This window comes from Sorex araneus, chromosome 6 (genome assembly GCF_027595985.1).
Source record: "Sorex araneus isolate mSorAra2 chromosome 6, mSorAra2.pri, whole genome shotgun sequence".
Classification (NCBI taxonomy): Eukaryota; Metazoa; Chordata; class Mammalia; order Eulipotyphla; family Soricidae; genus Sorex; species Sorex araneus.
In genome coordinates this window covers 34,844,274-35,132,631 of record NC_073307.1, presented here as the reverse complement: position 1 = coordinate 35,132,631, position 288,358 = coordinate 34,844,274, and the positions used below count along the sequence as shown (strand labels likewise).

The 288,358-nt window shown below is 45.7% G+C and overlaps 1 protein-coding gene across 4 annotated transcripts; it reads right to left on the bottom strand.

Moving 5' to 3' along the window:
• Positions 1-88,278: 88,278 nt before the first annotated feature.
• ZNF608 (zinc finger protein 608) lies at positions 88,279-190,901 on the bottom strand. 4 transcript variants are annotated; one of them, XM_055141342.1, is made up of 10 exons: positions 190,747-190,901; positions 188,513-189,623; positions 145,811-146,066; positions 99,793-99,880; positions 96,852-99,294; positions 94,743-95,160; positions 94,018-94,190; positions 91,778-91,931; positions 89,831-89,912; positions 88,279-89,266 (listed from the first exon to the last, which is right to left on the bottom strand). In XM_055141342.1, exons 2-10 carry the CDS (start codon positions 189,533-189,535, stop codon positions 89,260-89,262), a joined length of 4,644 nt encoding a protein of 1,547 aa, XP_054997317.1. In that variant the 5' UTR covers positions 189,536-189,623; positions 190,747-190,901; the 3' UTR covers positions 88,279-89,259. The 4 variants fall into 4 exon arrangements, with proteins under 4 accessions (XP_054997317.1, XP_054997316.1, XP_054997318.1 ...); XM_055141341.1 differs by having other exon boundaries at positions 188,513-189,745; positions 190,747-190,888; XM_055141343.1 differs by lacking the exon at positions 88,279-89,266 and having other exon boundaries at positions 89,827-89,912; positions 188,513-189,745; positions 190,747-190,889.
• Positions 190,902-288,358: the final 97,457 nt, after the last annotated feature.

Sequence of the window (288,358 nt, the reverse complement as noted above, 5' to 3'; positions counted from 1 at the left end):
TTGAGCCCTGAGCACTGCTGGGTATGTCCCCAAACTGCCTCTCAAAAAAAAAAAAAAAAAGCTAATACCTTGGTCCCCTCTTACAGATGAAAGTCCTTGCAGACACACTTTTACTGAAACCAAACCCCAGATCCTTTGTGTTAACTTCACCTGAAATATCTTTTTTTTTCTATTTCTTTATCTGTACACTGTCCTTCCTCGGGAAGCAAAACAGACTGAAAACAGTAGCTGCTGACCATTCTGCATTACTGACCATTACGAGCACTGGAGATCAGTGGTACAGAACTCACTGCTTTTTTTAATCTCAAAGTTCACATATGTGGCCAATGCTCTCTTCAGTCATAAAGAAACTTTGCTTCTAATCACTTCAAAACATTAATGTGCCCTGAAAACCGCTGTGCAAAATCAACATGACTTCTGCACTACACTGACATCATTCCATACTGTCCAACTGTGCCTCAGCCAACTCACGTTAAATAAACATACACTGCAACCCAAGAGGCTGCAGCGTTCTCACTGCTGCGTCTCTAAGACAGTACCCTTCGCACTGCCCTGTGAGCATGTCTGCATGACTGGAAACACAACCACTAATTGTGGGTAATAAGCAATAGCTGGAAACTCATATAAGGAGCCCTGACTTTCTATGAATGGAGTCTGGTAGTCTGAAGCATAATGGCTTAACTGGTGCAAACACCCAATGGAAAGGTTAAAGATGAAACAAGAGAAATGGACGGAACAATTCAATGTCTTTCTATCATGGAATCCTGAGGTGTCAAATGAAAACCAAAACTGAAGTTCTTCAGAGCTGACAATCTAAGATGCAGTTGAAATTCAATGAAGAAATAGACATACCAACCATTCCAGTGGAGCCAGATCTAAAATAAATATGTGTTTTTTAAACAAGAGGAATGGAAGCCAGAGCGATCGTACAGCAGATAGTGTGTTTGCCTTTCATGCAACTGGCTCAGGTTTGATCCTCAGCATCCCGTATGGTCCCTCCGTGCACTGCCAAGAGTCATTCCTGAGTGCAGGGCCAGGAGTAACCTTTGGCTCAGGTGTGACCCAAAAAATTAATTCATTTTTAATTTTAGAATTAAATTAAATGTAAAAAGAAGAGACACAACAGCTAGAGTTTAGAGATATTTCTTTAAGATAAAGAAGACATGGAGGAGCTTGAGGTGGGTTGTTAGGGGACCCTCATGGGTCAAACAGAGACATGAGCACTATAGGTAAGGCTTGGTGAGGTAACTTTCAAGAGTAACAATGTTCTCACCCAAACTCACACTCTCAGAATGAATGCCTTGCTCTTTCTTGCTGCTTGCTCCTAAAAGCACCTCTTCACAACATTAGACACAGCCCACCTTGGAAAGTACAACCCATCAAACATGACCCTACACCTGCAGCTCACGGAGAACATTCCACCAAGTGCTCTCTCAGCACCAAGGAGTGCCCCAGCAACGTTAGACCATTCTTCTCGGCTTTGCCCTTTGTGCCAATGAGGCTGTTCTGACTGCCAAGGCGTACGTCTAGTTCTTGGTGTAATGTGTGCCCCCCCAGTTGGTTCTTAACCTCACAGTCTCCAATTTTGTTCTTCTTCCAGATCAGACAGTCCCATTTCATTAGGATTCTTCTCTGGAATGCGTTCCAGATCCAAGCTGAGTGCAGAGTATTTAGAGTTCAATTTAGAGGGGCTGGAGACATAGCTCAAAGAGTTGGGGTGTATGCCTCATAAGTGCAATAGCACTGTTGTAACACTGCTGTTCCATTGTTCGTCGATTTGCTCGAGCGGGCACCAGTAACATCTCCATTGTGAGACTTGTTGTTACTGTTTGGGGCATATCAAATAAGCCACAGGTAGCTTTCCAGGCTCTGCTGTGTGGGCAGGATACTCTCTGTAGCTTGCCAGGCTCTCCGAGAGGGACAGAGGTATCGAACCTGGGTCAGCCGCATGCAAGGCAAATGCCCTACCCACTGTACTATCGTGAGTGCAATAGTTTTTCTTTAAGTTAATCATATGAGCCAGAGATGTGACTCAGCTCTAAAGTACTTTCTTTACATATATGAGCAGATCTGAGTTCAACTTCTGGCACTGTAGAAAGCAAAACAAACAAAAGTACTGCAAAAGAAAGTTAAGATAGTACAAGTGTAAAGATGTTTGCTCTGCATGAGACTGACCCTAGTTCAATCCCTAGAACTGCATATAGTTCCCTGAGCACTTCCAAGAGTGATCCCTGAACACAGAGCCAGGAGTAACCCATGATCACTGCAGGTGTAGCCCAAATTCCCTCCAAAACACACACACATACACACACACACACGCACCCAAACAAAAAAATCTAAGTATAGAGAACAATAAAATTGTAAGTTTCTGAGAATAGGACAACTTGTAGCACATAAATCTCTTTGTATGACAGCATGTATGCAGGTGACTGTGTATGCAGAGTGTGTGCCAAGTCCATCCTCCATTCATGAACGTCGTCACACAAATTCAAACCATTCCTCGATTGTCTAATAGTTTTGTAATCAAGACATCATTAAATTTAGAAAAACCTGCAAAACTGCAATTGCAATGCAAGCACACCAACATTTGTTCTTCATCTTACTTGCCTCTGCACCTAGTTCTCTATGAGACCTGTGTTCTCTATGAGACTTGGTTTTCCCTGCTCTCAAAAAGGGAACTTGAAATAAAATTAAGGCAGAAGGGACAATAAGCTATAATGGAAGCTGCCTCTTTTTTTTTTCCTTCTTTCATTTTAAAAGAATGATCCGGAACAAGGAACACTTTGGCAAGGTAAAACAGATGAGCCTCTAAGAGGACTGCACAATATGTGAGCATTATTGATTTTTCTTCCAAAGTCATTTCAGTGATACAATCTTGAGCTGAGTGACCATCGATAGTAAATGATTTCCAGCCAGCCACTCAATTGTCAGACCTGCTTCTCACAAATGGTTAGCTCTTCTGGTGAAGATGCACGCATGGATTTGGAGGCTCTAGTGCTAAGTGAGAGGAGATGTCAACTTCAGGGACTCTTACTTATTATAATAAACTCTATAACTGGAGGTACCAGGGGCAGTGTGAAAGGGAACCACTGTTCCTGCTGTATTTTTAATGCTTCACTTAAGACTTAAGCCTGTACATTGTCACCAGACCCGTTGCTTCTGAAAGCTTAAAGCCAGAAAGATACAGCAGATTTATCATTTCAAAAGGCACATACTAAGGCAGACTATCAAGGTCTTGTGTCGGTAATGTGAGGACAAAGAGAAAGCTCAACGTATAGTGCACACTTTTCATACAGGAGCCCCTGGCACTGTATGGTCCCCTGAGTACCACCCAAACAAACAAAATCAGTTATGAAGTGATGCATGGGCTATAAGGTTCCTAAAATCCTTCCCTAACACAAGCCCTGGTAAGCACCCTCTGACAGTCTAATTTAAACCATTATTCAGTAAAAGTGCTTGGTAAATTCAAGGCAAAAATAAATGCTCTCTTGAAGTCTATCAAATGCCAACAACATAACCACTAATATCTAAGCCTCAGCACAGCTGTTGGGATCTCAGTTTTTTTTAAAAAAAAAAAAAAAAACAGAAACCCCTGAGTTGAATTCTGTTTCCCAGCTACATATATTTTCTCTCCATGGTCTTTCCCTTCCTCACTTTTCTTTTCTTCCCTCATAATAGGAAGCCAAATGATTGGCTTCTGTGAGACCTTGGAAAATCAGCCTGACAAAGAACTGCATCGGATTCATCTAAAGAAAAAAGAAGAAACACTCAAGTGAGATGAATATGTGAACATGTATGCAAACAAGGTAAGAGACTGGAAAGATAGTGCAGCTGGGAGGGTACTTGCTTTGCATGTGCCTGACCTAGGTTCAATCCCCAGCACCCCATAGGGTTACCAGAACACTGCCAGGGATAACTCCTGAGTGCAGAGCCAGGAGTAACTCCTGAGCATCACTGAGTGTGACCCAAACACAAAAACAAAACCAAAAATAGGAACAAGGTGAGATTCTGATTGTTTCTCCCAAACACCTCTCACCCTGCTATGTGCCCAATTCAGATCTAGCCCCAGCATGGCATGGCTCCAGTAGCTCTTGATCATTTTCAGGGTGGTTCTGGTGGTCCCTGAGTTCCCAGAAACCCCATTTCCTCAGACCTTCGCACTGAACCATCTGTGGAGTTGGCAGAGAATCACCAGAAGTGACCCCAAACCTCCTGCACACCATTTTAGAGTTCTCCGTACACCCCACAAAGAAAAGAAATTTAAGATTAAGAGGAGTGACATGAGAAGGAAGAACTCCACCCGAATATATCTCCAAGTTATTCTTTGGGGGGGGTGGGGCAAAGCAGTGTTGAATTTTGTCACTTACATGAATAGCTTGGCCTGGAGCGATAGCACAGCGGGTAGGGCATTTGCCTTGTATGCAGCCAACTGGCTTTCGATTCCTCTGTCCCTCTCGGAGAGCCTGGCAAGCTACCAAGAGTATCCTGCCTGCACGGCAGAGCCTGGCAAGCTACCCATGGCATATTTGGTATGCCAAAAATAGTAACAAGTCTCACAGTGGAGACGTTACTGGTGCCTGCTCAAGCAAATCGATGAACAACGGGATGACAGTGCTACAGTGGACAGCGCATGAATAGCTTGCTATAGGTTCATGGGCTCCTGCATTGGGCCAACAAGGTTGTTAGCTGCCATTTTTGTACACTAAAAGGCAAATAGGATCACCAAGTAGATATCAGATTTGCCAGTTCCAAACAACTCATCATCTGATATCCAGATGATCAATTTAAATTACCACTAACTTCACTGTAATTGCTTCTCTAATTATAATAATGCTGAGAGACTTTGAAAATCATCTTGGCTTCTTTAGCACTTGCTGCAGCATTCACTTCCCAAGTTCCAACTGCAGAAATGTGTCTCTTCGGCACTCCTCAAAAAGTCTTATGATACAAAAAAAAAAGGGAGAAAGAAAGAAAGAAAGAAAGAAAGAAAGAAAGAAAGAAAGAAAGAAAGAAAGAAAGAAAGAAAGAAAGAAAGAAAGAAAGAAAGAAAGAAAGAAAGAAAGAAAGAGAGAGAGAAAGAAAGAAAGAAAGAGAGAGAGAGAGAGAAAGAAAGAAAGAAAGAAAGAAAGAAAGAAAGAAAGAAAGAAAGAAAGAAAGAAAGAAAGAAAGAAAGAAAGAAAGAAAGAAAGAAAGAAAGAAAGAGAGAAAGAAAGAGAGAAAGAAAGAGAGAAAGAAAGAAAGAAAGAAAGAGAGAGAGAGAGAGAGAGAAAGAAAGAAAGAAAGAAAGAAAGAAAAGAAAGAAAGAAAGAAAGAAAGAAAGAAAGAAAGAAAGAAAGAAAGAAAGAAGGAAGGAAGGAAGGAAGGAAGGAAGGAAGGAAGGAAGGAAGGAAGGAAGGAAGAAAGAAAGGAAGGAAGGAAGAAAGAAGTAGCATGAAACCTTAAACAGAAGTATTTGTTTGGTTTGAAAAGTCTGTTTCTCTCTGATCTGAACCACAGAAGAGAATCCCAAAATGGGCCTGCTGGTGTCGGATGAGTGTTCTCTGGCTATGGTGTGGGGACTGGCTATGATGTTTGAGTGTAATGATAAAGCACAGAGGGATGCTGGGGGGTACAATCAATAGATTACTTCCTGATCCCCTTGGTGGTAACTGCCATATAATAGCTTGGTTAAGCCTTCTCACCAGCCTTAATTGCAGACTGGGTTCTCACCTTTGAACTGTCATCTCCTAGTTTTCATTGTAAACAATAAATTGTCTTTCCAATTATTCCTAGTCTCTGACCTCCCCAAACAGAAGCCTCCTCAGCCAGACAGCAAACAGAAAGGAGCGTGGGAAGAGGGAGAGGAGCCAGGGCAGATCATAAAAGCCAGTCCTGGGTTTTTGACGCAGGCAAATGAGAAATGCAGAGAGAAAGAAACCCCCCAAAGCTTGACACCCATAAACAGGAAATAGCTGACTCATGAAGGGGTTGGCTGAGACCCTCCATCATCTCCTCTCTCTCCTCCTAGACAAAGGCCTCTCTGGCCAGAGTAGACTTGGCCATTTCAAGACCTTCCAGAATTGGCGCCAGACATTTCTTTTTGTTGTTTGTTTTTTGTCTTCTGGCCACATTGGGTGGTACTCAGGACTTACTCCTGGCTCTGTGCTCAGGGATCACTTCTAGAGGGGCTGGGGGACTGTATGTAGTGCTGGGGATTAAGCTCAGGGCAGCTGCCTGCAAGACAAGCACCTTACCTGCTGTCCTGTCTCTCCAGACATTTCTTTTTCATCGCCTCTGAGCCTCGGGAACTGAATATTGCCCCAGCAAGGTCTTCAACTTTTTCTAAAAGGAAGCAAAAGCAGGTTTCAGCGCATTGAGCAACAGGCCCGCTTATTCCTTTGTACATCATCCTGGGCCATTAATCACTCCAGCAGCCACTTCTCATAGGAGGGAGATGTGGGGAAAAGGCAATGTTTCATGTGAATGATTAATCCTGTGGCAGATGTGGAGTTTCCAAGACTACCACCATTAGCACAGGAACAGGCCTCTGAGTACATATTCCAGTGCTGGTTACTAATGATTTTAATATGCTAATACTATGTTACCCATAAACAAGAAACATTCAGGCCTTAAGTTTTATATAAGTGCTATTATTTGCAAAGGCTTTTCAGAGCGGACTAGTGATGAGGTTTTTATATTCTTAATGCTGCTGTTGAATAAACAGTGTCCAATTAACATACCAGCTGGAAGTACACCATTCCTCAGTTCCATTTCTTCCTATAATCTTCAACATTTTCTAAGTGAATAAAATAACTCAGAGTGAAACTAATGACCATTTAGGGAAGAGAAAACAGGAGTTTGGTGGTGGATGATTTTTCTAGCAATGTGGCTTTGGGTCTTGAAAATTGCAAAAGTGACAAGTGGAGCTACAAAAGGAAATTTAAAAAGAAAAATAAAAACTCGGGGCAATGAATCACTTTTTAAATACCTATTAAAACATAAAGCTGGATCTTGCCCAGTGTCTGTTGGATAGCTCAGTCACTGATAGGCCTGTGTCCTTCCAACAGCAATTCACCCTGTGCAAACACAAGCTCCAAGCTGTGATGTGCTCTCTGCATTTTCCCTACTTTCCATAAGGTAATAATCACTAGAAAGTTACATACCTTCTGTCTACATTTCTTCTCATCACATTTTCTCCCTAAACACGTTTTAGTGTAATAATCAATTGCAATCGTGAGTAAATGTGTTTCATCCTCATTTTGCCTCAATGCAGAATTCATAAGACAGCCTTGGCAGGCAGATCCCGAGAACGAATGATCAGCCAGCACAGTGCGCGGCTGGAGGAGCAAAGTCAAGGTCAAACCCTGCATACTAGAAAAGATAAGACACTAAGAAGTGGGTTTGTTCCTTACTGCTTTCAGTGTCACTCCAGTCATAACCCCAGTCACAATGATGACTGAATAACAAAAAAGTCATTGTGAGTAAAAGAACATTTGGGGTGCAGCTGTGACTTAACAGGAAACATGTTTCAAATGTGAGGCCCTGGGTTCCATCCTCAGAAAGACACACACACACACACACACACACACACACACACACACACACACAGAGTGTGATCAGATCAGATCACTTGGCTCACACACACAGTGTGATCACTGTCTTATATCACATACACAGAGTGATCAGATTATTTGGCTCACATACATACATATATATATATGTACATACACACAAACACACACATACACACAGAAATACACACACAGAGGGATCAAATCATTTGGCTGATCATTAGCCTATGGGCTGAGGCTGGATACTGGAGAAGGGTTGGGTGCACCAGGAGCTAAATGAATGAGTACCAGCAGGTCAGCAGGCTCTCGTCATCCACTCAATCTTGATATTAAGCCAGCATCTGTGAACAAGTTTTCTTGGAAATTTCTGCTTAGTTCAACATCCCTGGAGCAGGTTTTGTCTGCTTGGTTTGGGCAGCTAGGCTCTGTTCCATGAATCAAATGCTCCTTTAGAAAAACCATGTGGGTTCCTCATTTACACAGACCACACAACAGTGCTTTGGGCACAAAAGAACTACATCCTCACAGTTACTGGGCAACAGCCAGGAGACAGTGTCATTGAGAGAAGGGAGGGGTGGGGGAGGCGGGCATTCTCCACCTGACAAACCTTCCTTCCTTTTCCCTCTCTTGTCTTTATCTTTGAGTCCAAGGACAGGGCACTATCAGTCAATGAAGGTGTCTGAGTTCAACCATGTCCCAAGCACTCTGCATCCTTATTTAATCCTAAGAACATCCTTATGAGACCAAAATCATTTTCTCATTTCAGATGAGCCACTGCCAGGATAATTAAATTGCTCCTGGCCCAGAGATTCAAATCCAGTTTTGTCTGGCTCTAAACTCTGCTTTCATTACTTCTTCTCATCTCCCCAATACCAACCCTGGTCCCTGGAAATGATTGAGACTACAGTAAGAGAAAATTGTCCCTCCCTTGGAGAAAATCCAAATTTCACTAACAATTTAGCAGCATCTGTTATCAAAGGGTATTTTCACCATACAGAATATTTGCCAAAGAGTCTATTGAAACTGAAAGCTTCACGGGACCAATCAAAATTTCAAAACTACAAAGTTTGAATGGATTTCTCTTTTTAATAACTCTTCTCCTGAACAAGTGAAAGGTCATAATAAAGAGAGAATAAGGTGATATGTCCATAAACAGGTGTAAATCTTCTGATCCAAGTTATAGGTTTTAGTCACTTAACTATAAGCAGACCTCAAAGACTGAACTGCCACTTTATGTTAGACACCTAAACAGGAAATGATGTCTGACTAACGGTGAATTCCAATTATATTCATCTCTATACAAACTGAACTCATGCCTCTAAAAATGCTTTCCATTTTACTGGCCTCATGCAGACATGGTGGGTTTAGGAAAAAACTGCAGTTCTCTTCTTGCATCCATCTTTAAAATAAAGGCAGAGGCCATTATTTCCCCATTGCTATGGTCTTTGGAAAATGTACAGTCATAATATTCCCAGATTGTTTCAAATTCTGTCATTTTCTCCATAGAAAACTCACATTTTCTTAATGTGTCTCTTCCTTAATTCAGCAATTATTTGTTTGCACCTGTAAGACTCCAGGCGCTGTGCCAGCCTACAGCGATAAGCTGACAAAACATTTTATTTGCTCTCAGCGAACTTAGATTAAGGGTCATCAAGTACCTTTTATTTTTCCTGCAAAACGTAAGAGAGTAAACAGTTTGGGTTTTGTGTGTCGCAGAGGCCCCATCACAACTATTCCGTTTGGACATTGGAGTATAAACGCAATCACAGACAACAGGAAATTTCATGCGTATCAAACTGTGTGTGTTCCAATGTAAGGTTGTTTCTGTATGTTCCTTTTAATATTTCATTATGAGAGAGGGAATGTGGTTACAATAATGGTGTGCAAAGTCACTGCACCCACACCAAAGCACTAAAGGCCTCATGTCTCCCCTGCCCTGTCCCTTCTCTCTTGAAAGCCTCCTTTCCCAGCCCCTGAGTTGGTCTCCTCAGTACTGTGGTCAAGAGAAAGAGTTTGTTATTATTGAATCAGGTCTGGTCCCATTGTTTTTTTATATCCCACAGATGAGTGGAATCTTCTGGCACTGATCCCTCTCCCTCTGACTTATTTCACTTGACATGATGCCCTCCAGATTCAGCCAAGTTGCAGCAAAAAGGCCAGAGTTCATCTTTTCTTACTGCAGGGTAGGGTCCCATCCTGGAAATGTAACATGATATCCTTATTACATCCAGGTTGCTTTCATATCTTGCTATTGTGAATAGTGCTGTCATGAATATAGGGCTGGAATGAACATCGGCATCTTTTAGAATTCACATGTTTGTGTTCTTGAAATAGATGCCAAGGAGTAGGGTTGCTGGGTCATATGGGAGAGTTTTATTTTTAATATTTTGAGAGGTCCCCTGACTGTTTTCCATAGAGGCTGAGCCACAGAACATTTCCACCGACAGTAGATAGATGAGGGTCCTTTTCACTATCTCCCTGCCAATAGAGGTTGTTTCTGGTCTTTCATGACACAGGCCGTTCTCACAGGTTTGAACTTTTACCTCTCATTTTGATTTACATTTTCCGCAATAACCAGTGACGCTTATCCCTAAGAGGCATGGACCTGGACAAGCATCTTCATCTGTTCAACTCCTCTCCCCCATTTGTGATGGGGTAATTTTATTTATTTACTTATTTATTTACTTTTTGAGTCACACCTAGCATGCTTAGGGGTTACTCTTAGTTCTGCAATCAGGAATTACTCCTGACAGTGCATGGGTAGACCATATGGGATGCCAGAGATCGAACTGAGTGGGCCTCATGCAAGGAAAATGCCCTACCCACTGTGCTATCACTCCGGCCCCCAAGGGTTATTTATTTTTTACTTGTTGTTGAGATTTGTGAATACTTTATGTATTTTAATTATTAGCACTTTGTCAGATATATGATGTGTAAATATTTTTTCCCTTTCATACTAGTTAAAATTATGTCAGAAGTATGTAGCTATTGGCATAAGAGATTATTCAAAGGTCTGATGACCTGGCTTGCATACAGGAGGCTCAGGTTCAATCCCTAGCATTTATTACCTACTTCCTTGACTGATCACTTGAGTGGATCACTTGGACTGATCACGTCAGCGATCCCTGAAGACAAAGTCAAAAGTCCCTGAGTACTGTCAGGTATAACCAAACCATCCAACCCCCAAAAGCTATGAAATATTATGTCAAAATATAAACTGAGGAGCCGGAGTGATAGTATAGGCAGTAGAGCAGTGCATGCAGCTGACCTGTGCATGATCTCTGGCACGCCTTGTGGTCATTGAACCTATCAGGAGTCATTTGTAAGTGCACAGTCAGGAGTAAACCCTCAGCACTTCCAAATGTGGCCCAAAAACAAAGGATATAAATATAGATATAGATACACATATATATGTGTGTGTATTAATATATATGAACTTTTTTTTCACATCATTTTCTCTGACAAGATACAAGATTAACACCCAGTTTGAGTTTTAATAGGATACTTCCTTTGCCCTACTTGAATTATCAAATTTTTTAGAACTTACTTGAGGAAAATATCAATTAAATTAAGGTAGCACCAAACTAGAAATAGTTTGACAAGCGATGGGGAAAGGATTGCGGGGGAGGAGGGTTGTTTTGTTTTGTTCTGGAAGTAGTTGTATTTCAGAAATAGGAGGAGGAGATAGACAGAAAGAGAGACAGACAGAGAAGTGCCATAAAGTAAAGGTGGAAAACCATCACCCAACCTGAGAAGGGGACAAGTCCGGAATAGACTATGCCAAGGGGAAAAGGTATTTGAAGTGATGAGGCAGAAGCCAAGGTAGGGAAATTATGGGGTTTACTATAGCTTACAAGGCTGCTTAAGTTCCTTGAGAAAGCCTCATTGGTCGTGTTTGCTTGGTTATCTGTCTGTAGCACTGTCGTCCTGTTGTTCATTGATTTACTTGAGCGGGCACCAGTAATGTCTCCATTGTGAGGCTTGTTGTTACTGTTTTTGGCATATCGAGTATGCCACGGGGAGCTTGCCAGGCTCTGCCATGCAGGTGGGATACTCTTGAGAGCTTACCAGGCTCTCTGAGGGGGATGGAGGAATCAAACCTGGGTCAGCCGCTTGCAAGGCAAATGCCTTATCCACTGTGCTATTGCTCCAGTATGTGTTTATTAAAAAAAAAAAAAATATATATATATATATATATATATATATATATATATATTGTAAGGAGGCACTCCCTGGTGATGTTCTGGCCAGTGAGACTTGGTGTGGCAGTTCTGGGGTATTTGGGACGTGTGGTCCTGAGAGGGGAGGGTGTGCAGTGCAGGGACTGAACCCAAGACCATGAACAGTCAGTGTTCCACCATTGAACCCCATCCTTGGACTCTATTTCTTATCCTGGGTTTGAGTTATAGGGTTTGAGAATAGGGTTTGAGTTTGTTTATGGAAGCTAATAAGGTATTATTAAAGCTAACTCAGACGAATGGTTTTCCTTGTTTTGTTGATTTAATAACTAAATATCCATTATATTTCAGCTATACAAATTTTTAATACAGAGAAATCTAATGCACACTCTATCGAGTTTTCTCAAATTACTATAGCTTCAAAAATGAGTGTAATATCACAACCCCAAAACTGAAACTGATACTGTCAAGATGCAGAATGTTTCCTCCAGAAGAATTGCTAATATTGTCCTTCCATAAACATAGCTGCTTCATATCCCAAACCCAGTGCTTAAACGCAACAACACTAACCTATCCTCTGCTTCTGTAATTCCCTCCTCACTTTGAGAACTTTCCAGGATACATGGTTTTAGATCTTAGTCTTGCATAGGGCCAACTTCTGTTCAATCTCTGGCACTACAAATGGTCCCATGAGCACTTTCTAGGGGTCCTGAGCACAGAGCCAGGAATAATTCCTGAGCACTGCCAGGTATAGGCCCAAAGATTACATAAATACATTTTTTTAAAAGAAGAACATTTTCTTCAACTACTGTTAAAATTAACAGAACACAGAGAATCACTTCATTCACAGTTAGGCACTAAAGTTCATAAATACATCAGACATTGATTGTATATACTCAAATTTATCCTTAATAATTTTTAGAAAGATGCCATTTTGTATACCAACACACTCTGATGAAAATTTAGTTGGAGCTGCCTTCAGTAGTAGGCCAGATAGTGACTGTCTCTGTTGAGAGAGTAACTTTCCAAAGAAGTTATTGGGTCATCTGCCATGTCATACTGTTTCAATCACTAGAATTGCATTCAACACTAAGTTAAAAATGTGGAAACTGAGGTTTCTGTGAAAACAAAAACTATGGCTTCCTACCTCAAATATCTTCAACAGGGTATGGTGATTACATTTCAATGAAACACTTTTCTCTCCCCCTTGGTGCTATTTTTTAATCCCAAATATATAGTTTAGTATTAAATATATCACTCCTCTCATCTTCACTACAGTTTTAAGATTTTTATATAAAACCCATTATCATGGTAGAGTTCATTGAAACCCACAGAAATAACAAGTTGTTGAAAGCAGGAGACCCAAACTATAACAATCAAACTTAAAAATGTGTCTGTTAAGAAGGCAGGGCGGGGGTGACAGTGGTGGAGAGAGCTGGCACTGGTGATGAGATTGGTGTTAGAACATTGTATGCCTGAAGTTCTATTATGGACAACTTTATAAATCATGGTGCCTGAAGTTAAAAGTATTTAAGGAAAATTTAAAAAAATTAAATTGAGAAAGAAAATACCTGAGGAAATTGGCTTTTTACAATGGCAAAATGCCTTAAAATCTAAGAACACATGGGGGCTAGACTGACAGTCCAGTGAATAGGGTCCTTGCCTTTCATGCAGACAACCCAGATTTGATCCCTCGCACTTTATATGGTTCCCTAGGCACCACCAGGATTAGTTGCTAAGTGCAGAGTTATGAATAAGCCTATTGGGTATGGCCCCAAAACAAAAGCAAAAAATTTTAAGAACATATTTCATTAGTGGATATTCTACCATACTATTGATATTGCACTATTGGTATTGGTAGTTTGGTATTGTAGTTTGGGTCACATGCATAAAGATATGTCATTTATCTTAACAGGGCTTTTGTTTTGTACATTAAGAAGAAAAAAAACATTTAATTCCTAGTTTGGGGGGGTGTATATGTGGTGGTCGTGGGGGGTTGGGAGAGCATTGACTTTGATGCAGTAAAAATGAAAACACCTATAGAAAGAATCAACTATCTTCAATACTAAGTGCTTTGTTGTCTTCTTGTGACATTCAAAGAGGTCGGCTCATAGAACACAAATCTGGTATGCTAAGTTTTCACCTAGAGGAATTTTTACAGTCCAGTTACAGCCCTCTTAAAACAGAGTTATGATGGAAAACATCAGTAGACACACAGTAGTCCCTGTAATAACAGGAAACACACGGCCTATTTTTTTTTCCCTGAGAAATATGTGAAAGCCCTAAATGTGTGGGCCCCTTCGCTCTGCCATGCTCCTTCAAAGTAATGCCCGAGTACAAGTGGAGGTCTGTGACTAGCAGCACAGCATGGGCTGTCTGGAATGCTTCCTCAGATTTCTGCAGCAAGCTGGTGCCCTTCACATCACTCACTCCTGACATGAAAGAGACTTGATTTAACCCCTGCCCAGCTGCACACCCTCAGACTGTTAAGAAATGGAAGCTTCGATTCCAGGCACGAGCTTGCTGTGGAGAGGCTCGCCCCGCCATCCACAGCTCTCCCGGTGGGATCAAGCCCCATCTCCTTACCCTTTGCCAGTGGGCCCGGCTGTGCCCCTGTTGGAGCACATTTTTTCCACTCTGCCTTGTTGAATAATTGCTGCTGCACCTGTCCATATTTCCAGTGAAATTCCAGGCTCTCCAGAACAAGGGATGATATTCCCTACCAGAGCCTGCGGTGCCCGCTCAAAAAATCAGTATGTGGGCAAATCAGGAAGCTGAATGCTATGTTGTCTGCCTTTGGTGAGAGAGATCTGGGGCATCAGACTATGCCAACACGGAGGGTAAAAGATACTCTGCGTCTATACAAACCACAACAATGGCACTTGAATGCAATGTGAGCCGCACAGGAAAGTAAGGAAATCCTTAAAAGGGAGGTCAAAAGAATGAGAAAGGGAATGGCAAGGTGAAACAAACCTTTAGGTGAGCCCGTAGAACAGAATCCGGGGTTTAAAGGGCTAAATTCCACTATTAGTACAGGGATTAGGTGACCAAGCTGTGTTAATGCCTGCCTGGGGTGTGGGTGGAGGGGGTGTGCAGGGCGGAGCATGTTGGAGCTGAACATGGGGAACAGGCTTCCACATAGATCTTTGGGATCAGCCAAGGAGGCCAGGTCCTAGTACCACCCAATCCCAGTTCCAAGAAAGAGCAAACACAAATCCTCTGAAAAAGATAGAATCCTTTGCTTGGGTTCACGTGATTCCTAAAGATTAAGTTCAGCCTATCAGGAGACCATAAAACACAAATCTACAGCATGCATCAAAAATTCATCAAGTGGGTGGATGGATATGGATATAGCTCAGTCATAAAGCACTTGTTTTGCATGGATGGAGCCCTGGATTTAATCCCCAGCACCACCAAAAACAAAGAAAGCAAACATAAAAAGCATCCAATATACACGGAAATAAACAACTATAAGCCAATTCAGCAGAAATGAAAATCCATAGATTTACTGTCTTGATGAGTTCAAGATTGCAATAATTCTAAGACAAAGAATATTAAATATGTATGAAATGATTTTAATATGCAACTGTTTAAGAATTAGCAAGCAACAAGAGAGCTTATAGAATGATCATGAGAATTTAAATAAGAATCAAACCAGGGGCTAAGAGATAGTACAAGGTGAAAGCACTTACCTTGCATAGAGCTGCAACTACAATGGATTGAATCCTGGTACCTCAGAAATTGCCCCACCACGAAATCAAACCAGACTTCCAGAGACTATAATATTAAAAAACAAGGATTTTCATTTAAAACTCAATTGAAATATTAGATCACAGATAGTATACAGCTGGAGGAAAAATTAGAGAACTGGGTGATACGTATTTAAAGATTATAGTACAAAAAATAATTACAGTGCAGCCAAGAGAAGATGAGGTATGAGGATCAAATGAGAAGGATAAGAAGCCATCTAATTAACTTGTCAGAAGAAGAGAAGAAAAGAATGGAAAAGAAACAGTATTTAAGAAGATAAAGGCAGATGGTCCTCCATAACGGATGAAACCTTCAGTTGCAGCAGTTACAGAATCCAAAACATCAGAGAGCATAAAGACAAATTCACACCCAGACATACTGCAGCCTACAGCAGAATGCCAATGACAAAATAAAGGACTGTGACAACATGAAGGACTGTGACAAAATAAAGATATACACATACTGGGAAGTAGCTCAGTGTCAAAGCACATCTCACATGTGTGGGACTTGGGTTCAATCCTTTATACTGCAAAAAAATTAAAATAGAAGACAATGAAGTGGAGAAGGAGAAAAACAATTGCCTATGGAAAAAAAACAATAGCAAAGATTTTTAGTAACAATAATGGGAGTAGAAGATTATGGAAAGATGTTGTCAAAATGTAAGGAACACAAAGATCAACAGAAAACATTATATCTAATTAAATCTTGTTTAAATCTGGAAGGGATCCAAGAGATAGTACAGAAGGAGAGGCACTTGCCTTGCAGGTGGTGACTTCAGCTGTAACCATGGTTCAATCCCTGGCACCTCCTATACCTAGAGCTTACTCGTGGTTCTGTGCTCAGGGATCACTTTTGGTGGGGCTCAGAGCCATATGGGGTACTGGAAATCGAAGCTGGGTTAACTCCATACAAGGCATACTATCTTTCCAGCTCCAAAGTTAAATGTTTTTAAAGAGGGAATTTGGGAGCCAGGGGAGAAAGGTTGTTACTTTTTTTTTAGGAGGTGATGAAGATGCTTTTAAATTCATTGTGGTATTAAGTTACACGATATCCTCAAGAAATTAAATTGCATACTTAAAATAGACAGTGTATTAGGTGAATTGTAACTCAATAATATGTTTAAAGAAAAAAGGAAGAGATGCTAGAGATGCTTACACATGGAAGCTCGGGTAAGGGGCCTCCTCTGACAACAGAATGCAAGGATACCGGCCAGCTGTGGATGTTTCCAGTTTTATTCAGGCTTAGAAGCACGCGCATGTGTGTGTGTTCATCTTTTCTCAATGTGTCCAATATTATGTAAATAAATATGCTATGGACAGAACAAATAAATGTCTCGGCTTCCCCCAGGGAGATTTGAGTTGTAGCTTCCAGGATTCACAAAAGCCCAAGCTGCAGAAGTAACCCCAGCACCTGGGGGACTTCGGGCCAAGAGGAACAGGGCTGGCACAACACAGATATGAACCCTTGAGTCCTGCATGCTTCTCGACTTTCTGCACAAAGAATATTAATCATCGCATAAAAAAGAAACTGATGGCACACAGAATGATCCTACTCCCAATGTAGAAGATGCAAATTAGTCATCAGCTGGGGCATTGAGGGTCTTTGACTGCTGTGTCCGGAATCAGTGAGAAATGCTGTTCCATGGACTCCTCACGAGAGTCCCTGGCAATGAGACCACGCCCATTCGGACAAATACTGCAGCCCGGAGCTCCTAGAGACAGAGGCAGAGAACGGGAGCCACATCTTCCATGGCACACAGCAACAGCACAAAGCTTTTCATCTTTGGGGATGAGAGGAGAAACACATACACTTATCTATGTATTTAGTTCTATCCAAACATAGGTCATCCTAGGATTCCGAAATGAAGTGAAACACCTCTCCACCTCCCGGAAAAGTAAAAATGTAAAGAAAATAACAAAATTCCTAAACCAAAGCAGGCACGCCAATTCACCCCCACTGGAAGCCTTAACCACAGCTCAGTGGGAGCCAGAAGCAATCTGTGACAATTCTGCATGTCAATATAAACAAAATACAAAAGCCATTTCAAATATTATTTCATGCACCGTTCCATTTGCTATTTATCATAGCTCTTTGAGGTCTAAGGGAAAGATTTGGTTATTTTCATCTCACATATGACAAGACTGAGTCACAGAGACTTGAACTGACAAGGATTTCATAAAATTTATAGAGCTGGAAGACTTTATTAATCCTCTCTGAGCCTTGCTCTCCTCATCTAAAAATAGGGAAGAAAATATTTTCTCTCTCATGGGTCTGCTACAGAAATTAAACATAGTATATGGAAGACTTAGATTGATGCTATATACTAGATATTCACTGTTATCTTTATTAGGTAGGTTTCAGAATCGGTACTTTCTTTATTATCTCTTGCTCATGCTATGGGGTTACCTGATTCATTTTTCAGGCTGGCAAAAATGTGATCCAGGGGGCTGGAGTGATAGCACAGTGGGTAAAGTGTTTGCCTTGCATGCGGCCGACCCGGGTTCGATTCCCAGCATCTTATATGGTCCCCTGAGCATGGCCAGGGGTAATTCCTGAGTGCAGAGCCAGGAGAGACCCCTGAGCATCGCTGGGTGTAACCCAAAAAGCAAATAAAAAAAATGCGATCCAGGCCTAGCCCGGAATTACAGACTATCAGGATCAGGAGTCCTCAAAGACATCTATAGGGCCCAGTTTCCAGAGTCCTAGGACTTAAAGCCAAGGGCATGTGGCTCATGAGCTGCAGAACTGGGTGCAACAACTTAGCCCCCCAACTGCCATTGTTAGTCTTCCCCTATCAACTAGCAGAATTGGTCCCACTCATCTAGGGTCCTTTTCTTACTCCTGAGATTGGATCTCATTATCCTTATCAAAGGACTATATAGTCCTAAGTGTCCCAAATCAATATTATTTCTGTCCATTGACTCACTTGGAGGCTCAATCTAGTCATCTACCCTCACAGATGGACTCTCTCTAGAAGTGCTCTGCTTAGCAGTCACACAGCCATCTGTTTCCCCAGGGTGCATTTACACAACGGGTGCATCTATGTAACTACTGGGACATACAGGTAGAAGACGGCATATGAGAGATTCTTCCTGTCACTGCTCAAATTTTACCTATCAGACCTTAATATAAACATATTTTGTTAAAAATTGTCTTAGAAAGATTTGACTGTCACATGGGGCATGCTTGGTGGTGCGCTGCGTTTATTCCTGACTGCTCAGGGAGCACTTCTGGGGGTGATCAGAGAACCATATGTGATGCTGGGGGTTGAACTGGGGTCAGAATGTGAAAGGCAAGTGCCTTAGGTAACTATCGTGTTACCACGCGGCTGACCCGGGTTTGATTTCCATCATCTCATATGGTCCCCTGATCACTGCCAGGAGAAATTCCTGAGTGCAGGGCCAGGAGTAACCCCTGTGTATCACCGGGTGTGACCCAAAAAGAAAAAAAAGGGGGAGTTGGAGCGATAGCACAGTGGGTAGGGCGTTTGCCTTGCACGCAGCTGACCCAGGTTTGATTCCCAGCATCCCATGTGGTCCCCTGAGCACCGCCAGGGGTGATTCCTGAGTGCAGAGCCAGGAGTAACCCCTGTGCATCGCCAGGTGTGACCCAAAAAAAGAAAAAAAAGGATGCCTCCTGCAGCCCCTCATGCACAACATCTGCTCCTGTGGGATTCCAAGAGGACTTACTTGAAAGGCCTCCCTGGACACTACCATCATAGCGGACCTGAAATGGGTCAGTGGCTTCAACCACCTGCTTTGCAAGTATGAGGCCAGGAGTTTGATCCCCAATGCCACCCACATGCTCCAGACATCGCCATGCTGCCAACTTGACTGTCTAGGGAACCCACTTATGACAATAGAGCAGGAGGTGCAAGCATCGCCTCGAAAGACGCCACAGTGTCCCTAGCAAGCACTAGGTATAGCATCACAACCCAAGAAACAAAGCAATGACAAACTCTTGGTGTTTGATTGCAGACTGTAATACCAGGCAACAGGGCTGAGGAAGAATGAAGAGGTGAGTGAGCTAGAGGTGACTCAGGGACTGCAGCAGAAGGGCATGGTTACTTGGGTGGAGGTGAAGGGGCAGTCCCTTGGCACATCAAAACCACAAAGGTTAGCAAACACTACTGGAACCAAGTACCTGGGGCTTAATCATTCTAAAATTCATAATAAGTCAATGGGAAGGGTCCCCCATATTTGCACATTGCCACACCTGCACACATCTGTCTACCTTCCCCACATCTGGGACATGTAAGGTGCATACCTGGAAGCTTCTGTCCCCTCTCTGTCCCTCACATTCTCTCATACCCTGTTCTTTCTGGTGTGTTGACAGAGCTGCAACCTGTGCTACTGTTTGTGTTTGTCTCTCTCTCCTGCATCCAGGATGCAAGCTCAGCAAGGACAAGGACTGTCTCTGTCCGCCCCCTAAGTGCTATAGCACAACATACCCACCACGAGAGCGTCGAGGTTCCTTGAAGGTGTCTCTGCTTTGTTGGTTGCAAACCCCTCGGTCGGTGCCATCACCCTGAAAAGTGACTTGGTATTTTCCCCTATTGCCCTGCTGAGAATCCCTGATGTAACTTTCAGGAAACAAAACTGAAGGGGCAGCTCTGGCACCCAAAGGCCTGCTGGCCTCCCTGGCCTCCCTGGGGTACTGGAAGGAAGAGTGCCTAGGTGAAGGAGGGGAGTAGGGCTCCACAGAAGCCTGAGCCGACATCCAGAGGAGGGTGGAAAAATGAAGCCTCTGTTATAAATAATAAAACACACCCAGCTCTGCATATTAAGATGTAACTCAATCTCTGTCTTCTTTTGACATTGATAAACCATTCATCGGCCTCCCTCACACAGTTTCTGGTGCCCTGGCTGACTATCCAATCTCAGTGGAATTACTGATTGATTAGGATTACGGGCACTCTGTTCTACATGTTTCTGCATGTTCCAACCACAGGCAGGGACAGAATGGGGTAGGGGGAGGCAGTTTATAGTTTTGCCTAAAACTATGCTTATCCAGTTTTTGGATTTGTTTTTGTTGGGAGGGGGTACACCCAGAAACATTCAGGGATTACTCCAGGTAGTGCTCAGAGGACCATATGGGATGTTAAGGGTCAAGCCCAAGTCCTCCACATGCAAGGAAAACACCCTACCAGCTCTACTATGTCTCCAGCCTTGTTTGGACAGTTTGAAAGAGAAAGATGAATAGGTCTATGAGGCGTAAAGGAACAGATGAGACAAGAACATTCTGGGTGGAAGGTGACTTAGATACAGCAAGTCCACCACAAAAAAAGTGAACTCGAGGGGCTGGAGTGATAGCACAGTGGGTGGGGCATTTGCCTTGCACACGGCCGACCCGGGTTCGATTCCCAGCATCCCATATGGTCCCCCAACACTGCCAGGAATGATTCCTGAGTATAGAGCCAGGAGTAAGCCCTGTGCATCGCCAAGTGTGACCCAAAAATAAAAAAAAAAAAAAGAGCGAACTTGAGGTGGCAGCAGTGGGGTCCTGGTGCTCAGTGTTCTTTGGCCAGTGTCAGCTTAGAGCCTATACTTGCTCACCAAAGAAGATGCCCCTGCAGGTGGCCAGAGGAAACCGGAGGCAGGGGCATCCTGGGTCCAGCCAGGAATCAGGACTTCCCTGAATTCTCCAAGTGACTGTCCTCTCTAATCAGCCCCCATGCCAGAGAAATCCATCCAGGGTTCACCCCGTCTGACCAAGATGAGCTCGAAATATTCCCTTCATGATGCTGAGTTGACTCCAGGTCCCCAGTGCTCTTGCGACAGCTCATGCCTGGGACCTGGCCAGGCCTGGTGGCTGCGGGGCCTAAGAGTATGCACCTGAGCTCTGTCTGCCCCCTGCTCGTGGATTCTGCCTCCAGGTAGCATGTCTGAGGCAAGTGCAGATGCCCCAGAGTGCCCTGCTGCACCATGTTTGGCCCCATCCAAAGAGAGGACCCTCCAATGCCTCAAAAATGCCAAAAAGCATCAGTTTCTCTTCCCCAGACCCTCCTCATTGGGCATGTATGTCTCTGAAAGATTTTCACTGAGATATCAATGAAGGCAGGCAGAGAGAGGGGAAGGGAGGCCTGCAGAGACTCTTGAAGAGAAGGAAAATGGGGGGAAGATATGATCAGCACCAAAAATCCCAGACAGGAGAAAACCACACAAACATCCCATCCTGGGAAGCCAGCTGGAGGCCTCAGTCCAGTCCAGCCCCACTACGATGCATGCACACACACATGCACATACTCTCCTGTATACACACATGAATGCACACATGCCTCTGTGCGCATGTCTGCATGTGATACACATACCTGTGCACACACCTGTGCATACACACATCTGCACACTTCCTGTGCATATATATTCTTGAACTTACATGCATACATATCTGTGTACACATGCCTGTGCACATGTAGACGTGCTTGCACCCATATGCCTATGCATGCATGTGCACAGGATACAGGCACAACCCTGTACTTCCTGCCAGTGAAAGCAGCAGTATGGCCCATCTGGGACAGTTGGGGTGACAGTGTGACAGCAGGAAGCAGCATTCATACTTCCACCTCTGACTTTTTTTTTTTTTAGCTCCCATGATTTTCACTTGTAAAAAGGGTTCCAAAGTGGGGCATTTACCCTCTTGGTGATACGGGTCCCAGGACTGTGGCACATGGTTTGCATGCAGGTATTCAGGGCCGAGGGGGATTCAACCCCTCCACCACAAACTTTCTCCCTCAACACATCCCAGTGTGGCCTGCGTGGCCCCCAAAATAAAAACAAAACCAAGAATATCTCTCTGAAGAACAGGCTGGGAGGTAGAAAGGGGAAATAGCGACTTTTGGCTTTAAACCTTTGTATATTAAAAACAGGTAACACAAAGTTTTTATTTCCTTTTGCGCTTTTCAATTTTTCCATGATAAATTATTTATGTTGTTTTAAAACAAATATACTTTGAACAGTGGGGGTGGGGTACCTACAGTCAGAGAGACAATACAGAAGATAACGCTTTTACCATGCGTGCTGCCAACTCCTGTTCAAACCCCAGCACCCACTGATGGGCACCTCCAGGCATCCCTCCTGAGCAAAGAGCTGGAAATAAGCTTTGAAAATCATTTAGTGTGACCCAACACCCCTCCCCACCCCCCCCACAAAAAAAAGGTGGAGGAAGAGAAGGGCAGGGCCAGCACCACAGCAGTGCACCTCCTTTGCTTGCATGTGACTGAGAGCTAGATTCCCTGCATGCCCACATGTCAGGCATGATCCTGGTGCACTGCCAGGACAAAGTGTGTGACACTGTTACACAGCACCAGATGTGTGAGACCGCAACCATGGTGTGAGACCCAAGGCTGAGTTCAAATCCCAGTCCCACATAGTCTTCCGACCATTAGGAGTGACTCCTGAGCACAGAGGGGAAGAGGCCCCCAAACAAACAAATAAATAGTAGGCCGTGTGATTTTTTTAAGTGCTGATTTTTCTAAAGAGGTGGCTAGCCGAGGAAGTACAACAGAGTGATTACACTGGGCTGTCCACACAGCTGAGGGGGCCCAGACTCCTTCAGACTGACATGGGGCAGCCAAAACCTTTCTCCCATCAGCCACAGAAAGAAAGTCACAAGATCTGGATGGAGGTGGACACGGACTAGACCCAAATGGATATGGACCAGCCCAGCCCCTAACGAGTTCTGAGAACCAATAACTCTGTGACAGTCATGCTTGGGCTGGGCAAGAGGCAACACGTTGGAGGAAAAGAGACAGGTATGTAGACAGACCTAAAACTGACTCTTTACATTGAAGATTTCAAGAAAAAAACAGTTGGGGGGTTGGATATAAAGAACAACAAGTAAAGAGCTGGAGGAGTCTGCAAGTCTAGTTTCTGGCTTGGTAACAAACCAACTCCAAAACTTACTGGTATTTCACTGTTCTCCCAGGTTCCCAACACTACTGGAGACAGGTGACTGACCTGCAGTTTTCTGAACCGTCCATCACTGGGGCCGGAGTGATAGTACAGCAGGGAGGGCATTGGCCTTGCATGTGTCCGACCTGAGTTCAATCCCCAGAATCCCATATGGTCCATGAGCACCAACAGGAATATTTCCTGAGTTCAGTAAGAATAGTAACCCCTGAGCATCGTCAGGTGTGAACCCCCCAAAAAACCTCAAAACCACTCATCGTACCACTTAATGAGAGGTCAAAGGGATTGTTTCTCAAACTGGGGGCTCTATGGCCTGCTGTGGACCCCTGGGATATTCCAATGGAGCCACATGTGAAAACTGAATAAACATGGTGCAGGGCCAAACCAATGGGATGTTGCTGGGTGGGGGAAGGTCCTGGAAGGAAAGCAAGGTCAGAAGGAGGTTATGGCTGGGGAAAGATTGTGAAAACACTGGTCTAAACTATATTCTAGGTTTTCTTGGTTTTTCATTTTTTCTGTCTTATCCTGAACTAAGGATCAAACCCTGGGCGGAGCAATAGCACAGCGGGTAGGGCATTTGCCTTGCATGTGGCCAACCCGGGTTCGATTCCTCTGTCCCCCTCAGAGAGCCTGGCAAGCTACCGAGAGTAACTTGCCCACATGACAGAGCGTGGCAAGCTACCCGTGGCAATTTCGATATGCCAAAAATAATAACAAGAAGTCTCACAATGGAGACATTACTGGTGCCCACTCAAGCAAATCGAAGAACAACCAGAGGACAGTGACAGTGACAGTGACAACCTGAACTGATCTAACTACACAATTTTTGCCAATCCTGGGAGAAGAAGCACAGTATAGGGGGGTGGGGGGGACAAGGAAGTCATGTTCTGCCTCCTGGAGCTCCCTTCCTTATGGTACAGAGTCCCCACCTCCGTATAGCGTGGAACAGTTTACCGAGCACTCTGTGTGAAGTGTCACAGAGAGAACCCAGGGCCTCCTACATGCAAGGCATGAGCTCTAACCACTGAGCCACATCCCCAGCCCCACAAAGCACATCCTTGGACATTATTCCACACCATCCTCTCAAAAATCCAACTGGGGGAAAGAGAAAAAAAACTGGCATGAAGGTTCTGGAGGCTCATTATACTAAAGACGTTTTTCCAAGGGAGGGAGAGGAGGACAGAGCTTGGCCTCTAGCTTTGACCCTCTTGCCAAGCCCCTTTCAATTTGGCTGGCCCTTGGATCTAAAGAAGAAAAAAAAAAATAAAGCACGATCTCTTTCCTCTCTCCCACCCCCAGTCACACTGCCAGTCCCTTCTACACTCTGCCCTCTGAATCTACACGAGCTCAGGTAACAGCCACCACTGCAAAACCATCCACTGCATGTTGGACCTCAGACAACGTTGACCAAGCCCTTGGCAGACTCTTCTCTTTTCCTGATCAATGGTGCTGAAGCCAGGAACAAGGGTTATTGGCGCTGAGCTGATCTCAGCCGTGAAAATGTGTGCACAGCATAGGCATTCGTTTATATTCTGAGCACAGAGAATGAAATAATTCTGTACCGTGTCCATTTTTGTGCTGTTAAGGCATACGGTTGCTTTGCAAGCAAAACAGTAGATCTTTCATTTGCCAGTGACTTTCCACAAAGTGCTTATAATTCAGTGTTAGCCTATCAGCCGTCCAATCTCCCACTCTGGGGAATGTGTCAAGCATCAAAAGGAGTGGAAGGGGGTGTGCTGCATCTTAATGGCCTTCATTTCATCAGACTTACTTTCTTAAGGGCATTTAATCAATGAGGACAAGTCGTAGGCAGATTTTTAAATAAATGTGTCACTTTAGGTTAATCCACAGCACAGTGGAATGTATTTGTTTATGCGACTCCCAAATATGTCTCTCTGTGTCTCAGCACAATTGATAATCTGTAAATCAAAACATGCTACAAGGAGTTCTAAACTACCCCCTCTAAGAAACAGCTTTATTTGACCTGCCAGAATAGGAGATGTCCTGAAGTTTCAGGAGCAAGAGTGCCAAATGTCAGAGCCAGGCCGGCAGAATGCTTGAGTGAAATGCCAGTTCCATTTACAACAAAGCTTTCTATTCATGCTCTCTTCCTTTCTTTCATTAACCAGGTGAATAATGTCCTAAAAAAAAAAAAAAGTGTGTGTTTGGAATGACAAAGAAGTTGTCCAGCCAGGAAGCCAGGAGGAGGCCAAGCATTTTAATTTATTCTTTGGGGCTATTATTAAATGCAGGAGTGAATAAAAATTAAAAGTAGACTGGAATGATGCGGCGAGTGGGGGTTGCATCATTTTGCATTGATTAGACCAGGATACTGGCTGTTTATTCTCTCCGCTTTTTTGCATCCGTAATGTGACCGAGACAAACAGAGAAGCTGTAATTGCATACACTCTGGTCCCCTCTGTCAAATAGAAATTTCTTTGACCATCCGTTATCAGCTATCTGAACTGTCACAATATGATTGTCACATCTGCTGGAAGTGGATTGGCCAGGTTGGGATGTGAATACGGTTTTGTTCTTGTCGATTGATTTTCTTAATGCTGCCCCTAAGTGTGGCTGCGTGCAGCCCCCAAGGCTTTTCAGTTCTTTGAACGGGGCTTGAACTGTGTTGACATTTGTCCCCAGGCAGCACTGTCCATTCAGAAGGGGACCTCTGCGGAGGCTTTTGTTGGAAACACTTAAATAATCTCTTTCTTCTTTCTTTCTTTCTTTCTTTTTTTTTTTTCAGCAGAGAGTGTTTACCAAATAAGACCGAGGCGGGATGATCCTTTCAACACTGCAGTGAACGCAAGTTATTAATATTCTGTGGGCTCCGGTGCTAGAATCTATTTAATGGTTGCAAGAATCACTCGAATCCCAGACACAGACTTAACAGCGGCTTTTTAGGAGGGAGGCAGAGCGGGCGGGGGTGGATATTCAGACCTGAGAGTGTAGGACACTGCAAAGGACATGGAGGTGGGGGGAAACTCACGTGTGATGTCTCTGTCCCTGGGAGAAGCTGGCTCCCTTGGACTCGGGAAGCCGTTAAAGTGCGAAAGCTGGTGAGCGAATGAAGAGCAGAGGGAAAGACAAGGCTTCCATTTCACTTTACGGAAAACAGTGGCACTTAGATCATGAGATGCAATCTCTCTGGAGGCCCAGCAGCCTTGGCAGGTTTCCTAAGGGTGGCCCCGGTGTACACAGGGCGCAAGGGTCTATGGGTCTGCAGACATTCAGGGACAGGACCCTGGGTCTAAGTGCACCTATAAACATAGATAATAGCCAATTTACAACAAGAGTGGCGTCAGAATGGATATTCATGTGCCCGCTTGTAATACAATTCAGCTCTCAATTCTGAGACAAATTAAATTCATTCTTGTGCATCCTGGTGGTAATGTACAATTAGCTTTCAGAAACTGTCATATATTTTCATATCATCCACTGGAGTCTGGAAATTTCAAGGGTAACCTCTCTGGTTCCCTCCACAGTCATCTGAAGTGTATCTCTCCACGGCTACATAAATCAAACCATTTGGTAAACTGTGTTGTAACCTTTTGAAACATCTCTCCCCCGTTAGCTCTAACATCATTATATCCCATTGTGATGAAAATGGACTTTCTGTATCCCCGAGATAATGAAAATAGCCACTTTATGCAGCTTCTGTATGCCATTATCCAGGCTTTTCTCAGACTCTAGAGAAATCTAAGCTAATTGCTTTGGGACTTTTCCTACATTTCCATAAATTCTTTGTTAATTTTTCATGAGAAACTGTTATTGCAGTCACCCTTAAAGTTCCATTGTATTCAATAACGTAAAGTCATTATGAAAACAGGGCCAGTGGCTGGGGTCCCCACCGGAACTGGACTTCTTTTGATCCCAGGTGAGGTGGGGGACTTATTTTTTTTTCCCCTTGTTATTTTCTGCGTTTTTTTTTTTCTTTAAAGAAACAAGCTTCGCTTCACTGGCATTTACTAAAAACCAATCCCCATGCCACTCTACGCGGAGCCTGACCTTGCCATTACAGGACGTGAATTGTGTTTGCTTTATCTGACCGTGGGCCCTGGAATTGCTTTTATACCTACTCATCAGCCCAGAGACAAAGAACTCTGTGTTGAGTGAGCAAAGAGCTCAGTGTTAAGTTGTGTTAAGAGCAAGTCGCGGAGTTTCCCAGGAAAGACTCTGAAATCACCTTCGATGTAAGTTTTGATTTATCGATGGTTTCAAGCCCAGAGCCACGGTTTCTGAAGCTTCCAAACAGTGCAGTCTCAAAGAACACAGGCACAGCCAAGAGCTGAAGGCATTTTTCAGCCCGGCTCTCCCCCAATCAGAACCGTGTTCCCGTGTTCTCAGCCACCGCTGTAAGGGAAGATGACCCCCCTCCCCCTCTCCCTCTCTCCTCTCCTCTCTCTGTCTTTTCTCTCTGTGTGTCTTCTCTCTCTCTATCTCTCTCTCTCTCTGTCTTCTCTCTCTGTATGTCTTCTCTCTCTCTCTGTCTTCTCTCTCTGTATGTCTTCTCTCTCTCTGTCTTCTCTCTCTGTATGTCTTCTCTCTCTCTCTCTCTCTCTCACACACACACACATACTCTCTCTCTCTCTCTCTCTCTCTCTCTCTCTCTCTCTCTCTCTCTCTCTCTCTCTCTCTCTCTCTCTCTCTCTCTCTCTCTCTCTCCCTCTCCCTCTCTATCTCCTCTCCCTCCCCCCCTCTCTGATTGGAGGCAGGGGCTACCTCTCAAACAAGGATCAGGAGTCCAAGGACCCATCCCAGCCTTACTTGATCAACTGGTTCTAGGGCCTGACCCTCAGGACTCAGTGTTACTGAGCCCCTGCCCTTCCCAGCCGTGTCCAGAGATCTCTGGGCCCATACCCAGTGAGGGTTAGGGGACCATGTGGTGCCAGGCATGTGACTTAACCCCTATCCTAACGCTCCATCTACTGCCCCACACACCCTGCTTAAGGAGACCAGAGTCAACACAGTCAGAGCGGCAAAAAACTTCCAGTGTGAAATAACAAAGGCAAAGAGAGGGCTCAGAGGGAAGCCTGGGTCCAAGACCACAGGGCTCCCCAGCCACCATTAGCATCAAGCTGAGAGTAGGTCCTAAGCATCAAAAGGTGTGACACCCCCAAACCAAACCAATAAACCAAAAAAACACAAACAACACTAGGGCAAGAACACAGATTTAGAGCAAGAGAGAGACAGAGGAAAAGTTTTGCATTGGCGAATTTTTCCAGAATCAGCAACCAGGAAACTCATAAAAGTAGTGTCTTTAGGAGCAAGACACATGGGGGTTTGTGTTCTATCACTTTGCAATCGATTTTCATTCTAAACTTGGGAGATATGTATTAAGTTATCCACTTACCCTCAATATCTGGGAAGGTTACTCTATGCAGATATATCTAAATAACCTGCAAGAACAGATAATTGGAGAAAGAAACTATGATAGAGACACATCATGAAATGTACCCGGCTAAAAGAAAAGACAAAAGCATGCCATTTGCCGTGACATGGGTAGAGATTGAGGGATCGTGCTGAGTGAAGTCAGGAGAAAGACAGCTACAGAATGATCTCGCTCATATGTGGGGTATATAGTAAGGGAACACTCTGGCCAGGGGAACAGGACATGAGAACTGCTCTCCAGAACAGATCTCACCATGGTGGGGAGACAGTGCGGGGGAACCCTGAGACTGTGGTGGAGAGAAACGGACACTCCAGGGGTCAGGTACTGGAATGCTTGTGGTATGCATGAAACTTGATCATTGACAGTTTGTTCAACCATGGAAATTAAAAATTAAAACTTAACAATAAACATTAAATAACCTTGAGGGGACCCCTGCCCGCATGCGCACACACACACACACACACACACACACACACACACACACACACACGTCAGTCATTCTAAAGATGTCTCCCTCCGGATCCTGGCTTTGTGGGGAAGGCAGGAGCAGAGAGAGTGTCGTGGTGGTTTCCAGCCCACCTTAGACCCTAAACTGGAGGTTTTGTTTTAGATGTCAGGCTTCTGAGTAAAGCGCCTCTGTTCCCTGCCATTGAGAAGTTCTTCTTGAACATTCTGAAGAGGAGTGCGGCTATATTTAGAGCAAAGCCCCACAGCAGCTGGAACAGCCCCTCACTGGGGGCCCTGGGCTGGATGTGAGCCCAGGTCTGCCAGAGCAGAATTGGACCCACACGTTTGCTGTGGGCCCCCAGGGGCAGCACACACAGCAACCCAGAGGGCCCGGCAGATCTTCCCTGACTCCCCTAGCACCCCCAAGCAGCCCTGCAAGCCTTCTCTCACGGAAACAGATCCAGCCAACTGTGTGCCCATGGGAATGGAACCTGCCACCAACCAGCGTCCTAGGAAGATTCTCACAGCTGGCAGTCTGCCGGGAGCCTTCCCAGGGGAACATTCCTCACTTCGGGCAGTTCAGTAAATAGGTGTCCAATTAAATGACAACTAGCAGTGTGGTGCCTTCAAGAATGTTTTTGGTGTACTTGAGGGGAGGGCACATGAGCCTTTCCTCAGATGCTGGAGCAGTTCTCACTCTCATGCTGGTTACAATGACCTGAAGGCTCACAGCCACCACATCATACACTTCTCCAGTCACAACCGACACAGACAGCTCACACCCCCACTGTACTAGGAATGAGGCTAGCTTCCTTCCTTCCTTTTGTCCCTCCCTCCATTCTTCCCTCCCTCCCTTCCTCCCTCCCTTCCTTCCTTCCTCCCTCCCTCCCTTCCTCCCTTTTTCCTTCCTTCTTCCTTCCCTTCCTTTATTTCTTCCTTCCCTCCCTCCCTCCATTCTTCCCTCCCTCCCTCTTTTCCTCCCTCCCTCCCTCCCTCCCTCCCTCCCTCCCTCCCTTCCTTCCTTCCTTCCTTCCTTCCTTCCTTCCATCCTTTCTTCCTTCCTCCCTCCCCCTTCCTTTCTTCCTTCCCTCCCTCCCTCCATTCTTTCTTCCTCCCTCCCTTCCTTCCTTTTTTCCTTCCCTCCCTTCTTTCCTTCCTTCCATTTTTTTCCAACAACTTACTATCCTCAATGGTGGAAATGTACCTTTGCTCTGCTCTATGACAATAAGAGCACTTTTACACTTAAGGGAATGACCCAAAGGACCTAGACATGGATCTGAAGTAACCTTTATTGGGGGCTGGGGGGGTTGAGACTCAGCAGATGGCGCTCAGGCACTATTCCCAGGTCAATGCTGGGGGACCACACAGAGCTGAGTTTCAAATTCGGGCCCCCTGCACGCAAAACATTGGCTCAGTCCATTGAGTTATCTTGAGTTTGGAAGGACTCTGACCTAAGAATAAGACAAACTGGTAACTAGCTTTGCTCTTTTCAGGATTTTGGGGGTTTGGGATCTGTTTGGGTTTTTTCTGTTTGTTTGTTTGTTTGTTTGTTTGTTTGGGATTTGGTGGGTTTTTTTTTGGGGGGGGGGGGGTAGGGCCAGGCATGGAGCCCAGGTGTCATGTATTACAAGTCAAGCACTTAACTTCTGAGATGCACTCCCAGTCCCAGATTTATTTATTTTCTTCCTTCTTATCTACCCTCCCTCCCTCCCTTACTCCCTCCCTTCCTTCCTTCTTTCCATTCTTCCTTGCTTCCTTCTTTCCATCCTTCCTTCTTTCCTTCTCCCTCCCAGTGGCAGGGATCAAACCCAGGTTCTCACACATGCAAATCCAATGCTCCACTGCTGGGCTCCATCTTTACCCCCAATCATATATTTTTTGGGGGAAAGGAAATTTCTTGGCACAGTGCACATTGGGCAGCATCACAGCCTGTATTTGGTTCAAGGAGCCCATCCCCACTGTTTCTCTTCAGCTGGGACCAGAGAGGCCCGTCCTGATGGGCTTGACAGCACTCTGCAGGCCAAATCCACCAACGGTGTAGAACAAGGGCACCACTGAATGAAGCTTGGGGGACAGACAAGAGGATAAGCAAACACTTCCGCCCAACGACGTCCAAAAGGAGCTCACCTTCAGTCTGTGCCTCGCTGGCAATTGTGGCACCAGCTACCCTGATCCCCCAACTCGTATCCAGGAATACCAGGGGACCCGGGCTTACACTAGACTCCTCTGCAGTCAAGAGCCTCCAGAAGTTCAGCCACCACCCCGTCTGCACCTCCTTCAGACCCTGCAGAATGGTCTCAGACAAACCCCATGACTCCGGGTCCCTCCGCCCCAACCCCACCGCCCCAAGTGTCCCTCTGATTGAGGTAAAGAAGATGGGACCAGAAAAGGAGCAGCAATGCACAATTTTCTTCTCATTGTAAATGGAAGCCACGGCTTACAGTGAAGGCGACTGGCTCAGGCCCCCATCATCCAAACTGCTCTCTTTCCACCTGCCGAATTCAACTCTGCTGCTGTGGACTCAATGTTTCAGCCCGCTCCGTTCCTTGGACCCCCTCAGGACACTCAAGATCCCTGTCCTCACTCACTCACTCACTCACTCACTCACTCACTCACTCACTCACTCACTCACTCACTCACTCACTCACTGCTATTCCTATTTACACATAGGATGGACCAGAAGGTCCTGAAGTCAATGCTCTGTTCCCTTCACCTTCCTCTTTCTGGGACCTACAGCCCTACCTGTCATAGAGCCTATGTATTCTAGGTCATATTAGAGTCCAATAGGTTTACCAAAAGATACTCAGGTGCTTACACAAGAAATGTTAGTTAAAGCAACCATAAGTTTGGTTCTTTTTTAATGCTACCAGGTTGGTCAGTATCGTATTTTCTGTCACAGAATATTACCTAGGTCAGGGAACTAAACAAGGATTCTTAAGCCGGAGAGAGCACATCTGGGGACAAATGCACTTGCATGGCATGTGGCTGACCCCTGTTCAATCCAAAGCAACAAGGGTACAACCCATAAACACAAAATTAATTGGGGAGGGGGGAAAATTAATTAAATAATTTTTAAATACAAGGATTCTCAAAACTGTATAAATATTAGGACAACTCTGAACAGCTCTTTTGGACAATAGTCTACAAAATAGTAAGTATACATAGCTCTTCTCAGCCTTTGACTCCCCAAAAGGTATAAAGATCATTATACAAGAACACTACTGCATGTAATAGGGGACAAAAAATGGAATGTTCTCCATGTCCATAATGGAAAACTTTACACCGTGTATGATACATTCCTGTGTCTGAGTGTCACACAGCTGATTAGGTTGCAGAATGACTATTTAGGGGGTCAAAAGGAGGTGTGTGATCTTTTGGTTCCATCATGGGAAAAGACCCACATATGTAAAAATGACTAGAACGTTGTTCAGGACCCTGAGAGCAGCCGGTTGACTCCAGAAAATGAGGAGGTGGGAACGATGATATCTAGAAACTCTCCATTTCTATTTATCAACACATGAACAATTTTTACGACATTCCATTTGTTTGGGTCATAATTATGCAGAACTATGTGGAACTGCAGGAATGACATTTTTAAGTCTATTCCTTAAGCCCATCATCTAAAACCGTCTGAGAGACTGTGGTGTCCAGAGAGAGCACCACAAGACGTGGTTAGAGAATCTAGAGTTTTATAGCCAGATCCACTGCTTGCGTTCCCATCAGCTCCTTTCCCAGCATCTACAGAGCAGGCCGTGCAATATACCACTGAACCCTCCAGCCCGCTCCTAAGAGGGGTCCATGAATTAATAAGCATGAAATTCAGTATCTGGCACTTAGAAGGTACTTAGTAATGATCACTGCACTCTGGTTCTTTTTTCCCCTCCCTGGGAGCATAAACCCAACCTTACATGTATGTCCCTCTTGCCAGTGGGGCAGCTTGGAGACTGAAAAATAAAACAGCTAACTCGTGATTTCACAACTTAGCGAGGAAATCTGGACCTCCGTGAAGGGGCGCAAAGAAACCAGTTCTCCATGATTCTCGGGTGCACCATGGATTTGCGGGTGGCCACAGTGAAACCCCATTTCCTCTTAGTTTGGCAGAAGAGGGAATCATTGGAAACTAGGGTGATCCGCTCCTAGGGAAGCATGGACAGCCACTGACCCTGGAGAATCCCTCAAATCCCATCCCAGGCAAACCAGCCTGTTGATCACCCAAAAAGTTTGCTGGCTCCTTCCCCACTGTCTGGTGCCCTGCTCCAGGGGCTCGTGTCAGTCAGCCTTTCCCAGCAGGGTGACCCTGGCTTTCTGCAGCCAAGCAGGGTGCCCAGGGCCTCATCTGCATGCCAATGCCCTTTCAGAGCTCTGGGAACACCGAGCAGGATGCTCTGAGTTCCCGCGTGAATTCCCGCCATTCTCGGGGTTAGGTTGCTGTCACCTCACCTCACAGGAGAGGGTCAGACAAACAGTTCCCTGACCTGTTTGCAGGCAAACTAGCTCTGCCTGAACAAAACAGGTTGGGAGTTTCTCACTCCTCGGGGATAAGGAGATGGAGGTTGGTCGTTGGCCTGTGGATCCAACTCCGCTGCCTATTGAGAGACTGAGCTGGGATGCACTTTTCCTTAAAAAGTAATCACCAAATTAAGGGGAGAAAAGGCTTTGTTTGGGCTCTGGTTTGTTTTCAGCTCCTCACAAGCTTGGCTTTCATTGCATTCTAACTGTCCGGGGTCAGCCAGCACAAAGTGCCTCACTCCACAGCTGGGCTGGGGTCTGGCTTTTCTGGCTACATGCAGATCCCCGCATTATCCCGTTCCAAACATCAGTCAGCATTCAGAACCAGACAATCGGTTCTTTGAAAAGCAACTGGAAAGCTAGCATTCCTGGCTTTCAGCTGGGGAGAGGAGAGGGGGCTGGGGAGTGAGGGCAACTTGGAGGCTATTAAAACATCCATCACACAGCCCTTGGCTCTGTGGAGCACTTCACAGGAAAGGGAAGCAGCCAAAGCCAAGAGAATAAACAACTCCTGCTTGTTTGGGATTCTGCAGCGGCTCTAAACACGCCTGCCCTCCGAGCCCCAGCTGGGTGGAAACGAAGGGTCCGGCATCTCCACATTGTTCCCCGATTCACATTTCTTGCTGTGCCCCCTGCAAGAACGCACTTGGTTCGACACTGTGTTATGTTAAGCAGTGTGCCAATTCATAGCGGTAGACTGTGGATGCAGTTCTGTTGTTTTTATTAAAGGGGTTGTCAGGATCTATAATTCACACATCATTAACCGCTTCATTAAGACAGCAGCCCCGTGGGCCCTAAACGTGGGGCAGTTTGAAGGCTGGGCAAGTAAACAGTCTCCTAGTCTGAACCAGAAAGACACCCCTCACCCATACACACACACCCACCCCCCCACCCACACACACACACATACACACACCTCCCTGACCAGTAATAATGTCTTGATAAGCACAGGTTTCTAGAAAGAAAAAGGAAAAAAGTGTTTTCAAACTCTGGAGCATAAACGTGTAACACGTATTCTTCACTTAAAACTGATTTGATTTAAGTTAAAAGCATTACTTTGCAATGAGCTGCTCCCTGCCACATCATCCATCAAAACCAAGCTATCCCAGGCTGCAATGTGTCGTTCCTTAAGCATTTTCATATGCCACAGCCAGTTTACTGGAATAAAAAAAAAGCCAGACCATGAAACACACAGAAGGAAAAACATCGGACAATTTGTTCATGGCCCTTGACACGGGGATTCTTCTAACCCAGACTGTCCCTAAGCATCACTCGTGTACACAGTGGAGCCAAATCCTGTTTCCTTTCACAATATGTGTTTTCTCGGCAACAGGCTGTGGATTCTTGAAATACAATGGGGCGGGGGAGAGGGAGAGGGGGGGTGTGCAGAGGAGGGAGGGTCTGGATTCCCATAAATCATATGGTTGATCTCTTTCCTGAAAATACAGTTATCATATGGAACCAGATCCTGTCCAGGCCCAGATCTAACTCAAAAAGTAGCCAGAACTCCTATCCTTTTTGGATCAGACAGTGCTGCCAAAAATGTAGAGGAGGGTGTGGAGAGGGTGCATTCCAGTCCAACGCTGACAGTTTCTTCAGACTCTTTCCGTTGCTTCTATATATAGGCCTTCCTTTGAAGTTGCTTTGTTGTTTGAAGAAAGGAGTCTGTAACTAAAATAAGATGAAAACACTGTGGTTGTAATTTCTTAGTGTTTTGACCCTATCTAAGCTATCCTCTTCTTATAACAATTTTCCTCCGTGTTCTGTCAAATAACTCAACAGGCATAGAGCTGATACAGAGGGATAAAAACAGAATGTGCTTATGTTTTCCAGAGAGCACCTGCATTTTCACTTAAGCCTTCAGTCTCATAACCAAAGAATTAAGTACCAAGAACCAGAAAGATAACTCCATAAACGGAGACAGGTTTTGCATACAGAAGGCCCAGGTTTGGTCTCTGGGCAGTGCTGGGAGCAACCCCCAGCAGAGTCCCAAGCAGCACCCCTCCCCCTTCCCACCCCACCCTCCAGCACTACCAAATGTAGCCCTGAAAGAATAACAAAAAACAGTCAAATACCAAGGCTCGTGGCAGAGTCTACTGGCAAGGTTTTGTCATAGGAAAAGGGAATAGAAAAGGCTTGCCTGAGATTAAGTCAATCTATCTTAGCAGCTGCCTAAAACAGCCTTTTCCAACCAAAAGCATAAGCAGTATAAGCCTCCTTGTGGGCCCCCAGGATAGTCCAAGAGGGTCATAGGTAAAAGAAAGAGAGAAAGCAAGAAAGCAAGAGAGAGAGAGAGAGAAAGAAAGAAAGAAAGAAAGAAAGAAAGAAAGAAAGAAAGAAAGAAAGAAAGAAAGAAAGAAAGAAAGAAAGAAAGAAAGAAAGAAAGAAAGAAAGAAAGAAAGAAAGAAAGAAAGAAATGCCAGGAGTGATCATCAAGCATAGAGCCACTGTGAGCCACTATGTCAGCCCTGAGCACTGCCAGGTGTGGCCCAAATCCCCACCCCCACCCCCACTCCTGCCAAAAAAGAAAAGAAGTCAAGAGGTGCCATTTCTCTGGTTCTACCCCAGGCCCATTAAATTAGAAAACCCGGGCTGGAATAGGAATTGGAATCTACTGCTGTGTTTAAGCCTGCCCTCAAGGTAATTCTGATGCATGCCAGAGTTAGAGAACTACTAGCCTAGACTAGTATTCTAAGATGGCTTGCCCAGAAGCAAAGAACTCCACCGGAATTCTACCACACTCTGTTTCAGGGACACACCTCTTTTTATTAAAATCAGATTCTAGTCCTATAGAAGAACAGTATAACTTCATTAGAATCCAAAATAAAATCAGCTACACCCTCTAAAACCATTAGAGATGGGTTTAACCCTAGGCACTTCGGTTTTAGTTAAGGTTCTTGCTTATCTGTAATTGCCTCACTAAAAAAAGACACCTCCTTGAAAAAGACAAGGCAAGCCTGCAATCTCACATCTTCACTCTTCTATCCCTTCCAAAGAAACACCCTTACCCCACCCCCCCTGCCTACCCCTTATCAAATTCACACGCTTAAAAGAAACAAATATTCTCTTATTTTCCCTTACCCTATGCTTTTTATTTCCAACATTTGGCCCATGTTTCCTAAACGCACTGATGAAACTTGTCCCTTCTCACCTGGAATCCTTGAACAGATGCAACAAGGAGTGACCTTTCTACCTAACTCCTACAGAGGACAGATCCTTTGAGAGGGGGCTCCAACCTGCAATCCAAACTCTGCCCATTCCAAGCAGGAAGTAGTCAGATGACCTCTTTGTAATTCCCTATTGCAGTTGGAGCCCCTTGCTAATGAGGGGGGAATGATAAAGCAAAGAAGCAATTCAGGGGTAGGAGGGGAAAATAGCGTGAGATTAGAAAGAGAATTGTACCCCTCCTCAAAAAAAAATATCCCTGTATGGAATGTCAGGATAATGGACCCAAGTAGGCCAGAGACAATCCTCCTTTGTCTTAAGCCCCTGCATATTTTATACCCAGGGCAGAGTGCTTATCCCGCCCCACCTCCAGTTAAAAAGATTTTTAAAAGAGCAGGTTGTCATCTTTCCTGAACATCCTGCTCAAAACAACCCCCATACCCCAGCTTCCCTGCCTTTCCCTTTCTTTCTTCAAATCAAGTTTCTACTAAATCCAGCCCTCTCATCTCTAGTCCTTGACTCTCAACCTTGACTGCCTGAGGACAAGAACCTGAGCTCATTATAACTTTTGTTTATTGGGCCATGGGTGTAGCTCAGCAGTGGAGCAAAATCCCGCAATGCATGGGGCCCCGGGTGCAGTTCCTCCCACCGGTTTCAAAGGGGGATTTATTAAGATCTTGCTCTCAGCAGAGACGGGTAAGAAGAGGAGGAGCCGCAGCAAGGTGACGTTGGGGATGGGCCCATCACACACTAGAATCAGGGCAAGCCCGGCCCTACACTCACCTGCTGGGGGCTCTGGGCGCAAGCCACGCAGCAGTCACTGCTGGAGAGCTTGGGCTTCGTCAGTGATCTGGAAGGGGGGGCTTCCCCCACCCCGCCCCACACCTCTGGGCTGAGGGTAGATCGCTGGGAAAGGAGAAGCTGGCTCTACCAGCTAGGCAGCTGTCCCTGTAACTGGGGCTAGGGGCACCGAGGTGAGGCACCAAAAGTCTCATCTTCTTCCCCCTCCCCCACAGCAGAAAGTCCATTTCGGAAACGAAGGGCTTCACCACTTTCACTGGTCCTGCTGTCCTGCTGGTCCTGTCAGTTATTCCCTCTGGGCACCCATGACAAGGCAGCCATGGGAATAGGAAGCAGAGAAAGCAGCTCTCAAACTCCAGGCTTGCCCTGAAGGGGCACCTCCCCTGCTCCAGTCACCCTACAAGAGGATTTTTTTTCCCCCAGCTCACACCCAGCGATGCTCAGGAATTACTACTCCTGGCTCTGCACTCAGGAATTACTCCTGGCCGTGCTTGGGGGACCTTACGGGATGCTGGGATTAAAGCCCAGTCGGCTGGGTGCACGGCAAATGCCCTACCCGCTGTGCTATCACTCCTGCCTGGAGGAGGATTATTGCTGGAATCAAGAAGGCTCTAGATCTAAACAGAATATCACTGGCTCCCGACAGAGGGTTCCAAGGCCCTGAGTCTCTTACTCCTGTGTTCATGATTGAGTTTCAGTCATACAATATTCCAACACCCAATGTTCCACCAGTGTAATATCCCAGCACCAATGTCCCCAATTTCCCTCCCCCCACCCCAGCCTGCCTCTATGACAGGATCTTCTCTTCTTCTCTTCTTCTCTTCTTTTCTCTCCTCTCCTCTCCTCTCTTCTCCTCTCCTCTCCTCTCCTCTCCTCTTTTTTTTTGGGGGGGGGGTCACACCCAGTGATACACAGGGGTTACTCCTGGCTCTGCACTCAGGAGTTACTCCTGGCGATGCTCAGGGGACCATATGGGATGCTGGGATTCGAACACGGGTTGGCCGAGTGCAAGGTAAACGCCCTACCCGCTGTGCTATCGCTCCAGCCCCCTCTTCTCTTTCTCTTATCCTCCTCCTTACTTTCTCTTCCCTCCCCTTCCCTCTCCCTCTCCTTCTCCCTCTCCCTCTCCCTCTCCCTCTCTCTTTCCCTCTTCCTTTTCCTCTCCCTCTCCCTCTCCTTCTCTCTCTCTACCTTTTCTTTTAGGCTTTATGGTTTGCAGTACAGATACTGAGAAGTTGTTATGTATGCCCCTTTCCTACTTTCAACACTCTGTTCTTGTCTAGAGTGATCATTTTCAACTATTGTTGTCAGAGAACCCAGCTCTGTCTTACCTACTCTCCGACCCTACACACTTGTGGTAATTTCCAGCCATTGACCAGTCCTACACAGTCATGCTTTTAAAGGACTCTCTTAGAGCTGGAGTGGTAGGACTCATGCTCAGGCATGGAACTAAGCCAGTGATAAAGGCTTGATCCCCAGCACCACAAGGTGTGGGCCCTGACTGGGTACAGTGTTCCCCTCCCCAAATTAAAAAAATTTCTACAAATGCTTTAAGTAGTACCCTCCCCAGGTTTTTTAAACAGGACATATGTATAAGGGTGTTACCCTCCCTACTGATAAGCTTTTGGGGCCACATGCCCTTCTGCAATAATTTGAGCTCCCTAACTTTAGCCCTGGGGAAATCATCAGATTGGGAATAAGCACTATAGGAAAGGAATCTCTCAGAGCTTTCAGATGAGAAATGTGCAGTGACATATTTCTTTCCACTGTGCCAGTCACAAGCTAGTGCAGTCACATCCAGAAGCTCAGTCTGACATCGACCATCTCCTGTTGCTCTTGCTTCCCACCAACACTTCCCCCCAGTCAACCCCCAGTCCTCACGGGGTGGCGACATAAGCTCAGCCTCTTCTCTATAAATGGAATCACAGGTCACAAACTCATTACAGTGAGTACAATTTTTTTGTTTGTTTGTTTTTGGGGTCACACCTGGAGATGCACAGGGGTTACTCCTGGCTCTGCACTCAGGAATTACTCCTGGCGGTGCTCAGGGGACCATATGGGATGCTGGGATTCGAACCCAGGTCGGCTGCGTGAAAGGCAAACACCCTACCCACTGTGCTATCACTCCAGCCCCCAGTGAGTACAATTTTAATGGAATATATAAGGGTCCTCATCGGGAGCAAGAACGATATTCCAGCTTCCAGAACTCCTCAGGAGGCCCTGGCTGCATCACCTCTTGGAGGTGAACGCTGGTTGAACTGCAGGAATGGAGTGAGGTGGCATTTTCTGGGTTTGCTAGCCTCCCCCCCAAACCCTTCAGTTTTCAGTAACTTTCAGGCTCTTGGTCTCGAACGAGGACACTTTGCAGACATCTACCTTTCACCCAGAAATCCAAACCCCAGGTTGTAGGAATGATCGCTAGCCCTGTGTCCTTTAGTTCCACCCATCACAGTTCCTAGTCACTCGTGTCTAGAAGGGAAAACCTTTCAGGGAAACAGCACAGGCTGCTTTATGGGGCAGCACAGTAAGTATCACAAATCACGAATCATGAAATCCCATTGATCATCGAATTTCTCGAGCAGTCTCAGTAACCTCTCCATTCGTCCTATCCCTGTGATTTTAGAAGCCTCTCTCTTCTCGGCCTTCCCAACAATGCCACATTGGAGGCTCTTTCAGGGTCAAGGGAATGGGATCTAGCTTGTTACTGGCTTTGGCATATGAATACACCATGGGAAGCTTGCGAGGCTGTCCCTTGTGGGCAGGAAACTCTCAGTAGCTTGCTAGTTTCTCCCAGAGAGAGAAATAGGTTATAAGATATTGCGTGGTCGCTTCTGGGAGCTTGCTTTTGAGTCTCTGGATGTTGGTCGTTGATGGGATTACACACACCTGGTTTCCTATGCCGGCACCTTCATGCATGAGGTTTGTCCGAATGTGTGGAGAGGGGCCCTGACCATGGCTGTGGCTAGGTTCCGGAGGTCTTCGGCCACCGGGAGCTCTGCTCTGGGCGGGGAGGGAAGCTGGAGCCCATCCCCTCCGAGGGTCCCTGGGGAAGACAGCCAGGCGTGCAGGCAAGAGACTCTCTTGCACAGTAAGAGCACAGTAAGAAGGCTAAAGAAAATGGATGATGCTGCACTCTCTACTTTGATGTTCACCTAAGAGTGCCAGGAAGGACTTAATTGATTGATGACATGCCATGGCTCCATTTGAATTGTGCTATGCTCATTCATTTCGCTTTTGCTGACAGTCCGAACACTATGTTTGTTAGCATGAAATCCATGTCTGGTTTAAGTGTACGGTCGGCGGTGCCACTGTGCAGGCTTCTAAGGGAGGCTGTGAAAACTTCCATCGATAATTTTTAAACTGAACAAATCTAAATTTAAATTTTTAGAGTCCTCTTTCCTCAGCTCCTAGAGGCACGTGGAGATAACTGATTTGACTACCTCTTTCTCTTTCATCATTTTGCAGCTGGTCAATATTATCATGGTCTCCGGGGGAACCATTACTTTGGACTTTTTTTTTGGTATTATTAGTCTAGTGATTTCTTGGGAAAGGGAGGGGGAGGGATCTAAAAAATATTTTCCTGACAATAAAATTCAGATAACTACTTCACTTTGACTCTTTTATAGGTCACACATTATGATGCGGTCTTGCTGTAATTCATCAAACGGTGCACACTACAGAATTGCAACTGGTGCAAAGGTATCATTAACCTTCATTTACAACCAATCACTGTGCTCCTCTCTCCCTGAACCACCCCAAGTCATTCAATTTCCCTGAGCCAGCAGCCATGAACCGTCCTCCACCGGTACACTGATGCTATATAAGGCCCAACAGGAAGAAATTACTAAAAATCTTCTTATTTTTCTTTTAAAGAGCCCCTGGATGATCACTATATTTGCTCATCAGAAAATGAAGTATGAGAGAACATTCTAATATTTGCCACTAAAAGGAATAAGAAAAGATTATAAAAAAAGATTGAACTACTCACAGCCCCCAACTGCACACTGCACACTCTCTCCTCTCTTACACACACACACACACACACACACACACACACACACACACACACACACACACTCTCTCTCCTTTCTCTCTCTGTCTCTGTCTCTGTCTCTGTCTCTGTCTCTCTCTGTCTCTCTCTCTCTGTCTCTCTCTCTCTCTCTCTCTCTCTCTCTCTCCACTGTCTTCAGTCTTAACCTTGGAATATCATTCAGGAAGGAAGAGACTTAAACCCTTAAACCTCCTAGCAAAGTGATTATGTAGCTTTTGGCCCAGGCAAACTAGCCAAAGAGCTTGCAAATCCTATTTCCTCGTAAACTACTAATTCAATCATTTTTATGTTGCAAGCCCAAGTTGGAACAATTTTTCATACTTCAGGAAGTGTAATTGATATCCTTAAATATCAGCTAGCAGTTCTGAGCCTAATTGCTGCTGCTTTGAAGGCAGTACTGAAGATCTAGTTATGTTGATTTTGAAGTGTTTTCAGGATGCTCTGCAATCGCACAAAGATACTTGATTATAAAAAAATCAAGGAAGCTATTTCAAAACTATAAATAATAGCAAAATGTAATATTTTTGCCTTGTGCCAACAATGTAGAGATTACCTGAGGCAAGTTTGTACATTACAAGGAAGATTTATAGATCTGGCTACTTCAAAGGTTTATTCTTTCAATAGGGCTATTTTTATACTTAATGCATCATAACTTTCAAGGATTTAGAAAATGTAAGAAATATATATTAGGCAGAAATTTGGAATATATTCTTTTACTTGAGTGCTATTAATTTTTCTTCCTAACTATAGATCATTTGGCTATTAATTTTTCTTCCTAACTAGAGATCATTTAGTAGATGCATGAAAACTCTTTCATCCAATGTTGTATAGTCAAAAAACCTTTTTTTTCTCTTTGGGTCACACCCGGTGATGCACAGGGGTTACTCCTGGCTTTGCACTCAGGAATTACTCCTGTCAGTACTCAGGGGACCATATGGGATGCTGGGAATTGAACCTGGGTCAGCCGAGTGCAAGGCAAACGCCCTACCCGCTGTGCTATCACTCCAGCCCCCAATATAGTCAAAATTTGACCTCCATAAAAAAGGTTTTGCTTGAGTATTTGCTGGTTCTAACATCTCTGAGACCAGATGTTAATTTTCCTGCTTTTTCCTCCCTTCACCTCCTCCCTTACCTTCTTTATTTAGTTATTTCAAATTTTACTTTGAAACGGGCCAGACACTGCACTAGATATGAAGGGATTCTAGCAATATGTTCAACCAATGCATAGAAAACAATTTTCACAACTTGGGGAAAGTCAGCAATAAATAATGTGAGTCAATGTTTTCACAAGATGTGAAGCTAGTTCCTGGACAAATTGGTTCATTTGCAAAGCACTCATGTTTTCCACATTACCACAGAACAGCTCAGAGCTCTGCCAGTCAAGAGGGCCTCCACAATTGGCCAGTGTCGGAGTTTGACCTAAGGGATTCACAACTGTATCTGCTCTCTCATTAGATTGTTTCTTCTAAGTTAAAAAAAAAAAAAAAAAGAAAGTCCAGGTAATCTTGTCATCGGCCACCATCCAAATCACATGGCTGTTTCTCCCGGAAGGGAGTATAAAATGAGGCCCCGTAACCATGCCTCCGGACTCTGTGTCAGACTATTTTCACTTGGGGCACCCCATAGGGACCCAAGGGACCCAGCCCCAGCAGCTGACCTCCACAACCCAACCACCGCCACACTCCAGGCCACCCCCCACATGCTCAGGCAGAGTCTCACATATGAATGAACATATTCCTGGACTGCGACACATCATAAGACACTCCCTATCCATTCTCCATAATTATCACACCATATTTGATGGGGTTCATACAGTAGGCAACAAATCATAAAGGGAAATATATATACGCACATATACATATTTTTAGACATATATATATATACCAAAGCTCACATCACCCAAACTTTAACAACATGAGTGATATCTTATAGGCTATCTTAATGACTCCTGCCAAAATAAAACAGTCTTCACACTGTTTCCTATATGAACACTTTTTGTCAGCATTTTCAGCTGTTCTTCATAACAGACAATACAAAATATATCCTTTCAGTTGTGTTTTGGGACAGGATTGGGGCTTGGGATGGAAACATCTCGAATTTGGTGGTGGGAAGATGTAATGGTGGTAGGATTGATGTTTGAATATTAAATGTAATCAAATATTGTGAACTAACTTATAAAATAAAAAAGTAAAATAAATATGCCAATATTGCCATACATCATTTTTTATATCATAGCCATTATAATGAACATGAAGTATTCTCTCTTTTATTACATGAAAATGTTTTATTGTATTTCTATCATAAGTGTATATTACTTGGAGAAAATATCTATTAAAAGTAGTCGCTATTTCCTACTGTGTATTTTAATTATTGATTATCTTAAAGTAATAAGATTTCCTTCAATATCTGGACACAAGTCCTTTATAAAACATATGCTTTATAAATCTATTTAAAAAGACACAAACTTTTATTTTTAAATTTACATTAAGTCATTTTCCTTAGTGGATATTTCTATGTGTTTTCACAAATGAATGATGTCGTGTCAGATTGGCCTTCATAGCATTTTGTTCTCCCCATCACCCTAAGAAGAAGTTCCTTATGCTAGATGAATTTAAAAAGTATTCATCTCCGGCTGGAAATGTGATTCAGTGGAATGTGGCCCAGAATGTGGGAATCACTTGCCTGGTTGTATGTGGGCCATCGGTTCAATACCACACACACAAAAAAAAGAGGGAAGGAAGGAAGGAAGGAAGGAAGGAAGGAAGGAAGGAAGGAAGGAAGGAAGGAAGGAAGGAAGGAAGGAAGGAAGGAAGGAAGGAAGGGAGGGAGGGAGGGAGGGAGGGAGGGAGGGAGGGAGGGAGGGAGGAATGGAGGGTGGGGGGGAGGGAGGGAGGAAGGAAGGGTGGGGAGGGAGGGAGGAAGGAAGGAAGGAAGGAAGGAAGGAAGGAAGGAAGGAAGGAAGGAAGGAAGGAAGGAAGGAAGGAAGGAAGGAAGGAAGGAAGGAAGGAAGGAAGGAAGGAAGGGTGGGTAGTAGATTAAAAAAAAAATCCCTGGGGGCTGGAGAGATAGCACAGCGGGTAGGGCGTTTGCCTTGCACGCGGCCGACCCGGGTTCAAATCCCAGCATCCCATATGGTCCCCTGAGCACGGCCAGGGGTAATTCCTGAGTGCAGAGCCAGAAGTAACCCCTGTGCATCGCCAGGTGTGACCCAAAAAGCAAAAAAAAAAAAAAAAAAAAAAATCCCTGCACATACCGCAAATTCCCTATGTTACCTTTCTGTTACCAAACAATATCCTCACCCTTACTTTCTGACAGCCTCAATTCTGTTCTCTGTTCCCTCACTTTTGCCTTTCTGAGACTGCTACATACATATCATGTAGACTTCAACCTCTTTGAACTCTGGTTTCTTGGGCCATAGAGATAATGCCTCGCATGCCGGTAGCCCTGGTCCTATCCTTCATATGACATGGTTCCCTGAGCATCGTCAGAAGTGAGTGACCTATGGGCAGAAAGCCAGGCCTAAGCCCCTGCCACCCTCGTGTGTGGCCCCTCACTAGCTAAATAATAAAAAGATATTTTATGGCCCGTGGGAAGTCTATGAGCAAATTTGTAAGAGAGTGAAAAATTGTTTTCCCCTGTAACTGTGCCATTTTGTATGCCTACCAGCAACATAAGGGAGAGCCAGTTGCTCACTGTCCCATGCCAGTTATTTTTAAACATGCTGATAGCTATCAACTGGCATTCTATGGCTGCATTTTATTCCCCAAATAATGCTGAGCATCTTGTCATGTTTGTCTTGGTCATCTATATGCATTGTTTGGTAGTGTACCATCAAAAATGCTGCCCACATTTTGAGTAGGTCAGTTATTTTCTTCTGAGTTTTGAAGATACTTCATATATTCAGGATAAAGTCTCTGCAGCATGAATTGTTTTGTTTTTGCCTGAGCCACACCCAAGGGTGCTCAGAGGTTACTCTCAGCTTGGTGTTGGGGTCTCTCCCAGTGGACCTTGAGGGATCATGTGGTGCCAAGGATCGAACCCTGGCCTCTATCATGTAAAGTCTATGCTCCAGCCTGCTAAGCTATCGTCCTCACCCCTGTGGGTCTTCTAACCCCAACTCAGATTATAATGTTTTATTTTTGCTCCCCATAATGCCCTGCAAGTGGACATTCCATAATCCCTCCCCTCAGCCTCCGGGAGCGAAACTAGGGGGTCCCAACAGAAGGGGAAGAGTGTGCCTCGAGGCTTCCCCTGACTGCAGGTGGAATGATGCAAGCGTTCACAGCCACGCTGCGAAAAAACACAAAGTCTCGGGGGAAACGTGCTTTTATTTTCAACCCACTCTCTGTTCTTGTGAATTAATCAAGAAGAAATATTTAATTTGGCTCCAGCAGGGCCTTCCTAACGCTCTACCACCCCCAGGTCCTTTCTGAGACGAAGAAGGTGGGTCTTACGCTCAATTTCTTTTTTGGCCGGAATAATGTAAGAACCATTGTTTTTATCCTCACTGCTTCTCTGTTTATGACAAGTAGTAGCCAGTTCCTTTTCATAATACATGAACTCAAGAAAGCAAGCAAACTTCTTTCAGTTGTTGTTGAGTGGATTTTGGAGGGGGGTGGGGACACCCATGGCTCCAGTGTGGGAAGCCTGATGTAAAAATAGCCAGAAATCTTCATCTAAACTTTGGGGGTTCCCAGAGTATGTCTTGCACGCGGCCGACCCGGGTTCAATTCCCGGCATCCTATATGGTCCCCTGAGCACCGCCAAGAGTAATTCCTGAGTGCAAAGCCAGGAGTAACCCCTGTGCATCACTAGCTGTGACCTAAAAAGCAAAAAAACAAAAAAACAAACAAAAAAAAAACAAACCCTTGGGGGTTCTCTCAGGCCAGGAACTCTGAACACAGTCAGTAAAACACCAATGAGGTCATCGCTCTAGGAGGACAGGTGGGGAATAGGAAAGAGAGTCTGGGCAATGGGACTGAGAGAGAGCCCAGTGTTTCACAGATACCATGTCTCCTTGAACCAGCTCCCACACCAAGGCCAGGGGGCACACCGCACCACAGCCTCCCACTCTGCCCTCAGAAAGCTTTCTGCCCTTGGATAGGAGCTACTTCCTCTCAAGATTCTCAGTGGTAGGATCTCAGAAGACTCTTTTCTAGACCCAGTAGGCTGCCACAGATGGGAAGGGGGGAGGGGCTCCCTTTTCTTCCGCATGACTCAATCCAGGCATGCTGGGTTATTTCTATTTCTCTTTGAGCTTGGCAGGAAATGGAGATGGCAACCACAAGTCTTGTTCTCAAGCGTTAGCAGAAACAAATCCAAAGTCTTGGTCATTGGAATTCCGAAGGAAATCAGACCAGGAAAATTACAGCACACATTGCCAGGAAAGTAACAAAGAAAGAATGATACTGAAATTCCCTTGTTATCTGTGAATATCAATGGAAAGGCACTCCACCTGGTTTACAAGTGACCCTGACCTTTTAATTCTTGCATTTTCAAAGAGATAAGATAAAAATGTGCCTTCCTATCTGGGGAGAAGCAGGCTTTTAGTTTTGTCATAAACAAAATAGTGCCATGAGTAAGTCCTGTTATTGTTTGATAAGGATCCAGGGCCAATGGATGGTGGAGGTCAGAATTCCAAGACACTTATCCTAAACAGAATTGGTAAGAGAAAATAATAACAGATGCAGAGTGAAAGACCTTTCCAACGGTTCAGAACGACATCCACAAAGAAGCAGAAGGAAATGAAGAGGAGCGTGTAGAGAAAAGAATGATGGCTGACCCTCAAGCTGGATATTTTCTGGCCAAGAGACTAGAAGCTACGACGCAGCACCACAAATCATTTAAACCAGTGCTCTGGAACCCTCTCAGATATGTGGAACAGCAACGTTTCTGCACTCTGATAATGGCGGTTACAACCTAGCCAGAAGATGGTGGCTTTCTGTGGACTAGCACCAGTTCATAGACAGTCGGTCAGGAAGGAAAGTAGGGATGAGAGTCTAGAATGCTCAGGCTGGAGAGGTGACTCAGCAGGTAAGGAAGACGCTTGCTCTGCACACAGCCCATAAGGGATCGGTCCCTTACACCACATGTTTCTCCCTGAGCACTTCCAGGAGGAAGCCCTGACCATAGCTCGGGAGTGTGTCCCCAAACCCCCAAAATAAAAAATGAAACAGCAGTAATGGCAACTGATTTCTCAGCTGGGATTTGGCTAAAGGCTCTAGAGGCTGAGAAAGCAGAGTGAAGACTAACGGTCAGCGTTGGGTGCAAATCCCCTTCCTGGGTGCTACAGCCCAGTCCAAGAACTGAGAAAAGGCCTTAGCTTGTCTGCATTCCTGGGGGGAAGGAGCACTGCAGATTGATCTCGCCTGTACAGGGCTCTCTGGGGACCCCGTAAGCCGAGTGTGCAGAGGAGTCTGGCAGAGGATGGGTGAGAAGCAGAGACCTTCCTCCTTTCCTTCCCCGGCAGGGGCCTCATCCCAAAAGTTTCTATTGTGACATGACCAAGACTTCAAGTACCCATCAATAAGGGCTTAATGGTGCCTCCTGAATTATCCTCCAGGGCTAGTTTACTTACCCACAAGGGAAGCTGCTTGGGGGGTTTCAATGGTTATTAAGAGACTGGTTCCTGGCACCCTCCAGCCTCCAGCTCTCCACCCCCCCCCCTCGCCCCACCCACGCTAAGGGCATCCCCACCCTCCTTTTCTACTGTGCTTCATGTTGACTTTGCCCTGCAGCGCCTGGGATGGCTGAATGTGAGAGGCGATCGCCTTGCAGTGGGGTCTTCCAGTCAGTCGGAGGCATTCCTCTAGTGTTCCATTAGTTTAATTATGACACAGTTAAAGAGACTCTGAGAAATTTCAGACCTGGGAACGTTTGCCCGCAGAGACACTCAGACCCTGGCAGTCGCTCTTAATCACACTTCCCAGTCAGGTGTCAAGCGCGGCTCAGGCACCAACACACAAGCAAGTTTTGTTTAGAATACCTCAAAAAGCCAGCCAAGTGGCAAATGTGGACATCTGTGCTAGACTGTGGCTGTCCTGTTTTTTCAGTCTAATCTGTCAAGATAACCATTTCCCCATTCTCTTAAACAAACACAGACTTCCTTGTTTAAACACTCTAACAGTTCTAACAGAGCACACAGCTTTTAATCATTCTGTGTTAAGTACACTGGCAAGAGTCTGAGAAAAGAATCAAAACATCTTAAATGTAAACGGGCTGATTTGGTTGCTTTGCAAATCCCAGGAAACAGAAGAGAGAAACCTGAAATTCCAGATAAAAGGAAGAGCACAGGAGGAGTAATTGAGGGATGGGGGTGGGGGCTTCATTTACAACTGACTTGGAAATCATATTAGGAGCTTGGTCTGGACTTAAACAAACAAAAACCATCTAATTGTTTCCGTTTTCATTTTTGTAAAATTTTTAGGCTTAGCAAATGTAAGTTCATTGCTCCAGATATTATATATGTATACATCTGTGTGTGCTCTGTGTGTATGTGTGTGTGTGTGTGTGTGTGTGTGTGTGTGTATACATACCAAGCAAAGGGGATGCCTGGGCTGAGTGGTTCTCTCAGGACAACTATTGAATGCCAGCAAAACTGCCTCACCAAGAGTAACTCCCTCTGGGAAGCCCTTGAGAATAAAGATTGGTCACAACACACACACCCCACTTCTTTCCTTCTTCCCTTCTTTCTCTCTCTCTCTCTTTCCTTCTCTCTCTCTTTCTTTCTTTCTTTCTTTCTTTCTTTCTTTCTTCTTTCTTTCTTTCTGTCTTTTCTGTCTTTTTCTTTCTCTCTTTCTTCTTTCTTTCTTTCTTTTTCTTTCTTTCTTTCTTTCTTTCTTTCTTTCTTTCTTTCTTTCTTTCTTTCTTTCTCTCTCTCTCTCTCTCTCTCTTTCTTTCTTTCTTTCTTTCTTTCTTTCTTTCTTTCTTTCTTTCTTTCTTTCTTCCTCCCTTCTTTCTTTCTTCCCCCCCTTTCTTTTTTTGTTGCATTGATGAGGTGTTCTAGGTCATTTCCTAATATTTAGAATAGAAATGTGAAGCAGGATAAGGAAGAGGGGGCGGCAAGGTGGCATTTTTACAGTAAACTGAGCAAAAACTGATGACCCTCGAGTGTTGAAAAGCAGCCCTTCAGCCTTACCGCTCTTGAGTTCACTTGCAAACTCTCCAAACTCAAGCCTGAACTGTGAACTTAAAATTATACAAATTTTCCCATAAGATCTGGATAGGTTTCCTACATGAAGATAAACGGTGTTTCCAGAATCCTTCCACCTTGTCCATGCTGGAGCACGGTTCAAGTACAGGCCAGGTCTGATCAACTAGTTCACATTCTCATCCGACAACTTAATTATGTGACTTTAGACAAGTTAATAAACCTCTCTGCACCTTGGTTTCTTTATCTGTGAAACTGGGATTCAAAATATCTCCCTCACAGTTTGTGTAAAGATTAAGTATTTGCAAATGATAAATGCTGACTGAAGTTAGCAATGATGAAGTCAAATATCCACTAACTCCTGACATTATTGACAACATTCTGACTGACATGAAATCAAGTCAATTGAGGTGCCATATGACAGATGGCTTCCCAACAGTAAAAAATTATAAAATTATTTGACATGGAAATTCTGAGCCTATTTGTTTTACATGTGGCCATCCCATAAAAGAGGTACAGTGCTGAGCAGTCATCACATGTACAGTGTCTTGTGGGAAAAGGGGTCAGGATTTGAAGTTGTCACAGTTGTCCTGACACAGGACACTGAGCTATGATCCTTGGACCCAGGTGGTCCCTAAACTTCGAGCTTTGACTTGCAGACTGGGGTCCAAACATCAGTGGGCAGAGGGTGCCTGTGGGTGGGACAGGCTGAACAGCTGAATCTCCCACTTGAAAAATAAAGTTGTGAGGTTTTTTGTTTGTTTGGGTGGTTGTTTTTTCAGTTTTTGTTTGGTTTGGGGGCCATAACTAGTGGTGCTCAGGGCTCAATGTTCACTCCCGGATGTGCTTAGGGGACCACATGGGGTGCCAGAGATGGAACTCGGGTTGGCCATACACAAGACAAATGCCCTACTTGCTGTACAATCACTCTGGCCGCAACAAAGTTAGTCTGGATGAGAACTAGGGCAGCAAACACTAATCAGAGCCGACAAAGCATTACTTGATCATGCTCAGAAGACTCTGTGGTGAGGCACATCCCAAGTCAGGCTGACAACACAAGGAGCTGGTGATCCTTGTTCTCCAGCACTGCCACTACTGGGGATGCCTAGGGGCAATGCCCAGCTCTGTGCTCAGGGATTAATCCTGGCAGGGCAGGACTCAGGAGACCATGTGAGGTACTGGGGACTGGAACCTGGTCAGTTGCATTCAAGGCAAGTGCTTTACCCTCTGTCCTATCTCTCCATCCCCTCTGATCTTTATGCCCTTACCCTACATACCCTGACAGAAGAAACCTGTGTACCTGCTGGTCACTTGACAGAAGTAAACTGCATATCTACTGGTCACTTTTCCACCTGGAAGAGCATCATTTTTCTTTGATGCTGCAGAAAGCACTCCAAGATCTCCATAAACTCGATGATCTGAATTAATCACGTCAGTTACCCCAACAGCAGACATGCCTGTTACTTCTGCTGAGATGTTATTTCTGAGATTCTTAGAGCTGCTACTAAATGGATGATGATACATTCAGTAAACGGAGCAGTTGATTAGATGAGTGAAAATTATACACTTTACATAAATACTGGATATATGTAGAATATATGGCAAAATATTATGGACAACGAACAAGTTTTCAGGTCCTCAGGAATACTACAACTTACTGGAATTTGAGATGTTTAGGTACTGATTACAAAAAAGAAATTTCACACATTCTTTGAAAGAGAAGAAAAACTCTTACCATGGTCCAAGAACTAAAGAGGTGATGGATATATTAATGAGCTTGATTTTATACAGGCATTTCTGGAAAGTTTAGGAGGCTCTTAAGAAATTATGTATACGCTAACCATATGGCCAGCAATCCCACTCTTATAATTAAATAACTTTGATTCTGGTGCTCATTTCACCAAGTTCACAAACATTGAACCATCACGTTGTAAACTTTAATCAAATGAATCTTGTCGGCTTACAAGACGGTATGTGTGATTGTTTTAGGGGTACAATTTCACATTTGCCTAAAAATATCTGGAACCACACTGATCTCATTATCCAAGGACTCATCTCCCTCCACCAGTCCACGGGGCGCACTCCACGCCCCCACTCTACTTCTCATAACTTTCATTCTGCATTGAGAGGCCATGGGTTTGGCCTTCCACAGAAAGCACATTTTTATTAGGTTCAGAGTTAGAAGACATGCAGGCATGGGGGAGGTCAGGCTGGAGGAATCAGGAGAGTCAGAGGACTCCTGGACGCTGAGCTCTGAGCAGGACTCCATCAGAGGAGGAGGACAGTGGGAGCGAGGACAGTGGAGACGGTCCACTGACTGGTGTTGAGAGAAGCTGTTGTCAACATTCAGGATGAAAGGAAATCAGAGGCCAGAGGACCAGAGCCTTGTCATGTCAGGGAAAAAGAACTCAGAATGCATTTCGTAAGTCAAGGCATCGAGAGAGGTTTGGAGTTGGGAATAATATTATAATCAGCTAAGCCTGAGTCTGACACATGCTTCCACACTCAAATAACTTTTCCACAAAAAAAAATGAATTAATCAAAATATCTTTATGAACAAAAAAGTGTAGATCTATAAAATGTGAAGAAGCAATAGGAACACAATAGAGATGAAGAATTTAAATAGCTTAGCAGCTGCATATAATGCGGGCTCCAATTTGCCCTATCAGAGACAGATGTCAATTTTCTCTCCTACTAATCACTAGAAGCTGATTCCTGCAACCAGTATTCTCTCCTTCACAGAACATAGAACAGACTGGAACTATTTGTCTGCTTCTTCCCTCAGGCTGCAGCACAGGGTTGACACGAAGGAGATGAGCAAGCATGCACTGAAACTGGAAATTCCATCCATAATTGCTGCAGTATAAATTGGCACAGTCCTTTCGGAAAGCAATTTGGCATCTGTATTAAGTGCTATGAAATGTTCCTATCCATTGACCAGGATATCCACCATTGGGTCTCTCTAAAGACATTAAGGATAAATAAATAAACATAGGGCCAGGGAGATCACTCAAAACATTGGCTATGGGGGCCCGGGCTTGATATGGTAGATATGGTTGGATATGGTATCCCGGGGGGACTGGAGCAATAGCACAGCGGTTAGGGCGTTTGATTCCTCCATCCCTCTTGGAGATCCAAGCAAGCTACCAAGAGTATCCCACCTGCATGGCAGAGCCTGGCAAGCTCCCCGTGGCGTATTCAATATGCCCAAAACAGTAACAACGAGTCTCACAATGGAGATGTTACTGGTGCCCGCTCAAACAAATCAATGAAAAACGGGATGACAGTGCTACAGTGCTATGGTGTCCCCAAGCTGGGAAAGGACTCAACTCCCTCCACCAGTCCATTGAACCCACTCTATGGCCCCAAACCCTTTTCCTCTCAGCCGGGAATCCACCCTTCCCCAACAGCAAATCAAGTGTCAATCGAGAGCCCCAAAGTGAAAGTTGTCCCCCACCCCGCCCCACCAAGTCAGACAAAAGCTAAAGGGCTGGGGATGTGGCTCAGTGGTAGAACACGTGCTTCCATGTATGAGGCCTGGGATCATTCCCTGCATTGCCCAGAAGGAAAATGAAATGGTATGATTTAATGACTGTCCTAAGTTTGTTTATACCTGGAAAGGGAAGTGAACAAAAGTTTAAATTTTAAGAAGCATAGAAAGGGACCAGCTAATGGTACAGTGGTTAGGCTGCATGCCCAGCATGTGCCCAACCCAAGTTCAATTGCCGGCAGCAGCTGTGCCCTGAGCATCTGCAGCTCTGGGGTGTGGGGGTGGGGGCGGCAGCACCACTGGGGTAAGCACAGGCCCAAATCAGCTCTTGCACTTAAACTCTGATCTGGCTGGCTGAAGATTGCTAGGGGGCCCACCAGGCCTTCTGAGCACCACATGGGAGGTCTCCCCTCCCTCCAAAGAAGCAGTGGAGGAGGACTGAGGAGACAACTCAAAGAGCTGGAGCGTAGGCTTTGATGCAGGAGCCCTGACTTTGATCCATGGCACCACACAGTTCCCTGAGCACTGGCCGAGGAGCAAACCTTGAGCACTAAGCCAGGAATAGCCCTTGAGAACCACAGGGTGTAGCAAAGGAGAAGGAGAAGGAGCAGATAGGAGAATTATTATTTTTTTCCTTTTTGGGTCATACCCGACAATGTTCAGGGCTTACTCCTGGCTCTGCACTCAGGAATTGCTCCTGACGGTGCTCGGGGGACCATATGGGATGCTGGGAATCGAACCTGGGTTGGCAATGTGCAAGGCAAACGCCCTACCCGCTGTGCTATCGCTCCAGCCCCTGAGAATTCTTAAATAAATGACGAACCATCCACTTCACATACTATGAAGGTGTGCTTGGGGCCACCAGGGCTATACTAGGCTGTGCCCAGCTGACCCTGCTGAGCTGAGGACTGAGGTCAGTGCCTTACATGGAACTATCTCCCAGGCCCTCTGGGTCTACTTCAAGCCAGGATTATTTACAATCTGTAGGAATATGCAGCAACACTCTTATGTCAGCTATAAAAGAAAAATTAGACCCAAAAGATAAACCAAGATTACAAACTATGCAAAGAAATCAGCACATGAAAGACATTAGATGACAGTGTATGAAAACTCATAGAGCTGATGTGCTGGGACAACTGATGGAGATACTTCTCTCTATGTTTTGTCCTCCTAACTGCTATTATCTTATCAAATATTTTTTAATTAAAATCTGATCTCTATAAAGAAATTAGGGACTGGAAAGACAGTATAGAGATTAAGGCACTTGCCTTGCATGCAGCCAACCCCAATTCTATTGTATATAGTCCCCGAAACACCAACAGGAGGGACCCTGAACACAGAGCCAAAAGTGGCCCCTGAGCACAGCTGATTTGGGTTCAAAATCCCCTAAACAAATGGGGCAAGGAAATGAACAGAAACTTTCTAAAAGAAGAAATCTGAATGGCCAAAAGATACATGAAAAAATGCTCCTCATCACTAATCATCAGGGAGATGCAGATCAAAACAACAATGAGATACCATTGTACACCACAGAGACTGTCCCACATCCGAAAAAACAAAAGCAACCAGTGTTGGCGAGGATGTGGGGAGAAAGGGACTCTCCTTAACTGCTGGTGGGGATGTCGACTAGTTCAGCCCTTTTGGAAAACAATATGGACGCTTCTCAAAAAATTAGAAATTGAGCTCCCATTTGACCCATCAGTACCACTCCTGGGAATATATCCTGGAGATGCAAAACAGTATAATAGAAATGACATCTGCACTTATATGTTCACTGCAGCACTGTTTACAATAGCCAGAATTTGGAAAAACACCTGAGTGCCCGAGAACAGATGACTGGTTAAAGAAACTTTGGTACATCTATACAATGGAATACTATGCAGCTGTTAGAAAAAAATGAAGTCATGAAAATTGCATATAGGTGGTAAACAAAGAAAGTATCATGTTAAGTGAAATGAGTCAGAAAGAGAGGGATATACATAGAAATATTGCACCCATTTATGTAATATAAAGTAACAGAATGGGAGACTAACCCCTAAGAACAGTAGAGATAAGTACTAGGAGTATTACTCCACAGCTTAGAATCCAGCCTTGCATGCTGGGGAAAAGGCAGCTCAGATAGAGAAAGAACCACCAAGTAAAGGGTGCTAGGAGGACCCATTCGGGATGCGAGATGCAGGGAATGCCCTGCTAGAGAGGCAGGGTGGGGTGGGGGTGACGGTGGTGGGAGGGATGCTGGAACCATTGGTGGTGGAAAATGGGCACTGGTGAAGGGACCACTGTATGACTGAAACACAAGCACGAAAGCTTGTAAGTCTGTAACTGTATCTCACGGTGATTCACTAATATAAATAAATAAATAAATAAATAAGTGAAGAGGCAATCAGCTAATCAAGGACTAAAAAAAAAATAAAAGCAGCCAATGAGCTTTAAAAGAACAGGTGGAGGTAGAGAAAACAGAACCAAGATAAGGTAAGCCTTAGTGTTTCTTTCCTCACCCATCCTGGGTTCTCTCATGCCTAAAGGTTCCCAGAAGACAGCATCTGCCAGCCCCACAGAGCAGGGAAAGGAACGTGGGCACCACCGCCCCTCAATCTCCTTGGCATCCTGCATCCTGGTGCAGAAAGATGGGGAAAGGGCAGAAGGATGCAGCATACTGTTTCACTGGGTGTCCTTCGCACAGATCCACTGCCACCCGCCTCACTGAGCATCCCCAGAGATACACTGAAACCCTCCGTGTTCCGATCCCAGATGTTTACAGAGAGTGGTTTCTGCTTTTTTTTATTTCCTCCCTAGGCAATGAGGATGGGCTGTTCAGTCCTGGAACACTGAGGGTATAGGCCCTGAAAGCCAGCCACCATTTGCTTACAAACAGAACCATCCCACCCTCTTTCCAAGGAAACCAATACAAAAGCAATGTTTTCTGATCACAACGGAGGCCACCAAAAAGGAAGCCTAAGAAAATGTGTGTTTGTTCGCGAAAGAATCCAAGTATTATCTCAGAGTTTCTCAGAATAATCTTATCTGTGGAATTATTCATAATCCCATGACATGTGGAGCCACAGAAAGAGTAAGAAAATAAAGCACTACTACATACAAATGTACCAAATTAAATTATTACTTACTTCACCAGGATTTAAATATTATTTAATAATTAATGTGCTGCCTGCACTCAAACAGCTTTAAAGGGAAGGACTGATTTAAAGGCAATTAGTACTATTAAATGGAAGTTTTGCTTTGGGGACTTCCATTATTTACAAGATTTTTTACCATTAATTTAAATTAGATAACATTTAACTAGGCCACTATCATATAGAAACCGTGCGAGACAGAAAGCAACATTTTCCCCCCCGGAACCCCATTTTTCTGGGCGAGCTCTTCCTTTGAAAGGAGACAACCTGTGTGCTGGGGCTTTCTGGGGGCCTCCGTCTTGAACCCTGTCCCTCCCGGCCATTGTGAGGAAGATATTCAGGAAGAATGCAGCATCTCAGCAGCATTTCACACTCCATTCCAAAGAGGAGGCAAAGGTTAAGAATGAAGAAAATTAAGCAGACAACCATGTGTGGCCAAAAGAAAGAGCTGCTGCTCTGCGGAGGTAGGTTCAGCTCCGACACAAATAGGAGAAAGGGCCATGAATGAGATCATGTCAACTTCCTCTGCTTACACAGGCAGACTGGCTGGCTTTCCTTTCGGAAAAACAAGTCATCCGTGCACCAGGGTTCAGGGTTGCATTGTCAAATGTTTCCGAACAAAGTCCTGGTGACAGCCCCACTGACACGGGTCCCAGGGCCAGGCCCACGCTGCTCTTTCCAGGCTGCATCTCTGGGCCCCCCAAGAATTGAGAGCCCACTTTCTGCATGTCAATAAAATCTGAACTTCTTTTTATCCAGTCGTCAATGAACCTTGAGACACTTGTGCTAAGCAAATGGCCTTGAGTTTGGTGGGGGTGGAGATTGTCTTTTTTTTTTTTTTTTTCAAGAATTGCAGGAGGGTGTCCTGCTGGTTTTGGGCTTAGTGAGAACTATTTTCATGGGGGAGTGCAGCGTGGGTACTCAGAGAGAAAAGGACTCTGTGAAATCATTTCCCAAATGAACTCCCAGTCAGAGTTCTTTAAAATCATATCTTTATCCATGGATTAGTAGCCTCAATTCCTTTATGAATTTTTTTCCACCACTAAATTATTTTTTTTTCTCTCCAAGAATGAATCTAGTTAGAATATGCCATCATTTCCCATACAGGCATTAATTCATGGTAGATTGAAAGATTCAAGATCACAATATTTCATACATGAGTGAGGTTGCTATCATCTCAATCTGAACATTACCCAATTGTTTTATGGGCAAATCAGTCTCTAAGTTACTAAATGTTAAAACAATGAGTCATGTGTTGCTATGGAAATTCTCTATTAAAATCAGATGTCTATGAATGTCTTCATTTCATTTTTTTTTCATTTTTATTCTTGCTACATATGTGAACTTTTTTTTTAAAGACCATTAAGGTGTTTTTGAAAAGTCCCTATAGCTACACGTCAGACAACTCATCATCTTTGCAAAGGCAGACATGCTAGGGAGTAAGGGAAGGTGATACTGGAGCAACAACCTACTCCCCCCTTCCTCATTTCTGAGTAAGGTTTCAGGTCAGGTCAGGCCTGGCTGCTTGGTGACATTCTTTTCAGTCTCAGAGACAAAGACCTCTCACTCCAGGTAATCTGACGATACACTATATGCTCTGTTTACTGGCTTTTGAAGAGCCAGGTACGCAGATGAGCTGACCCATCGCGGGTCCTGCACACAGATCACCTAGCACCAGGGGAATTCAAGGCTGGACTCTCTGAGCGTTTCTGCTCCAGTTCACAGCACTTCTACCAAGAAGTATTCTTGTTTGCTCCTGAACCCACTTGACAAGTTGTCTTTGTTATTATGCTTGTGCCATTTATTAATTTTGTGTGTTGCTTTGGAATCTCACCCGTCAGTGCTCGGGGGCCACTCTGAGCTAAGGCTTGGCTGAGGTTGCTGCACAGGCAGTGCTCCGGGAACCATGCAGTGCTAGGGACAGAGGCCAAGCACTCCCCAGACAAAAGCATGAGCTTCAGGCATTTGAGCCATCTCCTTGGCACTTGTTTGGTATTTTTAATGAGCTGATAAAATGCAAGTGGCAGGAAGAGTGAGGTTCGTACTTTCTCTACAAACGTTAGTGCTGTCCAATTAGGTGTGGGCATGAGAAATGTGCGCCTGACTAGTGGGCTAAAGTAAAAACACAGGAGGATTTTGTTATCTTACTGCTTCCAAAATTTCTTTGCATTCCTGATCCATTTGAAACCAACCAACCAAAACCCTATGCTGCTGCCATGCGCAAGCCAAAGAAGCAGAGACCAAACATAGACTGTGAGTTGGAAGATATTTCCATAGCATTTGTTTGCACACTTCATGTTAAAAGAAAACATCTGGGGCTGGAGCAATAGCACAGTGGGTAGGGCGTTTGCCTTGCATGTGGCCGACCCAGGTTCGATTCCCAGCATCCAATATGGTCCCCTGAGCACCGCCAGGAGTAATTCCTGAGTGCAGAGCCAGGAGTAACCCCTGTGCATTGCCGGGTATGACCCAAAAAGCAAAATAAAATAAAATAAAAATAAAATAAGACATCTAAGGGATGTGTCTGCCACCATCCCTTTTAACTGACTTGCTCTGTGCTAACCCCCAAGCTACCCATCCCTGTGGCCTTTGCACAGGAGGATTTCTCTGTCACAGAAAGACTGCCCTGGAGTGAGGGAACAGGGGATCAGGGACAGGGCTCGGGAAGCCAGCTCCGCAGAAGAAATGAGAACTGGGACTGTGGGAATGACAGGAGAAGATAGATCATCCTCACCAAAATTGTATAGGAGGAAGAAAAGATTCCTGAACCCTCTGGAGTTAGGGAGAATCCAAGTGTGTGGAGAGGTGGGGACATGTGGGGACATGTTCCGGAAGACACAGGAGTGTAGGGAGAGTAGCTGATTGATGGAGATGAAATGGTGCTTTGGTCTTATGAAGTTTAAGGCTAATCAGGAGGAGCCTTAAACTAAAGGAGGAGGAGGAGGAGGATGGGGTGTCATGGGGAGGGACTTAGAAACAGAGGAGTCAGAGAGATAGTACAAAGGTGAAGTCACTTGCCTTGACTTGACTGGCCCTCTTTAAATCCCCAGCATCACATGTGGTCCCTCCAGCTCCATTAGGAGTGATGCCTTGAGCACAGAGCCAGGAGTAAGTCCTGAGTACTGCTGGGTGTGGCCCGAAACAAGCAAACAAAACAAAAAACCTACCACCTGAGAGTCAACTCAAGGACTGAACCCAACTTTGCTCCCAGGAAGTCCAGGTTTGGTCCCCAGCACACATGATCCCTCCCCACCCCCATCCCCAACACTGCTGGGAGTGACTCTCAAGCACAAATCCCAGAGTAGCCCTGCCACCCACACGCAACACCACTGGGGCGTGACCCCAAAACATTTTTAAAAGAGGGGCAACTCATTATGTCCCTTCTTAAAAAAGATTTTTAAAAGGAAACAGGAGAGGCCCCCTGGCTGAGAGGCAAGCTTAGAAGACCAGCGCTGTTCAAGTCTTAAGGATGAAGACATTAAAGGAAGGATGAAGAGAGAAGCGGCCCTAGGGCTTGTTTATAGCAGAGCGGTACGGGGCATCTCAAGAAAGTCGGCAGAGCTCACGAAGACAGAGGTTACAGCTGCCCAGTCTCTCCAAGGAGGGGCACTGGCCATGGTAGGTCAAGGACAGATGCCGCCAGGAGTTTCCTGAGTCTGCCCTGCCCCAGGCTCCAGCAGGAAGGTGAGGAGATGCACCAAATTCCAGCCAGCAGGTCCAAGGAAAGCTAAGAAACAGGCTTGCCCCTTCTCCATCTGCTCCCCCTTCATGGGTGGATGCAACGGCGTCCTGGGGCCCACCCTGAGGGCCGGGTGGGATGGGCAGGGTGACATGAGTGTGTCCTTCTGAACCCCGCAGCATTAGCCTGGAACCTTCTGCACGTGCTCAGTCTTATCATGTGAAGCCCTGTCAGGAGACTGAAGAAAAGTAAAATCTCGCTCAAAGAGAGATGACAATCCCTTGCCTTGCTCACAGCCACTTAAAGGGGGTGGTGCCCGGGGGGAGGGGAGCAGCACAGTTTCACCCTAAAGCCATTGGACGGACTTTGCTTCCCGGAAACCTGGAGTCGGGAGGCACTGAGAAGTTAACGTGGAAGATCTAGGCTTTTCTGGGTTATTTCAACCGAATCCATATGCATTTCCACGGTGCTGCGCAATCGTGAGGCGGAAAGGGATGCGCTGTCCACATGTGGGGCGCCAGCAGCCATGTCTATGCTTCTCCCACCCACAGGAAGAGGGCAGATGCGGCAGAGCAAAGGGAGGGGTCTCCCATGCCTCCCTGCACCCCCAGGAGGCCTCCCAAGTCCCACACTCATCCCCACCAGTGGGCCACCAGAGTTTCATTTCGCCCAATATTGACTAGCCTGGCATATCCAAGTAGGATACCTGAAGAAAGTAAATCTAAAGGATTTCAAAATCCCTGATCATGTCAACCTAAAAAATCCTTAAAAATTCGAACATTTAATTGAGATGTTTTCTAAAGTAACAAAACAGAGTCCCTCGCAAACACGATAGATTTGGTAGCATTTTATGATTTTTAAGAAGCATATTTTCTGATGTAGGACAAACTAAATTAGGCCATGGCCTTCCCATAGGGAGCCAAAAGAAATCTTTTTGAATACATACACGGTAAAAAAAAAAAAAAAAAGAAAGAGTCCTCACAGACCTGCTTGACTGTTTTCTCCAAGTGGTGGGCTAGCTACTTCAATAAGCATGCTTCTCCAAATGCCGTTAGGAAACTACTTGAAGAAACGGGTAGAGACTAAAGCAGTTATCTGAACAACCCCTCTGTAGGAATAGTTCAGAATAACTAGATTCGGTGCTTGCTTTGGTCCTGACATTCTGCCTTGCTCGGGAGCACCACAACTCATGGGTCCCTTGGCATTCAAACTGGATCCCCTCGGCTGGCATATGTGGGTGTGCAGCCTCTACCTAGCCTGCTATTCCTAAGTGCAGCATGTTGGATTTTTAGACGAAGAAACCAGTTAGCGCTTAGATAGCAGTCACTGCCGTTTTATTTTTGCCTCTGTCCTACTTTGTGTACTGGACTCCACGATCTCTTGGTGACACACGTCACTAGACTCTAGCTGGTGGACTTTGGACCTGTCTAAGCCAGAGGAGAAAGGGAGCTCAATTCCAAGAACTGTTGACCCTTCTCAGTTAATAACCAACCTTTCCTGCTCAAATAGGTTCCAGATGCATCCCAGCGTTGGGGAAACCAGGCCAAGTCCTTCAACATTCTGAAAGCACTTCAAAGTAACTGCTCCTGTCCTGTAACAATTTTTAACTCAGTATCATGGGAAATTCTTTTTCATGGCTCCAAAGCAGCTTTTGTAATAGACATCAACAGGGAAATGAGATTTGCTTTGCAGAAATTCACCTTATAGCCAAATTTGCTAGCATACATCTATTTCACAGACCGAGAGATGAATTTACGCTCGCATCTTTGCTCTCCATGTCTGCCTCCCTTTCTGGGGCTTGCTTCATGTAGAGTCTGACAGGAGGAAATTGAGTCCGAGGAGAATGTGGCTAATGCAATAATGTATGATGGAACTTGCTGGGGCCAATCCAGCATCCTATTTGCGACCATGTCACCGGCGCCTTTTCCAGGAGAGATGTAGTCAAATTCCTCCCTGCTCCCAACTGTCTCCATGGAAAAAATGAAGTGACCTCCTGATGCAAATACTCTTGGGCTCATGGTATTCTCATCTCTATGTCACGGAACTGGCAATGGAGGCTCAGTCACATGATCTGACTCTAGCTCAGGATCACCCAGCTAGAAGTGTGGCCAAAACTCTTCCATGCCGCCGAACCCCAATTTATTTTTTTACTAAAGCACACTGCCCATCCTGATCTATCAGATACTAGCGTGAGCAGCTTTCTCTCCTGTTTTTATCACCCTACTTATTCGTCTCTTTGCCTCCTGCTGAATTTCTTTCTTCACTTCTTTACCAACTTGAACCCAACTTGAATTTCAAATTTCCAAAATTCAGTTTGATTTTGAAGTCTCTGATTAGATCTAAGGTGCTAAATATGTGTGGGTTAAAAGCAGCAGTTCAGTCAAATTACAAAACTCAGACTGTGGTCTTGGGGAAAAGGCGGCGGGGGAGAGGGGGTCAGTGACGAGGAGAGTACCCCCACCCCCTCACCCCCTCCCACAGACACCCAGGTGGAACCCGAGGGAGGAGCAGAGGGTGCTGCCCTCTCTGAGATACAGGAAGGAGACCTGAAGCAGCAAAGTCATTTATTGGTGCTTCAGATTATTCACTTGCCTAACTAATCAATAATTGTTATAATTAAAATTGATAGCTGCAAATAACATGACAGAGGGCTGCTGCCAGAATACTGATTGTGTCTTTGGCTTGGAAAGATAGGCTGCAGCGTGGAACACTTATTTTCCAATTTGCTTTTAGCTGTGTGCAAATTGCTTTCGCTGTATCCAGCTGATTTAGACCTTGCCTGGAGGTGCACGAGATTAATTGGGAGCCACACATTCATTGCTTACAGAATGGACTCTGTAATTGGCGAGATTTGTTAGTGCCAGTTATAAAATAACTATATAGTTCTGCTTTTAGCTGTCCTTTCATTACTCTTCCCGTGAAGGGGGGTGGACAATTAAAGCCCATCTGATGATGAAAACGGGGGTTTCCATGGAAGGTTTGTGAGCACCGGGGCACCAGGCAGTATTTCACAGATGCCAACATTTGCCTGAAGATGGTATTGATTCTTTCCCCACCGTCCCCCCCTTTTTTTTTCAAAAACTGAAAAGTCCTGGAGGATACACAAACATTTTCCCATCTCTGTGGAGCCTGAGAAGAGAACAGAATCAGACTCAGAGTCATGTTTTTCCAAATTTTGAGTCTCCTGCTCTCATTCCTCACCAAGTGAAATCAAACAAGTCCTCTTACCTACTGCGATGAAAGAAATCAGAAAAACCCAAAGCCCACATTTGGGGGACTCTCCTGGCCATCTTGTTCTTTCTTATCTCCTCTTTGGGACCCAGGGTCCTGAGGGGTGAGGATGGAGGTGGGGGGACATCAGTCCTTATGAAAGTATCCAGGAGGAGATTGAAAAATAAAGTATCAAGGGAAAGGAGTGGGGGGCAAGGTGTACAAACTGGGTAATGGAGATCAAGAGGCAAAAACTTCCTCTTACAAAACACAGTAAGGCATGGGGCTGTGTTATGTGGCCTGGAAAGAGACAATAGTTCTGTCCTGCAAATTGGACCACCATTAAGATGGGAAGCAGACTGTGATAGTCATTCCAAATGCGTACACAGATGTCAGACCAGTCTTCTGTCCACTTGAAACTTAGGTAATGTTATGTTTCCCTTTTACTTCAACTAAAACCACACCAAAGAATTCCCTTTAAAGGGCTGGACAGACAGTAGAGCAGGTAAGATGCTTCCCTCGCGTGTGACTAACCCAGGTCCAATTCTCCGCGCCACATGTGCCAGGAGTGATCCTGAGCACAGAGCCAGGAACAAGCCCTGAGCACAGTCAGGGGTGATCTCAAAACAAACAAAAAAATCTATTGGAAAGACAGCAGCGGAGGGGCGGGCATCTGTGTCAGTGGACATGCGCGTGTTCACATGACTGGGGTCTTGGGTTCAATCCCCAGCACTGTAAAGCAAAACAAGAACCTCAAGATCTGGTCTCCAGTGACATGTGGTGTGACCTGCCATGTCAAATGTCACTGCTACTTTAGAAGATTTCCAGCACCCCACTGACAAGGCAGAAACTGGAACATCTCCTGAAGAGAAACTTGAGGACTCAGGAAGAAAACTCAGCAGGCTGAGGACATGCTTTGTATGTGAAAAATCAAGGTTTGACCTCTGACACTCCATGGTTCGCCAGAACACCACAGGCGATTGACCCCTGAGCAGTGAGCTGGGGGGAGCCCCTGAGCACCCCCAGGGGTGGCCCCACAATAAAGCAAACAAAAAATAGATACTTTAAAAGTATCAGCATGGGCCAGTGCCATGGTACAGCAGGTAGGGCATTCTGCCTTTGCACGTGAGCAACCTGGGTTTGATCCCCGGCACCTCATCTGGTCCCCAAGCCTTCAGGAGTAATTCCTGTGCACAGAACCAGGAGTAAAGCCTGAGCACTGCCAGATGTGACAAAAAATTTTAAAAGTATCTGCATCTCCTCCACTCTCTTTTTTTTTTTTTTTTTTTGGTTTTGATACTTCGGACCTACAAACTCCGGACCTAGGAGCAATAGCACAGCGGGTAGGCATTTGCCTTGCAGGCGGCCAACCCAGGTTCAATTCCCAGCATCCCATATGGTCCCCTGAGCACCGCCAGGAGTAATTCCTGAGTGCAGAGCCAGGAATAACTCCTGTGCATCGCCAGGTGTGACCCAAAAAGCAAAAAAAAAAAAAAAAAAAAAAACAAACACCACAATTCAATGCTCAGGAGTTATTCCTGGCAGGGTTTGGAGGTCCCTGTAGCGCTTGGGAGCAAACCCAGAGTTTGTGCATGTAAAACACATGCAGTAACCCACTGAGCTCCCTCTGGTCTCGCATCGCTGATTAAGAGCAAGAGTGAAAGGTTTCCTTTCCCCTCTATTCTTTCCCACCCAAGTCAGTCAGCCCGTGAGAAATTGCCCTTATGCTATTTGTTCTCTGTGTTGTCAGTAAACACACTCAAAGGGGTCCAAACTGGCAAGGGCCCCCCCGTCCCCCATTCTGAGCCCAGACCCAGCCAAGATGAAGCAGGCCAGCGAGGAGAGAAGAGCAGAGAGGCTGATACAACCCTCGGAGAGGCTGAGATTTAGTGGCACCAAGATCACTACCTGGGTAGAGCTAGAAACGAAGTCAGGCTGCCACGCCGAGATGTTCTGGGACAGCAAAAGAATTGACCTTGAGTTAGAATGTCTAAAATTTCATCTTGCCAGACAGTCCACCCACAAGAGGACAGTCTGTTAACAGGTCACCCATTGAGAAGGAACTGCTCAACCAGCCCATCATGCATGAAGTCATTAGCACAAGCAATGTTGAGAAAAAGGGAGTGCGGGGTGTAAAGATAAAGCTCAGTAGTGTGCTTCACCTGCACTGGGTTTGATCTCCTGGACCCCCACCTCAGATTGTCTTTGTTGTGTTTTATTTGGGGCCACAATTGGTGGTGCTCAACAGCTACTCCTAGTCTAGCGCTTGAGGGTTGCTCCCAGCAGTGCACAGAGAACCATGTGGTCCACGGGTTGGATTTGGGATCCAGCCTGCAAAGCGTGTGCTCCAGCCCTTTGGGCCGTCTCCCCTACTCCACCCCGGCCAACCTTAAAATAACAAAACTCAACAACGGGGCCAGGGATGTAAGGCATGTGTGAGGCCTTGAACACACAAAAACCCAACAACATAGCAACATATTCTTTGCAACACCCAGAAAATTATTGCCATAGAATATAAAAAATCTGTAATTACAAGGGCCAGGGAACTAGATAAAAGGGTTGCAGTGAATGTCTTGCCTTCATTAGACTTTGAGTTCAGTTCCTGGCACCACATGGCCCACAAAACAGCAGGTGATATAATCCTGGGTCCCCCAGAACCCCTGAGCCCGAACAGCTATAGCACGGACGGGCCCAGCTCTGAGATGTCAGGTCCACAAAGCCAGGCTATGTATGGCAGGGAGTGGCCCCAAGTCCTCTGCATACTGTTTGAGAGGTTTCCTTCAGCAAATCTGCAAGCACAAATTTTACAATAAATTATTTCATAAAGTGATAACACTATGCTTGCCAAAAGGAAGATGCAAATATTTTTTTTTAATTAGTGAATCACCGTGAGGGTACAGTTGCAGATTTATACATTTTTGTGCTCATGTTTCCCCCATACAAAGTTCGAGAACCCATCCCTTCACTAGTGCCCATTCTCCACCACCAGTAAACCCAGCATCCCTCCCACCCTCCCCAGTCCCGTCTCCCCCCACCCCAAACTGCCACTATGGCAGGGTATTCCCTTTCGTTCTCTCTCTCTGATTAGGTGTTGTGGTTTGCAATAAAGGTGTTGAGCGGCCATTGTGTTTAGTCTCTAGTCTACATTCGGCATGCGTCACCCCTCCCCCGCATGACCTCCGACCACATTTTACTTGGTGTTTCCTTCTCTGAGTTGCCCAGAATGAGAGACCAGCCTCCAAGCCATGAAATCAACCTCCTAGTACTTATTTCTACTATTCTTGGGTGTTAGACTCCTAGTCTATTATTCTATATTCCACAGATGAGTGCAATCTTTCTATGTCTGTCTCTCTCTTTCTGACTCATTTCACTTAGCATGATACTTTCCATGCTGATCCACTTATATGCAAGCTTCATGACCTCATTTTTTCTAACAGCTGCATAGTATTCCATTGTATAGATGTACCAAAGTTTCTTCAACCAGTCATCTGTTCTAGGGCACTCGGGTTTTTTCCAGGTTCTGGCTATTGTAAACAGTGCTGATGCAAATATTTTTTTAAAAATCTTTTCATTATTATTGCATTCCTCTTTTTAGTTGTGCCAGTGATCAAACCCAGGTCCTCATACATGCAAGACATGTGCTCTTCCACTTAGCTAAATCTGCTGCCCTAGAATCTTCTATTTTAATGAAAGGAGCAACAGGGAAAACAGAATCTAAGAAAAAAAAAACCTAAAATGGAAATTTTAAAGGCATAAATAAAAATAACTAATATGATCAGATAGAATAAAGAAAACATTATTGAACCACTGCTGGGAATATATCCCAGAGAGGCAAAAAAGTACAATCGAAACAACATCTGCACATGTATGTTCATCGCAGCACTGTTTACAATAGCCAGAATCTGGAAAAAACCCAAATGCCCCAGAACGGATGACTGGTTGAGGAAACTTTGGTACATCTATACAATGGAATACTATGCAGCTGTTAGAAAAAAGGAGGTCAAGAATTTTGTAGTCAAGTGGATGGGCATGAAAAGTTTCATGCTGAGTGAAATGAGTCAGAAAGAGAGAGACAGACATAGAAAGATTGCACTCTTCTATGGTATATAGAATAACAGAGTGGGAGACAAACACCCAAGAACTGTAGAAATAAGTACCAGGAGGTTGACTCCATGGCTTCGAGGCTGGCCTCACGTTCCGGGGAAAGGTCAACTCAGAGAAGCGATCACCAACTACATTGTAGTCGAAGGCCATGTGGGGGAAGGGAGTTGCGGGCTGAATGAGGGCTAGAGACTGAGCACAGCGGCCACTCAACACCTTTATTGCAAACCACAACAGCTAATTAGAGAGAGAAAACAGAAGGGAATGCCTTGCCACAGTGGCAGGGTGGGGTGGGGGGGAGATGGGATTGGGGAGGGTGGGAGGGACACTGGGTTTACGGGTGGTGGAGAATGGGCACTGGTGAAGGGATGGGTTCCCAAACTTTGTATGAGGGAAGTATAAGCACAAAAGTGTATAAATCTGTAACTGTACCCTCACGGTGATTCTCTAATTAAAAATAAATAAATAAATAAATTTTTTTATCTGATACAACTAAAAAAAAAAAAAAAAGAAAACATTATTGAAAGAATTAGAAAGGTCAAAATAATAAAAGATAAAGTGGATCCCAAAGATATAAAGTCAGAGGATATTCAATACACACATAATAGACATTCTCAATAAGAGAAAATAAAAGGCTATTTCTTAAAGATCAATAATAAAACTTTCTTAAATAAGGGTAGATGTATATCTATATACTTAAAAGATTCATCACAAGGCAGAGAAAATTCAATCCAAACCAGCAACATTGAGGAAAAAATATCTACTATAGCTCTGGGAGTTTCAAGCAGCGAGATCAAATCATTCATAGTAAGGTTTTCTTCTATGTATAGAAACTGTTTTTATAACTTTTTAAATAGTAAAATAAAAATTGAGACAAGAAGGTCAGAGGAAGAAATAGTGAGAACAACAGCGTGTTATTTATGTTACTAGCCAATAATGGATGAGAAAACAAGAGAGGCAGTACAAAGGGGACAGTAAACCAGATAATAGTCAAGGTGAAAGGGGAAATGGAGAAAGAACAGAGAGAGACTAAGGCCGTCACTAATGACAGCAAGGAACTCTACCTTTGTAGAATATAAAAAGTCGTCAAACTCATACCAAAGTACAAACCCCAAAAGTCACAATGTTCTGACCACAGCAGGGTGTGGTCCAAAAACCCCCAAAAGGGAAAGAACTATGGTGTTAACATAATTACAAAACAGGCTCACCTCCCATAGCTGCTGCCAACGGGGACTCACCCAAGAGCCCTGCTCTCAGGGGCTGGAGAGATAGCACAGCGAGCAGGGCGTTTGCCTTACACGCGGTCGACCCGGGTTCGATTCCCAGCATCCCATCTGGTCACCCAAGCACCGCCAGGAGTAATTCCTGAGTGCATGAGCCAGGAGTAACCCCTGTGCATCGCTGGGTGTGACCCCCCCCCAAAAAAAAAGCAGATTCATGAATTAACTCTCCGAGGAGATGCAAGTCAAGCAACTGAAATTCATAGACACACCAGTCTCCCCCACCCGCCCTGACCCCACTGAAAACTCTGGGGCACCCTTAGATGGGGGGAGAACTGAGTCCCAGGTGATTGGAGCCCCAGCAGCCACACTCACAGGCCACTGCTGCTGCCACGCCAAAGGACTATGGCCTAACTCCACAGCTTCCCTAAGAATCTCAGCTGACTCACCCTAGCTCTACAGATGCCGAAGTCTCTGGACTGAGCAGACACCTCCAAATTCCACAGTACTAAAGCTGTAAGAACTGGGAGCTCACCAAATTAGATGAGAAAGTAACATAGAAGACAACTAAACTCAACAAACAAAAATATTAACACAGAAGGCTCAATTAGTGAGGAACAGCTTAGTAAATCCTCAAAGACTTAACAACTCTGTGGTGAGATATAACAATTTTCAGAAATTTTCTTTTACTGAAATATTCTCTTTGTTTGTTTGTTTTTTGGCTTTTTGAGTCACACCCGACGGTGCTCAGGGGTTACTCCTGGCTCTGCACTCAGGAATTACCCCTGGAAGTGCTCAGGGAAACATATGGGATGCTGGGGATCAAGCCCAGGTCAGCCACCTGCAAGGCAAACACCCTACCTCCTGTACAATCGCTCTGGCCCCGACTAAAGTATTCTTCATCATTCCTTTAACCATTTGGCAATAATAAAAAGCAAATTATTGTGTGCCTGCTAAGGAGACAGGCTTAGGGAGTGGCTGGGAAAATGGGGATAAGGGTGGAGGGAAGGTCACCCACTTGGTGGAATTGGTCTTGGATCATTGAAAACCCGTAACAATTGTATTATAATTTGTAAACCATGGTGTTTAAATAAAGTAAAAATAATAAGTACAAAACAAAATCAAAACTAGAACATCGCAAAACAGAAACAAGCATGTTTTTCATATCCACTTATAAAAATGGACAAAAGCTAGTAAGAGAAATAGTTCCAGGTAAGTTTTCACAGAACAGGTAATCTCTGTTCTGTATAAATGAGTTAGATACACCTATACCAAATGATTCAGATGCATGAAATAAAATTTCAGGCAACTCCAAGTCAGAGTGGGCGACTTCCTCCCCACCCCACCCCTGGCCCCCATACTTCTGGAAAAACCCGGCAGCCATGCCTAGTTAAATATTTAACTGCCCAGTTAACTGCCCAGTTAAATATTCTGCATTTTCTGGTGCTTGTGGCCATATTTGCAGCCATACAATATGTCCAAACTCTACAACACTGACATCCCAGTAAGTAGCACACCAGATTGGAGGGGATGTAACACAGAAGCCAACCAATGTCACCTTACCAAAACATTAACATAGAAGGCTTAACGTGCAAGAACAGCTTAGTAAACTCTCAGACAAGGACCTAATGTCCCCAATTTGAAGAACAACAATTTTCACAAATTTTTTTCAACAGAAAAAGTATTTGGATCATTCTGTTAGCCACTTAATGGAAACTAAGCAATATAAAATAAATTAGTGTGGGTCTGCTATGGGGGCAGGCCTGAGGGTGATCGGGAAAACGGAGACAGTGATGGTGGGAAAGTGGCAGCGGTGGCGGGGTTGGTGCCGGGATGTTGAGAGCCTGTATCAGATCATCATGAACAACTTTGTAGATCACGGTGTTTAAAAGAAGTGGGGGGAAAAATTCTAGGCAAGTGCAAATAATTTCAAATGGATTTTTGCTTCTCTCACCATAAATATTTATATATATGTCTATGAATCCATATGTAAATATACATTTTTTAAAAAAAATTTTAAGAGCAGGTTTACATCTTCCTGGCTGTGCTAGGGAATTAAAGTCTTTAGGTTACTTTGGGCATTCACTGATCTTATTTCTGCCCGTCCTTCTCTAATGTTTTGCTGGCCAGCTAAGCCACTGTATGACCTCTGTATTCACAAACAAGTATTTTCAAAATAGCAGCCAAAATATGCAGGAGTCCTATTTACTCTACCGGACCCTCACAGCCAGGTTTCTTAAAATTAGGAAACTCAATTTCAAAACAAGGACAAATCTCTAATAAAAGGCTCTATCGAGGCTTCTTCACAATTACGTTGGTCTGCACTTTTTATTTATTTATTTCTGAATCAATGCTGGGGATCGAACCCGGGGCTTCACACAGCAAGGCAAGGGCTCTGCCTCTGAGCCACATCCCTGGAATGCCTTAATATATTTTTAACTCCTAGATATTAAGTGCCAAGAGGACACTTAACCTATTATTAGTGAAGGCATTTATTTGTTTTGAGTACTTTCATTTGGAGTATGCATTTGAGTGCTTTCCTCATTAAGCTTATAAAAATATGCATATCACATTATGCTAAAATAAGATATTATCCACAAATAGCCAGGGACAAACTTTGTGTAATAAATTTCAAGGCAGTTAACTTCCCTCTGAAAGGTTCTATGACTAGCTAATATTCTCCCTTAATCTAGTATGTATTAAAATAATTGAATAAAGATAAATTAAGTAGAGATGTGAAGAAAGATAGAGTTGAGATAGAAACAAGAGAAATAGGAATGCGATATAAGAGAAAATAAAATATAGAAACAGAGTGGTATCAGGCCACACAACCTCAATAGAAGAAAAATGACACATGTAAGAAAATCGCCGGGGCTGGAGAGATAGCACAGTGGGTAGAGCACTTGCCTTACATGCAGTCAACCTAGGTTCTAGTCCTGGCATCCCATATGGTCCCCAGCACTGCCAGGAGTAATTCCTGAGTTCAAAATGAGGAGTAATCCCTGAGCATCATCAGATGTGACCCCAAAGCAAAAAAGACAATCCAATAAATGGCCAAAGAGGAAGTACAGGACTGCAGGTGCTCGCCTTGCATGCGGCCAACCCCTGTTAGGTTCTTGGCACCACCAGAAGTGATCCCTGAGCAAAGAGTGTTAGCTAGTTGTTTATCAAGCCTGGATCTTTGTTTTCTCTCCTCTCCTTCTCTCCTTCGCTCCTTCCCTCCTTCCTTTCCTTCCCTCCCTTCCCTCCTCCACCCCTTTCCTCCTCCTCCTCTTCTTCTTCCTTCTTCTTCTTCTTAAAACAAGATTCCTTACTTAGCACATTTATGTGTGTGTGTGTGTGTGTGTGTGTGTGTGTGTGTTTGGGGGAAGGGGGTGCAGGGGGTTGAACTGAGGGTGCTCTACCCCTGAGTCATGTACCACATAACTTTGTCCTAAATCAATGCTTTCTATTTTTAATTTTTGTCTTTGACTAATTTTTTTTGTTTTGTTTGTTTTTGAATCTACAACTAATGGGTGCTTGGGAACTAGCACAGACAGTACTCAGGGACCATGTGGTGCCGAGAATTGACTCAGACTCCCACACCCAGACCACGCACTCCAGCCCACTGAATTATCACTCTGGCCCTCAATGCTTTTAAAATGGACGTGATGATAAAAACTGGGCCTTTACATAAGGGATCTTGTGCAAATATTCCCTCACACACCCAAGGTACTTGTTTGTTGTGACTTTTTTTTTTTTTTTTTTTGCTTTCTAGGTAGACCTGGCAATGCACTGGGGTCACTCCTGGCTCTGCACTCAGGAATTATCCCTGGCAGTGCTCAGGGGACCATATGGGATGCTGGGAATCAAACCCGGGTCGGCTGCATGCAAGGCAAACGCCCTACCCGCTGTGCTATCACTACAGCCCCTGTTGTGACTTTTTTGATGACATTACTCCTCCAGTGAAAGTTTACGGTTGTTAAGTTAGTCAAATGAGCTGCCTTTCTTTACGGCTGCTAAATCTGATGTGATATATAGAAGCAGCATCCTCACTCTAAGAATACAAGTGAATTAGTCATTTTTCACGTACTATTGTAGTGCTTTCATTTGATGCTTGATTCTTCTAGAATTTGTTTTGCTATAAAGGAGGTTAGACTCCAGACAATTTTCTTCTACATGGCTAACCAGAATGTCAAGATATATTTAAGGCAATGGCATACCACGTTTGTTGTTCAAGCAAAGTTTAATTGCAAATTAAGATAAATTACTTTTGTGTTTTTATATGCTAATTTTGCTTTTATATAAATATGAATAAAATTCAGCAATTTTATAACCATTATATGTTTTAAGAAAATGTTTGCAATTTAAAAAAATAAATAACATGCAATTTTGAATTCTGGGTCAGGAGGAATATTAAACAGAAATACCTTCAAAATCTTTTTAATGAGATTCCTTACAAAGGGGAGGTCAATTATGTGCCACAACAATATTTTTAGTGGCTTTTTTTAGTCCAGCAAATTTGGGTGTATTAGGTATACTTATCAGTGGAAATTGCTATATCCTTGGAACAAACACTGAAACATTTTTTAAGGTAAAATAGTAAACATGTTATAGTAAATATTTAGTATTCTACCCCAACTAACCCATACCACAGAAATGATGCCAAGTGAAAACATTTCACCATTCAAAACCCACTTTAAAGGCATGGGGAGAATAAGGAATAGCTGGTATAGGACATTTTAACTAGAGTCAAGCTTACTGCAAAGGTTGAATGCTTAGTGTAAAGCAGCAGCTTAGTTATGAAACTTGCCTATAAATGGATGGACATGGAGAGTATCATGCTGAGTGAAACGAGTCAGAAGGAGAGGGACAGATACAGAATGACTGCATTTATTTGTGGTATATAAAAAAAATACCTAGTAGAAGACTAATATCCATGGCCAGGGAAAACAGGGGCCAGGAGGACTGGTCAATGGTTGGAACTAACCACAAGTGTGTGTGGGACTGAGAGTAAATGAGATAGAGAAGAGACCAAGTATGACAGGGAATGATCAGCTGGACAAGATCTGAGGGTTAAAAATAGGGAAGGGATATTCTTTGATAACCTTGCAGTACCAATATTGCAAACCACAATGCCAGGGGGTAGAAGAGACAGAGAGAGAGAGAGAGAGAAAGAGAGAGAGAGAGAGACAGAGAGACAGAGAGAGAGAGGTACAGAGACAGAGACAGAGATAGACAGAGAGAAAGAAGAAAAGCTCCTGCCACAGAGATAGGCAGGGGGTGGGGGGTGATGGGAGGGAACCTGGGGACACTGGTGCTGGGAAATGGACACTGGTGGACGGATGGGTGTTGGAATACCGTATGACTGAAATCCAACCATGAACAGCTTTGTAAGGATCTATCTCATAGTGATTCAATAAAAAAACATTAAAAAGAAAAGAAAGGAGCAGTGTAGGGCTGGAGAGATAGTGTAAAGGGCTGTAGAGCCTGTTTTGTCATGGGAGCTCTGATTTGCATTTTGGAGGTTTTTCTGGAGGGGGGAGGGAGGAAGTATGGGCCCTACCAGGCCGTGCTCAGAACTTAAACCAGATTCTGTGCTCAGGGATCACACCTGGTGGTGTTGAGGGACCAAATAAATGCTGGGGATTGAATCCAGACCAGTGGCATGCAAAGCAAGCACCTTAACTCCTGTATTGTCTATCTGTGCCAGCCCTGGGTTTGACCTCTGTACCAGATAGTTCCCCAAGTACCACTAGAAAAGTGGTATCACTCAGAGCACCAAGCCAGGAGCAGTCCCGGAGCCCTGCTGGATGTGTTCCCAAAACAAAAATTAAAACAAGACAAACAAAAAGAGTCAGTGTAGGTATATCTTGATCTCCTCCTTCCTTAGAAACTTCTCCCATGAAATGCCCATCTACATTGGACACTATCACCTCCTCTCTGATCAGCACCTTCACAACTGGGGTGCTGCCTCCTGCTGCACCCGCTAGTCTCTCTCACACCACAGCTAAAACAACTAAAACAACTGTGGCAAGCAAGGGAGACTATTAGCTATTATCTTCCCCATCTCAGCATCTTTTCTACTTTGACTGGGACAGAGAATCAGCGGGCACTCTTCTATAGTTTTACCCGTTTCCCGCCTTTCTTAAGATCTTCCATGCATGTGATGAAGTTTGAGGCTCATCTAAACAGACAGCTCCTTCATCCCCTTCAGGGTGGAAATAAAGCCCTTACAACAGCTTATAAGATGCCCTAATAACATGGCCCCTCTCCACCCAAACACAAACATCCATCTCCTCAGAGCTCACACAACACACGCATGCTGCAGGATTCAATTCTGCTGTGGCAGTCAATAAAGCGAAGGAGATGAATGCAAATCATTAGAGGTGTTAAGCAGAGAAAATTAAGTAATTTACCTGAAAGATACGTTAGACAGATAAAGCAAGTAGAGCATGTGTGTGTGAACCTGGATAGAAAGGAACTGGAAATATCAAGCAAAGATAAAATATTCATGATGCACCAAATAAAATCATGAGTCAGTTGAAATATCGAATACTCATTATTTCCTAAACATACATGAGGACACCAAGCACCCAGTACCCATGAGGTGAGTGGAAACACACATGCTCTACTCCAGTCAGAACCTCAGTGTCCTCATTTTTTCCTATAAGCTGCTTCCAGGGGTAGATCAGGTAAGGCTCTTGCCTTACATGCAGCTGACCGTGGTTCAATCTTTGGTACCCCATGTGGTGCCCCAAGCCCCACCAGGAGAGATTTTTGAGCTCAGAGCCAGGAATAAGTCCTGAGCCCCAATGGGTTTGGCCCCAAAACTGAAAATAGAAAAGAAAATGCTTCCAGAAGGCTGGATAGAGGGTTCCTCTGAGCTAGTCCCACCATGCACTATGAATACACATGTGGCATGCAAGATCCCTGGCACTGCATGGTCCCCCGAGTATCCCACGAGTAACCGCCAAGCACAGAGCTGGGAGTAGCCCTCAAACACCACTACGGGTAGCTTGCCAGGCTCTGCCGTGTGGGCGGGATACTCTTGGTTGCTTGCTGGGCTCTCAGAGAGGGACGGAGGAATCGAACCTGGGTTGGCCGCATGCAAGGCAAACGCCCTACCTGCTGTGCTATTGCTCCAGTCCAACAAATAATACAACATAAATTATTTCAGTTCTGCTTTGGGCTAGGGGTTGAGGTTCGGGATGGAAACACCTGAAATATAGTGGTGGGAAGGTATTATGGTGGTAGGATTGGTGTTCGAATATTAAATGTAATCAAATATTGTGAACTGCTTTATAAAAAGTTTTTTAGAATCTGTGTGTGTGTGGGGGGGGCACCTGTAAGTCCCCTTCCAGGTTTGCCAACATGCTAGAATGTCTCCGAGAATTAAGGCCAGGGCCCTGTTCAGGGTTGTGGCTTCACGCGGAAGACACAGCTCAGGAATCACGGAAGGAAGAGACCTGGTCAAGGTTGGGGCTGGACTCTGGCTGCCGCCCTCTCACACACAGAGGGGGTCACCCAGAAGGCCTTTGTGCCGCAGGCAGGAGAGTTTAATTGACATTTCATGGCTCAGCCACTGAACTCAAGCGCCAGACTTTCTCCTGCCTGCAGGCTCCGCCGACCTCCTGGTAGGGTGGGAAGCTTTCGGGACCAGCTGCCATCTGGAAGCTGTTTAGAGGCCGCCCAGAGTCACCCTGTGACTATAAATTTAGTGATGGTCAGAGGGGCTCATTAAGGTTATCAGGAGACAAGTTAGGGGGCCAGAGAGCTAGTACAGGGGTTAAGGGGCTTGTCTTGCATGCTCTGGCCTGGGTTCAATCATTGATCCCCAGAGCCCCACCAGCAGTGATCCCTGAGCACAGAGCCAGGAGCAAGCCCTGAGCACCCACAGGTGTGGCCCCTAACACCCTCCGTGGAAAAAAAAAAAGACCAAACCAAACAAACGAAAACAAAAAAAGCATTTCCAGGGGTTTCAGAGATTCTGCATCAGGAATGGGGACAAGGGTCAAATCTGTGCCTTATTCTATCCCCTAAAATAGAAATTTCATCTTCTCCCACCCCACGGCCTCTCCTTCCCTGCTTGTTTCTCTGTCACCACCGCTCCACAGGGTGAATATTGTTTGTGTTTGTTTGGGGCGTCCCCCTCCCCGTGCCACCTCCACAGCCACCCCAGACGGTCAGTGGCTGCCTGTCACAAGAGGGCGGGAATGCCGTGGGATACAGGACGGGTGCTGACAGGAGCTGGCCACAGGTGACTGTGGTCGGGGACCCCTCCATTGCCACTGGCAGGGGGATTTCCCTGTTGAGTCAGTTTAATGGGCGGGGATCTGGCCACCATGAGTAACAGGAGTGGAGGGAGGGGGCAGGAGGTGAAATGAACAGCCTGGACAGTGTGGGCCCATCTGAAGGATCACTGGGCACCGTTGCTCATTCCCTTCCTTGGAAATAGTGAACCAAACTGTGAACGCCCCATAACCTCTCTGCACCCGAAGCTGCTGGTGGCTTTCGTGGCACCTGGCCATCAGTGTCCCCTGCAGCTGCAGTAGGCTTAGCCCAAAGAAGATGAAGGCTGGAGTTGACCGCACAGCTGCTCCCACACCACCCCCGACCCTCCCGTGGCCTGCCAAGCCCTCTCTACACTTGAGAAGCTTTATGAAGGCCCCTCAAGCCGGGGCTGCCCTGACCACAGCACTTTCAGGCTGCAGAGAAAGAGACGGTCCAGTGCGTGCTTTGCCCCAGCGGGGGAGGGACTCCTGAGCACAGAGCGGGGAGTAACTCCAGAATGCTGCCGCGACCCCCGAATCCAGCCCCAAATCACAACTGCAATGTCAGACAGAACCAGCAGCTGGAACGGCCAGGGCTGGAGGCCGGAGTCAGGGGAGGGGGAGGAGAAGCAAGGAAGGGTGAGGGGGCGTTTGTGCTGCCAAGATCATAACTTGCTCCCTCGGGCCTTGTGCCCATGAGAATCCCGGGCCCTCCATTAACCGGCCTATTGCTCAGGTGTTAGTGTGAACAACGTTCTCTTCTTTACAACGTCTCAGCACCTACAAGGAGGGGCTGAGCCCCAACTTGTCTGGGGGACCACATGGTTCCCCCAGGATGGACCCCGAGCACTGAGCTGGAGTAGCTCCTGAGCACTGTCTGCTGTACAACTCTCCCCCCGCCCCCCAAAAGAAACCCCAACCTGTGCCAAGGGTGTGCGGACCAGAGAAGCCCCAAAGGCAAAGGCCACCTTCCCACTCCCAGCACAAAGCCTGAGCAGGTGAGCAGTGCCACCCACGGGGTCAAGGTCACCCAGGCCCCCACTACCAAGCCCCTCGCCTCACCCAGGCACAGACAGAGGGAGTTCTGAGAGCCTCTCCTGGAGGGGCTTCCACCCTGCCCCGCCCCCGCTACCTTTTGATGCCCATCCACGTACCGGTCACTGCTGGGCTCCCTGCTGTCCTGCAGGCCCCCCAGGCACAGCCCTGCCACGAGGTGGTGCCTCCTGAGCTAGCAGCCACGTGTGGGCTGCCCCTCTGTGGCCCCCAGCTCGGGGGCACCATCTACGGAGGGGCACCTCACCTACCAGAATCCAGGGGCGGGGGAGGGGGAGAGGCACAGGTGGTTCCCACCTCTGGACACACCTGCCACCCAGTTTGGGGGTCAGTGGTGCCCCCGGGAGTCCTGTGGTACTGGAGTGTGGAGCCCGGTTTCCCTCACACAGAGCGCACGCTCTGGTCCGTGCGACTCTTCCTGCGGCCATGTCGGCTCCAGCCACTTTAGGACCCAACTCACAACGTCACTGGGTCCGAGTCGGAGGGATGCTCCACGGTCACCCCGCGCCAGCCGTGCCAAGCAGCTGCGAGGAAACCGACCCTCAGTACTGAGGGTCGGGGCTGGGCCTTGAGAGGCTCTGCCCGGCAGCTGGAAGGTTGTGAGCTTCGCTGACCAGCGTCAGCAGAGAGAGCGTGTCCGGTCTCTGCATCCGCTCGAGCCACCACCTCTGCCCGTGGTGGGCAGGTGGGCCGGGCACTTCCAGCAGACGCACGGAGGCCAGAGCCCCTCTGTAGGCCTGGTGGGCAGTGTGGCTGGTGCTCCAACGCCCGTGCATCGCGCCGGCCCTGGAAAGGCACTTGGGAAATGTGCCCTGGATGACTTCTGCCTCCCACCCCTTGCCCCCCTCTTTGAACTTCATTTACTGTCCGGGCGTATTCCCGACTGTGCTCGGGAGTGGTGGTGGTCGGGAGACCACACGTGGTGCCGGAGATGGAACAGGGCCGGCCGCGTGCAGGGCAAGTGCCCTCCGCCTGTACCATCTCTCCAGACCTTCTTTTTCCCTTCATGATCTTTCTGTGTCAGAAGCCAGTCCCATGCCAGATGGTGCAGGTCACTAGAACTGCCAGGTTCGGGGAGGGGTGTGGTGTTGTGTCCTCAACAAATCAGGCTGGCATTTGTCACTCTCCCCTGGAAAACGCGCTTCCCCGTGCCACCTGGAACTCTGAGAGGAAGCAAGAGGGACAGGAGGGCAACAGGGACGTGTTGCCCCAAACACCCCAGCCACCAGCAACCGCTCCTCTCCTTCCCTTCCTGCCTGGGTTCTCCATCAGGCCCTTCCTCAAGCCAGAGCCCCTGAAGCCCCAGCAGGGCCCCCTGCCCCGCTCCCCTCTTCTTCAGGATCTGCCCCTCTGGTTCCAACCATGGTGAGCCTTGGATTACAAAACCTGTCACGGAGAGAGCAGTTGGGGTAAGAACAAAGACTGGACTAGAGAGAGGTGACCAGACGGGCACGGGAGGTGCTGGGTGCATTCATGGTGTGCATCAACCTCACTGAGAGTCAACAATATCACTGTGACCATCTTACCAGAACCAGTTAAAAGGAAAAAGCTCCGCAAAATCAGTGCCCATGGGCTGGTGCATTTTCAGAGTTCTGTGGGCTGCTCAGACTGTGGCCAGGCCCTGGCTGGCCCGTGCTCATCTCATTCCACATGGAGAAACAAGAAGGAGCAGCTGGGACAAAATTCATTCCCCAGCCACCCAGGAACTGCACCTCGCAATGTGAGCTCACCGTCCTGCTTGGCATGCGGATGCCTCAGCCTGTCCTAGTCCCCTTTCCGCGCTGGCCCACCCCTCCTATCGGAGACCTCTTTCTCTCCAGACTGTACCCTCCTCTGTGGGGAAAGGTCCTTCTTTATTTGAGGCCAGGAGCTCTGGGATAGGAGTTGGGAGGCAAAGAGGGAGGAGGAGAATATAAATTTATCTTCCCAGCAGCCGAGTCTTGCTTGGCTGTCAGGACAGAGGAAACGGCCTGAGAACCATCCTCAGGATCCCTTTGATGTTGAGCCCTTCCCAGTAACACCAGTGCCCCATCACCAGCATCTCGACTGTCACTACTATGGAGCTCCGAGTCCTGCTTGGGTACCAACAACTACCATGGTACCAACAGCCTGCCTCCCACCACATCCTGTGCACGACGAACCTCTCTGGAGGAACTAAGAGGAAAGCCTGCAGTTTCACCTGCGCTCCAGGCTTCACGGACAGGCTCTTCCCAAGTCCCGCACCAGCCCTCTCTCCCTTCTTCCCTAACAGAACACTGGTTCTTGGCCATCATCCACCTCTCCCACGCATGACCCAGAGGAAGTCGCGGGCAGCCGCATCCTCTTTTCCGGGACCCTGTAGGAGTGAACATGGGACCTGCTAATGACTTTGCTTGGCTCCACAGTGCACACACTTCTACCATTAACTACCAACCTGCACAGATCCTGGGAAACTTGGGACGTTCTTTGGAGAGTGGAGGGGAGGTGGGACCACCCGCTTCCCACCTTAAAGACTGTGGGGATGGGCAAGGGGCAGGGCACCTTGAGACACCACCTCTTGCACCTTTACTAGGAGGAATTTTCCAGCCCATTAATTGATGCTGCTGCTAGCATATATCGCCTGGAACAGAGTCCTCAGAGGCCAAGAAAAATCCAGGCCATGCACAAGGAGAGGTTTCTGCCACATAAAACTGAGAGAAGCCACTCACATACAAGGTTGGAGAGACTGAAATGTGGATTAAAAATCTGCAAGTAAAAATTTTCATTGGTTTCCCCTCCCACCCTCCCCTTTAAATTTCATTCCTCTCGGTTTTGGGTTTCTGTATTTTAGTATTTTAGTAACTAAGTCCAGAGAGATATACTAAATACAGAGAGAAATACTAAAATACAGAAACCCAAAACCGAGAGGCCGCTAAGTGTGGTCACTCGACCTCATACCTCTTCATCCTCAGCAATGGAAAACAAATTATCTAATGCTTCCTTTTCAGCAGGTCTGACTTTAGGGGAGAGACTCTCCAAACAATAATAGTGAGTTTTGTTGAAATATTGTATGCAATCAAAGTGAAAGTAAAGTGAAATTTATTAGTTACACAGGCGGGGGGGCTAAGGGTGGGGGGGCTAGGGGCGTGGGGGGGTTAGGGGCGTGGGGGGTTAGGGGTGTGGGGGTGCGGGGTGGAGCTATACTGGGATTCTTGGTGGTGGAATATGTGCACTGGTGAAGGGATGGGTATTCGAGCATTGTATAACTGAGATTTAAACCTGAAAACTGTAACTTTCCACATGGTGACTCAATAAAAAAATTTTAAAAAATAAATAAATTTCATTCCTCTCTGCCCGTTTTAAAACACACAACCTGCCCTCAAAAAGGATCTGTTTCTGGGAAATGAGTTCCAGGGTGGACAAAGACATCTCCCACTTCTCATCTTCCCGGGAGTCCTCTGAACCAGGAGCCAGGACAGAGACTGTAGTTAATGAAAAGCTCAAAGGGGAGCACTGGGGTCTGAAGTCCGGAAGGGCTCAGCTGAGCACTTCCTCCAAATCAAAGCATCAGTCCAGGGACGACTCTTCTTTCTCAAGTTTTCTGAGCAAAGGAACAAGTGTTGCTTTACCATGCTGAAGTTAAATCAAGTTGGCATCTTCAAGCACTGTGGGGGGGGGGGGGTGTCGGGTACCATACCAAGTCTCCTGGCTGGAACACAGCATGGGTTGATACCAGGGAAAGATGCCGAGATTCGGGGCCCCAGGAGTGAAGGCGTTTGAAGGGGTGCCCAACGTTTTCACATTGTAAGGCCACTGGCAAAACCAGGCAGGAGAGCTGCTCGAGAAGGCTGGGCACATCTCACTTTCACTCAACAGCTTTTGGGAATGAATGTTGTCCCAGCTGTCCCTTCTTGCTGCTCCATGTGGAGTGAGATGAGCACATGCCAGCCAGTGCCTGGCCACAGTCTGAGCAGCCCACAGAAACTCTGAAAATGCACCTGCCCGTGGGCACTGAGTTTTGCGTGCCTCGCAGTCCTGGAGTGGAGAGCCTGCTCTGTTTTGGGGCCGCCTGTCTTTTTCAAATGCCAGTGTTGAGGGGGAAAGGTCCCTGAAGTGCACGTGCATCTGAGAAACTCCGAGTTGAGGAACTGAGTGAATAAAGTGAATCGAGTGCTACTCACTAGGAGAAGGAAACCTGGCTTCAGTCTTAGGGAATTTGCTCCGTTTGCCCAGGAATTTCTACTTGAAAACTGTCACTGGGGGCTGAGGGTGGGGTGGAGAATATCTTAGATAGTGGCCGGAGGCTCTGGGACAGCAGGAAGCGGGGCCACAAGCGCTACACCCAGTGGTGGCCGTGAGGCCATGCAATGTTAGGGATGCCTCTGGGGTGCTGCACTTGCCCAACACGTGCTCCCTTTGTCACCTTTCCAGTCCCTAACCCGTAGGGACTGTGTTTGGTTTGGGGTCAAGCTCCAGGAAGCTACTCCCAGCAAGGGGCCACTCTTGGGTCGGCCCTATGGTGCTCTAGGGACCACCCAGAGCTGGCATCCCGCCTGCCACCTGCCACCTGCCAAGCATGTGCTTCAGCCTCCGAGTCATCACCCTGGCCCCTCACTGCGTTTCCAAATCCTGTGTCGCTAACAGACGTGCCAGGAGCTGAATTCTAACTCGCAGTCATAGGTTTATGATGGAGCTCGTTTTCAGCTTATAAAAACCACTGTTAAAATCTGATCATCTTTTCTTATAAGACGCTGAGAAAGCTAATCCGTTGTGTCATCATCCACGTTGGCCAAAGAAGCATAACCTCTTAGAATTGTATGACATTCCTAAGAGACACTCAAGAGTTTTGATGTCTTCTAGACCAGGGAAGAATGAGCCAGCATTCTGTCGAGGCGACACTGAGGGGCAAGGGAGAGGAAAAATTCATGCAAGGGGGTTGAAGAAATCGGGCCGGGGTTAAGGTGCTTGGCTGGGAGGAGCCAACCCTGATTCCATCCCCAGCGCCATAGGGAGCAGCCAGTGAGCACTTGCTGGGTGCAGTAAATAAATAAAATGTGACCAGTGGCTCTAACAAGTTCGGGGACATGAGGGTGGCGACAAGTTGCCATCTGACAGGCAGAGGCCAACTAAATATTCTCCCATGCACAGGACATCTCCTCCCCCGCCCCCAGAGCTTTCTGCTCCCAAATGTCAGTGGGCGGAGACTGTGAAGCCTGCTTTCAAGAGTGAATTTGTTAAGAAAAATGAGAAAGAATGCATGACAGAAGCGCTGTTTGGTTCTCACTCCCAAAGTGTATGTAAAGGCCAAGACGTTGGTGACCTGCACGCCACAGGAAGCGGGGAATGGACCACGGTGGTCAGCAGCAAAAACGCTAACAAATGGCTTTGCTGTCTGGTCTCTTTCGCAGAGCCGGGGAGGGAATGAAAGGCCCAGTAATTATCATTTAAACTGCTGTTTTATCCCATATCAATCAGAGCGATGCATGCCGCTTACTCAAGGTCACAGCCAGCGGGAATCTCTGAGGCCAGCCTGGGAGAGTTAATGACCAGGGCTGCACATTAATGCCAAGCGTCTACGGAAGAACCATCAGAGATTCTAATCTAGCAACAAATGGTTCTAGCTGGAGCCTATAACCTTGTTTTTAATATTCTCCACTCAAGGGGACCACAGCTGTAAACAACTCTTCCCTCTCCTTTCTCCAGAAAGTTAATTTGCACCACATCAGCTCTGCGGGCTTTTTTGCATACATTCTGGAAAGGTGATAGGAGCAGGCGTGGAATGAATAATGTTTCGTAAAATCAATAAACCCTATTATTAGTCACTAAGGGGACTGTTTTATGTCCATAAAAGTAAAACAATTAGAACCGTATTAATGGCAGATTCATCATAGTAATATAATGGAGCCAAGTATGCTTGTCTTTTGGGAATCTTTAATTTACCATTCAGTACCGACTATGTACTCAGCTAGAGAAATGGCACACATAATATAAACAAGCTCTGGCCTTTGGCAATTCATGTTGTCATCAGCGAAGACAACACTAACAGTAAGGGGGAAGGAACAAAACTTCATTTAGTGATTAATGTAAACCAGTCATGAATAATGTTCCAGTAAATGCCTAGGGGGAAAAACTATTCAAATTGTGTTCTGCTTTTGGCCATGTTTCTCTCTGTTATTTATCAGCATTCCTGTTTATTACAGAAGCAGAGCTACACGGCAGCCGATGGCCCTCAACACAGCTGATCCCGGCACCTCTCTACCTTTTCAAGCGAAATGAAAAGCACGAATGTAAGAGAATGAAATTCATATTCATTTTGTCATCTTGCAGTTGGAAGGCAAGAAGGACTTTCTCTGCCTTTTCAGAACAGGCATTTCTAAACGCGGGGGATCATCACCAGGCACCCTCCGTGTCACCTGGCTGGCCATGGACAGGAACAGGATCATTCGACTGGGGAAGATGTAAGTTGATCTCAGATCTGGGTCTCAACGGCTGACTTATTTGGGCATCACTAATTATTAGGGAGATGCAAATCACATCACAATCGAGTATGACCTCATGCCACACTAACATCAAAAGGAAACAAGAGAGGCTGGAGCGATAGTGCAGCGGGTAGGGCGTTTGCCTTGCACATGGCTGACCTGGATTCCATTCCCAGCACCCCATATGGTCCCCTGAGCACTGCCAGGAGTAATTCCTGAGTGCAGAGCCAGAAGTAACCCCTGTGCATCACCCAATATGACCCCAAAAAGCAAAAAAAGAAAAAAGAAAAAAAAAGGAGACAAGATAAGCGGTGGGAGTGTAAACGGGCACAGGGATCCTGGGAGACAATATGAATATTCTTGGTGGCCATGCAATAACACTATACACTAAAACAAAGAAGATCTACTAATTTTCAAAGCTAGCATGATTGATTGCAACCCTGTTAATGTGTGTGTGTGTGTGTGTGTGTGTGTGTGTGTGTGTGAGAGAGAGAGAGAGAGAGAGAGAGAGAGAGAGAGTATTCTTTAAAAAACAAAAAGTAGAACTGCCATATGACTCATCTTCGGTTCCACATCTAGATTAGTTCAAAGAATACGAAAACAATAACTTGAAAATATATGCGCACCTCTGCGTTCTCTGTGGGTGTGATAATCATCAAAAATATCAAAACAACCCGTATGCCCATCTATAGATGAATGGATCAAGATGTGGCGTGTGGTGGATATACAGAATGACTTGGCCATAATCAAGAATGAAATCTTGCCATTAGTGACAGCACATGTATTGGGTATAGATGGGAGCATGCAAAGAGTAATAAGCAGAAAAAAAAAATAAAACAAATGTCATGATTTCACTCCCCTTTGGAAGATAAAGAAGCAATGAAAACAAAAACAATTCTGATAAATCCTGTCACATTCTGACAGAATGATGGCAGCAACAGAGGGGAAGGACAGGAGGGTGGGTAATGGTTATTAACTGGGCACAGGAAGTCAACTCTATGGTGATGAGTGGAAAGTACTCTTGTTGATGAACACACTAGGGTTGCAGAATGAAGTGAACATGTACATTGAAAACTTGTGTTGTAAACCAATGTTGCCTCAAAAATCCACTAAAAAGAACTAACATAATTTGATATGTGCTAAAAATAGTGCATGAGATGTTTTTTTTTTGGGGGGGGGCAGGGAGAAGGCACACCCCACTGTGCTCAGAGTGCTTGAGGGGTCATGCAGTGTGAGGCTCAAACCTAGGCTTCCCTCATGCAAAACAAGTGCCCTGGCCCTTACAGCTGTTATCACTGTCATCCCATTGCTCATCGATTTCCTCGAGCGGGCACCAGTAACGTCTCCATTGTGAGACTTGTTGTTACTGTTTTTGGCATATCAAACACACCATGCTAGCTTGCTGGGCTCTGCCGTGAGGAGATACTCTCGGTAGCTTGCCAGGCTCTCCGAGAGGGACGGAGGAATGGAACCTGTTTGGCTGTGTGCAGAGCAAATGCCTACCTGCTATGCATTGCCTTATAGCTATCACTCTTAAAATATTTTTTCTTATGTGTTTGCTATTACCCATAAAATATATAATCCACAGTCTCATACCTGTAAGTATCCTAACAACTGAGTTACATTCCGTCTTGTGAAATAAACACAATTTGATTCTGAAAATATAAGATCAATAAAATTCCAAAGGAAAACAAGTTTAATTGGGGAAGGACATCCTCCAACTGAAATCTATTTAGCTACCAGACCTGAAAGACACACTATGAGGCAACGCAAGAAAGTGATTCTCCGGGGCTAGAGCGATAGCACAGCGGGTAGGGTGTTTGCCTTACATGCTGTCGACCTGGGTTCGATTCCCAGCATCCCATATGGTCCCCCGAGCACTGCCAAGAGTAATTCCTGAGTGCAGAGCCAGGAGTAAGCCCTGTGCATCGCCAGGTATGAACCCCCACCCCCCCCCGGCCAAAAAAAAAAAAGAAAGTGATTCTCCAACATAGAAGAAAAGTTTTATCGCAAAGATCTATTCATTTGGGGGGCTGGAACAATAGTACAGCAGATAGAGCATTCGCCTTGCACGTGGTCCACCTGGGTTCGATTTCTAGCATACCATGTGATCACTTTGAGCATCACCAGGAGGAATTCTCAAGTGCAGAGCAAGGCGTAACCCCTAAGCACTGTCAGGCATGAATTCCCTCTCCAATCTATTCATTTGTGAAGCAAAGGCTTCTAAGTACAAAAACTAGGCAAGTAACAAAAACCAAGGCAAAAAAAAAAAAATCCCCCAAACCAAAAAAAAAACCCTCAACCTTCTGTAAATCTCTCAACTTAAAAGAACTTTCTATAAATATTCAAAGGGTACAATGTGTGATTAGCTGTAATTGCTAGATTTCCCCTGCTTTCCAATGTAGTGCATTTCTAAAAGGAAACCTTTCCCCTCAATGGCAGAGGGCAAAAAGCAGCTACCATGAATGCATATGGGAACATTTTTGAGCTGCCCAGCTCCCCAGTAATCTACCAAATCATACCAGTAGCACAGACGACCTAAAGTAACACTCACAGCATTCAAAAGGAAAAAGATGAGAAACACACACCTGCAGGAAGTAGGTTCGAGACGGAGCCTGGAGGGGGCTGGCTGGCGTTCCGGCTTACGGCTGTCGCAAGGGCCCTGTCTGTCGTAAAACCCTCTCTCCACGCTATTAGGAAAGATGTACTAGGAGGCAGCTGCTTGCAAAACCTACATGGCTTTGGCCAAACTTAAAAAATAGGGGGGTACCTGTACAATAACTCACAGGTGCTGGAAAGCACATACAGAGGCACGGCCATCCCCAGCTCTGAGTGCCCACCAACAGGACGGCCCCTGGCACTCGGGTGGTGCCTTGCCCTGAACAGCATTGCGTCTTCACCAGACTGGCCAAGAATTGCAGGGCGGGGGCCCTGGGACCCCTGTGGACTACTTAGAAGTCCTACCCCCACTCCATCCTCACCCCCAATTTTAAAATGATAGAATCATGGTGGCTGGCAGGGCTCACTGCAATGGGGGGATGGGGATGGGGTAGTACAGTGCCTTGGAGGTCCCTTCCTTCTCCATCCAAGGCCCCTCCACAGCTTCTGATCCCTACAACCTCCACACACATTGTCCCCTCCCCACTTCCCTCCTTCACTTCTCTCCATACCACTTACCCACAGCTGATCTGTATTACCTACCCTATATAGCACTGACTTATTACCAGTTGTCTAACATCTTCCACTCGTTGCTTATAGGTTTTATGATGTTTACCCCACCTTGCTGGAAAATGCAAACTTGGAAAGGAAATTCCGCTTTGTTTGCTACTATATCCCAGCGTTTTATAAAGCCTGGGATAAAACCGGCCCTGAGTGAGTGCCAGTTGGGCGGAAGGAAGAAGCGAGAGAGCAGTTAGTTCTGCACATTTGGCATAAAATATGCTACTAAAACATAGTTGATGCAAGTCAAATAAATGGCTAGCTGACTGGCTTTTTGCACATTTTCTCTACCGTTCATTTGTCACAAGTCTAGCACCTTTGGGATCCCACTCTGTATTACAGGAGACCTGTAGCTACCAATTTGCAGTGACATTATACTCCATGCCTGGAGTAAATAGCCAGTAAATATGCATAGACCCAGTGAATGAAACGTACTATTTGGTTGTTACAGCCGTGTGTATGAGAAAAGTCAGTATCTGTGTTCTGTATCTTCTGATGCATTAGACAGGCATGATATGAAGAAACCGTTCTCTGACAATGAGAAACACTACCCACCAGCTAGAAATAACATGAGCCAGACAAGAAGCCATTATAAAAAAAAAAAACCTTTTTAATTCTGATTGCCAAATTATTTAAGGCAGGTATAAAAAAGGAAAGCATTCAATATACATTTTACATAAAATAAACTAGATTACAGCATAAAACAAGTAACCAGGCAATGGCATTAAAGTCTCTCTCTTCTAAAACTGGATAATTGTAAACAGTGGGGGAAAAAAAAAGGACTGCAGGACTATTCAAGTAATAGAACAATCACAGGTGTCTCTGGTATGCAGGCTATTGGGTTATTTGCCATTCAAGATTATCAAAAAATGACACTTCATTATTCACAGATGCTCATTATTTCCCCATTTTAATCTTTACATTATATACAACACAGTTTCTGTGGTACTGGCAACCCCATGCCTTCACAAAGTATTTCTTTCCCACAATACACAGTACAAACAGTGACTACAGAACATTTCACACTGATGCGTCTTTAACGGGAGCCACCTACGTGGACATCTAAATTGTACCCAAGTGTCATCACAGTCAGCCTTTCTGAGGAGCTGACGGGAAGAATATGGAGGATATGCAAAGGTTCAGGCACACTGATACATAACATTATTTATTTACAAGTGAAAAGGAAAAGGCAAAGAAAGTAAGCAGCCTTTTGTGGCTAACACTTTTCAACATGACAAATACATTTTTTATTTCCTTTTACTGAGTGGTTTGCGACTTGGCAGCAGACCCTGTGTGTGCGAGCCTGGTTACTGATACAAAAAGTAAAGAATATATATATATATATATATATGTATATACACATATATGTATACGTATATATATATAAAACAGAAGTTTAATTACAGCAACATTTGTTACTCTGTGATAAAATCTGTAATTTACAAAAATGAAATGACTGGTTTTTGCCTGCCATTAAGGCATTTCAAATTAACACCATGGAACTGATGTCTGTATAAAGCGCTTCCCCATGTGATCCAGTCACATGACAACGTACATTTCCAATCTTGTTATTCTCTGCAAAAGAAAAGAGACTCTTAGCATAAGGGAGCTAACGCATGGAGTAATAAAAATTTTAAAACCTAAGGCTGTTCAGCTTCTTTTCATTCAATTCCAGGAAGTCAAGGGCTTTGCCACAGTGACATAAACTGTGGGAAACCAGTTCCCTCTGAAGATAGTTTATGGGACAATTAAAACTAGTAATAAGTAAATATCACCTTCAGCATTATGAACATTCATTGCTCTGTTGTGACCACAGTGGAACATGAGGAAACAAAAGGTGTCAAGGCAAGTGGGTCTGACAAAGCCATGGAGCTAAGCTAGGAAACTTTCAACTGTTTGAAACAACGATCCTTTCACTGTGACTCCATTACAGCTCAGAGTGAGGCCCATGGAATACACTTCACACATGAAGAAGCGTGGCACCATAAGAGCTCCTTAAATAACTAATAATGTCAAGTTTGGTAAAAACCATAAAGCCCATGGAGCTAGGGTTTGGGTCTGAAAAATCAGTATTTCTTCCTCCCATCCACTTAATCTAACTCTCTCTAGAGCAAGGTTCCCAAAGCAGAAGCTACTTACCTTCTTTGTGCAGGAAACATTCCTGACGCAGAGGCTTGGGCGGCCACCTGCTGGGAGGCAACCAGGGCAGCGGAGGTCAGGCCTGGTGGGGAAAGAACGCAAGATTCCATGACACACAGCAAAGGCAGAGCAGCTCCAGACCCCTGTGGCAGAGCGCTGCAAGCACGAAGGCAGCAATCTGTCCCTCACACCCACAGGGAATGTTCCAGGCAGCAAGGACAGAACACGAAGCGTCAGGTCTAACCAATATCACACACATATCCTGCCGTTCTCTTAAACAGCTATTCCAAGAGAGGGTGGCTTTCCATCTCTCTAGCTCTGAATGGCACTAAATGGTTTGCATGCATTTCGGAATAGGAAGCCCAGGAGAAATAATAGGTACCAGGTAAGACAAGAATCAAAAGTCACAGTGAATTATAGACGTGCCATGCTATTTGCTTAGCATACAAGACTTTCATAATGCATTTTATCACTTTGATGTTTTCCCCTGTGACTGACTGAACACAATGCAGCCAAAAGGTATAGGGAATTAGTGAATCAAACTCCCAAAGAGCCTTAACTTTTAGCCTCTAAGGAAAAGATGGCAGTTAGAGAATAGCTCCAAATAACGGCTAAACTGAACATTAATTTTAATCCGAGTGGCTCTTGAGGGATCAGTAGGTGCTGGGTAGCATAAGTGAGCCTCCAGCATGCAAAATATGTGCTCAGCCCTTTGAGTCCTCACCCCAGCTCTATTTTCTTAATTCTGCTGGTTTTCACCAAGTGGCATGAGCTGAATACATGAGAATGATAATTTCATATGAAAAACTTCCCACTTTCAGAGATTATCTTTATACATTTTGTTTGTTTGTTCTTTGGGTTTTTGGGGCCACTCCTGGAAGTGCTGGGAGACCAGGCAGGGTGTCAGGGATGAAATCTAGGTTAGTCTGTATGCAAAGCAAGTGTCCAGCCGATCTACTATTGCTCTGGTCTCTTTACACATTTTTGTCATATATTTACAAATCAAAGAGAGGGGATCTGGCAAGCAAATTCCTAGGTGAAAGCCCTGCCCTGAAAATCCCTATGATCTGTCTGGAAGTAGTAAGTTCATGAGTCTGGGTCCCTGGTCCAATAGGGAAGTGTCCTTCTCAGAAAGACACACCAGAGAGAACCCTCTCCTCCCTGGACCCTGTATGCACAGAAGTCACATAAGTATGTGCCAACAGTGGGCACCGGCATACCAGGATGACCCCATCTGGTCCCCTCATCTCAGTGCTCAGTCTCACTAAAGCTGTCCCCGGTTCAAAGTTGTGCAGCAATCCCTGGTATCTGACTGCCTAAGGCTGCCGAGTCCCTTGGCAAGTGTTTCTTGAAGGTGGCCGAGCTGGGACAGCTGGCACCCGCTCACCATAGCACCAAGAACTCATCCCTCAGGACCATTCCCTGCCTTTAAGAATCACTTCTCCATCTTCAGAGAATGAGCCACAGCAGTGAAGGGCCGTGAAGAGGTCCTGATTTACATTATGACAAGTGCCAGAGCTCATCTCGTTCCTTCCCTAGGAGAAGAGCGACTCTAAGGGCCTGCGGAAACCAGCACGCGTCACGATTCGGCAGCACCTCCCACCCTCCCACTGTTGTGTGCCCCGATTTCCCTGAAGTGGCTATCTGATCTCCTGATTGTTATATCCCGGCCCCAGACACAGGCCGCAGCCCTCGGTCTGAGATAACAGTAAGCCACCCCCGATAACATCAACCAGAGACAATTATTAAGTGGTGGCCATTTCATGTCTCAGTAGAATACAGAGTTGTGAAAACAGCTTCTGTTAGGTCACTAGGAAACAGGAGAAAGAAAGGTTAGAAAATCTCCTCCCAGAGCTAATAAGACATGATTCTAAGACATGCGAGGCAGTTTGGGCGATCATTTTCCAGAGCAGAATGAAGACAGGCACACTGTGAGGAGCTGCTGACCTTGGAAAGGGTCGTACTGCCCAGGGATGAGAGGGTAGCCCATGCCAACGTGGGTGTGGTGGTGCGTGTGCAGGTGCCGCTGGCCAAAGGGGGAGTGGCGGTCCCGTTCCCTCTCTGCTTCCCGCTCCCGCTCAGCTGTAGCCTTTTCCACAGGCTGCAACAGAAAAGAGAGAGTTCCCCTGTCATCTTCTGCAAAACAATGAGCAAGCCCCCTTTGTCCCACTGGTCCTATGCATTAATGGTTGAAAAGCAGATACATCCTTCAAGTTATCTATTAACGGGCCATCACTTCAAAAGACAAGTATAAGGTTCCCTTGGAAATTCAGCCAACACTGAATCACTCTGCCCAAAGAAAACCAAGTGGCACATGGGTTTTTCCTCAAAGGAAGGGCAGAAGAAACAGAACACTGGGTAAGGTGTTTGCCTTGCATATAGCTGACCTGGTTTCTAATCGATCACCACACATGGCTCCCCTGAGCACTGCCAGGGATCACTCCTGAGCACAGAGCCAGGAAGAGCCCCCAAGCATGGCCCAAAAATCAAATGGATAAAAAGAGAACTTTCTTGGGGCCTGGAGCCATAGCACAGCGGATAGGACATTTGCCTTGCATTCTCCCAACCTGGGTTCGATTCCCAGCATACCATATGGTCCCCCGAGCACTGCCAGGAGTAATTCCTGAGTGCATGAGCCAGGAGTAACCCCTGTGCATCACCGGGTGTGACCCAAAAAGCAAATTTAAAAAATTTTTCAAAAAGAGAGAGAACTTCCTCTCTATATACTCTCAATGCAGGTTTGTAATCTACTCCATTTCTTTTGGGAAACAACTTTTATATACAGATCAAAAGAAAAGTTTGTTTTAAATTACCCCTTTCTCATTACTGTTATTAATTTGGTTTGTGGGCCACACTTAGCAGAGCTCAGAGGCTTACTCCAGGCTCTATCCTTGGGATACTTTTTGTAGTACTTGGAAGGACATACGGAGTGCTGGGTATTGGTCCAATATAGCCATGTGCAAAGCCAGCACCTTACCCCTGTACTATCTCTTCGGTCCTTATCGCTTTTTAAAATAGGGGTTATACTTGGCAACTCAGACCTAACTGTCTAATTGTTGGGGATTTAGGGGAGTGTGTTGCCTGGAATTGAACTTGGTCTCAGAAACTATACCCTAGTCAATTCAGTCAAACCCAGGTCAACATCCTTTCGGCTTTGCATTCAGCTATAACTCCTGGCAATGCCTGGGGGACTGTACTGGATGCCAGGAATAGAGTCTGGGTTGGATGCATGCAAGGCAAATACCCTGTATCGCTCTATCCTCCAATACCTTTTTATTGACATCTATGGGGAAAATTCTCTCTCAAAATCTCAGTAACTATTAGATGCAAAGTTTAGGTCATTGATGCTGTGCATGCTGAACCACTCCATGGTCTCTCAGCATCTGAACGCTCAGAGAGAGACTCCTGCCCCCCAACTCACTGTTTAAGGATTGTGTATTCTCTTTGCACTTGAAAAGGGATCTTAAGTTTTTTCCACTCAAAAGAAATATTTGTATTTAGGTTCTGAGAGAAAAGATTCATAAATCATAAATCATCTTTCCTAATGTCTGCATTGAGTTTCTTGATGGACTCAGACCTTATGCCCCAATTCCAATTTTTTTCCTAATGTATGTGCTGCCAAAGCAAGCACTCCAACTTTTTTCCTGTAAGCACTACCACATCCATTCTTTTGTTTCTCTTCACAACAGTCACCAGGGCTAGCTGCAGCCCTGCTTGTGTGTACTGGAGGGTGTGGAATCTTTGACAAACACACGTATGCATGGCATCTGCAGAGTTACAGGCATATGACAGTGAGTCAAAAAGGAGCAGATGTGGCTGTGTCTTGGCCAAGCGACTTGCCCTGGCACACACAAGTGCCTCACCCATCCTGCCCCCAAAATATTTTGCACCAGAACTTGGTTTCTAGGAATTTAGGGGATGCTAATGAGCACCCTAGCCAGTTGGCAAGGTATGCGAGATTCTACAACAGAAAAACCTGCTAGCACCATACAAAACCTCCCGTCATCTGTCAAAGCATCTGACTTTGAGCACTCCCTTCTTGGGGTTATTAGGATAAAACAGCATCCTGAAGTCACAGCTGGGTTCCTAAACCATTTCTATTTCAAGACCATTCTCTAGCTTGTTCTCCGCTCCCACTTCCCACCCCAAAACATGGTACTTTTCAATAAGGACAAAAGGAGGCGTACAGCAGGAGACTTGCTGCGGTATTGGTTGGCATGCTGCTGGAGCAGATCCAGTGCTTTCGATTCAGTGGTTGTTTTCGTGTTGATGCTAGGGCTGGTATTGACTTTCTCTGCCTCTTCTCTCCCTGACATCTTCCCATAAACAGGATAATGAAATCCTGGAGAGAGATAGGCTCCTGCAGATAAACAACAAATGCCACATCAAGTTACAGGCTCCATCTTTAAAAAAAAAAATCATTTGGATTACATGAATTTGGGGTAGGAGCCGGAGATCTTGAAATAGGGGATTACATTAAGAATGGGCTATATCAGTGTTAAACTGCAAGGAGGTTTCTCCTGGTTTTTTCCTCCCAGTTAATTTGTCCCAATGAATGGAGGTTATAAACAGAATTGAGCTTAAAGCCGTTTCATACAGTTATGTGTCCGCTTAAGTGAAAGAAATAGTAACTATCATGATTATGACAGTAAGTGCTTAGAATATTTTCATAGGCAATAAAGTAGCTGTCAGTCTAACAGCCACAGCAGGAACAGCGGAGCTCGTGGAAACTACAGCTGAGAACTCCTGACATTTCAGCTGAAAGAAAAGAAGCGTCATACTGGATCAGTTTCATCTGTGGGACTTTTAAGCAGCAAAAAGCCAATGTCACCCCTTGAAATGCCTAATTTATCCTGAACAGCTCGTCCTCAGCAGTCCCTCCCCCAGCAGGGTGAGAGCCCGAGGCACGTACCCGGGTAGCTGTGCATGAGGACGGGCGAGACGGCGCGGTAGGCAGGGTGGCTGGCGTCATACATCTGTGGGTAAGGATATGCATGCAAGTACTGTATGTAGGACTGGTGCTGACTCATGGGCGAGGACACAGCCACCCGGGTCCCCCGGGAGTCCTTCCAGTTCACAGGTGTCTTTCGATCATCATTTTTCAGCTTGTTCTCCTCCATGGATTGAGAATCGGGACGCTTGGCCTCTTTGGGTTCCTCCTTAATGCTCGTTAGTGAGACGGGAAGGGTGGACACCCCACTCTCTTTATTGGGTGTTTTCCGGGGACTATCCTCTTTCAATTTCTTGTCTCTGTCAAGATCTTCTGACTTCTGTGGATCCAGGTACTTGGGCTGGTACACGTAATGATGCCATGTCCTCGAATCTGGATCCTGAGTTTTGGGGGAGAGGGGGTGTGGGGGAAGAGGTGAAAAATTTTAAGTTTTCAGAAAAACCTGCTCATCATCATGATTATACTATTCCTTCTAATCCTGTGTTAACATGAATGCGTGTGTTAACAGCCCCTTCTCCTACAGAACAGTAACGTCTGAGCTAGGCACCCTAGTTCTGTTTTACGGAAGATAAAAACCAAAGCTTTCAAAGGTCATATAAGGTCAGGACCTGAGTGGACATGGGTCGCAGACGCAAGTCTGCTGGGATTCAGAGCTGGGCCCTTAATGAAATTTCTCAACATTAAATAACAGCTGCAGGCACATCTAACCTAATCCTCATTTCTCTTTATTACCTTACATAGATTAAAAAAATTTTTTAAGGCTCCAACTTAAGCTGACCATTAATAAATCTAAGAAACATCACTTAGTATGTGCATGTGTGTGTGGCGGGGGGCGGGTGGAGGGAGGGGAGCATCAGTTCCCTAATACTATATACCGCTGTTGTTGAGGCTTACTGGATGGGTTCATGTCTCAAGGTGCTAACATTTTATCAAAACAAAAATTCAAATACATCACATACATGAGGTTTTTCTATTAAAAACAAATCCGCTGATAAGCTCCCCAACAGCACAGCTATAAATTAGGGTCCTATGAAGCCATAGTCTGGGGTTTAGGCTTCCAGAAGTGGGTGGCAGCTCTTGAGTGACCCTTTTGGCACCCCCACCCCCCAAGAGGAGAAAAGTCCCCCTGGGCATTATAGGTGCCAAGTGAATATTCAAAGTGGGGTCCTAGTGAAGACATGAGTATAAAGGACGATTCTGCTGCTAAAATTCACAGAGGGCGGAGGTAGGAAATCCTAAAATAAACACCCAGGGCTCTGAATGAGTCCTCACTGACATGGGCCAGGCACGAGTCTACAGCGTGAGAACAAATGTGAGCACCAGTGAGTTTCGTGGTGTCCCTCTGCCAGGTGCTGACCAGCGCCGCTCTGGGCTGGAGAAAAAGACAGGACACAACCGAAATGCAGGCACTGGCAGACAGCAGAAGAAGAAAAACGGGGACCTGAATTTCACTTGAGAGGCACAGGGCAGGACCAGAGCAGCAAGTAGGGTGCTTGCCTTGCATGGGGCTGACCTGAGTTCAATCCCTGGCATCCCATATGGTCCCCTGAGAGCCACTAGGAGTTCATTCCTGAGTGCAAAGCCAGGAGGGAACCCCTGAGCATCACCGGGCGTGTCCCAAGCACCAAAGAACAAGAAAAAATTTTTTTAAGGTGTGGGAAAAGGGCAGCTTTGGGGGCCCGGGTGTTCTCATCCCTGGAAGATGTGGAAATGTTCAAGAACAACTATTTTTGAGCTCAAACTCTCTGCATGAGGCAGGAGCTCGGTGGCTCTGGGCTACAGGTGCCCTAGTTGGGATGGGGCGGGAAATGACGGGAGCAGAGGGCAGCTCGCAGGGAGGAACAGGAGCGCGCCAAGCGCCGGCTCCGGGCTCCTGGAACTACACACCCAGGCAAGGCAAGTGAGCAATGCACATTCCAGAGGCCCCCGTACACTCCAGGGCAGTCTCTGCACTGGGCTCCGCGACAAGAGGACGCCACCCTAGGGCAGCCTAAGCGCCACCGCCGCCGCGACACGGACGGTCTCACCCTGCTCTCTCCCTGCGGGCGGGGCCAGGCTCCACAGTCTTACTTGTTTAAATCTCGAGGTTGGGTCTACACCTGTCTGCTTCATAGAGTCCATGACAGATTTCATTTCTACAGCCTCCTTAATAAGCTGGTGGTTTTCCATCTGCTTAGCTTTGAAGCTGTCGGCCTGAAGCTGCTGCTGGTGATTGGAGAGAAGCTGCGATTTACCTGTCTCCTCAGTTTTATTAGGCACTGACGGCCCTAGTTTAGAATGGGGTTTGTTAGGCTCCGGAGTAGAGGGAGCTTTTGAGATTGTGGCCGACGGCACGTTTTTCTGCTTACTGTCCTCCTTGCCCAGTTCTTTCAAGGGAAGCTCGTTTTTCCTCTCACTCTCCCCGCGCCCCTGGGCCATTTTCTGCTCGGCCAGCCTCTGGTCCTCATAGTACTTCTCGTACTGCTGTCTGTAGGCCGGGCTGGTGGCCATCAGGGACTTCTGGTCCATGTACAGCCCGTAGGCGTACTGGCCGTAGTAGAGCGACTGGGCCAGGGCGGGGTGCCGCTGCGTGATGACCGACTGGTGCTGCAGCGGCGCCGGGCTGTGCTCCACTTTCTTGGCCTCGAGCGGCTCCGCCCGGTCCTTCTTCTCGGCGTCTTCCTCAGACTCCTTCTTGATCTTCATTCCCTGGCTGCTCCCCCCATTGCCGGCCGCCGGGGCGCCCACCGGACCCGGGTGCATGTAGCTCGGGGAGTAGTAAGGATCGTAGCCATGGTAGTAGGGGGAATGGGACTCTTTCACCTGCGAGGACGGAGCGGCGGCCGCGGGATGCCCCTTGAGCACCCCGTCCTTCCCGGAAAGGACGTCGGCGGGAGAGCTCGCTTTGGACCTCAGGCCCTCTGACCTGCTGTCGGAGCCGCCGTCGTCCGCGGCATCCGAGATGTCCGAGTATGCGGGGCTGCTGGTCTTGGCCGCCGAGCCGTCAGGGCCGTTCTGGGCCAGCACGTGCAGGGGGGCCATGGGCACCTGCCCGTTCACCACGGCACTGCACTCCATTCTCGAGGCGCTGCCGATGGAAGGGCTGGGCGCGTTGTCGGTGAACGTGTACACCTTATCGGCCTCGGCCTTGATGCTGGCCATGCGGCTCTCCTGCGACTCAGACAGCCCGTTGGCCAGCCCCTCGCTCTTGCCGAGATGGTCCTTTAAAAAATGCCCCGACAGGTCTTTCCCCACCCCCTTGGCGTCCTCCAGTTTGCCCAGCTTCGCCTCCACTTTCGGGCTTCCCGTCTCCTTCCCTTCCTTGTCCTTGAGCTTCCGCTTCTCCTTCTTCTTTTTGTCCTTGAGCGACACAAGGGCTGGGTTCACGGTGACGGGCTCCCCCATTATGGTGGGCTTTGGTTGGATGGGTTTGAGCGGAGGACTCTTTGGTGTGGCCTGCACCACGGTGGTGGTGAGGGCGGGCAGGCCCGGGATGGTCCCGGTGGTGGTGCTGGTGAAGGCTGCAGTGGGGATGGCGATCAGCTGGGGGGGCGTGGGGGCGGGGGCGGGGGCGATGGGCCGGGCCGTTTTAAGTTTCGAGAGGTTCTTGTCCATTTTGCAATTGTTGGCTTTCTTGCCCTTCTCCTTCTCTCCCAAATTTTTCTTATCGATCAAGCCCTCGGCTTCCAGTTTGGGCATCTCGGTGGCCAAACTACCATCTGCGGCCGAGCAACTGTCCATGGCGGCCGTCATGTTGGAGATCACCGGGAGGTTACTCAGTTCATGGTTCAGACCCTTCTTTTTGCCCGAGTTCTTGCCCGCTTTGGAACCCATCACAGAACCCGGCCCGTTGCTCATCAGCTCTCGCTTTCCTTTGGGGGTCCCCGGGGGGTTGCCCGGGCCGGGGGATGTGGGCGCCTTCACAGCGTCATAGGAGCCACTGGTGCTGGGCTCGCCACATTCCAGGGCCACGTTACTCAATGTCTCCTCGCAGTCCGAGATCTTGTCCTCGCTGTCAGGCTCGAACTCCAGCTTGTTCTCGGGGTCCAGGTGTGCGTGGGCCTGGTGGTACCGCAGGCCGTTAATGTGCTTGTACTTTTTGTTGCAGTTTGGGTGGGGACAGTCTATGAGCACCGGGGAAGAGCAGCCCTGGTCCAAAAAAGCCGCCTCTGGCTTCCCCTGGGGTGTGGTGGGGGTGCTCCTCGAATTCGTGCGGACGCGTTTCCCGGGCTTGTTGTCCTCCGAGCTGGAGTTCAGGTCGAGCTCCAGAGGCGGCTTGTTTTTCCTTTTGTTGGTGGAGGAGGGGCTGGCCTTGATGTCCTCAGCGGCACAGTTTGGGGGTGTCCTTCGCCCGCTGGCGTTGAGGCTGCCCCGCCTCCCCTTCCCGTTGGCCCCCCCTCGGTTCTTGTTCTGCAGCCCTCGGGACTCCGCGAAGCTGGCCTCTGAGCCCGGGGCCGCCGCCGCCGAGCGCGCTCTCTTCCCTCGGCCCCGGCCCCCTCGCATGTCCAGGTCACTCGTGGGAGATTCGCAGAACCTAGGAAAGCAAAGACCGGAGGTCAGTTTAGAGCATGACCCGGACCCAGGCAGCTAAGTCACACAAGCTGCCGTCCAGGAGAGTCAGCACCCCATGCAGGACCCAAGGGCCACCCCGGCAAAGCAAGAGACATTGCTCTGCTACTGCCCTGGCCAGTGCTGCCCTTTGCCAAAGAGCAGGCAGCCACCCGCTTACAGTGCTCCTCAGAAAACCAAAGCACAAAGCACACAGTGCGGGGAGCTTGCTTCAACCCAGTTCCCAGTCCCAATCTTAAGGGGATAAAAAAAAGTGGGTAGGAGAGAGCTCCCGGTGGGAAAGAAACCCGGCCCCTGCGTTTTGCTGGGTTCAGCCTGCCACTGTTCTTTTCTCTTTGCTGGCTACAATTACATGCCGACTTCTATGTATTATTAATCTCTCCCTCCAGTCAGCTTGCAGAAAGAGGATGCGGAGTGAGGGGGAGGAGAGGAGGAAGGAGCAGAGGAGAAAGGCCCGTCATACCTGGGGGGTGCCCAGTCGTGCTTGGTGCAGTCCAGCAGAGTGCCCACATAAGTCTTGTTCCTCCACGTGACATTCACCACCAGGACACCTGTAGAGGTGGGGAAAGAAGGAGGACTGTGATCAGAGTTCAGAGCTCATCACTCCCTCTCCCCACCATGTACTCTCATCACCGTGTTTTTTTTTTTCCTTTTTGGGTTGCACCCGGCGATGCACAGGGGTTACTCCTGGCTGTGCACTCGGGAACCACCCCTGGAGGTGCTCAGGGGACCATATGGGATGCTGGGATTCAAACCCGGGTCGGCCGAGTGCAAGGCAAACGCCCTACCTGCTGTGCTATCACTCCAGCCCCATTTTTTTTCTTTGTGATCATCACTGTGTTTTTTTAACCAGTAGAATTCTACTCTCCTTTGCTTCTAAAAGCTGTGGTTTGCATTCTTCCTCTTTCTGGTTTCAGTGACCTCAAGTGAAAACCCACAGGAAGTGTGTGTGTGTGTGTGTGTGTGTGTGTGTGTGTGTGTGTACACATACACAGACCCAAGTGCATGCATGTGTAGTATAAAAGTCAGACTGTATGTGAGAGTGTAATCAAGATACTGCTGACAGAAGGAAATGGTTTTTGCCATGTCCTGCTGTAAAACAGCAACACTCACCTCTTAATTTTTCTATTATTACACATAATTGCTTTCGTTTGGCAAGCAGCCAACATCAACTGAAGCACTGTTACCAGTGCTTAAACCATAAGGTGACTGAAAAGAATCAGTTTTGTTTCTAATGCAACAATACAAAATAAAACAGGATATATATGTATATATATATATATGTATATATATACATATATATGCACAAAAATATAGAAGGAAGGGGGTGCGGTGATGGGATTTAGAATCCAGATAGCAGACAATCAACTAATCCTGCCCTCTCTGACTTTGTGAGAGCCTATCAGCCATGCTACAGTATCTATTTCACTGTCTGGTCTTGTTTCATATTAAGGACTCCTAAAATAGCCCTCTTAAGAAAATAAATGTGCACAATAGGTTTGCTCTTGGGGTTATCTTTAGAATCAACTTTAGTAAGCATTTGCCACAGAGGATTAGAAAAAAAAAATCTCAAAACCAACACACTTGCTTCCTGCGAATCATTCTGCTTTTCCCAACTGCTTTGCAGACAGGCAATTTAATTTAGCACTGCATCTGTGAATTACTAAACCTCAGTGCACTGGGTACACCAAATGTCACAGGGAAACAAAATATAAACTCCTCTTATTTCTCTACTGGACAAGTGCCATGTATTTTTTAAAACCACTCTTTTAAAGCACATTTTTAAAAGACCTAGATTTGGAGACTATGTAAAGCGTTAAAGAAATGAAATCTTTAGGAAAGTCTTTGTTTTCTTCTCTGTACTTGTCCCTTATTCAATCTTGGGAAATTCCAAGAACATTACTCCAAGTCTAAGTCTAGCTGGCTTGCTCACTTGCTCCTGCCATTTTGAATGACAGAGAGCCTGCATGGAGCTCCTTTATGGCCAGGGACATACCTCACAAGGTAAGACTTATTTCCCAGAGAACATTCAAACAGCAGGTTAAATATTTCCACAATTGGGACTCAAGCAGTGGGGAAAAGAAGAATTGCATCTGAAGACTTAAAATGAGATTTTTAAGTTGTTTTCCAGACAGTCTGTGTTACTATTACTTAAGTGACAACTGAATTCACCCCCACAGCAAGTCTCAGGGAGGAGGGGAGAGCTAAAACTGCATCTTTCAAATCACAGTTGATTCCACTGTAATTCCCCCAGGAAACAACAACAACAAAATATTTTTTTAAACCACTGAGTATAAAAATCCATATTGAGATGAGAATCAATGATAATTAGGCATTTGGTCCAAATTTGCACAAGACAGAACAATTGGAAGGCAGCATTCTTTATGAGCACATCCCTTCCGGGAAAAGGAGGGGCTGGGAGCCAGAGGAAGGATCGAGCTGGTTTTCTCATCATCTGCTCTCTCGGGCACTGCGTGTGGTGTCAAAGACCTTTGCAGCTGCTTAAAATTCTTCAGCATGTCAGCTATATTTACAGTGCAAGAATATATCTGTATTGCCAGAAGGTGAGTGCATTTTCGCTTTAGACGCAATAGGCTGAATCACTGCGTTCCAGAGTCCCTGATGTAGCACAAATGTATAATTAAAATTGCTTGAAAGGAAACATGAAAGAAACAACAAGCCTTCCATTCTTGCAGTAATAAAATTAAAAACAGGAAAAGTCTGCACAGACACTTAACATTTGTCTGCAGTGAAAGGCTTTTGTTATTGCTTTTCCCCTAAGGGTTTCGCATTTCCAGCGAATGCCGGCTGCCCATTGGCCCACGCCCGGGGGGAACGCTCGCGTCTGATTGGCTGGGCCCAGGGCGGCCTCGGGAGCGGCGAGCAGGGCCGGAATAAAGGGGCTCTGCGCAAGGGAAGGGGGTGGCGAGCCCAGGGTTCTCCAGGCACCAGGGGCTGGGGGCCCGGCCCTAGCCCCTTCTGCCAATGCAGGCCTGACCCTGGGCTGGAGGTGCCTGTCGATGGGGCGGTGACACCGGCCCACTGCATTCCGAAGTGGTGGTCTCACACAGGACAAAGGGACACTGGAGGGGGTGGGGGCGGGGGCGGGCAGAGCAAAGGAAGCCTTGTCAAACAAGCAATTAATCAGAGGCAGTGCGGGGCTACTGTTAGGAGCGAGCCGTTGCAAAGGTTAAACCTCCACGCTGTACACTGTGCACATGGCCCGATACTATTTATAGAAGCTGCACCAACAGACCCGGACCTCTTACCTTGGCCTGGAGGATACGTATCATTATTATTAGCACTCACAAGGGCAGGAACAAAACCCAGAGAAGGAAAAGTCCATTTTCAACTTCAAAGGGCCACACTCAAGTTAGCCGTGTGTTTCTAGAAGCCTTCCATATGTAAAATGCTCAAAATAAATGCTCTGCTCCCAGCAAGATCTTGAATGATCTCCATCAAGTAGTGCTAATTAAATACTTGTGCTCTGTCTTATTTTCCTTCAGATGTACAAGTCGCTCCAACAATGCCAAGCAGTATTGATGTCTGTCTAGAATTCGCTTGCAAACACACACAACCTTTCTTTCTGTGGCGCCACATGAGCCACTTTACACCAGAACGAAGGCTTCAAGGAATGCTTCTCCTATAAAAGGCCAGTGCATGGCTACTCCGGGAAGAAGTCTATGCCTCTCTGAGGAGGGCCAAGGAGGAGGATAAAGGCGGGCTGATAGTCGTAAAAGATGCAAACTTTCTACCCACGTCTCACCATTATCGACCCGTTTGTATCCCAGAACCATAGAAAATAGCTTGAACTTTTTTTTGAAAGACATTATGGGACCCAAGTGAGAAATAAAAATCTCTTTAATGTATACATTTCTACCTTAAAATCTGGGGCTGTGTGTCGCTTGCAAAAATTAGAAAATGCCTACATTTATTCTAAAAAGATCAATTTCTTTTTGATGCACATTCTTTCAAAGCGCAGCCTGGGAACTAGGCGCTGGGGTGCTTACTCAAGTCTTCCTCATCTTTGTGCTCTCAAGTATCCCACCAGCTCAGCATCACCCGTCCCCACTTGTGGCCTGGACTTTCTCAAAGAGCTGGTGCCTGGCCTGTAACTTCAGGTGCGTGTGTGGTGTGGGGGGAGGGGTGGGGAGGGGATTACTTTGTCTGGGCCACACCTGGCATTGCTCGAAGGCTATATCCAGCTCCCCAAGTTACTCCTAGAGGTGCTTTGGGGGAGGGGACCATGTTGGGTATCAAATTCAGACCTCCTACATGCAAAGGAAGAACCCCTGCTCTTTGAACCATCTCTTTCTCGCCGCTGCCCCCGCCCCCCGCCCCGTGTTCTGTAAGGTTTTTTTCCCTGACACGAAACCGGAGGGATAGGGCTGAACCAGGCAATGGATGGTATGAGCACACTCACTGCGCAGGGGTTTCTTCTCTGTACTGAGGCTTTGTTTTAAATACCAAATTGGACTCCACCCTCAGAGGCATATGACCTACAGGACACTGACTAAGAATACAGTCAATAGTCTATAACCTGAGCCACCCCCCTCCCCTGCCCCACCTCCCCAAATCAAACCTCCCCAAATCCCCAGATCAAATGATCTCCTAAGGACTCAACAGTCACTGAGTCCCATTATTTCCCTAGGTAGGGACTTGAGTGTCCCAGGGACCTGCTCAGGCCTGTCAAGCAATACTGATGCTTCCTGGCCCTATCTGACGGCTTCAGTGAGGGCCACTGCAGCGAATACTGGGAATGAGGAATGTGTAAGGGGAAGTTGGCATAAAGAGCAGAGTTCTGAAAGGAAGGGGATCTCGAGGCCAAAGCGCAGAGCTCCATGAAGAGAGCTGGAGGAGGGCATCTGTGAGGTGTGAGGAGCTCCAGTCTAGCGTGCTTGGCCAAGAGGCTCCTCCTCCAGTGCTCATAGGGGTTTTCACCAGCTCCCAGGATTGTCCCAGACTATACTGGGCCTACTAGGAAACGCTGCAAAGACTGTCCCCCTGACAATCAGCAGGTGACAATGCACCCAGGCAAGGACAATGCCTACACCCACGTTCCCCTCACAGTCAGTTCATTCACTCTTACGCCAAGCAGGGTCTTCTTCATGTCACACTTATTTTTTGGGGGGGAAGGCGAGGGGGTCACACCCGGTGATGCAGAGAGGTTACTCCTGGTTCTGCACTCGGGAATTACTCCTGGTGGTGCTCGGGGGACCATATGGGATTCTGGGAACCAAACCCAGGTTTGCCGCGTGCAAGGCAAATGCCCTACCCACTGTCACAGCCCCCATGTCACACTTTGAAGGCCCTACCTGCCTTAGTCCAAGTTCCTAGGCAAAGTGAAGATTCAGAATGAACTAGAACTAGGGACAGGCCACATGTGCTCATCCCACTGAATCTTTCCCTAGCTGACGCGTGCACTCACACCCCACCCTCACCCCAGCCACTCCCTGCTCTGTCCCTGTGTCCTGGTCCCTGGGCCACACACAGCAGCAGCTCAAACAAATTCCTATTTTCCACTTGAGTCCACTGTCACAACCTCCCCACCCTGACCCTTAAATATGGCCCCTTGCCCAAGGTCTGTGCATGACAAATTAAGGGAACTGATGATCTTGTTTCCAGGCATGGTCCCTAGGCCTGGAGTCTTCTATGCACAGCATCCCAGACTCTCTCCTTTACGGCTGGCTGGGAAACCAAGAGCTCAGCCCCCTTCCTCTGGGCCCTAAATACCGTGAAGATTTTTTTCCCCCTCCCACCATCTAACAGGAAGACCACACCATTAAGTAAGCGACAAACTGCCTGGGCCCCATGCACAGCCTCCTGAACACTATCCTCACACTTGCAGCAGGCCTATTCTTCCAACGAGACCAGCAATTCTTCCAACGAGACCAGCAGCTGTGCACGATCTGACCCAAACCTGGGGTGCCAAGCTCAAATGCTCAGCTTAGCCAGCACCCAGGCACCCCAAGATGGGGTCACCATGGTCTGGGGCTTCAAATCCTACTCGGTGATTTCCTTGCGATCCTGCCATAAGCTTTCAATAGGCCTAATCTCCCACTCATTTCTGGATGACAGAAATTCTCCATGGAGAGATTTTTTTTTGCTCCAAAGATGTTATAAATACGGCTTATGAATGACTGTTTCTGGTATTTGTAAAGATGTTTCCTCAAGAACTGGGCAAATGTCTGATTTCCCAGTGGATCTACAGAACTGTTTGTATTATAGTTGAAAGACTGTTTCAGAGTCTTTAAAGCACTTCATCCCTGGGACAGAAGTCTTTGCCAAACATTGCAAATACCGAATTTGGAATCAGGCAGCTTTTTTTTTTTTTGGTGGGGGACCGCTCATTCAGACTCCCACATCTGGATAAACTTGGTGTGCGCTCATGCAGAAAACAGACCTCGTCTAACGGCACTGAAATGTGACCCATCTGTGCCATCATTTTTTTAAACTTACACATTTCTTCCTTTCATATATTTTTCAGAAGAAACATTAGTGACAATAAAAATGCTACAGTATGCCCATTTCACGAGTATAGGATAAAGCCCCTATTATCAGATATCACGTTACCTTCTATTTTTAATACAAAGTGCTGATTATACAAGGTATGATGTATCCCCATTCCTGTGAACTTAACTCCCTTCTCCTAATTTACTGTGGTTGGGAAACTGGTACTCTTTTTTTTTTTTAATTGAAAAAAGCCGAGTATGAATTGCACATTTGTTCACCATTCTGACTTTCAGAGCCAGTAACCTTCACAAAGGCCTCTCTTCAAAGGACAAAGCTGAGTTTATAATTAGTCAGGGAAGTTTTACATTTACAACTGTGGTTACCAATGAAATATCTGCTGGTGAAAAGGCAGAGAGACTCCCTGTCACCTATCCAAGTCTATGGGGAACATGAGGCCTAGAGAGGCAAGCGTTATCACATGACCTGAAAATGCAGGCTCTCACTTTTTTTTTTTTTTAAAAAGAGCCCTACTGCTGGGCTGAATGTTTGAAGAGTCACTTTAACCACATCCTGTAATCAAACCATCTGGAACACAGTGCTGCGATTAGTCACCCTGAACATTGGGCTTTATCTGAACAAATAGTGTTCGGCAATGGAGCTCAGGAGATAGGGCAGTGCTAACAAAGGGAAGTGTAATGAAACACTTTATGCCCTAGTGTGCCCCCACCCGAGCCATAAACCCCAGAGACATGCAGCTCTGGTGTTAATGTACTACTTTATGAAAGCACAGTGAGCTCAGAGATGAAAGGACTGGAGGGCAAAAAAATTGCTGGTTTGGATGGATCTTCTCTGCTGGTGGCTGGAATATTGTGGGCACTGCACTCTCCGTGTTAATTATAACCTCTCAGATGACGGTTTCCGCATTCCTATTAGGGTTTGGGGTTATTTTTCGGGACACTGGGATCAACGCACATTCACAGGAGAAGAGTTAAGATGCTTTATTCGCCAGAGGTTAATCTGAACAAGGAGTCTTTTCTTTGGGGGCCATCTAAAAACCCTGTCCATAAATAACAAGGAAAAAAATAAGGTCTTATTCCAAAGAAATATGCTAAACCAATACCAAAAGGCAAAAAAGCAGAAGCAAAAATGCTGTTCTCATCTACATTTGAAAAGCCGGTATTCTTTCTTGACTGTGCTACCTCTTTCAAAAGTATACTTGATCATCAGGATACAATCTATGGAAATCTTTTTCAATTCTAAAAGGATCCCTCCTACCCTCCTACCCTAAATACACTGAATTACTGAATTATCCCCTCCCACCTCCCTTCCCCCCCACCACCATGGTTAAAGCAACCTTGTTTCCCCCCTGGGCCTTATGGTTTAATACACAAAAGAACACAGAGCCACTTCCATCACTGTCGCCTCCCCGCAGCCTTTGTTCTGAGGCCTGATGAGCTGTATTGATTTGGGAAAATCATTGAGCTTCTTGGAAAACTAGACTCTCGCTTATTCACTGCCATCTATTTCTTTCCCATGAAGACAGGTGGTCAATATCCAGTTGACTGGTCAGCTAAAAGCAGCTCTGGCGGCTTTCTTTTCTTGCCTCCCTAGTAACATTATCCTTCCCCACTTTTAGAAAACACAAAGGCCGGCTAAGAAGCCTTGTGGGTAAGAAGAGGGAGCAGAAATAAGGCCTTTGTACAGCACCTCTGGGAACTCGGGAGCTGTCCCTTGCATTTGCATGGGGACCTGCCTTGCACATGTGGGTGCTGCCAGTATTTCCACTGACCAAGTGGGAGATAAGTCCAGGCACCGATGAGAGTACCCAGGGCTCAAAAGATAACTGAAAAACAACCCGAGGAAACAGATCACCAGAACCCAAAGAATGCTTGCTGCAGAAATATTTGACTTCCTGAAATATTCCAGTTACAACGTGTCAGAAGTGTCATTAAGGGCATTTTAGGTTAGGAAACAAACCCAACGACAAAACAGACCTGCAGCAGGAGCTGGAAACACAATCTCTGACAACAGCAAAACAACTATTTGCTCTTCAGTTAGGAGGACTCGTCCACTGAGGCTAGTTTTGAAAAACCCATACACTGAACAATACACCCCACAAAAGGTAGCCCCTACTGCGTAGGCCATTCCCCCACGTTTCCGAGAAGGGGCCCAGAGGTCCCACCTGGCAAGGGGCAGGAGGATGGTGGGGAGAGGGGACCAGCCCCTGGAGCTTGTCTCAGGGAGCCTCTGAGTCAGGCTGCACCAAAGCCCCCAAGTGTCAGGTCCCAACGCTCCAGCTGGGGAAGGCTTTCCAGGCTGCGGTCCGTCATGAGTCAGCCAGCCCGCAGGAGGTAACCCTCAGAAGAAACACAGAGTCAGACCCATATTTGGAGCAACTGAAATGCAGGCTCGCCCCTGGGGGCCGTGACAGAAGCTGCAGGCACCGTGTTAGACAGTGAGAACCTTTTCCCCCCCGACTGGCACAGAACACGTCAAGAGGCCCTGTATCGTGTCCTCAGTTCAACTTTCCAGGAAGTGCCTTCTTGGAGGCCTGGTGGCAGCGACGAGCAACAGTGCCACTCTGATTTCTGGTGCCACGGTCTGATTGTGCTCTTCCTTAGCCAGCGTCCACTGATTTATCTGACAATGAGTCTGGAGGCACAGTTTCGAAGTGCCGGCAGTTCCTCAAGTGTGCCCCGTTTCTCAAGACCCAGTTTCCTCATTAGGGAAACAGGATCATCTCTCCCTCACCTCCCTTCCTTCATGGGAAAAGGGGGGGAGGGTGAGTGCCGACTGTAATAGGATAATTGACTCACCTCAGCTTTGATTATGGGCTCATTAGGAGATATTTTACTCATTCTTCACATGTTTGAAACCATTCAAAAGTTGGAGGAAGGTATTTGATAAAGACTTACTGAACGGGGGCTGCTATGAGCCAGGAGAATACACGGCTCTTATAATCCTTTTTTACCTCTTAACACACATCATTTCTCAGAGTGTTATTTGGGGCCCAACGCTCTATGTAAGGGACCCTGGCTGGCAGCAGATGGTCAGGAACCCCCAGGAGGAGACGGAAATAGCCTCTCTTCACTCCCACTCTCATGCCACTCAAGATAAGCAACTGAAAGCATGGCAGCCCCTCCAATCGCCAGGCCAGTTGTTTCCTGCACTTACAAAGGAGAGAATCTTCCCAGCTAACAGCTCACAGAGCCAGGCTCTCTCCTCGACCCCTCTCACTCCACAAGTAAGTACAGGGGTAGCCAATCCAGACCCAAACCAACCGTCTCTGCCGCCAGCAATCCCTCTCTATGCTGCTCCACCTTAAAGAGCATTCTCAGGTTCGAGGGAAGAAGGGGGTGGAGATGTGCATGAATGTAGTCATTTAACTGTCACCTTCTTACTTTCTGGTGCAGAGAACAGTGTTTCCTGCCCAGTGCTTCCCCGGGGCAGAAGCTGAGCGGGCGGTAAGGAAACCATGGCGATGGATGAGACATGCTGGGGAACGCTAGACCTCAGAAGCTCTGGGCAGAGGTAAGGGGTGCGGGGAGGCGTGCTCGTCCTCACCAACCTTTTGCAGATCAATGCAGACAATGAATGAGCAGTGCTCAGAGTGAAATGCTCTTGGGCTGCTTGTCAAAATGTGTGCAATAAGACAACAGCCGGGAAGGCTGTGCTCTATAAAGTGACTTCCTGCCACTCTCGGCTTTGAGACACAGGGAGACAGTGGGAACCAATCGACAATGATGGTCCACATCAGAGGCTGCTACTGAGGCATGGAGCTCGCTGGGCCCCAAACACCAGGCTCAATCATGATGCTTTATGTAAAGGCAGAGCGCTCACTTGCCTTCGTGCCAGCTGAGGGTCCGTTCCATCGCCAGTGCTAGCAGACCCAGGAGAATAAGCATCCCTACAACTCTGCTGGCCACCAGCTGTGTCCCCATAAATCACCTAAGCTCGGACAGAGCAGGCTGTCCTTCACAAAGGCCAGCAGCACTTACTGGAGTTGATCAGCTGGCTACCATTCCTCTGACTGAAATTTTATCTTAAATTTACAATTTACAACAACAGCTGAAAAATGAGAAGCCTCCTCTTTTCCATGTGTGGTCTCAGTATATATAAGGTGCACACAACAGGGCACTTTGGGGAGTTTGGGGGCTCCCCTAATAGGGCTGGGGGGAGGTGTGGGGGCCACACCTGGTGGTGGCTCAGTTGCTAACCCCCGCTCTGTGCCTGTGAGTACTGGGGATGAACCTCAGTCTCCTACATGCGAAGGGTTGGCTGTAGCCCATTGAGATGATCTCCCCAGCTCCCAAAGGGATCCAGTTTGCAAGAACTTGAACATCACCACCCTTATCTACATTAAAAATAAGGTACACGGGTGTCAGGAAACCTAGATCACGCCCCTCACCGTAACAGGCAATGGAGTACATGGGCGGGCATGCTCGCATCCTTGCTTTGCCCAGAAAGGCGCCGAGCAAGTCTACAGGCAACATGCTGTGAGCACAAGGGAAGAGCGGAAGGCAGGTAAGGCGCAGCTGATGGGTGGCCTTCAGTTCCCACGAGCACCAGGCTCTGGAGACAGACCCACCGGGCTTGAAGTCCACTTCCCTGCTGCTGCAGCTCGGAACCCCCTCACGCAAGGAGTTTCAGTTTCTTGTCTATCAAAGAGGGGTGTTCTCGATGAGGTGCCCTTTCTGCCAAACACTGAACATTGGGCACAGGCATAGTCACCCAGCAACAAATGGCCCATTGGAATGCGCCCTCCCCCCCAACACACACACACACACACACACACACACACACACACACACACACACACACACACACACACACACACGGGTTTTTCCCCCTCAGGTCCCAAGAATGAAGGCACTAAGAAAACCACCAACTCTGCTTAGAAATGCCAGCCACACCAGAGCCATAGTACAATGGGTCGGGCACTTGTTTTGCATGCAGCCAACCTGGGTTCTACCCCTCACAAACCATATGGTCCCCTAAGACCTCCAAGAGTGATTCCTGAGTGCAGAGCCAGGAGTAAGCCCTGAGCACCGCTGAATGTGCCTCCAGCCCCAAACAAACAGCAGCAAATAAAGAATGCAGAATAAAGAATGCAAATACTTCGGGCTCTCCTGGAGGGAGGAGCATCCACACCAATTCTCTGGCATTCTCATCACCAGGCTACTGAGGGTGCTCTGTGTGTGTGTGTGTGTGTGTGTGTGTGTGTGTGTGTGTGTGTTTCTCTATCACAATCTGAAGGGCTATAAAATCCCCACAAGCAGGATTTTTAAAACCATATCTGGGTCCACCACTAATTCCCACCAAAAGAAAGTTCTCTAAGCAAAAGGTGCATTGTCTCGGACCCCACAGTGAAGCCAGTTGAGAAGTTCTAGGGCCCAGAAGTGGACTCGCTTGGGGTACACTTGGGGGACCTCCTCTTTCGTTTCAGGAACACCTCAGAGGATTGGACATCTGACCCCAGCCGAGTGATGGGAGGTAAAATCAACCGGGCCTCAGCTCTCTCATCCTGCAAGGGCCTGAAGGTCAGAGGCTGCCTTCCCACCCCCTCCCCCAGCCCACATTCCACAGTTCTTATCTTTCAGAGTAGAAAAAAGCCCAACAGAGTTACAAGTATTTCAATAACGTGCTTAGAGACCAGCTCTTTTCTGTAAACAAGCCTAATGAAGCGTGACTAATAGCGGCTCAGAGAGCAGGGCAAGGGAAAGGGGCCTTTGTCAGCGCTTATTGGAGCAAGTCTGCGTTTCACCGGGGCAGAACAAAACTGAGCTGGTTATTGATTGACCAGCCTCGCTCGGTGTCACTGCTTTACTGTCTATTTCCATCTACTGTGCGTATAAATACATGTGTTTATGTAGGCACACGCACACACGCACACACACATGCACACAGAGCGAGAGAGAGGAAGGGAGGGAGGGGGAGTATGTGTGTCACGGAAGCTAACGACGTTTGGGTGCATTTATTTTTCTGCAAACCGCATGACGCGTATTGAGGGCATCTCACTGAAATCGAATCCTTCGACACTATTCTAGACCTTGCTCTACGCACACCTTTCTCTCCATCCTCTTTCCCATGAACCCCAAGGTCAGAGCCCCTCACCTCCACGTTTTCCACAGCCACGTCAGGCTCCCAGGTTCTTCTGCCTGCACCTGACCTGGCTCGTACACTCGAGCTGACTGGCTTTTGCCTTTTGTTTTATTTACAAAACCACGTTGGTTTAGGGGGCTGTGATTCTGGAAGCACCCTGTTACCACACCACCTCCTCCCAGGGCGGGCAGGATCCTCCCAGGCTCACTTTCCTGTTCTTCAGATGAGCTCCAGAAGGCTCGGGTTTCATCCGCCATTTCACCTGTTGATCCCTAACGTGTGGCTCCCCCGTGATGGCCGCTAAACAGATTTTTTTTTTCCCTCATGACAACTTCTTCAATTCACAATTCACATCTGCCTTAAGTGTTAGTCATACACTCATCCCGTCTGTTCACTGGGAGATCACAAGTGGCTCCCGACTTGGTTTCTGGACAGGCGGGAATCCCCGTCCAACTCGCTTTCTCTGTGACTCAAAGCACAAATTTCTGTATAAAATATTGCCTGCACTCTGGCCTCATCTGAAGCATTAGCCCCACAGGCTGATAAGTTCTGACCCCAGGTGGCACATCAACCCGCTCCAAAGGGGGGGTGGGGGGGCGCGTGAGAGCGGATCAATCATGAGCTCTGACAGCTTTCACAGCCTCCCAGTGCCAGGCCCAAGTCAGCCTCCAAGACACCTATTGTTCGAATTATTCTCTGGCGCTCCAGTCTGATGAAGTTAGGGTTAAGTCCAAGGCTTCAGCAGGAGAGAAAGGCTATTGTTAGTAACTCAGTCTTTATTGACTCTGACCTGTGGGGGCAGCCCGCTTGAAGTCTTTTCCAGAAAGTAATGCACTGTTAATTGCTGCTCATCATCAGACGGCTGTCTTTTACACAGCTCTTCTCACCAACAGACGACCTGAAACGTTTCATCTTTCTAGGCTACTCTAATTCTACCAAGAAATCCCTCTCCTTCTACTCTCCCTTCCCCTCCCTCCCCCTGCCATTCTCCCCACCACCCCACATTCACTCACTCCCTATTCTGGACATAACTGTGATTGGTACCCCAGACTCCCTAAATCACTGGATCAAATACAAACACAACCTGTGCCACGTTTGGCTGGACAGGGCTAACGCATGGCAGATGGAGGAGGAAATACATATTTTTGTCATGGCAGGTCTCTGGAAGGACTGGTACTGGGTACGGGGAAAAATATTTGGTAGATCAATAGAACAGAACACTATTCCTCCTTTCCGGTGCCCTTTGTTCAAACTAAAGGTCATTTCCAGCTGAAACTGGTAGCTGTGTTAGAGAGCAGGAGGCAAGGGCTGGCCGGCCCTGGGGCACAGCAGCCGGGTAAAAACAAACACCAAAACAAAAGGCCACTCAGGCTTCCTTGGAAGAATTCAGAATTCTAAAAGGGTTACAGAACTATGGGTCTGAAGGCTTAGGGATTTGCTTAGAAAGAAAAAAAAAAGGCATGCTCTTAACACAACCAGCCTTTGGGGGGAAAGAACTCGAAGTAAGGGCTGAAGTGTGAAGGCAGGGGGCAGCCTAGGGCCCAGCCACACATACCAGGACTCCCCCAGCCCGAATTTTTGTCAAAGCACTGAACAATAGGTTAGCATCTGAATGCTTTCAAGCACCAATCACATGCTGACAATTGCAAAATCCAATTTCTTAGAGGAGGGGAAGGCACCTTTGAATTTGGGGTCTTCCCTGAAGCTTCAAAGAGGACAATTCAAAACCAGTACAATAGGAATTATTTTACATAACAGGTAGTTAACATTTGTGTCACTACTCCCCAGGGGTAGAGAAGCAAAATAGAGGTAAGAAATGCATCAGCCTGCGCTTAAACTTGTGTGGAGGTCACCTGGTGAAGAAGTGCGGCCACTCTCCCGATGGCCCCACTTCTCGCTCTGAGTTGCCATCCTTTCATTACTCCTCGTTGACTGGGTTCACATGAGCCCAAAGCACCACTTCAACTGCCCACTTGGGGTGGAAAAGTCACAGACTGAGCACAGGCAGACAGGTCCTGGCCTCCTCACTCCTCAGGCATATGAACCACAGCACGACAGCAGGGAACCAAGCGTGAGGCTGGGACTGTCAAGGACAAAGAACTGCAGCAGTGGGTGAACTCAGGGCATGCACATCTCCCCCCCCCCCCCAGTTCCACTCTGGTGCCTCGGCACTCACTGGAGGTCTGAAGTGGAGCTGCGGAGAGGAGATACAGAAGACACAGCCTGGCAAACTCACAAACGCTTTATCATGGTCTGCATCCCCTCTGCTCCTCGCAGGTCGCTGCATGTCACCCCACGTGCCTCGCCACCGTACACAGGGGGCGTACAAAAGAACCGTGCTTTGGAAACCCGTCACTTCCCAATTTAACTTCTGTTGAACTGCCTAAAAGGCATTCACAAAGAAAACCAGAATGCTATGATTTCAACGGTGGTTTCAAAGACTTCTCTAGAATTATCCTCTAGTTGGGGTCCCACATCTCTGCAGTTGCCAAGTCACGTCCATTTGGACCACTGATGGATTCCCGAGTCCGGGGGCAACACAGTATAGAGTCAAGCCTGGCTTCCCTTTGAGACCTCCTCAGACCTCACCACCCCAACACGTCCGTCAGGGGTTCCTATTTTGCTCCCACCTGTTGCCTCACGAACCCTGGGGTTTGTGTTCATCTTTGCTGCCCCAGTTCTGATGAATTCCTGAGCCTCCCTGACTCACATATTTAACAGGACAGACCCTGACACTTGAGAGGCCAGATACGAGGCTGGGAGATGTTTCCAAGGACCAATGAATGAAGCACACGAGTCACTCACAGGAGCACCCAGTTTCATCCCTGGCACTACATGATCCTGAATCACCACCAGGCACAGCTCCCCTGAGACCCTCCCCCCACCTACATCCCAATCACATATTTCAAAGCATTGGAAAAGAGATGGTTTTTGAAAGAAATTTTAAGCCAATGAAATATTAACATATCATGCACGCAAATCAATATGCAACTGTGAAAATCATTCCTGATTCTGATGCCCGCTGCAGTGGATTCTTTGTGTTTTCAAACAAACTACTCTGATAATATATGGGTAAATAACCCAATTGCATTTGCATCCTTATTTTTTTGTTGTTTGAAACTTCTGTCAAATAGGTAATGCCACAAGTTAGAGAAACCAGAGGAACCTTCCTCTGGGATTTCAAAAGCCATCCGCTTTTAGTGAAGCATTACAAAAGCAATTGATGAGGTCCATTTGTCGCTCACCTGATGGAGAAGCTCTAAGCACAGCCCATAACCTGCCCAGTCACGGCAGATGCAGACCGCTGGCCTCTCCCACTGCTCTGTGCAATTTTATGAACAGTCTCACCCAACAAATCTCCTCCCAATCGCCTGCCAGTGCTCACTCTCCCAGGCTCTGGGCCCCAAAGAGAGATTTGTCATTGCTTAAATAAATTTTACAGATGTAATAGATAAAGGCAATAAAGAAAACAGAGCTTTTATAAAACAAAGTTGACAGAGCAGAGAGCTCGCTCTCTCCATAATGAGACATGCGTCTGCGCGTTCTAGGCGGCTTGTGTGTGTACCGAAGGGAAATAGACAATGAAGGTTAGGCAGCATGAAATGACAGCCTTCTCTGCCTTGCAGGGAACGTAAATTTTATTTACGAAATGTAAATCTTACAGCCCTGGTTTTCCATCTGCATGTGTGATCACCAGAAATTGATGTCAAGGACACAGGAAATTATTTCACTTATTGTTCAGCTATGCAAATCCCAGGTTGCATATTCATGATTATTACTAACGGGAAAACCCAGTCACCGTTCTCCTGTTGTGAGCCTTGCTGGCGCAGATCATTACACCTGCCTCTTGGCTCCTGTGCTAGAGATAGAGACAGGTTGGCGGGAGAGCAACTGGAAGGATGCCCATGGAGGGACACGCAACAAGCAGTCCATCTCTGTCACCACAGCTTCTAACAGGGACTTCCTGGGTTCCAGCTGGGAGGCAGAAAAATTTCTCCTCCCCCACCTCCCATGCATGTTTATGGATATCTCATACTCATCCACTAACACGAAGAAATCAGGTTACTTGTAAACGTCACATCCATAGGCTATCAGGAAGCATGTACCTGGATCCTAATGCAAGATCCTAACGCTACCTAGGCAACTTACACACAGGGTACATATTGTGCAGGTAAATGATGGCATGTAATGTTTGATTCTAGGTAATAGGGCTACCTCAATTTTATGTCTAGGAACAATTTTATTTTAATTTTTTTCAGTAAAATTGATATTACCTTAAATGACCCACCATTGTCAAATTTAAATGGTCCACTGTGACTTCCAAGCATAATTTTAAACAGAAACTGGGGACTCAAGATATAAGTCAAACTAGGCAATTATTATACAAAGTAGAAACAACCAGCACTTAAAAATGCAACAAAACTGCTGTCTGAGTAAAAGCCTGGTCAGGATAGTAACCAGGTCAATACCATAATCAGCCCAACAGTAGCCAGTTGTGAAGTGGAAGGCTTCTTAGGAACAGATCATGTATCTATTTACTTAATAGGAATTAGCAATCTGATAGAAAGAAAAAAATCATCTTCCCAGATCCCTGAGTACATGAGGTTGAGGGATGTGGGATCAATCTTACAAGTTAACTTCAACTTAAAATGCATTCATTCACAAGCCCAGTCATTCCATAAAGGAAATGAAAGAAGTTTACTGGTCTGGGGCTGGGGGCAATAACATTTACAAAGCCTTCATTCATACATGAGATCTTCTGATCCTTTACTTTCCACAAGGCGCTTTCCACCACACAAGGCCAGAGTATCTACAAGGTCAAGAAACCCACTTTTCCTAGGCTGGGATCTCATATCAGAGAACTGCACGAAGGCTTATCAAACTCATAGCTCCTGTGTTCCTCTCCCACCAGATTTACACTTTTGTCTCTTGCCAGGTCTGGCATTCAGCTCTGACTGTGTGAGGCACCATTCAAACTCTCTAGCAAACCTGACTCATTTAATCATCCTAACAACCCAAAGGTAGAGGTGGTGATGGTGATAGTGGTGGTGTGGTATGTATGTATGAGAGAGAGAGAGAGAGAGAGAGAGAGAGAGAGAGAGAGAGAGAGAGAAGAGAGAGAGAGTTTGTGTGTGTATTTGGTGGGGAGGGGTGACCAGTACATACATGACCAGCACTTTATAATGACTGGGGTCCAGAGTAAGTTTAAGTAGTGGGTCCCAGAACTAAACACAACATAGCTTGAACCACACCTGGGTCCCTCACCCTTTCCCCAGTGACACTTGGGGTCTATACACAGTGGTGGCATGGGGCATGCAATGAGGATGCTCTTCAATGGCTCCTATGCTTCTCAAAGAAGCATGAGGCGTCTCTAAAGCTCTGCCTGCAGCTGGGAGGCTGCCCCTATGGCAGAAATCTGCCCAGCAGGTCTGACTCACACACACGCATGTGAGGAAAAGCTACTTCATCGAGGAAAGAAGAGGGTCTGGACAGAGGCTTTTTTGAGGCCTGATGTAGAAAGGAGATGGGGGGCCGGGCATGTGGGACAGTGGGTTCATCCTATCACCAGGAGTGTGTAAAAATATACCGTCATGGATGAACAACACACACACAGACACACACACCCTGCAGATTGACCGGTGTGTGCCATTGTGTGCTATCAGCAATCACATTACCAAAGAGAGTTCATCTGAACTTGCACCCAGTGTCTCTTCTCCTTCCACCATTGTGTCACCAGGCCTGGAAAGGTCCCCGGAAAGCACAGGGCTATAGGGCAACAGGGACTGCAGAGGCATCGGCTGCCCTTGCTTCAGAAGAGGGGGCTCTCCTCAGTGCCAGTCATTACATCTTCCAGGCCTGAAGGAGTTGGCACGTGGTCAAGAAGCCTGGCAGGAACAGGTGGGTATGGCTTGCTGCCCCCGCACCAAATGCTGATCACTAACAACATATTCCTTAAGATGCAGGCTTTTCCAAATGTGAAGAATCGGGGCCACAGAGACAGTACAGGTGTTAAGGCACGACTAGCACGACTAGCCTGGCACACGGCTAACCCTGGTTCAAACCCTGGCACCATGTACAGTACCCCACTCCTACTCCCAGGACTGACAGACTGCCAGGAGTGATCCCTGATCACAGAACCAGGAGTAAGCCCTGAGCACAAAAACAAAAAACAACAAAAATCACACACACACACACACACACACACACACACACACACACACACACACACACACCCATCACTATCACCATCACCATCACCATCACCACCACCGCCACTGCCACCCACCACTGCCAAGAAAGGCAAACAATCAAGGCTTGCATTTTAAAGGAAATCTAGGACAATCCTCTGAGCATGGTTCCTGCTTAGACTATGAATGAGTCTGCCCCTCCTCCCCGCTCCGCACACACACATCTAGAAGATGGTACAGATGGATTTCAAACCCGAGCCCATCAGACACTAATGTTCTTCCAACCTTGCAGGATGATAAAAATCCCCCTGAGTGCTTATTAAAAATACCGATTCTTAGTTCAACTCAAAGCACTGAAGGCAACTCTTATCACAGCAATCAGGCTGGCAGGCTTTAAAGAAACATACACATCATATGAAATCAGATATATATGTAAACCAGACAGTTTTTCCAAGAAAGAAATGAGGAACACTGATTTTGATTCATCACTTTTCAACATATGGGGAGGGACCAGAGGTGGGACCACTGCACTAATTCCTCCAGAAAGTCACCCAGGAGCCCCAACTGAGGCTGGGAACTTTTATCTGCCTGAGTCCTCTGACAGCAGTATTAATACAACTGCTTAACTTGGTTTAAAGAAAGAATTATTTCACCATCCAAACTAATCTCTTCTGGCAAAAAGCAGAATTCAGCGAGGGCTACTCACAAAAGATAATAAGGCCCCACAATCCTTTCTCCATACAGGGGAGTTTGGGGCTTTTCAAAAGACTACTAATAAAATCTCACTTAGTAAGAGAAAATGATGGACTAACACATTGCAGCAGCCACACTGCATCACCCATCCAGTTTTTCAAATGGAAAGGATCAATAAATGAAGTTGTCCATTTTTCATATCAGAGCCTACACTATTAATTCACCTGAAGGCAGAGTAACTGGAGTCACCTTATGAGCGTAAGAAAAACTGCAGCTGAGACAAAACTCCAATATGGTGGGGTTTCAAGTGCTGCAGATGGGAGTCCTCAGCCAAGGGCCCTGCCTGCCTTGGAGTGAGCTGCTAAGGACAACCTCCTGGACAGAGAAGGGGAGGGGAGGGGAGGGGAGGGGAGGGAGGGGAAGGAAGGAAGGAAGGAAGGAAGGAAGGAAGGAAGGAAGGAAGGAAGGAAGGAAGGAAGGAAGGAAGGAAGGAAGGAAGGAAGGAAGCCTTTTCTATACTACACACAAATACCTCTTGTGAGGTTCTTAAAAGTAACAATTCAGCAAAATGCGATGGCAGAGCAACCACTGAGTCAGCCCTTATAAGTCCTTTCAAAAGGCTGCTTCCAGTGAATCAATTTTCAATGTTGTTCCCGTTATTCTTAGATAGAAAACTTTCTACCCCCTCCCCTTCTCCTTTGGAAATTTGGTAACCATAGTTTCTGTATCCTGCTGAGACTTGATATGTAGAGTTGTATTCTACCTGCTATTAAGCTGCTGATAGCAGTGTTTCTGTTGCAATTTATGAGCAATGTCAGTTGAAGGCAGAGAGTATTGTACACACTATATTTTCCCAGCTGGAGATCTCCGTGAATGGAAAGCAAAAACATGAATACACATGCACTGTGAGCTTGAGGGAATAAAAAAGGCAGGGAAAAAATGTCAGCAGGCTAAAATCAGGTGGGTGGTCTTGATTATAAACCAAGTAGATAATAAAATATTCAAAGGAAGCGCGAACTCAATGGCCAGGAAATAGAGATACACAAAAGTCTTTTTCAGCCTGCGAGTCTGCTGCCCAATTCCTCCACTGGGGCCATGCCAGGACTCACCTTGCCACCTGGGGTTTTAAATAACTTGCCATAACCAAAAGGTCATTTGAAACCACGAAAACAAATCCCCTTCCACATTAGGTTTCTAAGAATGACTCCAACACAGAGTGAGAACAACAGAGCCCATTTCCAGCCTTCTCTTCTAAGGCCATCCTCCCACACCGCACACCTCAAGAGATGCATTTTTCTCTTTTCCCTGAACCAATATTTCCCTAAGGCAACAGAAATTGGGTTTTGTTTGTGGGGCCAAGAAAGTGACTCATCACGCTGTCCCTAGGCATCTCTAAACAGAGAGCACAGGGCACGAAGACAACAGCTCTTTCAAACAAACCAACAAAAAACCAGTTTGGCAGAGAAAGGTTCAAATGATAAATTAAGAAATCACCCTCCAAATTATCAAAAAGCCAAAAGACTCTGGGGAGGACCAAAGAGGTCTTTGCGGGGGCTGAGGTATCCTCTCTGCACACCGTCAACCCAGGCTCCATCCCCAGAATACATGGTCAGTCCCTGATCCCTGCTAGGAGTCAGCCCTAAGCACCGCTGGGTGTGGCCCCAAAGCAAAAGCTGAGGAATACAACATAAAATATTAACAGGCATTTCATCCAAAAAACTTGATTTAATTCTCCCTTGCCTAAATGCAATGTGGCACCGGTCTAGGTCAGCAAATTACAGCGATGAGGAAAGAGACGTCTTCAAAGAATCAGGGCAAGCGCTGACCAATTCACTCCCTGCATACCTGCTGTGATTCAGTTGATCTGGGATCCAGGCCAAGACTCAGAAACAAGACAAAACATAATGCTAATACTCTTCCTGCACAGAAATAATGAGTGCTGGGCCAGAGCGACAGTACAGTGGAGGGGTGTTTGCCTTGCACGTGGTCAACTGGGTTTGAGCCCCTGCACTACATATGGCATTCCAAGCCCTGCCAAGAGTAATCCCTGAGCATATAGCCAGGGATTACTGAGTACGCCCTAAGCATTGCCAAGTGTGGTCCAAAAGCCAAAATCAATAATAATAATAATAGTAGTAATAATAATAATCATAATAATAGCAGCACTGTCGCCCTGTTGTTCATCGATTTGCTCAAGCGGGCATCAGTAATGTCACCATTGTGAGACTTGTTACTGTTTTTGGCATATCGAATATGCCATGGGTAACTTGTCAGGCTCTGCTATATGGGCGGGATATTCTCAGTAGCTTGCCGGGCTCTCTGAGAGGGATGGAGGAATTAAACCCGGGTCAGCCGCATGCAAGGTAAATGCCCTACCCACTGTGAAGAAGAAGGAGAAGGAGGAGGAGGAGAAGGAGAAGGATAAGAAGGAGGAGGAGGAGGAGGAGAAGGAGGAGGAGGAGCAGGAGGAGGAGGAGGAGCAGGAGGAGAAGAAAAAAAGAAGAGGAAGAGGAGGAAGAGGAAGAGGAGGAAAAGGAGGAGGAAGAGGAAGAAGAAGAGGAAGCAGCAGCAGCAGCTAAAGAATACATCTAATTCTGCCCCCAATTATACTTGTAGACTATATTGACTGGGAAAATACTAAAGGAAAAACATACAAAATGGGAAAGTTGCAAAAAGCAGTCAGATGACTTGCTTCCTTCCCAGAACATCATATAAGACATTTCCCAGGTAACATGGAAGCAGCCCCTCAACCGAGGTGTTCATCTGTTCTCCTGACCAGAATTTAGTGTTTTCGATTCCAACTCTCACCTCATAGCACCAATGATATAAAATATAAAATATGAAACCTGTTAAATTTACCAAGCCCAGAGCAAGACTAGGAGAAAAGTAATTACCATTTAAATAGCAACATGAAGTTCTTTGAAGAAACAGGCATTTGATGTTAGCATCTCCAATGCTAAAAGGCAAAAAAAAAAAAAGAAAAAGAAAAAAGAAAACAAATCTACCTCAGATCTTAGCATTATTCAGAGGAAACCTTGAGAAAATAAATGCCTACAAGTTCTGACATTCTTTCAACAAAAATAAGCATGAACCCAAGATTCTCTTAAACAAGCCATGAGGACCACAGCAAGGCCCTCTGAAACTAAGGTGGCTTTCCAAGGAAAACTAGGAAGGCAACAGCAATGGGCAGGCTTCTGAAATGACAGGAAAACGGACTCTTGAGAGATAGACAAGGAAGCTGCAATTTATCATTTTTAGATGCTGCCCCACCCCCACGCCCCTGCATTGTGATGAAGGGAACCTGACTATGAGTCTATAAATCCAGACACATCCCAACTGGCGGCAGAATGCGTGTGTTCGTTCCCGGCACCACACTGGGAACACTACTTAATTATTAAACTCAGCCTCTAAACCCACTGGAAAGGGAGAAAGAAGGATGGTATCTTCCTCTAACAAATGGCTGGACACTTCTTTACAAACAGCTGGAAATACAAGCTCGTGTGATGCAGTGATACTGTACATATCCTCCTCTCACTGATGAACTGGTTGGCCATTTAAATGGAATGAAAACGATTACAAATGCAGAACATTCGACATATCCTCCAATCACAAGAGATGATCTTACACATTGCCTCTTTTCATTAAATACTCTTGCCTTTTCTCTTTTGTCTCTTTCTGACATCCGCCTCTATTTGCTTCTCTCCTATAGATCAAAATCATATAAAGGAAATGGAGTGAGACACAAACCAGACAACCACCTAGTTAAAAAAGACCAGGGGAGAGAAGTCTCTGACAGAATATAAAACCTCCTCTTTGTTTTTTGCCTTTGAATACCCATGCCATGTCTGCTGGTGGTAGTAAACAGTTGAGCATTTATCAGTTTCCAGGGATTAAATGTTGGTCTCTCAATAGGCTTTTTATTTCAAGAGTTACTTACTACCAAAACATTCTAAAACACCTTCCATTTAGACTCCCTTCAAAAACCTTCAAGGCTAGTATTTTCCACCTTCTCTAATGGCAGAAACATATATGGCTTTACATCCTTCCCACTTTCAAAACAGTAATTTTACATCTGTGAATGATTTGAGACTGTGCATAGAATCCATACCACATAATCTCTGTCTGACCCTTCAAGGTGCAGCATTTTGCAGCAGTAATGACATTTATCTGTATCACTTTTACGAGCAGCTACTATTCCTTTACACAGTTGTGTGAATACTCATTTTACAGAGGGCACTGGAGACTGGTCTAAAATTCTCTGAACTTTCCTAGGCTAGACCCAACGGGGGTCATCCTTTTCCTAGGAATATCCCTCATCTCTGTTACTTGAGGAATAAGTCACTCACTCAGGTAATCTGCTTGGGTCCATAGTGGGGGCCTTCCCCACAAAACCATCATCGGGAACACGCTGCTGGGCATGGGGACTCTATGTCACACAAGGATCTGAGACATGACAGAGGACAACCCAGTCATCAGCTGTTTTTAGGGACAAGAGTTTTGGAGAAAATGCAGCCATGTGAGGGTGCAAGAACGGATGAGAGAGAAGCTAGTTTGGGATGGGTGCTAAAAAATGGCTTCCCGGGGAAGAGAGGACTGGAGTCAGGGCCTGAGAGAGGGGAGGGCCGGTAGCGGCTCTGACAAGGAGCAGCAGGCTACGGCTGCGGGGAGACTTCAATTCTTCCCTTTCCTTCCACACGGCAACTCTAGAGAGTGCCGCCAACTCACAGAGACTCGGTGTTTCCTCACTTCAGATGAAACCAAAGAGATGCCAGCGGAGGCCATTCATGAAGGCCTGGGGGAGGCCAAGGCAAACAGCCGGCACCTCTGAACCCCGTGCAGAGGCGAACACAGCACAGAGCAGCAAATGGGGCAGTGGGGGGTGCTGGAGCTGTTCTCTCCCTAATATTTGTCTTTTTGATTTTAAAATTCCATCCGACTCTTCAAGGTGTAGTTTCAACAAACACTCGAAACCGCATTTTGCAGCAGCAGTGACGTTTATCTGGATCAAGACTAAGAGCAGCTACTGTTCCTTTATACTGTTGTGTAAATACGGACCCTTCTTTGAAGTGTGTCATAAGTGGCCATTTAATAATCTATAACCCCTGGAATAGTTTATGGCATATCCAGTTAGCAAAACAAATCTTAAAGCACTAGCATCTGTTTAAAGTAGATTGACTGGTTTGTTTTAGAAACTGGCTTAGATAACAAGAGGCATAGACCAGAATGTTCAGAGGAATGACATTGGAAACAGTAAAGAATGGGCGATACCCCCAAAGCCCCCGGGCATAATAGCGGACAGATAGATAAGGTGTATTCAAACCATCTTATGGGACTGTGAAAATGAATTAGACTTGGTGAGTTAAAAACAAAACAACCAACCACACAGCAAGTTGAGGAGCACATGTTTTGCTGAGTGTGGCCCTGGGTTCAAGCCTAACATTGCATGCCATCCGCGCCAACCCCCACTGCTATGGGCCCTGGGGGTTCCCAATCACCACCAGCAGTGGCATCCACGCACAGAAACAGACAACCGCCCCCAAAGCAGCAAGATGAAAAAGTATACAGGTTATCATTAGACTGACATGAAGTTTAATACATGCAAAACCAAGTCATGCATTATTTAGGGAGTCCAAAGGATTCAATATAACCTGGGACTAAAGACGAATTTCTGGAGTGGTTTTGCAGAGGAAGAAACACTCTGTTAAAGAAAGGCTGGGTCCGCAAGGACAGTAGATAGATACAAGAGCCAGGAGGATTGCCCCATAGCAGGAAGCCTGCTTTATGAGCGGAGGGGAGAAGGCAGATGGAATAGAGAAGGGATCACTAAGAAAACGATGGCTGGAGGAATCAGTTGGGATGGGAGATGTGTGCCGAAAGTAGGTAATGGACCAAACATGATGACCTTCAGTGTCTGTTGCAAGCCATAATGTCCAAAAGTAGAGAATGAGTATGGTTACTGTTTGCCATGGAAGCAGGGGGAGGGTGGGAAAGTGGGGGGGGGGGGAATACCCGGGATATCGTTGGTGGAGAATGTGCACTGGGCGAGGGGTGGGTGTTTGAACATTGTGAGATTGTAACCCAAACATGAAGCTTGTAACTATATCTCAGCGATTCAATAAAATTAAAAAACAAAAAAGAAAGGCTGGGTCCCATAGGGTTCTCAAAGACCCTGTAACTGTGATCTGTTTTTTTTCATCTAGGTGGTGGGAAATGAGTGTTTGCTCTCATGTTTCCCGTGTATATCTAACTCGTTTCAATCTATTCCGCACTTGTTTAATAATCAATAAAACAACTTTTGAAAACCCACTTAGGAAGAACTCAGATCTTCACTTAACCACTGCTCTGGCTGAATTCACAGCTATATAAAATGCCTTTTTCAAAGTTTGCCACTCTTTCTTCCATTTATTCAGGATGCTGGTGAACAGTGCCTACAGAAAAAGGAAATCACCTTGAAACAAGAGGCAAATTATAAATGCGTAAATGAAAGCCAGCCGCTGTTCAGGACAGGCTGTGGGCACTGGGTAGGCACTGTCCCCTCTGAGAGGACATCGTAGTCCGCAGGTCCAGGCCTAGCACCAGAAAGGGCTGTACATTCACAGCCGCTCACGAGGGTGAGCTCTGAAGAAAACCCAAGGCTTACATTTCCCAAGATACACAAGCAAGAACTTCCAGAAAGGGGGAAATAAAACAATTACATATCCGTGCAAATCAAAATTCACAGAACGGTGGCAGGCAGCCAACCCCACTATTGCAGGTCTGCTCGCCCATCTGCCTGGCCTGTTAACTGTCGGAAAATACAAGCAAATCACTTCTTCTGCAACTAATTCTCCATAGGGCTTCGGAAAACCAGACTCCACGATGCAACTTTAATAAGACAGAACAGCTTATTATGATCAATAAAGCCAGGCCTTCCAGCAGTTGCCGAGCCAAAAGCTGGCTCCAATGCTTCTTCCACGGGCCTGGAGCGCCAGCCACGTCCTTGCCCCCGTGGCCAGAGGGAGGAAAAAGGCTCAGTCACCGGGAAACCGCTCTGTCCCAATTCCCCTCTGCAGACATGCCCAACCCAAAGGCACTCTCATCCCACTAGACTTTATTACTACCAATATAGGATAATTAATTTACTGGAGGCTCTTATTCATAAATGGATCAAATAAAGCCTTACATGGCTTTTGGCAGCTAACCTTTACTAAATTATGGTGACTAGAAGTTTTGTCCAAATACTGCCCATCAGTCAGATCCTTCAGCTTATAAAGTTCAATTAGAGAGTCCTGAGCGCAATTGTGTGCCTTCAAGCTTCAAAGGAGGCATTATTTGTGCATTTTCCATTGCCAAAAGAGAAAAGCTGGCACTGAAGCAATTCCTAGAATGCCGATACAGGCCTCACTGAGAAATGTGAAAGCTTCAACTCCGAGCACCCAGACACCGGTGTGCTGGGACAAAAAAACAAAAACAAAAACAAAAACACTCAGTGAACTGTCAACACTGGCATCATTTCATGAACCCATGGAAACTGAATTAATAACTGAAAAGTGCTGACCAGGAACATGGAAACAGAACCACCTTCTGGAGGTGGAGGTTCGGGGGCTCAATTTCCCTTGTAGGTGCCCCTGTGGGGTTCCTATAAACGTGGCCTCAACAGGCCTGGCCTGGTCGGAAACACTGTCCTAGCCACAGTGAGTGGCACACAGCTTGAAGGCTCCTGTCTGGACTAAAAAGGGGCCAAAAGCTCAGCTCTGAGGGTGAGGCTCCTCAAGGTGGCACCCATGATGCCCCGTCAGGAGAAGGGAAAGGCTCCAAGGCATCCTTTCCTGGAAGGCAGGTGACTGAGGCTGCCTTCCCACTGGAGGCTCTGGGGTCACCCCTGGTGTGAAAAGGGTCGTCTGCACTTTCCCGGGCTACCTACCAAGCCAGGAAAGTCCCCAGCACCCAATGTCCAGGTCTGTCTGTTTTAGAATCCGGGTGTGCCCGTTCTCTTGACAGCCAGCATTTTCCGCTGCTGAACAGAAGACTGAGGTGAATGTGCGAGAAAAACATCCAAGTGAGCAGCTGTGAGGCCACAGCTCAAAATCTCCTCGAAGCAGGAAACAAATGAGTAGCTTCGCCTGCCCCCAGCCGGCCCTCTGAAAGGAGACCTCTTGTCACCTCAGCCTGACAAACCGTGTTCTTCCAATACAACACTCTAAAGGATATGCAAAACCTTTCCTTCAGCTTAACGCCTGCCACCTTCTTGGCTTGGCTGACAGAACAAAGAAACACACATGCTACACCGTCTCTGAGTGCCAGAGCTAGGTAAGAGGGTGCCATGTTTAAAGTCATGTCTTAACTGAACTACCTGCCTTTCCCTTCACCATCCATCTATCCACTCATCCCTACTCCCTCTCTCTACCCCTCCCCCCTTCCATCTTTCCATCCATCCCTCCATCTTGGCACTGGGGATTCATGAGTAAACCAAACTCTGTTCCCCAGAATGATATGCCAGTGTGGAAGTTATACTCCTCTTTTACTGTCCTTATACTCAAGAAAGAATCCACAGACAGTAAATACTCCTTCAGTATCCTAAGGGAGGTGAACTACAGAAGCTTCTTTCATAGGTTGAGAAGGAAAACTTGAAATACAAGGAACTGCAAGTGTTTTGGTTAGTAAGTAGAGGGGGTCTCTCTGGTGAAGGTTGGTGCTACCTCAGACAGCAATGGGGGTAGGGAGCAGAGGCCTTGGTTGTGGGGAAGAGTCTGCAGAGCCTCTATCCTTCCTAAAAGAAGAGTTGTATAAGACCCATCTGATTCAGGGGCTCAGCTCAGGGAGCTAGTGCTAAAGGGCTGGGTAGCAGTGAAAGTAAAAGTCGGGCGCCAACACTGAAAGGGGTTTCTGGACAAACAACTTGGTGATCAACTCACAGTAGTAAATAATGACAAGGAGAATAGAGCTCAAACCCCCAAAACAGTCATCTGGCCAGGCCCCATGAGAAAGAAGGAGGGCGAGGGTGGGCGGGGGGAGGGTCCTTTCTAAATCTACTAAATGTCTTTTGTTTGGATAGTCAGTGAATAGTCAGGCCAAAAAGGCACTTCTGCTGCTTCACTTATATGCCACTGTTTTACGTTCCAGGCTACAAATTATAGTCGTTCTGAAACCCAACATAACTAAAGCCACATTTGGGGAAAATTGGGCCAAGTAAGCCTTGACAATAACAAACGGAATGGTTTGCCCTCTATATAGATTCAAAATGGCTGTGATGGTGGCATGCTCCAAATTGAAGAAAATGATCTGTTTCAGACAATGAAATAAACGGTAGTCACCAAGAAAAAAACAAGGAATTTACACTTTCAAAATGTTTTCTCATCTGTACAATGGTGACAGTATTAGTCACTACAGTTAGATTAAGTTTATGTAATAGAGAGTGAAACCTTCATTCTTTCCCCCCAAATCTGGCACTAAGGCTTGGTGAGATTTTCCTCAGGAGACAGATGGGAGCAAAGGAAAAAACACATGGAGACCCACAGTTGGGGGATCCCCCTAAAGAAATGATCCACCCGTCTCCTTAGTCATCAAAAGACATGTCCAAGCAAGTGGAACTTCAGATAAACTGTAGACATCCAAGAACACCAGGAACTTGAGGAAAGCTCCCAAAAGGGAAGACAGATGCCAAAACACACTAACAAAACAGGAAATCAGAGGAATTGGGAACTGCACTTGAGCAAAAGAACAGAGTGCGTGTGTGTGTGTGCGTATGTGTGTGTGTGGGGGGGTGGGGGGTGATGCCTTATTGGGGAAATGACATACTGCATTCTTGATTTTGGAAAGGAAGCTTTTAAAAGAATAATTTATTTTTTTAAAAAAAAGTGATCTCTAAAATTAAAAACACCCTACAAATGCATTCTTTCATTTATATTTCTTTTTTTAATGCATATTCTTAATGGAAAAAAAGACAAATGGAGGAAATTTTCCCAAAATTAAAAAAGCTATGAGAACCAAGAAACCATAAATTTGAAAAATGATAGAAAAGATAGAAAAGGTAGAAGACTGATATAAGAGTTGTTCAACTTCTAAATAAAATGAGCTCCAGAGGGGCCAACAAGACAGTAACAGAGCAGGAGTAGGTCCTAAGTACCATTTGGTGTGGCCCCAAAACCTAAAGAAATAAATTTAATGAGCACCAGAAAGAGAAAATCAAAGAAATTTATGTATAAAATTCCTAACACTATAGGGCCAGAGCTTTTGATGAAAGGACCCAGCTTGGCACCAGAGATTAAAAAACAAAACAAAACAAAACAACCTCAAACAGATGGACAAATTCTGTCAGACCTCGAAGATCAGGTGCCAGAGAGGACCTGGTCCAAAGGGCTGGAGCACTTACTTTGTATGTAGGAACCCTGGATTCAAGCCCCAGTATATGTAAACTATCCCTCAAGCACCATCAGAAGTATCCCCACCCACGCAACCCACAAAGAAAGATCTCTCACGTCACAGGAAAGGAAGAAGGAGATTTCCAGGCAGAAAGGTGCTGGGCTTCTCTAAGCAATACAAAGCAGTGGAATAACATCCTCAGAATCTTCAAGAAGATGCTTATGACTGAGTCATTTTATCCATCAAATGTGAGGAGAGAAGAGAAATGTGTTCAACCAAGATTTTAAACTTTTACTTCTCAAGTTTTATTTCCCTTTCTCAGAAAGGATGCTTCCAGAAGATATGCTTGACTCCAGTGAAGAGACAGAAGTGAGAGACTATACAGAACCAGGAAATGAACCACTGCCTCACTCTACTCACCCCAAGCCCCGCCCCCCCAAAAAACAAGGCATGGTTTCGGGACTGTCTACCACTGGGTTTGTACAGCTCTGCGGAAGGCCTGAGCTTTCAGCATGGGTTGTAGCAGATCAGAAAGCTCCAAAGAGAGCTCACAAGCTGGAATACATGGCAATAAGACAGCTCAAGCGGCAGAGCACAGGTCTGGCATGCGTGTGTGAGTCCCCTGGGTTCAGTCTCCAACACAGCAAGTCCCCCAGCATGACGGGTCTGAGTACCAAACAGTCAGTCAACACTGTCGGCCACGAGTTACTGGCACCCAGAGCAACACTGGGCACAGTCCCATAATAGAAATACATTCGCTATCTTTAAAAAGTTTGAAGGCTAAAGCTGGAGTGACAGCACTGCGAGTAGGACATTTGCCTTGCACGTGGCCAACCCGGGTTCGAATCCCAGCATCTCATATGGTCCCCTGAGCACTGCCAGGAATAATTCCTGAGTGCAGAGCCAGGAGTAACCCCTGTGCATCGCCAGGTGTGACCCAAAAAGCAAAAAAAAGAAAAAAAAGTTTGAAGGCTACAATGCGTAGGATTTATGAAATAGCTCAACAAACCGAAAGGCCAGCTTCTAATTCTGGACTGCTAGCTCCTGGTCAATTAGTAACGGGTCCACAGAATACTAAGCAAACAAAAGACTAGAATAACTGCAGGGAGAAAGCTGGATGGCAAGGAAAGAGAGTGCCAAGTCGGGACGGACCCAAACATGACCAGAGTGGACAGTCTCTGGGCTGCCTCTGCTGCCCTCGGCTCCCCACATTCACCCTCTGCTGGAAGTTCTCCTCGTCCCAGTCGGGATCAGACTCACAGCGCACCAGGAAAGAGCAAACAGGCAGGGTAAAGGGGCGTTCCTAAGAGGAGCAAGTCACTCTAACAGCAAGTCATTCTGTCCCAACAGGAGTCATAGTGAGACTGACCCCAGAGTCCACCTCAAGCTCCTTGGGGAGGATGCTGCCCTGTGAAGAGGCTGGGGTGGCAGAGCCAAAGGCCTGTGAAAGATGAAACCCTGTCAGGAACCCTGAGCAGAGAAATAGGCCCCTGCGGCCGGGCCCGTCTCCATGGTGGCTAGAGCACCAGGCAACCCCTCCTAAAACAACAACTCGAGTCTGGAGCCTAAGCTCACATCCCACCCCCCATCCCCAATCCCGGTCTCAGAATCAGGGAAACAACACCCACATGTGGAAAGCTCACTCTGGCTAGGGCTGGGAAGGCAGTGCAGTGGGTAAGAAACTTGCCTTGCATGTGGCTGACCTGGAACCCCATATGGTTCCCCGAGCACTACCAGGAATGATCCCTAAGCTAAGAGTCAGGAGTAAGCCCTGAGCACAGCAGGTACAGCCCAGAAACAGACAAAAATTCCTGCCTCATGACTACATAAGAATAGGATGTGGTGAAATATATATGTGTTAGGGAAGGTGAGAGAACTAAAGCATCATCTTTCATAAAAAGTAGCATTTAAAAAATATGAAAATTAAAAAAAATATATCAAATCAAGTAAGAGACATTCAAATTCGTTTGTAAAACACGGAGGAAAACACCAGCAAAGAAAAACAGTGGTAGTCGCTGTCTTGAGAGAGCAGGAAGCAAAGATGAAGGGAATAGAACTGCTTTAGTCTGGGGCTGGAGTGATAGCACAGCGGGTAGGGCGTTTGCCTTGCACGCGGCCGACCCGGGTTCGAATCCCAGCATCCCATATGGTCCCCTGAGCACCGCCAGGGGTGATTCCTGAGTGCATGAGCCAGGAGTGACCCCTGTGCATCGCCGGGTGTGACCCAAAAAGAAAAAAAAAAAAAAAAAAAGAACTGCTTTAGTCTATAGACGCCCTTCAGCCCTTCAGATGTTGTGTGTAACCTGAAAGCTTAAAAAAAGATTAAACTACCTTAGTGGCTTAACTCTTATGTAATCAAAATCATTTATTCACACTGGCCAACTGGATATTTCAAGGCGTTTCAGTGCAAGGTGTGGGCAGAAGCATAGTCCTATTGACCGGGGTTCTGAACCCCACAACCAAAACTGTTATAATTCTACCTCTTAGGAATCTTTCCTCATAAGGTCTACATTGTGCTATTTCTAGCTCAGAGGGTACCAGAGGAGAATAATAAATATTAGTCTCCTCAGACCAGATTCCTGCACACCTACTAATAGTTCAATTAGTGGTCGGAGAAAACAATGCATTCTGGAAACAGATCCTCTCCCCCCACCCCTTTTCTTAATAGGGAGTGGGCTAGAGGGACATGTGTGGGATATAACTCGGGATCTTCCTTGCACACACATGGACATCTCTCCCAGCAAACACCCACTTTTGGAAGCCGACTCAGAAGACGGGTTTTGGATAAGGACACCAGGGCAGGCTATTTGCTAGGATTTTTATTCAGTCTGTGAAGTCTGCGATGATGCTGACAAAAGCACCTTAAGATCCCCACACTGCTTCTCAACCCAAACTTCAGAGACTTTCAAGGGAACAAGCTCTCCAAACACCCCCCCAGGAGGGAAGAGAGGCTCACAACTAAGAAACACAGCCCAATGGCAGGAGATATGACAAGAGGCTCTTGCTTCTCTTGACATTCAAACTGACTGCTTTTGGCAAGGTTGTCTTTCCCTTGCCCCTTTATCTAGTCTCCCAGAGTTCCAAAGGCATCTCTGAACAACACACAATCCCACTTGTGCAAAGTGCATTAAGCTTCAACAATGAACAGAACACATCATCCAAAGGCACAGAATATTCTACAAGAGCTTGGAAAGGTCCTGCTATACAAACCTGTCTCAAACAATGGGGGCGGCGGGGGGGGGGGGGAGCAGGTGGGGTGTTAGTTAATGGTGATGCACCCTCCATTCCCTTTTCTCTTGATAGTGGGTGCAGTGAGAGCAATTGCCTTGTTTCATTTTCTTCTGGCTCTGCCCTCTGCACATGATTGAGCTGCAGTCTCCTTTCAGAAAACTCTGTCTATGCGCAGTGGCAAGTGTAATACCAGGACTCTTAAAAGAGTCTTTAACAACCCACTGTTTTGAGACAAGTGCTGGAGTACACGCTTTGGCTGCTGGAGCTCCAGGTACTACTCCCCAGCACCACATGGTCCCCACGGGCCACGGAGAGTCACTCCCCAAGACAGACAGATAAAGATCTGGCAGGGAGATAGCCAGTTGACCACTGCTGTCAAGAGAATAAAGAAGCTTTAATAAAAATACTACTGCCACTTCTTGATGTATGTGATTCTGCCTCTCCGAAACTTAATAAACATCACATTTCGTATGCAGCAGAAAGCTCCCGTTGCTTAGTTACCACAGGAGTACACAGCTGCACGGTTTCTCATGTGCTCTTCCAGCGGGGTCTCAAGTACTGTCTCGTGGGGACGCTCACTGTTCAAGTAGCCAAAAACTAAGTTCATGTGCCACAAAACGAAGCTTCTGCTACCATCGGGCAATTTTAATGCTTTCATTTCAGTTTCTAATCTGTCTTAGCCCGCTTTCCCGACCAGACTATCCCACCTGCTTCCCCCGTCACCTTCTGTTACTGATGAGAATGAAATCAAGGGGCAGTGACACCATACTTGGAACTCAAACCAACCAAAGCTGCCAGAAGTTACAAAGTGGAAGCACCACACACATCTGGGTTTCTTGAGCAGTCCCTAACATGCCTCTCTATACACTCCACTCTTCTCTCAAATGACTCCACCGACTAAACGTGCAGAGAGATGCCAGCTGCCCTGATCTGGGGCTGATGGCAGCTGCTCCCTGACTTGGAAGCGCTGGGCTAAGTCTGCCAGACTTGATACAGATCAGTATTAACCCTGGAAAGAGAAACTCAGCAAAGATCTGGAATCCGACATCTATGTGGCTGAGGCCCCATGCAGGCCTCCCAAAGGAGCTGCCCCCCCCCCACCCCCAGAAACCTGCCGGTGGCAGAGGCACATGCAGAAAACACTCCCAAGAATCTCCAGGCCCATCCCCCAAAATCCCAGATCTATGTGGCTCTGGCACCCTGGCAACCTCGATCCATGATCCATTTCACCCAGATCCTGAGTTCCAACATAGCCCACATTCCTGCCCACAAGAACGAGACATAGCAGTGAGACCCCTTGATCTCAAATTCTTCACAGTCACACTGTGCATGCACACACTTCGGTCAACTTCTTACCTAGAAACGTGCCACGGCAAGAAACTGACAGCTCAGAGAGACTGCGGTGCCTAACGGTACTAAGGAGGTATTACTGAGGGGATGGAGACGTAGTACAGGAGCTAACGCACTTGCCTTGCATGTGGCCGACCCAGGCTGGATCCCCAGAACTACATATGGTCCCCTGAGTACAACCCCCGAGCACGGAGCCATGAATAAGCCCTGAGCACTGCCAGGTTTGGCTCCCGAACAAACAAACAAGAAAGATGACACTGAATAAGTAGACGTAGGGGCTAGGGGGGCAGTACAGGGCTGAAATGGAGGGAGTACTGCTGGCTTAGCATGTGGCCGACCCTGGTTCTATCTGTGCCACCTTGTGTGGGTCACCGAGCACAGAGCTGGTAGTTCATGAGTGAGTGCCACCGGGTGGGGCCCCCAAACACCAGGTCTGACGTGAGATGCTGGGATCCTGAAGTGGCCCACTTTCTCTGAGTCACCGAAGATCAACATGCTATCAATATAACTCTAAGTCGTGCCTGGCACTCGGCTTCTTTGCAAAACCGTTTCCTTTCCCCCACTGGGTGACCTGTCCCATCAGCCTCCTAAACCCTCTTGGAAACCTCTCTGGAGATGTGCTCTTGCCTCTCACTCACGCCACCCCGCTGCAGGAGAAGAGACAAGCTAGATCCAGCACTGGGGCAGGCTGACAAGAGTGCCCGCCAGTCCCAGTCTGCGGCTTCCGACTGCTCCGCCCTCGGGCCGCCCATAGCCTGGCCTGCTTGCTCGGTTAGAGGCTCTGCAAAGGCCAAGCCAAGGGCCCTCATTCCAAGCCAGGGCTCTTCTGTGCTTTCAGGGCCAGCCCCCAAGCGCTGGGTGTGCACAAGAAAGAACTTTCTATGGTGAGAAGCGCTCCGTGTGAGCACTGTTTGGCTGGTGGTTCCCGTTCTGGGAAGCTGCCGGGGCCTTTGCAGGCAGCTGAGGGAAGCAGGAGAAAGCGGCCTTTGTGGGCTCGCTTTACACAGTTGGCCTCCCTGAGGGAAATACGACACAGCAAGCGGTTCTCAGTCAGCTCTTTCACTTGACTGACTCCGAAAGTCCTTGGCCAGCCTGGATACAGAAGAGACATCTACATGACAACACACAACTATGCAGATGTCCAGGCGAGCCCCTGGGGCCAGCAGGGCCATGCTACCCCCTGAGCCAGTTGACCCAGGGTGCAGGAAGGGAAGGGGGTGGAAGTACATTTTTCGCTTGCTATGAAATACAGTCCAACCTGACATCTGGGGGTATTTTTGTAAAAATATTTGCTGAATATTAAATTTAAAAAACATTTCAGTCTCTAAGCGGAATCAAGTTCCCACATTTTAGTCAAAACCTCTGAGCAAATGTTTGCCTTTTTGCACAGTTTTTCAAAGTAACTGGTTATGTTCATATACACATAAACACAACTCAGACTGAGAAGGTGGAAGAGGTGAAGGGATTTCTTTTAGGTGGCCCCAAGAAATCCAGAAAGGATGTATAGTTGTTTTCCCTAGAGGGTTTTAGTATCTCCATGAAAATAATGGATGACAAGCATCTCCTGCAAGAAAGAGGAGATGCCCATTCAACAATGATATAAGGTTGTGCAGGCACACACGTTTTCTTGGTGAGAGCCATTTCATGTTGTGTCTCATATCCCCGGGGAAGAGCTACATTTGGAACACCCCAGTTCCAAAACACACGCAAATGTCTCAAACACATGTTCTGTCAAAAGGCTTAGTTATGAAACAAAATCAAGGGTTGTGGTGAGTCTCCAACTGCACTATTTGCCCTTTAGCTATAAGCAACCATCACACTCACAAACGGGGTCTTATTATCTTAGACCACTTTTCATCTCTCCCCTCTTTGTGTCTCCTGACTGGACTGATTACATCAGGCTTTACTAGAAATTCTGATGATTTTGCCAGAGGGGTGTGTGAAGTAGGTACCCTCAACCAGTAGAGTGAAATACCCACATTTGGAGAAGGGGTTGAAACAATATGTGCTGAATGAATTATATATAAATGTGGCCTTTGGCTCAGCAATTCTGTCTCTTGAAAATTGATCCTATCATTGCAAATTCATACAGAAGATTTCATGCACAAGATACTTTAATGCAGTGCTAATATTTAAAGAGTTAATAGCAATATAAATATTCAACACTGTAGTTTCTGTTTTGGGGTTATACCCTGTGGTGCTCAGGGCTTACTCCTGATTCTGTGCTCAGGGATTAATCCTGGCAGGCTCAGGGGACCATATGGGTGTCAGGAATCAAACCCAGGTCAGCCACACGCAAATCAAGTACCTTGCCCACTGTACTATCTCTGGCTGAAGAAATCTTTATTAAATGAAATTGTGTTATCCACTCCATAGAATAATAAACCAGGAGGAACTGTATCTTAGAATGTGCTTTAATTACATCAGATGAAGCTTATACTTGAAAGCATAGTACTTAAACAAGAAAAATGATACTCAAAACTATTATCCACTGCTTGATAACTACCCTTTAAAATGCATATTTTAAATATATACATATATATGTCTGAGACACAGCTCAGCAGCACAGCACTTGTTTTGCACATAGACCCAAACGAAAATGAAAATGAAAACTAAAACCAAAACAAAAACAAAAAAATAACCTTAACAATTTATGACAGCACCTGAACGGTGAAACAGTAAGATTATAGATGATTTTTAATCTTCTGCTTTGTGAGCTTGCTTCCTCCCCCGAATTAGTCATGTATTCCTTCTATGATAAGAAAATGGAAGATACAAAAGACTGAAGGGAGGGCAGGAAGCATAGAACATATTTTGTTTTTGTTTCCACTTTTTTTTTTATGGTGCTTAGTCTGATGATAGAGTTGGAAGCTAAATTATAATAAAACATAATTAGATTTTGTAGTGACATAGAAAAATAGTCAGTAACAAAACACATTTCTGAAATCTATTTTCCAGATTGCTTAGGCTAAACGTAATTTAAAAGCCGAAGATTCGTAACCAGACAGCACCACTCACACTTAAACAAGAATCAGGACCATATCACCTGTGGCACACATTGGTTCCAGTGTGCATGACACAGGTGCTCTTAACTTTCAGTGGGACCTCAGAGCTAGTGCAGTGGGTAGGGAATCTACTTGCATACGCTGACCATATATGGTCCTCTGAGCCCTGCTAGAAGTGATCCCTGAGCAGAGCCAGGAGTAAATCCTGAGGATTGTCAGATGTGAGCCAAAATAAAGCAGCAGTAACTCACAGCACAGAGGGGCTGAAAAGGGAGTAAATATGGGAGTTTATCATCAACAACCCAGCTGAAGACAATTCAAACCCTGTCCAAATCAGAGAGATGCTAGAACTACCAAGAATTTCTTACCACTTGAGTTTGAAAATTAAAACTCCAGTTCTTACATCCCATGAGTCCCTCTTTCCAAAGAGCACTCTATGAAATAGAGGAGAACCTCTGTGGCAGGCAAGAGAAATCCTGAAGATACAGGCTCTGGTATCAAGGGAAAGCTCTGAGTGCCCACGGCATCCCCTCCTCGCTCACTAGGTGTCTGCCCTGTGCACGCACACTCTATCCCATTTCAGGCTCCTCTAATGCAGCAAAGATGGTTAAGGGACATTTGCTTGGGGTTTTGTTCTAAGGGTTAAGGAAAATTCCAATACCAGACAGGTATGTCCAGCACATTGTGTGGCACAGAGACAATACAAAGTCCACTCATACCCCCAAACTAGATGTGCTAACACACAGGAAATCAAGAATCAAGAGAATCAAGAGAGAACAAAAGATGTAAAGTCAATGAAAGGCAGGACAAAACGGACCAAGTAATGATGACTGTTAATGGTCACAAGCCATGACAATGAAAATTCTAATTGTGTTTAAATGTTATGCTTAAAATCAAACAAACAACAACAACATACTCTAGTAGGGCAAGAGAAGACAGGCATTGCACCAGCCAACCCAGGTTCATCCCTGGTACCCTTTATCAAGAGCCCCACCAAGTGTGATTCTTGAGCACTGAGTCAGAAGTCATCTTGAGGGGGCCGGAGTGATAGCACAGCAGGTAGGGCGTTTGCCTTGCACGCGACCAACCCGGGTTTGATCCCCGGCATCCCATACGGTCCCCCAAGCACTGCCAGGAGTAATTCCTCATCTTGAGCACTGCTGGGTGTGACACCAAAACTAAAGCAAAAACAACCACCACCACACACACTAAGGCACCGGAGTGGCTGAAGCTCAACAGGCTGAGTATATGGTTTGTATGCGGATGGTCAGACTCAAGTTCTAACACCACACAGTTCCTGGAACACCACTGGGAACAAACCCAAAGCAGAGTCAGGAGTTGCCCCTGAGCACCGTTTGGGAATAACTCCCAAACCAAGCAACAACAATGAACTGTGTACCTTGAGCCGTAAACTTTAAATGGATGTATTTTATTATATCATGTGAACTGTAGTTCAATTAAGCTGCTATAAAAAAAATCATTATTTTTTAAAAGTGAGCAATGTGCCTTAATCAATATGCCCAGACGAGTCAACAGTTGTTACTATAATATGAAGTCTTTAAATTTTCTCTTTTGTTTGCTCTGTAGTGCCAGGGTTAAATCCAGGGCTTCATGCATGCATGTTAAGTGCTCCACAGCTAAGCCACCAACCCAAAGATACAAGGTTTTCTTACCAGCTACATTACAAGCAGATAAACAAGCAGACAGGACCATGCCACACACAGGATTCTTATAAGCCAACTTCTTAAGTCTCTAAGTTTATCCAGATCCTAAAAGACTTTTCATTTTAAATGTCTTTCCATTCTGTGTTCACATATCAGAACACATTTAGCAACATTACCAACCAAAGTACGCAATCAAAGTCCTTTACAGTATATTTAAAACTTACTGCTTTCTGACTTAGCACCAAATGTCACCACTGAAATACATAAACGACACAAAAGAACAAATGTTTGGTTTTAAAATGTTAAGCTGAATCCTACCTAAAAGCAGCTTACTTTTCACACTAACAAGCAGTAAAGAGACAGACCGTCAACCATGCCACTTTCCAGCAAAACACAGTCACTCATCAAGCCTCCAACTGGGGCTACATTACCTCACCAGGCACACACACAAAACAGAATCGTACAATAGGACAGCAAACCCAGGAAAGTAGCATGGAAAAACCTTCCCCGGACGCTTCACTGTCCTCCACTAGGCAAATCTTTATGTCAGGCCCCGGGAAGACCCTCCTTCCTCACATGCTATAGGAGCTTCATCAGCCTTGAAAGAGATGGCTCAGAGGGCTGAGCACCTGCTGAGGCCCCAGGTTTGCCCTCCAGCAAGGCTTGCTTCCCTGAGTACCACCAGGAGGGGACCCCTTCTCCCCAAAGCAGAGCTGGGAGCTGGTCCTGAGCATTGCTTGGACATGATCCAACCACACCACCACCATCAAAATCTTGATGCACACAGCAGTCATCTATTAATACATAACCTTAAAGCAACACTGTTTATTTTGCTACTGTACTCAGAATAGTGGTAACTACAAGGCTAAACTCTGGCAAATAAAGAGAGGAGATGTTGGGTGGGCGGGGGAGGGTCCTTCTGCATGACAGTGGGAAGAACAGGTGACTTTGGGGGAACACAACTCCACCATCAACTATAATGACACTCAAGGAACCAACCACCACCCACACTCCTGCTGGTAACCACAGTGGCACAAAAAGGGGAAGGGGACATTTACAGCCCATGTGAGAGGCAGCCCCTCAAAACCTCTGTGCCGTTCACACTGAGGTTCCAGGCTAAAGCCTGTACTCCATTAGCACTGATTAGACAACTGTGCTCACCTGCCAAGCTCAGATGCCAGGGGTCATTTGTCTCCATTTGGCACAGTGCTGATAGGGACTGTGTCCCATTAGATGGCTCAGAGCGCCCCATTATGGCCTTGTTATAATCATCACGGGTATGGCGGGTAATAAAATGTGGAGGAGAAAGGGGGCATCGAACTCCTTTTGTGAATTAAAGCTGAATGACAAAAATCACTAGAAACTACGTCAGCAGGAATAGATCACTCAGGACTGTATTGACCCCATGCTCAGATCCACAAATACCAAGCTGGATTCATATTAAAATTTCTTCTCAAATCAAAACATAACAAGAAATGTTCTATTTTCAGTCAAAAGACTGGTAGGTAAATACTGCAGAAGAGGAATAACATGCCATATGTGAGATCTATCACCAATTATGTAGCTCATTTGCCTTCCCGTGAATTAGGTTGAAACCTACTGTATTGCACATTTAAGCATTGTCCTTGTTAGGACTTCAGGGATGCAGAAGCAGACACATTTAAGAATCATCTTTAAAGGTTTAAAAGAGAATCATATGGCTGGAGAGAGTGCAGCGGGTAGGGCCCTATGCCTTGCACAAGCCAACTGAAGTTAGAGCCCCAACACTGCGGATGGTCTCAAAAGCCCCACCAGAAGCAATCTGTCAGCACAGAATAGACCCAGGAGTAAGCTCTGAGCATTCTGTTTTGGGTGTGGGGCCCAAAACAGAGAGAGAGAGAAAGAGAGAGAGAGAGAGAGAGAGAGAGAGAGAGAGAGAGAGAGAGAGAGAGAGAATCACTTGCTTTTTAAATTAAATGACCTTTATGACATTCACCTCCAAGATCACTTTTCTTTCCTTGGAAAACATTAGGTGAAGGAACTTTATCTAACCCCTAAACCAGGAGTTAAATTTCTCAATAAAACTCTATGTTTCACTTAGCTCCCAATGACTAAGTCCAATCCTATTCCTTTATTAACTTCAGTGTACTGGGTTTCTGAGTTTTATCAAAAATCAATTCAGCAGAGACCACACAGGGAGGAGGCTACCCTGCTGGCTGGCCCACGGGAGAAGTGAACATGACCATGCTAATAAATTAGGGCACACACTACCAGTTTTGGGTTGAGGCTCCTTCCCTTCCCTCTCCCCAACTCAGCACCTGAAACCTCTATGGTTTGAAACCTCTGTGTAGTGTCTGCTCAGGATGAAAGCTGGCCCTTTCGGAAGCTCAGAAGCATGGAGACTCAACCACCGTGCTCACACCAGACAGCACCTACACAGGAAGGGACATTGTTCACTCTATACCCGAGAAGCAAGGCCACTGGGAGACAGAAAGGATGGAGCCACTCACAGAGGGCCAGGCTATCCCAGTCCTGGAGTTTGGCCTCAGTAGTACTCACCCCCATCTGAACATCAGAACCCCAGAAGAGCCTTGGGGGGGCAGGAGAGGGAACCCAAGTCAGGCAGCCAATCTAAGTCAAGTAAGAAGTCTGGACGGGACTGGAGCGATAGCACTGTGGGTAGGGCGTTTGCCTTGCATGCGGCCGACCCGGGTTCGATTCCTAGCATCCCATATGGTCCTTTGAGCACCGCCAGGAGTAATTCCTGAGTGCAGAGCCAGGAGTAACCCCTGAGCATCACCAGGTGTGGCCCAAAAAGAAAAAAAAAAATTTTAAAAAAAGAAGTTTGGACGTGTTGCTAAATCCTTACCCTGTTTTCAAAGCTCTCCAGATGATTTGCTGGTACAGGGCTGAGAATCACTGTCCTACGAGAGAAAGTCTAAAGGGCTGGCAAATGCCATTTACTGTCTCACTTCCTTTTCTTCTGGTTTTGCTTGACCAATGAGAATGTGGAACGGTCAGAGAAAGGCAGAGTGCAGAGTCTTGGGAAATGGCAGCCATGGCAATGGACCCAGTCAAACCACATATTTTTGGTTATGGGGATGGGGGTGTGGGGAAGGCCTAATAGAAAAATAGGACTTAAAAAAAATCAAAAGGAAAATATATTCTCAAGAGCTGAAAGAGTCAAGAGCCACACACATGCACTCGCACACACTGGAGACACATTTTTCCTGCCCTCCTCCCCTCCAAAGAACAAATTTTCAAGCAAATAGCTATACATAGGCACGTGGGTGCCAAATGTCGGGAACAAGATGCTAAGGCAATTCCGCCCCATCTGCGAATGACTGTGGATACTACATGGTTGCGCCTATGCATTCACCTTAAAGAAGAAAGAACAGAGTGGAAAAATGAAACATCCAAACGCAGTAATAGTTTTTCCTCTCCTATTAAGCATGATCTGAAGCCCCACTAATTATTTCCAGAGGAAACTTTTCTTGTAACACTATTCCTGAGCACAATTTGGTTCTTAGGCAACCAGAACTACATGTACTGGCAGTAACACTGGAGGAAGTCTGTGACTAAAAGACACCCCCACCCCCAGCCGCCCCCAGTGAGGAATTCCAGGCACAAAAAAAAACCAATGAATTATTTGGTGGGAATTTCATAATTCAGCCTTACAGCTTTCCTAGTCCCATCCAAACTAATCGCGAGCTAGCCAATATTCCCCGAAGACTATCAGATACAAGGTCTTAAATTTTCTAGTATTTTAAAACACACACCTACACACCTACACACACACACACACACACACACCTACACACCTACACACACACACACACACACACACAGCACCCAACAGAATTAGTAAAAATCACTCACACTTATGCAAGACCCTTCAAATGAAAATACCAGGGAAGAGATTTTATTCGCTCAAATTCAAACATTAGTCAAAGGTAACTGACAGTTCTCTTAGAGGCCAATTTGAAGCTCTTTGTTAATGTAACCTCATACCAGAAAACAACTATTTATTGTGGCTTTCTTTGCCCCTCTTTCCCCAAATCCATCTCTTTTGGCTCTGGTCAAATAATCAGTTCCAAATGTGCTCTGTTTCTCTTTGTTTTCTCAAAAGGGAAAAAATTAATGGTCAAGTGGGTTTAATTTTTTAATTGGTACAAGAGCTCTAAACACACTGTACTGGGTGGGGTGGGGTAAATGCAAATGGAATGCTCTTGAGACGAGATGCCCATTAAACACACATCACAGGGCCCAGGCCTCTGCTCAGACAGTTCTTACATTCTATGGAGGTCAGAAGTTTAGTTTATTCAGCAAGAATAACTCTATTAACAGCCCTAGCTCCTTCGCGTCACCACAGTAAACATCCACACATTCCAAATGCTAGAAAATGTGCGGCAGTAAAAGGCCAGGGCTGCTGCAGGCGCCAGCAGTGAGGCTGACCGGCCTGCCCCCCAATAAGTGGTCGGAGACACTTCCAGGAATGGGCAGGTCGCGACACGTGAAAGCAGGGAGACTGACTTTCAGAGGCTAGGGTGGCAATGGTGACAATTCGTATGTCACTAGCAAATGACACCCATGACAGGAACACAAAGCTCTGTGAGCGTAGGCACGGAGTATTAGCGTGCCTCTCCGCTCCCCCAGTGCTCCGCTTCCCACACACAGATTTCTCTTCTAAACAAGCACGTCTTTTACTAGAAGCGAAGGTTAAAAGTCACAAGCAAGCAGCCTTCTAAGCGAAGTGAAAAATAACCCAGGCCCTACAGCTGTTGCAGCGATGCTGGGGCTAATTTGACATCACCCACCCAGGGAGCTCTCTCTGCAGGAGCTCTGTCCTACCCCGGTCCGGATCAAGGACGTCGGGACAAGTGATCAAGGCATGAGCGCTAAGTCACTCCTAGGAAATGAAAGATGCCGCTTCAGCGGAGAGATGACATAAAAATATCCAAGAACATTCTGCGAATGCTTTGTGCTTTTCAAACCTGGTTGTGCTCCTAAAGCTGGCACCTAAGCTAGTCTGGCTGGGACTTGATTGATAATCGATCCTTGTCATGCAAGGTACCAGTGTGAAATTCTCATTCTCCACTTCCTCTCTAGGGAAGGGAGGGAGGGTGAGCTGTGTACAGTTACTCCCGAGGAAAAGCCTGCTCTCCCCAGGGGCACCACTAGCCCCCCCAAGGGTGTCCCATCAAGCAAGACGGGACCCAGCTCTGCCCACATGTCTCCCTCCCTAGGTGGAAGCAGGATACAGTTTTGAACAGTTTCCTAGTTTGAAGGTCAAATAGGGAAGGGGTCCCTAAAGCCCCCACATTTCTGAAGTCAAAAGTAAATTTTTCGTTACTGTTCGGAGGAGCCACTGCGGGCAACACTCTGGATTCAAGCCAGGCCTCACAAGGGGCAGCTGTGGGTTCTCTACGACTTAAGTCTCAGGCTTGACACTGAAAATACCTCCCAACCAAGCTTCCATCCACAAACGAGCATTCCCCACATCCAGTGTTTTCATTCCCTGTTTCCAGTTCCCTCTTACACAACCGTTCTGCTTGGGTGTGCAGGGGCACCAACCGGATCTGGGACGGACCCTGGTCTCAGGCATGCAAAGCACATGCTCCAGGCCAGCGGGCCAACTCCCCAGCCCAGCATCAGAGTCGTTTTTCCTTACTGACGCAATCTGCAAAATCTCCCCCTTGCATCACTGTCACTGTCATCCCGTTGCTCATCGATACAATACATGATATATATTATATCTATATTATATACAGATATATATGCTATAAGTATAGGTAAATGTAACATGTAGAATTCAGGGACTTTTCAAAAAGCAAAAAAAAAAAAAAAAAAAAAAAAATGGGGCTGGAGCAATAGCACAGCGGGTAGGGCGCTTGCCTTGCACGCGGCCGACCCAGGCTGACCCAGGCTGACCCAGGTTCGAATCCCAGCGTCCCATATGGTCCCCTGAGCACCGCCAGGGGTAATTCCTGAGTGTAGAACCAGGAGTAACCCCTGTGCATTGCTGGGTGTGACCCAAAAAGCAAAAAAAAAAAAAAAAAAAAAAAAGAATTCAGGGACTTTTCTAAGAGTTTCTGCTTTTCTACCTTGGTTTGTGTTCTGCCTTCCAACAGTTATGTTCACACCTGCCCCCTGATGTCCACTCTTCATGCTTCTTGCCTATCATTGCCCAGCTTCACTACCCTCAACTCCTCTCAATCACTTCTTTCCCAGCATTCCACTCTCCCATCTACTCAGCATTCCTTGCCGTGTATTTCAGCTTCTCCTCTAAGAGTCCCAGTCCTCAGTTTTTCACTTCCACAAAGGGATCTAAACCATGATTTTGCATCTCAGACTCTTAGTACCCGTCATCATCTCCTAAAAGATCATACTATTGACAAGGGAATCTTTATTGATGAAGTTATCTTTGACACTGACACAGGGATCTTTATTCCTACCGATAATCTAGCTCTGATCACAAGAATGTTTCGGGTCCAGAGACAGCTCAGGGGCCAGGAGTCATGTGTGCCTGCTGCAATGCTTCAGTTCAGTGGCCTGTTTCACAGGGGCCACCCGAGAGGTGTCTGGGTAGCCGTGATGGTGCCCAGCACCATGGCAGCCTCAGGTGTCAGCAAAAAACTGTCAAGCCTGGTGGATGGAGTTTGCCCAGGAGGGCTCTCCAGGCGCCTCTATAATCTTCACTTTCCTTTGTTCCCCAAGGCACTTATCTTCCTTCTCTACTCTTGGTGTGTAAATATGCGAAGTCTCCATGAAGGGCACTGGCACCCGACCATCCCAGGCTACGAGAAGTGCGCAACCAGAGGGGATCCTCTGTTACCTTGACTCTTCTTTTCATTCCCCGTCGCAATGAGAGACGGACGAAGCCTGAGCGGTTTCTCTGGGGCCTTGCCAGACTGACTTCACCATGTGCCCTTGCCAGGTCACCCAACAGTATTGCAAGGGACAGGGAGACGGCTGTGTCTCCAGCCCCAAGGAGAACGTGAGCAGCTCAACTGAGCTCAAAGGCATGAGAAGCCTTTGACCCCGGGCTTCTTTAGCTCCTCTGCATCAAGCAGTCACAGCCACAACACAGCAAAGAGCCTGGCTGGCTCAACACAAGAGATCTCCGCAACACAAACCACCATGTCAGGACAGATTGGCTGACAGGCTAAAAAAAGTGAACTGGAGTCATTTCCCAGTGCCTCTTGGGAGCCAGGGGAAATGCTCCGCTGCTTTCCAGGCCTTCCTTCCAGGTGAGTGCCTAAAGCAGAATACTACTTTGAAACTTGATTCATCCTGAATGCGCGACTGACCGAACCGGAACATGGTCGTTCTGTCAACGATATTCCAAACAGGAAACCCATTTATCTTGCAGAAGACACTAAAAATTCCCCTGATAGGCAGACACAAACACAAAACAGGGGAGAGGGGCACAGAGGTGGGGTGGGGGAGAGGAAAAATAAGTAAATCGTATTTACCTTCTTCTGTTTCATGCCACACGATCCCTTCCAAATTCACACTGGTCCCCGGTTCACAGGGCCCGAGACACTCCGGCTCTGTCACTACTCCAACTTCACACGTATTGACACCCACGGAACGAGTCCGAACCAAAAGCTGTTCAACCGGTGCTGCAATATTGGATGAAGATGGGGAAAAGTAGGAGGGTAGAATCTGAGGTGCGAGACTGCTGGAAATCGGTGGTGGCGGTGCTGGCACTGTAAACAGGGGGTCAACCTGAAAGACAGACAAACTTACTGCAGAAGCGCTGCATTCGGGAAGGCTTTTCAATGCAATCTGTTTACATCACTTCTAAATACATCACTCTTCCAAATCCCATTTGCGATTCTAACACCATTCAGTGTTGTAAGGGTGCCAAAACATACAGGAGAACAGAAATGAGCATTTGCTTTCTTTCCTGTTAAATAAGGAAAACACTGCATCTCCAGCTTCCAGAACTACAGGACAGACCTTCAGTGCCCTCCTAAACTCACCAGCGGACAACCTTCGAGCTTCAAAAGGCGTCAATAAGGTTTTGTCAAATTATGAAGATTTCCCACTTGGACCGAAATCTTACTTTCAAAATGCCAACATTTTCTGAAGGAGAAATGCCAATACATTGCACATACACATCATTGGGCATTTTAAGCACAGGAAATGGGTGGAAATTTGTTTGCAAAGTACTTTATAAATGGTACTAAATTAAGTCACTACTAAAACATATTAACTTACTCTACCGAATCTGTAAATGACAGAAATTTCATTATATACACTCAAACACAAAAACTGGATGTTATTAGCATGTATTCAGTATCAAGTCCTAATTAATTCTGCTGCAAAGCTTTGTGGAATTTATATAACATGCCCCCAAATAACAGCTTATTTTATTTTGCTGTGCCAGGGATCAAACCCAGGGCCTCACACATGCGTGACAGGCAGCTCACCCACTGAGTCACAGCCCTAGCCACTCCAAACTGACAGCTGAGTTTCTCCCATGCATGACTCCTCCAAAGGGTTTAACTGCTGAGTCGAACAAGACTTCCCTCGTCAATTCAGGAAAGAGAAATGAAAGCTAATGAGTCCCATTACACAGTAGCTCCTTTACAATCCCTATACAGAGGGATTGTAACAAAGGAATACTTCACCATGAAAAGTATAAAAGTCCAGCTATCAAGAAACCAAAGGATACACAGGAATTAACTAGTTAAATCGTCAGCTACTCACTCCTTCACTCATTTCCTTCTTCATACGTTCATTCACTCAGTTCATGTTAACAACTGTTAGGACTGTTAGGGAATGGCAGCTGTGAGGACACGCTGTAAAGCACATCTACACCCCGACTCCAGGTTCCCTGTGTCGTTAGGTCACAAAAAAGACACCACTGCCTGCCCTCTGAACAACGGCCTGAGTGTTCTAGCAGTTGCTAACCAACTTGCTGCAGGAAGAGGCTTCTGTGGTAAAACACTATCTTGGTCTGTTCATGTATTTTCCCGGATTCTACAAATGAACCCTGGGGGTGTGTGTGTGGTGGGGGGGGAATCATAGTGTTGCAGAGCCTTTGTGGTTTAAAAAATGCATCTATCTAAAAAGAGTGCATCTCAGAATAAGTCACATGAGGAAGTGCGCTCCCACTTCAGCAGCTGAAGCCGTCATCTGTGTGGCTCCTTGTTCATATGACTGGAGGAACGCTTTCTACAGTTTGCATTTCACTGAGATGATAAACTGACGTTCACTTGCCTGAGTGATCCAAGATGCACCAGAACAGCCCTTCATCCATCTGCATGTTAGAGAAACTTAATTTCCTGCTCTCAGAGCTCCCATAAAACTTTGCTCCATGCCTTTCATTGTTCTGCATTCTTGAGCCCAGAGCCCAAAGAAGAAAAGCATTTCACAGCCCCCAGACCCCATGACTGGTGATTTATGCTTTCATGTAAATGCAGCTTAATGTGGATCAAAGTTCACGCTGATAGTTCCTATTTTAAAAACTAAGCTGACAAATGAAAAAAAAGAGTTCTAAGGGAGGAAATTTAAGGGATGGGTAGAGATTAAGAGCTCCATGGCAGTCTTTATTACAACTAAAAGATTGTGTGAGATTAGAATCACTTTCCAGAATTAAAAAAAAAAAAACAAACCACAGAAGTATAAACCACCGACTGCACTTTTTTTCCTGTTTCCCAACAACCTCTTAATTTGTATGGTTAGTTGTAAATTGGCAGTAATTTGGAGCTACACATATAAAATGAAACAATATTCTCAAAATCTCCTTTAAATCAGTTAATTAACAGCCTCTATTAGTTCCAAGAGAACAAATATAGCTTCAATTGGATAAACAAGACAATGGAATCACATAAAAGAGGAATCCGAGAGAATATTGATTCTCTAGTTTTGCAAATTAGCAGAAGTTACATGGGCAAAGCCTGTTGGGCGCCAACTCTTGACAGTTCATTGGCCTGTGACCCTGGACCCTGTAAATCTCTCAGAGACCCATTTCTGCAACAGAAATGTATTCTTAGGCCCTCTAGGGTGGATGACATGTCCTATCACGGGAGAATTTCTAAACTAAGTATCTATTTCTATGTCTAACTGCTTATTTGCTGTAGATCTATACACAGATCAACATATACATGTCTACACACACTCATATACTATTTGGAATGTCTGTATTAATTTCAAAGAGCAGATTTCTAAAGGATTTCCATCGTAGGAAATGGAAGGACTGAAGGAAAAACTACCCTGTCCTACCACCAAGTTGGGTCTATTTCCATTCCCAGACTCCAAGCAAGGCAGCTGGCTTCGGTGACATTTATAAAGAGGGTTCTTGAAACTGTCCTTCTTGCACACATTTTAAAATGAGACCAACTCAGAGGGTTGGGTGACAAATGTGAACATGACAAACAGTTCCCCCAAGTGAGGCATGGTCTAAAACCCTGACAGGTACAAACAGGCCATCTTGCTCAGTGGTCCTTTGCTTTACACAGGGAAATTTCTGTTCTTATTCTACAGACTTCAAAATAATAACAGAATAACTTCCAAGCTGCCTCCTGCATAAGTTGAGGATGGCCATTAACAGTGAGAGAATCCATTTCTCCATCCTTGGGATTTGAGGATTTGGGACTTTGGAAGGAAGAACAAAGACCACCCACGTAGTCAACTTGAATTTTCTCTTTCTTTGGGGGGTTGGGGGAGGTGTCACAGAAAACAGAACGGGGAGTGACAGGCACTCCCAGAGGTGTTGTATTTGGCGGATCTAAAACTTTTACAAATATTTCCGTCTTGAAATATTTCCATCTTCAGCCGGCACAGAAACTCAAGGAAAAGTCCAAATTCCACTATCTCTTAGAATAACAGTTGGAGCCTATGCTATTCTGGGCACAAGCAGCTGAGTCTGCATTTCCAGTCCTCCCCTCAGGGACAATCACAGAATGTTTTTGTTGGGTCAAGGTCATCTAGCCCAACCAACTCCTCGTGCAGAAAAAAATGTGTGCCTTATTTGTGCAAGGGCAATAAGCTATCTGGAGTGACAGCCCAGTAGAGCTAAACCTACAGGGAAGAGTCACATCCTACAAGGAAAATTGACATGCGCTCAACACACTAGAAGACAAAGTGTTTATGGGAAAATAATTCAGTGGGGCCAATACAGTCTGCAAACTAATGCCCCCAGTAGGAACTGTTCACCGACAAAAGGTTTCAGTTCTCCTGTGTATGCATTGTGATGCGCTCACAAAAGCCCTGGGCACCATATGCAAAATAGGACTTTAAAGTCTTTTGAAAGAGTCAGTTTTTGCCATATGAAAAAGATGTACCTTGAAATCTCAGCTCACTGAGCCATACATTGAACCGTAATTTTTTTAAAAAAATATATTAATAGTGAATCACCGTGAGGTAGTTACATCCTTACAAACTCTCTTGTGTTTGCTTTTCAGTCACACAATGATCGAGTCCCCATCCCTCCACCAGCGCCCATTCTCCACCACCAATGATCCCAGCATCCCTCCCATCGCCCCCACCCGCCCCACCCTGCCTCTGTGGCAGGGCATTCCTTCTTGGCTGTTGTAGTTTGCAATAGAGGCACTGAGTGGCCATTGTACTGAACCTTAATTTTTCAATCACTGCAGCTGGTGGAGACAGTGGACAGCAACAGTGGCCACCAGAGCTGCCTCTGGGGAGGAGACAGCTTGCACTTGGACCTCGGGGCTGTGCTGGGTTCAAATCCTGTGCTGTCACTTGCTCTGTTGAAAGTGATCGATTTACCTGGCTACTATGCTCAGGGTCTGGTTCAATTAAAGAGGGGAAACACACACACACATACATACACACACACACACACACACACACACCCCCTCCACCAGTGAAAGACTCAATGAAATGTGCAGCAATATGACTGCTGAGTGCTCAGCTCAGTAACCACTGACTTTGAAATCAGGGGAACAGTCCCTGGCCTGATATAACCGTTCTCTAGCCCTGCATGCAATGATACAAAGCTCCTTTTTATATCCTACTATATTTAACATAAATCTATAATCCCCTCCAAATGCATGGTTAAGTGTGGTTAAAGTGTGTTCAAAGTATAAGAAAGAGGGCTTAACCCTGAGCGGCTCAGCCCGGGGAAATGCTGCTCTTTCACGCGCTGGCATCTGGCAGCAGTCGGCCAACTTAATCCACCCTCCATTGCTGAGTAGGCCCTGAGAAATTCTTCACTTTCACTGAATTCCTTCCCACTGTCTCCCATGCACCTTCCCACGCATGGTCTCCCACCCCCCGTCTCCTTTCAATGACCTACACTGGCTCACCTACTCAGTCAATAAATAATTTCTACACACCAGCTGTGTGCCAGGCGTGGTACGGCCTGCTAGCAAAAGAAGGGCAAGTCAGGTCCCTGGGCTCCTCGGCTTACTGCTTACTTGGCAACACTGGGGCTCAAAATCAAAATATCAGACACACACAGCAACACTACAACTGGACCTGTAAAGCCACAGCCAAGCTGCTATCCATGCATTCCACCAAAATGCGGGACACGAGACACCTGGGGGAGATGGTGTGGTACAGGGACTTGTCCCCAGCGCCACAAGCTCAACTCTACCTTTTAGCTGCATAACCTTATTGAACAATCTGCGGTGATGAGATCACAGGCCTGGAGCCCGCACAGGGAGTGGCCAGGAGTGACCCATGGGTTTCCCCTCTGGCTGGAAAGTGGCTCCCAAATAAAGCATGTCACCTGATTTCTCTACAACTCAGTGGCTTCATCTGTGAGATGGAAATTAACACCTGGCTAATGTGACTGACACGAGATCATACATGGCACCTCTCATGCCCATCGCAGCTGCAGCGACTGTCAATATCATCTTTATTACAGACACACCTGAGGCCCAAACTTTAAAAAAAAAAAAACTCAATAGGTGATTTGGTTGGACCAAGCCCAATGCTAGGATGTGCAAAGAGAGTCAATTAATCTCTTTCTGGAGGGGCTGTACCTTAAAATTGTACTCATTAGATATCCCATTTTTTAAAAATCAGTAGAGAATTATCAGTCTACTACTACTACTACTACTACTAACAAGTGGGATGAAAGATCAGAACAGAGACTGGCTGGGTCCTTTGTCAAGGCTCTTTTCTGTCAGCTTGATGGGACACTGATGTAACCTATTAGAGTCCCAAAGAGCAAAGCAGGAAAGCGGCCCTCTCCAGTGGAGGGGAGGGGGGGGGAAAGACCCATAAGTCTAACAGCTGGTGGTGGCAGCCTGTCAAACGGAGGAAAGTTAATGTCAAGAACAGACGCGCGGCAGTCTCTCACTGTTATTTTTGCATGATTATTCCCAGGTGCTGGTGCACGCTGAGCGGTAGCCTGGCTATTTATCACTGGCGAGAGCCTAAGAGCAGGAGAGTGGGGGAGCAGCGAGGGCGGAGGGAGGCAGGGAAGGAAAGGTTATTTACACAGAGAGCCGCACTTAGTGTGTGTAATCAGAGGGCCGTGGGGCGGGGGTGAAATCTGCAGAGATTCTGGCAATATTTTCTCCTTTCACCTTATTTCCAGGGCTTCCTGCGTGCTGATGAGCAAGGCAGGCTTGAGGCTGGAGTGCGGGTGGCGGCGTCCTGCCTCCCCGCGCGGGACTGTTTGCCAGGGCCAGGAGCCAGAGCCAGGACACTGACAGCCAAGGGGGAGAGGGCACCGGGGCAGGCCCGGGAAGCTCCAGGAGGCGTCCAACCAAGTGCTGGGCCCAGGGCTGATGCTGGCAGGCAGAGGGCATGTGGGAGCCCAGGAACAAACCAGTCTCGGGGGAAGACTCCCTCCTACGCTGCCCCAAAGCTTATCTGAACCCCTGAACTACACCCTGCGTTTCTGTCAGTGGTGGCCACAAATCCCTGCTCATCCTGTTATTAGCCACCCCCTCCCCACTCCCCTGCCGCTCCCCCCCCACCCCTCTCGTCTCACACACACACACACACACACACACACACACACACACACACACACACACACACACACACACACACACACACAAAACCCCCAATCCTTGGGATCCTCTGACCGCTGACAGCCTGAATTGGAATGCTGTTTTATTTTGCTCAGAGTCAATATTTTTACATTCTGAGAGCGTGCTGGGGCACGATTATTTAATGCTCACGTTTTCTCCATATACCAGCATTTGGCTGTTTTACGAGATTGCCCACAGTCACCTCTTTAATTTAAAAAGCATTAGGCAGAGACTGCACTCCGTGTAGGGGAAATCGCTGCGCTCCAAAGGTGACCACCGGCCCCACATTTTCTTGCCCTGCATTTAAACCACCCTCTCGGCCTCACAAAGCTGCTTTAGCAGGCCGAGGGAAGCTTAAAACAAGGCTGCCTTGAGCATCTCTTCAAAGAGAAGGGCCAAGGGTGAGTTTCTAAACCACTATTTCGGTTGTGTCTGAGTCTGTCTCTGGGAACATGGTGGAGCCTTTTCTTTCTGGAACCACCATGAGACATTCATATTCTCCACCACTGCTGCAGGCAATGTGGGCAAATCTCCCAATGTGCATTCATTCCCTAGGGACCCCCGTAACCAACCCCAAATTTATCAAGGCTCCAGGAAAAGGAAGATCTCAGAGGACGGGCAACTTATCCTGAAGTGGAAATTTAAGGCCGAACCTCTCCGATTTCAAAACCCACGGGCTTTCTTATAAAAATAGCAACATCAGCAGCAGCCACTGCTTAAAATGTGCAAGCGAGCTGGGATGACACAGGCCTTTCCTTCCTTCCACTTTCACACCAGGAGTGAGAAAGACAGTACTTTAGGGAGGAAAAAAATGAGTATGTAAAAAAAGAAAGGTTACTTAGGGTCGGAGACAGAATTTGAACTGTGTGTTGTTCTAAGAGAAAATGTAAAGTTGGACTTAAGATGGAAAGAAACCTCTTCCCAAGGTCTTTCCTCTGACCCATCTCTTAGCTTAAGGTGACACTCCTGAGTCCATTCTACTGCACACAGGCTCCAAACATGCAAAGCAAATCCTCTATCCCTTTGAGAAACCTCAATCTAACCAACCTGCCTCCCAGAAACCAAAGCTCAAAGCTTTTTGTGTTATTACTTGAAACCACCCAGTTACAATAGCACCAGTCCTGGACAAGAAACTGTACCTTTCTTTTTCCCACTTTCTCCTTCCCAAGTGTGAAGATCAGAGATAAACCAGAAATTAAAAAGCCCACAGGATTTCTATGAGAGCTACTGATGGGGTGATAGGGGTGGGCGAGGGGAAGTGTCGGGCAGAGAGTGACCAGGGACCAAAGGCTGATAGGGCAAAGATATGACTAGAATCCCAGCCAGGATCCCAGCCACGCCAACCCCCCAAGTACCAATCCAGGAACTCTTCAGGAGGAAGTCCCTGAATGCTTTCAGGTCAGTTCCAAAGTGGCTCCATGCACAACCACAAAGCAAGACATGCAGGGGCGAGCCTACAACGGGAACATTTCGTTTGGTTTGTATGATTATTTCTTTGAGTATGAGTATATCAAACCCAGATCTCACACCCGACAAGTGCTTGAATGCCGAGTCACATCCCTGGTAGCACGATATTTTTTTATTTCTTCCTGCAGTACTGGGATTCGAGCCCAGGGCCTAACATATTACCCAGAAGGTTAGCTGAATTACATCCCCAGATGTAACAGTGACTTTTAAAAAACTTCATTCAGACCAGTTTTCTAAAACCAAAGAAGAGCAAGTGCTGCATATGTAACAAGTATAATTAAGTACTCTGCACTCAAAAACTAAAGTTTTACTTTGAAACCAAATTCCAATCTCCCGTAGAAGATCCTTGACTATGGTCACATTCCCACAGCCAAGGAAGACACTGATGGCAACTGAAGGGGACAAAGGGACTCTGCCTGGAGGGCTCTTATGATGCCATATGGATGATCAGACCTTTGAACCTCATTCGTGTTTTTGGAGAAAAGATTTGTCCTATGATTTTGATCTGGGTTTTTGTTGGGGGGGGTTGATTTGGGGGCCCACACTAGACTATGCTCTGGGCTTATTCTGGGTTCTGTGTGCTTAGCTCTAAAACTATTTCATAGGGGTGGAGAGAGTACTTGAGTTAAGGCACTTGCTTGCACCTGCTGGCCCAGGTTCGATCCCCAGCACCACCAGGAGTGATGCCTGAACACAATAAAACCTGAGCACTGTCACGGGTGGCCCCAGAATTTAAACACACACACACAAACACACACACACAATCTCATAGTTTAAAAAGTATCACTGTTAAAAAAAAAAAAAAAGTATCACTGTTCTCTTCCACTCCTCTGAGGAGCTTTTATAATAACTAAAACTTATCAGGCTTTCTGTAGTCTCATTTTCTCAAACCCTGCCTGCTTCAAACTGAACCAAAAACTAGACTCAGGGATGTGGCCCAGTGGTAAACCACATGTCCTGCTTGTATGAGGGGCCTGGTTCAGTCACCAGCTCTACAGAAAGTAAAGAAGCCAGAAAGCGAGTCATAAGGTACTAGAGTCTGTTTCCTCAGATCAAACTGTTTTTATAAATTCTTTCACTCAGTACAAAGTTGAATTCCCTGAAAAGTTTCACACAAATCCCATTTCTATTCATTAGATTCTGATTCCCAATCCCTTAAAGGTAAAACCAAAAATAAAAAAAAATAAAGCAGCTTAGTGACAAAACTTGGAATTTTAAACTGGGGACGCTGAATGTGCACCTAAAACAAATCTATTTTACAACACCTGACAATGAATTATCTATGGCTATCAAAACACTGTCTTTGCATAACCGTAATTCCTCCTTGACATTGGGAATTAGGGCCTTTTGGGGTAGTTTCTGACTCCTCACCCTTCTGGACTCCAGCAGGATTTTAAAAAGGGAGACGAGGCAGAGGTGTGGAGGCCCTGAGTGGGAACAAAGCCCCTTATTCCTAGTCTCAGTTGATAGCAGTTTACATTTCCCTATTACATTACCTTATGGAAGGGACTCTTACAACCCCCTACAAGGTATGTTTTTGGCGAAAGTTCAGACATTTGAATCAGGAACACAAAGCATGCCAGGCAGAACTAAGAAAATAGCCAGGAGGCGCCTGGAAAGGGTCAACCGCCAGCCTTTCCAAAGCGCGGTGGGTCGGCCAGGGACGGGCACACCCCACCCGCTCTCAGGGCCCGCCTGCTTCATTCTCTTCCCGCGAAGTCCAACCACGCCTTCACCCAAAACACTGCGCACGTGGAAACGGTTCCGTCCCAAGTCCTGTCCCTCTGACCACACCCCACCCCCCAACCTCTCCAAATGCTTCCAACGCAGGAATCAACCTCCACCAGCGAAGAAAGCCTGTTACGGGTTTCAGCTTCCTATAGCTCTAGTTTCACACCAACTGCCACAGCCACTTTGGAGACAGAGACACTCACTTTCATTCTTAATACTGCTCCACCCAACGGCAGACCAAGGGCGGGTCTTCTCATGGGGTCTTGGTAAAGCCCGTGACAAGGGAGTTTTTAAGACTGAGGTTAGGAGCGAAGGCGGTCCCGTCCCCTCCCAGCCTGGATGCTGCACCATCACCCAGACCTCCCCCCCACCCCCACCCCTGTCCCACCTCACAGGACCCCGAGCCAAAGAGCCGCGGAGTCCAAAGCCCACGGGTCACTTTCCGGGGAGACCCTCTCTTCCAGCGACTCCGTATGCATCTTTGACAGTAACTTCAGCCACAGAGAACAGCTGAAGAGCGGGGCTGCTGCTCATTGGACAGCAGCCTGGCCGCAGGGACTTTTAATGCCAAGATGCACTACTTTTGTTTTACAAAACAGCGTTTTTTAAGAAAAACGAAGCTACGTCATGCCTCTTTGATTTCAAAGCCAAGGCGAACTGCAGCGGGGTAAGATGCATGGTTGAGACCACTAGCTGCGCGCCTCGCGACTGGTCAACAACGCGGGCCGGAGGACTAGAGATGCCAGGGGACCGAGCATGGCCCGCTCATGACGGCCGCCTCAAGGGTCGGCGCTGCCATTCATTCCCTCCCCGACAAACTTTCGCTAGTGCCCAGAACTGGCCAAGGGCTCCGGGGGAAACCGTGGCCCAGAGTCCGTTAGGCACGGGGCATTGTGGGCGTGCCCAAGGGCGGGACGGCCAGGGCGTGGCCGGGGCGTGGCCGGGCGTGGCCGGGCGTGGCTGGGCGTGGCCTCAGGGGCGGACAGCCCGAGCTGGTCCAGCAGCCTGGCCTGCAAGATGCTGGCAGCCAGCAGAAGAGTTGGTTGATTTAGGGAAGTCGCGGAGAGGATGGGAGGCGGGGGTGGGGTGGGGGGGTGAGGACGGGCAGTGAGTGAGCAGAAGACACCGGATTCAGATGCGGATTCAGATGAGGGAGGAATCAAAACAGGAATGAGGAAAGGCTCACACTAAGAGACTTTGCAAGAGTTTAAAGGAGCCGAGCAGAAGAATGGGGGTTATTCCGTTGGGTCCAAAGCTGGAAACTATGGGGGAGGGGGCGGGGGGGGGAAGGGGCACGTTTAGGGATGGGCTGGGTGTGGATTACTGCCATCAACAACAGCGATGGGGGCCCTGGTGGGAATGGGTAGCAGGGGCGAGCTCGGGAAAGGGGCCAGGGGAGAAGGATGGGTTTCCCGCTGGTGGTGTTCACCCGGCAAAGAAAAGGTTGGGACGCCGGGTTAGGGGCTGAGGGCAGCTGCAGGGCGAAGACTGATGGGCCTCTAGGATACAGCTCTGTGGAGTCATCTGGAACCCCCACAAAAGAGAAAGAGCCTGGGGAGTGGATGAAGTGTTTCAAAGAAAGCTATGGATCCTGGAAGGAGGAGAGAGGAGAAGGAGGGGATACGCTCTGCGTCCCCACAGGGATTGAGGAGGAGGTGGAGGATGGCAGCAGCTTAGGGCACAGCAGATCCCAAAGACAGATTCCAAGGGCGTCTCCAGTCCTCTGGCCTCCGAGAATAGGAAGAAGGGGGAAGCTGCACCCCTTGAAGGGCTGGCAGGAGCCCTTGCCTCTCCTTCCTCTCTGCCAGAAGAGACAGAGCTGGTCTGTGGGCTGGTGATTCCTTTCACCTGGCCAGCTGGCCAGCCCCTAGTGTTGCTCCCATTCTCCCAGGGACCCTGTTCCCACCCAGATGAAGTCATAATGATGCCACTGCCGCCTCCTCCACATTGTGACTCCATTTTGAGAACCAAGATGCCACCACCTCCCTACCCCAATGCCAGCTGCCTGCCATCTTTGGGTCCCTGCATGCCAAGAAGAGAATCAGGCCTTCAGCAGGCCAGGTCCGCAAAAACCACTGAGGGCACTAGAGAAGTGCCTTCAAGCTGCCACTGGGAAATGTCCCTATTTCAACAAGTACTGAGACTGATTCAAAGGAAGGGGGAAGAGGACAGAGGGAGGAGGGCTGACAGAGAGCAGGAAAAAAGGGAAAAAGAGTGGGGGAAGCAGAAGGAATTAGTGAGCATATGGAACCATTTTGAAATAAGAAAGGAAAAACTACATCAAGTACTCCTAATAAAATCCAGGAATCTTAATCCAGATAAGAGATAAGAGATGGAAGACATGTTTCAATTATTACTGAAACAGTTGTAACTTAAAATATTTAATAGATACTGAATCTCTTTAGTACCTCTGCCATTGCGTTTGGCACTTCCATACTAACCAAGGCAGACAGGAAGACCCCCTACCTGCTGAGTTTACATCTGTGTTTCCCTCAAGACACCCTTTTAATGAAAAAGATGCTGCTGGCCGCATCAGCATCAGATAGTACAGCAGGTAGGGTGTTTGCCTTGCACATGGTTGTCCTGGGTTCAACCCCAGGTACCCCATATGATATTCCAAGTCTGCCAGTAGTAAAACCCTGAGCACCACTGGGTTGTAGCCGCCCCCCCCAAAAAAAAAAAACCAAAAAAGGAAAATGCTGTTGACTCTTTACACCTCTCAATCGAAGAAACCAAAGCATCTGGTGCAGCTGTGTTTTTGAAAACCAGAATATTTTCATCTTAATTCCCACCTAAGTGAATAAATTAGATAAAAGAATCCTCAAACTCATTTTCTTGGGGACTAGAAGTGAACCAAACAATTCCAGAGTCCTCCACATCCAGAAATCTCTGTAGGCATGGGACAACAGCTTGACTCACTCTAACAGAGACAATGACAGCAAGGGACCCACTCATACTCGTGACGAGGGAATCATGGAGGAATGAATTGAACCCCAGATCCCATGCTACCTATGGGACCGTGCAACAGTACCTTTCTTGACCTAGAGGTGGGGACTTTCCTCATACCAAGCCCTGATTACTATCCCCCACCTCGTGAGTGTTCTCCCAGCGCAGCCATCACTCCTCTCCCAGCATGCACTCCACCGCCCTCCAGGGCACCTGTTCACAGGCCTGGTATAATGTGTCATGAAGCTAAACCAACACATTAAAAACATGCTATTATGGCCTCTGAAAAGCAGCAGATGGCTGTAAAATGAAATGAAAAATTTCAAAATATCAGGTGAACCTACAATGGAACATTTGTAAATTTCTCTAAGTAGGGGGGAAGGTTCCCGAGCAGTGCTCCGCCAGTCCTAGTGGCCTCCTAATGCAGACAAATAGGCTCAATGCAAAGGCCTCATGCTGAGTGCTGCTTGGGCCCCCATTTACAAGTCCTGAGAAGCAGGTATATAATCAGAGTGGACTGGCAGGAGACAACCACCACTTCCAGAAGCTAGGTCCTGGGAGGGTCTAGCCTAAGAACAAAATTTGGATCTTTCTTCAGCAAAACTTTAAAGAAAAAGCCTACATAAAGTTATCTGCAATTCACAGTTAATCAGGTTTGAAAAACTAGTTGAGAAAAAAAATATATATATATACACAAAATATATAATATATGAAAAAGACCATATATGTAATATATGTCTATTTGAAATCTGGTAACATTTTATTAAAATTTTCTTTTTAATTCGTAATGCTCGGTAGCCAGTCCTGGCAGTGCTTGGGAAACCATATGTGGTGCACAGGCAAGCAACCCTAGACTTTGTCACACTGTGCTTGGTTACTCCCTTGGTTACTCCACACTTGCTTGGTTATGCTTAGGGAAGTTGGGGGTGGGGGGCTTGAACCTTGGCCTCCATGCAAAGCAGGTGCTCAGCCTTCGGAGCTATCAGCCCTATAGTGTCTTCATCATTAGTGAACAGTCATTTTGTTTGGTTTAGAGACCACACTCCGCTTACTTCTGCTTCTGTCCGCAGAGAACCCTCCTGGGTGGGGGTTGGCAATCATCTAGGGTGCTGGGGCTCAAAGCAGAATCAGCCAGGTGCAAGGTAAGCAAGTACCTTACCCACTGTATGAAGGCTCTGGCCCTAAACAACGGATTCTTAAATGCTGACTTGCCAACATAAACAGGGAGAATAAAATCAAGTTCTCCAGCAGTTGAAAAGAGAAAAAAAAAATAAAACTGGAAGACAAACTCCATGAAAGTGGTCTCAAAAGTACACAAACGTTAATAAAATTGAGAGTGAGTAGCAGTACTAGCCCAGCTACTGATGTATTTTAGGTATTTACTCTCTAGAATCAGCGCTGGTGGGGAATGGAATATAGGATCACACTTAGCATCTATTTTCAGAATAATTTTATTATGTGTCCCATTTTAAGAACAGATTTTAGATTTCAAATTGCTATAACATTAAGACCAATTTTAGAGGCAATTTACCCCATCTCAAGCCTAATAACACCTTGCTTTCGATCTTAAACCCTAAAAAAACTCTGCTAAAGAAAACAGATGCTTACAACGTACAAAAACAGCCACTACCATCATTTAAGATCTCTTCTTATCCAGTAAATAAATTTTGCATAGATGGACCCCAAAAGTGATAGAAGACCTTAACATGAAGCACCAGGCACCCTGTGGAAAATGGGACACGCCATTTAATTGAATGGGCCAGAGAAGTTACACATGCTTCAAAAGGAGGGGGCCCCCACAAAACTACTTTGCAAAAGCAAATATTTTTCTATTATGCTTCTGTTGTGATTGCCCTTAGTACCACAGAACTTTTCATCCTGTTTCCACTTGCCAAAGGTGTTGGCACTGATTTAAATATAGTTTGCTTGAATAGCGCTTAATCATTAGTCAAGAACTAATATCTTGATAAAGAATGAACAATTTTTGCCATAATACACTTCACAAAACTGATATGCCTACGCTATTATTTTTTAATTTAAAAGGAAACAAGTGACCTAACCTATAATAATTCAATTTTTAAGACATTTAAAAGATCCCAAAATATCTTATTACAGTATTCCATTAAGCATATTTTGGGGGACAAGGAGGCAAAAGCTTTGGGGACCATACCTAGCTGTACTCAGGGGCTATTCTTGACTCTCTGCTCTGTGGACCGTATGGGGTGCCAGGGACTGAAGTGAGGTCAGCCACATACAAAGCAAGCCATATGCAAGGCAAGCTACCTCTATGCACCCATAATCAATACCTGTTTATAGTTTTTTGGGGTTTTTTTTCATATTTTATGACTACACCAGAAACTCATAAAGTAGCTTGGGCATCAAAACTAAACAAGATACCCATTAGATCACTAAAGGGCTATTTTCTAAGTTAATCATAAATACCCTCCCAAACTGCATCAACATTTCTATAATCAAAACAACTCATTTACATTGGTTAATAGAAAATAAAAGCTATCTCCTTAAACCACAAATCATGGTTAAACTATAAAGCTATGAAACACCTAAGAAGAGCCAGGAATGGAGCTGGAGTGATAGTACAGTGGACACGTGGTTTTCAAGGAATTGACTAGGTTTGAGGCTCAACATGCCACCATGTTGAGTAATTCTTGAATGTGTAAACAGAAGTGACCCCTAAGCATCACCAGGTGTAGCCCATGGAGGGAATAAAAGAAAGGCCAGAAGCCAGCCATGAGCACTTCTGGGTGTGGCCTGACAGGCAAAAGGGAACCAAAAAGAGGTACCTTTGTTCCACAATGCTAATACTTATCAATAAACTTATAACACATCAATAAGTCAGTCCTTGAATATAGTGCTTATTTTAATTATAGCCCTAAAATTAGTAGGTTGAAGATGCAAGAAAGAAACTAAATTTGAGTATACAGCTGTCAAAAGCACTTCTTTTGTGTTCGGTTTCTTTAATAATAACTAAAATCTTAAAGTGAATTCTTGTTTTGGAGGGGGCTAGTGTGGCAGTGGGAAAACTGCTTCAGGTAGCTTTGGTGTTTTGTTTCTGGTTTGAGGACCACAACCACTGGTGTTCATGACTGATACACTGACGTGCTCAGGAACTTGTAAGTGCCAGGGATGGAACCCAGGGTTCCTTGTGCATATCCTTCACTCCACCCTTCGTCTTCCAACTGAGCACTGACAGCTCTTGAAGCCATCAAATGTTCACAAAATCCAACTGCAATGTTTGCCACAAAGTCTTATTCTGAATAAAAATTGTATATATGGTTCCTGCAGTTAGGAGCGATCACCAGTTAGGAATGATCCTTGAACAGAGCTGGGTGTGGTCCAGAAACAAACAAAAAGAGGGGGGTGGGAGGGGAGGTGGCACAGAGATAGTACAGCAGGTAAAAAGATGAGTTCAATCCCAACACTCATATGGTCCCCTGAGCCCCGCCAGGAGTGGATCTCTGAGAACAGAACCCCAAAACAAAAAACAAAACAAAAATACCTAGAATATTCTCGTGAACATCATAGTCTTGCTTAAAAACTACCTGAGGGGCTGGAGCAATAGCACAGCGGGTAGGGTGTTAGCCTTGCACGCGGCCGACCCGGGTTTGATTCCCAGCATCCCATATGGTCCCCTGAGCACTGCTAAGAGTAATTCCTGAGTACAGAGCCAGGAATAACCCCTGTGCATCGCCAGGTGTGACCCAAAAAGCAAAAAACAAAAACAAAAACAAAAAAAAAAAAAAATCTACCTGAACTCCAATATTGGATATGAAAGTGAGCACAAAGGCTGTGAGAGAGAATGGCGTAACAAGGCCCTAAAACAAGCATAAACTGCAGAAGGTGATCTTGGTTTGAGTCTTTCACAGGAAAGTCGGCTCAAGGATACAGGGGTTTAGAGTAGACTAAAGGCCCAAGACCCAGCACAGAGAGTCCTCACCAAAGTTCCCCAGTAGGGACAACATGTCATCCATCTCAGCAGCGTTCTGGGCAGACGCCCTGTGACCTGTTGAGTACCCAAACAAGGGCAGTGAGGAAGAAGACTGAGGGGATTTCTGCACTTATTAGCTCTCTTCCTTTCACAAAACCTTTTGTTTTCTCTTGCACTTCGAGAACTCCATCATACCTTGACACGCAGTTCTACACGCAGGACTGAAAGTCATCTTCTGATTGTCAATGGCCAACCTGCCCAGGCTCACAATCTGGGAACATCCCCTGCACCCCAACCCCACAAAGGCCTCCCTTCTCGCACACCAGTCACTCTTGCGTGACAAGCCAAGGCAAAAACAGAACCTGCCAAGCCAACCAGTGTATCCTGCCACTGAATGCTGGTCATCTGTCTCTGCCTCTGGCTCTCCCAGTGTTAGAAGAGAAAATTCTCGTCAGATGCATTCGAAAGTCTAATATTTTGTCGAACTGCAGTGAAAAATAAACCTCATCTGAGCTGTCACAGAATCCTAAAATGCCTCTGGCAGTTCTATCAAAGTATGGAGGCAGCCTTGTACGGACTCTTTGAAGAAATGAAACTACAGTTTATCAAGTGTGATTTATAAGCAACACTGATGTAGCTGGTAGATAACACTGCTGTCTAATCATTAGTACTCAGACAACAGCCATGTGAACACATCAATTATGGGCCACTGCCAAAAGCCCTTGAGATCTGGGAGATTAACAGCCAATCCTCTGTTTTACAAGCTCACATCAAAAAGAATATTAATAAGAGGAGGGGCAATGTGAAAGCTTGTCAGAGTAATTCAGCCACTAAAACAAGGCATTTCCCCCTCTCCTCTCTGCTGAATTGGCCCAAGGAAGAAGCTGGCATCAGCTACAAAGTGCAATGCTGCCAATTTCTTGGAAAATGTTTTTCACTAACATATGGGAACTTGTAAGGGTCTACAAAACTGCTATGTGGTGAAGCACGGCAAACTGCCTTCCTGTCCCCCTTTAATGCCGGAATAAAACAAATGCAGTCACGACTGAATTATTTTTTAATTCATACGCATGGTAAAAATACCCATTGGCTTTTCAAATTACCCTCAAGTTAGAAAAAAATAAAAATCCACATTTCTTCTACCATCTACAAAATTTAATTAAGTGAAACTCCTAGTAACAACCTGCACTTTAATGAGCTTCTTCAAATCAAATGGTTCTTTCCCAGCCAGTACTGGCTGAGTGCTCTGCACGCAATCAATCCTGGTTTGGGGAGAAGGGGGGACTGGGAGACCAACACCACCCACATCTGGTCCCCCCAAAAAAACACTGAGAGTGACTTCTGGGTGAGGAATAGCCCGAGCATCACCAAATGTGTTCCCAAAACCATGTTTTTTCATGGTTCCTTCCAATGGAGCACAAAAAGTCATAATGCATGCCTCCAACTTGAAGTACTTAAATTCATTCTTCCAGCTATCTCAAGAAGACAGATATAAATCCCACTGATATTTCTCCAGTTAGAATTAAACCAGCTCTCAAAAGCACATATAGAAAGCATTTGCAAAACTATATGCCACAGGCACAGCATTTATTCAGTTACATCAGTGTTCAACAGACACACCAGTGAGGATTGCTGTATTTTTGTAATCGATCAGATTAAAGCAAACAGCTGGGAACAAAAAGAGGGGTGCCAACGAGCTCCCTCAGATATGAACATAAGCTGCTCTGCAGAATGCACGGCCTGGGCTTCCCCTGCCCCTTAGAGATCTGTTTACATTTTAATTTGTAGCACACTCTACTTACCGAGCGTAATTCCTAATATTTCATTTGCTATTCATCATTTCAAAAGCAGCAGGAGACAGTGAGAAAAACACTAGGGGTGGAAAATGAAGCACGGGGTTCCTGCCGCTTCTCAGTAGTCAAGCTGTTTGGTCCCAAAGTCAAGCCACTTAATTCAAGAGCTTGCTGACAAGCATTTGTTAAATCAAAGCGTCTTTACCTGGGTCCACAGAATGTATGGAGTCTGAGAAATGCTGTATTTGTAGAAGCAAAGGTTTACTGGTAGGTTACTGGTTCTCTTTCTGCACACACTGCAAAGTACATAGATGCTCAATAAAATTCGAAACTAAAATAGACTTGGTGGGAAAGTCAAAGGCACAAGTTTGACTTTTTCATTACAGGGCACAGTCATTGGCTAAAAGGAAAGGCATTAGCAAGCTCTCAACCTCTACTACTCAAAGGTTGGAGCAATAACATGGTCTCTGCTGACCCAGGCTAAAAGAAAACTCTATGGGATATGGCTTCAGAAACAGATATAACTTAAGGCAGTGGTTTTCTAACCGCCAATCCACAGACTGGTGCCAGCTGATTGAACGTGTCACTGGCTTCAACAAACAACTCCTCAATCAGCTAGATGCTCAGGCACTGTACATAGTGAGTAATTCTTGATTGTAGTTTGCTATTATACAGGAAACAGCCCTAACAGCCTTCTGAGTAAATCATTCATCTAGGAAACTTACACTGAAAATGTTTTTGTAGGTTTTGCTCTAGCTGCACCTTCTTAAAAATACAAATGATGGGATTTGTTTCCAGCAAAAATAAATAAATAAAAATCATGACAGAAACGCACAAAATTTAGTAAAGACACTAGAAGAACTGGGCTGGAGCGATAGCACAGCGGTTGGGCGTTTGCCTTTCATGCGGCTGACCCGAGTTTGATTCCTCCGCCCCTCTCGGAGAGCCCGGCAAGCTACCCGTGCGTATTGGATATGCCAAAATCAGAAACAGAAAGTCTCTCAATGAGAGATGTTACTGGTACCCGCTTGAACAAATCGATGACTAACGGGATGACAGTGACAGTGACTAGAAGACCTGCACCCTTGCTATGCCCTAGCCATCCAAAACCATGCCAACTCATTCAAGGGAAGAAAGTCTTCCACTATAAACACAGTTTCAAACTAGTAAATGTGTATTAGCAAGTACACTTTCTTGAAAAAATGTGTTTTAATAACATGTTGAATTTAATGGGTAACTTCAAGGTAGAAATCAAACCAGACTGTTCATTGCTGTAAATTAAGATTATGAATTAGTTAGTGCTGTAAGCCATTACGACACACACAAGTTGTCAGAATAAGCTGTATTCTGAATTCTTTTACAAACTTCACCCAAGGGAAAGAGGCCTGAATCATCCCTACATTCCTTAGATACTGTTATATTCAAAATAACTGAACATCCCCCCCACCCCTGCTTCCCCTTTACTTTTTGAGGAATCAGTGTGTTAACTCGGTTCCAATCTTTTCATGATCACCTCCGAGTGAACTTGACATTTCTCTCAACTTGAATAATGACTTATTTTTTTAAGACTTCCATGTGGGGCTAGAGAGACAGTACAGAAGTTAAGGTGCTTGCCCTGCCATTCTGCTCACCCAGTTCGAATCCCAGCACCACTGGGCCTGGCCCCAAAACAAAACAAAACAAAACAAAAAGAGTAGCCTTACATTTTAGAGCAGAGTTTTCTGGCTGACCCCCCCACAAAAAAAAATCATCAGACAAAATCAGCAGTAAACAGGAAGCTATGCAGTCTGATATTTTGACAGCACATTTCCCTTCTGGGTAAAGCAGCTTTATCTCCAGTCTGCAAAATTCAACACATATACCTTATCAGACACAGAAAAGCAGGTACAATATTACCAAATATACAGATGACTTTTAAAAGTTGCTCCATGCAAGCTCTATGAAAATCCATGTCATTCCCAACAATTGTTCTTCACCCTGTAATCTCTATATATGATAAAAGATGTGAAGGAATCTAGCAGACACCAGCCTTAAAGAGCCTACCCTCTCTACAACCCTACTGGGAAAAGAAAGAAAAAAAAAAAAACAGTAATTTCTGAGCAAATATTTACTAAGCACTTCCCCAAGCCAAGCAGAGGGCCAGTGCTGGGGTGATACAAATAAGATGAAGCCATGGGGAGATTCAGGATCGCTGAGGAAAACGCCCAAAGGGACAGGGACAATATACTTGTCTCCTCCTTATTGGTAGGAATCGCATTCTTTTCTCAAACTCAGTGCAAGAAGAAACAAAGGCCTGGAAACCGTTTTCTGCGGAGGGTCATACACCAACACGCATCCCACCATAACAATCCCAGATCCAAAACACCTGCTGCACAATCGGGACCCAGGCAGGAACGAGGGGCCCAAACACCTTCAGCTGCACGTGGCCAACATCAACAGAACATATCGGCCAAGCACTGCTGACTAAGAGGGCACGACAGCAATTTTCAGAAACCCAGCTGACCAGAAGAGATGACTTCCATAGATCAGACCGGCAGCAGTAACATTCACACTGGCCAGCCTCGGACCCTCCCGGAGCACCATCTCTGGCCTCCAAGGCAATTAAACCAAAATGGCAAACAAAGCAAAGCCAGGCCTCAGCACTGCCGTGCACGCAGCTCGCTAAGCAGAGGTGGCTCAGCTCCAGGACTCTGGGGGTATTTACCTGGCTGTAAACATTCCTACAGCCCAACTGCAAATCATTAGTCTTTCCGGCTCTACCTCCCATTTGACCAAGTACACTCCATAATTAACCACTGTAAAAATACAGCCCACATTGAAAGCAACGCCGGGGTGAGTTTTCCGTAAGAACCTTCAAAATGAAACAGGAGGATAATCATCATCATCGTTCCTAACATCTGCCTTGGAGAGGAGAAAAAACAAAAAGGTAACTTCAAATGAACTCTCGGAAGCTTTCTCTACATGCACTCAGAGGATTACTTACCATTCTGCTCCAAAAATAAACAGAACACCTGGAGAGACAGTGAGGAGAGACAGTACAGGGGGGAGAGCACTTGCCTTGCCAATCCTAGGAACCCCACCAGGAGTGATCTCTGAGCCACTCTGCGTGTAGTCCCCTTTCCCCCATACCCCGCCCTGCCAAAAAATAAAAATTCAACATAGGGGCCGGAGCGACAGTACAGCAGGCAGGGCAATTGCCTTGCACACCGCTGACCCAGGTTTGATCCATCCCACATGGTCCCCCGAGCACCACCAGGAATTCCTGAGCACAGAGTCAGGAGTAACCCCAGAGTATTACTAGGTCAAATAGCCAAAAAATAAAATAAATAAACATAACAGTAAAAACACAGGAAGAGTTCAAACTGGGGTAGTGGATTTGATGTTGGTTATTTGAAGAAAAGAATAAAATCAGTACGCGTCAGTGATTTAGACAAACAGCTGTGATTTAAGAAAGAATATTTTAAAGATCTGAGTATTTTGGATACCGGATCCAAAATTATATTGAAGATATAAGCCCCCCAAAGCCAATAAGTTAGGGCATTTGCTTTGCCTGCAGCTAACTCAGGTTCCATCCACGGCACCCCATATGGTCCCCCAAGTCCCACCAGTAGTGATTCCTGAGAGCACAGAGCCAGTAGCAAGATCTGAGCACTCTCTCCTGTGGCCCCAAAACAGAGAATCTTTGAGAAAAATATCTTCAACACCAATGCAAAATCCAGATGCCATAAAAGGAAATAAATCAGAAACCTGACCACATCATGTAAAATATTTGCACAGGAAATAAAAAACATAACAGAAAGACAAATGAAGATAAGTGGGGGTGGAGGAGGATAAGGGCTTTTAAGAACAGAGAAAATTATTTGCAAAACATGAAAAAAAAAGTAGTATACACTGGAGCTCACTTAAAAATAAGAAATGGCCAACAATTCAGAGAATGGGGTTATAAATATGAAGGGAAATTAAATGATGCAATGGTTTGGAAACATGAAAAGGCAAAAAAATGTCATGCTATCAGATTAAAGTAAGAAATGTATTACAGCACTACACAAATGACAGAAATACAGGCATTTCACCTTCCATTGTTGGAGGGAATGCAATTTGAAGCAATTAAGTATAGGACAATACATTTTGAACCGATGATGTTCACTAGAGCATTTTGTAACTGGGGGGCAAAATAATCACCCAACACCAGGCCTGGGAGATGGCTCGAGAGCAGGAGCATGGTTTCTGCATACAGGAGGCCCAAGGTCAATCCCAAGCACCAAGTCAGGTGTAACCCCTAAGCATCTCTGGGTGTGAACCTAAAGTAAATCAAACAAAAAAAAGCATACAAGATATATAATTATAGAGAAAGAACAAGTTGCAGATGTGTTTCTGTAATCTGATCAGTATAAGGAGACAAGAAACATAAAAATATATGCTTGAACATATGGAGACTATTTCAACAAAGACACACAGAACTGTTCACATGTAGCCGGCACTGAGGAAGCGAGTCTAAGGGGAAGTAAAACCTACTTTCCATTAGGTAATAGTTTGGTGCGGCTTGGTTATAGACTCATGAAATGCTTTTTGAATTGAAAAGAAGTCCATTAACAAGTACTGTAGGGGCCAGAGAGATAGAAGAGGGTTAAGGTGCTTGACTTGTATATGACCAACCCCAGCTCAATCCCGAGCACCAAACGTGGTCCCTGCACACTGCCAGCAGTGACCCCTGAGCACCACCAGGGGTGGCCCCAAAGCAAAGCATTTTAATAACTGTAACCAAGGCCAAGGATGTAGCTCAGCAGTACATTTATCTTGCACGTATGAGTCCTGGGCTTCCATCCCTGCAATGTACTCCCCCTCCAATAAACAGGTTCTCCAAAGTGAAGAGGCATTCAAGTTTAAAAAAAAAAAAATTAAAAATAAACTTGATCAGGGGCTGGAGCAATAGCACAGCGGGTAGGGCGCTTGCCTTGCACGCGGCCAACCCAGGCTGACCCAGGTTCGAATCCCAGCATCCCATATGGTCCCCTGAGCACCGCCAGGGGTAATTCCTGAGTGTAGAACCAGGAGTAACCCCTGTGCATTGCTGGGTGTGACCCAAAAAGCAAAAAAAAAAAAAAATAAAAAAAAAAAAAATAAACTTGATCAAACGAAACATTAACATTCAAGATCTTATACCTACGTCAGTCAGTTGAAGAAAACAACTCCCTCACACTGAGAAACTAGAATGAACTGAAAGACTTAAAGAAGGGAGCCGGAAGTTCAGCTTTGGATAATTTCCCACACAGATAACTACCTACCCCTCCTATGCTCAGCCCCCAGTGCCCCACACTCCCCTCCCCACCCCCAATCATGTCCCCCTATCTCTGAGTCTTTCTGGACTCGTCATGGCCTCCAAGGAGCTTCCTCATGCTCCCAGGCCTTTCCCCATCATTGAGTGCTGCCCATCTATCTCCTCAAACACAACACATTCCCTTTTCTAGGGCTTGGACACAGGCTGTTCCTGAGATCTAGAAATTTCTCTCCCCTGGGGTTAAAGGACTCTTCCCTTGCTATTGATGAGGATCTCCTCCCTCATGACCTCTTCCAGCTGAGTCTCACTTAGCGCACTAAAACCATCTGAAATACATTCGCTAGGAAAAAAATTAGAACATAAGCTTCATGCACGCCTTGGGCGATGCTGGGGAGATGATGGGCATTCAAAGCCCATTTGCTGAGTGAAGGAATGGGTCAAGGAATGAATGAGTCCTGAGACCTATATCCAGACAGTCTCCCTTTGCAGTAACTCTACTGAGTCGCACAATACTCCCTCGAATGCATTCCATGCAAGTTCTGAGTGGACTGAGCAGCAGGTGGGGTCAGCCACAAGAGACAAAGCAGCGAGTCCAGAAAGAACAAGCACCCACGCAACCAGCCCAGGAGCCCAGACTGTAGTGCCCTTCAAGTGGGCATCCATCGCTGAATCTATCCTCTCTCCCCTGCCTTACATGAGATACCGCTCTCTAGACCTCGTGCTCAGGCTCCAGTTGGGCCCATCACCCCACCCCTTCTGCCCAGCTCTTCACAACACACCTTATACAGACATGTCTGCAGAGGAAGTTCTTAACCAATAAACACCTTTTTTAAGTCATTTCTTTTCACAAAATCTCTTCTCTACAATGTCAGGATTTCCAGCAGGAGGAACACTCCCTAGTGAGCCGTGGGGCTAGATGAAACCCTCTCCTCTGTCCATGGAGTCAAAACTTCAGGGGAAATAATAGGAGCCATGACCTGCACCATGTGTGGGTGTAGGGAAGTGGCAGTGGTAGAATGAGAGGAAAGGTGAGTGATCACACCCCTGACCTTTCAGCCATGTCCAGGGCGTGCCAGGGCTCCCGACCACCCACTCCTGTGCTCACAATCTTCTGCAGCAATGCACATTTCTTCTATGAGTTATCTTCCTCACATCAAATATACCAGGTACGTTAGGAGTGGTCAACACACAACACACAAACACACACACGCACACACAGACACATACATGCATATTAGCAAATAAGGAAAAAAGAAATGCACACCATACCACTACAGTGTCACTAGCAGCAACATCAATCTTCATGATCCCAACTGCCTATCAGAATCACATGGGAACTCATTCGACATAGCCCCATATAGGAAAATCCCACAGCCTGGGGTTAGAGACTTAAGATGGACTTAGTAAGGATCCAGGTTTGCTTTCCCCAACACCACATGGTTCCCAAAGGACTGCAGGGCCTGAGTAGCCCCACATCCTCAGTCCTTCACAATGGACCACAGGCCTGGTTGGCAGAAAACCCTTACCCTAACCCACCCCCACAAAGGCTCACTGTAAAATTAGAATAAAACCGAAATTGTAAAAGTCACAAAAAACTGCTTTAATCTCATCTACACATTTACTGCCAGCTTCAAATAATCTCTTTTTTGGTGGCAGAATGGGGTCACACTCGGTGGTGCTTAGGAAACAAACCCAGGGTAGAATGTAGGCCGGACAACTTGCCTTCCCTCCTCAACTCTCTCTCCAGTCCAGTTTCAAATATCTTAATAATCTACAAAAGATATTCTGTCTAAAAACAGTCTATTTGGGGGGGGAGTAGAAAAGTGAGAGGGGTAAGTTTTGTGGCCATATGGGGGTGTCAGGGACTATTCCCAGCTCTGTGCTCACACGTGACCCCTGGCAGTTCTTAGAAGATTATATATGGTGCTGAGGTCAATGGGATGCAAGGAAAGTGCCTTAATCTCCACACTAATTCTCTGGTCCCAAATATACACCGTGAGTCGGGGGCTGTTTTCTGTGGCTGGGGGTCATACCTAGCAATGCCCAGGGATCAAAACTCAGGTCAACAGCATAGAAGGAAGGCTTTTGATGGCTTAAGCCCTGTACGAGTCCCCAAACCGCCTTTATAAACACTGTGTGTGGAGTACGTCATCAGGAATGCTCTCCAGCTGAACCTCTCTCCCTGGGACCACTGCAAGATCTACACCCCATGAGGCAGTGACCCCATCCTCAAATCACCTTAGCCATTCACTGCATTGTTAATGGAGGGCAAAGCTCTTGAAAAGGGGGGGGGGGCTGGGGGGAAGGAAAAAATTAAGATCCTACTTGGAAAAGGACCTATTAGAGGTTCTGGAAAAGACTTTTCTCTTTCTATTTTGGGAGGGTATGGAAGGTGCCCCTAGTAGAAATTGGGGTCTCACTCATGCAGTAAAAGTGCTCTACTTCCTAGCAATGTGCCCTATCAGAAAAAAATAAAACAGGAAACAGAGGGACAGTATAAAGGACAAGGGTTTGCCTGGCACAGGGCCCACCTGGGTAGATTCCTGGCACCTCATATGGTCCTCCAAGTCCACCAGGAGTGACGCCTGAGTGCAGAACTATGAGTACATCCTGAACACCATCAGGTGTGGCCCAAACTATCCCCCTACCCCACCTCGCCCCAAAAAGAATGAAAGAATTTGGCCAAAGGGATCAATCAAAGCAGAGATGACTTTTGACTTTGGGGTATCTGACCTTTAATTCTGTTCTCCTTCCAACACTACCAAAGAGTCTCAGAGATCTACACTGACTCCTGCTCGGAAAGCACTTCTCCTTGGTTCTGCCCATAGGGCACAGGCTTCTCATAACTGGAAATATTACACTTCTAACAAGCTAATGCTTATCTTCCTTAGTGTGAAAGACAACTAAGTTTGTTCCTTGTGCCATTTTATTTATTGCATAGGGGCCTCCCCAACAGTGCTCTGGACCAAATGGTGCCAGGAATCAGAACCTTGTACACATAAATCACATACTCCACCCCTCTGAACTATCACCCCAACCCCCAAACCATGTTCAAACGCTTGAGGGCTCAGAAATCAAATATCCAAACAATGTATATTTGTTAAATAATACACATAAACTTAATACTAAGAAATGTGCTTAAGCATTTACTAGACAAGCCTCTGGGCGTTTCTCTCCTCCTAAGAAATACATTCACATCGGCTTGAAGAACCGCTACATCATAAGCCCTAGTCATTTTTCCACTTCAGAAAAGAGAGAAGAGACCTTATCAGTGGCCATGTGGTCTGAACGCCCATCCTGGACACATTATTCCTGCTCTTTCGTCTTTCTGTCCATACATACAGCTCTAAAGAACAGACATTAATCAGAGAGCTTACTGGCCAACCAACCAACCTCTAAGTCAATGCATGAACCCAAGATATAGCTCAGTGGCAGCCCACTTTGGGAGTCAGGGAAATGGTTCAAGAGTTAGGACACTCGCCTTTTATCCCATCAACTCTGGTTCGAGTCCTCAGCACTACACATCAGCTCCCAGCACTCGGTGATCTCCCGAGTGTCAGGGGTCACTCCTGACCCAAGCATCAGCCTGGGATTGGACCCACCCTAACCTTCCCCTTGCATCCCTTCATCCCTTTATCTTCCCACCATGAGGGCTTGGGGGAGAGGAGGAAGAGGAGGAAGAGGAGGGAGAAAAGGAAGGGGAAGAGGGGGCAGAGGAGGAGGAGGGGAAGAAGAAGGAGGAGGAGGAACTAAAACTAGGCCTAGAGTTGGGGAGGCATCAGCTGTATGTTGGGGGGCGGTGCGGGGGTCACTGGGGGAGGGTGTTTTTCTAAAACTTTTCATTTCTGAAGAGCAACTTGGCCCAGGCCTCAAAGTGAGGGGACAAAACAAGTGGCTGGGGGTGGGGTACCTACTGAGGCCTGGGCTGGGGGTATCTCCCTACGGTCTGAGGGGTAACTACCAACACCCTGGACAGGGAAAGAGAAGGTGACAGGAAAACAGAACCTTGTACACATAAGTCCCCTGAAAAGCATTCGGCAGGAAACCTACTTCGCGCCCAGGAGAGGCCAAGCACACACACTTAGGAAGGACTCGAAACCAAACTGATGAAATCAGGAGAAACAAAAGCCTTCTCGGGGTGATTCACCTGGTCTCATTGCCCCACCGGATGAGAGTCTTTGTTTTTCCTGATTTACGGATGTGTTTATAAAAACAGAGTATACATGCCTGCTATATTTGGCAATTTGAAGTTACTTTTTATTCTGTATTCTTGTTTCCGGCACTCCCCCCCAGCTCTGCCCCCCAAAGGGTACTTTGAAATCTTTCCAGTTTTTACAATTAAACCTAACCATCTGGGCTAAAATCTTCACATTCACTAAATTAGTCACAGATTTTGTGGGTAAGCTGAGAAAGTAAATGCTATGCTCAGTGCTAGGATTTAAACCACATCTACCACAGTCAAACACACTCTCTCCAATAATCTCTTCAATTATGCACGCACATTCAGGCTCAATAATGCGAAGCAGCGAGACCTAGCCCAGAACAGACACCGGGCCCGTATGACTTTGGAGATTGGAGAGTTACAAAAAGTTCAAGACAAAACTCTTCAAAAGCCTTTCAGGCTGTGGCACCCCCCAAACCCCGGATATTTAAAAATAGTAACACTGTATCACTGTCATCCCCTTGCTTGTTGATTGCTCAATTGCTCGAGCAGGGCACCAGTAACATCTCCGTTGTGAGATTTGTTGTTACTGTTTTCAGCATATCGAACACACCAGGGGTAGCTTGCCAGGCTCTGCTGTGCAGGCGAGATACTCTCAGTAGCTTACCAGGCTTTCCGAGAGGGACAGAAGATTCGAACCCGGGTCGGCCGCATGCAAGGCAAACGGCGTACTTGCTGTGCTATCACTCCAGCCCATTTAAAAATAGTAACTTCCGGAATTTATAGACAAAAGATAAAGCGGCACCTATCCTTTTCCCATCATTCAACTTTCTGCTATTGTCAGCTCTCACTGAAGGTAATTTGAAGAAATCTGTGTACACCAGTAACAATGAGATTTGGATACACTAGGCATTTTTCTAGAGTTTTCCTAGTAGGAAACGGCTTTCAAATCACTTCATATCTCACAAGTGCCAGGAGGAAAAGGGGGAGATGCTGGGCAGATTTAAGATGTCTACGATTCAATATACTTAGCAGACAGGGATCCCATTGAGCGCAAGTGATTATGTGGTGATCCAATCACCAGTAAATAGCTGCCGTTATTACAGAACTTCCTTCAATTTACAACTGGACAGAATTATCTATTCCACAACTAACTCCTCGGAAGAAGGAATTACTGGTTTTCACAAGGAAATAATGTACCTGCGCTAACAGCAGGCCCCTGGAGCCCTCGTGTTGGCCTTTCAAAGGAAATGGTCATTAATAAGCTTGGAATATGAAGTAAGATAAGAGCATTAGACTGTGGTGTGAGCCGGCTTGTAAAGCTTATTTTCAGGTCATAAAATGGTTAGCATCTTTTCTTTCACAGTATAATGGGACCCCAAAAGCATTCATTTAAACAGTAGAGCAAAGGAAAGAGATCCATGGTTGTAAGCAGCTTTCTCTTCTCCCACCAGGGTCTGTGGGACACAGGAAACCAGGCTGGGGATCCCTGATGATCCTGACCAAGGTCCTGGAAGTGCAGCTAGAATCCCCAGTCTTTATGTTCACATGATCATGGACTAAATGGAACCAACAGTACATTAAAAGATGTTTGGGGTAGAGCAAAAGTGCAGCAGTTAAGGCATTATTATACCTGGCCTTTATCACTGTAGCACTGTCATCCCATTGCTCACTGATTTGCTTGCTCGGGCACCAGTAACGTCACCATTGTGAGACTTGTTACTGTGTTTGGCATATTGGATACGCAATGGGTAGGTTGCCAGGCTCTGCGGTTCGAGCAAGATTATCGGTAGCTTGCCGGGCTCTCCAAGAGGGGCGGGCGGAGGAATCGAACCCGGGCCAACCACATGCAAGGCCAATGCCCTACCTGCTGTGCTATCGCCCCAGCCCACACCTGGCCTGCCTGGTCTCAATCTCCCACACCCATATAGTTCCCTCCACCCCTCCAGCCAACCAGGAGTGATTCCTGAGCACAAAGCTAGGAATAAAATCTAAGCACAGCTGGGTGTGGCCCCAAAGGTTTAAAAATAAAAAGCAAAAATAAACCCTAACTTTAGCAGGAGTGAAAGTGGTTAGACCTAGAGCTAAGTAGCTCTCCCTCCTTACAAGACTGTTCTAGTAATCCCATAGCTCACATCTCTCAAATCTGCAAAATGAAGTATCATGACTTGAGCTCGGAAAAATAAAGCCATCTCGAAAAGATCAAAATACCAAAGTTGACATGCTAACTATGACATCCACAAAACAAGGTCTGTCCTCAAGTTAGCATAGGTTACAATGGGGTAGAGGACACAGTACAATGACTCAGGTGAATGCCTTGCACAAGGCTGACCAGGGTTTGACCCCTGGCACCTAATAGGGTCTCCCAAGCCCCATCAGAAACCATCCCTGAGCACAGTTGGGTGTGACCCAAAACTAAAACTAAAACCTAGTTCTGAGATGGGGCTGGAGTGATAGCATAGCAGGTAGGGCGTTTGCCTTGCACGCAGGCGACCCGGGTTCGATTCCCAGCATCCCATATGGTCCCCTGAGCAACGCCAGGAGTAATTCCTGTCTGCATGAACCAGAAGTAACCCCTGTGCACTGCTGGGTGTGACCCAAAAAGAAAAAAAAAAAGGAAAAAAAAAAACCCCTAGTTCTGCATTACTAAATATCAACCAATTATTTCAGAGTCACCAGCAAAAGTCCTTTTGCCTGGCCAAACAGAACACAAAGGCAAGTAGAAACAATACTTAAAAGTATTCTAAGTTATCATTAGGATGATGGTTTATACACAAAAAAGTAGTTTGAGATAAGGATGGTCACTCCCTAAACTAAGGTAAAAATAGAAGCGGGAATTGGGGAGCATTAGGCATGATGCTTGAAGAAAACACTTTCACCAGAAATTTCTTTAAGCCTATTTATTCCGAAAGAAAAGATTATAAGGACAAACTACAACTGCAAAGCAAACAAATGCCATGATTTCTGGTCTTTGATTGTTAAATATAATCAAGGACTAAAAAAAGATGATGACGACGACATCCACCCTGCAATTTTGGCTGTCAAGCAACAGCTCCAACCCCCACCCCCACCCCCAAATCGCTATCTAGCTTCACTCTGCCAGAGTTTCTCTCCATTCACATTCTATACAGTGGCCACAGGCTAATGAATTGGGGGGGGGTGGGGGGTGGTAAATGGTCCCAATTTTTCATAGAACGCATTGTCCGGGGGTCCTTTTAACAAAAGTTCTTCCAACCACCCCCTTTTCCACACACCTTTCTATTTATCACTCTCCTTTCACCTCCACTAAACCCCCCACCGCTCCTAACCCTCCAAATATTCCTGAACAAACAGGAAAATTCAGCCACCACTATTGTCCCTTTCTCAGTTCAAAAGAACCTAACTAGATGGCAAAAAAAAAAAAGGGGGGGGGCGGAGAAGCTGCCTCCCAGTTTTCTCCCCTCTCTTTACAGCTTAAAGAAAGCAGATTCGGTCACAGGCAATTCTCACCATTAAACAATTCTTCTTTCACCTCCTTGAGGCAGAGGGGGAGGGGAGAAGGGGGAGCCAGCGAACAGCTGAGCATGATCACAAAACATAATACTGGCCATTCAATCTCTGATACCTTACAGACTTACTCTTTCTCCTCCTGGTCCATAGGATTTGGTGACCAAATCAATCTGAATCTGTAAACAAATGGCTTGCGCGACAATTAAACCATTCATTCACTTCCCTCCCCCCTCCCCATTCGCTCCCCCCTTTAGTTAATGCCTGGCGGCTACCCAACCCAAAGACTTCTAGGTTCTTCCATTATTTAGTGCTCCCAATGGTTAAAAGGCAATAAGCTCATTTGGAGTTTATAAAACTATGCACCATCAACAAAAGCATGTAATGCTTCCAAGATGCACAGGGGCTTCTCGGAGCACAAAGGGAGCTGTGTGTGCAGTCTCCCCCAAAACAAAAATGCCCAGCCCCAATTAAGCGCCCTGGAGGCCTTCAGAGCAGTTCTGTGAAGTTGCAAATAGAGCGAGATCCACTTGAACTCCAGCAGTCTTGGGGGCTTTTCCTCCCCAGACAGGGAAAAAAGTAGGGGGGCTGACCTCATTAAAGGGTAATTAGTGAGCCCCAGGACTTGAGGGGCTCACACAATCACGGCTATTGTGAGCTTTCACTCTGAGGCCACTATTTCTTCCTTTAAAAAAAAAAAAAAACTTTGCAATCTGAAAGACCCCCACCCCCACCCCACCCCCCCACCCCCACCCCAAGCCCGCTTTTCAAATGTTTAAGATTTCAGTCCAGCTCCCTTTTCTGCTACAAGTCATGGAATGAAAAGAAAGGATGCAATTCAAAAAAAAGCACTTCTACTTTTGTGGAATTCTGGCATGGTTAAAAGTTCAATGGGATGCTTTAACGTAAATTCTATAAATAAATATTCATTTAAAATCTTGTTTTAAAGAAGGTGAAATGCTGTTCCTTCAGGTTACAGGGATTGAAAACACATTTTTTTTTAAAGAAAAGGACACTGGAAAATCAATGTCTTCTATGATTTATATGTAACCATAACGTTAGGAGAAAAAACAATTGATGTTTCACATTTATGTGTGAAGGTGTTATTCAGAAACAGAAACTAATACAAAGTAATGTGATCAACATAACCATTTTACCATCAATAAAATTCTTCACACCTCTTTAAAGCCCATTATTACTGTTGATATCAATCTGCCAAGATACTAAGAACTGAACTCTACCATAAAATGCACCAGTAAATTTGGCTGTTTATATTCTTTAACTCAAGAGGGCCGGCTTTTTTTTTTTTTTTTGCAAGCAGAGACCCACCATGTAGATACTAAAATATTACAATACATGAGAAATTAGTTTGCAGCAAGAGATAAAACGAAGCTCAAATTGCCCTTCTCAACATACAGGACACAACTCTGGTATTTACATGTAACAGGATGGATCAATATCTTAGTGAAAACAATGCTGAAAAGGAGGAAGTGGTGCAGGGGTAATGATGTTCCTTTAAAGTAGAGCACCCCCCTCCCCCCAAAGCCAGCACATTCTTCCAACTGCCGGCTAGAAAGGCCACAAGACCACAGACCAGGTCCACTGCAACCCACACACACTAACAGCCCCAGAGGGTCTGCCGGCCCAGACACCAACTGCAGGTGCAACATGAATGCGCATAAGTGACATCTTTAATGCAGCCCTAACCACATTTGTTACAATCACCCAGTCCCCCCCCCCCCCATCTCAAAGAACAAATAAATAGAATTTAAAGGGTGTACACACAAGTCTTTCTCTGCTGGGGTGAGCTGGGTCTCAGAAGAGCTTTGTGTGCACTTATGTTCTATTTAAACACTTTAGCAGAACCCCTTTTTTTGAAAGTTGGGCAAACACCCTCAATATGCTTATTTTGGAGAAATGTCACAAAATATAATTGGGTTAAACGTATGCAATGCATTACAAGAAATCTTGAAAAGATGGGAAGAGCTGATTTATCCCTTAAAGATGGAAAGGGCTTCCATTTACTAGATGGGAGGGAAAGGGGGACCCTCCCCCTTCATTCTTGTTAGCTCTAAAAAACAAATAGTTGGAGACTTTGAAGAGGGAGGGGGGATGGGAAGGAATCCTGGAAGTCATTCCCAACAGTTGGAAACTCTTCCTCTTAAAGTAAATCCAAGGGCTCAAAAAATAAATATTCAAGAGCATTAATTTGTTTCTAGATGTGTGCGTGCAAGTAAAACAGCAGTCATAATGTGGAAATTTCAGTCACATTTTGCAACTAATTGGAAGCAGATTAGAATTCCGCCTCAGGGGAACGTTGTCAAACTAGGAGCTGGAGCAAATGAAGAAAGAGGTGAAGGCGTAGTGAAGGGCTGACAGATTTACAGCGCTCAGGGCTATAAACGGGTGGAGGGGGGGGCTGGGCGCCGGGCGCGTCCCCCACGGCTGCTGTGCGCGCCCCCTGCAGCCCCTCCAGGAGCGCGCGGGCCCGCACCACGCCCCCAGGACCCTGGCCCCTCCATCTGCTCCCACCAGGAACAATAAGCCGCCCTTCAACACAAACCCAGGGCCCAGATAAGATAAAAACCCTGCAGACTGATAAACTAGGGCATGCAAAAGTCAGAGGGAGAAAAGGTGGCTTTATTTTTAAAGGTGGGGGGGAGGGGGAGGGCTGGGGGAGGGGGAAGAAAAAGCCAGCAGATTGTGGAGGATTACGGAGCAATGGGGTAATGGGAACAGCTGCTCCATTTCTCGTTCGGTGTCTGGCATCTGCTGCCGCGGCATCATGGGAAAGGCTGGTGAAGGATTTGGGCGAGGAATGTAAATGTAGACAATTGGCCAAATGGAGTTTGAGGCGGAAAAGCTCAATTGCTCGGCTTTAAAATCAGGTTGTTCCCTTTGGGGAGCAGCAGCAAACAATGTTACTTAACTCAGATTCCACCTTCAAAGCCGTTTCAAGGTTTGGGAATGCGAATCGCTTTTCAATCAGCTACTTAAGATGGGAAACAGTACACCGGGCCCCAACCTGCATTGGTCAAAGCCCGGGGCTCATCTTCCACGGAGCCCCTCTGGAAAGGTGTGGTGGGGGGAGGGGTTTTTCCTGTATATTTCACATGGGGGAGGGGGGGGAGTTGTTCTTAAATCACCAGTGCTTCTGAACTGGCTCAAGGACCAGTTGGAATTGTTGTGCCCGTTTTCCCATTGGCTGCAAAGATTCACTTCTAATTTCATTATTTCATTTCTATCACCCTCCCCCCCCCAAAAAAAAATGGCCAAGAAGGAAAAGAAATGAAACACACCAAGGCCGAGGCCCCAGTCCCGAGCCCATAATAAAGCCCCGATTTGATAGCATTATCCATGTACTGTGGTGAACCACACACAAATAAACAGTTTTCCATGAAGAATGAAAACCCAAGGCTTCAATCCTTCCAATTCAAACATTATTACTGTTGCTTTTAACAGGAGCCATCCAGAAAAATCAGCCAAGGAGGGAACAGAATCCAAGAGCATTCAGTTCTGGCCATGCGCGTTTTACAACAAGAAAAAAAAAAAAGAAAGAAAGAAAATAAGAAGAAAAGGAGATGCCTCCCAACTCATCCTGATGATGTTCTGAGTGAAGGGGTAGAGCTGTAAAACCTACACACGAAAACTTTTCGTGGTTCTTTCATGCAGAGTGAGCAGCCAAACAATACACACCTACCCAGAATACCGGAGAAAGTTTGCTAATCACCTCAGTGGGAACAACTTAGCCTGGGTTGAGACCTTCAGTGACTAATTTGAAAGACAAAAGGGGATGTTTCAAAACAGCCAGAGGGTCAGACAAGCCTGAACCAAACCCAGACTCATCTTTAATCAAAAGGAGGAACTGTGACTTCGAGGAGTTGACGAAAGTGTGACCAATTGGAACTTTGTTGTCTGTTGCTAATTGAAGCATATGAGTCCACTTCTTAAAACATACACTTTTTTTTTAATTCACTGCCACATGACAAAAACCAGAATCAAGCTGACTGGTAGATCAGTGCAACCAAAGACCAAGCTATTATTTCAAACTGTCAGGGGAAGGCAGTAAAATTGCTACCAGGTCTCCTTAAGTTACCCTTCAATAAAAAGAAGCCATCAGGGAAATAAGAGGAAAAGAAAACACATCAAAACCCTAAAAGTCCCTTTAAGTAAAATTATACGTCTGTGGCACCATGCCATCTGCTCTCTGGTTAACATAATAAGCCAATTCCACAACCTAAATATCTGCTTTCGAAAATCATTATGTACAACACAAAATATAATCAATATATTTTTAAACTAAACGCCGCAGTCATGTGGCATTACTGGAATAAGCTTTAAATTCCCTGAAGGCTCTTTTTTCTTTAAGGTGCTTGCTGACAATGAGGGATTTGCCAAGAGGCCAGAAGCTCAATGGTTGGGCAATAGTCACAGTGAATAACAAGGAGTGAAGGAGGAGAGGGTAGCTTTTAAAACCAGCAGCACTTACTCATCACTTCAAATCCACTGGTTCTAACTGAAACACCCTTTGCATTGGGTGCTCTTATAGCTGAAATCTATAGAAAAAAATATTTTTCTTTCTAATTTAACTGCTCCTGATGTTCAGTTATTGGAGGGGAGGGGTGTCAGAGATGGCTACATATGTTAAGGTCCAATAATCACCGAATCTCCTAAGTATTTGCTTCCATTTTTCTGGCAATAAAACAAGAAAAAAACAAACAACAACAAAACACCATCACCTCAGGGTCCAGACAGAGAATAGAGTAGGTAGATAAGGGGCCTTCCTTGCATTTGACCAAGAGGGGTTAGATCCTGTATCCCATTATGTTTCCTGAGTCCGCCAGGTGTGGTCCAAAACCAAAGCAAAACAAAACACCTCTTTTCATTCATTTTTTTTTCACAGGTATTTCTACCCCAAATTTAGCAGCTATGCAAAATTCAGCTGCAGGGGCAAAGTGCCACTCACTCTCTTGAATATCCTTTGAGCCTTCAAAATAACATTACAAAACAGCCCAACTGCTGGTCCACCTACTATGAATAGTTTAACAACCTTTCATTCAGAGGCAAAGGCTTTGTTCCAATTGCCAAAACCTTTAGCTCAAATTAAAAAGAACTCGCAACTGAGAGCAAGCCGGCACTAGTGAAACTTCAGCTGGGAGAGAAAATTGGACACAGAGGAACCCATTTACTCTACAGCACAGTGGAACTTAAAATCAACCATGACACTGTTTTTAAAAAAGAATAAAGTGCTAACTAAATGCTCCCAATTCATGCCCAACTAGAGCCCCCCCCACCCCACACACACACACACACAGAGGCTCTGAAATACCAGCAATAGGGCCATAGTCTGGTCCCTACATAATTCAGTCCACAGCTTAAGGGACACATCATCACTTCTTCACTACAACCTGAAATGTTATCATTACGGAGCTACTATTATTTATTGACCAAAATCCTAGTGAAGAAAGATGATACCCACTATGATACTGTGAGAAGAACCCAGTGTTTCCTTTAGTTGTGAGTTTCAGGTTAGACAAGAATGCTCTGCAAAGTGATTTAGCAGTCAACTGTTGAGTATTCAAGCAAAACCCTTGATGTTCAGATCCCTGGCAAGTTCAGAGCACTGGCAATCAAAACTATGTTGTGCTACAGTAATTACTCTGAAAAGCTTCCAGTGCTTAATATTAAAGAATACAATAACACGCTCCTTCCACCTCTTCTACACCTTTAGACGGTGCTCAACGTGGCAATTATCTCCGTTCAAGAAGCACGGAGTTGAAATGCATGGAGACTCAATTACATCCATGACTTTTTAAACATACACTTCAAAAGGCAGGTTTCATCACATTCAAATCACTCAACAAAATCTTTATCCCACCTTATAAAATATAGATGTTATCCCTCTCCCACAAGACACGTTCAAGTGTAAAACCGATTGCTTTTTACATTTGGACCCACTCTTTTCATCTTATTAAAGTAGAGGGTGACTTGAGCAATGATGAAAGACCCAAGCCAAGATCCCATCGGACAAAAATTGTTCCACTTCCCAGCACTCCCAGAAGTTATTTCCATGCAGCCCCAAATTGCCAGTGTTCACAATTTAACTAAACAAATACATAAAAGCAGATCACGCACTCGTTCGCCAAAACAACAACAAAAACCTTAGCTCCTTTTAGAATTCAAAAGGAAGTAAGGGCAGATTTATGATTTAAGAGCTAGTGGATAAAATAGCATTCCAATTATCAAGGGCCTCTTAGGAAGAGCAAGAATGCATTATGTGTTAATGACCACGACCAGGGGTCCCTTCCCAACTCTTTTGTCAAAACCCGAGCAGATCCTCCCCGCAGCTTCGCCATTAACATGTCTGTTTCCTGTCAGCCCACTCAGAGATAATGTCATTTATCTCAGGGAGGCACAAGCCCAGTCATTAGCTTCAATAAAAGACCTCAAACAAAGGCAGGATAATGTTTTACCCAAGGCTCTTACTAAAACCAGAACCAGAAAAAGCCCAGTTGTCTGAAAGTCAAGGACTCAGAAAGTTAGCATCCTTCAAAGACATTTTCCTCCAGATCAACAACCTGGGTCAGACTAGGGCTGCGGAAGGGAAGCAAGGTCTCTTCAGAGTCAACACCAGTCCAGAACGCTATCACATACAATTAGATTAACCGATAAAGGCTGACCAGAGAGAGCCTTTGCCCCCTCGCCTCCAGGGGGGAAATTGACAGAATAATTCAGGTACTGACTAAATAGTTAGATCTTTGAAGAACTGACCCCTCATTGTGATCGCCTGCAGGAACTGAATAACCATTATAGAGTGTTCAATGGCTGGGCTTCTGGAAATCTTTTAAATGAAAGTGGAACTGGTTAAAATAAATGTCGGAACATGTGTTTTCACAGTGTTGCTCATATTACTGCAATTTCGAGTTTCTATGAAGTACCAGGTGAACTTTTTCTAATTTTTTTTCTTAAAAAAAAAGCATACAGACACAGTCTGAAATTGGAGCAAATCTCAGCCATTCAATCCTTGTTTTTCATGCTGAAAACGAAGAACAGATGGTACTTTCCATGTTGTTTGAGTCTGGTTATTGAACACCTCTGTGGTTAGGGAGATTTCTGCTTAGCACTTTCCGCATACATTTCATTTACGAACTATAAAATGCTGCTTAGAAAAAATAAGTCTTTATAACACTCTAATTAAAACCATCTTGCAGCCAAGTAATTTCACTTGAAGAGCATTCTTAACCTCATGACATTTGGACTATCAATCCCTTTTCCTCCACTCTTTTTTTTTTTACAGACTATCTGCAAAGTTATTAAAAGTTGCAAAACATTTATCTCCTTAAACACAATCTTAATTGGGTGTGGGAGTTTAGTCATCTCTCCACCAAATCCAGGCTTCAAATACTCCAGGATGTGCCACCCTCACACAAAGTGCTCCAAGCTCAGTGCCCTCTCACAGGAAACGTGAGGGAAAGAGTAGCTGCTCTGCTGTCACCTCAAAAATCCCTGGCACCCATGGAGAGAGGCAACAGAAGAGGAGAGGCCTACACCATGCACACTGCGAGGTGCCCTTAGCTACGAAGGTTTTCAGCAGCTAAATCCCTTCTGTAGCTTTCAAAAACAGTTTGCTGTCTAACAACAATGGACTTTGTCCTTTAATTATAGCCACTGACCTCTCTGCCCTTTTATTTCACAGTAGATAAACTGCACTCTCTAAGCAGAATTTGTAGGGGGCACATCGTCCACGAAACTCATTCATCAAACAAATTATGTTCTGAAATTGCTCACACACTTAGATGAGCCAGAATCCCCTAGTGAAGAGTAAAAAGGCACCTAGGAGAGAATCAAATGAAACGAATGATATCCTTCTCAGAGAGGTCTGGAGACACCACCTCCCTCAGCTGCTAAAGACCAGCTTTGTGAAAGCAGTAAGATGGGACAGGCATCAGGCATCGGCCCTCTTCTGAATTAGTGCTGAATACCCAGGAGCCTAAGACTCAACCATCAGCGGCCCCCACCCCTGCGCCTTTCATGTCTATTTAAGTGTCGGCCGCTTTAAAGAATTTTCTGTGTATTTTTTAATTTTCCGGGGATCAAATCAGTCCACGTCCTCTGTTTAGGCAACCAAACGCCTGTTGTCTGTGAAGTTCTAACTGTGAAAGCTAAGCAGGAGACGTGAAGCGCCTCCAATGCAGGATGCTATGTGCTTCCAAAGAAAGGAGGGGGAAGGTGGGAGAGCAGGTTTTCCCAACCAAAAGCCAACCCATCAAACCTACTTATTCAGACATGTCACTGGTGGCTTAACCACAAAATGGGCTATAGAAATATAGCTCAAACATCTTAGAATTATGGCATGTTTTGATTTTGTTCACGTATTAAGGGAGTGGCGACTTTTACAACATACTTGTGGTTTCCACATAAAGGAGTAGAACACTCATTGATTTAATTAGGTTTCATAGGGTTCAATTTATCATGTTTTACATGACTTTGTGTAGTAAGGAAACAGAATAAACAGACCAAAAATAGACATTTAGGCATGCTGTGAAAATTAACCGGTGACAGCAAGTCTTATGAATCTCCTGTGAACCTCCCAACCAAAAAAGAAAAAAAGTGGACCCCCATGTGCACAAGTGCGCTCCAGACACACACACACACCCATACACACACACCCTTCACACTTGGCCCCCTCCTGTGCCACATCTGATGGCTGAAAATTAATCACCTTCACTTTTAAGGCATTTACTCTTCACAAACCCAGATAATCAGGCAAGGCAGAAGATAAAACATGGTACAAAATGAAAAAAAAGGAAAGAAAAAGCCTTCCTCCAAGATGTTTTTCTGTTGAAATACTTTGTCAGGCGAACCACTAAATCTTTTAGCTCCTCCATAAGGAGCGCCTTGTCATTAAGTATTTTCCAACTCCAAGTTTAATTTCACGCAACTGGGAATTTGTGGATTTCAGGTTTTTGTCCCCAGGTGCCAGATGTCCACTGATCCCACCTCTGTGTCGATGGATGAAAACTACCTTTGGGGTGGGGGTGGGGTGGAGAGGAAAGCTTTAGGGGGGGTCACTGTAAGAACCCCAATCCAGTTAGAGAAAACAGCCAACTGTCCAGCAAGCCCTCGGAGCCAACCGCAGTGGCCCTGAGTGGCAGGACTAGGCGGGTGACACCAAGCCTCCAAAAGCTTTGCTACCTCCCCTCCTCCACCAACACCCACTGGGCCTGTTTGCTCTACATGCATGTAATTCCAATGATTACACTTAGACCCCTCCGCCTGAACCTGCACTTCATGTGTGTGAATCATTTCATTCTTCCCTTCTCCAGCCAGTTTCCTCTGTGACTGGAAAGTGAAAAGAACACAAAACTGGAGAAGCGACACCGTGCTCTAATCTCAGTTGCCATGACAGCAGCCTTTGAGATTCTGAAATGTTCCGATTGCCAGCTAAACAAAATTGTTGAATGTGAACATTTGGCTGGAAGATTAAAAGGCTAAGGAGAATGCGAAAGGGCAGTACCTCCCACATTCCGGGCAGCAGTGAATCCAATCAAATGGCTCTGACTCCTTAACCACAGCCATTGTGAGCACTGGATTAGGGCAATTCATCTAGATAGTTAGAGCAGATTAGAACTGCAATTTGAAGACTATTGGCATAGAAGTAAAGGCCCTACTGTACTCAGTAATAAGAAGATTTTAGAATGCCTTTTCACAGAAATTAGGTGAAACTACATGTTTAAACTGGGATTTTTGGAAAAGCCCACTGAAATTCAGCCATGTGAAATGCTGCCTGGCCAAGGGGAAATGAACAAAAAACCCTTCGAGATCTGTGCACGACAAACACTTCAATGTACCTTTTTATCACCTAAAATTTGAAAATTGAAACTTTGCTTCTGAACTTGATCTACCACGCTGAACACGCAAAAATCAAAATTCAAGGGTTTAAAAAGTACAAGGGTTTAAAAAGTGAGCAGTTAGCACTTGGGGACACACACACACACACTATATATATATATATATATATATATATATATATATATATACAATTACCCAAGAACATGTGACAGAAAACAGCAAAAATCCTAACATCTCCTGAGCTTTATTTACAAACAACCATGCCCCACAAACCACATGATATAAAGCTGCATTTCTGCAAGATACACCCATTGAAAGGAAGCTACAGACTAACGGCAGAGAATCATCCCTCCCACCCCTGGCTCGCTCACTCCCAAGCTGCCCCGCGGGCAGAGCCCCTTCCAGTCCAGGGACATCACTCAAAGGCACCCCCCACCCCACCCCAGGCCAGTCAGTCACAGGCTTCCAACACGGAGCCCCCACAAGGCAATGTTGTTAAACAAGACTCTCAGACAATGGCCAAGATGGGAGGAAAGGTCCAAATTGCCAACATCAACCAGCCCTCCTGGCTCAAAGGTGACACAGAATTCTAAGTCCGGGGCCGTTTTCCTCTCGGGAACACCAGTCTACACAATCCAAATCTCACTTTTCTTACTAACCTTTCAGCTCCCCCAAAGCAAGCCAGAACCCTGCTAAAGCTCCAGTTTCCAACCGGGGGGCAGGGGGGGCGAAGGGGGCGAGGGGACGGGGACAGGACAGCCCCTCCCCCAGCCATTCCATTGCCCTCTTTCCAAATAGTTATGAAACCGCCAATCCAAGGGGCTGAGCGGGTGTGGATGTCAGGCCCCGTAACAGGAAGCCAGCCAAGGCAGATAGCCTTTGACAGAACTATTTTAGAGAAAGTAGCAAAAATAGCGGATGAGTTGAGGATGGAGTGTAAATTAGAATCCTCGACATAGCTCTCCAGGGAGGGCATGTGAGCCCTGCTGAGGACGCACTGCCAGAAATACCAGGACGTGTAAATTAAAACAGGAGACATTCTCCTGGCGGGGGAGGGCGGGGGGGGGCGGGAATCCAGGCCACGGGACAACTAGGGTGCACGAGCAGGCTCTGCAGGAAAAGGCGCTCCGCTCAGGGCTGGCTACCTCCGGGAGCCCTTGGCAGGGCAGAAGGTACCTGGGGCGCTCCGGCCCTCCCCCTGCCCCCTCCGCCCTCCCCCGCCCCCCCCCGCCCGCCAAGACAAGCCCCACAAAAGCAGCCAGCAGTGCTGCCGCAGCGAAGCAAGAGTTCACCAGTGCGCCCCCAGAATGAGACCCCCCCGCCCCCGCACACACCCACTGCACACCAAGTACTAATAATGCAGGCTGCAGAGCCTACAAAGAACCAGAAAGAGGCAGGAGGAGGAAGCGTTAAGGCACACGAGGCAACCCCCCACACACACACACACCCACACAGCCACGCGCGCGCGCGCCCGCACACACACACACCCCCCTCCCCGAGGTGCACACAGAGGAAAAGTGGGAGATCGAGGAAGGCGACTTGATCCTACCTTCTCGGTTTTCAGTTTCTTGATTCGCCTGTGGCTCTCCTCCTCCTCCTCTTCCTTCTTTCCCAGCATAGAGTTTCCCAGGAGCCCCGCGTCGGGGGCACTTTTGCTAACTTCCCCGGCCGCCGCCGCGCCGCTCGCCGCGCCCCCGCAGTGGAAGGGGCTCGCGGCCCCTCCACCGCTCTTGGCCCCGAAGCCGTAGAGGTGGCCCCCGGGGGGCGCCTGGCCGCCGCCGCCGCTGCCATTCTGGTGGCCCTGCAGCAGCTCGTGCTTGTCCTTCCTGGCCTTGCCCGCGTCCTTGTCCCGCTTGGCGCCGCGGCTGCTCTGGCTTTTCCCTGCCTTCTCCTCCTTGCTTTTCCCCCCGGAGGCCGCCCCCGCCGCCGCGGCCACGGCAGCGGCGGCGGCGGAGGGGCCCGGGCCGGCGCCGTGGCAGTTCGGGGCGCCACCGCCGCCGCCGCCGCCGCCGCCGCCGCCGCCGCCGCCGCCGCTCACACTTTGACCCAGCGCTGAATTCATGCCAGTTGCCTCTCCAGGGCGCCCTTGGACTTCCTGCCTCTTGCCCGTGCCGCTGATCTCGGGAATCCCATACAAGGCGGTGGAAGGCAGAGATTTATTAGCATCCTTGGAAGTTTTACTCCTTTTCACTTTTGATTTGCTGCTCTCTTTGTGCGCATTCCCCTGGGGAGCAGAGGGCTGCACGGGAGCGAATTTGAGGCCCTCGGCCAGGGCGGCGGGGGCCCCGGCCCCGCTGGAGGCCAGCCCGCCACAATCCTTCGAGGAGTTGCTGCCGCCGCCGCCGCCGCCGCCGCCGCCGCCGCCGCCGCCGCTGCTGCCCGCGCTGCCGCCGCCACTGCTGCTGCTGCTGGTGGAATTATTCATCTCAAATTTCTGTCTGTCCTTCTCCAAATCAGCGTCCAGATCGATGATTAAATTCCCAACCCCGATTTCCCAATCATCGCCACTGTCATAAGTATCAACCGTATTTGGATCCACACCTTTTCCTGCCGTGGAAATATTCACTGACATCCTGAAGATGAGCTCTCTAGAATAAGAATCCGATGAACTTTCCTTTGGAGATGAGGGGACATTCGTTTAGCTCCGCTGGGCTTTTTCTCTTTAAAAAGAAAAGAAAAAAAAAAAAAAGATCTTCTAATCTTCTTCTTCTTTTTTTTTCCCGGCCCCAGCACTTGTGTCCAGGGAGGTTATTACACCCTTTCAGTCCAGGTCCACCTTTTCCTGTGAAGGAGGGAAAAGTCGAATATTTCTTGTCTGGGTGTTGCCAGAACAAAAAAACGATTAATATTGGGGAGTCGGTAAAGGGGTTACAGGGACGGACTGGAGAGTGAGGTGCTCATGTATTGTCTCCACAGTCCAGTATCAGGTTTAAAGGACAATAACCGAGCCCCCAACACATACCCATGACTGGAAGCATCTTAAAACCACTAGAAAAGAAAATCCCTTTATCAACACCTCCAGGACAAACACTTTGTAAAAGGCATTAAAATATCTTAAGGAACTGAATCCAGCTCAATAAGGTTTTGTCTTTTTTTTTTTTTAAGTAGTTTTAAGATTTCCCCCTCCCTAGCACATCCATGTGTGTCCAGCCCAGAAAACAGTCTCAACTGACCCTCAGGAGGGAGGAAACGCCGCTGGAATCTCGGACCCAGCTCCTGCAATTTAAACCGCCAGACCCTGGAAGTTCTCTGAAGCTAGTTTCAGAATGATGCTGCTAAATTATCCTTATTTCTAATTTTACTACTTCTTTTTACAAATTGTCTGGGCAATCTGGTTTTTGTTCCCAGTAAGGAACAGGGGTGGGGGGAAGCAACCTACAACACCCCCTTCTTCCACACACATTCTTCTCTTTCCCAAGTTAGTATACAATTTCTTTAAATACATATACACATGCCTTTCAAGAGCATATCTCAATAGAAAAGACAGTGTGAAATACAAGGTTAAATTAGCTGCCTTTTGAGGGAAAAAAAAATCACATCTAAACAATTCTCCAGTATTTCTATGTCAGACTTGCTCAATCTGCTATGGTGCTACTGACGGGAGGGAAACTGATTAAGACATACACTTAAGTGATCTGCGCCAACGTGGCCTCAATGACCGCAAATGAGTGTGTGTTTGACAAAGATCAGTTAAAACGGTTTTTAAAGGGATCAGCCCCTTTTAACAGTTGTCAAGAAAAATAAATAAATATACATACACACACAGAGAGAGACATTGCTTACCTTTAATCCTTTATCATTTTTTAAAATTAGGCCAGCAAATCAAAATGCCTTTCCCACTCCACTCGGCAAACAAGCCTGTGCCTCATTTTACTTAAACACCAAATGATCAAGAAGGAAGAAACCAAATAACACATCTCAGCCAGAATAATCACTCGATAACATTATTCCACCTCGCCACCCCACCCCCACCCTTCTTTTTTGGCAAACGGATCAGGAGTCCTTTTTCCTTAAAAAAATGTGTCACTGTACAGCTGGAAGATAATGTTTCACATTCACAACACAAGCACCAAAGGGTTTTTTTCCTCTGAACCAGCATCGAGAAGAGTAATCTTTAAAAAAAAAAAAAATCAAAAAGTAAAAAAAAAAAAAATTTAAGAGCGAGGAGAGCGAGCGAGTCTAGAGAAAAAAGTTTTCCCAACTTCTCATTCCGCCTTCAGTCCCAGACTTCAGAGTCACCGTGTGATCAGTAAGTAATGATCCCATGTAGCAAACCTACAGGCGTCCGCTAGTAACAAGACAGAATGTGCTAACATCGGGATAAATTAGTGAAAGGGAAGAAAGAAGAAGAAGAAAGGACTGAAAATCTGGGCTGGATTCCGCCTGTTAGTCGGGAAGTGGCATTTTTCCGCCCGTCCTGACAGATTTGATTTCTTGAACTAACTTAAGAGGAAAGGAGGGGGCCGGAGGGGGGGAGGAGGGGAGGGGGTGGGGAGGAGGAGGAGGAGGAGGGCGGTGGATGAGGGGAGGAGGAGGCGGGGAGGGGGCGCCGGCGCTGGAGCGGGGTAGGAAGAAAGGGTGGGACGCGGAGCCGAGCCCCGGCCGGGGAAGAAAGGTGCGGCGGGGGGAGGGGAGCAGATGATTCAGCGAGCCGGGAGACCCGTCCTAACAGCCTTCGCTCGGGGCTGGGGGCGCTGGGCTGGGGGAAAATAACGGCGCTTAGAGCGGGTTCCGTATCCGAAACCTTCAAGAATGTGCTGCTTTCCTGTTGTGTGTTGTATTTTAAGAAAAAGGAACCGAGTTCCTCGTAAGGGTCCCCGAGGTGGCGGGGTAGGGGGTGGGGGGGGGGGTTAGGGGAAATCCGCTGTCGCTCAAGCCAATCAGTCACGCGGTAATTCGATCATTAGAGTGTGGGGGGGAAATTCCCCTCCCCCGCCCCCACGCTCGGACAGTTTTTCCCCCCATTTATAAGTCGCAGCAAACGGTGCGTCGCCCTTTTATTTATTTTTCTCTCCTGCTCTTGCGCCCACCTTCCTGCACGCCCCCCCCCGCCCCCCGCCCCCACCGCCCGCTCCTCCTCCCTCCTGTGTTTAGTCAGATGGCCCGGGAGCTTGGCTTCGTATTTTTAATTAGCTGGCGTTTGGAAGCTAAAAGCAGTAATGAATTGTTGATGGATTGGAAGTGGAGAGTCGCTTTGCTGGAAATGTCGAGGCCGGGGGGTGGGGTGGGGGATGGGCGAGTTAGCAAGGACCAACCATCTAAAAGGAGCGATTTTGTTACAGTGCAAGCCTTTCGCGTCACGTGAGGATCAAGGGCTCAATTGGTTGTCGTGAGAACAAAAATGGTGACAAGCGTATCAAGAAAATACTGATCTGGTCTTTAAAAAAAAAAAAAGCTGAAGGTCTCTCCCTCCCCCTTGCCCACTCTGCTCCCACCCCCACCTCACCCCACCCCGTCGCCGCCGCCTTCCCACCGCCCCCTGCAGTGGGCGCAGCTACAAGTTATGAATGTGAAACATTTCTCGTGGATCTAGGATCTCGGAAGTTCGCAAGGAGTGAAATGTAATGAGCTTGAGAGCCAAGCAGATGTTTTAAAGAAACACCTTATAAACCTTTCCTCAACTTATCTCCAATTTGTCGGCCCTCCCAAGGGGCCAGGGAAGCCGGGGGGGGGGGGGGGAGCGGACGGTACCTCAGAGCTTGCTTGGATTTTAGGGGGCCCCCCACCCCATGTCTTAAACAAAGAAAAACATTTTGTTAGCTCCCAAGCCAGGTCTTGTAATAAACACACCATTGTTAGTATTTGTGGGTTTGTTTGGATTGGGTGGGGCTCCCCCCCTTAATGGTGTTTTGCTGCTTGCTATTTTTTTAAGGAGATGGAAAATGGTAATTATAACCATTACATGTAATGGGTGACTATTTCCTTATTTAATATTAAATTATTGGGCACTAGGATGTGACAAGGAGACAGAAATCGGCTTGTTCTGTCCTTGCCCCATATTTTTTTTTCCATGCTCGGTTTGGAAACCGGGTCTCTGCCCAGCAAGGAGAGAGGGAGGGAGTGGGGTGAGCTAGAGAATGGACACTACAGATCAGGATATGTAACTGTGTCACTTTTATTCTCCTTGGGGTAGAGCCCCAAAGGTAATTTACTCTAAGTTACCCCGACTGCCCAGTCAAGCTTAATTTGTGTGAAGTTAGAAATGCTTCACCCTCCACTGACTTAAGTCACCCTTCTTGGATTGTTGGATTCTCAATGCAAAAGGCAAACCCTGTAACTAGTTCCTCATTTCAATGCATCAAACTCGCACATTCCCCTGCATGAAGTCCCCGCTAAGTGCTATAGAGAGACACACCACGCAACCGTACTTACGGTCTGTATTGGATCGAGTTGACCTTTTCCTTCTAACTGCATTGAATGTGTTTGGTTGCAGCCGCTTTATTTTGGAAATTACAAGCTCTTCAACAAATTTATTATTAAAGATGAACCTTCAAGTGTCACAGACCGTCCTGTGTTTTTTTTTTATAAAAGAAAAAAATTAAGAAAAAAAAAGAAAAATCCCCCTGGTGCACACACACAAGAAGCTTGTTCTGTAACACTGAAATCAGGACTGAAACACTACACACACTCAGGGGGAGTGGAGCAAAAGGAGCTCTCAGCCTCTATACCTGAAAGGGACTTTTCTTTGTTCCCATTGCCCTTTCGCACCGGGCCAATCAGAGAGCAGCTTTTATGAAACTCGGCGCTCTGATTGGCTAGCTGCTTTCTCTGGGCTACTGTGGGGGTTGAGATATACACACGTATAAAACACACACTGGGAGCGAGTGGGGGTGCGGTGGGGGGTGGTGGTGGAGACAAAGCGTTTTATTTTCCAACCAGATTGGGGGGTGGGGGGGTGAGGAACCTCCTGCCGTAAGCTGGGGAGAGGAGAAGGGGCGGGGGGGGGGGGGAGCGTGCCCGTTTCAATTACGACACCATTCACATAAAACCCTTATTTATTAAAACCAATCTCAAACAAGCTGCGAGGAGAGGATGTCGGTAAATACACGTTTGATTGTGTTATCTTGGGGGAAATAATGTATGTGATCGCTCGGTGGCAGAGGGAGCCAAATGAGGCACTAGCGCGGCACGAGGAGAAAGGGGAGGCTGGCGGGGTGGAAATGCCTGGGAGCCTTTTGCTGGCTTCGCTTTCCGTGTGGCAAGGACGCGGCAGCGCGAACTCCCAAGACTGATTTTCAGTATTGCAGCCTCTGGCTCTAACCCTCCCCCGCCACTTTGCCCTACTTCCAACCCCCTACCCCCCCCCCCTTCTCCTCCTCCCTCCCCGTGTGTCTCTCTCTTTTTACTCGCTGATTAAATAAGAAAAATCGATCTGGGGGTAAAGGCGGTGGTGGGGAAATAAGTAACCCTTTTGTTTCCAGTCTTCAGATTTAGGGAGTACTGAAGTGTGAACGCTGGCAAACTACTGAACAAACGCTAAGGGGACCCGGTGCCTACCTTCCTGGAATCAGTAACAAATCTTCCCACCTAGTGCTAGGCAGCTTTGAGAAAAAAATGAAAAGTAAAATAAAGTCTCAATCGACCAGATTAACACCTCCGGTCAGCAGCCCCTCCCCCCTTTTAAAATCGATTTGTGGTAGATAAATATACTTGGAAAGGATTAACCCCATAAACAATCTTCGTTGGCATTTTTAAGCTAACAGATTGTCAATTTTCGCCTTTCCCCAAATTCTTTCACACACACACACCGGAAATTCTTAACCCTTTCTTGGGGAGTGGGACTGTCAAAGTGTTTTGAAGGTTATACCTAACAATCCATGAAGACTATATAATATTTTAAAATTTACAGTAGGACAAATACCAATCACCAAGTAAAGTTAATGGAACTCTGAGGTACAGGATAAGAGGTTAACATGAAATAGAAGTTAAGCTTTGTACTATAATAGCTAATAAACTTAAGCTAGTGTACATAAGGTATATATGTATTAAATATATAAACACATTTTTTAACCTTTGGAGAATTTTTAATTTTCACTTTTCTTCCCAATTACTTATAGGAGCTTATAATGCAAAAAAACTTACAAGCCAAAGGTTGCTCTAATTTTAATTGAAATCATGAGGGTGTGTTTTAAGGAGCCAATACTACTGGGATTGTAATCTCCACAGAACTGCAACTTAATATGTCTTACTAAATGTGTCTGAGTCAAATGGACATACAAAGTGAATGAATGCTAGCAGAAAATACCTTATGACCTAAATATTCATTGATGCCTTTGTGAATCAATAAAAATATTGATGTCACATGTTCTAAGTAATGACTATTGACTCATGTTTGAGCTTTCGATGTATTCGTTTATTTAAAAGAATTGCCAATTAGTTATTTCACTACCTTAGGAGAACTAGATTTGCTGCCACAAATGAAAGCAGCCATATCCACCCTTTCCCGGGCTATAAAAACTGGCAGAATTCATTCTGCAATGGTCCTTCGATCTCCCGACATCGGCGTGTACTCAAATCAAACTGTACATTAAAAAATAGAATGGGTCAATTAGGTATGAGAATCACTTACCCTGCAGTTTGGCGCTGACATTTATTTTCTATTTTTCAATGTGCAGAGTCTACTAGCATGCATAACAAAATACCACCATATGGTGATTTTTCTAGTGCTTCCTCAAAGGACCAGATCACTCTTGGGCACTACTCCCAGACCCGTGGAGTAGTTTCTGCATTTCAGGTTTTCTGAAGTCCATAATCTCTATCTATTTGGAAAAGCCAGCAATGACCCCTTTAAAAATAGGACTTCAAAAGGCATAGAAGATCAGACTGACTGAAGTTGGAGAAGGATGGAAGCTCTCATCCAGTCTCCCTTGGTAAAGGCAAGTCACGGGAGCTAAGCCATGAAGTCCATAACTAAAACCAAAGATCAGACTTCTTAATAATTGAATAATCTGGTCTATGCTTAACTTCAACAACCAATACTAAATCTTAAACCTTTTTTGATGAATTCCACTGGTCAAAGATAAAAGCTAATGCTGAACTCAATGACAAATGTAACCCAAAACTAACCAAATGTTTTGATAAAGTATTTTCCTGCCATTCCAACATCTGCGTACTCCATTTATACCCTACCCCCATCACCTGTGGTCCTAGTTCTTCCAGTCTGGCTTTGCAGAATGTTTTGTTAAAGGAACAAATCAAAGGACATCTCAAAATTATTTTTTAAAATTTAAAAATCAAGTAATTGATAAATATACCTTGGAAAAATAAGAGCTACTCAACTCACAAAACTAGGAGCTTCTACATTTTAGAGAAGAAAAAAGGTTTTTTTTCGTCAGTCTAACAGGGGAACACTCGAGCCTTGTCCTAATAGCCATATGCACATGGTCCCTAATACATATCAAGTACTGTGCCCACTTTGAAATCCTTTATTTTCGGGCCCATTGGATGTGGTAAGGGGGAGGAGAGATATGGAAATGAGCCCAGTAAGAACGGTGGTTTGGGAGAACTGTGAGGATGGTATACAAAGAAAAAGTGGGGGCCAAAAAGATAGTATAATGGGTAAGACACTAGACTTGCCATAGCTGACCCAACTTGGATCCCTGTTATCTGAGCCCTTCAGGAGTGATCCCTGAGCACAGCTGGGTGTGGCCCCAAACCCAAAACCCAAAACAAAAATGGCATCCTATAACAGACCTCAAATAGCAGCTCTGCCCTTTGCAAATACTACAGATTATAAAATTATTAGAAAATCCTAACAAGAGTTTTGGTCCCTTTCAAGTGTAGAAAGATAAGTTCTGAGGAGGCCCCAGGGGCTTTGAACATGAGCAAAAAATCCACGGTGGCCTCTGATTTGTGGCGTATTACTAAGAATGGACTGGAGCGAAAGCACAGCGGGTAGGGCGTTTGCTTTGCACATGGCTGATGCGGGTTCAATTCCTCCATCCCTCTCGGAAAGCCTGGCAAGCTACCGAGAGTATCCCGCCCTCATGGCAGAGCCTGGCAAGCTCCCCGTGGCGTATTCGATATGCCAAAAACAGTAACAAGTCTCACAATGGAGATGTTATTGGTGCCCGGTCAAGCAAATCGATAAACAACAGGACGACAGTGCTACAGTGCTACTAAGAATGACAACTCGGGGTTTCAAGAGATAGTAGAGCAGGAGGATAAGGTGCTTGCTTTCTACATAGCTCAGGTTAATCCTTTGTATGCTGTATGGTCTTCTGAGCCCTGCCAAGAGTGACCCCTGAGCACAGAGTCGGGAGTAACAAAAAGCACAAATCATTTTTGGGGTTTTTGTTTATTTAGGAGAAAGTCTATACTGGGTCCTAGTGTTTCCACCTCTAAGCCAACATCAGAGCTGAAATTAGCTCCAGACCAAGAGGTGGGGAGAGGGAGGTGGGGAAAAAGGGGACAGGGGAGGAAGAGGACGCAGTGGAAAGCAAAATTATAAAAAAAAAATAAATAAATTTAAAAAAATCAACCTGGACTGAAAGGTATGGGGTGGGGAGGGCAAGGAATTTGATTTAAACATAATGCAAATCTTTCTGGCTACTCAAGCAGCAAGAGAAAGATTCTTATCTGCCTGGAATTGCTGATGTACACTTCTGCCTCTAGGCAGCGGGCAGGTGACCTGCCCTGGGTTTCTAGGGATTGCAGAATGGGTGATTTATTAAACACAAACATCAAAGGGCAGCACTTCTGTTTCTCAATGGCTAAGAGTCTTACTTCCTAGCTATTAAAGACCTTCCAGGGACAATTCTCTGCCTTTCCACACATGCGTACTAAGTTTCTCTGTTGTTGTCTTTAACAATATGCATCTCTAGACAACTCACCAAAAAGAGGTCGTGTTTCAGGGCAAACAGTTGACCCTTTTTAGCAGTATGCTGAAAGATTCCGTGGAGAGAGGACACTTACAAACAGAAACAATACAATTCCCATAGTACTCCAGGAGTACTGTGGTCCCCTGGTGGTAGTGAACAGGTGGTAGTAGCTTCCCCAAACATTGCTGGGGTGGCCTGAAAGAAAAAACAAAGCAAAACAAAAATGGTGTCAAGTGCACCACTGAAGACTTGTGAACATTTCCAATGCATGTTTTTTTAATGTGGACATTGACACACACTGTCTAACCTTTCAGGTCACTTCTATGCCCCCTTAAGTTGTCTTTCACTTAAATCTAGAGGACCTTACATCCAAGGGAAGAAGAAGAGTGTTCTTAAAAAGTGTCTGTGACACTAGTTAGGTTACCTTAAATCTACAGAAAGGATAAAAAGCAAAAATTTTATGGTCTGACTTACGACTACTCTGAATTTTATAGTCATAAATAGAAAAAGGTGGAGCTACTTCTCCCTAGTCTTGGAAGTATTTTTCCATTTCTTCTCCCTATGTTTAATCTTAAATTCATTAGAAAAAGCAGCTTGTACATTTTTCCTTGTACGTGTTGCAAGTCTAGAGAACCAAGCGAAATACTGCAAAACTCCATTTGTGTATCTAGTCCTCACATTGAGAGAATTGCAATGTAGGTCAGTGTTAAGTGTCTGAAATCTTACCTCTGCTTGGCCTCCGTTCTTATGCTGTGGTGTGCTCCCCTATGTCTGAACCGGTGCCCAAGGAAGAGTTGCAGATCAGTTAGCAAAGCAAGTCAATTTATATTGCATGTAATGAAACCATTTCTGGAAAAGGATTTTTCTTTTATGCCAGTGGAGATTTGGGTGCATAAAGAAGATCAAAACACAAGCTACTTAAAAAAAAAAAAAACTACTTATTGGAGATTGCTGTTGCTGGTTTTATTACAATATGTATTTTACAGATTTAGGTAATAGCCCTGATTTTTCAAATCGACCTCTGTTTAGACACGTTTCACTTTGGGCTGTTTCTTGTCTGCGAAATTACAGTCATTTGCACGTTATTACAGTGAGTAGGAGACAGATTGTGTTTAGTGTGGGGTGGGGGAAGGGTTATTATGGGAAGTGATCTGCTATGGTCAGCACATACTTTCAGCCTGAAGAAAATTGCTTCTGAATGGCTGCTCTGTTAGCTAGCCAAGGAATGGTCACTGGAAGAGACTGCAAAGTACTTCTGCTTAATCTGCATTATAGAATAATTCTCATTTCCAGAAAGATGGCCTGTGGAAAGAATGATTTTCAAACTAGAACTTAAAATGTATGGGTAAAATGCTGCCACTGAACTAGAATTTAAACTGTATAGTTACAATGCTGTCACTGCTCTATTTGAATGTTTAATAACAACATGAAATACAGCACAAAACACACTTGTGTGGAATAGAAAAGGGTCAAAGGAAACAGGGCACAGCACTTGTATTCTCCTGTCTTTCTTCCTAGCCTTCCTTTCTCTGGTACCCTTTTGTCACTGAAAAAAAAAATCCCCATGACTTAATGATAAAGGACTTTTATCTAAGTACAAAAATGTGGGAGAGTAAAGGCAAATTCATCGATAAATGTCTAACTAGCTTTACATGTCTGTGACTATAAGTGTGGGGGGGGGCGTTGGGGGTGGTAGTGGGGAGTGTGATTATATTTGGGCCCCAAATGTAATTTCTCTCTGGAGAATAGCAGGATCTCCCTTACTTTTAGATGTTTTTGGTGCCAAGGGATCAAACCTCATATGCATACAAGGCAAGTGTTCTAGCACTGAACCACATTCACAGCTCTAGAACTGCCTTAACTGTAAGAGGATTTCATAGACTGTTGGTGCTAGAAGTTAAGGATTTTCCCCCCACACACACTTTCCAAACAACCTGTATATGTGCATATTTCAAAAAAATCTACAGATGAACAAAGCAAAGATGGTTATCAGGGATGGTAACCACTGTCTAATTTGTAATTTAGATCAAATACTTATGAGTCTCCAAGGAAGCCTTAACATATTTGGCGAGGAAAAATCAGGAGACTAAAGTTTATTTTAAGGAAAAGTAAAAGGACCATTATAGTCCGCTCCCTTTAGTTGCTGAATATCACTTTGTTGTGAACAACTGTGCCTCTTTTGTTTTCAAAACAAGCTTTCCTAAAGGATGAATCACTACAATCATTTGGAGAATATGCAATAAACAACAGAAAGCCAGAAAGTTGTTTTGATGTTTTCTCGCAGAGCATTTCCTCCCCATCTTCTCACTGCTCAGCTGAGCCTCGGTCCACCAGCCTATCATCATCATGGAAATGTGGTCCTCTGCTTCCTGATTGGCTAATTCCTGGGCTTTATGTTTGAAGATCTACGGCACAACAGGACCTCATGCCAGACTGCTCTCAGTCAACCCCTTTCTTCCAAAAGATTTTAATCACCTTTCTTTTTCCTTCTCTTCCTCTCTCTCTCTAGCTTTTTTTGGGTCACACCCAGCGATGCTCAGGGGTTACTCCTGGCTTTGCATTCAACAATCACTCCCGGTGGTGCTTGGGATGGGATGCCGGGGATTGAAGCTGGTCAGCCGCGTGCAAGGCAGATGCCCTAGCTGCTGTACCATCGCTCCGTCTCTCTCTTCCTCTTCTCTCTCTCTCTTTCTCTCTCTCCCTCCCTCCCTCTCTCCCTTCTTCCCCCCTCCCTCTTTCTCTGTCTCCCTCCCTCCCTCCTCTCTCTCCTCCCCATTTCTCTCCCCCCCTCTTCTTTTGAAGATTCTTAATATCATCCTGTGGGGTTGTTTTTTTTTTCTTGCTTTTGTTTTTAAACAACTGTAGAAATATAATTGGAATGAAAATTACATAGAGAGGGGTATTGCGAATAGAATTTAATGTATAGGGATGTTTCTTTCAAGCATATGGAAAGGTTTTCTATTTATATTCACTTGGATTTTAGAAGAATCCCACAAAAAGTAAATGAATAAGTTATTTTAACATATGCCTTAATTTTATGACCTAAACATCAGACTCCAACTTTAATTGTTTTTCTCCAAGATTTAGGAAATTCAGAACACAAAAACAAATTTAAATGAATAATGAAAAATACACTTTTAGGTGCAAAGGTGACACTACACTTTTCTTCATAATTAAAATATTGCATGTGTGATTTTTTTAAGAAGTGTTTTCAATTTTTTACATTACTACTATAAGGATCCATTAGTGTCTGGAGGATACAAACTCTCCCTTAAAAGAGATTTGTATTTCAAGAAAGTAGATAATAATGGGAAATATATATGTGTGACTTATCATGGTCTAGTAATTCTTGTTAATTGGTCAAATGAATTAGTTCAGTGAACTCTTCATAGCAGTCCCCGTGAGATAAACACTATTTGTATCAGCTAAGCTCAGCCTCAGAAAGGAGAAGTAATTTGTTCAAGTATCCCAATGAAATCTTGGTGGCATCAGAGCCTAACAGAGTCCTAGTTCTAGTGTGAATGCTGAACCACCACACTAAACTGTCACCCAAAAACACTTGGACAACTCCATTTATTCAGTTGAGCACCAAAAACTTAGCAGGTAACTGCAGATTTCTCTTGCTGAATGAATGTTAACTGCTTTTCAGAGTCAGAATTTACTGTGGTCATTTTTCCACTAGAGATGAATACTATCTCAAGCAAAAATTGTGGCACTTAAGAGGTGGAATGAGGTAACACCAATAATAATATTTAAAAAATAACTAATGTTATTACTTCATTGAAAAATTTAATATTCGAAATAATTACCATACTGGTTAGCAGAGTGAAGTTATAGATAACTTACAACAGCTCAGACCTGTGATGGAATACTAACTGGGAACATAATATTCTTCTTTATGTAACAGAGATTATTGGAATTTTCTATGGTAAAAACTGGGGTGGAGGAAAGGATTCCTAGGACTTCAGGAATTCCTAGGAATTCAGTAATTCTATTTTTTTTTTTTTTTTTGCCTTTTGGGTCACACCCAGTGATGCACAGGAATTACTCTTGACTCATGCACTCAGGAATTACTCCTAGCTGTGCCTGGGAACCATATGGGATTCTGGGAATCGAACCCGGGTCAGCCACATGCAAGGCAAATGCCCTACCCACTGTGTTATTGCTCCAGCCTTCAGTAATTCTTTTTATTTAGCTTCCCTTTAAATTTTTTTTTTTTGATTTTTGTTTGTTTTGGAGCCACATTTGGTAGTACTCAGACCTTATTCCTGGTTCTGTGCTCAAAGATCACTCCAGTCAGAGCTTGGGTGGAGCTTGACCATTTGGAGTGCCAGGGATCAAAGCTGTGTAGACACATGCAAGGCAAACACCTTACCTGCTGTACTATTGCTCCAATCTCTTGAATTAATTGTTACTGTTGCTGGCGCCCACCCAGTGGTGCTAGGGATGGAACCCAAGGCATGTGCTCCACCCCTTTTACAGTCTACTTTCCTTTTTTATTTTTTAATTTTTGGGTCACACCCAGCGATGCACAGGGGTTACTCCTGTTTCATGCACTCAGGAATTACTCCTGGCGGTGCTCAGGGGACCATATGGGATGCTGGGAATCGAACCCGGGTCAGCCGCGTGCAAGGCAAACGCTCTACACGCTGTGCTATTGCTCCAGCTCCCTACAGTCTACTTTTCTTAATGTCTCTATTTTCAACATGTGCTTCAGATTCCATTGAACATGTAACAATTTTCTTATAAACTATCAGTCAAGGAGCAAAACAACATCACACAAAAATGTAGTCGATAGAAATTATGGAATAAAGATTTAGCACTTCATAACAGAGAAGAAAGAAATAGTTGATAATTTAGATTTCTTCAGTGACTTTTTTCTTTCGTTAAAAATAAAGGCCTAGAAACAAAACCAATAGTTCAGACACAACACTGCAATTTTTAAACAAAATAGCGACATGCAATGAAAATTATTATGTAATATAAGCAATACTGAATGGAATTACACTAAATGAAGAAAAAAATGTTTAATCACTTCATAAAGAAGGCTATGACTTTGAGATTTAAAAGAGCACTGAGGAAGATAAAAATCATGGTAACGGTTACTATTCTTAACAAATAGGATATAATTTGTGAAATAATGAGATTATAACACAAGAAGTCACTGATAAAACTGTTACAGCAGAAAATGGATAAATCTTTAATATAATGGGATTTAACTATCACTGTGAGAGAAATGATATTTAATTAGAAAAAGGAATAAAATATAAAAAGAAAGCACTGCTTCTGTCCTTGCTTCCACATTACTGAAAGTCTAGTGATAAAAGAAGAAATAATCTTTGAGACTATTATTAAATTATGGGCCCAATTTTCATTAATTATAACACTAATCTTCTCAAATCCAAATTTATGGCCTACCAAAATTTCACTGAGCAAACTAACACTAGACTACACATTTTACAAATACTAAATTATTTCCTGTGCTTATGTTTTAGGCAGTCATTCAGCAAAACTCTATTATACAATTGTACCACCCTTAAAAAAAGAAATTCATTCTGAGATCTCCAGTAGATAACCCTAAAGGCAAACAGTTCTGAACCCCCAAACATATTTATGCATTTTCCTATGCATATCTATAAAAACTGTAATGTCTGTGTTAGCACAATAAGAGATTAACAACTACTACCACTGAAATAGAATGATTACAGCAACATTATGTAATACATGCAATGTGAACGTGCCTTTCTCCAAATATCTTACTGTCCTGCACTCACCCTTCTTATGATGAGGGGATGGTGGGACAAGGACTACATGGTTACACAGTGAGATGAAGCTAGTGGGATGACAGAGCCTTTGTGACACAGCGTTGGACTACAACACATAGTGTGGATTCACAGGACAAAGGGATGATTCACATCCTGGGGGAGATGGAGTGGGACAGCGCAAGATTGCATCATGCTCCTCAGAATGGCTTGCAACTTAAAACATTCGAATTGTTTGTTTCTGGAATTTTCCAAGTCAAGTCTTCAGACAAGAGTCAACCCAGGGTAGCTGAGACTGCAAAAAGTGAAACCACAGATAAGGAGGACTCTTGTACAAGGTTCACAGCAGATACAAAGAGGAATAAGAAATCATCTTTGCTCCCGAAAGGCTGTGAGTTACCTAACTGAGATAAGCCACTTGCCAAGTTCCAAACAGTTTTTTGATTTGTTGATAATGAGTCCAAGAAAGTACGAACTTTGGGTAAGAAGAAAAGCTGATTTTATCCTGAGGAATCCGTACAATCCTAGAGGAAAAGTAGGTTAAATTGAGAGATTTAAAGAGACCATTGGGGTGGAGAGGGAGGGAACACTATGAACTTAGGAGAAGAGGCAGAGAGAAAAGGCAGGGGCATGGAGGAGGGAGAAACAGCAGGGTTCTCGCAGTTTAGTTAGGTCAGAGATTCTGGAAAATGACTGGAAGTCAGGGTGTAAGGAAGGTGAAGACTTAAAGACTACCTGAGGCATCATGAATCCAGACCAAACTAGACATAGTGAGGGAAGGCCGGAAGTGGACATTTAGCTCATGCACCAAGCTCTGTGCTCTGGCTCTTTGCCAACTTTCATCATGTTCTAGCCAGAGCTTCCCACATAGATAGGCTGGAGACTGTCTTTATCAAAACCTTGTGAAAGGTAATTTAAGTTTGTCATGAAGCAATGAATGGCCTAGCTCCAATAGGACTATAGAGAGAGCTCTTGTATCTCTTTTTTTTTATTTTTAATTTTTTGGGTCACACTGGCAATGCACAGGGGTTACTCCTGGCTTTGCACTCAGGAATTACCCCTGGCAATGCTCAGGGGACCATATGAGATACTGGGAATCAAACCCGGGTTGACTGCGTGCAAGGCAAATGCCCTACCCGCTGTACTATTGCTCCAGCCCCAACTCTTGTATCTCTTAAAAGTTAATCTACATTCTCTGATACAGAGAAAGCCTCAAATAAAAGGTAGTTAGAAAAAGTCCAGTAGATAGTAAATAGCAAATGCCTGGCTGAGTTCTTAGAAATTATAATGCTCAAAAAAAGTCTGTTAAATTAATGCGTTTCTATTGAATTCCTCTATGTAAATTATAGTAGAGAGGAGTCCCCCCAAATGCAGTGGATGATAATGAGTAGCTTAAAGTATTTTGAGATATACTGAAGTAGCCTCAGAGAACAAACAGGAACAATAAACATGTAATTAGCTACCTCTGAACTTTGAAACTCAAGTTAGAAAGTAAAATTCTACTAGAATAGTTTATAGCCAAATTAAATAAACTAACCAGAGCAAGGAGAGAAACCTACGAAAGATAAACCTCTTTGTTTGTTCTGGGGCCACACCTGAAGTGCTCAGGGCTTACTTCTGGCTCATTACTCGGGATCACTCCTGACAGGGCTTGGAAATCATACCGGGTATTGGGGATCAAACTCTGATTAGCTATGTGCAAGGCAAATGCATTACCTGCAGTACTATGGCTCTGGCTAAAACATAAGTCTTAATGAATGAAAACATGTCAACCAAGACAAAAGCTAGTGAATCAAAGCATACGGTCAAAAAAGGAGGATCCCTGAGCTGGAGAGAGGTCAGAAGGCTTTGTCAGCAAAGAATCATGGATTTGATCCCTGACATCTCATAACCCCTCCCTGAATACAGCTGGGAGCAACTTGCCGAGCACAGAGCCAGGAGTAGCCCCATAATACTGCCAGGTGTGGCCCCTACCTCCTGGCAATAATAATGATAATAATAATAATGGATCCTTGGGAAACACCAGTATCTAAGTTTGGGACAGAAAATATAATTGTTTGAGTGAACAGAGACACAGGGAAACAAAATGAGGGTGAAGGACACCTGAGAAGGAGAGAGTGAGCAATTGTTTCTATCCACAATGGTAACATCATAGTGCATTTTCTCACGTGAAACAGCTGCCAATTTTCATAAATGTTTAAAGACGAGATTTAGTAGAGAGAAGGTAGCTAGAGTTTTGAGGTTTGTTGATGAACAAGGATCATAAGCTGAGAAAGGAGGAAGAGGGAAAGAGCCCATTCAGTTGTGACCGTGTGAATCCAGCACAGAAAACTCAAGGTGGAAGGTGGAAGTGGAGAGTGGGGTGGGGTTCTGACAAGGTAACTGCCCCTCCCACTGCATAAAGAGTGGATAGAACCCAGAACAGTATTGGAACTAGATGTGAAAATGTAAAACAGCTCATGGAACGGAGACCGGGGAGTCTTGGGGGTTGGGGATATTGGGCCACACCTGGCAGAACGCAGAGCTTACTCCTGGTGATCCTGGAGCACTCCTGGTCGTGGTCAAGGGACCATATGTGGTGCTGGGATTGAAGTGGGGTGGGTTATGTATAAGGCAAGCACCTTAACCCCTGTACCAACTGAGAGTTGAATTCAGAAACTAGAAGCTGCTAATAATATATTCAGTAAGTCTCCAGAAAATTGATGAGTTAAGGGGAAAGAAACTTGACTTATGGTCCAGAGAAGCAGTACAGCAGGGAAAGGGTTTTTGCTTACCTGACACATGCAAGTAGACTAGGTTTGATTCCCAGGACCACATATGGTCCTCTAAGCCCACCAAGACTGATCACTGAGAGACAGGAGTAAGCCCTGACCGTAGTTGGTATAGCCCACCGCTCCCACACCTGGAAAAAAAACCCCAAAACTAACACACACACACACAGGCAACACAAAGACAGAAGCTTGACGTAGGATATCTGAAGTGCCTGCTACTGTTACTATAGACATATTTGACTGCATCTTCTACATCAGCCTAGCCATATCTTAAATGGATTTAGACTTGACAAAGATAAGGAACTCTGGGGCTTTAGGACCCAACCTTATATCTCCCTGGATCAAGGCAAAAGTCAACAACAGGGGCTGAAGCAATAGCACAGTGGGTAGGGTGTTTGCCTTGCACTCGGCTGACCCAGATTCGATTCCCAGCATCCCATATGGTCCCCTGAGCACCACCAGGGGTAATTTGTGAGTGCAGAGCCAGGAGTAACCCCTGTGCATCACCAGGTGTAACCCCCCCCCCCAAAAAAAAAAAACTCAACAACAGAGAATGTGGTCATGGAGTGGTAGGCAGGACTTGCCTCGGCATCAAACGTATGCTGCTCACATGAAAACCTGGTTAGGGCTGGGGAAAAACTCAAAGGGCTGGAGCACAGGCTTTGCTCTGTGGGAACCCTGGGATCCATCCCTGACACTGCACAGCACCACCAGGATTGACCCTTAAGCCCCAAGCATGGAACAGCCCTGGACCACTGTTGGTGTGCTGCGCCCCCTCCCCCGTCTCACCCATCACCACACAGATATACTCACACAAGCATTTTTGCCACTGCAAAATAAAATAATAATTTAACCAGTTCGATTTACATACTCTTTATTTACAAATATTATTTTTTAAGCACCAAGTAATCTACAAATTATTCTAGAATTGATAATACAAGAGTTTTACATGGGCAGGGTGGCTGAAAGAGGTCCTTGGGACGCATGTACGGTGTAGAAGAGTAGCACTCCAGTGATGGGTATGGTGTTGGAATGATTATGTGTGAACGATGGAACAATATTGTAAATCCTAGTGCCTAAATAAAAAGTTAAAAAAAAAAGAAATTTAAGGGTTAATTTGTTTAACCTTCATTGGGTGGGGGGTAATATTTGGTGGTGCTCAGGGCTTTCTCTCTCTTTCTCCCCCAGCCCTTTTTCTCCCCCAACCCCCCTATTTTGGTTTGTTGGGGAGGCACACCCAGTGGTGCTCAGGGCTTATTCCTGGCTCTGTGCTCAGGGTTCATTCCTGGAAGACTAGGGGAACTATATGGAGTGCCAGGGATGGAACCTGAGTCAGCCATGAAGAAGGCATACACCCCTGCCTATCATGCTGTCTCTCCAGCACCTCTCTCCATCTCTTAGCAAAGGTTTAATGTCAGTATCCAAGACAGTGGGGTTCATGGTTCCTAATCCCAGGGCCCAGGTTATCAGAATCATAGATGACACCATCTCCCAAACAAAACTAACACAGTGAGACTATTTCCAGAAGAAAAGAGGAAAAAATTTATACACTTAGCAGCTACCTCATAAAATTTGTTTAATCAGAACTGAATGAAGAACAAAGCTCCTTAGATGATATCACGTAGCTATTTGAAGAATCAAACTATATGAGTATATAAATATCCTTTAAAAAAAAAGAAACCATTCAGTGATATTCACATAGAAAGACTAATTGGGAACGGTGCACCATTCTTGGAAGAATCTGAAGAGATTGATGGAAGTCATAAAATATTAAACCTCTGGGGAAATATTACACGAAGGAGCGACTACAGGTGCTGAACGTGTGCAATGTGTGATAACAGCATTAAAACTGTTCAGTGAATAAATAATGAAAAACCAGGTTGCCTAGCATTTGTCAGGTCTTTAAATATATGCCTAGTTTTCCATTTGAAAAGTATGGCACAGGGGGCAGGGGAAAGAACTGAAAGTGCTGGGCACCTGCTCCACACAGGAGAGGCGCTGGTTCAGTGCTTGGCACGGCTAAGCGTCACTGGGGAGAGTCCCTGAGCCTATGCCAAAAAAAACGTATTCATAAAAATAAAATGTGGGACAAAAAAGAGAGCTCAATGAGCTAAGCACATGCTTTGCATGCAGGAGCCCAGGGTTTGATCTCTGGCACTGAATGACTCTGAACACAGAGCCAGATGTGGTCCCCAAACAGCATCAGGTGTGGTCCAAACCCTTGCAACCCCGCCCCGCCCCCTCCCACCCCCTGCCAAAAGTGTGGTATAGCTGTGTTTGATTTTCCCTTTAAAATACTGAAATGCAATTTAGGTACCATAGTCTAGACCTACGGTACCAGTTTTCAGCATATAACCCAGTGAATTTTAGTTAAGAATTTTGCACCCATCACTTTAACCTCATTTTGCAATGATCCTAATATCTTAGGGAGAGTTTGTGCCTGCCTACAGTCACTACTACAATTTTAATAATCATTTGGTGGTAAAGTTTAGTCATTTGGTGCTCTACAGAATGGTTTTAACTTTGATGTTAGAGTTGGAGACTAATGAGTTTCATACTTAAGCATAGGACCATTGTTTAAAACATTCTCCTTTGGGGGCTGGAGAGATGGCTCGAAGGGCCTGAATTCATGCCTGCCATGCACAAGACCCTGGGATTGACCCCTGGCACCACACGGATCCCAACACTGCGGGGAGGCCCCCAACAAAAGCAAACAAAATAACATTAATTAAAAAATATATAATTCAAACATAAAACATTCAACATGTGCAATGCGACAAGGAGTCCCTTATAGATTTCATAGGAGAAGCTCAAGTGTAGGAGAAGGTGAAATCTCTAATGGACACAGTTCATCATAATAACGACAATTTTCTCAGGTTTTTTTTTTTCTTTCATACTCAGCTCTTCATTTGCCCTTTTGGCCTGCTCTGTCAAAGTGAATCCGAGCCCTGTAAGTGCTTTTCTTTGCCAGCCCTCCTGATGCTAAGTTTTGCTATTAAAGGGCACCCGGGAGATTGCAAAGGAAAGGGCTTTGCATTCTGCTTGCAACAGAGTCACTTGGCAGGCTTCTGGGGACTGGGTGGCTTCCCCATCATCAGGCTCTTGCAGCAAAGCCTACTGCCATTGCTGTAACAGCGACTGTCCACCCCCGGAGGCCAGCAGCAACCCTTGTCATCCCCGGGGCCAGGACTGGAGCTCAGTGTTTTTCATGAGCCACTTCTCTGCATGGTGCTTCATCCAGCATTATGGGCAGAGCTTTCCTTCCTGTAAGCTGTGCTGGCTCCACCGGCTTCCCTATGCCATCCAGTTTGCCCAGTCCACCTGCCTCTAAAGGCCCAGGGGCAGAATTGTCCCTGGGTTGCTCCCAGTAGTGGCAGAATTCAATTGTATGATCGAGGGGCAGAGTTGGCCAACTCTACTGGTACTGGGGAGACCATGTGAGACTGGGGACAGAGCCCCAGACTCCCATATGACCCACTGGCCCTGTTTGCTGAATTTTGAGAGATGCAATTTTGGCAGGGGAAATCTCTTTCTGAATTCTGAGAATCTAAAGGCTCCACCAATAACTTATAGAAAGAGGCCTGGAGGGGCTGGAGTGATAGCATAGCGGGTAGGATGTTTGCCTTGCACGCGGCCGACCTGGGTTCAATTCTCAGCACCACCCGGAGTAATTCCTGAGTGCAAGAGCCAAGAGTAACCCCTGTGCATCGCCTGGTGTGACCCCCAAAAAAAGCAAAAAAAAAGAAAAGATGCCCGGAGAGTGAGTACCTGAGTTAAGGTGCTTGCCTCACATTCCTTTGACCCTGCTTTGAATCCTCCATAATACACATGGTCCCAGAGCACCTGCAGAGGTCAGAGAGCACAGAGTTAGGAAGGGCCCCTACATGCTGCCAGGTATGACACCAAACTCCAAAAACAAAATTTTTAAAGCAGTGAATACATTAACAGTAGTTTACAAAATCAACACACACAAAATTATTGATAGTGGGAGATGTGGCTCATAGTAAAGCACATGCCTTGCGTACACAAAACCTGAATGCAGTCCCCAGAACCATGAAAGAAAAAAATCATTTAAATGTTTGTTTCTTTTGCTTTGGGGGCCACACCTGCCAATGCTCAGGAGTTAATCCTGGCTATGCAGTCATTAATTACTCAGGTGACCACGTGGGATGCCAAGGATCGAACTCAGGTCTGTTGCATGCAAGGCAAGTGCCCTACCTGCTGTACTATCTTCCAGTCTCAAAACTGTGACATTTTACATGCAAATAGGCAATTAGAAGAGAAAGAAGTTTCCCCCAAACCCCATCAATTCCGTTCATCATTTTATCAAAAGCATGACATATGTAGGAATCAATGAAGGGTGTGAAAGCCTTTATACATTAAAATCTATGTCATGGGCTCAGAAGTTAGTTTAATGTACTTCAGTACATGATGTGCATGCAGAAATCCCCAGGATTAATTCCCGCCAAGGTCTCCTGTGACTGCCAAGAGTGACTCCCTCTCCCCACACTAAGCACTAAGCCAGGTATACCACCCCCCTCCCACTAAACACCAGCAGGTAAGACCCAAAGACAAAAACAACAACTTATAAATCACTATTGAAAGAAAAACACAAGGAAATGGAAAATATTCCATATTCATGGATTGGAAGAATTCATATTGTTAAAATTTCCATCCTACCCAAAGCATTCTATCGATTCAATGCAATCACTATCAAAATTCACTGTTATTCTTCTACTGGAATTTATACGGAACCATAAAACTCCCTAAATAAATAACCACAGCAATACCAAGAGGAAAAAAATATGGGATTCTTTGAACTATATCAAAGAGCTATCGAAATCAATATAGTTGTAGTAGCATTGTCCTCCCGTTGTTCATCGATTTGCTTGAGCGGGCACCAGTAACGTCTCCATTGTGAGACTTGTTACTGTTTTTGGCATATCAAATACGCCACAGGTAGCTGGCCCGGCTCTGCCGTGCGTGTGGGATACTCTCGGTAGCTTGCCGGGCTCTCCGAGAGGGATGGAGGGATCGAACCCAGGTCGACCGCATGCACGGCAAACACCCTACCCGCTGTGCTATCACTCCAGTTCACAGTTGTAGTACTGAAATGAAATTGTATGTAACGGAGAGCCCATAAGTAAACCCTCTGATGTATAGAACATTTACTTTTTAACAAAGGATCTAGAAGCTTCAAGTGGAGGAAAGAAAGCTCTTCAACAAATAGTGGTGTACTACTGGTTGGGCACATGCAAGGAAAGAGAGATGGAGAAAGAGAGAGAGGAGAAGAGGGGAAGGGGGAGGGAAATGGAAGGGAAGAGAAGGGGAGAGGTAGGAGGGGAGTGGAGTGGAGAGGGGAGTTGGAAGGAGAGGGGAGGGGACAGGAGAGGAAAGAAAACAAAAGCAAAAATAAATCTAACAGGAAATTAAAATGTTAGTGTCCTGAGAAACTATAGTTAAAAAGACCTTATTGAATGTGAGAGAAAAATTTTATATCATACATTTGACAAAATGCTAAGATATATAAAGGACTCAGCACACACACACACACACACACACACACACACCACACACACACACACACACACACACACACACACCCATCCCCCAAGTGGGGAAGTGGGGAGGGGCCAGAGAGGTGCTGGGGAACAGGGAGATAGTTCAGGGGTAGAGTGCTCCTTTTGTACTTGACCAACAGGGGCTTGATCCCCAGCAACCCATATGGTCCCCTGAGCGCAGAGCCAGGAGTAAACCCTGCACACAACTGGGTTTGGCACCAAAACTAGGACAAAAATAAGGGGAGGACACTAAGCAGACATTTCCTCAATGACTTACACATGGCCACCAAGCAAATAAACCATGTTTCATCATCCCTGGTTTATTCAGGAAATATAAATCAGTGAGATATCACCTCACACCTGTGAGAAAGGCATACACTGAAAAGATTGGAAAAACAAGCACTGGCTGACGGGAACGTGGGTAAAAAGAAACCCTCATTCATTCAGGGTGGGAAATGTCATGTGGTTCAGCCTGTATGGAAGGCAGTGGGGAGACTTCTCAGAAAATTAAGAATTGAACTTCCGTACAATTCAGGAATTCCCCCAAGAACACAAACACGAATTCTGAAACACAGAAGCAAAAACCTAGGTTCACTGCAGCTTTATTTACAATAGACAAGATCTGGGAACAACCCAAACGTTTAACGACAGCTGAGGGGATGAACACATTGCGTCAATATATACAATGGAATGGTACTTGGCTATCACGAAGCATGAAATCTTGCCCTCATGTTGCTAGGACTAGGGATGGCACGTTCAGCCAAAGAGCGAGAAGGACAAAGGCCAGATGATCTCACTCCTGTGTCAGACATAAAGAAAACAAGCCAGGGGACAGAAATATCCAATGACAATTAAGCCAACAATTAAATAATTAACCCCTGAGACTCTGACAACGGAATTGAAATGGGAAGGGGCAGAGGGCAGGCTAGAAGTGACCCAGGGCCAGCAGTGGAGAGTTTGGGGAATTTTGGTGGAAGGTGTGTGCTGCTGTAACTTTGTATGCCAAAAACAATAGCACTAATAAATTGTGGTGCCTCGATAACAATAATAATACAATTAAAGTACAAAAGGGAGACTTGGGAGAATGAGAGTGCCCTGCGCCTCACCTGAGGTCATGACAAGAAGGTGAGAAGATGCGGCCAGCAGTGGGGAAGGAGGGCCAGGCCCAGGTCTGGCCTCGGCCTTAGGTGCCTGTCCAGCTCCTGAGAAGCCGCCCCGCCCCTCCCCCTGTGGCCTTTGTTCATAACACCCTGAACACCTGGAGATGCTTCTCGTAGGACTCACCTCCAGGAGGGACTGACTCCAGAGGGTCCTGTAACATTTTACATCACTGTCAAAGCATTATGTTAACTACTAAATTCCCAAAACAAAAACTATCTTTCCCAGAAAACAGTTCACCGTCTCTCTTACGAGAGGATGAGCATTATTAGATAAAGCTAAGTCAAGGTGGCTGTGGTTGAGTAGGAAAGAAAACACCTCACCAAATATTTGCTTTGGGTGACTCAAAGTTCTAGAAACTCTGAATGCATTACCTGAAGCTGTTGGAAACCAAAAGATACCTGTGATGCTCCTTTCTTTGTTGTTCCTCCTTCGGCCCTGTTCATTTCCTTCTGAGAGGTGTTCTGGCCCAATATTTAAGGACTCTCTATGTACCAGGAATTGTGTTAAATCTTGACCCAGAATATTTTCACTTAACCTATCTGCAAATCTGAAGAAATATTATTGCCACTTAAAAATGACTGTTTTATTTTTATTTTTTTGGTTTTGGGGTCACACCCGGTGATGCTCGGGGGTTACTTCTGACTCTGCATTTCGGGAATTATTGCTGGTGGTGCTCAGGACACCAAATGGGATGGCAGGGATAGAACCAGGTCTGCTATGTGCAAGCAAGTGACCTACCTGCTATGCTATCTCTCCAGCCTCATATAAGTGAGAACTGTTTAAACCCCAGTTTCATTCTTTGTGAATATGTGACCTGGTGCAATTTATATAACTCCTCGGAGCCTTGACTTTCCAGTACACAAAATAAGGACAATTTTTCTAGTATCTAAACGTTGGTCAAACCATTCTTGAACTCTTACTAATCTTTCATCCACTTGAGAGTAAGTTTGTTTGGAGGGTTCACTGAAGTTGTGTGGTGGGCAGGGAATACAGTTCTGTGGCAGACCACTTGCCTTGCATGCCTGAAACCCTGGCGTCCAACTCTAGCACTGAAAAAAAAAATGTGTTTAAAATACCTCACCCAAAATAGACATTCAAATGATAGCTATATTAGCATAGGTAGAAAGACATCAAGTTTGAATCTGATGAGTTCAAAGTCTTCTCTCGTTGATGGCACATGCTACCTTTCTACAATCTGTCATAGCACTGCACTTGTAATCCACTTTTCGGATGATTTCCACAGTATGAATTGTATACATATCTCCAGGTTTGAAAGTCAGTCTCGAACCCCAGGGTTGTGGCTCAGTGATAAAGCACCGGCCCTGCAGACGCAAGTCTGAGAGTTCTACCCCCTGTGCTGCCAACAGCGATCCTGGCACTGAGACATGGTGTGCTACCTGGGCCACCAGAAAGTATGTGACCCCTATTGGACCATAATTGGGCAATGAGATCTCCAGTGATCACTACAACAAATGTGTGAAACTCGACACTGCAACAATGACATCAAGGGTAACAACAGGAAAAATGAAATGGAACGCACCCAGGGCTCTTAACCCAGGGAAGTGTTCACTTCTCTGGCTTCATTGTATGTTGTACTGTGCATTACGTGAACTGAATTTCCACAGGTTGTCATGTTGTTGTTGTTTTTTCCCTCTAATGTTTTTTTCCACGTATCTTGTCTTTCAAGACTTTAAGTGGCAGATGGTACTCCAGACTACTTCTGGGGTTCTTTCACAGGGCTGAAGCATGACTGAACGTGCATGAGATTGAGCAACAGGCGAACGAAATCTGATTTTACAAACTTTGCAAATCAAGGGAAGTGGAAGGACGAGTAAGGACACACGGATTCACGAGTGTGAAAGAGGTGGGCGAGGGAAGATTGGAGAGGGGGCAACATTTGGAAGGAGCGAGGCTTCTGAAAGTTGAAAGAGATTCCTATCAGTGCCCTTGATACCAGTAATAAAATGGAGAAGGTGAGGACCTGGCCTAACCGTTCATTCCAGGTGGTAAACAGAAGGAAGGAGCGTCACAGTTCAAATGGTAAGCAATTTCACTTATTCTTGGGGATGAGGGTGGTTTGGGCGTAACCAGTGCTGGGGCTCCTCTCAGCTCTGTTCGGGACACTTCCAGTGGTGCTCAGGGGCCATGCAGAGCTGGGTATCAGACCAAGGCCCTTTGGGCTATCTCCAATCCCCTCGGGGTGTTTTGTTTTGCTTTCAAAGTGATCACTAGAGGATTTCCACACCAGAACCTACCCTGGAGTACAAATAGGGCAACAAAGCCAAGCGTAGCAAAGACTCTGTCATTCTGTCTGTCTGTCTCTCCCCCTCCCACCCTCTCTCCCTTCATCCCTTTTTCTGGGAAACAAGCCCAGATCCTCACACATGCAGGAAAATGCTCTACCACCGAGCTACATTCCCAATCCCATAGCCAGGATTTTAATAATTTCTAGCAATATATCATATCTAAAATTAAAAAGCGAAAATGCCAAATCAACTTTTGAAATGTTTATGTACTTGTAACAAAATACGTGTTACATGTGTTTGTGTATATATATATACATATATATATATTTATTTATTTATGTGTGTGTATATGCATACACACACTATATATATGTATATGTATATTTGTAATTTAATTCCTTGGCCAATTCTGCCCAGAGTGATAAGTCTAGTGGATCATGGGCAGGATCACTCTGTTGCTGCCCAGGAAAGTCTTGTGATTTACACTTAGGGGACAAGTTAGCAGGCGAAGAATGGGGGCAAGTGCATGGAGAGAGTCCTGGATGCAGAGTCAGAATCTTGGGTTCTTGGCCTAGATGTGACTAATCAGCTGCGGTGCCGAGGGCAAAACCACTCAGGGCTTTTGCTGTGCCCTACTTTTTCTCATTATAAACTGGGATGATAAGGTTTGCTCTACTTAGATTATTAGTATGTTGTGAGGGTCACAGGAGTTAATGTGTGGGAATGCGCTTTTAAAATAGAGAGCCATGTGCTAATGCAATGCGTTTTTATTTTCTTTGTTGTCTAGTGCCGGAATTCTTAAGCTGTAGGTCACAGCCCCACATAGAGGCACATAACTGAAGGCAGGGTTTGCAAAAACAACAACAAAAGGTTAGAAGCAATACAAACGTTTCTGAATGCACAATTACTGAAAGTCAATTTAAAAGAAACCACATCTCGACTCTGAGGTATTTCTGGCAGTGCTACCCCTGTGCCATTTCCCGTGTCAAAAGGGAATGCAAGTGGAAAAAGTTTAAGATGTAGCTTAGATGTTGAGAGAAAGTCATAATAGCGATTTTATATTGTATATTTGTGACATTTGATGAACTGATAGGTGAAATGTTTTGCTAGCATAGAAACTTTTTTGAAATTTAAACAGGTTTGACAGTAAAAAAATATTATACAACTAGAGGTGAATATTTTTATTTGCTTAATTTTTATCTCTACCTAGCTGTGCTCAGGGCTTAATCCTGGCTCAACACTCAAGAATCATTCCTGGTGGACATGAGGGAACATACGGGATGCTGGGGGTTGAACCCAGGTTAACCACATGCAAAGCAAGTACCCTACCCACTGTACTATTGCTCCGGCCGTGAGAGGTAAATGATTTTAGCTAAAAAAGACCTTAGAGAATATTCTAATCCAACTTTCTTAATTTTCCACTGAAACTCAGTTTGCACATATTTTGCCTAAAACAATACATCTAAAGAGGATGACAGATTGTTTTCTAAAAATTCTGATATCCCAAAAGATCTCTGGACTCATTATTCTGTTTCTGAGATTTCAGTATTTTCTCCCCTCTCCATTTTCACAAAGGTCCTGTAATTTACAAAACCATTTTGCAAGTCCAGGCGGGAGACTGGTTTACGGTGGTAGCGGCTGTATCACACTCGAAGGTTTTAGACAGGGTCAGGATGGAGAAAGCTGAGGTGGCTGTTCGAGGGACTAAATGAAACTCCCAGACAGCTGTGCGGCAAGGCCATGATTCTGGTTATAATAGATGGTCCCTACGACTTCCTATTTTGGGGTAAATGAGAGTGAGTGGGTGTAAGAGACTCATTAGACTCTGGCTTACAATCCAGTCTATGTCTACACCAAACAACAGTCAAAATAATCAGGGAAGGGCCCAGAGGACAGCCCAGTGGCTTAAGGATACTGGCCTCATGAGCATGGGGTCACCGGGTTGAGCCTTAGTGCTGCCATGCATGCCGAGTCCAACCCTGCTGGTTCTGCTGGTTGGGATCCAGGTAGCCATAAGCAATTTCCAGTGGCCCTGTAACCAAGTGGTGCGTAAGCATCCCCACTTGAGGGGTGTGACCCATGGGGAAGATGACAGGCAGGTCAGTGCATGACATGTCAGGATGCAGGATGCCCTCGGAATAGGGTGTGAGCAGCGAGGCAGTTCCTGGGAGCTCTGCAAGCAGGACCTGTAGGAGCACTGCATGGGGCGGGACTCCACGGAGCACGGCATGCCAATACCACCACAAAAGGCAGGCAACCCTCCATGGCCACTGCAGCCAAAGGTGTGACACCCTCCCCACCCCCGACCCAGTATGCGCGCCTGTCACGGCAACACCAGTGATCATGAAACGGAAAGGGGTGGGAGGCTTTCGAATTTTTTTTAAAGTTAAATCATTATTATCATACACCATTTCTATGTTACTTCCAGATTTTTAGGATGGTCACCCCGTTGCTCATTGATTTACTCGGGCAGGCACCAGTAACATCTCCATTGCGAGACTTGTTTTTCTTACTGTTTTGGCATGTTGAATACACCACGGGTAGCTTGCCAGGCTCTGCCGTTCAGGCAAGATACTCTCGGTAGCTTACTGGGCTCTCCGAGAGGGGCAGAGGAATAAAACACAGGTTGGCTGCATGCAAGGCAAACGCCTTACCGCTGTGCTACAGCTCCAGCCCTTTAGGATGGTATTGTCAAAAATCCACCAAAGGCGAATGCATCTGCGTAGATGGGATTTCTGAACATACATTCTATTCCCAGGACTCATTCTTTCAGCAAATGTCTATTGCACGGTACACAGTGTGCCCACCCTGTGCCAGGCACCAGCTACAGGCATTGTTGTGGAGCATGTATTTGAGGAAGTTGAGAGGATAAATGTAAGCAAGCAAATCATTATGACAATCACAGATAGTTGGAAATGCTTGGGAGAACACAGAAAAGGCCACGGAGAGAAGTTGGTGGGGACAGGAGGAATTTTGAGTCTTTCTTTTCTAATGGGAGCACAATCTTTGGTTTCAAAATAAGAAACCAGAGGAACTTAAGGGAACAGTGGGGAGGTCACTTGCCTTGCACATAACTGTCCCTAGTTGAATCTCTGGCACAAAACATGGTCCCTTGAACACACCAGGAGTGATCCCTGAACGCAGAGCCAGGGATAAGTGGCTGACATCAGGGTGTGTGGGGCAGCCCCCCCCCCCAAACAAACCACAAAGTAACAACCCCCACAGAGGCTCTGTGGTGAGAGGGGAAGGTGGAGTGTATGACTTTGAGATAAGTCACAGTGAAAACTCGGTTGACTAAAGATAATGTTTTCAGGAAAGAAAATTTCCCGGGTCCCCAGTGTGGGGAAGTGAAATTGGGGTCAGGAGCCAGACTGCGAGGTGAAACCAGGGGAGGCAGAAGAGAGTCAGCAAAACAGAAAAAAGAAAGAGAATGATTCCCACACGGGCCCCAGCCACGGACACAGACGTCCCCCTCATCATACAGGAGGGACAGAATGTCCAGGTGCAGGTGTGACTGAAATATCGGACCCAGGAGTCACTACTGACCGTCTCCGCCCCCCCCCCCCCCCCACTGCTGCCATTATCTCCCCTCCCCGTCCCCATTCTTCCCACTCACAAAGACAGAACCAATAAGGGTGATCTGCTTAGAAAGATTTCACTGGATTTGGGTCAAAAACATCCAGACTCTCAATGAGGAGACCAGCTCCGGCCACCCCCTGGATCTTCTCTCTGAGCTAGGAATGCGAGTCCCCGAGGAACACAGGCCCCATCAAATGCAGATTGACATCTATTTGCAGCACTGCACGGAAAAGGCCGTTTCATTCTGAATTATTTAACATGGCAACATTTTTGCACATATAAATCATGTCCAGCTTTATTAGATTAGGCCAATTGAAGAAATATATACACCTGCCTGTCATGTACAGCCCTTCATTTGTGGGGGAGTAAAACTCCGGGGGATCATCCCAGGAGGTAAATTGAATACTGAGTGGTTTATCCTGCTTGTGTGGGGGGAGGGAGGAGAGGGGAGAAGGGATGGAGAGAGCAGGGGGTGGGGGGTTGAATGGAAAATGGAAATTCCTGAATGGACATCAAATTTCACATCCCAGACAAGAGAACCTAGCTCATTGCTCACGGTTACCAGGGTACTAATCACTCTAGAAATTTCGATTTACATGACTATGGCCTGTCTGTGCCCTTTATGTTTGAGCTGCGCCCCATCGATGCGATCATTTTCTTAAAGCCCTTTGAGGTCTTTGTGGCGCAAAAGGCATTCTCCAAACACAAACTATCACTTGCAGAAGTCAGCCAAGTCTCTTGATATTATTTCTCTCCCTCTCTGGGCTTGCCAGAATGGGGCAGGAGAGGCTGAGAGGACGTGCCGGGAGATGAAAGGAGAGAGAAGAGGAGGACACTGCTGTTTAATCAGATAAGGAATGAGGAGGCACAGTTGATCGGGCTGATTTCTATTACATTAAAAAAAAAATCATCACAATATACCCAGGGATGTTCTCGGTGCACTTGAAATCTCAGAGCTGAGAATCTCTTTCATAAAAACAGACTGCATCACAAAGGCTTTTCCTACTTTCAGTTCAGGGGGGTGGATAGGGAAATCAGTGCCACACAGGGGAACGAGCACTACAAAAACTGGATTGGACTCCTTCTCCCCTTTTCCTCCTCCCCCCAGCCCCCTTTTTCAAAAGCCTTGTTAAAGGGGGACACTATGCTTCTGAAAAGAAAAACATGATGAGGAGACCAATGCCATTCCTTTGGCGAGCTGCAAGGTAGAGACTGAAAAAGCCATTGGTCTCAGTTTTAGGACCACAATGGCCTTTTATGAGAGGGATTAGATACGCCAAGAGCGGGTGTACTATTCAGGGGCACCCCCCACCCCCCATTGACAAGCTGGAAAACGATAAAAATCAGTTTGTCCTAGGTTGGATCACCAAAGACTTCCTCAACTGGTTTTCAGAGGGTTTTTCCCTTTGGAAAGAAGGTGAAGGAAAAGAAAGACAGGCTAGAAGTCTGATTAAAAAAAATTTTTTTTTTAATTCCCCTTTTACCCCTCTCTCGGTGCAAGCTGTAGCATTCAGGAAACATGTTGAGTGAGTTGAGGCATTAAAAAGATCAGTCTTTGGCTGCTGAATGAAACGCGGTTGTACGTGTGACTCACATACTAAACGGAAACCTGCCTTCAAAGCCTATTTTACTGCCTAATTATATATACACAAAATGTAGCTGTCTGTTTCAATCAAATCATAGGAAAAGGAATAAAACTCCTCTAAAGGCTGCAATTTCCATGGTTTGTCATAACCTTAGAAACACTGCTAATGCGAAAGGAGGAAGTACAGCTGCATGGTCCAGATAAGGTTCCAGTAATTGTTTTTCTTCTAATTATTACTTTATAAAGACATTATACCTCCTACTCTGAGAAGGAAAATTAGTGTCCTCTGTCTCCTCTCTTTTCTCCCACCTCTCATTTCCCATTTTCACACCACGCTTGTTGATATGCATTTCAACTGTGGCCAGACGCCAGTGTAGCTATGGAAATCATATTTAAGTAGCCGCCATAACTACAGGCTTGCAGAGGGTGCTGGGAGGAGGAGTTCTCATCCAAATTTATGTTTTGCACTGATCCATGCTTTCCAAAGCACAGACCGGAGTACCTGGGAGCGAGACAAAGTGCCGGGACCTATGCAGCTGTTTGTACTTTAGCTCTCATGGAGACAAGATTCTACTCGTAAGAGCTAATAGATTTATCTCAGAAAATTATTAACTGTACAGACACTTTCATTGTTGTCCTCCTCCCTGAGGAATGATGTAATGAAAGTCAGGAAAAGCTTTCCAAACCCCCACTCCTCCTGCCCCCCTGAACATTTTCTATGTACAGATCTTTTTTTGTACAATAACCCAAAACCATAAAGTTTAATAAGCCATTACTAATTTACATATTTTCATAGATTCAAATCATTAAAATGCAATTATTTTTAATAGCTTAATATATATCTAATTGAGGATTAAAACTTTCTAACACTGGTGATGGCACTGACCGTACCACCCAGAGATTCTGGGGCGCCAATTCGGAAGCCATTGGCAGCTGCTAACGTTTCTGAGAAAAACACAAAGTTCATCCCCAGAGGAGCAGACTGATGAGCTTCTAATGTGCATGTTTTTAAAAGTCATCGTTTGAACTACACCTACCACTTTCCTCCTTAATCTTTTCTTGTCAACCCCGCCCCAACTCTGTCTCCAGCCTTAGTAAGTTTGGGACCATTTATCTGACTCGAAAGAGTGAGCAATTTGATTATGGATTCTATGTGGATGAAGCTGATAGAGCATAAAGCTTCTCCTGTGACTCTGAGAAATCCTGGGGCATGTGAGATAGGGAGTAAACCAGAAAGAGGCAAGAACAGAATGAAGCATCAACTCCTGAAATCCCAAATGGGGTTTCTGTGGCCTGCTAAAAACAAATGTGTGGGGGCCGGAGTCATAGCATAACAGGGGTAGGGAACTTCCCTGGCCTGCAGCTGACCCAGATTCCACCCTCAGCACCCTGTACGGTCCTCTGGGCACTGCCAGGAGTGATTTCTGAGTGCAGAGCCTGGAGGAAGCCCAGGAGTACTGCCAGGTGTGACCCCAAAAGAAAACTAACAAAAAAACAGACAACACTTTTTTTTGTTTTAATGTACACAGATATTTAGAGGAACACTATTTTATATTAAGGAGTGGAAACAGGCCTGACAGGTATTTCTGTGGGTAGGGCACTTGCCTTGCATATGGCCAACCTGAATTTGATCACCCTGGCACTGCATATGGACCCCCTAAGCTTCGCCAGGAGTAATCCCTGAGTGCAGAGCTAGGATTAGCCCTGAGCACCACCAGCTCTGGCCCAAAAACCTAAATAAAAGAAAGTGGAAATAACCCACATGCCTGTGAAAAGATAAATGAAGGGTTTATGATGTCACGAGACATACATTTCCCGATACAGACACAATGGAACACTCAGTTCTTCTAAGGTGAAGTACTAATAATATATAGTTTGCAATGGGGGTGAACTTCAGCTATATGATGTTAAATGAAAGGAGCTAGAGAAAACAGTTTCTCGATTGTCTGACCCCATTTTTACAAAAGTATCCTGAACAGGCAACTCCACACAGACATATCAACCAAACTGGTGGGGCTGGGAGGAGACTGGGAAGTAAGTGTTCCACAAGTCAAGTGGCAACCCATTGGGCAGGGGGTGGCGATGGCTTTTGAAGTGACTGTCAATGCAGTCGATACCCCTGAGAGAAGTCCCCCTCAGGTGGCGAGTGCTCTGCTTCCCATGTCTCATCTCAATGGAGAAAGCTGTGCTCCCACCCACTCCCTCCCTCTTGATTTTAAGGAACATCTGTTTAGCACAGAGCACATCAGGCAGTGTGGGAGTGTGTGAGGGTGTGAGGATGAGCCTCCTGGACTGTGGGCTGGGCAGAGGGTATGCAGGGGTGGAGCTGAAGAGAAGGACCTAGCACACAAACTCAATCACACACACACGGACCAAGTTGGCAGGATACGGCGTCCTAGCTGGAGGGGCTGATGAGAGTTTCTCTGAGAGGTGATACAAAGTGAGTCTAGACTTAACACCTGGCCAAATAGGGGACAGGATGACACGCATGGAGGCCTGGGCTTCCCCGTGTGACAGGAACAGAGATAAATCCAGGAAGGAAAAGGAAGCAAGAGGGTCAAGTAAGACGTGCAGGAGCCCTGTGGCAGGAGCTGGCAGGCCATGATCAGAAACCTGGACATTACTGATGGTGCTGGGAAGTGACTAGAAAGCTGCAGGACAGCAGTGGTGATTGGTGGCTGAGGAGAGCCATTAGAGGGGGACTGTGTAGGGAAAATCTGACCATTTAGCAGCTTTCTGCGGTAAAATATAACAGGTACGAGATGCTGCCAGCTTAGACTCAGGTGTTGGCAGAGGCAAGGGAGAGAAATGAAAAGATTCAGGTACAATGGTCAGAGTCTGCTCTGGATTGGGTAGAAGAGAAATAACCACCCCCCCAACCTGGGCAGGGCAATGAGGCAGATCAGGGATCTTTCAACCTGAGTACCTGTGGATAGGCAGCAGTTGGTTGAAAAATCACTGCTCTATAGTACTCCATGGTGGAAATAGGACAGCTTTCACTCTACGATCAGGCACAAGACAAGGCGGCCCAATACACCACTACTATTCAATATGGGAGTGGAAGTCCTTGCTGTAGCATTTGGGTAAGAGAGATATTAAGGTCATCTAGATCGGAAAAGATGAAGTCAAGCTCTCATTATTTGGTGAAGACATGTTACTATACTGAGAAAACCCTAAAGACTAAAATTTAAAAATTATGAATTTTAAGTAATTAAAATTAAATAATTCAAAAATAATGCCTAGAAACAACAGATTTTTATGGCAAATTGGCAAGCTACAAAATAAATATGAAGAAATTCAAGGATATTTTTATTTGCAAATAATGAAATGGAAGAAAAAGAGATTAATAAAAGTCCATTCACAACTGTGCCTCAGAAAAAGTAATTGGGAATCAGCTTAATAAAAGAGGCAAAAGGCTTCTCAAAAGTATAAACCACTACTAAAAGAATTAAAAGAGGACACAAGAAAACAGAAAATTATCCCCTAATCATGGATGGAAAGATCAACAATGTCAAAATGATCATTTTACCCAACACATTAGATTCGATGCAGTCCCTACAAAAAATACCCATGACATTTTTTAAAGACATAGATCAAACACTCTTGAAATTCATATGGAATAATAACGTCCCCTCCCATCCCTGAACAGCCAAAGCAATCTTAGGAAAAAAGAAGATGGGAATCTTCTCTTCCCTCAACTTCAAACTACTATAAAACCACAGTGGTAAAACTGAATGGCACAGGAATAGGGACAGACCATCAGACTAATGAACAAAATTGAAAGTCTAAAGACAGATCCTCAGTTATGTGGACAGTTAATCTACAGTAAAGGAGGAAAAAATAAGTATGAAGTGGAGCAAGGAAAGCTTCTTCAACAAATGGTGATGGGAAAATTGGTCAGTCATAGTCTAAGAAAAAAGTGCAGGCATCATCTAACACTATACACAAAAGTAAAATCGGGCAGGTACAGTGTATAAGATGCTTGTCTAGAACACAGTCAACCTAATTTTGATTCCTGGCACCCTGAATGGTATCCAGGCTCTGCCAGGAGAGATTCTTGAGCTCAGAGCCAGGATTAAGCACTGAGCACCACTGAGTGTGGCCCAAGAGCCAACCTTCTCCCCACCCCCTGCAAAAAAAAAAGGGGGTGAAGAGATAATATAGTAGATAAGGCATTTGCCTTGCACACAGTACCCTATAGGGTCCCTCAAGCCTTACCAGAAGTGATCCCATGGAGCAGAGCCAGGAAAGCCCTGAACACCACCAGGTGTGACACAAAACAAAACAAAAAATAAATTCAAAATGGATTAACGATCTCAATATCGGGGCTGGAGTGATAGCACAGCGGATAGGGCGTTTGCCTTGCACGCGGCCGACCTAGGTTCGATTCTCACCACCCCATATGGTCCCCTGAGCGCCGCCAGGAGTAATTCCTGAATGCAGAGCCAGGAGTAACCCCAAAAAGCAAAAAAAAAAAAAAGACAGACAGATGGTCAAGAGATATGTGGGAAAAAAAAGGCTCTTATCAACAGGGAAATGCAAATCAAAACAATCAAATCAAAATGCAGAATCATCTCACATCAGTGAGAATGGCATATATCACAAAAAGCAAAAACAAGCAGTACTGATGTGGATGTGGGGGAAGAGAGGCCTTATTTTGCTGCTAATGGGAATGTCAACTGCTTCAGCCTTTTGGGCAAACAATATTGACACAAAACACTAGCCTCCAAATGACTCAGCAATTCCACTTCTTGACATCTAACCCAAAAGCTCTATTCAGAAAAGATATCTGCACTCCTGTGTTCACTGCAGCACTGTTCCAACAGTCAAATTCTGGAAACATCCAGATTTTGGACATCTGGAGTGTCCAAGAACAGATGATTAGATAAAGAAGCGATGGCATGCATGCACAATGGAATAGGACTCAGTTCTAAGAAGAGATGAAATCATGCAATTTGTTGCTGTATGGATGGATCTGGAGAATATCATGCTGAGTGGATTTATTCAGGAGAGGGACAGTCACAGAATGATTTCTTTCAGATGTGGGATATAAAGAAATAGCCAGGAAGTAACAAATGCCCAAAGGCAACAGAAATGGTTTTTCAGTAGGCGGCTTAGCACGAGGGAGGGGTTAAAATGGTGGAAGCAACTGGGACAGTGGTAAAGGGAAGGGATACTTTGGGGGGAGGGTGTCATGCTTTGTGTTATGCATGAAACCTTAGTATTGTAAATCACAGTGCCTAAAATTAAAAATAAAAAAGACAGAAAACCATGACTCTAAATGAGACCGATTTGTGTCTATGAATTAATGCACCTAGATACCTTATGTTTAGTAAAACCACACATCTGTCCTTTTGTGTCATATTCCATTTAGCATCAGTCCTGGGGCTGGAGTGATAGTCCAGCAGGTAAGGTGCTTATGCCTTACACATGGTCTACCCAGGTTCGATCCCTGGTACCTCTCAGCACCGTCAGGAGTAAAGCCTGAGCACAGAACCAGGAATAAGCCTTGATCATTATCAGGTATGATCCCCAAACAAACAAAAACAAAAAGTGCAGAGTCCCAGAGAGCAGAGGTGCAAGTGTCTCAGCTAAAGGAGTGCAAGGCTCTGCGAACACTGTATCTAAGTGTGCAGTCACTGTGTTCTGGTGTGCAAGCCCTAGTCGGCGCCACGATCAGGTATGCAAGCAACCCCTGTCATCACAATGTCAGCAACAGCAACCAAGGGAATAGGAAATAGAGAAGGAAATCTTTTTTTTTTTTTTTGCTTTTTGGGTCACACCTGGTGATGCACAGGGGTTACTCCTGGCTCTGCACTCAGGAATTACCCCTGGCGGTGCTCAGAGGACCATATGGGGTGCTGGGAATTGAACCTGGGTCAGCCGCGTGCAAGGCAAAAACCATACCCGCTGTGCTATTGCTCCAGCCCAAATCTTTTTTTTTTTTTTAAGTTCAATTTCTGCTATTCCAAAAACTGCATGCAAATCTACTTTTTACTTAGAACATAATCAGGAACTGGCACATTTTTTTTAAGATTCAGAGAGGTGTGGGCAAATGTACTGAGCCCTTTGTGGATGTGGATGTGGATTTTTTGATACAATTCTGTTATGTTCCTTTCAAAGGCCCAGAGCTACAGGAGGGTGTGGCTTCCTAACCGGGACTTAGCTCTCCTGTACTTGGCCCATGCTTCTGCCTTTTCCCCACATGGTCTCTGCGTGGCCCAGATATCCCAAAGCAGTGAAGGGTTGAAGATTAAACCTCTTTGTAGCTTAGACATGACTTTAAAGCTTCCTGAGTAACAGAGTGAGCCTTCTGGTTAGGTTTTATTTTGTGCTGTTAGAACAAATAGTTCAGGATCAGAGGGGACTTGCCTGGCATGCAGCAGACCCTGGTTTAAGCACTTGGCTGGTATGCAGCTGACCCTGGTTAAAACGTTGGCCTTGCATGTAGCTGACCCTAGTTCAAATCCCTGTACCACATATCATTCCCTAAGCACAGAGCCAGGAGTGATCCCTGAGCACCACCAGGTGTGCCCCTACCCCAGCCAATTAATTAATAAATAAATGCAAGGCCCATGCCTGGGGCTCAGTGCTAGAGCATTTGCCTTGTCTGAGCAAGGCCCTGGGTTCAATCTCTGACACTGAAAAAAAAAATCATTTTGCTTGGTACAAAATTTCCTGTGATTTTCAGGAAACAGATCATTATTCCAGAAACTTCCAGTTTTTCCCTGCCCTTCTACACAACCACTGTCCCTTCATGGACCCCTCAATCCTGCCCCCAAGGGCCCATGGAAGCAGCAGGGGGAAAAAAAAATATGGGAAAAGCCTTTTTACAAAGGTATTTCTGGCAGAAATGAATGGGTAAGAATTCTATTATTGTTGTTTTTCTTTTTCCTTCTCAATCTAGGACAGACCTATCGTTTTGGTTAGGGCCATTGCTTAGTTTCACAAGAAACCCGTCAGCCTCTTCCCCAGTTCTCTTGAGAACAGGGTTTCAGGATTATGGCTGTGTGCAATCATGCATCCCTGGCTCACAGTGTCGCCCTGCCAATGGCTCTGCAGGGCCCTTAGGGGGAAGCAGTGTGAGTGCTGGCAAGAGGACAGAAGCCCTGGTGGCAGCCCTGGTTGGAATCCAGCTCCAGCCCTGGCCTTCCAGTGAGACTATGAGCTCGTCTCTGGACTTCCCTCCAGCAAGTATTTCTTTCCGCCCTGTTACAAAGCAGCTTCAAACCCAGCAGGATTGAAACGAGAACCATTTCAGGCTGGGAACGTAGCTCAGCTGTCATGGGCACAAGGGACTTAAGTCTGAACTCTGGCACTGCAAGGTGAAGCCCTGAGCACTGTAAGGTGAAGCCCTGAGCACTGGAGTGGCCCTGGTGGTTCTGGCACCCAGGGTACTAAGCAGCATCACTCCCTCAGTCCCAGCACTGAACTGTCTGCACTGAATGGCCAAGTACTGCCGCAGGCCTTCTGACTTCTGCTTGGGAGGGCACCCCAAAATTAAAAATAGGGGTCAGGGGGCTGGAGCGATAGCACAGTGAATAGGGCGTTTGCCTTGCATGTGGCTGACCTAGGTTCGATTCCCAGCATCCCATATGGTCCCCTGAGCACCGCCAGGGGTGATTCCTGAGTGCAGAGCCAGGAGTAAGCCTTGTGCATCACCAGGTGTGACACAAAAAACAAACAAAAAAAAATAGGGGCCAGATAGTATGGGGGTCTAGGCACATGCCTTCAGTCCATGAGCACCACCAGGAGGGATTCCCTGAGTACAGAGCCAGGAGCAAACTCTGAGTATCACCGGGATGGTTCAACCCAACCCCGACCCCATCCCAGCTGGTTGACTCAATAGGCTGAGCGCATGCTTTACATGCAAGAGGCTCTCGTTCAAACCCAGCACCTTGTGGTTCTCTGAGTACTGTGAGGACTGATCCCCAACCCTGGAGCCAGGAGCAGCCTCGGGGCACCACTAGGTGTGCATCACACCCCCCCCATCCACAATAAATAAAGAAATAAACACAACATTTCATTTCCTCATGGGTCAGCCCACACTGATGAGGCCATCAGGCGGTTCTTCCGCTGCCCCCCTTGGATTTGGGCATGAAGATAAATTCACGCAGAAGTTGGAAAGGGGCAGCCTGAACTAAGACAGAATCACCCAGGAATGTGTGCAGGGCACTTCTCTTCTCCCCCGCTCACTCCATCACCACTCCCCCTCCCACCCCGGCCCACCCCCCTCTCCATAAGTCAGCTTGGGCTTGCGCACGCAGGGAGCTCTCCGATCAGCAGTGGTGCCAAGGAACAGCAGACGCTGCGGGGCAAGCACTTCTCAGACCTCAGCTCACATTTGCAACGTCTCTCCCTCGGCCAGAGCAAGCCTAAGAGCCAAGCCCCCGTGTTAAGGGGGAGAGAAACAGATACTACCTCTTGGCTGCAAGAAAAGCCAAGTCCCCTGAGGGGGTGGGGGGAGGTGGAGAAAGCATGCGTCAAGGAGTGGGAGGAATTCCTGGCGGGGCTTTGCAAACAAACTCTTCTTTCTCTATGAAACGGGACACTAGGTTTATGGACTCAAACCTCATTGTGAAAGCTGAACTGTCATCCCTCTTCGCCCTGAACTGGATCCCAGAATGCAGAAATGGAAAGAAGAGTGTGGGGCAGGGGAATTTGAATCTCAAGGAGGGTTCTGAAGGCTCAGCTGAGGGCTGATGAGGTGGTATTTCTCTCGGCCAACCCTGGCTGTTCATGACACTAGTCACTTTGAATGAGATGATCTGGGTCCCTGTGGGAAGGCGCTTGGATGGAGGATACTGAGGAAGACGCTGGGGACTATGAGAGGGAGGTCAAGGTTGGCACAGAGAGCTGCCAGGATAGGTGTGGTGGCAACACCAAGGGCACCCCTAGATCTCCATGTCGTCCTTCTGTGAAGAATCTGCAAGTCCAATGAGGGTGAAGAAAAGTGCTGGACTTGGTTGTGGTGCAGGACTGACCTCCTCTCAGGCAATGACGCTCCTCCGTGCAGGGGCTTCTTTTCAAGGCTTGATTGCTTTGGGGGGGGGATGGGACTTGGGTCACATCTGGTGGTGCTCAGAGCTAACTTCTGGTTCTGTGATCAGGGATCACTCTTGGGATTTTCAGGGTGGGGTTGTGTCCAGAATGACGAGGGTCGGTTTTAGGCAAGGCAAGAGCCTTAACCTCTATACTACCTCTTTGGCCCCATGAGAGTTGACTTGATTTTTAAAAAGTGTCTATGAATTAGGCTAGGGATGTGGTGCATATTAGTAGGTCATGCCATCCCTGGCACGGCATGACCCCCAGAGCACCATTAGGTGTGCTGGTTCCTGAACACAGAAAATTTGTGGAAAGCATATATGAATTGACAATTTACTCCCATTTGGGGTTAAGATTGTTTATTGCACTGAAAGGCATTCATAACCGTGGGACCCATGTGATTGGAATGAAGTCCATTCCTTTCCTTGCTTTTATTATTTTGCGGGGGGGGGGGGGGACAACACACCCTGCTATGTTCAGGGCTCACCCTTGGCAGGGCTTGGTGAGGGGCATATTTGAAGCATGGGGTAGAACCCAGGTCAGCCATATGCAAAGCAAGTGCCCTACCCTTTTATCTAATGTGATTCCTCTGACCCAACCTGGCAAGGTCTGGTGGGGAAGTGACTGAACACTAGCTAGCACACAAGTGTGGTCACCCCAAGTCTCCATCCATCCCTCCTCAGTCCAGGTCCTCGTCAACACCTGCCCAAGCTCACTCAGCTCTGACCTCTGGCCTCTGACCTCGTCTCTCTCTCTTTCTCTCTCTCTCTCTCTCTCTCTCTCTCTCTCTCTCTCACTCATCTTCTCATTCCATCTTGTTCTTCACCTACCCCACAATCCATCCCCAGATTAATACTTACAATACAGTTTGGGACAGAGAGCAAGTACAGCAGGTAAGGCATCTGCCTTGCACACAGCCGAACCAGGTTTGATCCCCAGCATCCCAGATGATCCCGGAGCACCATCAGGAGTGATCCCTGAGGATAGTTGGGTGTAAGCCCAGAACCAAAAAAAGGCCCCAACACAACTCAGTAGCCAGGGAGATGGCTCGCAGGGCTGAAGCAAAGACTCTGCATGCAGGAGCCCCGGGTGCGAGGTGGGCACTGCATGCTTCCCTGAGCACTGCTGGGAGTTGCCTCCAACACATACTAGGGAGAAGACCTTCACCTTATATCAGGAATAGGGGGGGATGGCGCAAAGGGTGAGAGGGAGCCAGGCAGCCCCTCAGCACTGTGAGGTGGCCCCACATCAACAGACAAAAAGCTCTCGGCTCATATTCCTGTCGTCTTAGCGCTTTCCGCAGGCTTCCTCCTTCCACCCAGGATGAAATCTGGACTCCCGAAAGGTGACCTAGGAGAGCTGGTTTCTCTCCCCTGCGCAACCCCAGCGACCAACAGAAATGCCGCATGGCCTCCAGCCCTGCAGCAGAACCCAGTCCTGCCCCTGCAGCATGGGAACGCAGGTCGGCAGCCCGTCCCTCACCTGTGCCCCCTTCCCGCCCGCCCTACACCGTCCCCGCCCCCTCCAATCTTATTTCCTTCTCGAACCTGCAGGGACAGCTGTCCAACGTGAGCCACTACTTCTGTTCCTTTTCTTGTTTATGAGCTGTGTTTATCTACTAGATTACACGTCCCCGAAAGAGAACATAGACTTTATTCCTCTTTTCTACTTTGGTCCAGGAACACAGGGCAGGGCAGGGGGACTTTTGCTGCTGGACTGAACGCAGCCCGGACTCAGAGCACAGCACCTCTTCCAGCCTGGCTTCCAGGCTTTCTGCTGTTCACCCGTGCCCTAAGGCACAGGGTCTGCCTGTCCTTGGTGTCCTTATCCACTGGCTACGACCTTCCAGGGGTCTTCAAGGATAGTCAGAGTGTGGTGCAGGTCTCTCTAATCTGGTTACTTTATTACATTTTTTTTAATTCTATTTTTTGGTTCTGAGGCCACACCTGGCAGTGCTCAGGGTCACTCCTGGCTGGTTGGGGCTTGGGGGGCTGGGCAACAGGCCACCCTGTGTGGTACCAGACATTAAACCTGGGTCAGCTGTATGCAAGGCAAGCGCCTGAGCCCTGTGCTCTCTCTCCTGTCTCTACTTCCATTTTATTAATGCAAATTTATTCAGAATTTCTAGACTCACAAAGAGCTGACAGATAAGCATACTCCCCGAGATATTCTCCTGTATACCACTGTTCATCCAAATCTCAGTCTTAACCTAACCCATAATTGTCTGTAGCACTGTAGCACTGTCGTCCCGTTGTTCATCGATTTGCTCAAGCGGGCACCAGTAATATCTCTATTGTGAGACTTATTGTTACTGTTTTGGGCATATTGAATACGCCACGGGTAGCTTGCTGGGCTCTCCGAGAGGGACAGAGGAATCGAACCCGGGTCAGCTGCATGCAAGGCAAACGCCCTACCCGCTGTGCCATTGCTCCAGTCCTAATTTTAAATATTTGAATGACTGTTGTTGCTATTCACTTTTAGCTTCAGTTTCCAGGTTTTCATTCTAATTTGTCAGAATTTGTCTGAATTGGAGTCCGATAACTCGGAGAGTTAGTGTGAAGGCTCTTTGCATGCACAAGGCGTGGGGTTCAGTCTTTGGCACTGGGCATGGTCTCTGAGCAGCAAACAAGCTCCAAGCTTACCCCCCAAACACCACCAGAGGTGGCTCAAAAACCCAAGGAAAGAGAAGATGCCTGCACTGGCATTATGTCTTCATCACGGCACTGTCATTAAACTCATTTGCCTGGCTGCCTGCTGCCTGCTCAGGTTTGTACTGAATTCAAATCTGATTAAGGCACTTCCTCCGGCTCCAGTGTCAGATGGCCGCCACTCCAACGGCCTGGGAACTCTGCCCCCCACTGAGCCCGCCTCACCCACCCCGCTGGCCCACAGCCCACGCCCCACTCTCCTTCCTGAGCACATCACTGTCAGCGTGGCCGCGGCTGTGTTCCGGCCGTGTTCCGCTGCCACGAAGGGAATGAACGCTCCTCTTCCTGCCACTTAGCCATCCCATTGTGTCAAGTTAAAAATCATGTTGCCCTTGATTGTTTTCATCTTCCTCTTGGATATGTGGTCTTCCTTACAACTGGCTCTAGTTTCAAGGTATTTGGGGGGTGGGGGACACACACCCAGCGATGCTCAGAGGTTACTCCTGGCTCTGCACTCAGACATTACTCCTGGCGAGCTCAGGGGACCATATGGGATGCTGGGGATTGTACCCACGTTGACCGTGTGTTAGGCATGTACCCTACCTGTTATACTATCTCTCTAGACCCTTAGATTGCTTTTTTGTCCTTGATGTGGGGCCACACCAGGGGTGCTCAGAGGCTACTGCCTGCTCCACAATCTGGGGACCAAGCCGTGTGAGGGGTTGAATCCCAGCCATCTTTTGCGTGCAAAGCTTGAGCCCGGATTGCTGAGCTCTCTCTGGCCCTTTGTGCCTCTTACACAGAAGATGTTTCTTGGGACCACATCCCTGATTCACTGTTTCCCCTCCTGCTAAGGCTTCTGCTGGTGCCTCTCCTCTTGCAGACCTCAGGCCTCTCCTCTCCTTTGGAACATCAGTCTTCCTTGGCCAGCAGCTTGTCACCTCTGCCACTGCAGAACCGGTTCTCAGACCTGCTTTTGTGTCAGAGTAACCCAAGGGGCTCATTTCAACACTGATCATGGCAGCCACTCACCCATCCACTCACCCCACCCCCCCAGCTTCTCATTCAAACAGGCTGGGCTCTAATTCGCATTTTGAGTCCATTCCCACTCAAAAGGATGGATTGGGAAGCCCATTTTGAGAACTGTCAACCTTGCCTTCCCATCTTAGGAAAATGAAAACCTCTTCTCTGACACTAGTGGAACCCTGTTACTGAAACTATAATTTAAAGTGCGGGGGGGGGGGGGGGGGCGGTGCAAAGTGCTAGCCCAGGAGTCAAGGCACTTGCCTTGGCACAAGGCCAATGCAGGTTTGATCCCTGGCGCCACTTGGCACCACCTAGGCCCTGCCAGGATTGATATCTGAGCACAGAGCCAGGAGTAAGGCCTGAACACAGCTTGGGTCTGGTGCAAAAAAATATAATAATGATTAAAAACAAAATAGTGTTCCAGTTCACTCTTGCCTTTCAGAGCCAAATCTTTCCAGAACCTGACCTAATCCCCCTACCTCCTTGCTTGCAGCTCATTCCTGGCACCATGGAAACTTCTACAGCTCACTGGGGATCTTCCTGTTTCCAAAATCAAAGGACATTTGTCTGAGCTACCTACATTTCTCTGAGTTAGTCCGCCTCTCCATCGCATTAGGAATATCTTTCTTAAGATGCTTTTCTTCTATTTGTTTCTAGGATACCATGTTCTTAATGCTTTGCTTACTAATTGGCTGGCTGCCTCTTGCTCTCTTTGCTAACCCCCTTCCCCCTATTCTACGCAAAATCCTAAATGCTTGAGGGCTTCAGATCTTTATTCTAGTATTTTGGAGGAAGGGTAGGGGTGGGGACACCTGAGGTGCTCAGAACCTACACCTGCTCTGTGCCAGGGGATCACTCCTGGTGGGGGTTGGGGGACCACATGTGGTGTCGGGGATCAAACTGCGATCAGCTCTGTGCAGAGCAGCCCTCCCTAGGTGATCTCACCCTGTATCTTAGTTTTAACTACTGTGGCATCCGCACTTGCATCTGATAGCCAAGACCTCTTGCTTGAACTGCAGACATGTACTTATTGGAGATCCAACATCAGACATTTTTTTAATCATCTCACAGTCAGATTATTATCACCATAAACCTAGTCTCCTCCCAGTGATCCTTGTGGCAGGAAAGACTATAACCTCCCACAAGATGTGGAGTCCTGGAATCTGTCCCTATGTGATACTAGGGTGGCCAAGGGGACTTTGGGGACGTAATTAAGCAGGGAATTTGAGATAGGCAGATTACCTGGGATTATCTGGGTGGAGCAAATATAATCATAAAGGTCTGTAAAAGAGGAAGGAGCAGATAGGTGAGGAGAGATAGTAAAGAAACCTAGAGGTAGTGATTATCCAGGCGTATCCAGTCTGATCCTTAAAAAGCCAAGAACACTTCCTGGTGTGAAGAGGGCAGTGGTGTGATTCAGAGAAGAGAAAGCCAACAGCCATCTTTGTTGGCTTTGAAATTGGGGGACAGAGACTGAGTCCAGCAACGTGGATGGGCTTTAGGAACGAGAATGAGCATCAAGGTGGTGCCTTCTTCCCGGGGAAATCTCTAGTGCTAACAACCCTTCCACGCAGCCCATGAGACTCTGGGCCTCCAGGGTCTATAGAGTCCTAGAGTAAAGGCTGTGTGTGCTGTGTGAGCTGCTGGGATTGTGGTGAGTTCCACAGCAGCAGTGGAAATAAATTCACTTATCCTCCGAGCGCCATCCACACCTACCCCAGTGCTTTTTGACTGTCAGTGCATGGACCCATATAGGTCTGTGGTAGCCAAAGGTGCTGCCATAGTTCCAAGGAGCACGAGCCTGCTTCCCAAACCCACCCAAGGCCGGACCTGTCTTCCCTGGGATGAGGGAAGAGACACAGGCTCAGGGGGGAGTTTGGTATTTGCTCCTAGAGATTAGCGTTCTCAAGCAAAAATACCTTTACAACCCAGATGTAAGACATGCAAACTCAAAAGTGTACTTTGGAGGGCAGAGCCTTGAGACTGTATTTAGGTTCACTTAGTCTCAACTTCACTACTACTGAAAACTAAAAAATGGGTTCTTAGATTAGATAGCACACTGCTGCAAATGATTAACACTGAGAGAATGCAGAGCCACCATCCAAGGGAGGTTTTTGCGCTCCACCTAGGCTCTTTCTTTAATCCTCTCTCCCTCCCTCCCTCCCTCCCTCCCTTCCTTCCTTTCCCCCACTCGATCTCTTTTTTTTTTTCTTTTTGGGCCACACCCGACGATGCCCAGGGGTTACTCCTGGCTCTGCACTCAGGAATTACTCCTGGCAGTGCTCGGGGGACCATATGGGATGCTGGGAATCGAACCGGGTAGGCCGCGTGCAAGGCAAAATGCCCTACCCACTGTGCTATTGCTCCAGCCCCCTTTTTGTTTTGTGGTCACACCTGGCAGTGCTCAGGGATTACTTCTGGCTCTGTGCTCAGGGACCATTCTTGGTAGCTGGTCAGGGGACCATATGGAGTGCTAGGGATCAAGCCCGGGTTGGCCGTGTGCAAGGCAAACTCCCTACCCACTGTCCTGTCGCTCCCGCTCCTCCACCTAGTTTTCCGGTCATTCATTCATTCAACAAAAGTTACTGCACCACCACAATCAGTGCATTACTTGGAGGAAGTCAGTGCCCTAGAGAGGAGGGTGAGGTCAGGCCATTGTGGTGACTGTGCAGGCCATATGCTGTACAATTCAAGAAGGTGTCATTCAATGATCAAACTATCTCACAGTGATTCAATAATTTTTTTTTTTAAAGGCGTCATTCACATATAGGCCACAGGGAAGCCCAGGAGTCACTCCCACCCTGAGTCAGCGAGTGGGATCTCTTCTCTTGGGTCATAGCAATTAGCTCTGAGAACCCATAAGAGGTAGCAAGAGAGGTTCGCTAAAACTCCTAGGAAAGGTGAATTCCCTTTCTGAGCTCTGCCTGGAGGTGGTGAGGGGTACACAGGAGGTGAGAAACTGTTCCAGGGACGTGTGACCCTCCAGAGGAGGGCGGTGAGGAGGGGGGTGCTGGATTCAGGCAGTCTGGAGGGAGGGCGCTCACCAACTACCTGGCATGCAGCTGACCCAGGTTCTATTCCCGACATCCCATATGGTTCCCTAAGCACCACCAGATATGACCCCTGAGCACAGAGACAGGAGTAATCCCTGAGCATTGCTGGGTGTGGCCCCCAAGCAAAATGAAACAAAAAAAGACCAAAGGAAATCAGTTGCACAAGCCTAGCAAACCCCTCTTTCGGTTTAAGTCCACTTGAATGAGATTTCTTGCTTCAGTTCTGAGTACCTGGGTAAGTTCACCCACACCATTCCCTCCCCTGCATGCACTGTAGTTGTGTCTTCAGGAATCTCGAAGTCTCACTCCTTGTTTGTGAGGGCCGCTCAGGGTAGGAGGGACCCCAGGACAGTCAGTGAGAGGAGAGGTAAGTTCCACCTCTAAGAGCACTGAACCTCAGAGCACAGAGATGGAGCCAACTGCAAAGACATTCTTCCTAATCTGGTTTGGTGAGGAAAAGACGGCAAAAACAGTGGGTGCTCAGGGCCAGAGAGTGTGTCGGGGTTAAGGCACTTGCCTTGTATCCTGTTGACCCGGTTTAATCCCTAGCCCTTTCTATGGCCCTCTGAGCATTTCCTGGGGTCATTCTGAGCACAGATCAAGAAATAGCCCCTGAGCACTCCTAAATGTGGTCTCAAACCGCCCCACCCCAAAGGAAGAGGGATCAGAGAGAAAGAGGTAAGACACATGTGACGCCTCCCCGGATGGGTCCCTGAGCACTGCCAGGAGTGACCCCTGAGCATTGCTGGAGTGGTCCCCAAGCTCCCTAAATAACGTTTTTTTTTTTTTTTTAAAGAAACAGATGCATTTAACATTCAAAGTGAGTTTCCTTAGCTGACTTGACACTTTCTCCTGAGATGTGAGGGCTCTTGGCTTTTTATATCCTCAGCGGCGACACTGAGGGAAGTGCCTAGCACTTATGTGAGAGCACAGACTTCATAAAAATAGGCCTTAAGACAAATTTTGCTTTCCTTTCGGTAATATATATATATATATATATATATATAAAATTCATATGCATAAAACATGATTTACCATCATTTTAACCACACTTTCTTTCACTTTTTTGCAGCGCCAAGAATCAAATCCAGATCTCAGGCATACAAGCCTGCGCTCTCCCGCTGAGCCACACCTCAGCCCTATTTTAACGGCTCCCAAGTATGTCTTTCAGGGCCATATCCAGTGCTGTCCAAGCATCACCACTAACCTTCTCCAGAACTTTCCAGCATCCCAATGGAAATGCTCTACCCATGAAAAATAACGTGCCCATTCCACTCCCCAATCCCAGGGAATTCCAGTGGTTTTCAACCTTGTCCATTACATGCATGATGGCAGCTGTGCTGGGACCAGCCCTTAAAAACCTGAAAAGCATTGAGTTAGACTGTGAACACTAACTTTGCCTGCACTTTTATGATTTAATTCTTCCTTTCATGGGAGCATAAAAATGTATTTTTAAAAAATAAATAAATCTTTAATGGGGCTGTGTGATGGTTGGCATTGGAAGCATATAAATCTGTCACATACAACGTAAGAACATATTTAAATATGCATACTGTGAACATTTAAAGGCGCAATGGTTAAAAATAATGTTCTCCTTTATGTGAAACATCATTCTAAATGTGGGACCATGAGCATCTTAACTACAGAGTGCATTATATATGTATGTACATACATATATATCAATGGTAAAGTATTTGTAACCTCCTAATATTGTTCTTAAAGTGACAGAAGATTACCATTTTGGAGGCTGGAGAGGTAGTACAGTGGGTGGGTTACTGGCATCCTGTTAATATGAGTTCAATCCCGGGCACTGCACAAGACCCTCGTGAGTCCCACTAGGAAAGATTCCTGAGCACAGAGGAAGGAGAAAGACCTGGGAACCTCCTGGTGTGGCTCAAAAGCAAAAACATAACTTAATATTCTATGTGCCATTTATTTTTTTAACCTTCTTGTACCAGGAATCAAACCCAAGGCCTTACATATGCAAAACATGTGCTCTCCTGAACTATAATCTGTTTTCTTTTTCTTTTTTTTTTTTGGTGGGGGGCACACCCTGCAGTTCGTGGGGCTTACTCTGTTTTTTCTTCTTTTTGTTTGACTTTACTTTTTAGATAAAGTAATTCTTCAAACCCCGAATTTTTTGTTCTCAGTATAAAAACTACCATGCACATAAGAAATCCCAGTAACTTTCCCTCCCTGAAATTCTTCCTTAGGCTGTCTATGATTTTTGATTTTGTTGTTGTTGAGTCAAACCCATCAGTATTCATGGCTTACTCCTGGCTCTGCACTCAAGAATCTCTCCTAGCTGGTTCTGAGTGGAGTGGTGTGTGTGTGTGTGTGTGTGTGTGTGTGTGTGTGTGTTGGGAGGTGGGGGGGAGTCATAAGCAATGCAGAGGATGGAACTCTGCTGGCTGGTTCTGAGTGGAGTGTTTTGTGTGTGTGTGTGTGTGTGTGTGTGTGTGTGTGTGTGTGTGTGTGTGTGTGTATGTGTTGGGAGGTGGGGGAGAGTCATAAGCAATGCAGAGGATGGAACTCTGCTGGCTGGTTCTGAGTGGAGTGTGGTGTGTGTGTGTGTGTGTGTGTGTGTGTGTGTGTGTGTGTGTGTGTGTGTGTGTTGGGAGGTGGGGGGAGTCACAAGCAATGCAGAGGATGGAACCCAGGTTGGCCAGGGGCAAGACAGGCACACTTTGCTACATCTCTAGCCCTCCTTGTTGCTTTAGAATGAAGGACTGTTCTGATGCTTAACAAAACTGGCTCTGCCTGACTTCCTGTGTGATTTCCTATCTGCTTTGCTCCCTGGGCTCTGCCACCAAGGTGCTGATCTGGTGCCCCTGAATCACTGATGGTCCAGAATTTTATTTCTCAACCTGCTGCCCACGGTGGCCCTCTTCATACCTTATTTCCTTCCTGGCCAACTCCCCTCCCATTCCCTTAACCTACCAACTGGACCATTTCATGCCGTGGCCACTTCCATTTATGTGGTTTCCCACAGTGGCTCCCTTGGGACATCCTGAGGCTCTTCCTGGCCTTGACTGAGAAGCGCGACCCTAGAACACTTTCTGCCCTTACCTTCTGCCTGGTCGGCCCTTCTCACTTGCTCCCTGTGGCAGGTTCACTTCCTCCCAATTCATCATTCCCTCCTCTAGACTCCCACTAAACCCCACTGATCCTAGTCCTGGTGCTCCTGGATGGATCCTATGTGTGTTCCTTGGAGGAGGCAAGGGGGGAGAGCTTGAACTCATTCTTGGCCATGTGGACACTGGCTGGACATCGAGCACTAAGTGATGCTGAGTGAATGAATCTTCATTCTGAATGCTTCCAAGGACCTGGCATTTGAGTTATAAACTTCTGGTAGCAGGGGGGTGGGGATGCTGGCGTGGGGGTGGGGGTGGGGCACACAGGGCAAGTTTAGAGGTGAAATCTACAGACTCCCAGTGCCGGTTCTGAGCACAGACAGTAAAAGTAAGCCTGTTTTGCTACAGATTCTTCTCTGGCTTTTAAGAAATGTCTGCCTTGAGCTCCCTTTCACCCACTCACCTTCCTGGGTTTAATGTGCATGATTAATCTTGACTTGCTTTAATCCACCTAGGAATGTGCTGATGACCTTGGCTGAACACGAGCAGAATGATTAATGCTACATGAACTGGATGAGGGTTTTAAATGTTTTCTTCTTTTTTTGGTGGGGATCAGGTTGTTTGGGGGGTGCTTGTTGAAATTTCTTTTTATTTTTCTCTCCTCTCTTCTAGATCCTAACAAGATACATTCATGCCAGATTCGGTGGCTGACCTCGGCTGGATGGAAAGTACACCAGGATTTCCAAGAGACATGTTCCCGGTATAATAAACGATGCCAAAGGCAACGCAGCTCCTGTTAAAGAAAATGCTGTTTCAGGCGAACGTCCCAGTGATCGTAAAGGATACACAGTGCAATAAACAAAAGGAACCCCGGCAGATAGGGCCCCTTGACTACTAACCCGTGATTGAATTTCTCCACCACTCCTGGACTTTCTGAGAGAGAAACTAGTCACAGAAGGTCCACATTAAATATAAAACTGTCGTTTCTGTTTTATGTCCCCAGTCCAGTCTAAAAACGGGGTGGGGGAGGGGAGGGTGTGTACACCCTGCCCCTGCCCCGACTGCTTTTCTTTTGCCCTCCCTCCTATTGGCTGTTTGTGTTTTTGAATCTTTTATGATGTGGGAAGACTGGCAAACAGTTGCTATGATTGTCAAGCGCCTTAAATCAAGAAGAGAAAATGCCATAAAACACAGTTTCCATGGCAACACATTGTAACCTAGTACCTCTGGATTATGAGCCGGCTCCCATCTCTGATCATTACTTGTTGACAGGCTTAAATTGAGCCTAAGAGCATTAATTTGAGAGATAAAACTGGAATGTGGCGCTAAGTTATAGTAATGCTTAAATATTTCCAAGGTAGGGGCAGCAAATCAGCACTGGTTATGTCAAGTTTAAATAATGTTAATAAACTAAGCATAAGCGCTTGAGCTAAATTACAAGCTTTTCTCTGAAGATGGTACATATAAATTGGTACAGACCCTTGAGACTGCAAGTGGTAGCTGGTGTGTGTTTTGTGGGGTTAAAAGAAATCCAACGTCATCAATTAAATGGAATGAGAATCGGATATGCCTTTTTTTTTTTTTTAAATGGGGGCCTCCCCGGCAGTGCTCGGGGCCAGCCCTGGCCCTTGTGAAGAGTCTCAGTCTGGCAGTGTGGGCCTGAAGGTTCTTTGGCTGGTGATTCGGTGCTGTGTTACCTGGCCAGGCTGGGGTCGAGGGGGAGCCCAGGGGCCACTGGCTCTGGAGGGCGGACTTTGGGGCTGCAAGCATGCAAAGGGGATGCTCCACCCTCTGAATACATCTCTGTCACTTAGCCAGGCTGCTGCTGCTCCCTGCTCCCCACCTCCTCCACCTCCGCCTCTTTCTTCTTCTTTTTAAGAATTTAATGGTGTAAATAGTTTTAATTTGGAAACATGAGAGAAAAAAGACAGAAACAGAAGTCCATAAAGTAAAGGAAGAAAGAAACCACGCGGCCTCGGATGCAGCAACAGGAGGATGCTGAGGCTCACCATGAAGGGAGGGTCCCGAGATGGAAATGACTTTCGTGGGGCGGGGCAAAGGGCACACCTGGTGGTACTCAGGGGTTACTCCTGATGCTGTGCTCAGGGACCACTCCTGGAGTATCTTCAGGGACCATCTACGATGCCAGGGATCGAACACTTTGTTGGCTTCATGCAAGGCCAGTGCCCTCCCTGCTGTACTATCACTCTGGTCCCAACATACGATATCCCGAGATGGGGAGTTTCTCAATAGCCGTGATTTTCCTTTTCCAGTAAAAGACTCAGATAAAATGTAAATGATCACGTTAGAATGTTTTCATACATGCTCTTTTACACATCCGCTCCTGTGTTCTCAATTAGAAGCATTCACACTTCTGTCAGACATTTTAAGGTTTTTAGAAAAAAGGATTGTCATGTGAATGCGGCTGCCTCCAGCTGGTTTCAGCAGTTCCCATTAACCAGCACAATCAACAATCAAAAGGTAGCTTCTTTCCACGGCTGCTTTAAAACCTTCTAAATAGATCCTTATGACAAGAGAATCTGCTAGGCTGAAACTTAATAGGCGATGCATGGTAACAATGAGTTGGTGTGTTTTGTAAATATCTAGATTATATGCAGAGCCTGCTTTAGTTCCCCTGGGGTGGCTGAACCCCATGTGTCTGCCTCCACTATTCTAGGGAAAGTGGGAGAAGTCAGTAAATGATAGGACAGCGGTGTGGGGACATGGTTTCTCAAAGATTTGACTTTCATTGATTGTCTTGAGCTTCAGGAGGACAGAGAGAGCCAGCAGCAGGCCTCAGCTTCCATTTCCGAGTAATGGGAACGGGAAAGACTGCTGGAAGCAATTTTGGGGTACATTTTCGGACTGGAGCAATAGCACAGCAGTTAGGGCGTTTGTCTTGCACGCGGCCGACCTGGATTCGATTCCTTCCGTCCCTCTCAGAGAGCCCGGCAAGCTACTGAGAGTATCCCGCCCGCACGGCAGAGCCTGGCAAGCTACCCAGGATGTATTCAATATGCCAAAAACAGTAACAAGTCTCACAATGGAGACGTTTACTGATGACCGCTTGAGCAAATCAATGAACAACGAATGACAGTGCTACAGTGCTATGTTTGTGGGAAAACTTAGAACAATGCCATAGGCACAGGAAGTCAGTCTTGAGGGAGGGTAGGACCCGTGGACATCATCCTAGCATCCCACCATGCTCAGCCCCAGCAGACCTTCGTCAATGTCTGTTCCACTGAACAAGTCCATTTGTTCATTTTTATTTTGAGTGAGGGCACACCCAACATTACTCAGGGGTTACTCCTGACTCATCAGTTAGGAGTTAGTGCTGACAGTGCTCAGGGGCCCATATGGGCTGCTGGGTGAGCGCAGGGATTTTCCCCTTGATCTCTGTAGACATTCAGCATTTCTTTAGGGTAAGTCTGAGACGTGAGCCCAGTTGCAGGTGCTGGAGGCAATGGGCAAAATGAAGTTGCTATGCGAGGGATCAAACCGAGGTCGGATACATGCAAGGCAAGTGCCCTTCCCACTGGACTCTCTTTCCAGCCTCTGCTCTTTTAAAATAACTTGTTGTTGGGTATATGGGTTGCATCCATATATTGGCTATTGTATTAAGGCCTGCAATAGACATACATCTCAAAACACAAAGGCATTCATTTAAAAGGGTATCTGCACACAGACATGGGTTTAAGAGTCCCCTTCTGGGTCAGCCAACACTGGAATTCATTCTCTGAGTTTGTCCTGGTGACTTGACTCTGGGCTTAGCATCTCTATCAATGAAATGCTTATCAACTGCAGAGGTGTCTCCCTGCTAAATTTTCTGCTCAGAAGAATTTTGGAGGCTTATGTACAAGGAAGAAAAGGAACAAAATAACTGTAGTTTTTAGGCCGGAAGTGCTTGAGGTTACAGCAACTTAATTTTGCCCCTTGTCTCCAGCACCTGCAACTGGGCTCATGTCTCAGAGTAACTCCAGGGAAATGCTGAATGTCTACAGAGATCAAGGGGAGAATCCCTGTGCTCACCCAGTGACACTGTAGTATCACATGCCTCCTCTCTTCTCGACATGTAGCTGCATTTCTATCTGTAGTCTTTGGGGCTCTCTGCTACTAGGAATAACCCTCACTCCAGTCATGAACACACACCTTTCCTTGAATCATGGCCCTCAAACTTTCTGTTCATATTTTTATTGGGTTTGGTGGTGGTGGGGAAGGTTTGGGTCCTATCTGACAGTGCTTAAGGATCACTCAAGAAGGTGCTCAGTGGACCATATGTGGTGCCAGGGATTGAACCGGGATTTGCCACATGCAAGACAACACCATGCCTCCTTGTTCTATATCTCTTTGGTCCTACATTTGGATTTGTTAAAGATCGGTCATCTTTCATGACTTCTTATTTCCACAGTACTTAGAAACCAGGAACTGGAGAGAGAGAGTACAGTGGGTAAGGCATTTGCCTTGCATGCTGCTGACCTGGTTTGAGCCCTAGTATTGCATATGGTTTCCTGACCATTGCCAGGAGTGATCCCTGAGCACAGAACTCAGAATAAGCCCTGTGTGCAGCTGGGTATGGACCCCTCACCTTCTGGTCCCCAACCAAAATACTTAAAAAACTGGCTGACGCTTATTGAAGGTTGAATTAAATTGTCCTCAATTTGTTAATCAACAAGCATACACACATGAGCTGGAAGAGAACAGCTAGTCTACATAAGGACGTCATAATCCTTTGAATAACACTAAAGCACAAATCTGTAGAACTCAATTTGCAACATCTTAACCCAAATGGGAGAAGTGGGTCAAGGGGTCAAGCTACATGAGGAACAACACACAGAGAGAGAGAGAGAGAGAGAGAGAGAGAGAGAGAGAGAGAGAGAGAGAGAGAGAACTGATTCAAATCCAGATCTGTCCAGATTGAGTGAGAAAAGGAAAAGTTGCTTTGCTTTTTTACCCTTGTTCTACCCATTTTCAGCATCAGTAATTCTATCTCTTACCTGCTCTTGCATGGGACGTGTCATCTTACTAGCCAATGAAATACAGAGGAAAGACCATGTTTTCCCCCAGTGCAAAGGGACAGGAAGAAGGGGCTGAACCTGAAGTTGTTTCAGAGCCCCCTCTTGCCAGGGGAAGGAGACCCTTTGGAATCAACTGTGTGTCTACCTCCTCAAACACGCTAAAAAAATAAACAAAACCAAAAACAAAACGCTTTATTTCATTGTTCTAATACTAAGTTGGGAGATAATTTACATGAAGGTAATTATGCTGCTATATTTAGTTGGTACTCTGGGGCTACAATTGGTAACTTACTTGTATTTTAAACCCGAATGGGCTTTTGAAGCCTAGAAGGTAAGAGGTTATGTTTCTGTTTAAACCATAACAACTAGAAAGCAGCACAATTTAGACAGATTCTGTGCACCTCATTGCTTTCAGGGAAGATCAAAAGAAGAATAATAGTGGCAGAGCCCTTTTGAAAACAATGTGTAATATTAGAAGGAAGTTTCTCTAAGTCTTATTGGCTTTCTCTTCTCCCCACAAGCAAATTATTTTTATGTTTTTGTATAGAAGCTTCCTCCCTCCTCTTCAAATTGACATTCATTTATTTTTCTTGATCCCTTAGGTTAAAACAATAAAAAGGAAATTATTCTATTGAACCAAATAATTTGTTGGAAATTTTGTCTTCACAGAGGCTCAAGCAGTGTTTGTTACATTCTTTCATTTGTTTCATGGGGTGAGCTGCTTTAACTCTTTCTGTCCAGTGAAGTCACTTCCAGCGGAATTTGTTAGTCATCTGCCCCTATGTTGTATAGAGATCCCTGGGGACTTCCTTCCTTTCCTGTGTCCACAGTTCCTGAAGGATGTAGTCAAAATCATGGATAGCCATGGGGGTTAGTTCAATGGCGCCAGAGGATACTAAAATCCATAGATGCTGGAGTCCTTTTTGCAAAATGGCATTGCATTTGTGTATCATACAACATATCTATCTACCTATCTGTTCAGGGTTTACTGCTCCAGGCTCTGTGCTCACCGATGACACCTAGCAAAATTTGGGGACCATAGATCAAAGCAGGGCCAGCTGCCTGCAAGGCAAGCAGTGCCTTACCTGCTATACTATCTCTCCTGTACCGCCCTCTGATATGTCTTACATCAATTGTAGATTAGCAAATGGTTGTTACTCAGTAGTTACTGTCCAGGGGTAATGGTCAGAATCTTTCCCCATGCAAGACAGACACAAATGTACCAATCCCACCTCACTCATTCTCTGCCCGTGGCTGGTTGAATGTAGGGGTAGGGATTGAGGTAGGAGCAAACCGGCTGCCTCTTGCTCGGATTCCATGTGTTTGCACCTAAGTTACTTTCTTAAATTGTTATTTCAAGATTGAGTCCCGATTTTTATCTTGGAGAGTTACAAACAGTACATAGAACATACATTACTAGTATGCTCTGACCCCCTATCTGGTGTTCTCCATCTGAGTATTTCATCTCTAGTGCTACGAATAAAAACTTACCAAGCTTTCTCCTACTCCTTCTATCTCCTATCCATCATCACCCCCTCAGGAAACTTGAGCTCTTCTGCTGCTGTCAGTGTTTACATTAGTTTATTTTAATTTTGCTTTCTCCATCTCAACTTTCCCCCCTGCTTTGGTAGTATCAAGGATCGAACCCAGGGTCCTACTTCTACAAGGCACAGGCTGAGTGACACTCCAAGTCACCACCATCAATTTCATGTACTTAAATATCTGGATGAAATTATTTAGTACTTGTCTTTTTCATTCTGGTTAATTTTGTTTCAGTTTATCCCAAGGCAAAAGATGTGGCATCATGGTAGTGAACCAGCCCTGGGTTCAATTCCTGGCATGGCAAATAAAAACAAAATTCACAGTTCCTAGGACTTGGTTTCATTTTGCTACAAGAGAGGAAAATTTTTTGTTGTTGTTTTGAGGCGACACCCCAGTGGTATTCAGGGATGACTCCTGGTTCTGTGCTCAGGGTTTATTCCTGGGGGGGGGAGGTTTGGGGGACCATATGGGGTATCGGGAATCAAGCCTTAAAATCAGGAAGTGGGAGAGACTGCACCAAGGTTAAAGCGGTTTGCATGCAGCTGACCCAGGTGCACGTGTCCCCTGAGCCCTGCCAGGAGTGATCCCTGAGCACAAAGCCAGGATAAGCCCTGAGCGCAACTGATCAAACCAATCCTTTCTCTGCTCAATAAAACTGCACTCTAGAACTGCAGCACTGTCGCCCCGTTACTTATCGATTAGCTTGAGTGGGCACCAGTAACGTCTCCATTGTGAGACTTGTTACTGATTTTGGCATATCGAATATGCCATGGGTAGCTTGCCAGGCTCTGCTGTATGGGTGGTATACTCTCAGTAGCTTGCCGGGCTCTCCAAGAGGGACGGAGGAATTGAATCCGGGTCGGCCACACAAAAACAAAAACAAAAACAAAAAACAAAAAAAAACCAACCTCCCCCCCCAAAAAAAAAACAGCTTCAAATTAAGTCCCAAGAGATGATGTGAAAAAGCTAAATCTTGCCCTGCCCAGCTCAAAACTCAAAATTAAACAGCCAGAGCCAGGAAGACAGTGCTGAGCAAAGTGCTTGCCTTGCATGTGGCCACCCTGAGTCTGATATCCAGCATCCAATACGGCCCTCTGAGTCCCACCCAGGGTGATTCCTAGGCACAGATCAAGGAATAAAGCCCTGAACACTGCTGGGTATGAGTTGAGAATTAAAACAACAACAACAACAACAACAATAACAACCCCCCAAACAACCACAATTCAGCCAGTTTAGGACTGTCTCCGCCCAACCAGAAGACTGAACTCCCTCATAGACAATTCAGAAACACGAGTCCCGAAAGAGAAGATTCACAGTGTTCAAAATCCTTGACAAGAACCTAGTGAAGGGTCCTGCGTCGTGGAGAGAGTCTCCAGATGAAGACTCTGCACTTGGACCCGCCTGGCTCCAACTGCTCAATTTCAGCTGTAATTGAGCCTACTGCTGCACAAATTCACTGTGCCATGGCAAATTGGCCCTTCTTGGTCCGTCTGTCTCTCCCCACCACTGGAGATGGAGAGTGACTGATTTTCCTGAGAAGAGCTTACCTTCCTCTCGGTCTTAGCACCGCGGCTCTGTTAAAGTTTGGATGGCGGTATCTTATTTCCACTCCACCCACATCAAGTGGGTTTTAGGGGGCTTCAGGTTGAGTGTTACTGTCCAGCTGGGGAGGGGCTGATGGCCTTTCCCCATCCCCACATCCCCAACACTCACCAGACAGCTCTGTATAAAACACAACCATGTTACTTAGATTTCTCCTTGAGATGGGAACTGGCAAAGTTACCGCAGTTCTCAAAATGAAGCTTTTTAAAGAAATACTCCTACTCTGGAGAATTGAAGATGCTGTTTCGGTTAACACTGTAGCTCTCCTACTCTCTGCCTCCATTCTTATTCCAATCTTCCTTTTCCCTCTTTTTCTCTAATCCATTCCCTTTTCTTCCTCTATCCTTCTCCCTTCCTATCTTTCTGTGTCTTTGGTATGCAAGTGCCTTAGCCTTGGTGCACTCCAGGCTTCATGCTCCTTAAACTGCATCAGGACATGAGGTTCCCATAGGATCAGTCCAGAAGAAACGCTGGAGCTGTAAATACTGCCCTCATTGGACCCACCACATCTCTTTCACTCTGGCTGACCACAAAGGCCATGCAGGCAGCCCTCTCCTGGCTCACAGCCCTCACTGGGAACTGTAAGGGTCCCTCCATGGCAGGGTGACTTCCTGTGAAAGCTCCCCCAGGTGAACCCAGCTCACAATCAGGTCCGTGATGAGGACAGCTGTGGAAGATCAGAGATCACAATGAAATGAAGGGATTTCCATGTAAGGGAGAAATCCTTCCCCCACCCCCATCCACCCACCCCGCCCCCTTCCCCGGGATACACCTTTACAACAAAAGACAAGTTAACAGGACGGAAAAAATTAATTTCCCCCACAGGAGGCCTCAGAAACCCCAAAGCAGCTGGGTCAGGCTTATTGACCCGGAGGTTTTTAACTTTTTTTTTTTTTTTTTTTTTTTTTAATACCTGGGCACTGACACGGGTCCCTGGACCACTGGCTGAAGATCACTGGTGTAGAGGATCTTGAGCTAAAGAGAAGGGGCCAGGGGTCAGGAACTTCAAAGCAGAAGAAAGCCATTCACAGGAAGAGGGGCGCAGCCACTGTTTGTCAGAGATCTGCCACACCAGGCAGACACAAACGGGCACAGAGAGAACTTTAAACAAATAGGCCTTAGAAGTTACCTCTGCACTGAAACAGGCAATCATATACATAAATAGTTTGTATTCTTTGTAGTTAGTTGTCTCTGGTTAGAACTGTGAAAAGTAACGTAACTGGAGCTATTTTACGATGGGGCTAAAGTTATCCATCCCCAAACCATAAAAGCATTAACTTAAAAAAGGATCATGCACACTTATGTTTATCACAGCACTTAGTACAACTTGCCAACACATGGAAACAACCCGAACGCCCAGCTACGGATGAAGGGATCAAGAAGTTGTGGTCTATATACACAGTGGAACAAATTTCAGCTGTAAGAAAGGACAAAATCGTGCAATTTGTAGCAACATGGATGGAGCTAGAGGATGTCAGTGGAGTGACATCAGTTAGAGGAAAGGGATAGGTACAGCACCATCTCCCTTGTCTGTGGGACTTTTTTTGCATGGTAGCAAAAAAGGTTCAAAAGAAACAGAATGAGGACAGATCCACACAACTGAGTTTGTGTTGTGGGGGAGGGGTTGGAAAGAGAGGGAGCATTGGGGACCTTGGGGGAGGGAGGTACGCTGGTGACTGGTGTGGTGTTGGAATTATGCACACAGGAAAGCATCATTCACAATATTGTAAATCACAGGACTTCATTCAGTAACAAATAAATAAATAAAACAAAATGGGGTTGAAGCAGCTACTGCAAGAAATTGCTTTTCACACCGGGTCAAATCTCTGGACTGGGTCCAGCTACCAACATCCTAAGAAGCCAACGAGAACCTTGGAAGAACGGATAAAAGTGAACTTTCACCTGCTCTGTGGTCCCGACAAACCACTGTGACTCACACAACTGCCTCTCCTCATCTTTCATCCCTCAACCCTCATTATAAAAAGCCCCGAGTTCTGTCTCTCTGACTTCCTGATTTCCTTTTCCCCAAATGGCACTTCTCATTCCAAATTAATGTGCTTCGCCTTTCTCATTTGCCTCCCGAGTTTCTGTGTCAGTGTCTAATGTCCTTTTCCTGAACTGGGACCTATTTCTAAATTCCTGCAGGCAGTGAAGGGGAGGCGAAGGTTTTTCTGGGTCTTGATTGCCTTCGGCTGAAAATAATTCACAAGCCAAAGTGGCCCTTTCGGAGGCTCTGACCCATTTTGGGATGCGGTTCTTTATGGAGAAACCTGGTCTTGCCAACACCCCTGATTTCCTGCCAGAACATCCCAGCCTCTTGTGGGCCTTGAGTCATCTCAGGACTCAGTTACAGGTAACTGATGGACCCACACCTTCGTCTTTCTGCTAGACATTCCATTACTTTTCCTCCCTTGACATGAAAAGACTAGTTTTGTTCTATTCACATACTCATTTTAATAGTATGAGGCTATTTCTTCAAATCTCTTGAAGTGGTTATGACATCTCTTGGTCTCTCTTTGATTGATAAGTAATATCAAATCCTTGATACACATTTATTTTTATATCCATATGTGGAGCATGACTTTACCCTTCTTTGAAAACAATATTTTAACATTGTCTTCTCTAACTATGGCTCATCAGTCTTTTTTTTTTTTTATTTTGCTTTTTGGGTCACACCTGACGATGCACAGGGGTTACTCCTGGCTTTGCCCTCAGGAATTACTCCTGGCAGTGCTTAGGGGACCATATGGGATGCTGGGGATCGAATCTGGGTTGGCCGCGTGCAAAGCAAATGCCCTACCTGCTGTGCTATCACTCCAGCCCCCTCATCAGTCTTTTTCTGGGGGGGGAGTTGGGCTGGGGTGGAAATTTGGGGTCACAACCCAGCAGTTTTCAGAGCTTACTCCTGGCTCTCTGTGTAGGGATCACTCCTGGATGAGGCTCAATAGACTATCTGTAGTGCTGGGGATTAAGCCATGGTTAGCCACATGCAAGGCAAGTGCCTTAACCACTGAACTATCTCTCTGGCCCTCATCATTCTTTTTGTACCTTGGATAGTTCTTCACATTAATAGATAGTCTTGAGATTTAGCGCTTCTGTTATAGGAACTAAGCCAATCCAAACCCAGAGAAAGCAAGGATTTTTTTTTTCTGCTTTTTGGGTCACACCCAGCAATGCACAGGGGTTACTCCTGGCTCTGCATTCAGAAATTACTCCTACCGGTGCTCGGGGGACCATATGGGATGCTGAGAACCAAGCCCAGGTCAGCCATGTGCAAGGCAAACGCCCTATCTGCTGCACTATCACTCCAGCCCCCAAGGATTTTTTTTTTTAAACTTCAAAATTACATTGATTTTTAGAAGTAACATAACAAAGTTTGAATGTAAATCAAACTCCAAAGCCTTTATTGCAATAGTAAATTGATCTTTGTAATTTGTTGAAGGGCAGTATGAACGTCCCTCTGAGCCTCCAAGTTGGAACCTCAAAGACAGGAGCTTAGATCTCTCTGACAGCCTCAGCTCATGCTTCCCCTGACAAGATGAAGTGGACTGAGACAAAGGGGCATCAAGTGGGTGGATGTGGCTGGAGATGCAACGAATACACTGGTAACCTCCACTAGTCACTCACTGGGCTGCCATGCTCAGGCACAGGCAGGATGGAACAGAATGGACTGGAGTGAGAGAAGCAGGGAGGCAGAGAGACCCGGGGAGATTTCAAACATTACTTGAGCTACAGAGCTGGGAGGTGGGAACATCCTATTTTCACTGTGAGCTGCCCTGGGTTTGTACAGAATCATGCCAAATCTATAATTAACGTGAAAAAGGAATATCCCTACGGATGCTCTGCTCGAAAATCACTGTCTGTTTTTACTGACGTCAGAGATATGGTCGAGAAGACCCATTTGGTGGGGACGACCACCTGTTTGGAGGACAGCTGTCCCTGTACTCACATTGGTTGTTGCTCCCTTCCCCAGCCCACTTCAATCTTCCGTCAGGGCGGATGACATGGAGCCACATTAGCCCAGCGCTCTACAGTACAAAGTGCCTGAGAGCTCTTTAGGCTGTGCGCTAACAATATTTTTATATACTGTTCCCCCCCTCGAGCTGTTACCTTTGCTGCCTGAGCTGGTTGGCCATGTCTGAACTGCTGCTGATGAAGCCTTTTCTGGCCGGCTGCCCAGGGAGCGGCTCTCCAGGAGTTGCCTGCCTCCAGGATAATGGGCAACATTGAAAGCTGCAAGGCGTTTGGTTGACAAGGTCAGAGTGCCTTTCATTCCTGCAATAATCAACCAGTGTAGCTCTTCCTCAGACCTGGGAGAGAGAAGATAGAGGTCAAAAGAGCAATTACATTTCACATTGACTCCAGAAAAAGCCTGGAAATCTCAAGGCTGAAAAGGAAAAGGAAAAAAAAAAAACAAAACAAAACCCCAAACCAAACCCCAACAACCGGATTCTAACCTCATTCTTATCCATTTCCTTTCTGGTCATCTTTGTTATTAACACCAGCCTGAAACCATAACAAGTATTAGCTGGATGACTTGAAAAAAACGCATTTTCCGCCTGCAGATGAGATCTTTCCTTTTAGACATTTAGCACTGTCAGCAGATTGCAAAAGCATGCAAATGAGCTGCAGGATCTATAACCAGAGACAGTAAGCAAAGGCCATTAATTATGTTTTTAAAAATGTTAACCCTAGCAGACTGTATAACAAGCAATTGTGCTAATTTCAATCTGTAATCAGTCCCTACATTAGCATAACTTTATTTATTTAGCATTAAGGCAACAATTTAGAGAATATAATTTAGTTGGAAATGTCAGTAATTTTGCAGTGGCAGATTGTTGTTACAAAGCTACCTCTATTTGACCTTACAGCTGCCAGGACTAATTACTTTAATTGCATTAATTGTACTGACCATTCTGCTGTTTAGTGTACTTGCTGTTGTTCTTCAACCAGTGTGCAAATCAGCCTGGCTGAATCCTCAATAAAATGCGCCAATGTTTCCTCCTAAATCTCCTTTGATCTCTCTTTGCATTGTGAATGCCTAGTTAATTCACAGATCATCAGTGCTCAGAATGAGATCAAGAATTTTGAGGAAAACTCTTGCAAGAGACAAAAAAAAAAAATCTGTATTTTTTAACTGGTTCGTATGGCCCATTACTACCTCACTTATAGTATCGTTCATTTACTTATAATCAAAAAGTGTGGGCAATACATGAAAATTCCCTCTTCGTATGTTAAATGCAATAAAGACCCATCAAAAATTGTGTGTTTTGGGGCTGGAGCGATAGCACAGCGGGTAGGGCGTTTGCCTTGCACGTGGCCGAGCCGGGTTCCATTCTCAGCATCCCATAAGGTCCCCTGAGCACCTCGAGGGGTAATTCCTGAATGCAGAGCCAGGAGTGACCCCTGTGCATCACCAGGTGTGACCCAAAAAACAAAAACAAAACCAAAATAAATCTGTGTTCCTCGTTTCCCATGTATAGGCGAAACAGTTTTTTCCCAGGATTTGATGCCATACAAATGGAAATAAACAACTATATCCAACTTCAGAGAACAGACCTATGTATAGAGAAGCAGACTTGTTGTCTTAGCAAGAAAAGTTCCACAGGACATTTTATAAGTAAGTTGCTTCTAGGACTACATCTGTTCCTGAAATGGAGTACCCCCGAAATACCCTTCTCTTACATGTGAAATCATTGTGTCCATGAGTCTGGAAAACTAGATGTCATATACTTCATTGGCATTATCAGCCTTTAAGAGACAAGAGGTATATCTCCTTTTTTCTACCAGATCTTCATCCAATCTCTGGTTACAGACTTCAGGTTATTTTTTTCAGATGACACATTTTTTTTGCTTTTTTTTTGTGGGGGGGTCACACCTGGCGGTGCACAAGGGTCACTCCTGGCTTCTGCACTCAGGAATTACTCCTGGCAGTGCTCAGGGGACCATATGGGATGCTGGGAATCGAACCTGGGTCGGCCGCATGCAAAATAAAAATGTCCTACCCACTGTGCTATCACTCCAGCCCCAGATGACACATTTTTTTTGATCAATAATTTGGATTGCTGAACAAATAAATTCCTTTATTCTGTTTACATCATTATTTGGGGTGGAGGAGTTGAGTGACACTTGGCTGTGCTCAGACTCTGTGTTCAGGGATCACTCCTGGTGGGGACTGGGTGCCACCTGGGCTACTGTGGATTGAACTTGGGTTGGCCCCATGCAAACCAAGCACCTCGCCCACTGTATTATCTCTCCAGCCCTAAAACATTCTTTAATAAAACATAACTGAGTTAAAGCGCTACTCCAGACACTGTTTTAGGCACTTGAACTTTATTTAATCATTTGATCCTGTAAAATATGATTATGATGATGACTTCAACAATGTAATTTGTGGCAAAGCCAGGGCTCACTACATTCAATATCTAGACATTCGGTCTAGGGCTTTTGAGCTTGACCTCAAGGCTGAACTGCCTGAGAGCTAGATCAAATTTTTCTTCCAAGGCTGCAGAGAAGTAAAACAGTTTTCACGCCAGGTCAGTGTCTCCTGAATAGCTGTGGGAAAATTTTGGTTTGGCAACATTTCAAAGTGAGGTGCTCAGATCCAAATAAGGTCTCAGTGACCTCTGTGCTATCATACATCTGCAGTGCAGTGCTCCTCATCCGAAACCCTCCCGCCCAAATGCCACTTCCTGGGGGAACTCTTCCTGGACCTCTGTTCTACCTTAGCAAGTTTTATTTTAAGTCCTCCAGGAACCACAGAGCTTCTTGACTAGCCCGAAATTCTGCAATGGAGTAACCAAATAATGAAGTCACTCAGATATCCTGCCTCTAACAGAGAGGCGAGGGGCGGTACTGTCTATTGTATGGGACCAGCATATGCTTTCACTGTCCATGTTATACTAGCTTTAATATTAGACAATGCTCCGCAAAGCACGATGCCACAAAATTCTGATTTCCTTCAGTTTTGAACCATATATTCCAAATTCAGAGAGTCTGGTGTAGGAGATTAAGGAATTGCAATAATGCATTGTAGTAAAAACCATCCCCAACATGTCACCAAGGTGGGGGGGAAACCCTCATTCTGGACACTGTGCAGGCAATAAATTGTGTGGACTTGAACAGTATCCATTTCTCTATGATCCCATTCTGTCTCATTACTCCCCAAACATAACCAGTGCAACAGGCAACCTTGGGTTCTCACTTTTTTTTTTCTTTTTTGGGTCACCCCCAGTGATGCACAGGGGTTATTCCTGGCTTATGCACTCAGGAATTACTCCTGGCAGTGCTCGGGGGACTATATGGGATGCTGGCAATAGAACCCGAGTCGGCCGCGTGCAAGGCAAACGTCCTCTTGCTGTGCTATTGCTCTAGCCCCAAGGGTTCTCACTGTTTTATTTTATGATTTGGTTCAGAGGCCAACCTGGTGCTCAGGGATAACAGCGGGTTCTGTAGTCTGGGACCATCTCTGGTAGTGCTTTGGGGACCAAGCATGGCTGAGGATGGAACTAGGGGCGTCCTGCATGCGAGGCCTGTGCCCCTGCCCTTTGGGCTCGCTGGGGCCTGCCCACTGTTCTAAACACATCCCTACTTCCTGCCCCCAGGGTCAGCCTCCTTCACGCGGTCCCTCTCTACTCAGTTTCTGCTCCCCTCCTCACGTTTTCATCTTCCCCAAACATGCATGAAACCCTCACCCTCAAGCTGCACATCTGAATCCTACTGGGGCTCATGGGATGGGTTGTCATGCCAACTCTAGCTCTCAGTCTCTTCCCTCTGCCTCCGTCCTCTGTCTCCTGGTAGCCCTTCCTCATCTCACACAAGGAGCACTGTAGTAGGAGAACAGTTTCTATTTAATCCCATCTCTGGGGACCATTCACCAGGCATTGCTCTGTGAAAAATCCTTTGGGGCAGGGGGTGACTGCTCAGCAGACGACACTTCTTGTTTCCTGTCCCCGGGCACCTCTGCCCGGCATCCTCACACTTTGGTCTGAACGACATTCTCCTGGTGCAGGAGCAGGAGCCATCTAGGAGCTGAGGAATTCTCTCTTCTCTTTGTCTTGTTAACATTACATCATCATCGCTTAGAAATGTGACTAATAGCTCCTTGTTCTTGCTCCTTACACACTGATAAAAGCCACTTTTTTTTTTGTTCTCTCTCTCTCTCTCATTTTTTTTTTTCTCCAGCAGAATTCAGCTTATTTTTCCACTTTATTCTTTAGGAGACGGTTCTCGTGGCTGCTGTGATTGTGCTGCTTTTGTTCTTGGCTACACGTTCTCTGCTCTTTCAAACACGCTTTTAAAGACCTAAGTTCAAAGGCGAGTTCTCTGAGAACCATGTTGCTTTCTTATGTTTCCCTTCCATAGTTAGCTAATTTTTATTACATAGTTGGAATTTCATTTTCTACTCCCTCTGCTCCGATTCCATTGCCTTTTAGAAAACCTTCTGGCTATGAGAGCAAGATTTTCTTTGAACTATTTGAAATTTGCTTTTCCCTGGCTCGGGGTATGTATGTCCGGTACTGAGTTACATTCTGTCTTTTGATCCTTTTGTTGCTGAGGGGTGGGGTTGTGGGGTGAGATAAGCATAGGGTGAGCACCAGGGATGGAACCCTTCATACATGCGAGGTGCATAGTCTACATCACTGAGCCGACATTCCCGGCCCTCTTTTGCTCATTTGATTCTAAAAAATTCATTTTCCTGAAGAGTCTTAGTACTTCTCACTCTAAACCTACCAGTTCTTAAAGACCAGAATCAAGAGTTACTGCTGCATGAAGACCTCTGTGCCCAGACTCCACACTACTCAGTGAGGTTACCTGAGCTTGGCTCCAAGGCTGCTGGAAGAGAGTACCAGAGAGGCCAGAGAGGGGGCCAGGGGAGAGGAATCCAGCCTCCTTCACTGCAGGGAGGCCACTGAATGTGGGCCCATGTGTTCCAAGATGTTCCTCCCAGAGGGGTATGGCAGGGACAGTAACATTGGCAATGAGGAAACCTGCATGGGAGAAACAGAAAAAGGAAGACACAGTGGGAAGGCGGGGCAGGAAATGACTTGCTACCCTACTGTGAGTCAGGCACTGTGCTGGGCCCTCACAGGCGGCCCTGCTTACTCTCCTCTGGCTCTATGTGAACATGTGGGAGGACTGAGCAGATCCTCAGCTGAAGGGCAACATGAGTCATGGGGCTCAGGGAGTGTGGGAGTCATGAGTGAAACCCAGGTTCGAGATGTGCAGAAAATAGTGACCAGAACGAAAAAATTCATAGGAAACTAGGATTCATTTTGTGAACAACACACACATACACACACACACACACACACACACACACACACACCACAGGCTTTTCACACAAATACAGAATGGCTATTCCCATGCTGTTCATAGAAGCCTCAGCGTTAGGAGCATGTCAGATCATTACCTTCTGGGGAAAGGTAATAATAAATACCTTTGGGGTAAGGTAATACCTTCTAAGAGGTAGTGCCTTCACTAGGTGAAGTTTTTCTTGATATCCTGTTTTTCTTCTTGATATCAAGTTTTCTTGATAACCTGATTTTGTTATTTGTTTGCTCCTAGTTGTGTGTGTGTGTGTGTGTGTATGTGTGTGTGTGTGTGTGTGTGTGTGTCTGTGTGTGTGTTTTGGAGCCGCACCTGGCTGTATTCAGGGATGGTTCCTGGTGGCACTCAGGGAACCATATGTGGTGCCAAGTATAAAACGCAGGCCCACGGCATGCAAGGCAAGTGCCTTATCCTCTCTGTTATCTCTCCAGACCTTGTATTTAGTTTTAAATTCTTTGGGTGAACTTTCCTGAAAGAATGAAAAGAAATCATCACCATTTGTGATCTTAGAGGAGCTGGTGTTCTTGGTACCTGTCAGCAAAACTTAGAAATGTGCTTTGGAAAGTCGCCTCTTGATGTTAATGGAAGTATTGATTTTCACCTCTTCCCCCTCTTCACCATAACATCTGTTTACAATGCTGTGTCCTCGTCTCCACTCTGAGCTCTGCGCTAAGTGTCCGTTTCAGAGGCAAGTGGCCAGACCAAGAGGAGGAAGCGGTGTCAGGCCGGGGCAGGAACGGAGCAGGCTTGAGAGCTGCTCAGGTCTCCGAAGTCGATGGGCCCTGCCTATCCTAATTTCATTATCAATTCGCCACAGGAGTCTGGCAGAGCCACAATGGAAAGTCAAATCCAAAAGCTCGACAACAAAAAGAAGAGGAAGAAGAAAATCTAATTCCAGAATCAGGTTGAAAACATTATGATGCAGAGAAAATCTTTACTATTGATTTATAGCTGCAGACTCCTGTCCAAAGGCTTCCTCTTTAAATTAAGAATACGAATGATTTCCAATCCTGAAATTAATAATCCAAAAGCTGCACTAATGCACACACACACAAAAGGTGCTAATTATAAGCCGGTCAGGATGTGTCGTCAAGCAGCCAACTGACAGGGATGAGTGCTTTAGCAACAGGGTTTTTTGTTTGATTTGGGGTATGTGGAGGGATGGGGTAAAACCCACTCAGCAGTGTTCAGTGCTCCCTCTTGGCTCTGCACTCAGGGATCACTTCCGGTGGTGCTGGGGATTGAACAGGGATCTGCTGTGTGAGGGTAAGTGCCTTCCCCGCTGCGCTGAATGATCTCTCAGGCCCAACAAGACAGTTTTTGGATGGGGTGTCATGGCATGCAGGAGAACGTTACTTTCTAGAGAAGGATACTTAGATTTGTCTGCGTGTGTGCATGTGTGTGCATGTGTGTATGTGTGTGTGTGTGTGTGTGTGTGTGTGTGTGTGTGTGTGTTTTGTTTTGGGGACGTACCTTGGTGTCTTCAGGGTTAACCCCTCACTCTGCATGCAGGTCTTCTAGTCCTTGAAGACCTCATGGCTGCCCACCAGCTAGATGGTCAGATTTCTTCGTCAAATCTCTGAATGAACGATTTGAGGCTCTTCCTGTTCCTGTTCCTGGAGCGAGCAGATATCACTGGGCTGCACTAGCTCTCGACAGGGACAAATGGAGATGTTACTGGTGCCCACTCGAGCAAATCGAAGATCAGCGGGACTACAAGTGATACAAGTGCATGCAGGAATTACTCCGGATGATGTTTGTTGAACCCTATGGGATAGTGGGGATCGAACCCCGATGGGTCACTTGTAAAACAAACGCCTTACCTACTGTACTATCTAGTCCCAAGGGAAGCATTCTTGTTTGCTATAAGCTCACGTTTTGAGACAGAAATAACCTGTTGGTTGAGGCTTACTACCATACACATTCTCTGATAAACAGATTTGTTTGGAACTAAAGCTCCTGTGTGCAGTTTGGAAATGTGATTGTGCTTGTGAAAGATGAGACACAGAACCCAGGCAGAGACAAACCAGGGCAGTTTGGCACACAAACAATTCCTGGGGAAACACAGCGGCCTGAAACAAAGAATAGAAATCAGGAAAAAGGATGCATCTATTTGTAGAGGGCAGGAAACAGGTTTCAGAGGAAGAAGAAAGGCAGGGGATGTAGCTGGGTGGTGGGGCAGGCTTGCATGTCTATAGCCCTGGTCCAGCCTTAAAACCCCTCACCCAGCAGACAAAAAGGAAATTCACAAGGATATAGTCACTTTGCTACTAGTTTTATTTACCCTGTGCTAATGTATGTGCGGTTGTGAACCATGTGAACCATTTTTTATAATAACATTGGGGTATGAATGAATCAATTCGCTTTATAACATTTTAAGTTATATTATTACCCCCCAAAAGAGGAATGCAGAACAATTACCATTGTTCCCTTAAGGAAGAAAAGAGGGGGGGAGCTTGCTCATAGGGCTGAGGGCAGCTCTGCTTGCAGGAAACCTGGATTTGCTCCTCCCACATATCGTCCTTTGAGCACAGAGCTGGGAGTAGTCCCTGAGCACTTCTGGTTGTGACTCCCTCCACCAAAAATTAAAAAAAAAAAGAGCATATATATCCCCTGGCTTATTTCCCTGACTTCACTAAGCTGGTCACATAAAACTATAGTAGTCTTTTTGCAGCTACCTCATAATTTCTCTTAGGGGGGAAGTCTACCACTTTAATTGGCATCTACATTAAGAAGATAGAACATTTTAAATGTGTATTTCTACAGCCATCTGCTCATGCACCTCTGAAGGCACCTTTCTGTGAGGATGGTTATGGAGTTATTCAGATGTCTTTCCGGCTGCACGGGGCTATTGGTAGTATCAAAGTCCCAGGAGCCTCAAAGGTCGGCAGAACAGAAAAAAACACATAGTAAACTCTCTCTTGGGGATTAATAGGATAGAATACAATGTAACTAATTTGCAAGATGGTTACAAGGATTAAAAGAGATTTACAAAAACTAACATATATCTGAATCACAATAGGAACCCAATCTCTTAATTCTCTATGCCCCTCCTTGAACTAAAGGGGAAAAGATCCTTTTGAATTTTAAAGCAGTGTAGAATACTAAATATTCATGTTCACAGATCAAAAATATGTATTTTGTAAAATTTGGCTTGCCCTTATGAATAATCTAACTGGGACCAGAGAGATAAGAGCAGAGACCTTAAAGAAAGAAAGAGAGGGCATCAGAGGGACAGTACAGAGGGTAAGGCACTTGCCTTGCATGTGGCTGAACCTGGTTCAAACCTTGGCACTACATATGATCCCTGAGCACTGCCAGGAGTAAGCCCGGAGCACAGAGCCAGACATAAGCCCTGAGAACTGCCAGGTGTGGTCCAAAAGCCCAAGGGGGGATCCAAACCCCAAACTTATAATTACAGTAAATATAACTGAAAGCAAAAAGAGTGTCATGATCTCCCTATGGCTGTATTTTAAATAAACAGTTTTTAACAAACAGCGTTATGGGGATGGGAGAGATAATACAGTAGGTAGGGTATATTGCCTTGCACATGGCTGACTCAGATTCGATCCCAGCACCTCATATGGTCCCCTTAGTCCCACCAGGAGTGATCCCTGAGCACAGAGCCAACAGTAAGTCCTAAGCGCCTCAAGGTATGGCCCCGACTCCTCCACCTCCCTCAAACAAGGGAGGGAAATTGATGGGAAGAAAATAATACATGATTTAAAAAGTTAAATCAAGCCATTTTTAAAAAGTACAAAGCGATACCACACTCAGTTTTCTGGTCCTCAATGTACCTTATATCACATCTGCCAAATCTGACAGATTTGTTTTCAATAAACTATTGCCCAGGCACATTAGGAACCCTGTTCTTTACTGGGTAACAAAACTCCCAAGACCTCTACTGTACAGTGGGAATGTGAATGATGCATGAACTTGGCAACTTCTAGATGTCTCTGAATTTAGAACTGGCGATGTCTCATCATCAGTTCTTGTGGTGGAAAGGTTTTGTACAGCCTGTTGAGGCAGAAATAGAAGGTTAAAACATATACATGCACACGTACACATACACACACAGACACAGACACACACACACACACACACACACACAAACACACTGGTGCTGGAGAGAGCACAGGTGTTAAGGCCCTTGCTTACATACGACTGTGACTGGCACTCCTGAGCACCACTGCATGTGGCTCAACACCCACAACAGCAACAATAACAACAGCTCAAACTTCCTGCCCAGGACTTTGGGAAAAATGTTTAGCCCTGATGTTGTCAATCAGTCACTGTGAAAAACTGGGATACTGCCCCCCACATATGAAAAAACAGGGCCCTCAGACATTCGCGCATTTCAGCGCTCTGATTATCAGGAGTGGAGAAGGTGAGAGTCTATCCAAAACACTACTCAAGTTTCAAATAGTAAGACACCTGCCCCCTACCTCCCAAACTGCAGACCCTCAGAGCCTGGGGAGAGCTCTGTTAGTGGAAGGCTGAATGCATGAGTGGCCTTCAGAAACGGGGGAGTCAATCTGGTTGACGTAACCTAGAGAGGTTAGTGGGATGCTCCCTCCCGAGCCACAAGCAGACCGCTCCTCTCAGTCCTGCCACTAGGTCTGGATAAGAACATGCCTGGCACTCTGCCTGTGGCAGTGGCCATTCCATGACCCACAGGGCTCAGCCGACACTCAGAGTCAGTCTGTGTGCTGAGCCATGGGGGTCCAATAATGCAGAAGTCTCACCGTATTGGGAATCATTCAGTCTAGCACGGGAGCAATTCCTGTTTGTCTGTTGATGGGCCACTCTCCACACTGCTGTGGGGCTACTCCTGGCTCTGTGCTTGGAGGTCCATGCAGTGCCAGGGATGAAGCCCAGGGCCCTGGGATGCCAAGCAGGTTCTCAGCCCTTTGAGCTCTCGGGGGCCCCTTTGAAGCAATTTTGAACTGAGGCTTGTTACCTGAAACTGAACTCTCCCTAAGCCATCCGTCATCTTTAAGTCTGAATCTCTCACTCCAGGCCCTAATTCATTCCTTGCTTTCAGTTATCTTTCATTAAATCCTTTGTCATTTATCTTGTCTTTCTTTATGGGCTTTTTTTCAGTTTTATGACTCCCAGATAACTTAGTGACCATTAATTTGCCTTTAAAAAAAATTATTGCTCCTTTGCTGACGCTTGCCTTCCCCCTCCCCCCTCACACCCCACTCCCCTCAATGAGCATTTAGGAGCATCCAGGTATAGAAACAATGTCTGTAGTTCTGCTCTTATTCTTGGGAAGAGGGTACTTTCCCAATCAATGAGTAGGGTACCACTTACATCCAGATGCTCTTCTGACTGTTTCAGAAATCTGCAGGTATCTATGAGACAGTAACTATATCCCTTACAGCTTTTCTAAGAAAGTGAAGCATTTGAGGGGCTGGAGCAATAGCACAGCGGGTAGGGCGTTTGCCTTGCACGCGGCCGACCCGGGTTCTAATCCCAGCATCCCATATGGTCCCCTGAGCACCGCCAGGGGTAATTCCTGAGTGAAGAGCCAGGAGTGATCCCTGTGCATTGCCGGGTGTGACACCAAAAACAAAACAAAACAAAAAAAAGAAAGTGAAGCATTTGAATCTTAATGATAAGCAAAATATTGATTGCTTCATATGGGATGTAAAAGCTCTTGGTCATAGGAAGCATTTTACAGGATTTCAGAGAAAAGGGAAAGAAGGAATAAAAGAAACAAAGAATCAGTTTTCAACAATATAGACAGTCCTTCAAAAACTAGAATTTGAGCTTCCATATGACCCCGCAATACCACTTCTGAGAATATATCCCGAGGATGCAAAAAAGCACAGTAGAAATGACATCTGAACCTGTATATTCATTGCAGCACTGTTCACAATAGCCATAATATGGAAACAACCCGAGTGCCCTAGAATAGATGACTGGTTAAAGAAACTTTGGTACATCTACACAATGGAATACTATGCAGCTGTTAGGAGAGATGAAGTTATGAAATTTGCTTATAAATGGATAGATATGGAGAGTACCATGCTAAGTGAAATGAATCAGAAAGAGAGGGACAGACATAGAAGGTCTGCACTCATTTGTGGAGTATAGAATAACATCACATGAGGCTGACACCCAAGGACGGTAGATACAAGGGCCAGGAGGATTGCCCCATAGATGAAAGCCTGCTTCATGAGCAGAGGGGAGAAGGCAGATGGAATAGAGAAGGCATCACTAAGAAAATGATGGCTGGAGGAATCAGTCGGGATGGGAGATGTGTGCTGAAAGTAGATAATGGACCAAACATGATGACCTCTCAGTGTCTGTGTTGCAAACTATAATTCCCAAAAGTAGAGAGAGAGTATGGGGAATATTGTCTGCCATGGAGGCAGGGGGAGGGTGGGAAAGAGGGGGAGTGTACAGGGGATACTGGTGGTGGGGAATGTGCACTGGTGGAGGGGTGGGTGTTTGATCATTGTGTGATTGTAACCCAAACATGAAAGCTTGTAACTATCTCACAGTGATTCAATAAAATTTAAAAAAAAGAATCAGTTTTCAAATATCTATGTCCCAGGGCTGGATCGATAGCACAGCAGGTAGGGTATTTGCCTTGCACGTGGCCGACCCGGGTTCGATTCCTCTGTCCCTCTCAGAGAGCCCAGCAAGTTATCGGGAGTATCTCCCCCGCACGGCGGAGCCTGGCAAGCTACCTGTGGCACATTTGATATGCCAAAACCAGTAACACCAAGTCCCACAATGGAGACATTACTGGTGCCTGCTCGAGCAAATAAATCGATGAGTAAGGGGATGACAGTGATACAGTTGTACACTGATGTCCCAGGATCAGAGAGATAGCACCGATGATAAGACACTTGCCTTACATGTGGCAGACCCTGTTTTGATCCCCGGCACTACATGGTCTCTTAAGCACAGAGCCAGGAGCAGCCCCTGAGCACTGTTGGGTGTGACCCAAACTTCCCTCAATAAAACCAAATAAACAAAAATATTATATCCTTGAATACTTTGCTATTTGAAAGCAGACGGTTGTTTTTTTTTTTTGAAAGCAGAGTATTGCTATGAAACTTTTCAGAAGTCAAAATTGTGTACAGCAAAGAATTGACATAAATTTTTACAGAAAAAATTTTGACTTCCAAATCATATCAAATAACACATAAAAAACTGCTCAGAGCTGTAAAAGCAGGAATGAGGTGCTCGACACAGGCCCGTGTGAAGCAGTTCCTGGGTGGGTGGGGCCACTCCAGCAGTATCATTGATTCTCTCCTTTCTCCATCCTGTTTCTTAGGGGGCCATGACCAGTGACGCGACACTCCTGGTGCTGCTTAAGGAGATGTAATGCTGGCCATCAAATCTGGGCCTCCTGGCTCAAGGCCTGAGCTCAACCCACTGAGCTCTCTCTCCAGTCTGCTGTTGATTTCCTAAGCAAATTCTTAGAAGCTTCCATTTCATTGTCCTAATATCAAGCTCCCTGGCATTTCATGGTCCCTCCCCGCCCCACTATGCACTGCCAGGAGTGACCCCCGAGCACAGAGCCTGGAGTAACTGCCTAGCACCCTTGGGTGTGACCCACAAATAAGATACAAAAGCACAAGACTTTCAATGAACACAAACCACAATCCTAAATTTTTTTTCAGTGTTTAAGAAAGATGCTGATAGAGATTAGGAATTAATTTGGGGGCTGCATTTCTTTAGATAAGATAGGGCTATGAAACTGGTTTAAATTTTGATCATGGGTTTCGTTGATATTACATAGATATTAGTGACAAGTCTGGGTCATTCTGCTGGAAATTTTCTGTCCCCTATTACCCAAATCCTGTGACGAGAAGGTATGATATAAACAGGAAAAGGCAGAAGGATCAAAGAGAGATCAGAAATAGGGAAGGGGGGCGGAGGACACTCATTAATCTATGTAATGGATAGAACAACATGCAACATACAAAAACTCTAAGAACATGGAAATTGGGTTTAGGATGGCGGTTCAAATTTAAGATTCAAAAGCTGATGTTAAACTCCCCCGAAATCTCCTTTCCTTTGACTTTCCTATAAACTTCGCTTTGTTGAGCATCATTTTCACACCGGAATGGCTCAGCGCAATGTTCGCAGCCTCCATCACCAAGCAACTCACTGAATCGAAGAAAACACGCATGGTGGGGTGTCCGCAGTTAGGATAAAGAAAAGATTTCCCCATCGAATGCTTGCAGCCAATCAAGTGATACTAAGGAAATCCCAGCCTGCATTTATGAAGCCGTAAAGATGCTTTATCCAAAAAAAAGTCCTCCAGCTACATCAGAAAGGCTTGTCTTTCCTCTATACTGATTTCAAAAGAGGGATAGGAGGGGTTTATGGGCCTGTGCACTCAAGAGACGATGGGGGTGGGCGGGAATATGTTTCTCCCTAAGACTATTGATTCTGTAAAGAATGGGGAAAAGAGTAACAATTCAAAGTCCGATTTCATCTAAGCAGCATTACAGACGAGCATCATTTTCCTTTCATCTGCGTTTGTTCTCCGGCCCTGATGCTGTCCACTAATTTCCTGGGGACTTTCCCCTGCCCTGAAATGTCCTTTGAAAGTGCTCCATTGTTTTCCTTGCCACAGATTTAACAAGTTAAAAAAAAATGTTTTATTTTCTCATTTTGGACATAATCTTGGCAGAACGTTTAAAAGAAAGATAAACAATGTGTCAGAAGCACTTACACAAGAGCCCCAGGATGAGAGATGAGGAATAGCGGGGAAGAGAATGAATGGACAATGGCCTGCAGATGGTGGCCAGGGCCCAGGGCACCATGGTCACACTAAGACTTTGCCCAGCCCCCACTGCTGCACAGCTCATGTCCAAGAGCCCTGATGAGGCACAAGTGCAAGGGACATTTTTCTCCTTTTCCACTCGGCCACGTGGGACTAACCACAGAGTCCTTGGTACCAACAGAGTCCTTCATTTGCAAAAAGTTTAAGAGTGTAAGTGGGCTGGAGAGACAGTGCAGCATGGGAAGGCATGTGACCTGTACACAACAGACCTGGGTTCGATCCCTTGAATCCCACATAAGCACCACCAGGAGTCATTCCTGAGCACAGAGCTAGGAGTAAGCCCTGAGCACTGCAGGGTGTGGCACAAAAACAAAAACAAAAACAAAATGTACAAGTGCGGAGCTTCTGAAGAGATCAAATGTCAAATGTATTTGGCTCAAAGGGTCAAATGTATGCTCTGCATGTCAGAGCTCAGGGGTCAATCCCTGGTACCACACGGTCCCCGAGCATGGCCAGGTGCAACACTGACATTGAGTCGGGTATGTGCTATGTGCTGGCCCTCCCCACCCCCCCTCAAAGATTCTAAGTGGGAGAATAAATGCTTAGCTTCCCAAATTACCTTGTTCCCTGGGAGGCTTCATCAAGAGCGAACAGAATCTGATGGATACTCCTAATCGGCCTGTTCTAAGCACCCACAGATGTTTTCTCTTGGCACAGATATTTAGGATCTAGGATTAAATGTTACCATTTAATAATTAATACCATTCAAACTCTCCCTCCCTCTGTCAGAAGCTGGCACTGTGGCCTAAGTGCTGATGTGCTGACAGTGCACAGCACCCAATCTGAGTCCCACGCTATTGTAGCATTCTATTTGGGATGAAAGGACTTTAATTTCCCAAGATGTGCGATAATCGTAGTTTTTATAAACTGGGCCATATGTTGGGATCTGTTCCTATATCTGCAGCTAGTTACATTTATATATGCATATGTAAGTATATATATGTATGTTGACAATTGATTTCTTTCAAAACATTCTGCTGAATAACATTCCTCTGCTTTTATCCTATGTATAACAGCAAACACAATCGCAGAATTATACAAGATAATGCCTTTTTCTGACTTTTAAGTGCCATCTTCCTTAAATTGCACCGGACATCTATGATATGGAAACATCTGGGGAGTAAGAGAATTCTAGGTACAATTGAGATTCTTTCCATTTTTCTCTGTTTTGTTTTAGGGGGCCGCACTATCTGTGCTCAGGGCTTACTCTTGGCTCTATGCTCAAGGTTAACTCCTGGAGGGGGAGGGGGCTTCCCAGGGAACCATGTGTGGTGCTGGATATTGAATCAAACCCACATTGGCCATATGCAAAGCAAGTGCCCTACCTGCTGTACTGTTTCTCCAACTCCTCTCTCCATTTTTCTATAGCACAGCGGGTAGGGCGTTTGCACGCGGCCGACCCGGGTTCGATTCCTCTGTCCCCCTTGGAGAGCCCAGCAAGCTACTGAGAGTATCTCGCCTGCACAGCAGAGCCTGGCAAGCTCCCCGTGGCGTATTCGATATGCCAAAAACAGTAACAAGTCTCACAATGGAGACTTTACTGGTGCCCGCTCGAACAAATTGATGAACAATGGGATGACAGTGCTACAGTGCTACATGTCAAGATGAAACATTAGGAAAAAAAGTCTGAACTATATCTACACTAGCTTTATACATTTTTAAGAATAAGCCTAATCTTCAGTTTCATCTCTACAAGCATTAACTGGAGCAAATTTGTTGTTCTAAAAGGAATTGTGTAGATGAAAGTTTCTATCTACTACCTAGAGGAACATAAAGTAACAGATCTGTTTGTTGTATAACTAACAAGGTCACAGGCTGTTCAGCTGCTGGAGCAAACCGATTAAGACCGTGATAATCTTTTGAAAGATTGTAATTTATCTACATTTGAAGGGCATTATCTTCGTTCTTCAGCTATCAAGACTGAGCAAGGTGAACAAATATTCAGTGATGAATTTTTGAAGGCTGCAGTCAGATCTTGTTCTCTTAAATCCTTCTAAAGGCCTGTCAAAGGCAGTGAAATAAAAATTGTCAAATTTGTACACAGACTTACTTAATGGCTGTTATCTGAGAAAGTGGTTTATGATTCAGTCACTACCTGTACTTAAGCAATTTCTCGTTGGCTTTAGATTGAAGACAATCTGTTACCATTGCTCATGTGGGAGAGATTACCACAAAAGGCTCTTGATTATTTGAAAGAAGCAGCTATAAGACACCAAAACCAGTCAGAGGGGAATCCATGCTTTCAAAATAGTCTCATACTTTTGGTAAGGGTCAGCACTGGTGACTCACTTCTTGTCAAACATATTTGATTTAAATGTGGACTTGGGAGTAGGTGAGGGTCTATAAATAGCCTTGACCATTCTAAGTAAATTTTTTTTATGAGTTTCTAAATAGAAAAGGAAGAAGGACATAAATGATAAAGGGTTCGAGAGATAGGACAGGGATTAAAGGAGTTTGCCTCGCCTGAGACCAATCCTGGTTCAATCTCCAGCACCACAAATGGTCCCCTGGGCACAAAGCCAGGAGTAGCACCCAAGAGAAATGCTGGGTATGACCCAAATCATATGTCCCCCATCCCAAATAAAAGAATTAAAAAAAAAACTGATGGAGAATATTTTTGTGCTTAAGGCTCTGCTTGATACTCAAACCAACTACTCCCAACAATCCTATGAGACAGAATTGGCATTTTACACATGAGCACTTTTAAGCATGAAAAGAGGAAATGAGAAGAAGCACAGACTTCCTCTTAGATTCATAGGCAATTGAACAGCTCAGCATCACTGTTGTGACTACAATGCTTTGTGAAATAGTTTTTGCCTGTTCATTTGTTCAATTGTTCATTTGTTCCTTAACTGATCCCCCATCACTCTTGCTGGGACCAATGTATTTTAGGTGGAATATTGCCAAAAGGTAGAGATTGAGTAAGGCTGGGACGGGGTGGATGGCTGGGGGAAACAACCAATAATCTGCAGTACTATGGGCCTCATTGTCATGGTGTCAAGGAGAGAGAGTAGAAATGGGGCGAGAGGAGGGGAGGGAGAACAGAGAGGTGATTCCCAGCATCTCCTAATTTAGAACACACAACTCGTTAGCTTTCAAGTATCGCTTTATTGCTATATACATTCTGCCACTCCTGTTTTGCTAAATTTGTTGGTTTGGGACTGAATTTGGACCTCCTGCATGCAAAAGGCATGTTCTCAGTCCAATGAACTCTCTCTCCTGCTATCTCTCTCTCTCTCTCTCTCTCTCTCTCTCTCTCTCTCTCTCTCTCTCTCTCTCTGTGTCTCTCTTTCTCTCTGTCTCTCTCTCTCTCTCTTACTTCCTAAGCCTTTTATGTACAATTTTTAGAGAGGGGCAAAAATATTTCTACCACTCTTGAGACTGAGAGAAATGAGGTACAATAAAGATAGTACAAGAGAATTCTAATCCAACTCTCTGTGGGAAAGTGCTGTATTTATGTATGTATGTATGTATTAACTTTACACTCATAGGTCTTCATTGTCTTTAAAAGGTACCACATGATTAAACCAGATACTTTGAGCACAGGGAAGAGACAGAATGAGCTCCTATTTTTGATACCACAAACACAAACAACACATACACACACCACAAACATGCGCACACACACACACACACACACACACACACACACATATACCATGTATATGTATATACATCTAAAACACACACACAAATAGTGTAGTGCCAGGGATCAAACCAGGGACACCCAGGTGCAAAGCAAGTGTCTTGCCTGCTGTACTAGCTCTCTGGTTCCTAAACTATACTTTTTCTGTTTTTTAAAGTTTGCAGCCAGGGCCAGAGAGATAGTATAGCAAATATGGGGTCTTGTCTTATATATATATGCCTGACCCAGGTTCAATCCCCTTCAACACATATGGTTCCACCACGAGTGATTCCTGAGTGCAGAACCCTTGAGTAAACCCTGAGGACAACTGGATATGGCCCCCAAACCAAAACCAAATCAATCCAAATAGCTTACAATCAGGTATGCCCGTGTCAGAGAATCATATTTGACAGCACTGCTTAAAGGCTATGTTTGGGTCCTTCTGAGAATGATAAATTCAGACGGGGTTTGACTGTCTCTCTGGGCTGCCGGGAGGCACAAACCCTACCTTGCTGGTTCAAGGAGAAACCTGTGCTGAGTGGAGTTCCTCTCAGGTCGATGGCCCCATACATCTGCATGAAATACACTCACTTTCTACTGACGCGATACACTCATCTTCCTACTAATCCCACCAGGCAAATTCCAGCAAGGTCTTCTTAGGTCTGGATTATTCTTGAGTCCAAGTATTCTTCAAAATAAAAAATATTTTAGGGCCCAATAGCTCTTTATAGAGATTGGTGGCACGAGTGATAAGACAGCAGCTAGGGCACTTGCCTTGCACATGACCAACCCAGGTTTGATTCCTGGCACCTCAGATGTTCCCTGAAGCCCACCAGAAGTGAACCCTGAGCACAAACTCAGTAATCCCTGAGCATGCTGGGTGTGGCCCAAAGACAGGACAAAATGAGAGAAAGAAAGAAAGAAAGAAACAAGCAAAGAAACAAAGAAATGAGATGCCCTGAAAATTCATCTTCTTGAAAGCAGAGAAAAGTTGCTCCCAAGATAAAAGCACTGGACACTAGATTTTTATGGACATTTCCCGGAAGAAACAGAAGGTGCAAACTCAATCGTTCTGGAAAAGCATATTTAACATACTTAGCATATTTAACACAGCTGCCATTTGTGTTCATTAAGCCACAGGCAAGTGTGAGTCACCAGTGGGACACACTGGCAGAAACAGGTTAATCCCTCTTTCTTCCTTCTGCTTAGTGATGGGTGAATTCATTTTGCTTTACTTGCATAGACATCACTTTAGGGTTAATAATTCTTCAAAATAAAGTTTAGCAGGGGCAGAGCTTTAGTGATGGAGCACACGCCTCGCATGTGTGAGGCCCTGGGTTCAAGTTCCAGCCCTGCCAACTCTCCATGCTGGCCCCACAGTCCATTCTCCACACTGGGGCCATGACAGCAGCTCAGAAACAACATAAGAACAATTAGAAAATGTCATTATCTATCTCTTTCCTTCTGTGTGTGTGTGTTTGTGTGTGTGTGCGCCCGTGCGTGCATTCTTTAGGCTATAGAAGTATTTATAACGCCTTCTTCCTAATTATGAATTATTTCCTTCTGTGGAATTTACTTGAGAAGACAGTTGTATAGAACTAGAAGAATATCATAAACACCATGAATTACTTTTTGTTGTTGTGGCGGGGGGGTGTTGGGCAGTGTGGTAACAGTATCCAGGCACTCAGGGACCATTTCCTGAGCTGTGTTAGAGGGTGTCATTCTGACAATGTTCTGGGGATCAATCCCCATGGTAGTGGGGATTGATCTCAGGCCTCTTGCATGCAAACCACTCTAACACTTTGAGCTATGTTCTGGGCCCCTGCTAGGGATTTCATTTATATTTCACTATACAAAAATATTACAAAATATTACAACTAAATCTTTTCAGAACATACATAAATATCTATAGGTTAAGCAGTATCATCACATTTCTCCAGGAAACTGGCCAAAGTTCTGTTTTCATCAACTGATCTGAAAATGTACAAAATGTATAGTCATATCATCTGTGAAATGAAGCGAGCCATAGAAATACTTTCACAAATGTTCACTGTGCACCAAATCTCTCAAATCTGCCAAACTCTAACCTGGCAGCTTTTGTTACTGTGTCCCTGTAAAACATGCCCTGCTCTTTTTATGTGTCAGAGAGAGTTTGCTCTGAGCTTTCTCTCTTTTTCAGTCCAGGCATTTGTGATGGCGTCAGCCTGAACCAGCCCGATTACTAGTAATTTCTCCGGAGGGAGCAATCTGTGGGGCTGCTATGTGAGCCTGGAACAATTCAACCCCTGGAACCAATTGCTCCTAAGGATGTTTTGCTCAGATTTCAGGATTACAGTAAAGCCAATTGGTAAATAGAGACACCTGTAAAAATAAAATCATGTTCCTTAATAATGAAAAACTATATTAAGACAAAGGCAAATCATCAAGACTTCCCATTTTTCTAATTATTCATCATTGCCTGTGCCCTGGAGATGATTCCATTTAATCTAGTTGGATGGTGGAAACCGGATGATACTTGGTCTTTTCCCAACTCGACACTGTGGAGAAATTGGCTACAAGCAAAATACACAACTCAGGGCAGCCTCCCCTTCCTTGCCCCTCCCTGACACCCATCATCTCTTCCCCAATCTTGAAAGGCTAGACACTGACTAGCACATCTGACAGCTTCTATTTGAAGTTATTTAAAGAAAAAAAAAACAATGGCAGCCTCAGACTTTAACTTTCCTTATCCATACTGTGGGCATTATCACCCTGTAACTGCTCTCCCCATCCAACTGGTAAATATTTACTTATCACTGTTGTGTATGGTTGGGGTGCAGGAGAAAATCCTACAAATCGCTGACTTCTTGCTCTGGATAAGTAATCAAGATAGCATCAGGCCAGAGAGAAATTTCAACTGGCTGAGTGAAAGTCTTGCATGCAGGATGCCCCAGTTCAATCCTCTGCATAGCCTGGACCCTCAAAGCGCCAAGTCCCTGAGCCTGCCAGGTGTGGACACCCTTCAAAACAAGAGTTTCTCAGAGTGGGTTGAAATGTTTAGTGATTCCTGAAATCAACTGGAATCAACTCCCCCCCCTCCTCGCCCAACCCCCCCGCCTTTTTTTTTTTTTTTTGCTTTTTAGGTCACTCCTGGCTCTGCACTCAGGAATTACCCCTGGCGGTGCTCAGGAGACCATATGGGATGCTAAGAATGGAACCCGGGACTTAGCATCCCATAGGGTGGGAGCCTCGTGCAAGGCAAACACCCTACCCGCTGTGCTATCTCTCCAGCCCCTCAGCCCCCTTCTTCTAGATCATGAAACATAGGGCAATGAATCCTTCTTCAGCTAGGCAAAGGGCAAAGAGCATCTTCTCAGTCTCCAGAAACACACTGCTCCCACCTCACCTGCGATGCTTACGTTATGGTCATGAAGCTCCATCAGAAGAGCAGCAGGTCTTGCTGGGTCTTGGTCCCCACAAAGTAAGGCAGGGCTTATGAAAGAGGGAGTTTGGGGGCTGGAGGGATAACACAGAGGGGAGGGTGTTTGCCTTGCACATGGCCGACCAGGGTTTGATTTCCAGCATTCCATTCCCAGCTGTCCCTGAGCACTGCCAGGAGTAATTCCTGAGTGCAGAGCACAGGAGTAACCCCTGTGTCTTGCCGGGTGTGACCCTCCAAAAAATCGGGAAAAAAAAAAAGGTGAGTTCTGAATATACTGTCAAAAGCTTTTTTTGGTCTTCTGGGAGGAGACTCACTGTCCAAAGCAAGCACTGCAGGCTGTGAGTAGAGACATTACATAACTCCACAAAACAATATTGAGTCATTGGGAAGAACAAGAGCTGCATATTCACGGAAATTTGGAGCCTAGCCTAACCCCAGAAAACCGAGGAAACTCAGTGGCAGTACTTTTGACTCAGGATCACCATTTTTGCCCCCCAGGTCAGGATTCACTGTCACTGGTGAAGATGACCTTCGTGGCTGCACACTTCTTCACTTCTCCATAACTCAGTATAAACCTACAAAGACATCTTTTTTTTATAATTCAAATTATTTATTTGATATTTTATATATTTATTTATTTTATTTATTTATTTATTTACTGAATCACCATGTGGAAAGTTACAAAGCTTTCAGGCTTAAGTCTCAGTTATACAATGCTCGAACACCCATCCCTTCACCAGTGCACATATTCCACCACCAAGAACCACAGTAACCCTCCCACCCCCCACCTCCCCAGCCCCTCACCCCGCCTGTGTAGCTGATAAATTTCACTTGACTTTTTATTTACTACAAAGACATCTTAACTACAGGCACTAACCATACAACATATAGGAAACAACTCCACATGGCAAAGGTCAATGGTAAAGCAATGCAAAACATACCTAGGCTTAATGAATGAAGATGCTAGCTGGGAAGCCTCAACCAGTAATAGCAAGCTAAATAATCCTCTGATAAGGAATTTAAACCAGAATATTCAAGGAGATATAAGGAGCTCAAAGAAGCAATGGAACAGACCACCAATAAAATACAAGCAGAAATAAGGAGACTTCAAACAGAAATGACAGATATGAAAATCTTGGTAGGAAAAATGAAAAACTCATTGAAAGGCTTCAGCAGCAGAGCAACAGCTGCTGAGGACAGAATCAGAGAGCTTCAAAATGTTTGCAGAAAACCTCAAGACAATAGCAGAAGATGGAAAAAAGCCTCAAAATAAATCAACATAGTGACAAGAGAAATTTGGGATGAATTGAAGAGAAACAACGTAAGATCATAGGGGCTACAGGGGAGCAGGGAAACAACTCTGATAAAGAAGCAAGAGTCAAAGATATCATCCCGGAAAAGTTCCCAGAGCTGAAGAGTCCAGGCACCCAGATCCAGGAGGCCTGAAGGGTACCAGTAAAAGTAACCCGAATCAAATACTTCGTGACACATCCTAATCAGAATGATAAAAACCACAGATAGAGATAGAATATTGAAAGCAGCAAGATTGAAGAAGGAAATTATATACAAAGGAGCATCCTTAAAATTTATAGCAGACTTATTAGATGAAATTCTCTGGGCCCAAAGAGTTGTCTGCCATAGATGCAATTTGTGGGGGGTAGGGTGGGGAATGGAGGGAAGTGAAACAGGAGATACTGCTGACAGGACATGTGCACTGGTGAAGGGATGGATGTTGGAACATTGTATGACTGAAATAATCATGAACAACTTTGTAACTGCATATCTCATGGTGATTCAATAAAAAAAAAAAGAATCTGGAGTCTAATCTGACTAATGTCATGGGAACCAATCTTCTTGGTTTACAGAGGGCAGCCCCATCTCCTGGGAAACCTGTATGAGTGGAAGTATTTGGTCATGATACCATTATGACACTCAGTCATTATGAATACTAGGGCTAGCTACTTTCCCTTTCTTACCTTAGTTTTTCCTCCAATTGAAACCAAGGAAAGAAAGTTTCTCAGGGCTGGTATGGAGATTAGGGTATTCTGGGAAGTACCCATGAGTACCAACCACTCAGGAAAATTTCTCGTGCATGTGATATGGTCAATGACTGAGTGTATGTAGTCATCAACACAATGAAAAACTGTGAACATGTAAAGAAAAATGAAATGTAAATAAAAGTAGGAAGATAAAATGTAAAGAAAAATAGGAAGATAATTTATTTGCTCATTTAGTTGGAAACAAATTCCAGAGGAAGGTTTCACAATGGCCCAATGGGAGAGGGAGTTTTTAAGTTTGACCCGACTGGAATAGAAATTGTCTTTGTCCCATTACCAAACTGGATCTGGCCTTCTCATGTTGCTCTCTGACATCAAACTTTCAGGTGTTGGTCAGCCTTCCCCTGAAAGTCAACTTTCCACATTCCAACCTCTGCTGTGTGGCCTAGGGCTTGCCCTTCCTTAACACCTGTAGTTGGGCAAAATATGGTAGGTACTGAAATCCTTGTCTCTGTAAACTATCAATTGATGTGTTCAGCTAGTAGGTTAGTAGGAAAAGGGAATCCAAGATAGAATAACTACATTGGAGATTTTCAGTGAGGTTTAAACATTGTGAGAGTCCTCAGACCTTGTTGGGTGTTTATGTGGCATTTCTGAGACCAGTTCCACTGGAGGACGTGCACAGAGGGTGCACATTCCCCATATTAAGCATTCTCAGACATCAGCATGGGGTCAGCTCAGCTCCATGAGACTCTCTACTAGGAGGCAACACTGGACATCAGGTTCTATGGGGGAAAAAACTCATCTCCCTGGTGGACTCTCCACTGTTGATGCCATCCACAAATCCCAGCCTCATTACCTATGATTCTGACTGACAGGCTTTAAATGACAGGTCCCGGACTCCGTCCTAAGGTCCAATTAATTTGGAGAGGCTCACAGAAGTTAGGAAATGCAGTAGACCTCTCAATCACCATTTTCCATGAAGGATATCATTGGGGAGTGCTGATGGAATAGATGTACAGATCAAGGTACAGGGGAGGTGCAAAGAACTCCCGTTTACTTTCCAGGCTGCCACTCTCACAGGACCTGTGACAAGTTCATTCAGCAACCCAGGTCTCCAAAGTCCCTTTTTTTTTTTTGCTTCATTTTTTGTTTGTTTTTCACAGAAGCTTCGTTACTTAGGCATGATTGATGAACTCATTGGCCACTAGTAATTGAACCCAACCTAGCCCTGCCCTGTCCCTGAGAACTCAAAGGACAGGACTCAAAGTCGAGTCTTTTATTCAGCTGGTTTCCTTGGCAACCAGCCCTCGTCTTCCAGACATTGTTTCTCAACCTTATTCCCACCCTAGCTCCTTTCCAGTTTCCCTTTCCTCTTCTGCAGCCTCCTGTCCCTCTAGTTGCAGCTCCCCTCCCCCTCCCACTGACTGCCATTGACTCAGTTTTCACCTGTGGCCCCCTTGGACTATCTTTGGGGCACACAAGGGGCCAATGTTCTAGAGTTTTCCAAATTACCTTGCTGTAGGCAGGTAGACAAGGAAGGGCCCCCATGGCAATAAAATTCCTGGGAAGTAATAACCACCTAGCCCTAACACTGTCTGGACACACCTTGTGAGTTCAAGAACTAAGATCTGATAAGACCTTTACTGGAGGTAGCCCAGACCAGAGAAGGTCAGACTCACCCTCCAAGAGAAGATCCAGCAGGAACAAAGGTCAAGAAAAGGAGTTTTCAAAGAGGACTAACAACCACTCCCAACTCAACCCCTTTGGCAACAACCCTAGCAACCCTAGCAAGTGACTCTTACCTAGCTAGAAAGCCCTATGTGAGGCAGCTTGGAAAAAAACCCTATAAAAGCAAACATGAACAAGGAAGTGCACTCATAGGTTGCCCAAGTCCACATGCTGCTTGTGCCCATGTGGCTGAGCACATGTGCCACAGAGGTGGATCTGGAGAAAGTGACCGTCTCTTCTTTCTGCCTCGAATAAGTTACCTGCTGTCAGATGGGGTGGGTGGGTGAGGGGAGGCACCCACTCACTTTACCTTCCTTAATGTAACAGCAGACATCTTCCACACTATCAACACTCAGGAAACCAGAAGGCTTTTGCAACCCAGGAACTGTTTGTAAAAGATCAAATATGTTATGAGAGAAATATATCCCAGTCATCAGGATGAACAAAACATATTTTTTGTGTAAAACTTACTATGTTGGTACTCAAGAAATGCTAGCTCATATTTCCATGTCTGTTTAACTGCTTTCCAGATTGCGGACACCTTTCTGACCAGCTGATAAAATACTCCGTGCTTTGTCAAGCATTGTGTACTTTACAGGTATTTAACATTGGACAGTGTCATTGAAAGACACGCTTAGGCTAGGAAATAAAGGTTCCTTGATGACTCAGAAATTCTGAAAAGGACAGCAACAAAAGGTTTGACCTAGGAGTGGGGAAGAGCTCACCTGGAGGCCGGGTTATATACCCCCCAGGGTCTTCAATAAAGCCTTTCAGGGCAAGAGAAGAATCACTGAAGGCCTTTTGTATCTGTGACTCTAAGATCTGAATTTGAATAGAGAGTAGAGTCAAACACTTAGGTAAACAGGAGTCTTCCACTTGAGGAAGAGTCTCAAAAAGAGATCTCTATTGTGAGATCTCTATTTTGTTTGCCTTTGCCTTCCTTCATGGGGAAATTACTTTTATTAGTTTACTTTGCATTTTAATAGTATTGAATAGGGACAACATATTCAGAATGCTCATACTCATGCCTCCTTCAAAAAAAAAAAAAAAAAGCAAAAAGATGGAATGGAGGTTTGGAGAAAAGCTTTGGTGATAAGGATACAGAGCTGTAGTTTTAGCAAACCTCCAAGAGGACTTGTCACCCGGTGCCCTTCCAGGCTAGTGACTCAAATCCTTTGGCGTCCCCTTCCACACTGAGGCAGCCCACTCTGTGTGTGACCTAAAACAAGTGGCAGAGGAGCGAAAGAGGTGGCTCAAAGGGCTGGAGCACATGCTTAGCTTGTGCAAGGCCTGGGATCAATCCCTAGCACTGCTGGGATGTTGGAGTGGTGACTCAAAAGCACAGAACTGGGAATAGTCCAAGTACCCTTGGTGGTATCCGCCTACCCCCGCCAAAAGAAAGATGTGGGATTTCTGAACCTTAGTCATGAAAGTGAAATTTTGAAATAATTTTATAATAAAAATCCAAAATGTTCCCAGTTGATTCTAATTTCCAATAATCAATAGAAATTCTTTAATATAAGAAATGCCCTAAATCTGTTTGTTTTTTTGTTTTTTTTCCTCGTCACATCCTGTAGAGCTCAGGGGTTCCTCCTGACTCTACATTCAGAAATCACTCCTGGTGGTGCTCGGGGGACCATATAGGATGACAGGGATCAAACCTGGGTTGGCCATGTTCAGCCTTACCTGATGTACTATCACTACATCCTACCCCCCAAATGTCCTAAATCTAAAGGCCAGAGTACAGTGGGTAGGGAGCTTGCCTTGGGTTCGATTCCTGGCACCCCATACGGTCCCTGAGCACCTCTAGGAGTGATTCCTGAATGCAGAGCCAGGAGTACGTAGGCCCTGCGCACTGCAGAGTGTGGCTACCCAGCCCCCCTTCTCAAACCCTCCTCCTCCAAGAAAGGAAAAATGTCATAAGTCTGGCCTGCGCAAACTTTATTAAAAATGTATTGTTTATTTGATATTGTGTATCACTGAGTGTCCTGTTTTGTTGGGTTTAGGCCTATACCTGGTGGTGCTGGAGGTCACAGCAGGCAGTGCTCCAGAGACTACATGGTACCAGTGATCTAACCAGAGCCCTTGCATATGAAGCCACACATCAGACCTTAGAAAAATCTCCTGAGCCCCTCATTTTTTGTGTTTTCCTTTTGGTTCAATCTGACAGCCCCAGGATTTGCCTGTAGTCTTGGGCTGCTCACCGTGGTGTGAGAATGCTCAGGCTGTCTTGTAGGCAGATCTTTGTGGAGAAGAACGGAGGCCCCCCCATTGAGAAAGCCACCATGGACCACTTTTATGATTCAGGCCTCTTGATGTCACACAAGGTGTCTCCCGCTTCTCATTTGTTTGATCAGGTCTTTACTTGCTGCTACTTTAGATGATGGGTTTCCTCAGAGTCAGATTGTGACTTTGGTCCCAGCAGGGCAAATACAGCACAGTGCCAGGCACATGAGTTGATTCACTGTCCAGAGTTCTTCTGGAGTTTGGAGTGATGGTACAGCAGGTAGGGCACTTGCCTTGCATGTAGTAGCCAACTGGTCCCTGGCACTTCATAGGGTTCCTTGAGCCCACTGAGTATAAAGTGAGTATATGAGTGATCTTTGAGTATAGAGTCAGGAGTAAGTCCTGAGCACCATTACATGTGGTCCAAAAGAAAAAAAAATGCTCCAAAGCTTACTTTAGATATTTAAAATGTTATAAAAAATTCTAAGCACAGGGGCTGGAGCGATAGCACAGCGGGTAGGGCATTTGCCTTGCACGCAGCCGACCCGGGTTCGATTCCCAGCGTCCCATATGGTCCCCTGAGCACCGCCAGGGGTGGTTCCTGAGTGTAGAGCCAGGAGTAACCCCTGTGCATCTCCGGGTGTGACCCAAAAAGCAAAAAAAAAAAAAAATTCTGAGCACAATGCTGTACTGTCAAGGCATAAAGGAAAACTCCCCACCCCTCTGGGTTCCTCTCAAGCTGGACGAGTAATGGAATGGCATGGGGGCAGGTTGGCCAGGGACTGCTCTGAGCTAGGTACAGTAGGATTTGGGCCTGCCATGACAACTCTGTCCTCTGGCTGTAGAACAACCTGCCTGCTCAGCTCTCGTGTCAGAGCTTCCAGGAAGAAACGATAGTCCAAGGGCAGAAGAAATCGGTGCTTGCCTTGCTCATGGACAAGTTTGGTTGGAACCCTGGAACAGCCTATGGTCCCCCTGACCACCTCCAGCAATGAGCCCTGAGCACAAAGCCAGGAGTAAGCCCTGAGCACAGCTGGATACGGTCTACAACACCCTATCAAAGAAACTCTTTTTTTTTTTTCCGGATAAGAACTCACAAGTAATTGCAAGAAATTTCTGTTGGTGCTCCCAGCTGTGCCCCAGAGCATGCCCAGAACTTTAGAGGCCCAGAGGCCCAGGCTTTAGCTGACCAGCTTTATCCTGCCCAATCCACTCAGGTGTAGAACCAACAGCAAAATTTCCCATTACCTTACTTTACCAGCACACTGAAGTCCATAAACTCTCCCAAATCATGTTTTGGGGGGAAGTGTTTTGGAACACTGAGTAATGGACTTCTACCTTACCTCTCCCACCTCATTTGCACCTTTTGGTTCTGCATTCATGAGGTCAGTGTATAGATTTCAGCCACAAAAATCAACTGAATGGGGGAGTGGGAAGCTATAATTATCATGTTAGTTGCATCATCAGTAAGGGAACGGGGACTTATATCTCCAATGAGAGGAAGCCCAGGGCACTGGGGACGGGGACGGGGGGGGGGAGCTTAGAGAGACAGGCAGCTGCTTCCTCTTTGATAAGGGGAAAAGTCAGGGGTGTAGGAAGGAATGGTCAGATCCATCCATCATTTGCAGCAGGAATGAAGGCCTTTAGCTTCTGAGTCCTCACGGCCTCAGCTCAGAGCATCTCTGTACCAAAGCTGCGAGGCTAGCTGAGAATCTCATCTGACTAGAATCCCTTCCTTCGAAGACTAAAGAAGCTCATTGGCTCAGAAATTTGCTTGATTCACTGGGAGGGCTCAATACTCCTGGGAAGAGTGTACCTTTATCTCAAGCTAATCACCTAGAGGGCTTGATAAGACTCATGAGCACGGGGCCTACCCTCCAGAATCTCAGATTCTCGATCCATTGACCTCCAAGGACCAGAGGAAGCTAAGGGAGTTGCTCTGGTTTGTGCTTTTAATGATGTTCCATGGTCAAAGAGGAACTGCTCGCTGTCTCTAGAAAAGATCGTTGGGCAGGAGAGATAGATAGTACAGAGGGTATGGTGCTTGCAACAGGCCTATGTCAGTTTCATCCCTGGTACTGCATAACCTTACCAGGAGAGATGCTTGAGTGCAGAGTCAGCAGAGAGTCCTGAGCACAGCTGGGTGTGCCCCCCAAATAAAACAGACAGGGCTCTTGTTGACCAAGTGCAGAACTGTCAAGAGAATGAACGAAGACTGGCCACACAAGCCCTTAGTGATTTCAACGGTTACTTGGGATGGTCCCTGGGATTTCTCTGATGCAAGAAAATCCCCACAGACCCCTGCAAAGTGCCTTGTCAGTAATTTTCAGTACTCAGTTATTAGAATAAAAATACTCACTTTTGGGGCTGGAGTGATAGTTCAGTGAGTAGGGTGTATGCCTTGCATGCGGCTGACCTGAGTTCGATTCCCAGCATCCTATATGGTCCCCTGAGCACCGCCAGGAGCAATTTCTGAGCACAGAGCCAGGAGTAACCCCTGAGCATCGCTGGTTGTGACCCAAAAAGCAAAAACAAAAAAACCCTCACTTTTCTGAAATATTAGATCAACCAGTTCTTCTGCTTTGGCTGTCAGGGTCACCATGTTCATAGAAATCATAGGTCTAATAGTCTCACCTTCTGAAGGGATTCTGTACAGCAGGACTTTTTCCAAAATTTGGGATTGAGACCCACAGTGACAAATGAATTTAATCTCTCTCTCTCTCTCTCTCTCTCTCTCTCTCATACACACACACACACACACACACACGCATGTGCACACAAAGAATACAATGTCTGATTCCTCTTAACCCCAGCACGCTTCCCCTTCCATCAATATGGACACCAACGAATGTCCTTAGCCAGTGAATAAGAAATAGAATGATAACAGCCTCTGCTTTAAATTCAGGGTGAGTTTTGTTCAAGTACTCTCATACTTGTCAGCTCCTGTGGGTCCTGAGCTGCTTGAAACAACGTCTACACATTTGGCTAAACTTCGTATTGTGAAGCTTAGGGATGTGTTTCCATGCCTGCTGACTACCCTGCAAGCAGGAGATGCTGCGTTCAATCCCCAGCACCACTCCACATGCCAAGTGTAACCTGGGGCAGCATGTGGAGCACCCACATCCCTAGCACTACCACAGAATGTGAACCAAATGTATAGAAGTACCGCTACTAAAATGTGACCTCTGAGGAGTAGCGAGACCAAGTGTATATCAGTCCATGGCATCACTACAGCTGAGAGAAGGGAAGTGGGGGCGGGGAATCAAGTCCATATTGTAACCCAGCACCGAAGGGAATTTCAGAGCAAATGCTGCAGGAGACAAAACCTTTTTCTCTATCCATTCTCTTTTGGCTATGTTGGGGATTGAAGCCAGGTCTTCACACATGCAAGGCAAGAAAACCTTTTCTTCCAGCCTCTTAGATTCTTTTAATGAGGTTCAAGGATTGAACTAATAGAGATAATTTTTTAAAGGTACATATGTTTTATTAATATTATAATGTGCAATGGGTTTTATCAAAAGAAAAAAAGAAGTCAAAACCCAAAGAGTTGGGAAGACGGATGACTGAGGTACCATTTTAATAAAGGGCAACAGATTGGGGCTGGAGAGATGATAGTACACCCATAAGGGGTTTCCTTGTATGTGGCCTTGTACTGCGGTTTGGGGTTCGAGCCATGCTACCTCTCAAGGTCCCCAGGGCCCTGACCTGAATAATCTCTGAGCCAGGAGTAAACACTGAGCATCGCTGGGTGTGGCCCCAACCAAAACAATAACAAAAGGGCAGAAAATTATGGAGAAATGACAAGACAAAGGAGAAGCTGGGAGCTGGGAGTCCCCAAGGCAGGACCAGTTGTGGGAAGGTAACAAGGAAAAGGGTTATTTAGCAGCCTTTGTTATGCAGACACAAATAGTTTCCACTGGAGATCAAGGCATTGTGAGTGACCTTTCAATTATTAATGTGTTAGAGCTTTTTCAGTTGTATATAGCCCACACCTCAAAACTTTAACCTAATTTCATGCTTGGTCATTTATGCAACCAGCTGTCATTCATTAAAGTAGCCTTTATGGAGCCTTTCCTCTGTGTCACTGACTGTTGCCTGGTTAACCCTGCGTTACAATGAGCTCTCCTAAACTCATTTTATTACCCCTCGCTTTAACATTTTGTGTTGCTTGGCTCTAAAAATGTGACGTCTAAATTTTAATGTAGTTTCAAATACTGTAAATTTTCATTTATTTATTCTTTTTTAAGAAATGTGAGCAAAACTAAAAATCTTTGTTCGTAGCAATTTCTTGCTATTTGAAGGAAAAACAATTAGATTTAATACATGAGACACCAAAAATGTTTCTCATGATAACAAAGAGAAACCTAAATTATGATTTACTACTTGTGAAAATGACTTTGTTTATGAGATGAAGTTTAGTAATCTCTTAATGAATACAGTAATTCAAGCAAATTTTGCATTAAGAGTGAACCAGAGTAAGAACTTTCTATTGTGACACTGTAAGATTTTAATGGCCATTTGTTTTAAAGCAAGCCTGGAAAAAGTTGGTCAAGTGCCAGACGCTGTTTGTAATGACACATTGTTTGCAGTGAATTGCTTTGAGAGAAAACACTACTTTTTGCTTTTGAAACATATTTCTTTGAGTACTAGACATATTCCAGCAACTGTAAATCTTTTTTTGGCTATAATCTTAAGAAGTTCAGTTTTACCTACCTAGCATTTCTAGACCTTCTAGCTATAGTCTTTGTGGCAACAAAGGATTGGGTAATATCATTGTTAATTAAATGTCACTCCTTCAGTGTGTCCTCATTATGCAAACTTGCAAGGCTTTGTTGATTACTTTATGCTTTTTTAGTTTTTTAAAGGGTTCATAAAAATAGGAGTTTTGTTTTCCTGGGATCCACATTGATTTACAAAGATCACAATTGTTAAAACTGTAATTGCCTGTATTTCAAGTAATGTTACTTATACGATGATTGCATAAAATCAATAAGAATACAAATTAATACTGTCCATTTCCACAAATGAATAAAATGACTGCCAATTTTCAAATAGCAAAACATGTGTCTTGATGTGATTAAGTAGTTTGAGAGTTACATTTATGGATTCAAAGTAGAGACGAGGGGAAAGAAGTGACGGCTTACTTTTAGGACATTAATTCTACTTCTGATTTGGATGTCTTAGTCATTTCAAACCTCCCATAAATAAGAATTCTCTCCAGAGGCAAACCCAGGTTATATAATATTTCATGTTTATACAAAATCTTTTTTATGGTGTGTGGGTTTTATTTAAGCAGTTATTAAAATATTTTACTTTTAGAGAGCTGAAGAGTTAAAAACAGGGGTTAAATTGCTTGTCTTTCATGCAGCTGGCCCTAGTTCAATCTTGGGATCACATTGGTTCCCTGAGCACAGCTGGAAGCAACCTCTCCAAGACAGAGCCAGAAGTAACTCCCAAGAACCACTATTGTACCCCAAATCCATCCACAAACTTTCACTTTTGCGAAGTTTAGAAAAATATAGAACCACAGGAAACATAACAAGTTACAGAAATGGTGTTTCCTGATGTAAGTGATGAGCATGAAAAAATAAGATTCAATATCTTTCTAGTAAATCCACCTCTGAACTTATACACATGGCAAAACTGGAACAGGAAGCTCTAATGGCCAACCCATTAGGAGCACAACATGATTCATTTGTGCATGCCTATGGAAGTCAATTTCATGACTTAATCATATTACATAGAAAAAGTGCTGGATAAACATCATTTCTCCATATTGGTGGATTACTACTGTCTACTACTGTCATCCCCTTACTCATCGATTTGCTCGAGTAGGCACCAGTAATGTTTCCATTGTGAGACTTGTTGTTACTGTTTTTGGCATATCGAATGCGCACAGGTAGCTTGCCAGGTTCTGCCGTGCAGGCAAGATACTCTCGTAGCTTGCCAGGCTCTCTGAGAGGGATGGAGGAATCAAACCCGGGCAAATGCCCTGCTGTGCTATGGTAGATAGAAAAAAAAATCTTAACACAAGGCAGAGTATTTGTGGGTTCTTCACATGTCCAAGTTCCTTCCTCTGGGAGGTCCAGCTGATGCAATCTCTACACTGCTGACGATGAAGGCTGACCATGATCATGGTTAGAAAATAAAAATTAAAAAGTAATGAATTTGGGGTCGGCTATATAAACCTAAGCTACAATCTTCAAACTTGTGGGGTGGAGCACTTCCAGCTGACTGGACCATGACTGGACTTGACTTGACTGGACCATGTTTATGAACCAATAACAAAATCACAAGACAAATTAACAGACCATTGGCAAAACCACCATGAAGGAAAAAATAAGGGCACCCTAAGCAATGATTAAGAGGTAGAAGAAGGAATCCTGAAATCCTCTGTGACAGGAAGACTGCTTCACAGCAGGGGCAAAAATAATTTCCTTCTGCGAGAAATCATGTTGAGTGAAGTAAGCCAGAAGAAAGAGAAATACAGGGTGATCTCACTTACCTGTAGTACATAGAATACTGGATGAGGAAATGTACTGAAGTAAAGGGGGGATGCTTAGATCACCCCTAACCCCAGTGTTTAGAAAGGAGAAAGACAGAGAAGGAAAGAAATCAAAATGGGGACGTGGGGGTGGGGGGAGAGAACATCCTCTGGAAGCCAAGTCCCTGAAGGACAAGGCTCTGAACATCACACCAAAATCTGGATGTAAGAAGTTTGGTTCTCAAAGTTTAGCCTCTAGAATACAGCTTCTGCCCCATACTTGAATGATATGTGTATATATATACACATATATACATATATATACATACATATATACATATACACACATACATACATATACACACATATATATGTATATATACATATATACACACATATATATATACATGTGTATATATATGTACACTTGAAGACACTACTCCAGTCCTACCAGATGGAAAACTTTGAAGTGGGGCCCAACAATCTGTTTGAACAAGTCCTGCGGGCACTTTGGGTGCTAACTATGGACCCAGTGCTCTAACTCAGCATTCTGAAGCCTTGTCACACCTGTTCTATATGCTGATCCCTGAACCAACAGTTATAACCAAGATCAGTGGTTTTCAGTCTTTCTATACCTGCAGACCCACATTGATCTGTGGGCTGGTGCTTAAAGACCACGTAGCCAAGCCAGTATTTCTCAAGAGGGGGACCATATGTCCCTCTTGTGCCCCCAGGATATTCCAAGGGACCACAGGTGAAAATTACATAAATATGAAGATCATGGCAAAAGATTAGGGAACGACCCAGTAAGGGTGTGAGGGCCCTGGGGACTCACAGGAAGAAAACAAGGTCAGAGGGGGCCACGGTTGGAAAAAGTGGAAGAAACCCTGCTTAAAACAACAGAAGCCACCTCTGAGTTCCAAGAGGAAAGTGATGCTTATAAAGCAGTGTTTCTGGAAGATTAAACTGGCAACTGTGGGTCAGAGAGACTGAAGAGAGAAGGCATTGGAGGCAGAAAGTCTATTTTTCAACATAATGTCTTAATCACTGTATATAAATTATAACACCTGCTGCTGAATGCCAAAGCTGTTCTTTGTCAGGGTTTTAGCATCTTCATTTTATAGTGCAACATATTAAACGGTGGCAATCTACCTTAGTGAGCCTGCTTTAAATTATTTAGCAATCAATTAAGTGCTTTCATTTTATTATAGCGAAAGCTAATTTAATGACTTGTAGCTAGTAACCAGTAAGAGGAAACTCCATCTTTTGCACAAAACACAATAAAAAACTCCCCCCCCCCGCATAAATACACATCAGATAGAAGAGAGGAACATTTTTCAGAGAACAAATCTGGGTGTCTGCAGGGAGCATTGCGACTCTCCTTGCCTAGACATCATAATTCCAAATAAACGTGTGTGGACTCATAGATTATAGGTTATTTAAGAGAGAGCAAGGGGAGGGGGGGAGGAGAAAGGGGAGGGAGCAGGGGAATGACAAAAAGGAGAAAGGCAAAGACAGCAAGGACACAGCAGAGAGAATCAGCCCAATCCTTTAAGCCATGAGGTATTGTTACTCCACACAGCGTTGGGGTGATGAGCTCCACCTTCACAGCCCAGCTGCGAAGCACCCCACTCATGTACTTCCAGAAAAAGGGAAAATTATATATATATGTAAAATAATGCTGCTGGATGGCTGCTCTTTCAGTGTTTTCTTAAGTCAGAAATCTTGGCGCTTTTTATAGCTCCATCCATGGAAAACCTGCTGTTTGAGAACTGCGCAGAAAACACGCTTATGGACGCCCACGCGTGAGGCGGTAGTGTTTGCATAATTTGAGAATAATGCAATTTGACAGAAGAGACAGGCGGGTGAAAGGTCTGTGGTGTCATGTCCCCCCACCCACCTCCGCCCCCACCCTTTCCTCTGGCATGAAAGCTGACTGGGCCGATCAGAACTTGGTATCCGGGTGGCACAGCCCGCACCACCTGCCTCCGGGACCCGTAGGACCTACAGGATTCCAGACAAACCTACAAGGGGAAGCGCATCGGTCTTGCATTCCGCTGACCTGGGTTTGATCCCCAGTGCTGAGTGTGAGCACCATCAGGAGTGAGTCCTGAGTGCAGAGGCAGGAGTCAGCCCTGAGCACCACCAAGTGTAGGTCCAAAACCCAAAAACCACACCGACAGACCCTCACTAGGGAGGAAGCAGAGGGGAACAGGCCGGTTTGTGGACTTGGCCTCTCCTATAGCCTCGTTTTGCAGGAGACAGCCTCCAGGCCGCCAGCCTCCACACAGAAGGGCCAGGCTATGAAAAGGGAGCTTTCCATCAAGGCCAGCCGTGGCTGCGGTGAATTCTGGAACTGCAAGCCGGGGCAGGGCTGCAGGACTGTGATAAGGAAGGTCTGGGAATCCGTCCCATGCAGCCAAATTGCCTTCCCAAAGCATGGAACAAGCAGTACTGACCAAAGCAACCAAAAAAGACCAGAATTGCCAACATGTATATGTCTCCGTGAAACAGCCAGGTCATGGGGCAAACTGTTCTGGAAGCAGGAGGGGAGGGGGCGCTGGAAGCCACAGGAGGGGGTGACAGAGTGCCCAGAGTTCGCCCAGTGCAACCTTAGCTCAGCACTTTAACACCACCCATCACTTAATCCTCACCCTTTCCTGCCAGGGGCGGGACTTCTTGTAAAGTCCCATTTACAAGGGCCAAAGAGATAGGGCAGGGGTTAAGCCTTGGACTCAGCTGACCTGGGTTCCATCCCTGGCACTGCATATGGTCGCCAGGAATGAACCCTGAGCACAGAGGCAGGAATAAACCCTAAGCACCACAGGCTGTGGCCCTGAAATAATAACAAAAGTCCCATTTATAGACAAAGAAGCAGGCCCAGAGAACTTAAGGTGACATCACAAGCAGAAGAGGGTACGGGTATAGACAAGCTCTCTGCAGCCACTGACCTGCACACTAATGGAAGAGGGGAAAAGTGGAGCTCAGCGCATATGGCTAAAGTCCTGCTCCAATCAGAAGCTTCCCACCTGCTTCAGGGAGGCCCCAATCACATGATGGACCAATCACAGGATGGACTAGCCGTGACTGACAGCTGAGCCAGGGGCACTGTCCCTCCCAACCCAATGAATTCCGTGACCCTCTAAGGTTCAAGCTGTGTCAGGATGGGACAGGAGGTGCCCACTTTATTATTAAACCACAACCATAACACAGAATGGCGACATAACATAAAACCACAGGGAAAGTTTGCAGTTATGTAGCTTATTTGAACCAATA

Coding starts and splice junctions, on each gene's coding strand:
- ZNF608 (XM_055141342.1), bottom strand. CDS start 189,535: ATGTCAGTGAATATTTCCACGGCAGGAAAAGGTGTGGATCCAAATACG. Junction 99,295..99,792: donor CACGACTGGGCACCCCCCAG/GTATGACGGGCC, acceptor TTGCTTTCCTAG/GTTCTGCGAATCTCCCACGA. Junction 94,191..94,742: donor CCTCATGCACAGCTACCCGG/GTACGTGCCTCG, acceptor GTTTATCTGCAG/GAGCCTATCTCTCTCCAGGA.